General features: G+C 38.9%; 2 protein-coding genes, 1 long non-coding RNA gene and 2 pseudogenes across 3 annotated transcripts; 1 reads left to right on the forward strand and 4 right to left on the reverse strand.

Annotated features, from left to right (window-relative positions):
* Positions 1 to 487: 487 nt before the first annotated feature.
* HDAC2 (histone deacetylase 2) lies at positions 488 to 31,606 on the reverse strand. The gene is made up of 14 exons (XM_054491171.1): positions 30,835 to 31,606; positions 19,909 to 20,021; positions 18,457 to 18,574; positions 16,404 to 16,478; positions 15,795 to 15,933; positions 13,053 to 13,194; positions 8,930 to 9,022; positions 8,735 to 8,843; positions 5,762 to 5,902; positions 5,120 to 5,228; positions 4,040 to 4,170; positions 3,111 to 3,266; positions 1,477 to 1,534; positions 488 to 859 (listed from the first exon to the last, which is right to left on the reverse strand). Exons 1-14 carry the CDS (start codon positions 31,160 to 31,162, stop codon positions 829 to 831), a joined length of 1,743 nt encoding a protein of 580 aa, XP_054347146.1. The 5' UTR covers positions 31,163 to 31,606; the 3' UTR covers positions 488 to 828.
* On the forward strand, positions 28,770 to 82,986 carry LOC129038341 (uncharacterized). The gene is made up of 5 exons (XR_008503127.2): positions 28,770 to 30,259; positions 51,806 to 51,937; positions 53,260 to 53,404; positions 55,525 to 55,980; positions 81,307 to 82,986. It is a non-coding gene; the product is annotated as an uncharacterized LOC129038341 (long non-coding RNA).
* On the reverse strand, positions 79,882 to 81,295 carry LOC129039107 (acyl-coenzyme A diphosphatase NUDT19-like; annotated as a pseudogene).
* Positions 82,987 to 115,837: 32,851 nt separating the features above from the next.
* Positions 115,838 to 235,418, reverse strand: HS3ST5 (heparan sulfate-glucosamine 3-sulfotransferase 5). Its single transcript, XM_054491172.2, has 4 exons — positions 235,146 to 235,418; positions 229,801 to 229,912; positions 122,995 to 123,133; positions 115,838 to 118,451 (listed from the first exon to the last, which is right to left on the reverse strand). The coding sequence occupies exons 3-4, from the start codon at positions 123,099 to 123,101 to the stop codon at positions 117,518 to 117,520; spliced, it is 1,041 nt and encodes a 346-aa protein (XP_054347147.1). The 5' UTR covers positions 123,102 to 123,133; positions 229,801 to 229,912; positions 235,146 to 235,418; the 3' UTR covers positions 115,838 to 117,517.
* LOC129039108 (small ribosomal subunit protein uS2-like) lies at positions 145,172 to 146,569 on the reverse strand (annotated as a pseudogene).
* Positions 235,419 to 288,358: the final 52,940 nt, after the last annotated feature.

Below are 288,358 nucleotides of genomic sequence, written 5' to 3' on the forward strand. Positions count from 1 at the left end.
AACCCGGATGTCATGTAAATAATAATGGAACTTGGATGCCATGTAAATGCAGTAAAAGAAACAGGTTTTGTCTGAATAGCAGGTTCCATTTTAAACCAGCAATATACTATAGGCAAGTCTGGTCAACACAAGTTCTGGTCAGTTTCTTCTTTCAATTCAGAATTTCCATTTCAATTTTGAGAATCTTTGGGTCAGCTCAAAGAACTCATGTATCTCAATTGCAGCGTCTGTATTATTATTTCATAAATTGTAATGGGATGTTAATCTTCACTAAATGGCTAAGCTATAGAGGGCAAGGTGGTAGAATTTCTATTGCAAAAATAAGTAATAATTACTATAAATACTCTTCCCAAAGAAACAGCAAATAGTTATCTTTCAAGCTGTAATCATTATCTTTCATCTAGAGTGTACTGTAAGTCTACAGAAATGATGTTATTAGCCACTGAAACAAGATTTCATATTGTAGTAATAAACAGACAAAAGACAATCCAAGTACAATTTTTTAATAAAGATAATTACAAAAGATGGAAAAATCAGCTCAGAAAGGCCAATTACTTCTTTAATAGATCAGTTTTTTTGACATAATAACTCACAACAATTTTAAATACTATCACATAAAGCATGGTGGAGAAAAGAAATTTTGCTTCATAATTAGAAAAACTCACAATAAAACTTGCCAAGAAAAACAAAAATGAAAAAGCCATTTGAAAATAAATACAGTCCATGCCAAAGTAGTATAAAATGAAGCCAGAAGTCTTCAAAAAGAAAACATTTTCCTTTCAATATTTTCTTTTTAATGATTTTCTGAAATTGGTGAGACTGTCAAATTCAGGGGTTGCTGAGCTGTTCTGATTTGGTTCTGTTAAAAGAGGCAATGTGAAATATTAAAAATGGCACGATCTTGGTTTAAATGCACTGACCTATCATATTGATCAGGTCCTGTAGGCTCATGCTAAGAAACACATTAATTGATAATGTCTTAAGTGTTTCTGGAGTAATTAATGCCTTAATTTTTCTAGTGATTTAATAAACTATGCCAAGTTATCCTGTAAAGGCTGGCACAAAATTATGTGTGCCCAAACATTTACATGCTTTCTGACAATAAAATCCTCAACTGTTTTTACTTAAAATTGTTTCTTAAATTCACCTATCTCACAACACTAAAAAACATGTACACAGAAATAAGAACACCATGAAAACCATTAAGTGCATATATAAAAGACAATAGCAAAAAAGGGTCTCAGATAAATTACGTACAAGAATACAAACTGACTGATTTAGTTATACTGATAAACCAATAGGTAAGATGGCATATGTTGTCTTATGTACCAATACAAACTAAAATTCAGAGCACCTCATAATGATGTTCTAAGGTTCAGTCTAGTATTTCTGAAGTGTGTACACAAACACACACCAATAAACATGTTTAGTATTTTTATAGTATGTAAAAAGTACTTGATAAGGAACATCATTTACCCTTTGGTATCTGTTTTTTCACCACTGTTGTCCTTGGATTTATCTTCTTCCTTAACGTCTAAAAATAAAGATTGGGAAAAGATTAAAACCTATTTTGAAATATAAAATGTATATATTATTTCAAAATATACTTTATTTTTAAAATATAAAAAGTTATGCAATCTTATTATTAATGAATTCGGTCCAAATAAGCTTTGTGTTGGGTGTTTCCTAAACGATGGCAGTACAAGCTATGAATAGTCACTGGATTGGGGTGGGGAGGGAGAAAAGGTGGCCCTAACTCTGGGTTTTGACCTATAGATTAAAAAAAAGCTTTCTGTGGTAGTATTTCATTTTTCTGTAGGCTGAAGAATTTTAACAACTGCAAGGCCCTATCAGAAGAGCCTCATCACCAAATAGAGGGTTTATTTTTTAAGCACAGAAAAGATAAAGCTTTTAAAAATGAGAACACCAAAAACAGACAAGAAGACATAGTGAAAATGAAAGAAAAAAAGTTAGGAAAATCCTACAGCTAAAGTTAAGTCCTTCTTACCTCAGTCATGGCTTGAATTTTTGGATGTCAATCAGTTACAAATACAGACTGAAGCCATCATTGTAATACATTGGGAAGTTAAAATTATACATTTCTGTATGTAGCTTATTGAGGAGTGAATCCACAAGTAAAAGAACAGAACTAAATGTGTCAGATGTTATAGATTACCAACTCTCTAGTTTAAAAAAAAAAAAAAAAAAAAAAAAAGCCGGCTTATTCACATAACTTTAATTTGATAGATATAGGAAAAATTGGATCCCTATCTCTAAATCAGTTTTTCACATACTACAGGATCAAAATTAACAGGTTAACTAAAATGTGTGCTCATCACCATTACTTGCATTAGGAAATGCATCAAGTGCTGAGAATACAAATATTTAAGATACTGTGTTCCCTAGCCATGAGCAGCTCAATCTAGTAGGGAGACAAAATCCTATGAGGTGCTATAATGTGATGTGTTAAATAAAATGGCAGAGGCATGTGTAAGTGTTCTGGGAAGTCAGATGAAAGGTAACAGATTCCGGTAGCAAATTCAATTGCCTAAAGCTAACACAGCGTTTTAAAGTAAGGCAATGTATCAAAGTATGTTTTTCCCCCCTAACCCAGGTCCCAAATCCCCTCCTAGCTTTCCTCAGAGTTTTTAATGTTTTCTTCAATTTCTGAACAAAATCCATTATTTGACCTTTTTCAAAATGGCAAAACTGGTCTATGTAACTCTTCTTTGTGTTTTCTCCCATTAAATAAGCTTTAGGTAGCTAAAAATTACCTTAAAAGTTCAGTTCTGACCACGCACTACCAATAGATTCATAATTACTTTGTCCTCTTTCTTACCCCATCTATATCACAGTGCAATGTTCACTATTTTAAACTTAGGTTATCAAGAAAATAAGGTTTCCTGTATTACTAAAGCAAACAGGAACAATAACATTTATATAAAAGCTTTAAGAGCTAAGTACCACTTATATGTAAGAAAAAAGAGTCACCTACCTAGCATACTTCCTCCTGATACTTGTGCAACTGACTTCTCGATAGCATAAACATTACAATGCAGCTCAATTTTTAAAATTTACAATTAAAACACAAACCAAGAAACAAATCTGACCTGCTTTTTTGTCCTCTGTTTCTTTCTTATCTTCTTCAATTCTAGCTTTCTTTGCTCCTTTCTTATGATCAGCCACATTTCTTCGACCTCCTTCTCCTTCATCCTCAGAATCTGAGAATTCTTCATCACAAGCTATCCGCTTGTCTGATGCTCGAACTGCACAAAAGATTTTAATAAATTTTGACAAAAACAGTCACAGGTTTTATAATCATTACAGCATACTTATACAAATGCACTAAGCAGTTAGTTACCACATTTGAAGATAAAGGATAACATGCCTAATGATTTTAAAATTTGAATGGAATGAATGGTTTACTAAATATTGAAAACTTTGCTTTCATGTATGAAGAAATGGCTCAAAAACACATAATAAAAACTGGGGGAATCTCTTTTTCTTTAAAAATGCTGAAACTCTGAAGGAAAAAAGTGTGTTTTTCTAATAGGGGATGGGAATAATGTCATTACTTAAAAAGTAGCATTTTATTTCAGAGCTGAGAGGTGAAGTAGACCAAAAAAAAAGTACCAATACCAAATATGTTAGACAGTCTATACCATTACACATACCATTATGCTACAATCTAATCATCACATTAAGTGTAATGACAAGTTGTAAAATCAAACAGATGTTTAGTTATTTAGTTCACCCTACTTTAGATAAATGAGATGTCTTATTAATTTCCAAATATACTAAAGTGGCTAATTTTTGAAAACTTTCAATCATATATGTATATCCAGCCATACAAACTGAAACTGCTGACACTCAAATCAGGTTTTGAGACATCAGGAAGCTAAACCTCTGAAAGTGGCAAAAATGACAATAATAATAGTGTGCTCGTGAACATGACTTTATATTGAAGTTCTTAGGCCACTAAAACCTTCCATTTCAAGTATCATTTTGACAAACTGGAAAAATAAAGGCATTATCTTACTAGAAATTCTCTTGTCTGGATCTTCTCCATCTTCATCTCCACTGTCTTCATGAACGGCATCTTCTGGAATAGCTTGCATCTGGACACCAGGTGCATGAGGTAACATGCGCAAATTTTCAAATAAACGCTGTCTAAATTACACATGCAAAGTTTATTAGACAAAATTCAATTTCTTTGCAGTTCTTACATGCAAGAGAAAATATTTAGCAAAAAATTTCATCTTTGGTCTAGCTAAACCTATACATTAATTAAAAGGTCTCTCTTTGTTGCCCAGACTAGAGTGCAGTGGCAAGATCATAGCTCACTGCAGCTTTGAACTCCTGGCAATCCTCCTGCCTCAGCCTCTGCGCGTTAGGTCTACAAGTGCACGCCACCATGCCCGGCTAATTTTTAAATTTTTTGCAGATGAGGTCTCACTATACTGCCCAAGCTGGTCACAAACTCCTGGTCTAAAGCTATCCTCCCACCTTGGACTTCCAAAGCATTAGGATTACAAGCATAAGCCACCTTGACTGGCCAAGGAGGCATTATTTTAGCCTGCCATTTGAATGATGAGAAAACATAAGCACAAAGGCAAGTGAACTTATCAAACATCATACAGCTTGTTTGTGGTACAGAGGTGACTCAAACCCATGCTATGTACTATAATGTCTCTACTTTGCTTGTGGAGACAAAGCCTTAACAAAATGTTTCAGACAACGAAAATAACTTATAGTGCACCTTGCAATTTTAAAATACATTTCAACTAATAAAAAATATTATTTCCATTAACTGAAGAAATTAAATGGCTGAATATGGTGGCTCATGCCTGTAAGCTCAGCACTTCTGAGAGGCAGAGGTGACAGGATCACTTGAAGCCAGGAGTTCGAGACCAGCCTGGGCAACCAAGCAATACCTCATCCTGACAAAAAAATTAAAAATTTAAAAAAAAAAAAAGAATAATCAGTAACGTTTCAAATCCTTTAGAAAAAAACAAAATATCTAATAAAGTTAAAAAGACCCATCATACTTGGCCCTCTAAAGCATCCTAAATCTTTGTCAAGATAAAATGTTTATCAAAACAATTCAATGATTTCTTACTTTATCTTTTCCATATATTCTGGAGTGTTCTGGTTTGTCATGTTTGAAGGACTAATATGCAATTTGAAGTCTGGTCCAAAATACTCAAAGTAATCATTATATGGCAACTCTAATGAAAACAATAAAATTACATATTACAAGCTCAGTTTTCACAAAAATCCATGCACAGAATCCAGATTTAGGTGGTGAAATATTTCCAAAGAAAATGTTTAAAAGTGAACACAAAGTGAATGTTCTCCTATTTATAAAGAATAGTGCTTACTCTAATCATTCATCCATCTATTTCTACATACAGACAGTCTCTGACTTTCAACAGCTTGACTTACAGTTTTCTGGCTTTTTTGTCCCAACTTCAATGTCTTGTATTCAAATAAATTACATGAAATATTCAACATTTTATTTTTATAAAACAGGGTCAGTATTAGATTATATTGTTCAACTGTAGCCTAACCTAACTGTTTTGAGCACGTTTAAAGTAGGCTGGGCTAAGTCATGTTTGGTAGGTTCAGTGTATTATATCGATTTTCTACTTACCATAGTTTCAACTTATGATGGGCTTATCAGGACCTAATTGCAACATAAGTGGAGGAGCATCTGTATTGACAGTTCATGTAATAAAGATATTGTAATGAGAACACTTACCATTGGGAATCTCACAATCAAGGGCAACTGCAGTCTCATATGTCCAACATCGAGCAACATTACGGATTGTGTAGCCACCTCCTCCAAGCATCAGTAATGGTAAGTTAAAAGTTTTTACAACTTCTACACATTTAGCATGACCTAAGACAAGAAGATTTGGGTAACAACAAAATCTGCATACTGCAACAGTTTGAAAAATAAATTTTAAAAAGACAATAAGTGCAAATTTTATTCAACCAAAATGGGTTTTCTAAATATTTTAAAAACAAATAAAAATGTAAAAAATTTCAAGTCTAAAACTCCTTTCCGAACACGTTACACAATAATACATACTAAAAAATTAAGATATAACTAGCCATTTTAGCAAGTGTCCCTGATGGAAAAGTCAAGTACACAACTATATTAAGATTATAATATGAATATACACCTATTTTAACATAGAAAGATGTTCATGTAGGGTTACATGGTGAAATTAATCAGGTTACAATAAAACATTATGTATAATCTAAATTAATTTTTATTAACATTTCTTTCCCTATGGACATGTGTAAAATAATTATGGAAAGCTAAACAACATAGTTTAACCCTGAGTTAACTTTAGGTAGTGGTACTGAGTAATTTTCATAACTTAAGAGTTAAAAATATCTATTAATATTTTCAAAAACTTCAACTTCTACGTGTAGAAATTTAATATTAATAGTAAACCTAACATAAAAGTAAATATTTTATGTGGATAAATGTCATAATTCAATAATCATTTATAAGTTACCAGTAAGTTCCTTTCCTGGAATATTACCAGTTAGGCACATAACTCAACCTTTAAAGAAGAAAAGAAAATCCTTCAATTATAAAAGACATTTGTGCATACTGAAGAGTATTCGGGAAAAAATTAAAAAGGGACAATGAAAAAACTAACCTTATAAAAACGACATTATTCAAAAATCGTTTTTCTATATTTCCTTCCATTTCAGAGCTAATTTTACAAAGTTTATCTGTTCTCTTCATGTAACTGTATACTGTGGGAATTTTCATTAAGCATTCTTCAATAGTTGCACTATGTGATTTACATAATTCTAGCACTCAATTTTTATTACTGCTACTAGAAAAGTTTCTTATAACAGATAAAAACCATTTGGATATTTTTAAAGACAAAACAAATATACAAAAAGTTAACTTACAGGCTTCCAAGTAAAGATAGCTGGCTAAACAAAGATGTTTACTTTTCCTTCATCCCAAAACTTGACAAAAATGACTGGAAAGCGATTTTTTTAAAGGCCAAAATTTGTAAAAATGAAGAATGGGAGAGAATACAAGAGCAAGAAGAACATAGCTGATGGCAGCAAGGAGATGGAAAAGAGATAACTAACTTCAGCAGATCTGAAAAAGCTGAATCAAAGCTGGCAGTAGAGAAACTCAGAATGAAGTTTAAAATTTGGAATTACAAATATCCTTACACGCTTTATGCAACTGAAACTCTATTAGCTGAAATACAACGTAAATTTTTTTCTAAGAGTGAACTGCTGCAGTTTATGATTATAAAAAATATTAAGTACAAAAACATTAAGGACTTTCAAGTCAAACAGGAAAACTGATAGTTAATATACACTTTTAAGAGTACATTAGGTAGATCATTTTAGAAAGTTTATAAACATTTTGAGGCAAAAGATGGTTATTAACACATTAAGTTACAATATGAAACTGCGGTTCAACCACTGTTGACCTACAAAGGGACAATTAATTTAATATCATTCCACTTAATATAGAATAACAGATTATACCATAATTCTAATATAGCTGGTATAGTAGCAATCATAACATTAATAAATAAGCTTTTAATATCTGTATTTAGTTATCCAATTCCATTAAGACCAGCAATTGTTCTGGAAAAAGTTCTATTTGAGAATTCTCCACATCTTAGAGAATACAAAGCACACTATCAACTTGCTACCTAAAAGTTCACGTGGAAAAAAAACCTCTAAAATCATACACAAACACTCATGATAAAAATCATTTCTAATCTACATATAAGTTATAATACCTTATTAAATAAAATTTCAGATTTATTCTTACACCCTAGAAGTTCATTCCAGAATGGTGATATTTTGCTTTGGCCTAGCCTTCAATCATATGCTGATTTCAACACATGATCAAAACTTAGTATGTACTGCAGCACTCCTAATCCCCCACACACTTTTTATCAGGAAGCTACTTGAGAAGGCGCTCCACCAAAACATGAGAAAAAAATTAAGGACAGAGAACAGAGCCACCAGGGAGAACCAATACAACAGAAAAAAAGCAGAGAACAGCTATATGTCCTGCCAGGTCTACCAAAGATAGTCATCCAAACATGAACAGATGAGAAGGCTGTTTTTCAAGAAGGTGAAAGTGACAGAATATTCAATGAATCTGAACACATGAAGATACTGAGACACCAGTAGTTTAGCAATAAGTGGAGAGAAAACTAAGCAAATGAGAAACTCAGCAACAATTATGTGGCAAAGAAAAACTGGATAAGCTGAAAAGTGTTTAAAGATGCTGCTGTAAACACCAAGTATCACAATCAAATTCTGATTTGTAAAAATAGAGATATGGGAAGGGTACAAGTATGTTGTGGGCAAAGTGGTGAGGAGAGCTAAACCCTCTTCTTCCTTAATGAGAAATAAATAATCCAATTAAGTAACAAAGTATGCAAGTTTTATTTACACTGAGTCAACAACCATTCAAAAATAGCTGCCTTGGGTTCAAACTACAATAAACCTTAAAAAACTAGTCATGTATAAATGTATATATAAATCTGCCATAATGAAACAAGAATAACTCTAGTCATACATACAACAGACAAAACCCCATGAAAAATGCAGAGTACAGTGTTAAAACAGCAGGCAAGAAACTACAATGAGAACTTTTATGGGAAGTTCTTGGGTGGAAGAAAAACCATTTTTTTCTGGAAATACCACCCTCTGAAATGCTTACCTTTGACTGTTAGATTGAAACAACCCAGTCTATCACCAGATAATGAGTCTGCACCACACTGTAATACCACAGCACTAGGTTGATACATCTCCATCACCTTTGAGATAATCTACACACAAGGTAACAAATGTTAGTTAGCATCATTCCAATAACATTCTGAAATTCCATTCCAATTTTGAAAATAATAATACTTACAGGCTTAAATATCTGCCCATATGACTCATCATCTATACCATCTCTCATTGGAAAATTGACAGCATAGTATTTGCCTTTTCCAGCACCAATATCCTAAAATACATAATTAAACTGATCTTAGAGAATATTCTATAATAAAAAGTTTGGCATTTGTTTACTACATTTTGAAAAGAGTGAAAGACTATGAAGGATCCAATTTTGAATTCATCTTAGAAGTTGAGACTGGAACAATCAAACTGAGAAAGGAAATAATAAACAACAAATATGTATATGCTCCAATATTTATAGACTGCTTGTAAAGCATACAAGAACCATTTTCAATTAATCTGTAGTGATTATTTTTGAGAGAAAAGAAATTTAACATAAGAAGTTAAAGGCAATGAAATTACATTAAACCAGAAAATCCATCATAAACAGAATATTTAAGATGACAAGGCAACTTTATGAGTAAACCTGTGGAAAATAAATTCAGCCAAAAAGCCCTGCAGGACAATCATCTGCAGAATCCTTCTTGTGGTTCACAATCTGTTGGTATGAGTTTACTTATGATGAAAGAACGACCCAGACTTCCTCGAAGATTTAACAGCTACCGACTAAAGCACCAGATTTGTTCTTTTTTTTTTTCTTTGAGACGGAGTTTTGCTCTTGTTGCCCAGGCTGGAGGCGCAATGGCGTGATCTCAGCTCACTGCAACCTCCGCCTCCCAGGTTCAAGCAATTCTCCTGCCTCAGCCTCCCGAGTGGCTGGGATTACAGGCATGTGCCACCATGCCAGGCTTATTTTATATTTTTAGTAGAGACAGGGTTTCTCCATGTTCAACAAGCTGGTCTCGAACTCCCAACCTAGGTGATCCACCCACCTCGGCCCCTCAAGGTGCTGGGATTACAGGCGTGAGCCATCGCGCTCAGCCTCAGATTTGTTTTTAATTGGACTTCAAACAAATTTTGTTCCTACTTGTTGAATGAGTACCACTCCAGGCATTAATCTCTCTCAAAAGACGCAAAGGTTCCAGCTACATATACTCTTAAATGATATATACACATATTATATATACTTATTTATTTGTATATGTTATGCATTTGTAGGTGTGCATATGCATTTCTGTGTGTGTATACGTATTCCTAGAAGATACTGTATAGTACAGAAATTACTACAAAATAGTATTTTAACTGCAATACCAAACGATTGGGGCGTGGCTCTTTTTTTTTTTTTTTTTTTTTTTTTTTGAGATGGAGTCCTGCTCTGTCGCCCAGGATGGAGTGCAGTGGCATGATCTTGGCTCACTGCACTCCAGTGAGCCAAGATCGCCTCCTAGGTTCAAACAATTCTCCTGTCTCGGCCTCCTGAGTTGCTGGGACTACAGGTGCACGCCACCACACCTAGCTAATTTTTTTGCATTTTAAGTAGAGACGGGGTTTCACCACATTGGTCAGGCTGGTCTCGAACTCTCGACCTCAGGTAATCTACTCGACTCAGCCTCCCAAACTGCTGGGATTACAGGCATGAGCCACTGCGCCTGGCTGGGGTGGGGGGGGGTGGGGGATGGGGGTGCCTAATTCTTATGTGCGTTAAATTATAATGTCTGAAGATTCATGAATTTTTAGAATTACTAGCACTTGTGCAAGTTCTTCCTGAACCTCTCATGGAATGATCTTAGCTTCAGTCCAGTTTTACAAAAGCAAAATTTACCCTCAATATTAGAGCTATGAGACCCAACATCCAACGAGGAGAAAGCAAGCAAAATGACACACCCCCTCTCCCAATTTTTCTTGAAGTCTAAATTTTTATTAACATTTATTAACTAAATACAAACCATACAAATATGGAAAAGCCAAAGTATTGTGAAAACTTTACAGTCCTACTGCACAGTTAAAACACAGATGAACTATATTTTGACCCTAAGATTTCAGAATACAGAAAAGTTGGTCAGCACTTCTCATCCTAACTGCTACTAACTAGCTGGCAACTCAGAGTTGCTGCCCTTGTTAGACATAGCTTTCTCTCTTCCAGGTCTCATTCTGCAACTGCTACTATGCCACCTTTCTTTCTTCCACTAGACTACTTGAATTAAAGCAAACAGTTTCAATAATGAGCTAAGCTCAGAGTAGCCTTCTTTTCAGCATGAGAATGAATTAGGCAGAAAAAGGAGTGTTTATTAAATTAACATCCAAAGATACACACGAATTACACAGAAAGTCCAAATACAGCTGTACATATAATGTAATGACTGATTTTAATTCTCTCACAAAGTTATGGGGACATGCTTAAAATATTCAAATGTTATCCTTAAAACATCAGCGATTGTAAAATCTTTTTTTTTTTTTTTTTTTTAGGCAGAGTCTTGCTCTGTCGCCCAGGCTGGAGTGCAGTGGAGTGATCTCGGCTCACAGCAAGCTCCGCCTCCCGGGTTCATGCCATTCTCCTGCCTCAGCCTCCCCAGTAGCTGGGACTACAAGCGCCCACCACCACGCCCGGCTAATTTTTTGTATTTTTAGTGGAGACGGGGTTTCACCGTGTTAGCCAGGATGGTCTCGATCTCCTGACCTCGTGATCCTCCCGCTTCAGCCTCCCAAAGTGCTGGGATTACAGGCGTGAGCCACCGTGCCTGGCCCAGCGATTGTAAAATCTTAAGTGAGAAAAAGAGATGTTGAAAGCCATTCTCAAATCTTTCTAAAACAGCATTCTCTAATATTTTTAAAAACTTCAAACTGTAAGAATTATGAATAATAACTGAGATGAGACCATAGTGACATCCACCTGTCAGAAATTAAATGAAGCTTCCATTTTCCACTTTTGAGATAAACTAGGATCACACTGCAAAGATACTGTCTTATTCTTTAAGCTTAAAACAGAGAAGACTTTTGCTTGACTTCCACTAGGATGTAATGGTTGTTGACAAATGTATTCTATTGGTTTACAGCAGTGGTTCTCAAACTTTAAGGTGGAGAATCACCCAGAGTTTCTGGGCTCTAAGAATGCGTATTTCTAACAAGTTCCCAGGTGATGCTGATCTGCTTTCCTCAGTTTAGGGGCCACTGTTTGAGAACAACTGGTCTGTAAGATAAGACCAGGTGGGGAAAGGGAGAAATTGAAGGAGTTTACTGGCAAGGAATTGAAATGACAAATCTGCAATTTTAAAAGCCAAATAATTTAAACTCAAACCAAACATTTGACCTCCCACCCATTTGTAAGTATGGAAAAGTTTTAGTAAGGTAACTCTTTTACTCAAAGAGTTTACTGAGCAAGTATCACACTGTGGTCTAATAAAGAAAAGCCATACAGCTTAAGAATACCTTACAGCAACTCTTTAAACTTTGGTTGCTAAACTGTAATGATATACCACAGATGTGAAAAATAACCTTAATAAAATTGTTTAAAACTTTGTTCAATGCCATATAAGATACATCTCCCATATAATCCAGGCTGAACTAAAAACAGCTGTTTAAATTACTGAATAAATTTCAATATGCGTATAGTTAGGTTCAAAAAAAGTGTAGTGAGGCAAAAAACCTTCAATGAGCTTATAGAAATAGGATTTGACCAGTGGTTTTCAGAGTCATAAAAGACAAGAGCATCAAATGGAAAAAGATAACAAATAAAATAGAAATACACTTAATGTAACAGGCAGCCAAGGCTACACTATGGTATTCTTTCTCTACCTAAATACATTACCAATTTTAGAAGCTTAAAGAAAAAAAAAGACTAAAATTAGATCTGCTAAAAATCAAGACCAATCACAAAAGAGAGGAGCAGAAGAACCTAAAAAGACCTTGTCTATTTTATTCCACCATTCTTTACAATCAATAGCAACGTAGGCTACCATCAGGTAGTTTTGAAGATTCAAACTGAACATCAAGAGAAGGGCTTCATGCCTTGTGGATATTCAAAAACATTTATTCAACCAAAGAAAACAGCTGAGAAAAAAATAGTCCTTAAGTTCTCACTAAATTTTTGCTCATAGTCAGCAACAATGAATTCTAGCAAATGTTACTGCATACGTAGTAATTCAATTCTGCATACAAGTTTAAAATTATTAACTCAGGAAAAATACTACTTCAAGTATAGGATTACTGATCTCCTAGGTTCATCTCACAATATTTATTCAGACAGAATTTAGTCTTACCCTCAAGTCTCCTGTGCCAGGAAAGTATTCCCCATATTTATGGAATGATACCGTCATTACACGATCTGTTGTATAAAAAGCTTCTTCAACACCATCACCATGATGAATATCTATATCAATATATAAGACTCTCTGATGATACCTGAAAACAAATCCATAAGTTTTGGTTTTTCCTTTAAAGGTTCTAAGATGGGAAGAAGCACCACAAATTCAGGAAACCCATTTTTGAGCTCTTGCATTCCAGAATGTTTAATCACCTTTTACATTCAGCCTAAAAGGTTATTCAAATATCTGAGGTTTGAGCCTCAGGCCTTTAAATACCCACTTGTGGCCCAATGTAGGTTAAAAAATATATATTCACTCTTTGTGAAATTTGTTCTATTCTACATGCTTCAAAAACATAGCACATATTTCTAATATATTAAAAACTGAAGATTATACCATACTCAAGATTGTTAATTAAAACACCTCTGTAGTAAATCTTCAATAGTATAAAATAGGGATTGGCTAACTATGGCCCATGGCCCAAATTTGGCCAATTGCCTCTTTTTTCAGCTTTGAACTGAGAAGTTTTTATATTTTTTAAATGGTTTAAAAACAAAACCAAAACAAGAGTATTTTCTGACGTGTGACAATTATAAAAAATTCAAATTTCAGTGTCCATAAAAAAAGTTTTACTGAAAGACGGCCATGCTCAATTGCTTATTACCTATGGCTTCATTTGAACTGCAGAATTGATTAGCTGTGACAGAGGCTACATGTGGTACTCTCATGACTTCAAACTGGTGCTTGGAGCACCACAGATTAGTGACACAGTTGTAACTCAAACACAGTTTAGGAGTCACATGAATCCCCATGTCATGACATTTTGTTATCAGTGCATACTCATGTCAAAATAAGGGGAAAATGGACTTCTCATGTCATCCTTTTGAAGTACAGTGAAGTGAGATATTATTAGATGGCAAAGCATTGTATTTATTATGGAATGGTGCCATTGCTGTGCTAAATAAAACAATACAATGTAAATTGATATTTCCAGACTAAGCACTCATAAGAATATTCTCGTAAGACTATAAACAGCATATCATAGTATAGCAAAATTTCTTCACAAAATTAAAAAAACAGAAATGAGGCTGTGATCAAGGTAAAGTTTCTGAGTGGCTCATGTGTTAGCTAGCAAGGAAAGCTGTGCACTAAGTCAATTAATTAAATCATGTTTGATTACACCACCCAAAAAAATGTGTCCAGAGAAATTAAAGTTGTTTAAAACTATTAGCTGAGTGGGCAAGAACTTGCTCAAAGAGGTGAAGACACTGGAACCAACATCAACAGTCAATTAAAAAACAAGGCAAATGATTGCAAACGATTTTCCTTTGCTCCTGATGAGTAGGCAAGATGTTACACTGATACTGCTCAATTACCGTTTATTTGAGGAGTCAGTATCAATTTTAAGTTGACTGAAAAATCAGCCTCTATGGATAGCATGCATTGAATAACTACAAGCAAAAAACACTAGCTCAGTATAATATAAAGTAGAATCTGCTAAGATGTGTCATAACTGATGGCAAAAAATAACTAACATTGCAAACGTCCAAATTCATAAGTACCTCTATAGATCTCTCTCTCAAACTGCAGCCACAGATAAGGAAAAATAACTCCTTCAACATCTCAGAGATAATTTTATATCCATCAGTAGAGAACAAAGCCTCATTCAGATATGGAAGCTAGGCAGTTAGACTAACTCAATAGGTAAACAAATTTCCTTTAACACTGGTTTCAAATTTTTTTCTTCAGTTTAAAACTTACAAAATACTAGAATATAAACTTCCAAGGTCATTGTCATTTTTTACTAGTTGAAACTAACTAAAATGAAAATTGCCAAACTACTTTTAAAAAAGGGTATTTAATGGGAGTTTTGACATTTATATACACTTCTAGTTCTTTTTGTTTTTGAGATGGAGTCTCACTCTGTAGCCCAGGCTGGACTGCAATGGTGAGATCTCAGCTCACTGCAACCTCCACCTCCCAGGTTCAAGCAATTCTCCTGCCTCAGCCTCCTGAGTAGCTGGGATTACAACAGGTGCACGCCACCAAGCCCGGCTAATTTTTGTATTTTTAGTAGGACGGGGTTTCATCATGTTGGTCAGGCTGGTCTCGAGCCCCTGACCTCGTGATCCACCCACCGCGTCCTCCCAAAGTGCTGGGATTACAGGCATGAGCCACAGCACTGGCCTTTTATACACTTCTAATTCTTTTTTTAAGGCAGGGTCTCACACTGTTGCCCAGGCTAGAGTGTAGTGGCAGGAACATGGCTTCCTGCAGACTCAACTTCCTGGGTTCAGGTACTCCCACCTCAGCCTCCTGGGTAGTTGGGACTACAGATGCATGCCACCACATCTGGCTAATTTTCTTTCTGCAGAGATGGGGTTTTGCCATGTTGCCCAGCCTGGTCTCAAACTCCTGGGCTCAAGAGATCCACCCACCTCAGCCTCCCAAAGTGGAGGGATTACAGGCCTGGGGGCCATAGTGCCTGGCCACACTTCTAACTCTTAATAATTGAAGAATTCGGCCAATTTCCTGCATTTCTTCATTGTTTTGTAATGAATTCACAGAAAATTCACCATTAACTATTTCAACCTATGGTTTACCTAATATTTTTTAAAGCCATAGACTTTTATTTATTGTGTTTTAATGAAAACATTTTATCACTGAAAAGAGTATCAGTATAAATTAACAACATACTTTAGTAATTCAAGGATGGCAAGCACAATATCATTAACGTAACAGAATCCTGATGCTTCTGATTTCTTAGCATGATGTAATCCTCCAGCCCAATTAACAGCCATATCAGTCTGTTGTCGGTTTAACTTCACAGCTCCAGCTAAGAAGTAGAAACAAGATAGATCTTTCAAACATTTATCATAAAAAATTAGTACAATGAGACAAAAACACTACAAGTGTATGCCATGCATAAGCAAGATCTTAAAATCATAAAAGTTAACAAAAATCATCTATAACACGAATAGTTAGGAGTTACTCCTTAGAAAAATATTCTCCTAGAGCTGCGACCTGAAATTAAATAATGGTTTATGGGGAAAGTGATAGTAACAATGATACCTAGAAAACAAGGGGAATGAAAGAAGTCTCCAAGTGAAAATAAGTTTAAAAAGTGTTTAAGTCACAGTCATAAAACATAGAGGTTTGAAAGTAAATTGTACTTTACTATAAACATACTGATTTCCTTTTGTTATCAAAATTCACAATCATTAAAACTTCTGTTTTGCACAAATAACCGAAAGATAACACACCCAGTTGAGATCAACTTTTAAATCTGATTGCATTAGCACTTACCAACTGAACCGCCAGTTGAGAGCTGACAAAACTCAAAGAGTCCATCAAACACTGGACAATCTTCTCCAACATTAACTGTGGAAGATGGATTTCATTAATTTCAACACACTCTGCAAATTAATGAAAGCCTTTTCTTACAAAAACTATTTCCTACAAATACTTTTTTGCTTAATGCAATCATCAAACATACACTTCACAGTATAATATAAAGTTTCCAACTTCAAAATATATTTATTGTTTTATCCAAGGTAATTAAAGTGTTATCTGTGAAAGATCATCAAATCTTATCAGGATTATCTGTGGAATATTTCTGGTCTATTAACAAGAACTCAATAGTTGTCCAAGCACAACAGTTCTTATTTAATTAAAACACAGGCTTAAATTTTCTAGGCCTTTCCCCTTAACATTACAATACGTTAACATTCTAAAAGTAACTTCGATTGCTTTATAATTTACTTTCTTTAAAACTCCTTAAATACCTATAATATCCGTTAACTTTGAAATGCATGTCAGTAAGTTACTAAATCAAAAAGATGTAACAGCTGGTTGCCTATTCCCATGGCTAATCTTGATCTTGAAAGTTGGTAAGAATTAACTAGGTTCATGTGAGCCAAAATATAGAAGGATACTAAAGACAACAAGGAAAAAACATATACAGATAAACGACACAACATCACACATTTAGTTCCTTAGTACTGAGAGAATGAAAGGATATGGCAGATGTATGTAACCCTTTCTTAGTCTTTCCCTATGACCTTGAATTGTAACCTCTTTAAGAATAAGGGTCCTTGTTTTATACATTATCTTTGTACATCCTTAAGTCACAAGCACTATAAGAAATGAATTTTAGTTTCTTACTGCTCAGAGAGATCATAATTTTTTTTTTTTTTTTTTTTTTTTTTGAGACAGAGTCTCATTCTGTCGCCCAGGCTGGAGTGCAATGGCGTGAGCTTGGCTCACTGCAACCTCCACCTCTGGGGTTCAAGCAAGCAATTCTCCTGTCTCAGCCTACTGAGTAGCGGGATTACAGGCACGCGCCACCACACCCAGCTAATTTTCTGTATTTTTTTAATAGAGACAGGGTTTTGCCATGTTGGCCAGGCTGGTTTCAAACTCCTGACCTCAGGTAATCCACTCACCTCGACCTCCCAAAGTGCTGGGATTACAGGCATGAGCCACCACACCTGGCCAGGATCATAAGCTTAATAGAACTCATTATTATGTGGGTTTAAAATCAATCCTATTATGTTGTTTGCCCAAGGGCTACTCATGCCTTTTTTGCATCTAAGTTGGAATCTTCCTTGAAAAAAAAAAAATAATTAAATATTACATGTTCTAGTTACATTGTAGCATTATAACAAATCAAACAAGATACGGTAGAAATGTGTATGAGGTAAATATGAGATGTCTAGCACCTACACTAATTTAGTATTATAATCATCACTGAAGTCAGTCAATACAAACACTAATGAGAATGAACTTTGGTATCAAGCTTTAAAAGATACTGTTCCAATAATTTTAGGTTGACTTTTGCATTCTACCTTCAAGCCAATTTGTTACCAATCTCTAAAAATAAAATACTTTTAACCTGTACAAGAGAACATTACGTAGAATCAAAAGCTTCACTAATATCTTAACAAAGAAAAAGAGATGTGTATTATAGTCCAGGTTAACTGAAGTACACAAAGAGAAGACAAGAGATATGTACATGCCAAGCTAAGGCTAATCAAAGTGTAATCTTGTTTTTGTTTTTTGAAGCAAGGGACTAAGGGAGTGAGGTCTCCCTACCAATATGTATTAACCCAAAGTTATCAGGGGAGCAAACTAGGAGTAGAAGAATACCCAAACAGCAGTTTCACGAACCAATAAGCTTCAGATAGGTTTGCTTTTTTCTTAAGTAGCTTTAGTAGTGTTACAATGACCTTTCAAATCAGTAAATAATTGTAACATATTAGACCAACAGGAAAAATATTCAGATTTAGGTCATTCTAAGCTCCTAAAAATACTAATTTACATTTATCAATGCAAAACTACTTTTTACTTAGAAACGTACATCTCTGCATCTGCTTACTATACTCAGACATGTTATCAGGTCTTATTGACCGTAGAAATTTGATATACTCATCACTGTGATATTTTGTCATTTCTTCGGCAGTGGCTTTATGGGGCCTCTGTGAAGAGAAATAAATGTCAGAACTGTGGAATTACAACCGGTTATATCAGTATTATCAAACAAATATACAAATTCCCCTATTGGTCCCCTCAAAAGAACTAAGTCTACCAGAACAAAATATATAAATTCCAAAACTAACCCAAACTTATACATGTGTTTTAGAAAACAGTAATCAATTTCAAAACTAATTCAAACTCCTTTAAAAGCATTACACAGGCATATCAACTATGATTTAATCACTCCTTATTTTAGTGGAAACAGTTCGAGTAAAAAGTCAAATCCATATGTTCATAAACTCTACTTTCTCTCCTTTTCCATGATAAAACATCCAGTGATTTCATCAATGAAATCACTCACTAAAAGAGAGTTTTCAATTCTAAATCTTTGTTCATGACCTCTCGTCCTTTTTTCTATCCTAATCTTCCTTGTTCCAAAGAGCTCAATTTCACGTATGACACAATTCTTCCACAAGACTTCCAGATTGAGTCTTATTCTAACTTCCCCTCTTCTCTAAATGCCTACATGTAACTGAAAATAATTCACATATTCACATATATTGCCTAGCATTAATTGTTTTAAATATTTCTTTTCTCCCCAAATAGCTAATTGTTGTTTCTGTATTTGTTTATACATACCCTCATCTTTATCTACAAAAACATTAAGGCAGCTGTTGCACTTGTGTTATCTGTACTACGCTTGGCCACACTAACACAGTATTCCATATGCATTATATGCCCTGCAAATGTTTGTGGGATTAATTTTATGTGTTATTATTTTGTAACAGTCCCATGTCAACTCTTTTCAGCAGCACAGGCAGATTAACAATTATTGTAAAAAAAAAAAAAATACTTAATATGCTACACTGAGTTGTTGCTATACTGAGTTGTTCTCCAGAAACATGAAAGTCTAGGGTAGGGGGTAACTTTTTTAAATGGTTAAAAGAAGATAGAAAAAAAAAGCTATAGTGCCCATTCTTATACATCTTTTAAGAACAAAACAAAAAGAGGAGTTTTTTCAGCAGCATAGGCAGGTTACCAATGATTGTAATAAAAATAGTTAATATGCTATCTGAGTTGTTCTCTAGAAACATGAAAGCCTAGGGTAGGAGGAACTTTTTTAAATGGTTAAAGGAAAAGGAAAAAGAGGGTATAGCTCTCATTCTTATTCATCTCCTAAGAGTAAAACGAAAAAAGAAGTTTGTTTTCTTCCAGATCTTTTCATCTGCTAAATGCCCTCAAAAGGGGAATAATAGACAAAGTTTCACCGTAGCTAAAAAAAAATAAAAAAAAGAAAAAAGATCAGTGCTGAATATGTATTAAAAAGAATACTCACATATATTTCCATTTTTCTGTATAAGCCATAATTTAACAGCAAGTTATGGGTCATGCGGATTCTATGAGGCTTCATGGGATGACCCTGTCCATAATAATAATTTCCAATATCACCTAAAATAGAAAAGACACAAACTAAACAATACAGACAAGAGACCCTCCATGAACTATTTGAATTTATGTATGTCTATCATTAGAAGGCATTTACTACTTAACAAAATTTATTTAAAATCTTAGTAACTTAGATTTATTTTGCAACTTTCAAACTGTATCAGATGACCAAGACGCTACGCACACTTTTACCAGCTGAAGACTCCATTATTACACACTATATTTATTTGTAGATTAAGGAAAGCAAGCTTTTCTGATTTTTAGTTACCCCCAATTTTTAAAATTTCTGTTCCTTGAAACGATGCCTGCTTTCTGTATTCTCTGGCAAATTCACATGCTTTTAAGTTCTCTGAGTTTTATTGGTATGATTTAAATTTTTTTCAGCAAATACTGCCTCTTGGATGATTTGCTGGCATTTCAGAAATCTCATAATTGGCGTTTTGCATGTTAAAACATACTGTGTCCATATTAAAGCCCATCAGGGAAGTTTTGGTAACTGAAATTTAGGTCCTAAATGAGGTTTTACTCCGCTAAGACACAGCATGACATTTTTCAAGGTAATAAAAATACTGTCTCATTCTTCATGACTAAAAAGTTGTAATTCCTAGCCTGTCTTCTTAAAAGGCATCTTATATCACAATGTCTTTAAACTTATGCATAAGATTTAAAAAAGAGAAAATAACACCAAAATCACAGATTTTCAACTAAATTTCAATGAAATTAATACTTTTAGGTAAAGCTCCAGTGTTTCCTATAATAGTAAATAACAAGAAGCCTCTTAAATATATAAAGTCAACCCTCTGTATCTGTGGATTCAACCAACTGCGGACTGAAAATATTTTTAAAAAATAGATGGTGGTGTCTGTTAGAAACACGTATAGACTTTTTTCCTTGTAATCTTCCCCTAAATCATACAGTGTAACAACTATTTACACTGCATTTGCATTGTATTAGGTATTATGAGTAATCTAGAGATGATTTAAAGTGTAAGGGAGGATATACATAGGTTACGTGAAAATACTATACCAGTTTATTTAAGGAACTTAAACATTCATGAATTTTGCTACCTGTGGAGGTCTTGGAACTAATCCCCCACAGGGTCAGGACAGTCAAGCTATTTTAATGGTTTGAAGTCTATCATTTCAACATATGTTTATATATTACAATAAAAGCTAGGATAAAGAATGCAATTTCTCCACTAAATCTTTCAAAGTCCTCCCTAAATACACCTTTTGTTTAATGGAAACAACCCCAAAAACTTTTTTGTCCTCTCTTCTACATATTTGATAACAGTCCAGGATAAACAATCAGCTTTTACAAAATCCATGCTTCTAATAACACAAATACTTGATTTTGTTGGTATCACACCTCTAATTTTACTTAACTTCATTTTCAACACAGCTCTCTTCTGCAAACAATTCATATACACAAAGTATTTTAAAGGGAAAGCCACCTTTTTAATGCAGGTGCCAACAAGGCTAAGAAACAATATAGAGTTTAGCAAAGCAGGGCCATGGCCCTTTGCAACATTCCTCTGCAATTACAATTAAGAGGCTATGATTGCAGAAAATAAACTACCTATTAAGAAAGAATCTACCATAAAGCTCTACCTTACATGGTGACAATACAAGGGATATATAGTTCCTTGAAAGCAGCCTGGTCTCATCATTTCTTAGATGTGGAAAACCCACTAGTGTTATTATAAAGCATCATGTAATTAAGTTAATACAAGGGAAGGCATTTCTTAGTTATCACTACTAAAGAAATCATTAAAGTAAAAATAATGAAAGTCTAGTCTTCACTAGAAATGCAGATTCTATGAGGTTTCATGGGATGACCCTGCCCATAATAATTTCCAATATCACCTAACACAGAAAAGACACAAACTAAACAATAACTTCCATCTATCTGCCTCTGTGTAAGAATTACCCAAATGAAATGTCTCTAACATCTACCACATCATAACATCAAATACTCTAGTTATAGGGACACTGAAAATCCAGTGAAAAGCCCCAGGCCCCAATAATTGGAGACTACAGTAGCAATTTCTGAGCAAGTGTGTTTGAAAAAAAAAAAAAAAGCAGTAATTAACATTTGTTGAGTGCTTACTAGAAGGCACTATTAAGTACTTCACATATCTTTTAATCTTGTCAATAACCATATGATGTGGGTATTTTTACATTATTCCTATTATATAATAGTAAAGAAGGATGAGAAACAGACAAGTCAGGTATTATTGCCTGTCACATAGCTAGCAAGTGGAGGAGCTAGATTCAAACTCTGGCAGGGCAGCTCACAGCTAATGTTCTTAAGTAATAACAACAGGGAATGTCAAGGGCACTTGCAGATTCACTAGAAATGGCAGGGTGAAGGCTGAAAAAAAAGACATAATATGAAATATAAATATTTTAAATAAAGGCTTAGGGTCTTGGTTAATTTAAAGAAAATGAACACAAGAAACTATGTACCTAATATATCAGAGTAATTTACTTTTTACTAATAGGGTCCTCAAATTGTATACGAATATGCATAGCTTTCAACAAGTTTCTCTGTTGAAATTTAGGGACCCCAGTCCCACAAAGAATACACAAAGAACCTAAATGATACATGTATACAGGGCAGCCAAGCTACAGATAATTTTTTGGTTTACCAAGAATTCTTCTGGCTGGGCACGGTGGCTCACACCTGTAATCCCAGTACTTTGGGAGGCTGAGGCGGGTGGATCACGAGGTCAAGAGATCGAGACCTTCCTGACTAACACTGTGAAACCCCGTCTCTACTAAAAATACAAAAAATTAGCCAGGTGTGGTGGCACGCACCTGTAGTCCCAGCTGCTCAGGAGGCTGAGGCAGGAGAATCACTTGAACCCAGGAGGCAGAGGTTGCAGTGAGCCGAGATTGTGCCACTGCACTCCAGCCTGGGTGACAGAGCGAGACTGTATCCAAAAAAAAAAATCTTCTAAAATATAAAGGGGTTATAAAATAACCATCTCCAACTTTTTCTCACTAATTCTGTATCTCACAATTCTCTAGATGGCTACTTTGTAGGCATCCACTTTGTTTTCTTTTTGAGATGGAGTTTCGCTCTTGTCACCCAGGCTGGAGTGCAGTGACGAGATCTTGGCTCACTGCAACCTCCACCTCTGCGGTTCAAGCGATTCTCCTGCCTCAGCCTCCCAAGTAGCTGGGATTACAAGCGCCCACCACCACAGGGCTAATTTTTGTATTTTTAGTAGCGACGGGGTATCTCCATATTTGCCAGGCTTGTCTCGAACTCTTGACCTCAGGTGATCCGCCCGCCTCAGCCTCCCAAAGTGCTGGGATTACAGATGTGAGCCACTGCGCCTGGCCCACTTTTTCATAAAGTATAAAAAGGCTAAGAAGTTTTAAGACCCTACAATTTTTACTCATCATTTAAATGGTCAGTAATGTATTAATAATTTGGGCATTTTAAATGTTACTGATTTTCATCAAAATACAGATTATCCCTAATCTGAAAATTTGAAATCCAAAATGTTCCAAAATCTGAACTGTTTTGAGCACCAACTTAATAGTCAAGGAAATGCAAACTGGAGCATGTCAAATTTTTGATTTCGAATTAGGGATGCTAACTGGTAAATAATTACAAATATTGCAAAACCTCCCCAAATCTGAAATACTTATTTCTGGTCCCAAGAATTCAGATAAAGGATATTCAACCTGTACATAAAAATACCTTACCAATGGAATAAACATTCAGAAAAATCAGCTCAAGGTGGTTCCTTGAACACAACAAACTTTAATTGTCAATGCAAAGAAATTACTGTAAAGAATTATTTATCTGCAAAATCTTACAAATTACTCACTCTTCAAGAAACTAACAGAATGGAAGTGTCCACTAAGGTCCACAATCTCTTATCCATATTCCTTCAAATTAGATACGTTTCAAATTTTATACTTTTTCAGATTTTGTAGAGATAATATGGTACACCTGCCATATATTATGTAATAGCCTAGAGTTTGGGTGGCATGATATAATCAAACATTAATATTTCTGCAGCAAAAAAGTGTGAATATTCACAGTATTCACAGAGGAATAAAGATCATAAATAGCCTCACATTGATTCAGGTTAAGATTTTGATTCCAAATGAGTTACCAAAATTTTTTTCAATTTTCAGGTCATTTTGGATTTCCGAACTGTGAAATGTACCTTTAGCCCCAAAGATAAGTTGACTGTAAAAAGAGACTCAGGAAAAAAAAAAAAAAACAAGAGAAAAGAAAAAAGTGTATTATTTTCATCTTCCAGACTACTTAGCTCACTATCCATTTTTTATACATATTAACACATCTTTAATACATATTTCAAGGAGGTCATTCCTCCTTGAGACATTTGGAGCCTTGGCTTCCATAACACCATTTTCTTGGATTTTACTCCTAACCCAAGGCCACTCCTCCACCAACCTTTAAATATCAAGGGTTTTCAGTTCATCCATTCATTTAATAAATCAAGAGCCTACCATGTGCCAAGCAGGTACTGTTCTAAGGGTTTGGGTTCATCAGTGAACAACAGTTCTGCCCTAAATTCTCTTCTCTCGGGAGTTAAGTCCTGGGACCAGCTGTCTGTCTATGCTGTATCTTTTTCAGTCTCAATACTTCACCTGATATAAGCTGAGAAATCCCAAATTTCTGTGTCTAGACTCTCCTCTCTGGATTATAAACTCACAGAGGTTAACTCTCTTCTCAGTCTTTTCACTTGAATTCAATAAGGATCTCAAATATAAGATGTTCAAAACAGAGCTCTTTATTTGTATTCCCAATCTTAGTGAGTAGTACCACATACCACCTAACTGCTCAATCCAGAAACTTAGGAGTCATCCTTTATTCTCTACCACCATTCCTCAGCTCCAACTCCATTTCTAATCCATCAAAAAGTTCTATTGGTTTGAGGCCCAAATCTCTCTTAAATGTGTCTATTTCTATCTAAAATGCAACCATTACATTTTATATGGACCAATATGTGTTCATTTCTTGCTTCCAGCCTATATTCCACAACTCCTTACCAATTATTTTAAGAGAATGCATTCTATTTGAAAAACTTCCAGTGGCTTTCCACCTCTGGGTAAAGTCAAATTTCTTACTACACAGTTTTGTGCAGTCCCACTTTTTACTGCCTAACATGGGACTCCACATTTTCCTTGTCTTCCTTTCCATTTAGTGCACCAAGTTCTATTAATAACTATCTGGCTTTGCTATTTGTAATATCTTATGTAGTAAACTCTTTTTAAGTCTGGCCCATTCTCTTCCTTCAGGTCTTCCCTTCTCTGATTACACTATCAAAGGTCCCCTCTCTTTTACTTTTTTTGTTTTTTTTTTTTTTTGAGATAGAGTCTTGCTCTTGCCACCCAGGCTGGAATGCAATGGCATGATCTTGGCTCACTGCAACCTCTCCGCCTCCCGGGTTCAAGCGATTCTCCTGCCTCAGCCTCCCAAGTAGCTGGGATTACAAGTGCCCGTCACCATGCCGGGCTAACTTTTTTTTTGTATTTTTAGTAGAGAGAGGGTTTCGCCATGCTGGCCAGGCTGGTCTCAAACTTCTGACCTTGTGATCTGCCTGCCTCGGCTTCCCAAAGTGCTGGGATTATAGGCGTGAGACACTGCACCCAGCCCCCTCTCTTACTTTATACCTGCAGTCTTTTTATTTCCTTCTTAGGACCTGAGCAATCTTTTGTCTATTTGGCACACAGTAGGAACTTTAAGCCTATTCGATATGTCTGAACCCAAAGCTGGCTTAATGAACAAGTAACTATAAGCAGACTGCTACTGAAATACAGAGGAATAACGCTTACTAACCAGTAAAAAAAAAATCCTTAGACTTGATTTGAATTCTTCCAAGTTTGAATTTATTAACATTCCCTAAGAGATGCCTTCTCCAATCCCAAGTGTTTTCCTTTAAGGACTTGTCAACAGAAGCATTTAAAGTTTTTGTTAAGGATTCTTGTTTGTTTGGTAGCAGAGGAAACACTTTGAAAAGGAAAAAAGAAAAATAAAGATTCCGGATGTTGAACTCTCCTTGGACATTAAAACTAGAGTCAGTGTGGAAAAGGAAAAGTGGTAGACTGCAGCAAACAGAAATGTGAATCTGTTTTCATCTAAACAATACCAAAAATGTCAAAATGCCACCCATCCTACCTAAATGTAGTTCAGAGTAGTTCCAAGAATTAGAGGGAACATTATATGAAAGCATTCTATCTATAAGAATAAGGAATTGGCCAGGCGCAGTGGCTCACGCCTGTAATCCCAGCACTTCGGGAGGCTGAGGCGGGTGGATCACCCTAGGTCAGGAGTTCTAGACCAGCCTGGCCAACATGGTAAAACCCCCATCTCTACTAAAAAATACAAAAATTAGCCAGGCGTGGTGGCATGTGCCTGTAATCTCAACTACTTGGGAGGCTGAGGCAAGAGAATCGCTTGAACCCGGGAGGGTGGTGGAGGTTGCAGTGAGCTGGGATCACGCCACTGCACTCTGGCCTGGGCAATAAGAGCAAAATTCCATCTCAAAAAAAAAAAAAAGTATAAGGAATTAATAATTTATTCATCACTAATTTAAAAAAAAGCTACGTTTTTAAATGTAGTTGGCGAAGATACAAACACAAGCAAAACAGACAGACTGTCCTAATGAAGCTTATGTTATAGCGGAGAGACAATAGTTATATGGTACAACCGAAAGGAAGAAAAATAAGGCAGTAACAGGGACTTAGGTAATAGGAGAAAGCATCTCTGATAAGGTAAAATTTGAAAGAAAAGAGAGGCAAAAGATTTCCAGGGGAAAGAGAAGTATAGGAAAATTTCAGTCTTATTTAGTCACGTTTTATCAATTAGTATTATTGGTATTTACGAACTGCTGCTATAATTAATTATTTAGCACTTATTTGCCTCCAAAGAAATTATTACCTATTTCACGGATAATAAAGATTTATACCACAGCTAAGAACCCATGCAGTTGTAATAAAGGTTATTCAGCAAAAGACTTTGGTACCACTCATAAATACAAGTCTAAGAAAATCTGACAATCGTTGGCTGCCAAGTAGAATTTCTACAATTTGCTAAAGAAGGAGTACGTTGGGAGGTATCATCTTGGTAACTTTTTTTTGAGACGGAGTTTCGCTCTTGTTGCCCATGGCACTATCTTGGCTCACTGCAACCTCCACCTCCTGGGTTCAAGCCGTTCTCCTGCCTCAGCCTCCCGAGTAACTGGGACTACTGGTGCCTGCCACCATGCCTGGCTAATTTTTGTATTTTTAGTAGAGACGGGGTTTCGCCATATTGGCCAGGCTCTTCTCGAACTCCTGACCTCAGGTGATTTGCTTGCCTCAGCCTCCCAAAGTGCTGAGATTATAGGCATGAGCCACCACACATGGCCTAATCTTGATAACTTTTATATTTATATAGTTTTATCTGTATAAAGTCTTTGAGTGTTTTTTCTGGACCACTTGTCTCCAAAACTGATTATGCATCCCTCTCAGAGGAGGAAAAAATAGAGCACAGAAAAATTTGTGTATAGTTACATAAATTAGGTATATAAACCCTATTATACTGTATATACCATAAAAACAAGCACTAAATATGTTTGGCCTCAAGATTAATTCAAAATAAAACATAAACATGTCCAGATACAGTATTAAAAATGTGAGTAGTATAACTAGAGCCTAACACAGCTTAGCTCCTAATTATATTTAAGTAGAGAAAAATCACATCGTTTTAAGGCCCAGAAGGGATCTCAGTGACTATCTAATTAGCTGTATCATTTTACAGATTGTTGATGATCTTCTAGTGTATAAAGAATGAACATGATTCAGAAGTATGTTTTTGGGAATTTGGAGGCATGGATCAATAGCTACAGTCAGAGAAGTAATAACTTCTCTTACTTTTCTTCAAAGGTTTAAGGATACCTAATCCATCAATGTCTGAAGGTTCCCTTGGGACCAACATTTCAGTGACCTAAAGGGTTACCTGAAGATTACATAACGTGCAGAGAACAATATGTATATCTTTAAAAGTTCTTTCATTAAGATGCAAACAGCCTCACTGGCAGACATTCTGTGTGGCCAAGCGGCTCAGTGTGCCTAACAGCCCCAGGAAGCCTAAAGGTAGGATTCCTATGGTTACAGAATTTGCTACTTCCGTCCTTTTCTTTTTCACTCACTTTCTTCCTTCTACTTCCTTACCAAGAAGTTAAAACCATCTAACCTAGGCTAGCAGATAATTCAGACCCTATTACTACAGATATAACCCATTCCCAATCCAATCCATGTTATATACCTTAAAGTCACGATTCTTTGGTACAGAAGCTCCTTTCCTTGCACTCTCTTCTCACAATAAAAAGAGAATTAGTATTGCTACTTTTGTAAGCTGACAAAACAGTGTTCTCTGGTAATAAAAATGTAAGTTTTTGGATGAGGTCAGCACGCTATCACATATTAATAATTAGCATAATACAAAATTTAATAATCTCTGCAAAATATTTTAATTCCCTCCCACAAAAATTAAAAGAGTATGTGAAACATAACCAACTAAGAACTCCACTTTAACAAACAAGTGAGTCACAGACAAAAGACAAAATAACCCACCAGAGATTTCCAAACTATCAGCTATTCACTTGTTGCTGGCCATCACGTAAGCAGGTGAATGGACTACAATAAAGTATTATATTAAGTCACAATCACAAGACAAACATTTCCACCGTACTTATCAAGCTTGCATCCTTTCCCGGGTACCCGTGCCTGCTCCTATTCCCACAACGAAGGTTGTCATAAATGGGCCCAGGACAAGAGCGCTGTTCAGAAACTGCTACTCAAGTGTACCCTCCTGGTTCTAGGGTTCCATTGTGGTGACAACAAATTACAAGTAGCTTACTTCCTCAGAGCCCATCACTACCAACAGCAACTGACAGCTTCGAGAAGAACCTCAGTACCACTTTCCCTAACCAAAACTTTTCCTCTTTACTCCAAGCCCTGACAAGGATAAATCTCGAAACTTTAGAAACAATGTAATTTTACAAATTAACTTATACGCAGGGTTACTTCCTTTCCAATTTGATCAGGGAATGCAGGGCAAGAATAACCCAAAATATGCAATGTAAATCATGCTGAAATTAAAATGTATTTCCATCTCCACCCCTCCACGATGGCATAATTTCAAATCAATTTATATAATGCATATCTAGTCCTCTGAAAAATCATTTTTTAAAAGTAGGGCTGTTATTATTCTGTCCCAGCCATTGCAGATCAATTTAGATTTGTTCTGTAAGATTTCAAATTTTCCCCAAATGACACAGGTGGTTATTTCATATGTATCAGTCATTAAAAGATTAATCCTTTTTAACTAAAAAGAGACAGTACGGCCATTTACAAGTTAAAGGTAGATTTATTCTGAGCTGGTGTACCTCTCTTAAGATGTTGTGATTTACAATACACCAAATGTAGGAAACAGCTTCCAAAATTTGTATTGCTTCATACAAATCAGACAGGACTTTCAGGAGAAGGAGGCTAGGATAGGTTCTCTGTTAAATTTTGGAATCCCTTCTCTCAAGAGTAACCTACTATAAACTATTTACAAAGCCTTTGTGAAATCTGTAAAACAGGCTACTACTCCATTGAGCAAGGAAACACAGGAAACAGGATTCGAAGATTTAATGTTACTGCTCATACTCCAAGTTATAGAATGCTTAAAATTAAATTATCTGACTTCTATAATTCACTACACGGTGAGCTCAAATTTACCTCATCAGAATGTTTAGTACTTCTGCACTTCTCTCACTTCTCAAAGTTTTCCCATACCAGGATTCCCACCACCTAGGAACAGCCTTTGCAAGATTCCAATGCTCTCTAAATCCCCAAAGCAGGGTCTATTTCCTGATCGAACAAAGAGCAACAAAGAAGTGGGTGGTAACCACCTCTCTGAGGCAAGCCAGGACCCATGGAGTCTGATCTACAACACAAGCAGTAGCAGTTCCACGTCTCCCTACCTCCTCTTATTTCCTACGAAGTCCTTCTGCCTGAAACTGGAAAACCCGAACTATTATTGAGGGAGTGAAGCCCTTCCATTTGAATCCTGAGAAAGACGCGCTCAAAGAACCCAGCGAACAAAGGAGAGGGTTGGAGCCCACGCAAAACATGGGTGTGATAAAGCCACACGAGACTTGAGCCCCCACCCTCAGTAACCACTCTCCAGCGCCCACCCGGGAGGAGGGATCCGGGGAAAGGGTAAGTCGAGGAAGGAGAAGACGCTCCGGCCAGACCGAACGCAGGGGAGGGGAGGCGAGCAGGCGAGGATGAGGGAAGGGCACGGGAGGGGCGGAGCTCTCGCGGCTGCGGGGCTTTGTGTAGAGTCAAGGCCGGGGTAGAAATTTTGCCTCACGGGGGACGGGTCGAGGGAGTAGGAAGCCGACGCGGGGCACCCCAAACCTGCGTTGCCACGAATGGTGGGCGGGAGAGGGGAGAGAGTGGGCCGCCCCCTTCGCCGCCACCACCAAGGCGGGGTAGGCCGGCGCCGTCCCCAGCGGCGGCCACCTTCGAGGCTGCGGACTGCACGGCCGAAGCGGGAGAGGCAGGAGACAAGGCGGGCGGGTCCCCTGATTCCCGCCCGCAGGAACCGCGGGGGCTGCGCCAGGAAGAGGGTCTTGTTCTAACCGTGCCGGGCCGGGAACGGGTTAAGATGCGGCCAAATGTCGGTCCCTCCTCCTTCCCACCCCTCAGCCCCGGCGCCCACTCGCGACGGCAGCCGCGGAACCCAGCGCCCGGCCCCGCGCGCCCACCCCGACACTGGCCCGGCCGCTCACCGTCGTAGTAGTAGCAGACTTTTTTTTTGCCGCCTCCTTGACTGTACGCCATGGGCTCCCCGGCCACCGCCGCCTCCGGGCTCCTCCTCCCGCTGCTGCTGCTGCTGCCGCCGCGGCTCGGCCGGGAGAGAAAAGGGCTGAGGGAAACGTGGGGGCGGTAGTCCCGCGGGGAAGGGCAGGCCGGTGGGAGGAGAGGAGGGGGCGCCGGGAAGGCTGGGTACCACCCGGCAGAGGTGCCGAAGGCTCGGAATCGGGGGTGGCAGCGGCACCAACTCGCGAGGAGGTGGCCACCAAACCACCTCCGGAGGCTGCAGGGAGGTGGGAGCATCCAGTGCGGCCTCCACGGGGGAGGAAGGGGCACGGCTGGAGAAGGAGGCCGCTTCGGGCTCGAGATTAGAGGCCCTCTTAGGGTGAACAAACTGCGCAAGGCGGCGCCATACACAGTCTTAAAATGAAGAAGAAGACAAGCTTTCGCTGCGCAAGTAGATCCAGGGAGCGTGCAGCCGGGTGGACATTCTCCCCCTCAGGTCTGCGCGTAGTGGTTGCGCCTGTCCCCGAGCCTGCGCAGTCGGCGCCTCGTAGCCTTGGCGGCCTGGACCCCTCCTCGGCGTCCCACGCTGCTCCCCTCCCCCACTGTCGCGAAGCTCCCGCCCAAGCCGACCACGTGCCGCGAGCCTGGGGAGAGCCCACTCCCGCGCCCCTTCCGGGCCCACTACCCCTCCGGGCTGTGGCCCATCGCCCCAGTGCCTGGTAGCCTAGTTTTCTCGTTTGTCGTTTGTTCACTTATTTTTTATTATTATTATTATTATTTTGACTCGTAATGGGTATGAGGTATAAGGGGACCTATTACGGATGTTAAGGGGAGAGGGACCGCTCGGGTTTTAATAAGCATCTGTGGAGCTCATTTATAAGGTACAGTTCTAAGCACTTGCATTTATAATATATTCCATTGATAATCTATTTATAATATTTAATCTCATTTAAGACTCCCAACGACTCTAGGAGGTAAGTGGCAAATGTACTCCTTCTTTATAGGTGGAGGCAGATTAAGGAACTTGTTCTTGCTGCTAACTGATATGTCTGGAGGTTTGAGCTCATTCTGCAAACTCCACGCACCCTAGCTGTTCCACTCTGCAGCAATGCTGCTGGCTAGACACTGGAAGATTGGAGCAGAAAGACTTTCGAAACTCTTGGAAGTTATGAATACATGTGTTCCTCTGTTAAATAAATCCACATTTATCAAGCACCTACCTTAAGCCAGCCACCTTGCAGGTGAGGGCTAGAGGCTAACAGCCTGTTTTATAGCACCCATCCCAGTTATATAAAATTGCTATCCCTACCCCCCAAATACACCCCTATTAAAAAAAAAAAAAAAAGGCTGTATTGATGCTGGAATTTTAGACCACTACCCAAAATACCCCTTTTAATTTGCTATTTGACTTCAAAATCCCGAAAGTGTTCATGCTTAAAGCAGCAATTTTCCCCAACCTCACCCCCAAGAGATTTAGAAAAAGTTAAGTCCGGGGTGTCCCCTGCCCTTCCTCCGCCCCCTCCTCTGTATTTTTAACAAGACCCCAGGTGACTGATGCAGTTGCTAGAGAAATTACGGTGAGTGAAACACTGGCCTAGAGGTAAGGTTAATTGACCTTCTAAGTTGTGCTCTATCAAGTACAAAATCAACTTGGAAGATTCTGAGAACAGAATAAGTGAATTTAGTAGAAGTGAATGTTCTTCCCCAGGGCCAACGCAATGAAGTCTGAAATGACACTTTGTTTCCTTTGGGAAGACTTCCCTGACCCCTCTCCCGCCAAGACTGTTCTCCATGCCATGTACCTTGTATGCTGTAGCTCAACACTTAACCATGTTGCAGTTGCCCACAACTTGTCTGAATGTCCCACTATGAATGGAGTGTCATAAATGAAGGGACCAGGTTTATCTTGCATATAATAGTTTCTCTAGTGCCTGTGACTTAGGGCAAGTCACTTAAACGTTTTTTGAATTGCCTTATCTGTAAAATGGGGCAGTATTACTTGGAGAGTAATATTCAGAATCTCAAATAAGAAAGTTAATATGGAATACTTTTAAAAAATGAAGAATTATATGAATAAGGGATTATTAGGATTACTATAATAACAGTGATAATTACTAAATTACTGTTTGCATCCACAGCACCTAACATTGAACTTGTGAGAAGAGCCTGGACATATCTTTTGGCTAGCTGAGAAACGTATTTATTATTTAATAATTTTAAACCAGTAGAAGCAAGTTACATTACCTTTACAAACTGGTGTGGGAGAAGGAGTTTTATCCCATGATAGGAGTCGGCCAAGAGAATTCTGTCTATAATCTCTACTATGTTAGCAGAGCTAAAAGTGGCATCAGTTATTGAAACCCATTGATAAGCTCCAGATTTCATTGACCACATTCTAACTCTTCTGTATCAAACCCTTTTAAATATGGAGTTTTAGACAATGAAGTAAAAGGAAACCAGCTGAAAGCATGGATAATTCATAGGATGCATGCATAGTTAAGGACTGTCTTTTTCCTTAAATTGTTTTTCTTTAGTTTCTGCTCCATCTGTAGGTACTTATTTTTTCAATCTCGAAGATATTTAGTGCTTTGAAATTGTTCAGTAAAATGATCTCTTAAACAGAAATGATTATTTAAGAATAGGACTGTTAAGGAACTGATGGCCTCAGCTTATGCTAAAAATTAAACCCTGCTGACAACTGCAGCAGATAGTTTAATTCCTATAAGAGAATTATTCATATAAGCTTATTTCTACTGTAAGGAAATTCAGGTTTCTTAGTGCTAATTTTGTGTAGTAATTCCATACGGAGATACAGAAGGTAGAGAAGTACAGTGGCACACTAGAGTGTTATAAACTCAAACAGCCTCAAGCTGAATTCTGATCTTGTAAGCATGGTGCCTATCTTTACACAGTACTACAAGCTATAACTCATAAACCTGAATAGCAACATCTAACAGTGAGAGATTATAGTACTTTTGAACTGTGCATTTGTGTAACAAAATTTCAAATTACCCATTTACATTAAAAATATATTTTTGAACTATAGCTTATCTACTCAATTACTGTTACATTAAACCTTTCAAATCATTCCTGTTACATTGTTAACTGATTAATGCTTTGCCGATGACCTTCGAAACACAGTATCACTTTGATCTAATCCACCTACTTGCTCAAATTTTCTAATTTTTATACTCACACTGCATCTGAGAAAATTAACTTGTTAGTGTCTCCTGATCACCTTACATGTATATCTTAATTCTTCCTCTTTCCTATCTTAGTGTTTTGGGGTTTTTTTTTTTTAAGACGGAGTTTCGAACTTGTTGCCCAGGCTGGAGTGCAATGGCGCGATCTCGGCTCACTGCAACCTCCCCCTCCCAGGTTCAAGCGATTCTCCTGCCTCAGCCTCCGGAGTAGCTAGGATTACAGGCGCCCACCACCACGCCAGGCTAATTTTTGTATTTTTAGTAGAGATGGGGTTTCACCATGTTGACCAAGCTAGTCTCTAACTCCTGACCTGGTGATCGCCTGCCTTGGCCTCCCAAAGTGCTGGAATTACAGGTGTGAGCCACTGCACCCGGCCTCCTATCCTAGTGTTTTTAACCTTCCTTAAAATCTGGTCATCATTCTTCTCCACCTACCACCAGAACTGTACAGATGGAGGTGGTGTATGCATGTTGTGACCATGGGGTGGAAAGCCACATGACAAGAATAGTGGAGCAGAAGGATAGGGACCTGGGTCCCTGATTACCTCGTATGTAGCCGTTCCAGTCCTGGACTGTGCACTTCTGGACTCTGGTGACATGCAGGAAAAAAAAATGAAACAAACGAAAAAACACGTTTAGGTAAACCACCGTAGTTGGGATTTTGTTATATGTAGCTGAATATAATCCTAACTCATGCAAAATCTGAATTAGAAGTTAGTGGTTTCTCATAATTTCTCCCAACTACAGGCTTCCCTTGGGAGACAATTTTCTGGGTTTCTGAATATCTTGAGAACAGAGGTGCTGGCTTTGTCTGAAACTATCTTTTCAGTGATGTTTGTGTAGTGAACAGTGTTCCAAGATAGAGAAAATGACTCCCTCTGGAGCAAAGAACAAGCATAATTACTACCCATTATAAAAAAATCAGGTTCTCTAAGTACTATACTGCACTTTACTGTACTAAACTATACTACACTACACTACACTACACTACACTATACTGCAGTCCATTGCCAGTACAAGTATTATGTGGCCTCTTCATGTTGGCATATGGGAATTGGGGTTCAGAACAGCAGCACAAAAATTAATACTGTTGCTCTGGTCACTGCAATTGCCATGAGTAATAAATTATCCCTTAACACAGGAGTCTTGAGTCTAATACTAGCATGATGAAACTGTGGCTGGCTAGCTTGTTAGCTTGCAAATAGGGTAAAATTTCAGATTGTTTAAGGAACCCAGAATAGACTACATAGCCCTCAGATGACTGTGGGGAGCTCTCTGAAATAGGGCCATCCTTAGTTACTTGGAGGAACTTTCCAGAGGGAAAGCCGACTCATTTGTGTGCACTTTGTGGTTGGTTGTCCCAACGATGGGAGTCAGATAATTAGAAAAGGTGGTAAGAAATTTGTCCCTGAGTCTGGGCGCAGTGGCTCATGCCTATAATCCCAGCACTTTGGGAGGCCAAGGCAGATGGGTCATGAGGTCAGGAGATTGAGACCATCCTGGTCAACATGGTGAAACCTTGTCTCTCCTAGAATACAAAAAATCAGCCAGGCATGGTGGCGCAGGCCTGTAGTCCCAGCTACTTAGGAGGCTGAGGCAGGAGAATTGCTCGAACCTGGAAGGTGGAGGTTGCAGTGAGCCATGATCACAGCACTGCACTCCAGCCTGGCGACAGAGCGAGACTCCATCTCAAAAGAAAAAAAAAAGAAAAGAAAAAAGAAAAGAAATTTGTCCCTGAGTTCAGCTGAAGTGAGTAATAATTTCACCTGGGCCTTAGAAGGCAGTCAGCTCCAACTCAACTCACTGACCAGAATTGTTATAGATGATAGAATTGCAACAGATGTCAGATTCTGAATCGTCCCTAAAACATCCAGCTATACCTGGATTAATGCTGCAAACCAAGTAGAAAGGTCAAATGAGAGCCTTAAGAAGAAAGCCACTGACTTTCCAAGGTAGACCTTGTTGGTTTATGGTATTCAGAACTCTGAGTGTCATGATTAAGGTCAATACTTTGTCCTGCTGCTTGGGTATTGTTGATAGTCCCTTAATTAAATGCTATACGAGACAAATGGAATTGAGCCTCTATACATCAGATTAATCACAGTGATCAATGGAGTCACATATTCATGTGAAATTTTGAGTTCTGCCAAGAACGTGTAAGGGTGGATGGTTAGAAGAGGAAGATCTGTCTTGGTCCCGAGTGTCCCTGCATAATCTTGCTAAGTATGCCAGATTGCAAGTCTTATCTGTCTCCTGAGACTGAGCATTTTTGCAGCTAGACACATAGACAATTAAGTGGGTCAGGGTAACTGTACAGTGACTCTCGTGTAACTGCTCACCATCAGGGTAAGGGAGATTGGCTTGTTTGCTGCTTGTTCAAGAAGTTTGGACCCTTGGATCTGGGTTTCTCTTTTGCAGTGCAACCCACTAAGTGTGCAGGTGGCATTTGGGTCCATTACATATTCCCTGTGGGAGTTGGGGGCAAGAGGAACTGACAAACATGCTGATGCTCATGCAGCTTTCTGTGCTATAAGCAATAAAGTAATTTGTCTCCTAACCAGGATTTTTGTGACTTCTGCCAGCATCCATGAAACCAGCAGATTAATTTATTAGCTTGCAAGAAGGGTAAAAGTGTAAATGCTTTACAGTTCATGACAAAATGTAGTCATCCCTCCCTCAGTAAACATGAAGGCTTGGTTCTAGAACCTGCTGCATATATCAAAATCCATGCATACTCAAGTCCCACTGTTGATCCTGCAGAACCCGAGTGTAAAAAAAGCTGGCCCTCCATATACATGGGTTTTTCATCCGGGGAACGCTGCCTTTGGTTGAAATGGGATCCCACATGGTTCAAACCTGTTTTGTTCAAGGGTCAACTGTAATGCCAAAGCATTGTAAGCAATGAGAATTTTTTTATACTATAAACCCACAGAATGTAGGAGTCATCCTAATTTGGATGAATAAAATATCCAAATTAGGATGGCTCCTAGATTCTTTCTGATCATAGGTGGAAAACAGAAAATTCCTAGGAAATTTTACGTATGTTTTGGATAGTTTAATTGGAAAACTCCATCAGATTGATAGTGGTCCTGTTTCTCTGGAGAACCCTGACTAATGCAACCATAGTAAAAGGATCAGTACTATGTCACTTACAAATAAGCTGAGTTCTGCATAACTGCAATCTGGTACACTGCAGCTCTCCCATCTTAAAAAGTTTCTTTCAACTATTACACTATAGAAACTAAAGAAGGAAATAACTGAAAAGGTCACTTAATTTTTGTATTTTGCTGAGTTTTCCTTTACAATATATTTCCAAGTACTTTAAAAGTACTTATAGCAGGCAATAAAGATTTTTGCTCTTCCCAATAGAAAGTTATTCAGTATGTTTATAATAAACCAGAATTTAGCTTAACTCATTTTACTCTATTAAACAAAAATTTTCCATTTAATTGTTTCCTTTGTTACTACTCACTGCTTTCCATTACAGTATACTTGCAAATGCACATTGGCTAGGTAGAGGGTTGAAGCAAGGTTAATTGGATAATTTTACTTTTATTTCTTCATTTTATTATCTTAAAATTTTAGGATAATAGGTATTCCCTAAAATTGTAGATTCCCCATAAGTTAATTTGTAAATTAAAATTTGGTATATTAAAATTATATTTTAAATCATTTAGAGACTACCCTTGATGGAATTTTATGCCTTTAAAGTATTTTCCCTAAGTTCTTTTTCGGTGCCCAGCAAAATTCTGATGAGTTTTTCTTTCTTTCCTCCCTCCTTACATGCCTTTTCTTTTTTTTTTTTTTCAAGAACTATCTATACTTTCAAGACTGTTTTGTTAACAACATAGATGAGATCCTAGGATGGTTTCTGTAGTAAGAATTTTGTGAATTTTATGAATTTTAATCCCTAAAAATTTTACTGGGAAAAAAAATGTTGAGGCCTACATGTAATAAAATTACTCTCTTTTTCAAATGTTTAATGACAACTTTATACTTTTCTGATTAATGTTCATAGTCAAAATGTTATACAAAAGAACTGTGCTATTAATAATGATTGTAACATAAATGATGTAGGGAAGTCTCTCTTGGCAGACTGATCACTTACATTTTATACTGTTTCTACCTTATCATTTCTGAAACAGGAGTTTTCATGCTTCATTGTATATAAAAATCCCCTGGGAAGTGATTGAAAATGCCAGTTCCTTGGCCTACCTTCTATATTTCTGAATTGGAAGTTCTGGACTGAGACGCGGGGAGTCTGCATTTTAACAAGCTTCTCAAAGTGATTCTGATATAGATGAGCCAAGATCCACTTATTGACTACTGCATGGTATCTAAACTTGACTAATGCTTGGTATCCAAACATTTTCTGCACGTCAGTGTAGCACACTTAGATTTTTAGCTAAAGTTTTCTTATAAATTGAATCATTTAGCTCATGTTAACTGGGTAAGTTAGTGGGGCCTGACTTCTGCCTTTTGCCACTAGGCACCATGATAGTTTGAAATGGATTAGTATTTGTTTATTTTTATTATTTATTTATTTATTGTTTTTTGAGATGGAGTCTTGCTCTGTCACCCAGGTTGGAGTGCAGTGGTATGGTCTCAGCTCACTGCAACATCTGCCTCCCAGGTTCAAACAATTCTCTTGCCTCAGCCTCCCGAGTAGCTGGGACTACAGGCATGCACCACCACGCCCAGCTAATTTTTGTATTTTTAGTAGAGACAGGGTTTTACCACGTTGCCCAGGCTGGTCCCAAGCTCCTGACCTCAGGTGATCCGCCCACCTCGGCCTCCCAGAGTGCTGGGATTACAGGCGTGAGCCAACGCGCTTGTCCAGGAATGGATTAGTATTTGTAACTAGGGTTGAATGCATAAAACTTTGAGTTGTATAGAATTTGAGTTTTTTGTTTTATATGTCATTTAATAGAAAATAAGAAAATACAGACAAAAAGGAAAAAAATTTATCATGCATCTCTCTTCCCAGCCCTTAATATCATTTTGTCGCACGTGCTTCCTTACTTTTGAAATACACATAAGTCGGCCGGGTGCCGTGGCTCATGCCTGTAATCCCAGCACTTTGAGAGGCTGAGGCAGGCGGATCACATGAGGTCAGGAGTTCGAGACCAGCCTCACCAACATAGTGAAACCCCATCTGTACTAAAAATAAAAAAATTAGCTGGGCATGGTGGCACCTGCCTGTAATCCCAGCTACTTGGGAGAGTGAGGCAGGAGAATCACTTGAACCTGGAAAACGGAGGTTGCAGTGAGCTGAGATCACACCATTGCACTCCAGCCTGGGTAACAAGAGTGAAACTCCGTCTCAAAAAAAACAAACAAAAAAGAAATACACATAAGTCTATGTAAGCAGGTGAGGATATATGTTGTAAAACAAAAATTGGGATTTACTGTTCAAATGCTGTCTTATAAACACGTAATGTATTAAATTTGCCTTTCCCCTCTCAATAATACATTTCTGTATAAATACATGCAAAAACATTTCGTGAATAAATTAAGATTTAACTAAACCCTGTTAGATTAAAAAAAATTTTGGCTCTTACAAATAGTGCTTTCTTTAAATCTGTTAAAATACGTCTTCATGCATTGGTCCAATATTTAGCTTAAAAAGCTTTTGATACATAGTTATCTATATGTCCATTAGAATTATAAAAGTGTACATTAATGAAGCATAGGGGACAGTGGTAATTATAGTTTTTGTATGTTTACTACCTTTTTTTTTTTTTTTCATCTTCTGGTTCTTTGGGTGAACTATAACTCCTAACATCCTGCTCTGCCACCCATCCTGGGCCAGGATCCTGGTAGGGTTGTAAAGCACATAGCCTCCATCCCCCCATTCCAGGATGTGCTTGTGATCCAGTTGGGCCAGAATATTTTCCCCAGACATTGCTGATAGAGCAAACTGGAGAAACTTATTTTATTTGCTTTTGGCTGTCTTCCCTGACCTTAAGGAGAAGCCCGTTTGTACAAAGAGGAACTGAGAAAAATACAGAGGGAAGTAAAGAGATATAGATGATAGACAGAGGGAGAGCTAGCTAGTTAGCTAGCTAGAAAGAAAACACTGGAGCCCCTGGATTGAGCCATGCCTGAAAGCTAGCACTGCCTCTAAACTCCCCAGTTATAAGGGCCAATAAATTCCCATTTTTTGCTTGAACTAGTTTATATGAATCTCTCTTATTTATAACCCAAATAGCTTTTATTAATTCATAATGCAAATTCAAAATAAAATACAAAAATTCACCCTTCTTATCAGTAAATAATTTTAATAGTTATACAAACTAATTGCCTATTATGTGGTCCACAATTTTAAACATGTAAGCTCTTAAGCTTACGTGATTTATCACTCGCTTCTAACTATGTAAATATCTAACTTTGTAGGAATACTGCACTTTAGCAAAACATGATTTTTTTCAGAGACTGAATATTTAGATAAATAAAAAGTTTCTATGGCTTCACATTTCAAAATTTCATCCTATAATATTATTTTAAATTCTCAAGTTGCAGTGAAAATATGGTTGCAGTTATAAAAGTTCAGTTTACTCAGCTTTTCAAGAACACATTAATGTGCAAAGACACTATTACATAACTTTGCTTTGCAGTTGCACTTTTCCCATTTGAGAGAACTGTTCAATCATACTTTTGTCGTTATCTCTTAGTACTTGTATAGTTTTTGACACAATTGTTGTACAGTAGCATATAAAGCTACAGAAATATGATTGGCATTACTTTATAAACTAAGGACACAAACACTGTTACATCTCTTATTTTTCCCATTTCTGGTTTGAAGTTTCACATGCCATATTAACTGAAAGCATTGTATCTCTTCCTAAACATCTTTACTCTCAAATTGTCAAAGAACTCTAGGAGATGATGGAATTAAAAGCAGGTCAGTCCTGGTGAACAGATGGCACTGAGGTCCACAATAGCTCTTCATTGCCACAAGGTGTCACAGAAGGAAGAGCTTGCACAGACTGGCCACCCTCTGCTGTAGGGAGACCCTTGCTGGTCCAAACCCCTGTCTAAATAGCAATGACATCCCTCTGTAGTTCATTCCCATTCCCTGAGGATCATCTGCTATTTTCTAAAACACAGCCAGCCTGTGAGCATTGCTGGATCCAGGGAAACAAGTATTGCCCATGTCCAAACCAGCCCTATTCCATGAACGCTTAAGTCCTTACCTTCTTTTAGAGGGTTAGGGAGAGCTTTCAATTTTTATGTAATTTTAAACTTTCAGAATAATTGCAAAAATAGTATGAGAAACTTCTGTATACCATTTCCCCAGATTTGCCAATTATTCACACGCACTTTTTTTTTTTTTCTAAACCACTTAAAAGTAGGTTGGAAACATTTCAGTGTGTATTTCCTAAGAACTAAGACATTCCCTTACATAATCAGATAAAGTCATCAAAATTAGGAAATCTATATAAAACTTATCTAATTCAGGGTTTGTATTAAAATTCCTACAAACTATCCCAATAGTTTTCTACAGCTCATTTTTCTGCTAATTTATAATATAAGTTTTCTGCTGAAACTATAATTTAGATCCAATCCAGAATCGTATATTACACTTAGCTGTGATGTCTGCAGAAATACCATAGGAGTGATGCTGTGTCCTTAGTGACCATGACAGGAGATGCGTTAATCTATTTTCCTTATCTACTGGTCTTGTTAACTTTGATAACTAGGTCAAGGTGGTGTCTACCAGCTTTCTCCACTGTGTAGTTTTCATTGTCCCTTTGTAAATAAGTTATTTGTGGGAATAGACTTTAAGACTCCCCATGTGGTTCCTTAGTGTTTCTCATAGAATGGTTAGATGGGTTCTAAGAATGGATGTACCAATAGAGTTGAAGAAGATGGCATTTTTATGATCTTGCCTCAGAAGTCGCATAACTTTACGGCCCTTCTTGGATGAAGCAGTCACAAAGGTGCACCCAAATTTAAGATGGGGGGACATAGAGCCCACTACTCCAATGTCAAGGTGACATTTCAGAAAAACATTATGGATTGAAAGGATTATTGCAGCCAACTTTGAAATACTCTGTTAGCCACGCTGGGCAGTACCATGCCTACTGAATCATAGCCACTTACTCCCAGCAGTACCACCCTCCCACTCTGTGTCCAGTCTGTTTAATTTTAGGCCTCTGTGAACCCTCTTAAGATTGGCATTCTCAAGAGAGCCCTGGGATTAACATCCAGTGAATTTGTTGGGGCCCAGGTGTCTCATGTGCCTGTTGCTGCCACTGTGCAGTGCAGCAGATGATGGGGGTGGCACCCTCCTGTGAGTCATGTTAGCAAAGAGGAGAACAAAGGCAAGTAAAAAAGACCCTAATATTGCCCTTTATCCCAGAGCCACTTAAAAACAACAGTTGACTTTTCTTTTTTTTTTTTTTTGAGATGGAGTCTCGCACTGTTGCCCCACCTGGAGTGCAGTGTTGCGATCTCGGCTCATTGCAAGCTGCGCCTCCTGGGTTAAAGCGATTCTCCAGCCTCAGCCTCCCAAGTAACCGGGATTACAGGTGTCCGCCACCATGCTCAGCTAATTTTTTGTATTTTTAGTAGAGATGAGGTTTCACCATGTTGGCCAGACTGGTCTCAAACTCCTGACCTCGTGATTCGCCCACCTTGGCCTCCCAAAGTGCTGAGATTACAGGCGTGAGCCACTGAGCCCGGCCCAGCAGTTGACCTTCTAACCTCCTTTATTTTCAGTTATCTTTGGATGCCACTTGTACACACTGGTCCTAGGATCTATGCACAACTCACAGTTGACTTTTCCCACCCTCTGCCCCAAGGCCATCTAAATTCCACACTGTGTATATGATTCCTGAGACAGTGGAAACTTTTGGAACTCTGTGTTCCAAACATAGAATAGAACTCTACGTTCTACTCCTTGAATGGGCTGAGGCTTTACAAATTTTCTACTTGTAAAGTGTATTTAGCAGCTGTGGGGATAAGAGGTTGGTGACCTCTTAGGTAGTAATCTGCCTCATCATATTGATCTAGTATGAGGTAGCCAAAAATATATGTTTTTATGAAAGAATATTGTATATATATGTACACTACAAATTGGCAAAAGATTTGAAAAGACACGTCACCAAAGAAGATTTGCAGATGTCAGGTTCTTTAAAAGGTACTCAACTAGGGAAATGCACATCAAAACCACAATGAGTTGCCACTATACACCTGTTAAAATGGCCAGAGTTAGAAAGACTGATCACCTCAAGTGTTAACAAAGATGTGGGGCAATTTGAGCTCTTATACACCATTGTTGAGAATGTAAAATGGCACAACCACTATGGAAAACAATTTGACAGTTTCTTTTAAAAGTTAAACATTTGGCCGGGCACAGTGGCTCAAGCCTGTAATCCCAGCACTTTGGGAGGCCGAGGTGGGCGTATCACCTGAGGTCAGGAGTTGGCCAGCCTGGCCAACATGGTGAAACCCCATCTTTACTAAAAATACAAAAAAATTAGCTGGGCGTGGTGGTGGGCACCTGTAATCCCAGTAACTCGGGAGGCTGAGGCAGGAGAATCGCTTGAACCTGGGAGATGGAGGTTGTAGTGAGACAAGATGGCGCCACTACACTTGAGCCTGGATGATAAGAGCGAGACTCTGTCTCAAAAAAAAAAAAAAAAAAATTCGTCAACCGGGCACAGTGGCATGTGCCTATAGTCTCAGCTTTTTGGGAGCATTAGATGGGAGGATAGCTTGAGCCCAGGAGTTTGAGGCCAGCCAGGGCAATCTAGCAAGAACCTGTCTCTAATTTTTTTTTTAAAGTTAAACATACATCTGTCATGTGATCCAGCCATTCCACACCTAAGTATTTATTTAAGAGAAATAAGAGGATACAAACATATAAAGATTTGTACATGAATGTACATAGGGGCTTAATTTATAATAGCAAAATACTTGAAAAACCCAACAACCTGTCCATTAACAGGTGAATGGCTAAACAAACTGTGATATAGCCATGCAATGTGATACCATTCTGCATTAAAAAATGAACTATTGATATATGAAGCAACATAGATGAGTTTCTATTGTGCTTAGTAAAAGAAGCTAGACAAAAATAAATACATACTTATAATTTCATTTATATTAAATTCTAGAAAATGCAAACTATAGTGATAGCACATCAGTGGTTGCTTGGAGATGGGAGGAGCAGTGGGAGGAGCAGAAAGGGAAGGATTACAAAGAGGCAAGGGGAAATTTTTGGAATTTATGGATATATTCATTATCGTGACTGTGTGGATGATTTTATAAGTGTATATGCAGGTCAAAACATAAAATTGTTTATTTTAAATATGTGCAATGCAGCATGTTGTACATAAATTATACATCAATTAAACAAGTGTATATCCATTACACATGCTTATAATATGAATATTTCAATTCACAGGCTGGAGGATGAAGTAAAGTCATATTTCTTTTTTTTTTTTTGAGACAGAGTCTCACTCTGTTGCCCAGGCTGGAGTACAATGGCACGATCTCAGCTCACTGCAACCTCTGTCTCCCAGGTTCAAGCAATTCTCCTGCTTTAGCCTCCCGAGTAGCTGGGATTACAGGCGCTCGCCACCACACCCAGCTAATTTTTGTATTTTTAGTAGAGATGGGGTTTCACCATGTTGGCCAGGCTGGTCTTGAACTCCTGACCTTGTGATCCACCTGCCTTGGCCTCCCAAAGTGCTGGGATTACAGGGGTGAGCCACCGTGCCCAGCTAAGTCATATTTCTTTTTGAGAGACTCCCATTCCATCTATTCTTTGATCTCTTCAGGATCTCCACTGTGATACATTTAAGAATTCTGAGGTGCTTTGTCTAAAAGGGCCATAGTTACATTATGAGGAAATCTGATGGTCTGCTGAAGCAGCCCATTTGCTGCTGCTGTTGCTGTTCCCATCAAGGAGTCTTCAAGGTGCCAGGTAAGGAGAGGCCCTGGCATCAGCCACATGCTCTGCCCAGGACAAGTGCTGTCTTCTCAATTTACATCCAAGAATATACATAGTCTATTTCTTTTAACTGCACACAGATTATTTGCTCCATATAAATAACCAAGGACATTATGGCCTAGAAAAGCAGTGCTGTAAATGATAGTATAATTCTCAAAATCTAGATCTTCAATAATAAATAATTTCATAAGAGGGCCACCACCTAAGTTTTCTTCTTTTGAAAATCTTTTCTTCTGATTGTTTTTTTAGGGAAGGATCTAAATCTACATTTAATCAATGTTTATTGTTCTCCATAGTCCTTAAAATCCTAGGCTTTAGCATCTGTCATAGATTTAAGTGACCTCAGACTAATCTCTGAGAACAACGGATGGTTACTTGCTTTATTTTTATAAATAATTTCGTAACATTTTTTCCAAATGAAGAGCATCAAGTCCAAATGCTGTCTTCCTCTCTAGGGAGTGAAACTGCCATTAACTGCAAAAGGGCATTCCCTGGTTGAAACAAATATGTATGTTAAGTTTTCCTCAAAGAAGCATCACACGCCCTGGGGACAAGAACTTGGAACTGGCCTTGGGATGGGTAGAGGATTGGCCTCCCTGTATCTTCAAGTGATGAGAATGCAGAGGTTCTCATGAAGGGGCCCCCAGAACCTGTGTCATCTCAGTCATCCTTCCCCAGGGGAAGGTGCTCTGTGGATGCTAAATTCAAACATCTGAGATAGGAGTGGAGGCTCTTAATGCATAAGGGAAGTCCAGGGGTCAGAGCAGCCAAGGCCCTTCAGCTCCTTAATATTTCTAATATTAGACACACAAACAAAAAGCAGTCTGGGAGTTTGTAAGAATAGGCTAGCCAATCCAGTGACCCCTACTCATAGCTAGATGTGCTTCTTCTAGATGAATTCCAGTGGCAGAGAAGGAGGGAGTTCCTGTACAGTGATTGCAAGACCGAAGATGTGAGTTTGCTACCATTTGTCATTCAAAGCTGCCTAAAAATGTAGGGGCAGCTGTGTGGTTGGGCTCTTCAGAACTGCTTTGTTACTGTCCCAACCACTGTTTAGGGCTGTGTAAACTAAGTCCACTCCTCTCCTTTGGCATACACTCGCCTGCTGAGACACAAGCAGGAGGTGGAATCCATTGTCCATCCTCTGTCAGTTAGGAGGGGCTTTGAAGTGCTGGCCACATAGGGGGTTTTTGTGAGTTTCCAGGCCGTCTGCTCCATGGGTGCCGATACATTTGGAGGATGATGCCAGGTAGCAGCCTGAAGAAGAGCTGAGAGAGTAATGGCCAACATACAAAAAAGCTCCCATGGTGCTTGCCCTGGCCTTTGCCTAGTTGTGGCAGTTGTAGAGTTTTGACACATTCAAGATGACCATACCATGAAAGCCAGCACAATCAACTATGGGCCATTTTGAGGGTACTGGGGCTCACATGTTGATATGGTTAGGCTTTGTGTCCCCACCCAAACCTCATCTTGAGTTATAATCCCCATAATCCCCACCTGTCAAGGGAGAGACCAGGTGGAGGTAATTGAATCATGGGGGTGGTTCCCCCATGCCATTCTCGTGATAGAGTGAGTTCTCATGAGATCTGATGGTTTTATAAGGGGCTCTTCCCCATTTTCCTTAGCACTTCTCCTTCCTGCTGCCTTGTGAAGAAGGTGCCTTGCTTCCTCCTTGTCTTCTACCATGATTGTAAGTTTCCTGAGGCCTCCCCAGTCATGCTGAACTGTGGGGTCAACTAAACCTCCTTCATTTATACATTACCCAGTCTCGAGCAGTTCTTTATAGCAGTATGAAAATGGACTAATACACATGTCCACAGTCACTGGTTTTATGAACTTAAATATTTTTATAGTAAATATAAAATTCCTGTGCCAGAGTTCCCTATGAACTACCAAAAAAAGCAGTTACACAGGTAGGTGTCATTGTGGCTTCCAGCAGCTTACATGTTGAAATTACCCAGATTTAGGGAAGTGCTTTTTGATTCCACCAAAAAGCTGAAGAATCTAAATGAGGTATAGATGGGGCAAAAAAACCTCTAGTTAGCAGTAACCTTTGCCAAGGAAGGGTTAGTGGGGGTCTGAGAAGAAACTAAAACCCCAAATTTAAACACTTGTGATTATCTGTGCTCTGTGGTCCATAACACCAATTATCAAAGTTGCGTGAAATACTTTATATTTCATAGTACAGTATAATTCTGTGAACTGCAGTGTTGAAAAATCTATAAAGTAGAACAAACCATTGAATCAGCTAAGATGCTTTGGGCTAAATGTAACTGAAATCATAATTCAAAATGGCTTAAGCAATAAAGACATTTATTATCTCCTTAACAGGGAATCTAGAATAGGGTAGGCTTCAGGGTTGGCTGATGCAGCAGCTCTGCAGTTTTGTCAGAGCCAGGTTCCTTAGATGACATTTTCTACCATCCACAGAGTTAGTGTCATCCTAAGGTTGGCGTCAATTAGGGCAATGGTCGTCCTTCTTCTCATCTAGTAAGACAGAGGAAGATATGATGGGGTCTAAGTTCTTCTTGTCAGTTTCCTTGGCCAGGCTTGATCATAGGCCCATACTGAACTGGTAATTGTGGCAATGGGAAAGACATGCACTTCTTGGTTTAGAGTCCAGAGGTTTCCATCTTATGCTGAGAATGGGTTACACATGTAGAGATATTGATCCCTTCAGGCCTTAGGGCTGCCATTTGTTCTTGCCCCAAAGCCACTGTCACATCTCGCCAGTCATCTCCAAGCAGAGTGGCCTCTTCCTTTTATCCTACAGGCTATACAAGCACTGTTTTTTTTTTTTTTATTTGTCACATCACAAAAAAATCTAGAAGCATTGGCTTAGGTGATGGATACAGTTCCTTTCCAGACGCATGGAGATGTGTAGAACAGAAGTATATCTCTTACTAATATCAGGGTAAGAAGGAAGAAGGGGTCACGGATGATGCATACAAAACTTCCATGCCCACAGGATATAAATAAAATCCAAATCTGATAATCATTTATTAGACCTATAAAAATCAAGTCAAAATTTCCTCAAAAGAATTGATTGAAAAATCCTTAAAATGGTGAAGAAGATTGTCAAGCCAAGAAAGGGCACTGAATGAATGTAAAGTCTTTCAAAGTGTGATTGTTTTAGGTAAAGCAATCTGATGAATTTTTCTGTTTTCATATTACATACAATATGTTTATGTTTCAGTATCTCTCATGTGCTTTCGTGATTTTGATATCTTTAATAGAGTATTTAGATATTTTATTGTTTAAGAGTAGATGATACTTAGCATTCATCCATGTCAGGCAAGAACTGTATTAATTCATTTAATCTTCACTATAGGCCCATGATGATATACAATTTTTAAATCCATTTTGCAAATGAGAAAATTGAGAAATAGAGAGGTTAAGTAATTTGCCCAATAAAACACAGCTAGTAAGCACCAGAACCTGTGACTGAACCCAGAAAATTTAGTTTCCAAATTGTTTTTATTATAAGTTGATTCAGGATGCTCTGGAAGACACAGTGGTCTAATCCAGTGGGTACTAAATGTTTGTCTATGAGCCGCAATAAAAAAATAAAATATTTATTATAACCTAATGCACACACACTAAAAAATCTTAAAACAATACTTACTATGGAGGCAAGCATTCTGCTATTTCTGTTCCATTCCATTCTCTTCTTTGTTCTATTCTTTTTTTTTTTTTTTGAGACAGAGTCTCGCTCTGTCGCCCAGGCTGGCATGCAGTGGCCTGATCTCAGCTCACTGCAAGCTCCGCCTCCCGGGTTCACACCATTCTCCTGCCTCAGCCTCCTGAGCAGCTGGGACTACAGGCGCCCGTCACCACGCCCGGCTAATTTTTTGTATTTTTAGTAGAGATGGGGTTTCACTGTGTTAGCCAGGATGGTCTCGATTTCCTGACCTCATGATCCGCCCGCCTTGGCTTCCCAAAGTGCTGGGATTACAGGCGTGAGCCACCACGTCCGGCCTGTTCTATTCTTTAAAAAATCAGCTGTGACCCACAAAATTAATTCTAGGACTAGTAATGGGTCACGATAAACAATTTTTAAAACCCTGGTAATATAATAGAATTGAATACAGCAATTACGGTGATGACTTAGATGCTCAATGGTTGTTTTAGTCTGTTTGCGCTGCTGTAACAAAATGCCATAAACTGAATAGCTTATAAAGAACAGAAATTTTTTCTCACAGTTTTGAAGGCTAGGCAGTCCAAGATGAAGGCACCAGCAGATTCAGTGTCTGGTGAGGACCTGTTCCTGGTTCATAGACAGCCATCTTCTCTCTGTGTCCTCACGTGGTCAAAACGGAGAGGAGGCTCTCTGTAATACCCTTTATAAGAGCACTGATCCCATTAATGGGGGCTTCACTCTCGTAACCTAATCACCTCCCAATGTCTCCATCTCCTGATACCATCACCTTAGGGGTTAAGATTTCAACATATGAATTAGGAGGGTTAGGGGAGAGACTTCAAACCATAGCAGTGGTCATTTTTGAGCCAGAGGCCTAGTTCAGGAAAAACATGGAGGTGGCAGGCTGAAGATTAAAGGCATAACTGGGTTCCAAAGCAAACTGATCTCAAGGTTCCAAGAGAACTTTGAAGGGTTTTGAGTTGTGAGTAATTAACTGGATATAAGAGCTGGGAGTCAGTAGCAAATAGTGGAAAACTAATCAAAGGTATGTGGATGAGACCACTGGGGAAGAATGTGTGAAGTGGGAAGACAAGAGGCCCAGAACAGAACTGCAAGGAACAGCAGTGTTTATAAGAGGAGGTGAAGAAGTGCCTGCTGGAGAGGAAACTGTGGAACTGGAGTAGGAGGAGGCCATGGGGAAGCATGGTGTCAACAGAAGCCAAGAGGATTTGGAGATGTAGCTGGTGTCAGCTACAGCAGAGTGATCACATATCAGAGGTGCTGAAAATTGTTTGTTGGATCAGTATTTATGATTCAATAGTGTATTATATTAGTTTGTTCTCATGCTGCTAATAAAGACATACACAAGACTGGGTAATTTATAAAGAAAAAGATTTTTAATGGACTCAGTTCCACATGGCTGGAAAGGACTCACAATCATGGCGGAAGGCGAAGGAGGAGCAAAGGCATGTCTTACATGGTGGCAGGCAAGACAGTATGTGCAGAGGAACTGCCCTTAATAAAACCATCAGATCTCATGAGACTTTTTCCCTATTATGAGAACAGTACAAACAAATGGACAAAAATTCCATGCTCACGGATAGGAAGAATCACTATTGTGAAAATGACCATACTGCCCAAAGTAATTTATAGAATCAATGCTGTTCCCATCAAGCTACCATTGACTTTCTTCACATAATTAGAAAAAACTACTTTAAATTTCATATGAAATCAAAAAAGAGCCATATAGCCAAGACAATCCTAAGGAAAAAGAATAAAGCTGGAGGCATCACACCAGCTGACTTCAAAGTATACTGCAAGGCTACAGTAACCAAAACAGCATGGTACTGGTACCCAAAGAGATATATAGACCAATGGAACAGAACAGAGGCCTCAGAAATAACAACACATACCTACAACCGTCTGATCTTTGACAAACCTGACAAAAACAAGAAATGGGGAAAGGATTCCCTATTTAATAAATAATGCTGGGAAAACTGGCTAGCCATATGCAGAAAACAAACTGGACCCCTTCCTTAAACCTTATACAAAAACTAACTCAAGATGGATTAAAGACTTAAACATAAAACCTAAAACTGTAAAAACCCTAGAAGAAAACCTAGGCAATACCATTCAGGACATAGGCATGGGCAAATACTTCATGACTAAAACACAAAAAGCAATGGCGACAAAAGACAAAATTGACAAATGGGATCTAATTAAACTAAAGAGCTTCTGCACAGCAAAAGAAACTATCATCAGAGTGAACAGGCAACCTACAGAATGGGAGAAAATTTTTGCAATCTATCCATCTAACAAAGATCTAATATCCAGAATCTACAAGGAACTTAAACAAATTTACAAGAAAAAAAAAACCCATAAAAAAGTGGGCAAAGGATGTGAACAGACACTTCTCAAGAGAAGACGTTTATATGGTCAACAAACATGAAAAAAAGCTCACCATCACTGGTCATTGGAGAAATGCAAATCAAAACCACAATGAGATACCATCTCATGCCAGTGAGATGACATTGAGGGTCTTAACTGACCACAGAATTCAATATGAGATGAAAGTATGAAGTAGCTACCAGAAAATTGAATGCCATTTTAGACTGCATTAATAAAAAATTGTGTCTGGAGAAGGTTTTGGAGTATGCACCTACAAACCATCTATAAACAATTATAAAACAATGAAGGCCATGTGCTCAAACTAGTCAAAAACTAAAATAGGAGGAAAAATAGGATAGAGAAGGAGATGGCCTTTGAAATGGGCCTTGAAATATTCGTAGAATTTTGATAGGTAGAGATGGCAGTCAGACATTCCAAACTGACTTAATGTGTTTTTGTTTTTGTTTTAATTTTAGAGACAGGGTCTCACTCTGTCACCCACACTGGAGAGCAGTGGTATGATTATGGCTTATTGCAGCCTCAAACTCCTGATCTCAACAGATCCTCCCGCTTTAGCCTCCCGAGTAGCTGGGGCTATAGGCACAAGCCATCATGCCCTGAGGGCCAGCTGCAGCCTTGTTTTAGAAATAGTTTGGAATCAGGGGCTAGAACAGTAGCCAGGATTCTGGCTTTCTCTCTCACCTCACTGTTCTCTTCATGCCTGCTTCATTCATCTCTTTTTGCAGATTGGCATCTTCTGCTTCTTGAATCCCCATGCAGAAAACGTGGCTACCAACAGCTTCTGAATCCACCTGCAGAGAGACTGACTGCTCTGTTATTCCCCCAGCATCTGTGAAGAGGCTCTGACTGGCTAAAATGTTAGTATAGTGATCACCCCAGGGTTAGGCAACCATGGCTGGTGAAAAGGAAAAATGTTATGAACCTGGCTGTGCCAAGCCACCTGAGGAAGCTTGTAGGAGAAGGGGTCAGAGAAAGGGGAGGCCTGGGCAGACGACACAAGAGGTGCCCATTACATCCCTCTAGAGGTGAGCTGTCTAAAATGGTAGGCACTGGCCACCTGTACTTATTTAATTGTAAATGTAAATTTCTTAAAATTTCCTTAGACACATTAGCCTCATCTCAAGTGCTCAGTAGCCACATGTGGCCAGTGGCTACTGTATTGAGCAGTAAAGATATAGAACATTTCCCTCATTGCAGACATAGTGGACACCTCTCCTTTAGAGTTATCTGTGGTTCTACCAGCAAAAACCCAAGAGTTCCAGCTAGAGAAACAGCAAATTTCTCTGGGACGTGAACAACTAGAAAACATCTCACCTTGTCCTCCAATAACTTGGAAAGAATTTTTTTGGTTGGAGACCCCAGAACTGGTTCTTGCTTTTTTTTGTTTGTTTGTTTGTTTTGTTTTGTTTTTGAGACAGTGTCTTACTCTGTCACCCAGGCTGGAGTGCAGTGGCGTGATCTAGGCTCACTGCAACCTCCGCCTCCTGGATTCAAGGGATTCTCGTACCTCAGCCTCCTGAGTAGCTAGGACTACAGGTACACACCACCACGCCCAGCTAATTTTTGTGTTTTTAGTAGGGATGGGGTTTTGCCATGTTGGCCAGGCTGGTCTCGAACTCCTGCCCTCAGGTGATCCACCCACCTCGGCCTCCCAAAGTGCTGGGATTACAGGCGTGAGTCACCACGCTTGGCCTGGTTCTTGATTATATCCGATTTGAACACTGAGCAAAGCCTCCTAATCTCATCATGCCTGAATTCTTAGACTACCTTACCCCCAAATTTCAAAGATAATTAATACAATCATCCATCTCATCTTTGTTATGCCAGGGTACCAGACAAATGCAATTCCTTTTAGTTAACTGTCTTGTCCAGTTCCCGTAATGTTCTGTTTCTTCTGCTGGTTTCCTTCTTAGTCCTGTCCATTATGCCTTATCAAAACTTTACATGGCAGAGATGGCTAGCTGTCCCCTAAAATTCAGCATCCCCTTTCACAGTGTAGAAATGTCAGTTGAATTTGGCTGCCCAGCAAGGAACCGCATCTTCTAGCCCTTCCTGCATCCAGATTATGCCATGTGACTAGTTTTCATCAATGAAATGAGAAAGAGATTTATGACACCTCCCAGATGGGGTTTTTTAAAAGCATCATTGTTTTCTCTACTCTCTTTCCCTATCTGAATAGGAAGGAGTCTGTAGCTTTAGGGGAAGACAGAGCCACAAGATGAAAGGAGCTTGGATGTCTGAACTATTCCATGGAGAAAAGCTGCAGCCAATGAAGAACACCTGCAATGGACTCTTAACCTGGGGGTGACGACAACCACTGAAATGTGAGGGTTTATTGTTAGCATTTGTCTAGCATTACCCTAACTGATATCTAATTAATTTCCTTACATCCTCAAACTTCTTGCCTTAAATTTAATCTCCTGCCTCTCCCCCAGGAGTTCAGTTCCCCTCAAGCTTCTGGAAGAGAGGCTGCTCATTCTTCCACAGCAGCCTAGACACTATGGAGGCTGAGAGATGGTACTGGCGTTTTCTTTTTTTTTTTTTTTTGACATGGTGTCTCGCTCTGTTGCCCACGCTGGAGTGCAGTGGCACGATCTTGGCTCACTGCAACTTCAGCCTCCCAGGCTCAAGCGATTCTTTTGCCTCAGCCTTCCAAGTAGCTGGGATTACAGGTGTGTGCCACACCTGGCTAATTTTTGTATTTGTAGTAGAGATGGGGTTTCACCATGTTGGCCAGGCTGGTCTCGAACTGCTGACCTCAGGCGATCCATCCATCTTGGCCTCCCAAACTACTGGGTGTGAGCCACCGCGCCTGGCTGGTATTGGCATTTTCTTAACTCCTAGTTGCATTGTTCAGACCACTTCACATGTGAAATTAATGCCATCCAACTTTTTTTCCTAGTTGGTGTTCCACACACAGATTGGCATTGACATTGTTATATAGCCTGCCTATGCTCAGGGAGAGAATTTGAGGATGAAAGGGAATATTGGCATCAGTGTCTATGGCAACCTAAAGAAATGTATATGAATTTGCATATACATCAAGCTCTCTAATTACCATGAGGAAAAACATGAATTGTCTCCCAGTCTGGTCCCTCTTATTAGTCTCACTTTTCTTTCCCCCATCCACCAACTGCATCATCTGTCCCATTTCCATGGGGTGTGTGGGCAGCTGAGGGAGATCCGGCATAAGACATCAGTGCCGAAAACCCTAGCCTGGAAACACCAAAAGCCAAATGAGACTCCATCACAGAATTTCTAACACATATATCCCAGGTGCAATGACCCAGTTTGTCAAACCTTTAGATTATGTGATAATTTACTCATGATTCACTTTAGAGATTTGAAAATAAAAGTACTTTTATATTTTTGTTTTTCTGAAAATGGTCCCAAAGTTCAATGATTTTCTTGCATATCTCAAATATTACAATGTAATTGGTGATTTAAGGCCAGCACATTTTTGCAGGCTATCTGAAAAGAACTTAGTTTTCCATAAAGCCCTCTAAGTTTCTTTGCCACTTATTAGATTTGTAGCTGATTCTTTCAAAGCTGACTGTGACCTTGACCTGCAGACAACAATAGCAAAATATAAATTTTGTGGAAGGCAGTAGCACTGTCTTTCTTGGATAACGTCTGCATCTCCTACCAAGAAAAATTCTAAGAGGTGTTGCCAAGCTAATGCACATGGTTAAAGTAACTGCCCCATCGCCCCTTTTCTTTCTTTCTTTTGATTTTTTTGTTCTAGGTTTACTGCACTTGCCTCTAGCAGTTATGGAATTCTATGCCACTCAAATCCTCTATCTGTTGCAAAAATGTGCATCCCAAGATGGTGCTCTTGAGCTGTGGTGGAGTATCTTCAGATAGACACTGTGGGTCCCACAATGAAGCAATGGAGAAAAAGGACACCACTAAAGAACCACCAGGGTGCAGCATTCCTGAGTGGCAGAAGCCATGCAGGAAATGGCAGTATGTACAGCTGGCACTTTGAAGAACAATGAATTCCTTCAAGGCTCTGGGCAGACATTTCAAACAGTGGCTACTAGACAGGCTTGGCATAGCTTAGACTCAATTATAGCTAGAATTATTTTATTTCTGGGTAGGTAACTGAGAGAAGCAGGAATTGTTCATGTATCTCCATATGGTTTTATTTTTAAAGAATGAAACAGCAACAAATATAAACAACTGCTGTAACAGCAGAGAGCGTAATTTCTTCTAAAATGAGGATTATATTTAGAACACTCCAAATGGGGACACACTGTCTGACAAGAAGTCAGAATATCGGAAAATGGAAGTGTCTTACTTAATTAAATAACCCTGAAGTAATTTAATATCATGAGTAGGTGAGACTTTTAAAAAGGGTTAAACAAAGGCATATCCCTAAGTATAAATATGTAGCCCTATCACCTGCAAAACTGTCATAGATCTTTGTGTTTTATTTTCACAGATGCTGCATCTTAGTCCAGGGATTTTTAAAGTGTGGTTCCTGGAAGAGCTGGATCAGAGTCATCTGTGTTGATGGTTTAACGTAAAGATTTTCGGGCCCCAAGACTCAAGTAGGACAAGGAATTTGAATTTTTAAGCAGCTCACCTGACTTGTCTGTCCTCTAATGTCTGAGGACATCTGACCTCTGCTCTTTCAGTAAAAGCAACAATGGTTTTATGAGCATCGTCGTCACATCTCTCCACTCGAGGGATCCTTCTCATTTCTCCCAGCTGAGGTCACCCACAGCTGCTACTTCTAACTGCTGGCTTCCAGCCTGCTGTCTGCCAGCTGGCTCTACCCTCTCCTATAACACAGCAGAGAGTAGCTGTGGTCTCCTGCGTGCTCACCCTCCGCTCCCTTGGGTCCATGCTTTGGTCCTGCACTTAAATTTTACAAGCATACTCTCTTTCTCTTAAGGTAAGCAACCATTTTAAATCTCAGCAGTAAACAAAACAAAAAATCACCAGGCAACTATATCAAATCAGGTTTTTTTGTTTGTTTGTGTTTGGTTTTTAGTTTTGGTTTTGTTTTTTTGGTGGTTTTTTTTTTTTTTTTTTTTTTTTTTTTTGAGATGGAGTCTTACTGTGTCACCCAGGATGGAGTGCAGTGGAGCCATCTTGGCTCACTGCAACTTCCGCCTCCCAGGTTCAAGCAATTCTCCTCTCTCAGCCTCCTGAGTAGCTGGGATTACAGGCACCCACCAGCACGCCTGGCTAATTTTTGTATGTTTAGTAGAGATGGGGTTTCACCATGTTGGCCAAGCTGGCCTCAAACTGCTGACCTCAAGTGATCTGCCTGCCTCAGCCTCCCAAAATGCTGGGATTATAGGTGTGAGTCACCATGCCTGGCATCAAAGCAGGTTTTAACCAGCCTTTTTGTCCACTGATAACATAAAGGAGGTCAGCAGCGGCTAAGTCCTGTGCTGGAAGAGCTTTCTTGTCCTTTCACACTGCAAGAGAAATAATCACTTAGCTAAGAGGCCAATTTTACCTTTTTTAAAAAAAATTTAAAAATGAGGCCAGGTGCAGTGGCTCACTCCTGTAATCCCAGCACTTTGGGAGGCCAAGGCGGGCAGATCACTTGAGGTCAGGAGTTCGAGACTAGCCTGGGCAACATGGTGATACCCCGTCTCTACTAAAAATACAAAAAAAATAGCCAGGTGTGGTGGCGGGCGCCTGTAATCCCAGCTACTTGGGAGACTGAGGTAGGAGATTCCCTTGAACCCAGGAGATGGAGGCTGCAGTGAGCCAAGAGCGCACCACTGTGCTCCAGCCTGGGCAACAGAGCTGGACTCCGTCTCAAAAAAAAAAAAATTTTTTTTTAAATGAGAGCTATATCTTATTAACAAAATTAACTATGTTCGTTTTTGGAGTTTCATTTTTGTAGCATTTACAGAAATCTGTTAAGAGCTTCTTAATTATAAAAATGAGTTAATAACATATTTCTCAAATTGACTTATCAATTCGTTGTCACTGTGGATGAAATTACTTTATAATCAATTACCATAAAGAAACCTGATTTGATTTCAGCTCACCCTCAATATTCAAGGCACTTGGATTTTTGGTCTCCACCCATTTATTATGTGGTCTACTAAAAATAAACCACATCCTAGGAGTTAGGAGTCCAAGAACAGTTTCCACTTATTACTCACTTCTTGATATTTATGGAACTAGTCATTTCGCAAATATTTCAGCTCTACTCTCCAATCTTTAGAGAAAAAAGAAAATAACAATAACAACAATATAATTTCATTCTCTCCAGAGAGTTAGCAAGGAAATGAGAGCAGAAAGAAAGCAAATGGGAATGTTAGAATTGGGGAAAATGTAACGCAAAGCCAAATGTGAATAGGAATAGCAGTTGACAAGAGGGGAAAAGAGGGTGCAGAGGACAAATATATCAATAGAAAACATGTAAACTCAATAGCATGCAACCTTTTAAAAAATAAATGTTTTAAGTTCATTTTGATAGTGGATAGGACAAGAATATTGGCAAATTATGAAAAGAAACATGACAAGGTCATGAATAAATTTTAATGAAAATATATAAATGGATTACCCTCTATTGCAACACCAGGGGCCACAAAACTACAGGAAGCAAATTCTTCACTACAAGATATTCTTCACAGCCTCTTTTAATCATGATGTATACATCCTCATTCTACATTAACTTTCATACACAAAAACAAATTAGAATGAAATTCATTTCTGTACTTACAACCTGACATCCTTAGAAATGTGAATCTTATGCCAACTTAGAGCAAAAATCAAAATTGGAAGATTATAGTATAAGAAAAAACCATGGCTTGTAATCCCAGCACTTTGGGAGGCTAAGGCAGGCAAATCATGAGGTCAGGAGTTTGTGACCAGCCTAGGCAACACGGTGAAACCCCGTCTCTAGTAAAATACAAAAAAAAAAAAAAAGCCGAGTGTGGCGGTGTGCGCCTGTAGTCCCAGCTACTTGGGAGGCTGAGGCAGGAGAATTGCTTGAACCCAGGAGGCGGAGCTTGCAGTGAGCCGAGATCGCACCACTGCACTCCAGCCTGAGCAACAGAGTGAGACTCCATCTCAGAAAAGAAAAGACCACGAGGGGGAAGATCAAATAGAGTTGTAGAGACTTCTAGTGTGGATATGCAGACACGATTTAATCCATAGTCTACGGTAATCACCATCTGTAAGTGGAGACCCCAGCCTACTTGACTTGGTGGTAGAAATGCTTTTCACTGGCAGCAGCTTTCATTTCTTTTTCCTGGAAATTTTATCTTTCTTTTCTGTTATAGAGTAAAATGGAAGGCTGCTAGCAGAACACGTCTATCCACATGACTCTGACATAATAGCCTACATTTCCCAGCTTATACCACCTTCCTTTATGGGAGTTATTTTTCATTGCATTCCGAAGACAAAATACCTTTGGTGATAATCAGTAAAGATCCTAACTTGGTGGCAAACAGTTTTCTACGGAACATGCCGTTCTGACTCCAATAAGCCACGAGGCAGTTCAAACAAAACACTTGGATGCCCTTTGGGAGGAACTTGGTGGGCACATCTTTCTCTTTTCCTTCACATTTCATTGCTTGTTGTCACTCATGGAATATGTGCATGGCAGGATCAAGACACCACCGTCTGGTGTTCCTGCCTGGAGGGAAAATGTTGGATTTTGAGCCTAGATTCCCAGTTTATGTTATTTTACACCCCTCTGCCATTATCTTTGTTTTATTGCCTGGGGGAAAGCAGTGTTCACTAAGGAGGAGGTGGTTATTGCAACTATTTGAATGTAATCGGGGGCCATTAGGAATTCATCCATCTGTCAAGCCTGTGGAAGGAAGGAATATGAATGGAGTATCAGTTCTGATGGTGAAGTGTGCCTTAGAACAGATGTTTGAATTGACAAGTCTTCTCAGTGGTGTAACATATACCAGGGTAGCACTGGTACCAAGTGAGAATGGGGCTTTGTCTTTGTAGCCTTTTTTCCCTTGTGGTTTGTTGCGGTGGTTTGAACGGCATGGTTTTTTATTTATTTATTTATTTTAAAGAGAATTTAGCAATTTGTGCAATTTTTCTAGAATTGAATACTTTGATAATAGCTCATTTACTGAGGGAAAGTTCTACTGTGAGTTTTTGCTTTTTGTTTGTTTGTTTTGTTTTGTTTTGTTTTAAAGAAAGCACAGCCCCATCAGTTTATTATTGTGCTCTATTTTAGGGCTCCTCCCACTTTAGACATTCTTTGTGAGGTGTCACGCTCTCTCTCTCTTCCTCTTTCTCGGATGTGAGGGAGGCTTTGCAGTATGTTCCTGTAAGAGTCCTCAAAAGTGAGAAATGAGATTTTCAATCTTCTCCTTCAAACAGTAACTGCCTGTAAAGCCAAGAAGTGGAGTGACGGGGTGGTGTTGAAGGTGGCAGATTCATGAAGATAAGGAGAAATGAATTTGGAAAAGGAGGGAGGAGCAAACCAATGAAGAGTTGTAAGAACCAGAAAAGCAATTCTGAATTAGATTTAGAAGTGGCAGAATGACAAGGTGAAGTTTTCTATAGGGAGAAAGTTGCTAGGTTGCCTCATTTGAGACAGCCTGGAATTTTTGAAAAGTGGAAATTAAAAAAAAAACTAGAGCAGTGTGATCATTCACAAGAGGCAGGAGTCGATGGTAGGGGTACATGCAGAGGCAAGCCTTGGGCAATTTCTCTGGGTGCAGTTACTTAGTTCTTTGCTGTGGTTTGGTCAAAATAGTGTATTAGTTCGTTTTCATGCTGCTGATAAAGACATCCCTGAGACTGGGTAATTTATAAAGACAAAGAGGTTTAATGGACTCACCGTTCCACTTGGCTGGAGAGGCCTCACAATCATGGCCGAAGGTGAAAGGCACATCTTACATGGTGGCAGACAAGAGAGAACTTGTGCAGGAAAACTCCCCTTTATAAAACCATTAGATCTTGTGAGACTTATTCACTATCATGAGAATAGTACAGGAAAGACCTGCCCCCATGATTCAGTTACCTCCCACCAGGTCCCTCCCATGACACCTGGGAATTGTGGGAGCTTCAATTCAAGATGAGGTCAGAGTGGGGACACAGCCAAAGCATATCAAACAGCTTGTTTGTTTATAGAGAATTAACTGCCTATCAAATATGTGAATCAGACTTAAAGTCATGAGAACTGACCACAGCAACCCCTGCATGAGGCTCACATTTGGAAAGATCTCTTGCTCCTGGCCTCCTCATATCATATATAGTTACTTTATCATTACTTTTAGCTCTGTGGCTTGCACTAAGTATCTTGGTCTCTGTTGCTTCCTGAAAATTGACAAGAAATGAATAATCCAAGTGATCTAACCCCTTCAACTCTGTCTGTCTCACAATGCATCCTTCTCCTCACCTTAACATAGGTATTGGCTAGGTGAAAGGAAAAACAGTTGGAAATCTACATTAAGACGTGATGGAGAACAATGTCTGGGTTCACTAACTTTCTGGGCTTCCACAGAGTCTTTCCCTTTGTGTCCTGCATGAAACGGTGGACACGTCTGCTCTCCCATCCCCAGCCCTGTTTTCTGGAAAATCTGCCTTTGAATTTTACAGTGCCCAGGGCAAAAGAGCTAGACAATCCTCATCTTCCCACCTAGCTCCAAGGTTTCTAGTGAGAGTCAAGTGAAATAACATGTACAGAAGTGCTTTGTAAGGCAATATAAACACAGTCCATATATAGGTATGACTATAATGTTTTTCTTAAAATTCTCACTTCACATCTCCGTTTCTTATTTTTGTCTCTCTTTCTCATATGTGTGCATAGAACTGCCTGAGCATATGAGTGCATGCATGTGAGTCTGGGAAACATTTTCAAAGTTTCACCTGAGAAATTTCTTTCTATGCCATCCAAAAATTTTTATAGAGTTCAAATTTCAATTATTAGGTTAGTGCAAAAGTAATGGCAAAAGCACCATTTTTTGCCATGGCAGTTTTTGCCATTACTTTATTGTGCATTTACAAGAGATAGTCAACTCTCCCATATACACAAAAGTTAAGAACAACACATATAGAACAGAACAGGGAACGGAGAAAGTGCTTTTATAATAAGCATCTTTTTTTTCACCAGCCTTAGCATTCTTAGGACAAATTGAATTCAGTAATCCCCATAATGTCTAAAGATGAACTTATTTTTTAAGACAAAGATGAACTCATTGTCAAGATGGTGCAAGAATATTATTGCTATTCCTTTTATTATCATATATAGTACCTTTCCATTGAAAACCCAAAGGCATTTTACAAAATCTGACAGTGATCCTCATAATGTCCCTCTGGGCTGAGTAGGTTTCATTACAAACAATAAATAATAACTGCCCTTTATTTTGAAATGTCTCTGACAGAAGCTATTAAAAATGGATTGGACAGTCATGATTCATGGATTCTAAAGGGAGCTTATTTTATGGGAGGGAAGATGGTGAGTTCCTAGGTGTTTCTATCTGTTGGAGTTATTTTGTCTCAAGAAGCTAATTGCATCAGAACTCCAGTGTACCTGAAAAGTGTCTCTCATAATTACTAACATTTACTTACAAATTAAAAGAAATATAGGCTATAATCATATTATATAAAGTAAATATGAAACAATTATAAATTTACTGACTCACTGAAGATCTCCAAACCAGATAATGAAGCTATCTACTGGCCTGTCTTCTGACTGAGTTCCCCTGATTTAGTTGTTTAACTAGATATGTCAATCACACTGCCTGGCTGACCTGCAGATGCTCCAAAGGAAAGTGGCCCCTTCTCCATTCCCTACTGAAGGAAGAGCCCTGGGTAGTCACATTTAGTACCATGTGTCCCCATCTCTCCGGACACAGCTGGTTGGAAAAGAATGGGCACCTGACCCAGGGCAGTCAATGTATGAGCTAGTCAGTGACCCATGCATGAAAGATGATCTAAGCCAATCAGACTATCTGTCTTAGACAATCTAAGTGGGATATTCCAGAATAGAGTTATCAGTGGGAAAAGAAAGTGAAAGGGAGCGAGATGGAGATAGGCTGGACCAAGTTATGAGTGAGGTAAACTGTGCATGAGCTATAGTTATAAATGAGCATATGCTTCAAGATGGAGGAAAGACTCACAGATTAAAGGGTGAGTAAGACAGTTCCTAGGAAGAGAAACCAGAGAGGCATGTGCGGAAGAGTAAGTGCGCTGTCAATTGCAGAGCACTGCAGCAAAGACATACTGCTGAGCTCTCCAGAGAAGTCTTGGAGTAAGACCCACCTTTCAGTTTATTCTCCTGGATGTGTGAGTGTTGACCCTACTCTGGCTTTTGTATCTGTGACATTTCTTTTGTCCTCTTGTATGTTCCCAATATCCTGACTTAATTGAGTTAGTTTGGGTCTTCGTTCCTGGAAACCAAAAAGCTCCTTAAAACAGTGACCCTCCAGCATGACAAGGAGTATCGGATATACTTGTTGCTTAGTGTCCACTTCACCAGTGTATGAATGCAAGCCATAACTTAATAACAAATAAAGCAACAACAGCAAAAACATGTCTTCCCAGAACATCTTCCACCAACCTTTGAGATCATTCTCTACTCTGTAGACGTTTTACTCGTTAACACACTAATTATATCTTTCAGCTGCCAAGCAGGATTAGATGTTATTCTAATAAAAAAGACATGCAGATAGGAGTATTCATGGAATCTCAATGCATTCTCTTTCTAGCCAGTTTATATTATTGTCCCCATTAGTATCACAATACATATGCAAAACACCTGACAATTTATGCTACACTTTATGCTACAATTTGTTCTATTCTCTTCCCCAAACACTACTTCTAGAAATTAGCTGTTTTCCTTTGGCCATCTAATATTCAAGAGCCATGCAATCATCTCTCCTTACTATTTTCTGGCTTTGATTGATGATCTTTTAAAAATTAATAAATATAGTTGTCACTATTGACAAATAAAACCAGAAGGTCTCATATTAAAATGTTCTATATTTTCGGCTGGGCACGGTGGCTCACGCCTGTAATCTCAGCACTTTGGGAGGCTGAGGCAGGTGGGTCATGAGGTCAGGAGTTTGAGACCACCCTGGCCGACATGGCGAAACCCCATCGCTACTAAAAATACAAAAATTAGCCGGGCACAGTGGCAGGCGCCTGTAATCCCAGCTACTCGGGAGGCTGAGGCAGGAGAATCGCTTGAACCCAGAAGGTGGAAGTTGCAGTGAGCTGAGATCACGCCACTGCACTCAAGCCTGGGCAACAGAGCAAGACTCCATCTCAAAAATAAATAAATAAAAAAAATAAAATGTTCTACATTTTCATTAATATTTACTCTCCTTGATATTATTCATTAAACAATAAATTACTATTAGCAGATAGTAATTGCAGGGTATAAATGCAAATGTCTATGATGTCATATAAGTATATTTTGCTGATAGAATTTAATTTAAGTGCTCATTGTTGATTTGTCCTTTTCTCGTAGAAATAAAAGATAACAGGAGTGCATATTACATTCACTTATATTAATGCATTTATTCAAGAAATCCTCGTGGTGTCTTAAGTTAATGATATGAAGAGATCATGACTTTTTAGCATATGGTCAGTGTGAAAGATAACTGCCTAGGCACAGAATAGACTGAGGTTGGATGTTTAATGTCTGTGGGTGTTTACTGCTTGTCTCTGTAGACAGGATAGCACTCCTGAGTCCCAAGGAGCTGAAATTCTTTACATTTCCTTGAAGAAGGGAATAGTTTGAACATCAATGATTTCTCACATTTTCCTCTACCAATAACCCGTTAAAGAGTATTTTCAGGCTGGGAATGGTGGCTCACGCCTGTAATCTCAGCACTTTGGGAGGCCAAGGCAGGTGGATCACCTGAGGTCAGGAGTTTGAGACCAGCCTGATCAACATGAAGAAACTCCATCTCTACTAAAAATACGAAATTAGCTGGGTGTGGTGGCACATGCCTGTAATCCTGGCTACTCGGGAGGCTGAGACAGGAGAATCTCTTGAACCCAGGAGGCGGAGGTTGCAGTGAGCCAAGATTGCACCATTGCACTCCAGCCTCAGCAGCAAGAGTGAAACTCCGTCTCAAAAAACAACAACAAAAAATTTTTCTCCCATGGAATTCTTGTTTTAAAAGAGTCTTTCATATTTGAAATATACCTTTCAAATATATTTATTTAGTTATTGATTTATTGAAAACATTCCATTAATTCAATATATATTTAAAACTAATATAAGCTTCTGATTAGGATGAGAGAATAATCCTTAGCATACTGACTTTATAGAATTTCAGTCAAAATCAAAGAAATTTAACATTTTAGTTAGTTTGTATAGATCTTTTCTCCTAGGGCTTTTGAGATATTGAAAATAGCTCAGAAATTCCATCAATACCTTCTGATATTTCTAAGGAACGCTAGTGTAGGAACCACTGTCGTCACCATCTTTGTGGTTTTTCAGATTTCCCAAGGTAATCTTGTTATCAAATGCTCATTTTCACTGCTAGCTCTGATTTGGGGTTTTGATAACATGGTTATATCTGTGGCCAACAGATCTTCCTATCCTTCATTGCTAATAGAACCTGGATTTGGTCAATTCTTACGTATTCCATGTCAAGGGAAACTGACTCCTCACCAACCCCTAGGAAGGACTTATAATTCACTTGTGCCTTTTCCTGCTTTGCCTTTCATTGATTTGGTGTGTACAATGTGTTACTTAGTTCTATCAATGAGAAATGAAGGGATGTCTGCTGATTTAAACCAATCATAGTACATAGGTGACAAAAATCTGACCAATGAGAAGCCCGATGGTGAGTTTTATGAAATGCTTTCTTTATTCTTAAAAAAAATGGAAAGAAGCAAAGATGTTTCACTTTTCCTTTGTATTGCCTGTGGAGACTTTGTAATGATGTGATACCTGGAGCTAATGCAGCCATTTTGTGACCATGGGGAAACTGCTGGCACATTGATGACTGGCAGGCTAGAAAGATGGAAAGAACCCTAGCTCTGATGATTTGTTAAGCAACTTAATTAACTAACCTGGAACTTCTTTACTCCTGGAATGCTTTTTACATAATGCAGCTTAAGTCACTTTTTGATGCATTTATCTAGATATTTCTGAAGCTCGCACCTAAAAGTAATTCAACTGATATCATATAAACAATCATAATTTTTAAAATATTAGCGGTTAACAAATATACGCATGGAGTCTCAGAGTTGGGAGGGACATTAAAGGTCATCGAGTCTAATCCCCTGCTTATGTTATCCAAATTAAAAATTTGATGCACAATCTGTAATCACTGTTGTGCATTAGATGTTGTGATAGTAGGCTTACACTTACCTTCTGAAATTATTGTCACAATGACTAAATAAATGATATATTATTAATAAGAGGCAAGCTGTTATGGGCTGAATTGTGTCTCCCTCAAATTCATGTTGAAATTCTAATCCTTAATGTGATAGGGCCTTTAAGGAGGCAGGAGATATTTGGACATTTGAGGAATTTGGAGATAGAGTTTTTAAGAGGTAATTGAAGTTTCTTTTTGAGATGGAGTCTCACTCTGTCACCCAGGCTGGAGTGCAGTGGTGCAATCTCAGCTCACTGCAACCTCTGCCTCCCTGGTTCAAGCAATTCTCTGCCTCAGCCTCCTGAGTAGCTGGGATTATAGGGGTCTGCCACCACACCTGGCTAATTTTTTTATATTTTTAGTAGCGATGGGGTTTCACCATCTTGGCCAGGCTGGTCTTGAACTCCTGACCTAGAGATCCACCTGCCTCAGCCTCCCAAAGGGCTGGGATTATGGGCGTGAGCCACCATGTTCAGCCTTTGACCCAATTTATTAGCTGGATATGTCTTCTGATATGTAAAATTGCCAGGGCAAAGAAGACAAGATTGCAAGTAACATCTCTTAAGACTATCCAGCTTTCTTTGACCTTATTCCATGCTTATTAAGCAGTTTCCTTTTGATTAATTACGCTACCTAACTACTTTGATAACTGGTAGAAAGTGCCCTGGATAGCCACCTGACATAATTAATACATTAGAGAGGTGTATCACATGTTATAAATTAATAACTTCATGTTCTGACCTCACACAACAGTCTCATGAGTGTAATTAGAGTAAATAATTTGTTCATCATTCACTCAGCACTTTCTTTGTGCTGGGAACTACCATAGGTGCTGAAAATATGAAAGTGAAGAGGATGGATTCCTGCTCTGGGGGCTTCTGTCTCTCTTAGGAGCTCACAGTCCCACAGGCAGCTATTACAGGTACCATTTAGGGAGCAAGTCTCAGGCACTGGGATAAGGGCTTTCTGTGTTTCACAGTTATGCTTCTTTTTCCTTTTTGACCTCATTTCTTAGAATTATTTCCCTCATTCATTCTACTCTGGCCATGCTGGTCCATAAGCTGGGTTGTTTTTTTTTTTTTTTTTTTTTTGAGACAGAGTCTTGCTTTGTTGCCCAGGCTAGAGTGCAGTGGCGCAATCTCAGCTCACTGCAACCTCCACCTCCCGGGTTCAAGCGATTCTCCTGCCTCAGCCTCCCGAGTAGCTTGGATTGCAGGCACCCGCCACCATGCCCGGCTAATTTTTGCATTTTTAGTAGGGATGGGGTTTCACATATTGGTCAGGCTGGTCCTGAACTCCTGAGCTCGTGATCCGCCTGCCTTGGCCTCCCAAAGTGCTGGAATTACAGGCATGAGCCACCACGCCCAGCCTATAAACTCTTTTAAGTTTTTTCTTGCCAGTCTGCTCAGGACTTTCATGGAACCAGATGGCGTGGCAGATGATTCAGCTGGAGAAAGCAATATTTTGGCTTCTTTTGTCTACCTCTACTTTTTTTCCAAAATGAATTCCTTCTCAGTCTTATATATTTGAAGAAAGGATCATGGAGCCATTATCCCTGCTGTTCACGCACACTGACCTTCAGTTTGATTTTCTAGACCCTTCAGTTTGAATTCATGGATGGTCTCATGATATCCATGCATCTCTTGTTGGGAAGTGGAGACTTCTTCCCTGTGTGTATGGATGGGCAGTGATATGTGCTGTCTTTCTGAATAACACAATGAATAACATCTAAAACTCCTCCCATTATGATTTGAATAAATGTCAATTTATTAACATTTTTCTTTCCCTACTTGACATCTTTTGCCTGAAAATATAAGCAGACATTCTTCTCCAGTGTCTGCTCTTTCATCCTGCTAAGGGTGAGGATTCAGGATATCTTTTGGATGCCTGCTCCTTTTAAGGCAGGCCATTTATAGTTTTGCTGCATGGACATAATTTTAACCTTTTCAAAAGAAGCAGGGCATGTTTCAGAGGAGAGGTGAAGTACATTAAAGACAATAGCCTCTCACAGTCTGATCTGAACTATGGTTTGGGTCAGACAGTATTTTAATTAGTTTGGATTTTCAGTCCATTAAGGGAAAGCTCTGATTACATTTTACAACAGGTCACTAGGCAAAAATCTGCTTCATCTACACAATGACTGTGGTTCCTTTTCATTTGACTGTGTCACTAGAATACACTTACTCTGTGCTGGGGAGCAGAAGCAGCTCATGGGGGCGTCTCATTCTCCCAACCACATCAAAGCACTTTCTACACCACAGAGCCCTGAGGGAGGATACTTAGGTGCACAGGCTGATATTTATTCATTTCATAGTATCCAACATCAGCCCCACGTCCTGAAAACAATGGGGTGGTTGCTGCATTAAAAATGCATCAGTTACTGACTCCAGAACCCAATGTGAGGTTCCAGGATATCCCTGCCCCATGTAAGGGAAGCCCCTATCTTTCAACTTTAACAGTGAGCTGAGGAATAAGGAGGGAAACTGTAGTTCAGGAACATTGCAGAGCCTCTTAGAAGGAAAGCATGCTTGCTGTGCCTGTGCTTAATTTAAGTTGGTCTTAGAATGACCAAAAAATGTGGGCAAGGGGGAAGTAAAAAACTTGAATTTTTAAAGCTATAAAGCCTGGGGTTTTAGAGTGGCACTCTGAAATGTTTGCAGTATGCGTCAGTATCACTAAAAAATCATTATATTAAAAAAATCGCTTCCAGCCATGGACAAGCATCATCCAAAGATACAGTAGACTTTCCCTGCGTTTTAGTCCTTTGTAAAAGGCATCTATTTAATAAAAGACCGGTACAAGTAGGCATTTTTAAAAATTCATCATAGTCTTTATTTTATAGTAGGAAAACTAAGTCATTTCATGAAAAATCGTAACCAGTGGAGGGTGTTCAGGTTCTTGGCATCTTGAACAAAGAATTGGACAAAATGCACAAACAAAGCAAGGAAGGAATGAAGGAATATATCGAACATGAATGTACATTCCACAGTGTGGGAGCAGGTCAAGCATAGAGGCTCAAGGGCACCATTACAGAATTTGTGGGGGTTTAAATACTCTCTAGAGGATTCCACTGGTTACTTGGGGTACGCCCTATGTAAATGAAGAGGATGAAGTGAAGTTACAAAGTCATTTACTTGACGTATACCCTATGGAGAGGATATTCCCTGTCATAGCTGGAGCGTAAATTGGCATTTCTTTACAATAGTTCTTATTTTACTTTAATCAAGACTAAGAGCTTTATGAAAATGTTAGACAAATATCTCCAATTCTCCATCAGGTTTTAAAAAATATTTTATTGTTTAAAGTTTTTCCAGATCTTTCCTCCCTACTTAATGATGCCTTACTACATTGTTTCACAAATAACCTTTTCAAATTTGTAATTTGAACTTTTAGGTAACTTCTGAATTAGACAAAATTATTCTTTTTTTCACTAACAGCGTAACCCTTTCTGGCACATTTTGTATACAGAATTATGGGCTAACTAGAACTTTTATCCTTAGAAACCTAAAACTTTAGTGAAACCCTAAAAAGCAAGAAATCTTGAACTATCAGATACGGGAATTTTTAGATAAGAACAATTCCACAATTTTAGAAACATATTTCCCTATATAACAACCCTTTCTTAATTGGAAATGACCCAGATATTAAATGATCATCAAAAATAACTTTAAGATTTTAATTTACACAAGAAGTTTACCTAAAACATTTATTCCATTCACTGTACTCAGTTCTTTCACTTTTAACCTGGGAGACAGGAGACATCAATCAACATTTGTAAAATGAACATTGGTTTGCTCCAGAAAGGCGGGAAAACTCAAAGCAGGGAGGGGGTTTGGGGGCTTCCAGGTCACAGGTAGGTGAGAAACAAACGGTTGCATTCTTTTGAGTTTCTGATTAGCCTTCCAAAGGAAACAATTAGATATGCATATATGCATTCATCTCGGTGAGACTTTGAATAGAATGGGAGATAGGTTTGCCCTAAGGAGTTCTTAGCTTGAATTTTCCCTTCAGCTTGGTGATTTTGAGGGCCCAAGATATTTTTCTTTCATAAATTACTCTGATTTGTTAAAAAAAAAAAAAAAAAAGCAAACCAAGTTCATTTTGTTTCGGCTAGGTTTATAGTTTTATAACTTTTTATGCCAAATGCTAACATCTCAAACTCTCTAGCAAAGACAAATATAAAATCCAGACAAAAATGTATGCTGAAAATTCTGAAGGCATTTCTATCCTTATTTTACCAATAATTTTAAAGCCAGCTTGTTTAGTAACTTCAGTCACATGAACTTGAAAATTGCTTAGACTATATGTCAGGCCTCTGAGCCCAAGCCAAGCCATCGCATCCCCTGTGACTTGCACATATATGCCCAGATGGCCTGAAGTAACTGAAGAATCACAAAAGAAGTGAATATGCCCTGCCCCACCTTAACTGATGACATTCCACCACAAAAGAAGTGTAAATGGCCGATCCTTGCCTTAACTGATGACATTACCTTGTGAAAGTCCTTCTCCTGGCTCATCCTGGCTCAAAAGCTCCCCCACTGAGCACCTTGTGACCCCCATTCTGCCCGCCAGAGAACAACTCCCCTTTGACTGTAATTTTCCTTTACCTACCCAAATCCTATAAAACGGCCCCACCCTTATCTCCCTTCGCTGACTCTCTTTTTGGACTCAGCCCACCTGCACCCAGGTGAAATAAACAGCCATGTTGCTCACACAAAGCCTGTTTGGTGGTCTCGTCACACGGACGCACATGAAACTATTTACTTAATTTATGAGCGCTCTTTTACTTATAAGCCAATTTGGTAGACACAAGATATAACAGTAAGTATACATATAAATAAACACATCTAGACACATATACACAGGCATAAATGAAGATCCAGTAGCTTAACAACCCTAGCCATGAAATAGCAGTAAGAGCTCACCAGTTTTACTTTGGTTGCCCCAATAGATAATCCAATGAAGGCTGTGAACCAAAATTTCAGGTAAAGCAGTTTTGACGATAGTTTGATTTTTAAAGGCCAAACCTCCCCAGACTCGAGAGAACACTGGGGCTAAACAGCACCAAATGAGAGCCTCATACGTTAGTTAATCAGGCCCCCTGCTTAGCACAAAAGCCTGCACACATGCAATGGCCATTCCACTTTCCCATTAGATAGTAAACTCCAGATTCTAAACAATTTTGGGGTCAAGCAGCATTGCAACTCAGAGAAAATTCTAAGGAGGGCTTATGACTAGATCTCAGAACCTCTGCCGAGAGCGTCCCCTTTGGGGAGGCTGAGGTCCACAGGATCCCCCAGAGTGTCCTTCTGTGGGGTGCAGTCTTAAGAGTGTCAGACATTGCTGACCTTAGGTCGGCACCAGTGCCACTTTTCATGCTTTCCCTCCAGAGCCTACTATGAGCTTTCCTTTGGTACCTGGGTGTAATCCCTGACTTTTAGCATCCTTATAATTTGATAAGGCCATGCTTTCCCATGCTTCCCTTTCCACAAACTTTAATGATAGGAACTGGAGGCTGGGTGGGTTTCTTTTGCGCTTAGCCAGTTGAATAGGGGAAGGGCAGAATATAGCATAAGAAAAGAAGGTTTAAGTCACCTGAAACTTGTGCGGGTTTGCTCTGAGCTGTCTACACATAGGGATCAGGGACCACACCCAGAAAAGATTTAAAAAAAAAAAAAAGAATCATTTCCCCTTCTGGGCAGGGCAGTTATTCCCATGCATTCCTAGGCCTTCAGGCAATACTAGGGAGTGACCCCAGCCAATTGCCCTCAATTTCCAAGCAGGTACTAGGAAACAGCCACTGAAAGACTGAAAAAGAAAGAAAGGGAGAAAAAAAATGAAAAAGACCCTGGTCCCTTAAGCAAACTGGGCGGTGGCAGTTAGGCACCTTCACATGGAAACCCATTAGTTTCACCGGCCACGGCCAGAAACCTGCAGTTGCTTCCTTGTTTCGGTGCTGCCCACCAAAGGGTCCTGAGTTGGAAAGGAAAGACAGAGACAGAGAGAGATTTCCCTGTAAAGAGCAGAAAGGAAAGGGGAAAGAAGAAAAATAAATCCCAAACTTTGGACCTACCTTCTTCTGGAATTTCTCCTAACTGGCTCATCAAAATACGTTACCAGTGGAGGGTGTCCAGGTTCTTGGCATCTTGAACAAAGAATTGGACGAAATGCACAAAGCAAGGAGGGAATGAAGAAATTTATTGAAAATGAAGGTACACTCCACAGTGTGGGAGCGGGCCTGAGCATAGGGTGCCGTTACAGAATTGGTGGGGATTTAAATACCCTCTAGAAGATTCCACTGGTTACTTGGGGGCACGCCCTATGTAAATGAAGAGGATGAAGTAAAGTTATAAAGTCATTTACTCAGTGTATGCCCTATTGTTGGGAAAAGGGCTTGTGGGGTGCCTGCATAAGCTGGCCATAAAAATGTGGGACAATAAGTTGTGGAAAGCCACAAGAGGCCTCTGAGGAGGAAAGCCCCGTAAATGCCATCATGTTCCCATGCTCAGAGCGAGACCTGCTCTCTTATCCATAAACACTGTGTTCAAGGAGAAAGACACTCCTTTGAAGCGCTGGAATGTGGCCAGACATGCAGGCTCCTAGTTAAGCCTGCTCCGCTAGCTACTCTCTGATAAGTTAAAGATAATGCGGTTTGAGAACAAAGGAGATTCATTTAAACCACCACTGCTATAGATTACGCGTAAGATGCTCTGCTTCCTGTCACGCGCGTCCGTGTGAAGACACCACCAAACAGGCTTTGTGTGAGCAACGAGACTATTTCACCTGGGTGCAGGCAGGCTGAGCCTGAAAAGAGAGTCAGCAAAGGGTGGTGGGATTATCATTAGTTCTTATAGGTTTTGGGATAGGCAGTGGAGTTAGGAGCAATGTTTTGTGGGCAGGGGGTGGATCTCACAAAGTACATTCTCAAGGGTGGGGAGAATTACAAAGAACCTTCTTAAGGGTGGGGGAGATTACAAAGAACCTTCTTAAGGGTTGGGGAGATTACAAAGTACATTGATCAGGTAGGGTGGGGCAGAAGCAAATCACAACGGTGGAATGTCATCAGTTAAGGCTATTTTCACTTCTTTTGTGGATCTTCAGTTGCTTCCGGCCATCTGGATATATACGTGCAGGTATGCATACACATACATATAAAGGGGATATGATGGCTTAGCTTGGGCTCAGAGGCCTGACATTCCCGTCTTCTTATATTAATAAGAAAAACAAAACAAAATAGTGGTGAAGTGTTGGAGTGGCGAAAAACTTTGGGGGTGGTATGGAGAGATAATGGGCGATGTTTCTCAAGGCTGCTTTGAGTGGGATTAGGGGCGGCGTGGGAACCTACAGTGGGAGAGATTCAACTGAAGAAAGATTTTGGGGTAAGGGGTGATATTGTGGGATTGTTAGAAGGAGCATTTGTCATATAGAATGATTGGTGATGGCCTGGATATGGTTTTGTATGAATTGAGAAACTAAATGGAAGACACAAGGTCTGAATAAGAGAAGGAGAAAAACAGGTATTAAAGGGCTAAGAATTGGGAGGACCCAGGACATCCAATTAGAGAGTGCCCAAGAGGGTTCAGCATAATTACTTGCTTGGTTGGTGAGTTTTTGTGCTCTATCCTTGAGAGAGTCCTCCTTTTTAAGTTGGAGGCTGAGCTTGGTGAGGTGTGCCTTTAAAAGACCATTAGTCCGTTCTACCTTTCCTGGAGATTGAGGACGGTAAGGGGTATGAAGCTTCCACTGAATACCAAGAGCCTGAGAAACTGCTTGGGTGATTTGACTAATAAAGGCTGGTCCGTTATCAGACTGTATAGAGGTGGGAAGGCCAAACTGAGGAATTATTCCTGACAGAAGGGAAGAAATGACCACGGTGGCCTTCTCAGACCCTGTGGGAAAGGCCTCTACCCATCCAGTGAAAGTGTCTACTCAGACCAAGAGGTATTTTAGTTTCCTGACTTGAGGCATGTGAGTAAAGTCAATATGCCAGTCCTGGGCGGGGGCAAATCCCTGAGCTTGATGTGTAGGGAAGGGAGGGGGCCTGAATAATCCCTGAGGAGTAGTAGAATAGCAGATGGAACACTGAGAAGTGATCTCCTTGAGGATAGATTTCCACGATGGAAAGGAAATGAGAGGTTCTAAGAGGCAGGCTAGCAGCTTGAAACCTACGTGGAAGAGATTATGAAATGACGATAGAATAGAATGGGACTGTGAGGCTGGAAGGAGATATTTTCCTTGGTCCAAGAACCATTTGCCTTGTGTGGGAAGAGATTGAGAGGTGGAAGTTTCAGTGGGCGAGTAGGTGGGAGTGACCGATGAGAAGGAGAAAAACTGGCTGTGAGGGACAGAAGTTGGAATTCTAGCTGCTTCTTAAGCTACCTTATCAGCATAAGTGTTGCCCTGAGCGATGGGATCTGATGCCTTTTGGTGGCCCTTGTAGTGTATGACTCTAACTTCCTTTGGAAGTAAAGCGGCCTTGAGAAGAGTTTTTATTAAAGAGGCATTAATGATGGAAGACCCTTGCATAGGAAGGAAACCTCTTTCAGCCGATATAACAGCATGGTGGTGCAGGATATGGAAGGGATATTTAGAGTCAGTATAAATATTGATGTGTAATCCCTTTGCAAGAGTGAGGGCCCATGTGAAGGCAATGAGTTCAGCTTGCTGAGAGGTAGTGGAGAGGGGCAGTGCAGTAGCCTCAATGATAGATGTGGAAGATACTATAGCATAGCCTGCCTTTGCTGGTTAGTGGCAATTAGGCCTGGTGGAACTGCCATCAATAAACCAAGTGTGATCAGGGTGAGGAACAGGAAAGAAGGAAATATGGGGAAATGGAGTGAATGTTAGGTGGATCAGAGAGATACAGTCATGGGGGTCAGGTGTGGTGTCTGGAATAATGTGGGAGGTCAGATTGAAGTCCGGACCAGGAACAATGGTAATTGTGGGAGACTCAACAAAGAGTGAGTATAGCTGAAGGAGCTGGGGAGCAGAAAGTATATGTGTCAGGTGTGAGGAGGAAAATAGATTTTGGAAGTTATGAGAAATGTAGAGAGTGAGTTGAGCATAGTTTGTGGTTTTGAGGGCCTCTAAAAGTATTAAAGCAGTGGCAGCTGCTGCACACAGACATGAGGGCTAGGCTAAAACAGTAAGGTCAAGTTGTTTGGACAGAAAGGCTACAGGGTGCGGTCCTGGCTCTTCTGTAAGAACTCCAACTGCACAGCCCTGCAGTTCGGCTGTGTGTGATGAAAAGGGAGTGATGAGTTAGGGAGAGTTAGTGTGGGAGCTGCTTTTAGGGCTGTTTTTTAAGGAATGGAAAGGGGAGTGGGGAAAGGATTTAGGATTTATGGGGTCAGCTAGGTTTCCTTTTGTGAGTTTATATAATGGTTTAGTCAGGGTGGTAAAACTAGGTATCCAAAGGCAGAAGTACCTAACCATGCCTAGGAAGCAAAGGAGTTTTTGTTTTGTAGAAGGGGTTGGGGTTTGGGAGATTAGCTGGACACAATCAGCAGGGAGAGCATGTGTGTTTTCACGAAGAATTATGCCACGATAGGTAATGAATGAGGAAGAAATTCGGGTTTGACTGAAGTAATGGGCACTGTCTGTGAAGCCTTGTGGCAGTACAGCCCAGGTTATTTGCTGAGCCTAATGGGTGTCAGGGTCAGTCCAAGTGAAAGCGAAGAGAGGCTGTGATGAAGAGTGCAAAGGAATAGTAAAGAAAGCATGTTTGAAATCCAGAACAAACTAATGGGTTATGGAGGGGCTGTGGAGGGAGCTATTGAGGATAGGAGAGTATATGGCTTTGGCACCACAGGTTGGATAGGCAAGACAATTTGGTTGATAAGGCACAGATCCTGAACTAACCTGTAAGGCTTGTCTGGTTTTTGGACAGGTAAAATGGGGGAATTGTAAGTAGAGTTTATAGTCTTTAAAAGGCCATGCTGTAACAGGCAAGTGATAACGGGCTTTAATCCTTTTAAAGCATGGCGGGGTAATGGTGATTAGGTTTTAATGGGATGGTAAGGGGTGCATGATTGGTCTCCAAGGAGGGAGTAGAGGTGTCCTATACTTCTGGATTAAGGTGGGGAGATACAAGGGGAGGATGTGAAGGAGGCTTTGAACTGGGGGAAAAGGCGGCAATGAGGTGTGGCTGTAGCCCAGGAATAGTCAGGGAAGCAGATAATTTAGTTAAAATGTCTCAACCTAGTAAGGGGCTGGGCAGGTGGGGATAACTAAAAAGGAGTGTATAAAAGGATATTGTCTTAATTGGCATCAGAGTTGGGGAGTTTTAAGAGGTTTAGCAGCCTGGCCGTCAGTACCCACAATGGTTATGGATGCAAGGGAAACAGGCCCTTGAAAAGAAGGTAATGTGGAGTGGGTAGCCTCCATATTAATCAAGAAGGGGACGGACTTACCCTCTACTGTAAGAGTTACCCAAAGCATCTGTGCTGGTCCAGGAGGCTTCTGAGGTGATCGGGCAGTGTCAGTCTTCAGCCGCTAAGCCGAGAAGATCTGAGAAGGAGTCAGTCAGAAAGCCTTGGGCCAGAGTTCCAGGGGCTCTGAGAGGGGCTGCTGGGCAAGTTGGACAGTCCAATTTCCAGTGGGGTCCCACACAGATGGGACACAGCTTAGGAGGAATCCTGGGCTGCAGGCGTTCCTTGGCCCAGTGGCCAGATTTCCAGCACTTGAAGCAAGATCCTGGGGGAGGCAGTCCTGGAGGAATGCCTGGCCACTGCGGTTCAGACATTTTGAAGTTCTTGTGTGCTGGAGATGTGGCTGGGGTTTCTCTCACAGTGGAGGCAAGTAATTGCAACTCAGAAATATGTTGCCACTTGGCTGCCTCTACTCTATTATTGTACACCTTGAAGGTGAGGTTAATTAGGTCCTGTTGTGGGGTTTGAGGGCTGGAATCTAATTCTTGGAGCTTTTTCTAATGTTGGGAGTGGATTGGGTAATAAAATGCATATTGAGAATAAGGCAGCCTTCTGGCCTCTCTGGGTCTAGGGCAGTAAAGCGTCTAAGGGTTGCTGCTAAGCGGGCCATGATCTGGGCTGGGTTTTCATCTTTACCTTGGGTAGTTTCTTTAAGTATGTCATAATTAACAGCTTTGTAAGCTGCCTTTTTAAGCCCTTCAACTAGGCAGGAAACCATATAATCTCACCTAGCTATACCTGGGGAATCTGCCTGATAGTTCCACTGGGGATCTTCTCGGGGAACTGCTCTAATGCCTTCCTGGAGGCCTGGCTCATGAAGCTGGTGGTTATCAGTGTGAGATTGGGCTAGATAAAAAACTCTTTCCCGTTCATCTGGGGAGAGGGTAGAAGTTAGGATGACATTTAAGTCACTCCAGGTTAAATTGTAGGACAGAGTTAGATATTGGAATTCCTGTATATATTTAGTGGGGTCTGAAGAAAAAGAGCCTAAATGCTGGCTGATTTGGGAAAGGTCTGATAGAGAAAAAGGCACATGTACCCTGACTATGCCTTCAGCTCCAGCCACCTCTCTAAGAGGAAATTGTTGGCCAGGTGGGGGAGAGCTAGTTGCAGAATGAAACTGTAAACCAGACCAAGTGTGGGGAGGGGAAGTAATAGAAGGGTTATAGGGTGGGGGAGCAGAGGCTGAAGAAGAGTTGGAGCCTGATTCAGCCTGGCGGGGAGTGACCTGAGGAGGAGCAGTCTGGGGAGAAGGTGAGAGGTCAGATGGTCAGTAGAAAAGGAAGATTCACAAGACTCAGTGATGCTTGGGGTTGGGACTAAAGGGACAGGCGGGAGGGAAACAAGGAGGATTTGGGACGAGTCGCATTGGGAACAGAGACTAGGGAGGGAACGAAGTGTGAAAAATGCCAGGACGTAAGCCACCTCAGACCATTTGCCCATTTTTCAACAAAAATTATCTAGGTATCGTAGGATGGAGAAATCAAAAGTGCCGTTTTCTAGCCATTTAGAACCATTGTCGAGTTTGTATTGGGGTCAAGCGGTGTTGCAGAAGAAAATAAGATGCTTAGATTTTAGGTCAGGCGAGAGTTGAAGATGTTTTAAGTTCTTGAGAACACAGGCTAAGGGAGAAGAAGTAGGAATGGAGGGTGGAAGGTTGCCCACAGTGAAGGAGGCAAGTTTAAAGAGAAGGGTAGAGACACAGAGAAGGGGGGTGGGGAGCAGCCCTGGGCTGCAATGTGGGTGAGCAGCCAAAGCAGGCATCCCCGCAATTGACTTGCCACCAAGGGAATGTGGGTGAATGACCAAGGCAGGTGTCCCTGCTGTGATCAGACACCAGTGGAATGTGGGTGAATAATCAGGCAGGCATCCCCGCAGTGATTAAATGCCAAGGGAAGACTGTCTTCCTGAGTCTGTGACCGGCGCCAGAGTTTTGGGTCCACAGATAAAATGTGTCTCCTTTGTCTCTACTAGAGAGGAAAAAACTGGAATTGGAAGGACAGGGAGATTGAAGGGTAGCGAGAGAGGCTGGAGAAGAGAGTGAAAAGACCACTTACCTGATTTGAAATTGGTGAGATGTTCCTTGGGCTGGTTGGTCTGAGGACCTGAGGTCGTAGGTGGATCTCTTTACAGAGTGAGGGTGAGGACTGGGGACTGGTCTCCTGAAGGAGTCCCTCTGTCCTGGGTCTTTGGCACCAAATGTCATGTGCGTCCGTGTGAAGAGACCACCAAACAGGCTTTGTGTGAGCAACAAGGCTGTTTATTTCACCTGGGTGCAGGTGGGCTGAGTCCAAAAAGAGAGTCAGCAAAGGGTGGTAGGATTATTGTTAGTTCTTATAGGTTTTGGGATAGGCAGTGGAGTTAGGAGCAATGTTTTGCAGGCAGCGGGTGGATCTCACAAAGTACACTCACAAGAGTGGGGAGAATTACAAAGAACCTTCTTAAGGGTTGGGGAGATTACAAAGTACATTGATCAGTTAGGGTGGGGCAGAAACAAATCGCAATGGTGGAATGTCATCAGTTAAGGCTATTTTCACTTCTTTTGTGGATCTTTAGTTGCTTCAGGCCCTCTGGATGTATACGTGTAGGTCATAGAGGATATGATGGCTTAGCTTGGGCTCAGAGGCCTGACACTTCCCTTTCACTGTTTTGCCCTGAACATGTGCTTCTTAGATCTAAGTGACTGTACTCAATAAATAGTGTGGAGACCAGAATGCTGGGCCTTTGCAGCCTCTGATTTGCTCTGGCACCCTGGCTCCCACCTTTATGAACTCTTAACCTGTCTCTTCTCATTCCTTTGTCACCACCGGACTTCGGGTACCCTACGGGTGGTGTTGAGGCTGGTCCCCAACACCCTATGGAGAGGGTATTTCCTATCATAGCTGACGTGTGAATCAGCTTTATGTTCCCTTGCCTCCAGACCCTATTTTCCTGCCTCAAAATGAAATCATTTGTCCAATGCGTAATATAGTCAAAGATCTTGACACAATGGGTGTCTTAACTATCATTTCTCACCCATTTTTTTTTTTGAGATGGAATTTTGCTCTTGTTGCCCAGGCTGGAGTGCAGTGGCATGATCTTGGCTCACTGCAACCTCCGCCTCCCAGGTTCAAGCCTCGTCCTCCCAAAGGTGTGAGCCACTGCACTCGGCTTCTCACCTTTAATCAATAAATATTATTTATCTTTAAAGACAATGAAAAATTACTAAATATAGTAAAAATAAACTTCATTAATTAAACACCACACCTCTGTAACCTCTTTACATTCATTAACACTCTGGCATAAAAACCATGATGGTTTTGGTTATGGCTTCATGTTTCTTTAAAATATCAACTAAAATAGATTTCTAATTTGGGAAACATAATAACTAATGTCATTTGGTTTTAAAAGGAATTGTATCTTAATCATCAAGCTAAAGACATAGCAAGAAAACAATGACATGGTAACTTTTAGTTTGTCTCAGTCTCCTGTTCACCACCTAATCAGACACCCTTAAAGTAATTCCAGCAAAGTGTCTAAGAATTTCATGGATCATCCTCCAAAGCACATCAGGAAAAGTGCCAATATAGTGGATGGGTTCAAGTGATTCTCCTGCCTCAGCCTCCTGAGTAGGTGGAGTAGGGACTACAGGTGCACTCCACCATGCCCAGCTAATTTTTGTATTTTTAGTAGAGACGGGGTTTCACCGTGTTGGCCAGGATAATCTCGATCTCCTGACCTCGTGATCTGCCACCTCGGCCTCCCAAAGTGCTGGGATTACAGGCATGAGCCACCGTGCCTGGCCTTATTTAAACTTTTGAGATAATAAAACAATACAGGAGTGGGAACCCTTGTGAAATTTTTTTCTTATTTTGGTTAACAAGATCATTAATACTTTATAAACTTTATACATGTGGCACACTGTAAGGTTTAAAGAATAAAATAAGCAAGATAGCTCCCTAAAACACTTGAAATAAGAAATAGTGCATTATAATAACTTTTATTGGCACAAAGTTCCTTACGTTTCAAGCAAGTTGAAATTCAACCCTCATTATTCACAAGGACTCCAAGTAAGCCAGTTTATAAACAAGCACGGGCACCCTACAGATGGCTCTTTCTTACTAAGGAGTTCTTGGGATAAACGTGTTTACACTTTGAACAGTCACGTAGATATCATAAAGATCGTGATTGGGTGTCACTATTTGGTGAAACTGCTTGCCTTCCTTCATGATTTCTTCAGACTTTTGTTTGTTTGTTTGTTTGTTTGAGACAGAATCTTGCTCTGTCGCCCAGGCTAGAGTGCCATGGCGCCATCCCGGCTCACTGCAAGCTCCATCTCCCAGGTTCGAGCAGTTCTCCTGTCTCAGCCTCCTGAGTAGCCACCACGCCCGGCTAATTTTTGTATTTTTAGTAGAGACAGGGTTTCACCATGTTGGCCAGGCTGGTCTTGAACTTCTGACCTCAGGTGATTAACCTGCTTCGGCCTCCCAAAGTGCAGGGATTACAGGTGTGAGCCAGCACGCCCGACCCAGTCTTTCTTTTCAGTAGAAAAAAGATTTTCTAAAAAGTCTGAATCTTCCAAGTGTAGCTCATCAACTAGAAAAAGCTGGAGCTTCCCATCAGCAGTTAACAAGATGATGGGCAGCCATCTTTTCTGTCCTTCTAATGTACCATCCAAACACAATTTGTGCAAGTCAGGGAGAGAGGCCAAGTTTTCAAGTCTTATTTCATAGAACTGTGGGGGTGCCAACCATATTTCTTTTGATAAGAAACTCTCAGCTGCAACTGACAGAGATGACCACTGGCAGCCCACCGCCTTGGCCAAGTCAGGGTAAACAGCGGCTCGAGGAGGCAACGCAGTAAGGAGGCTGTGTGGGAGTGACGAGTGGCAGCGTGCGTGAAAGGTGTGAGCCAGGAACTCCCCTCCTGCAGCACCCAGATGTCGGGCGTGCAGTCAAAGTGCAGGCACAGCCCCAGGAAGGGATGCGGGCCCCGGTGCAGGCAGGCTGGGGGTGCCAGGCAGCGAGGCCCCTAGGCAGCTTGAGGGCGAGGCCAGGCCCTGGCGTAGGCCAGTTGGGGAGGCCCTGGGCCAAAGCAGCAGCATGCCCACCTCCTCCAAGTGGTATTTGCTTTTAAGATGTCAATCTATTAGTACTTTAAGATTTCAAAGTGAAAATATTCATAGCTTTCTGGTCAAAATAAAAATTCCAAATGTTCCCTGGGCCAAAAAAAATGTACAAATGCAAATTAAAAGCACAATGAGATATCATCTCATATTTGTTAGAATGGCTATTATAAAAAAGACAAAAGATAAGTGTTCATTGAAAACATGGAAAAAAGGGAACCCTTGCACACTGTTGGTAGGAATGTAAATTAGTGCAGTCATTACAGAAAACAATATGGATGTTCCTTAAGAAAATTAAAATAGAACTACCATATGGTCCTCAATTCCACTGCTAGATATGTATCCAAAGGAGATGAAATTCATGTGTTGAAGAGATATCTGCACCCCCATGTTTGTTGCAGCATTACTCACAGTAGCAAGCTATGAAATCGACCTGAGTGGCCATCAACAGATGAATGGATAAAGAAAATGTACGTATACACAATGGAATACTATTCAGCCATGAAAAAAACAAAGAAATTCTGTTATATGTTACAATGTGGATTAACCTGGAGGACATTATGTTAGGTAAAATAAGGCACAGAAAGACAATACTGTATAATCTCACTCGTGTATGGAATCTAAGCAAGTTGAACTCATAGAAGAAAAGAGTAGAATGGTATTTATCTGAGGCTGGAGCTATTGGAGGTGGCAAGGAGGTGATGTTGGACAAAACCGAAATTTCAGTTACACAGGAGGAATACGTTCAAGGGATCTATTGTACAACATCATGACTATAGTTAATGATACGTTACATTTTTGAAAAATGCTAAGACAGTGGATATTATATGTTCTCACCACAAAAATGATAACTGTAAGGTAACGTGTATGTCAATTAGATAGATTTAGTTATTCCACAATGTATATATGCTTTAAAACTCATGCTGTATGTGATAAATACATACCATTTTGTCAATTAAAAAAATGTATAAAAGGCATATATTTCCCTAACTAAATCTCAAGTTTCTTACTCAGCTCTGAGCTCCTTGAGGATAGGAATGTGTTCTAGTTATGCTGACATCCCTGATACCTCGCAGGGTACTGACTGCAGAAGAAAGGGAGAGGAAGGAAGAAAAGGAAGGAAAGGAAACTTCTGTCAGTTATGAAGAATTAATGTAATAGAAAGGAAACACTTCAAACAAGAGTGAGAGATGATGGCAGAGAGTGATCCTTTAAATGCTGGAGCCACTTTTCTCTTTCTTCCTCCAATAAGTTCCTTTTTTTTTTTGAGACCGAGTCTCACTCTGTCACTCAGGCTGGAGTGCAGTGGCACGATCTCAGCTCACTGCAACCTCTGCTTCCTAGGCTCAAGTGATTCTCCTGCCTCAGCCTCCTGAGTAGCTGGGATTACAGGCGCCCACCACCATGCCCGGCTAATTTTTGTATTTTTAATAGAGACAGGGTTTCACCATGTTGGCCAGGCTGGTCTTGAACTCCTGACCTCAGGTGATCCACCCACCTTGGCCTCCGAAGTGCTGGGATTACAGGTGTGAGCCACCATGCCCGGCCCCTGTCTTCTTAGGGATACTTTTTTTCTGGCCTCCAGCACATGTTAGGGCCTCCCATCTGAATTTCATAACTTTGTGGAATCATTTTACTGTAGTAAAGAGAGCAACATGGAATGCCAAGGAGTCTCGCCTGGGGGTGTCCCTTATTCCTGTGCCTCTTGTGACTTGGGGGAAAGTCAGGCATCTTTTTGTGGTTTAATTTCACAGAGAATTATCCTCATGAGGCACAGGGACACTGGATAAATATATGTAAAGAAATTAAAGCTTTTTAGATTAAAAAAAAAAAGCCAGGCCAGGACGAAGTCTTATTATGGATGATACACTTGATGCACATTACTGAAAATGGGGTCATTTGTGGGCAATGCAAATGATTTTTGTCCTAATAACAATTTCATGATGCTAATTTAAAAAATATTCTTAGAGCCTCAATTAAAAATAAATGCATTTCTTTGACTTTTATGTTTTAAAAGAAGCCTAATTTTAAGAATATAGTTGATGATTAATTATACTGCCCTTTTTCATAGACCTGATAATAAAACACTGTACTTTCCCCCATACTTATGAAAATAATTACAGCACTCGATTTTAGAATAATTTTTCCTAGACCTTCTTTCAGAAGCAAATGTACTTTCATTGCTAGTTATACCTTACACTTACAGCGTAATCATAAGTATACAACATTAATTAGTTAAGATTTCCTCTTAGGAGTGACACTTCTTTGTGTGGCTTTAGAAAATAATGAATTAGTCATTTTTAAGGGCTGACTATGTAACAAGGGGTTATTGTTGTGGATTTCAATAAAGAGGTGTGGTTTCCATATTCTAAATGTCTGTATATTCCTCATACCCATTGTCTTCCTGGGTTTCCTCTCTTGGTGAAGGGCATTACCAGCCTTCACGGAAACCTGGAGCCACCAGAGATTCTTTCCTTTTACTCATCCCATACATCAGTTGTCAGGTCCTGCAGATTCTTTCTTCTTGTCATCTCTTCTCTCCATCCCCTCTTCTCATTCCCAGTACTTTTGACATAGTTCAGACTCTTATCAGCTCTTGTTTGGACGGGTAGGGTTTTTTTTTTTTTTAGTCGGAGTCTCTCTCTGTCGCCCAGGCTGGAGTGCAATGGCGCGATCTCGGCTCACTGCAAGCTCCGCCTCCCGGGTTCACGCCATTCTCCTGCCTCAGCCTCCCGAGTAGCTGGGACTACAGGCGCCCGCCACCACGCCCGGCTAATTTTTTGTATTTTTAGTAGAGAAGGGGTTTCACCGTGTTAGCCAGGATGGTCTCGATCTCCTGACCTCGTGATCCGCCCGTCTCGGCCTCCCAAAGTGCTGGGATTACAGGCGTGAGCCAGTGCGCCAGGCCTGGACGGGTAGGCTTTTTATGGCACATCCCCTTCAGCAAACTAATGTGTTCAAACGCTCCAATAAATTATATTTGATGAAATTATGAGATTAAGTACATGTGCTATTTGTCTAATATTTTATACATTTCAAATATAAATTTTAGAAGATGAGATAATGAAACAATAGTGTTTTAGAAACTGTATTTATTAACAGCACAAAAAGTTTCCCATGAATTACAGAAATTTGTCAATGCTCTTGATAATTATTAAACATCTTACTTTTTTAAAAAGAGAAAACAAATTTTAATTTTTAAATTTATTTTTTAGACAGCCTTATTAAGATATAATTGATATACAAAAAACTAAGCATATTAAGTATGTACAGTTTGAAGTGTGGACATGTGCATCCACCTGTGAAACCATCACCATAATCAATGTAACAGACATATCCATCACCTCCAAAAGTTTCTTTGCATCATTTGTGTGTGTGTGTGTAGTGGTAAGCACATTTAATATGAGATCTATCGTCTTAATGGATTTTTAAGTGCAAAACACAGTATTGTTGACTGTGTTGACTTATAGGTACTATGCCGTATGGTAGATCTCTACAACTAATTCAGCTTGTATAACTGTGACTTTATACCTATTGAACAACAGCTCTTTCTTTCCCCTCTCCCCAGCTTCTGGTAAACCACCATTCTTTTCTCTGCTTCTATGAGTTTGACTATTTTAGATGGCCTCATATCAGTGGAATCAACAGGTGAATTAACAAAGTGTGGTATTTATACACACACATATGCAAAATGCAAAGTGGAATTTTATTCAGTCTTTAAAAAGAAAGAAATCCTGTTATTTTTGACAACATGGATTAACCTGGAGGACATTATGCTAAGTAAATAAGCTAGTAAGAAAAGGACAAATATTGTGTAATTCTTTTTATATGTGCTACCTAAAATAGTTAAACATCTTACTTTTTAAAATCTATTTCAGGCCGGGTGCAGTGGCTCACACCTGTAATCTCAGCGCTTTGGGAGGCCGAGGTGGGTGGATCATGAAGTCAGGAGTTCAAGACCAGGCTGGCCAACATGGCAAAACCCTGTCTCTACAAAAGATAAAAAAAAAAAAAATTAGCTGGGTGTGGTGGCGCACGCCTGTAATCTCAGCTACTTGGGAGGCTGAGACAGGAGAATCTCTTGAACCCAGGAGGCAGAGGTTGCAGTGAGCTGAGTTGACACCACTGCACTCCAACCTGGGAGACAGGGTGAGACTCCATCTCAAAAAAAAAAAAATCTATTTCAAATAAACTTTTATTCAATGGCAGCATATATGTAGCAAAGATGATACATTGTGAGTGTGCAGCTGGGTGAATTTTCATAAAGTGGACACAGCATGTGAGCATGTAGTTTAAATTAGGACCAAGATATGGAACATTGCCAGTACTTACAAGCTCCCCTCATGACCTCTCCCAGTGACTCATTCTCCTCCCCCATCACCAAGGATAATCACTAGCCTGACCTCTGACGCCACAGCTACGTTTTAATTGTTTTGAACTTTATACACAAATTTCATCAATAGCAAATCCTCCTTTGTGTCTGGCCTCTTTCGCTCAATGTGAAGTTTCTGAGATTCATTCATTTTGCTGTAAGTAGCAATATATATTTTCATCCTCTCTGTTTAAACATCTTACTAATTCTGGTGACTTTGTACTACCAATAACTAATAGCTGACATCTCAAAGCACAATACACAATTTGGGTAAGGTTTATCTTTAAGGATGTAAAACAATATTTTAAATAGACTTATGGATAATTTAGACTGTTTTGGCCAATTTCTTGTTAGATCTATGTGGCCATTGCTTTTAACAATGTGGTTGAGAAAGAGCCTCAGCTAGCAGAAGAAGAGGCTTCAGCTCTGCCATTTCCTTGTGCTTAAATTATTCATATTATCTACAATCTAATGTCTCTTTGCACGAATCTTTTAAAAATCATGTGCTCATTTTTTTGAGGGCTAGTTTAGCTTAAATTAGATAATATAAGCCATAAATCCACTTCACTGGGAGCATCTTAGCTGAAATAGACACTCTAAAATATGTGAGATGAAGAGTGTCACTATCAATGGTTCTACATCATAGAACTCTCCTCACTCTACCATCAGGATAAATAGCACATGGACCAAGGAAAGGTCTCAGTATTAATTCATGTACTACTAGTAAAGCTTAATGTTTTAGATAACAATAAATATAACAAATAACATACCAAAAGAAGTTCTGAATTAAAAAATTAGGCGGGCATGATGGTGTATGGAGCCCGTAGTCCCAGCTACTAGGGAGGCTGAGGTGGGAGGACCGCTTGAGCCCAGGAGTTTGAGGCTGCAGTGAATTATGATTGTACCACTGCACTCCAGCCTGGGTGACAGAGCAAGACTGTCTCAAAAGAAAAGAAGAAAAAAGAAGTTCTGAAGTTCTGATTTCCACTAAAATGGATAGGTTCACCCCTCTCCTAGTGTACACTCTTCCCACCTTGGACACCACTGATAACACGCATATAATAGCATCCTCCTAACATTTTTCTAGCCTCATATCCTACTTGAGTCTACCCTCCAGACAGCTGCCCGAGTCAATTTTTTCAATGTATATCTAATTCTGGTATTTTCATGTTTGAAACTCTTTTGCACCCCAACCTCTTTTGATAGCTCTGTGATCCACCTCCTGCCTACACTGCCAATTCATTGAATTCTGCCCTCCAAACTGACCCCTCCCCTGCCAGCATTTCCCTGGCTGTCCTCTAGTCACCCTAAGCTGCTTGTTGTTACCCTAACATGGTCCACGCTGATACAGGTCCCCGTACCTTTGCTCATTTCGCTTTCTTGCCTAGAAGGCCCTCTTGTAGCTCTTCTGCGGGGCAAATGCTTTCTCCTCTTTGCAACTAGTCTTATGAATAATCGTTTTGATGAAGTTTTTCCTTTCAGTGGTGGGATTTTAGTAACCATGTTGTGTAAGAAGCCTTTTTCCTCAGCCAGGCGCGGTGGCTCATGCCTGTCATCCCAGCACTTTGGGAGGATGAGGCCAGTGGATCACCTGAGGTCAGGGGTTCGAGACCAGCCTGGCCAACATGGTGAAACCCCATCTCTACTAAAAATACAAAAATTAGCTGGGAATGGTGGCGGAGGCCTGTAATCCCAGCTACTCGGGAGGCTGAGGCCGGAGAATTGCTTGAACTCGGGAGGTGGAGGTTGCAGTGAGCCGAGATCATGCTGTTGCACTCCAGCCTGGGCGACAAGAGCAAGACTCTGTCTCAAAAAAAAAAAAAAAAGCCTTTTTCCTCAACTCCTGCCCTACTTCCTACTTTCTGGTTCCTGTCCTTGAAGTCCAGCAGCATCACTGGATTTGGGATTCATCAGACACCCCTAAATCCTTAACTTTTTCTTAAGCTAACTTCACTGGATTTTTATTTGTTTCATTTTAGAGTACTAACAATCCTCTTTCTCAGACCTAGTTGTACCCTTAGTGCCCCAGTGAACTCCATCTAGATCTTCAAACAACTCTTGTTTTTATGTTTGTTTTCAACCTAAGTGACTGTGGGTTATTTGAGAGCAAGGTCCATAAAGTATTGGTCTTTGTATTGTCAGATCTTAGCACAGTACCTAGAACAAGGCAAACATGCAATTCCTTAAGAATGAATAGCTATGATACTGAAATAACCAAATTATTTTGCATAATTCTGTATGGGCTAAAAGTTGACCCGGTGAATGCACAGAAAGAATTTTTTCCCTTATCTACAAATTCTCCTATCCTAATAAATTTATTTAGGAATTTCCTTGATTGATTTACTTCTGACCCATATGTCAGAGAATCAGGCTGAGAGAATGAGTATGTTCTAGGCCTTGTGAAGGTAAAGGTAAATATCAGCTTGCCCAAAACACAAAGCAGGACTTTTTAAAGTTTGATTAATTTCACTCATCAAACATTTATTAAATAATGACTACATGGTATTTTGTGCTTAGTACCAAGGGAAATCTGTAAATGTGTAAGACATGTTTCCTGTTTGAGCAATCAGGCTACAGTACTATATGAGGAAACATAAGGGATATTATTATTATTATGTAAACGCAAGGCAGGATTCTATCCACCAGAGCCTAACTAGATAAAATTATGTTTCCTTATTAACATTCATTCATTTGCCCCCAGCATTTTCTTTTTTTTCTTCCTCTTCCTCCTCCTCCTCCTTCTTCTCCTCCTCCTCCTCCTTCTCCTCCTCCTCCTTCTTCTTCTTCCTATTCTTCTTCCTCTTCCTCTTCTTCCTTTCCTTCTTCTTCAAGATGGGGGTCTTGTAATGTTGCCCAAGCTGGTCTCAAACTCCTGGCCTCAAGCTATCCTCCTGTCTCAGCCTCCCAAAGTGCTGAGATTAAAGGCGTGAGCCACCATGCCTAGCTGAAGCATTTACTTCTTTCCCCAGCACCTTCTCAAAAAGTACATACTCCACAAGCCATGATGGCTTTCAAATTGCCAAATTCGTCAGACTTATTTTTTTAAAGTTTACTGGTTATCAAACTTTGGAATATGCCGGAATCACCTTGAAGGCTTTTAAAAACACAGACTGCTGGGCCCCACTTCCAGATTTTCTTATTCAGGTTTGTGTGCTACCCAAAAACACATATTCCAGAGCTGGGCATGGTGGCATGCACCAATAATACTAGCTAATCATGAGGCTGAGGTGGGAGGATCACTTGAGCCCAGGAACTCAGGTCTAGCTGGGGCAACATAGCGAGATCCTGTCTCTTAAAAAAAATTATAAACTTCTGTCAAGGCTCCCTTAGCCTAATGTTGGCCTTAGTGCAGGAACCTGGTTGCATCTTGGATAGAGTGGTCTTATGGAAAGACTAAACATCACATTTGAAAGACTGTGCTAGATCGGTAACATTGATATTTCGGGTTAGAAAATTCTTTGTTTAATTCCTCTGTCCTGGGTAATGTAGGATATTTAACAGCATTTCTGGCCTCTATCCACTAGTTGCTAATAGCAATTCTCTCCCCCTCCAATCTCCTCTCTCCTTTCCTCCCTTCCACTCCCAGTTCTAACAACCATAAATACCTCCAGATGTTGCCAAATGTCTTGTGTGAAGCAAAATCACCTGTAGTTGAGACACACTGTTAGATTTATCACTTCTTAGCTGTGTGCCATCAGATTACTCAGGGAATCTCTCTGTATTTTGGTATTTTTATCTGTCAAATGGGTATAATGACACATCTTGAGGGGTGGTTGTATGGATTAATAAGCGGATGTATATGGGAGTGCAAGCTGATTTGGACTCAGAGTTTGACTCATCTTAAAACTTATTATTCTCCTGGCTTCCAACCCCTAGAAGATATTGTTTCTTTTGCTTTTCCCTCTTTTTCATTGACTCCTCTACTTCCTCCAGTCTGCTAATCTTCATATTCTCCAAGGCTTATTTTGAATAACTTCAATTGTTCCTTTTTTTTTTTTTTTTTTTGTTTTGAGACGAAGTTATGCCCTTATTGACTAGGCTGGAGCGCAATGGCGCGACCTCAGCTCACTGCAACCTCCACTTCCTGGATTCAAACAATTCTCCGCCCTCAGCCTCCTGAGTAGCTGGGATTACAGGTGCCTGCCACCATGCCTGGCTAATTTTTTGTATTTTTATTAGAAATGGAGGTTCACCATATTGGTCAAGCTGGTCTCAAACTCTTGACCTCAGGTGGTCAACCCACCATGGCCTCCCAAAGCGGTAGGATTACAGGCATGAGCCACCGTGCCTGGCCCAATCGTTACTTTTGTGTAAATGATTATAAAATTTAAATCTCCAGACCTAATCTCTTTCAAATTCCAATTGTGTGTCCACAGTGCCCTGTTGAATATTTTAACATAGATTTTCCTGCTAACACCTGAAATTCAACATGTCAAAAATTATTTATTCTATTCTCTTTTTCTTTCTGATTTTTCTACTTAAGTGACATGCATCATTTTTTTTTTTCTACGTGAAATAAGTTCAGGGTCCATGTGGTCTGGTCTAGGGATTGTGCAACATTTGAAGAAATAGAGTTGAGCTGTTAAAACTAATTATAACTACTGAACTCCATTTTCCTAATAAGTGTTTTCAGTAAACTACAAAAGGAGGTAGAGTGAGGTTTTCTGCGAGACCTAAAATATCAACTAATTAAGTGAAAGTCAAGATCTATACCATTACATATAAATCACATTTAGTGTGATATTTGGGTGCACTTTGAGATGTTTGATTGAAACATGGGGTTTCCCTGGGGTTGGGCCTCCAAACTCAGTGTCTCGACCTTGAAAGACTTTGGAGGGCCTTGAAACAAGCCTTTCTGGAGAAGTTGCAAATGCAGGTTATAATGTGCAATATTATATATTAAATATTGGAAACTTATTTTGATTTTTTCAAAAAAGTATGTGGGCCAAATAAAATCAGCTGTGGGCCAGATTGGGCCCATGGACAAATTGTGTATGAATTTGGTTTCATTGGTTTGAATTATTGAAATGGTTTTCATGCTGGTTTTTCCACCTTCATGCTTTTAACCTATCTTGTTCACAGGTATTCCCTTAATCTTCCTAAATCACAGTCCATTTATCTGCAGAATAAAGTACAAATTGCTAAGCCTGACATTCAAGACACTACATCATTTTGCTCTTAATTACCTTTTCACTTTTATTTTCCATTACGTCTGCTACAGGAATACTGACTATATTCAAATTAGGCAAGCCAGATGAATTCCAATCTCTAGGCCTTTGCTGACATGCTTTCCTTACCCTGGATGCCCATGTTCCTCTTCTTCATTTGTCCAGTGCTTCCAGTACTTTCAAACTCACTTCGTGTCTGCATTCTCTGTGAATTCTTCATTGACACCTCTCTAGAGCACGATGTTACCTCTTTCTGTAGCATTTGTTTTCCTTAGCATTCCTTTGGTTGGTAGTTTGTACAGTTAGCTATTTTCAATAGGTATTCTTTTTTTTTCTTTTCTTTTTTTTTTTTTCTTTTTTTGAGACAGAGTTTTGTCTCCAGGCTATCGCCCAGGCTGAAGTGCAATGGTGTGATCTTGGCTCACTGCAACCTCTGCCTCTAGGGTTCAAGCAATTCTCCTGCCTCAGCCTCCCGAGTAGCTGGGATTACAGGTGTGTACCACCATGCCCAGCTAATTTTTGTAGTTTTAATAGTGATGGGGTTTCACCACATCGGCCAGACTGATCTCGAACTCCTGACTTCAGGTGATCCACCCACCTCAGCCTCCTAGAGTGCTGGGATTACAGACGTGAGCCACTGCTCCCGGTCTTTTCAATACATATTCTTATGTATGTTGGTTTTTGTCTTAGTTAATGTTTGGTGATGGTGAAAAATCTAGAGTTATATATGCTGTTTCAAAGTCTAGGAGATAAAAGAGTTAACATGCCCATCAAAGGACAAACTTTCTTAAGAAGTCACTTATGTCCTTGAATAATCTCAGGACACCAAAGTGGAGAGTCAATACATGAAAAAGGTCATTAATCCAGCTGCCTGGGAGCACTCTGATGATTGATGGAACTTTGGACTGAATCGGCCAGCTGTTCCGTTCAAAGCCAATGTGTATTTTTAGAGCGAAAGTCTGCGACAAGAAATGTAGGACATTTATTTTTGCTCAGAAGTTTCTCGATAGGTTTCTGTCTTCTTACACCTTCTTCAGAAAGCAGTACAGATGAGAAATAGCCCTGATTTACCAAGTTTTGTGTTGGATTGACTTTTCCTTATTAAGTTATGATTCTTCATATCATATTGTCTATCATATTAGAACATATTTTTTAGGCAAGTTGTAATCTACTATTTATATTTAATACAAATTGATCCTCGGTACATAACAATTTCACCTACACGGTACTGCCATGCAGACTTTCTAAGATTCCAAGGTTACAGCATCTTTCTTTCTTGCATCTGAGCATTAACGTTGAGTGCTTGGCGTGTCATTAGTAGCATTTCACTGGCTCTGGCCTTTATACGTTTTACTCTGAGTGTGAAATGCTCTCATACTCTTCATGGCAATCTAATTATGATGTTGGCTTTTGTGTGTGTGTGTGCCGCTGCTCTAATATCTTTAAATGGCATCTCTTATTACCCCTGTTAGTGAAAGTGACCATATTTTCCTGCAACCAGGCTAGTTCTGTTTAATGAAGGGAATCTTTGTCCATTAGTATTCCCAATTGGTTTCTAAAAATAAAATCTAATAATTTCTTTAGGATAGAAGTTAAACTAGCCAGTCCACAACTTTCTGAATCTACAGCATTCTTGACCCGTTGTTATTGTTATCTAATTTCAATTCCTCAAGAATTTTTTCCTGAATTCTTGGCTAATGTTATTCCAATTAAATCACCTTGGTGTTTAAGTGTTGTGCTAAGAATTTTTCTAATCAGGACTTTTTATTTTTTATCTGAGACAGGCTCTCGCTCTGTCACCCAGGCTGGAGTGCAATGCTGCAATCTTGGCTCACTGCAACCTTCGCCTCCTGGGCTCAAGCAATTCTCCCACCTCAGCCTCCAGAGAGGCTGAGATCATAGGTGTGCAACACCAGGCCCAACTAATTTTTGTATCTTTTTTGGTAGAGATGGGATTTCAACAGGTTGCCCAGGCTGGTCTCGATGAACTCCTGGGATCAAGTGATCTGCCTGCCTTGGCCTCCCAAAGTTTTGGGATTACAGGCATGAGCTACTGTGCCTGGCTTAATCAGGACTTTTAAAAATGACTGGCCGGGCACAGTGGCTCACGCCTGTAATCCCAGCACTTTGCGTGGCGGAGGCAAGTGGATCATGAGGCCAGGCATTCGAGACAAGCCTGGCCAACATAGTGAAACCCTGTTTCTACTAAAAATGCAAAAAATTAGCCGGGCATGGTGGCAGGCACCTGTAATCTCATTACTTGGAAGGCTGAGGCAGGAGAATTGCTTGAACCAGGGAGGCGGAGGTTGCAGTGAGCCGAGATCGTGCCATTGCACTCCAGCCCAGGCAACAGTGTGAAACTCTGTCTCAAAAATAAATAAATAAATAAATAAATAAACAAATAAATAAATAAATAAAATGACAACACTAATTTTGATAATGTGACAGTAAATGTTGACACTGCAGTCTTGTTCATTCTCTTGTTTTATGAGCAAATCAGCCTGTGAGGGACACGGAGATGGTTTTCACTGCCTTTTCGAAGAAACTGATGTACTGATTCCTGAAGAGAGGTTTGAAATAAAGTCAGGCAGAGTACATTGAAAGCAGCTCGGTTGTTTCTTTCATTTGGAGTTAAATGTTTGTTTGTTTTTTCTTCTCATCTTTAGCCTAACAGTCCGTCCCCAAACGAGTTAAGTAGCATATGATATGTTCCTTGGCATAATCCTTCCATCTCTTCCTTGTCTGCCTTGGGCAAGTTTTCCAAAACAATTCAATTTTGTCAGTTTCCACCTCATTTAAATATGTTCAGAAAGCTGTGAACTACTGTCCTGAAAGTTTTCCAAACTTCCTAATTCACTTACCATTAAAATATATATATATATTTAAATTTAGGTGTTTGTAACCTCTCCTTTTCCAGGGATCTTTAAGGTTATTAAAAATGAGTGCAGTAAGCTGGGAGTGGTGGCTCATGCCTGTAATCCCAGCACTTTGGGAGGCTGAGGTAGGCGGATCACTTGAGGTCAGGAGTTCGAGACCAGCCTGGGCAACATGGTGAAACCCCATCTATACTAAAAATACAAAAATTAGTCAGGCATGGTAGTGGGTTCCTGTAGTCCCAGCTACTCGCTCGGGAGGCTGACACAGGATAATCACTTGAACCAGGGAGGCAGAGGTTGCAGTGAGCCAAGATTATGCCATTGCACTCCAGCCTGGGCAACAGATCGAGACTCCTTCTCAAAAACAAAAACAACAACAAAAAAATGAGTCCAATAGAGTAGAACATTCTACCTGTCTTACAATTGCGTGACCTTTGGTTTTGTACATTATTAAAAGAAAATCAATTTAATTTCTTATTTCTTGTCTAAGTTGCAAGTTTTCTCAGTATTATTTCTCAAATAACCAGTTTGTTTAAAGTGGGATTTTTTTTAGTATTCTGTTTTTTATAGAATATGAAAATACAATAAAATATGGGTTGGAGTAGTAAATATTCTGATTAATAGGTAAATTTTATCAATTCTTCTTACCAGAATGGATATAATCTTTGGGCATATGAACATTTTTCATGCTGCAGGTATGTGAAGTGTGGCTCCAAGAAGAATAGAATACATTCTAATGACATGAATAATCTCTGTATATGCTACACAATACATTACTTTAACAAAAAAGTCATTGATGATAACTATGCATACTGAGAACTTAGCTAGGCACTGTGGATACATTATGGAGACATGATTTATACCAAGTTAACATGCTAGTTGGAGAAACAAAAATCCAATATGGTCATCTAAATGATAATATAAGACAATAAGTCAAGAGAAGTTAAAAGGTAGTATTTGTAAGAGTGAGTTGTGAATTCAGAGGAGGGCAAGGTCATTGGGTGAGATTGGTCAGAGATGTCTCCATAAAAGAGTTGACACTACAGCTGAGTTTTGAATGATGGGAAAGATTCAAATAGGCAAAGGATAGGCAGAAGGCATTTTGGATGGAAACAGTGGTTGGAGTGAAGTTTACAGTCAAGAAAGCAAGAAGACATGCTAGGAACCTTATAGTACTATTTTCGTCAGTTAGGAGTAGGACCTAATTTTGAAAGGTATTTAGAACCAGATTGTGGAGGGCCCTGATTGAAATCCTAAGGGACCTGGAGTTTATCTTTAGAATAATACAAAACTATTACACGAATTAATAGTCTCTTTGTTCTTCAGTTAACTATAAAGTTAGGGTAATAAAATAGTTCCTGTTTCATAGGCTTGTTGCGAGAAACAATGCATATAAAGTCTTTAGAACAGTGTTTGTCACGTAATAAGCCCTCAATGTCAGTGACTATTATTTTAAATTATTATTAGTATTATTTTTATTACTTAGTAGGAAGGAACATTATGAAGATGCTGAAGCCAATCTCTTCAGCAGTATACAGGAAAGATTTCTTGGGTAATCATTCCTAAACTTCATCTTCAAATTGCTAAATTCTTCTTTATAGATCTTTTAAATAAAACAAATATATGAAATAAAGTGGAAGATTCTCTTCTATCATTCATCATCAGCCCCTTTTGTCCTATGTTATGACGGCATCAATTCATAATGTTATTTTTCCCTTTTTGTTTGCTTCAGGGACCACACAGGAAGCTCTACAGAATGTGTGCAGCCTAGAAGCCTAACCTACTATTGAATGTGTTTCCTCTTATCTTCACTGTTCCTGCTTCTCTGTCCCCTACCTTCAGTTATACCCTTCTTTTATTCTCTCTCTGATTCTCTCATTTCCTCTTTGCTCTTCTCCATTTCTCTCCTGGCATTCAGTAAGGGAGTACATGGAAAACAGGAAAGGAGAGTGGATATGTGTCTTTGATCTCAATGTGCCCAGAGCCTGGCACAGTGCCTACCACTTCAGGGGAGGCCAAGAAATGAGTGACTGAAGGGACAGAGAGTGCATTGAGCAAGGGCTAGAGAACCATTATTCTGTTCTATATCTTTCATGATGCACTTATATATATAGGAGGTTTTTTTTTTTTTGCATTGAAATAGAGGACATAATCGGGGGATGGAGTGAGGAAAGATATAAAATAGAGTAAAATAGTTGATGTTATTGGGGCTATTGAGAAAAGAGTAAAATACTATGCAGCCATAAAAAAGGATGAGTTCATGTCCTTTGTAGGGACATGGATGAAGCTGGAAGCCATCATTCTCAGCAAACTATCACAAGGACAGAAAACCAAACACTATATGTTCTCACTCATAGGTGGGAATTGAACAATGAGAACACTGGACACAAGGCGGAGAACATCCCACCCCGGGGCCTGTCATGGGGTGGGGGCAGGGGGAGGGATAGCATTAGGAGAAATACCTAATGTAAATGACAGGTTAATGGGTGTAGCAAACCAACATGGCACATGTATACCTATGTAACAAACCAGCACGTTGTGCACATGTGCCCTAGAACTTTAAGTATAATAATTTAAAAAAAGATTAATTAGAGAAAAGTGTCTGATACATAGGAAAGCAAACTGGCAGCTTTCAGATCCTGAAAAGTCACATATGTACACTTTAGCTTATTATTGAATGGCTTGAATACAGTTATGAAAGCTAAAGTCTATTTTTCTGGGGTGGTACTACTTTTAAAAAAACTTTGAATTATCTTTGATTCTCTTATTCCTGGCTGAAAAGTTTGAATGTGCTTCTTAATAAAATCAAAATACACATATTAAAATGTTAAGATCAAAAATAAATAAAGAAAGAAAACAGACACATAGACCAATGAAACAATAGAGAACTCAGAAATAAAAACACACACCTACAACTATCTGAACTTCAACAAACCTCACAAAAGCAAGCAATGGGGGAAGGATTCCCTATTCAATAAATGGTGCTGGGATAACTGGCCAGCCATACATCGAAGATTGAAACTAGACTCCTTCCTTACACCATAAACAAAAATGAACTCAAGATCGATTAAAGACTTAAACACAAAACCCAAAACTATAAAAACCGTGGAAGACAACCCAGGCAATACCATTCAGGACACAGGCATGGGCAAAGATTTCATGATGAAGGCACCAAAAGCAATTGTAAGAAAAATAAAAAGTTGACAAATGGGATCGAATTAAACTAAAAAGCTTCTGCACAGCAAAAGAAACTATCAACAGAGTAAACAGACAACTTACAGAGTGGGAGTAAATTTTTGCAAACTACGCTTCAACAAAAGTCTAATATCCCCCATCGATAAGGAACTTAAACAAATTTACAAGAAAAAACCAACCCCATCAAAAAGTGGGCAAAGGACATGAACAGACACTTTCAAAAGAAGACATACATGCAGTCAACAATCATATGAAAAAAAGCTCAATATCTCTGATCATTAGAAAAATGCAGATCAAAACCGCAATGAGATGCCATCTCACACCAGTCAGAATAACTAATATTAAAAAGTCCAAAAAACAACAGTTGCTGACAAGGTTGTCAAGAAAAAGGAATGCTTATACACCCTTGGTGGGAGTATAAATTAGTTCAGCCGTTGTGGAAGATAGTTTGGCAATTCCTCAAATACCTAAAGACAGAAATACCATTTGACCTAGCAATCCCATTACTGGGTATATACCCAAAGGAATATAAATTATTCTTTTATAAAGACACGTGCACGCCTGTGTTCATTGCAGCACTATTCGCAATAAACAGATACATGGAATCCACCTAAATTTCCATTAATGATAGACTGGATAAAGAAAATGTGGCCTGTTTTTTTAAAAAACAGTTCTTAGTTGATGATCATGAAGAACAGTGAGTACCTAGAACTGTGCCACTAATGAAAGGAAATCCTAAGAAGGAGCATTTCTTTACAGAGCTGTGTCATACCATCCTTTGGGCCCTCTGCTAGAAAAGTAGAATCAAGTCTGAAATAATGCCTTTTTAATTGTATCTTCTAGTAATATAGATGTAGGACAGTACTGTATCATACCTCTGTGAATGCAGAATATCTTGTACCTGCTTTATGATACATAGTAGTGACCATGCTTTATCAAAGTTGTTTTTAATAATGTTATTCTAGAATGTTTTCCTTCCAGATAATGATTCTGAAACTAATTTAAAAAAATGGTGCCAGGTACCACAACAGTAACAGAACTTTGCAATTTTCTGGGATTTTGGTTTTTACTTTTTTTTCCACTTTTCTTTAAATGGAGTGTGCTGGGTGTCTATAATTTTGTTCAGATGACTGCAGAACCTGGACAAGTTGTTGCTGCTATTGATGCATAACATGCTGCTATTATTGGTCTTTTTATACAATTATATATATAATTATAATTATATATAATTATGTTTGTATAATTATATATAATTATATATATACATATAATTTGAATTTTTGGAAACTTTAGCTGTACTGTAAACTTTGGAAAAAGTATCCCAGTTTACCATGTTGAGTTGACATTGTACACAAATTAACAACCATATTTGTGTAGAAACGTTAAACTTAATTTATTTCCATTTGTACAAGAGTAACCCTTATATTAAATATGTAAGGTCTTATCTATGTGGGTTTGATTACAGTGACTAATATTCTCTAAATAATGAAAAAAATACCATCATGTTATGTTGTAAGAAGAAACAAAACTTACAAAACATTAACAAATTGTTTTGGCACAAAAATTACAACAGTAACAATTATTATGAGTTAGTTGAAAATAGTGGTTGAAATGTTATTGGATATTCTACCTTTAGGTTCATTGTGCAAAAAAAGAGACTTGCTTAAAAAGGAATTAGTTTTGTTGAGTTGAAATTAACTTAAGGAAAATGAGATAAGAGATTGAAGTGATTCTAGTGCCTCTGGGTGGAAGACTTAATATGGCGTAATCAGCTCCTCATGATCATCCTCCATATGTTTAAGTCCTGCCTAACACTGGGTTTCTTATCCAGCTTAATGGTATTTTCTGTAACTAGACTACTCAGTGTCAATGAACTCAAACACATACATCTATGTTCAGAAACTCACTGAATTTAGAGGACCCCAGCTTATGTGGAACACAATCTATTATCTTGGATAAAGGATAAAACAGTTTAAAAGCAAATTTCTGTTGTATGAATGGCTGTGCAGTATAATTGAATATGGAGATTTAGGGGGTGGAGGTCATACAATCAGACTTTAGCTATATGAATCCAGGCAATTTATTTAATCTTTCTGAGATATTTTATTCATCTGTAAAATAATAGCTATTCCAGAAGGGTACAGTGAGGGTTAATGAAAGAATGTATCTAAAATGCCAATCATGGTGACTGGCAGACAATAGGTAACAGTCAGTGGTATGTTATAGCTGACGTATACGAGCTCTCAAAAACTGATTGATAAATTGGAAATTTTGAGAGCCAGTTGTTAAACACGGGCATTATGCAAAATTAAATTATATATACTTGTAGTTAAATAAATTATATTAAAAATAAATGTAATGCATACTTAAAGCTTATCAATTACTAATAATTTTATTGTATTTTACTAATATCTATACCTTAAGGATTTTTTTTTTTTTTTTTTTTTTGAGATGGAGTCTCACACTTTCACCTGGGCTGGAGTGCAATGGTGTGATCTCGGCTCACTGCAACCTCCGCCTCCTGGGTTTACGTGATTCTCCTGCCTCAGCCTCCTGAGCAGCTGGGGTTACAGGCACACACCACCACACCCTGCTAATTTTTTGTATTTTTAGTAGAGACGGGGTTTCACTATGTTGGCCAGACTGGTCTCAAACTCCTGACCTCATGATCCACCTGCCTTGGCATCCCAAAGTGCTGGGATTACAGGAGTGAGCCACCGCGCCCAGCCGCTCTAAGGTTTTTTACATGGATTGTTTCTGTGTGATAGAAATGGCATATTATGGTGTTCCATGGCATATTGCTTCCCAGCCCTGCATTCAGTAACTACACGGCGGTAGCTTGAAACTATGATGGGAGTGTTTATACCACAGACATTAGCAAATGCTACAAATCAGGGCCCTCTCCACCCACAAGAAAGCTGGTTTGCATTTGGCTAACCAGAAATGTTGGTTAAACGTTTACCAATATGCCACTGGTAACACAAAACACTAGTTTCCCTCCCTTTAATGTATGTAAAATGTCTGGCAGAGTGCATGGCACATGGAATGCGCTGGTGAAATACAAGTTCCTTTTGCTCTCAAATGGGTTAATTAATTAGCCTTTTAGAAGTAAACAGAACTTTAGACATAATTTCATTCAATTTCCTTGCTGGCCCAGAGAGGTAAAGTGGTCTGCCCAAGGTCATCTGGGTAATCGAGGACAACGCCCAAAACTCAGTCCACTGTTTGACCTTGATTATTTCCAAGATTGCTCTCCTTTCTTACTTCAAAGCCAGAGTAATCAGCTCTACTTGGAGGCTTGGGGACTAACTGGGACATTAGTCAGGAGGGACTTAGGAGGTCTAGCCTGATATTTGAGTCCACCCTAAACCTCATTTGGTGCATGTCCAGCTGTGCCCTGAGCTCCAGTTCTGGTAACTCATCTTAGGGCTTATTTTGGCATCTCAGTCTCTTCCCCAGATGCCTGGCAGCTCTACCAAATGGATCTGCCTTAATCCTTCTACTGGGTTGCTGTCTTGACACCCTGAGCCTCTGCAGTGAGGGATTTGCCTTGTCCTTACCAGGCTAACCTTCCTCTGTAGGGACCCTTGTTAACCAGTTGCTACCCAGCATGTGTCGGTCTCAGGATTTCCCTTGCACCTGGATTCACTGCTGCTGGAGCCTTATGTCACTAGTGTTAAACTCTCAGCCTCCCTGACCACATGCCAGGACCCACAGACATAAGCACATGCTGGAACCCATGGTCACAATATTGCCATGCTCAAGCTACTAGCTTCCACATTTGGCCTGATAAGCTATGCTTCCTCCTTACACCCACTGTCTCTGTGGCAAGTCTGACCTTGGGTCACACACCCTTTTAGTCTTCTCTGTTCTTCTGTGGTTGGCTCAGCCAAGAAAGATTCTGTCACAAAATAGGAAAACAGTAAAACTACAAGGGGAACTACTTCTACTAGATATCAAAAATACACTACACTATAAACCCTCTATAACTAAAACAGTATGGCACTGCCTCCTTGGAGACATAGTTTATTCCAGAACTAAGGTAAGGAAAATACAAGATGAACCTGCAACATTTTGTGATATTTTTTAATGGGAAAACACTAGAGGCTTTTCCATTAAGTTCAGGCATTCTTCTAGTGTCTTAGTCCATTCAGGCTGCTATAACAGAATACCACACTGAGTGGCTTATGGAAAACACAGATTTATTTCTTGTAGATTCAGAGGCTGGGAAGTTCAAGATCAACGTCCTAGAACATTTGTGTCTGGTGAGGGCCTACATCCTGGTTCATAAACGGCACCTTCTTCTTGTGCCCTTACATGGCAGATGGGGCATGGGAGCTCTCTAGAGTTTCTTTTACAAAGGCACTAATTCCATTTGTGAGGGTTCTGCCCCCATGAACTAATCATGTCCCAAAGTCCCCACCTTGTAACAGAATCACACTGGAGATTAGGCTTTAACATATGAATTTTACAGGGACATAAACATTTAGTCTATAGCATTTTTCAACCTTTTGAAGACCACACAATTCAAGTGGTGTATAAATTATTCCAGAGTAGGTATCAGCCACTGACCAAATTCAGCCCCAGCCACCTGTTTTATTTTTTATAAAGTTTAATTGGAACACAACCACCCTACTTGTTTCCTCATTGTATATGGCTGCTTTGGGGCAAAGTTGAAATGTTTCAACAGAGACTATATGGACCACAAAGCCTAAAATATTTACTGTCTGACCTATTATTTAAAAAATTGTGCTGATATCTGCTCTAGAGCACTGAAAAGGAAAGAAACCTCTCCAACTCCTTCTGTGAAGCAAGTATAACACTGCTATATAAGCCAGATAAAGATAGTACAAAGAAAACCACAGACCAATATCACTCATGAATATTGATGTAAAAATACTACATAGATGTTAGCAGAGAAGCTGTTCCTTTAAAACCTCATTGACCTTTCTTGAGCAGAAAGTGAGTAATTTGGCTCAGTGCTACACACATCTGTGTTGAAATTGGTGGCGGTTGTTTTGTTGTTTTGCAGTCACTGTGTGTAGTGCCAGGGGTACAAGCAGAAACAAGTTATAATTAATGCCCTCAATATGCTTATAGTCAATGGGGGAAATAGGCACTGAAAATATTTCATTCAAAAATGTTGGTGTTTATCAGGGTATAAATGGGGGTTCTGAAAGCAATGATTAGGCCAGGGTTCAAGGAAGGCAGCCCCTGAAGGTGTGGCCTCTTGCATTGTGTACCATAATTTTGCCCATATTGAGCCTGGCACACATCTCTTTATGAGCAGCAATCTTGTATTGTGCACATTGTCACATTTCTCTCTTTTTTTTAAAAGACAGGGTCTTGCTCTGTGAGCCAGGCTGGAGTACCGTGGTGTGATCCTAGTTTACTGCAGCCTTGAACTCTTGGGCTCAAGGAATCCCCCTGCCTCAGCCTCCCGAGGAGCTGGAACTACAGGCATGAAGCAGCATACCCAACTTATTTATTTATTTATTTATTTATTTATTTATTTATTTTTGAGACAGAGTTTTGCTCTGTCACCAGGCTGGAGTGCTGTGGCACGATCTCGGCTCACTGCAACCTCCAACTCCCTGGTTCAAGCAATTCTCCTGCCTCAGCCTCCCAAGTAGCTGCGATTACAGGCATGTACCACCACGCCCAGATAATTTTTGTGTTTTTGGTAGAGATGGGGTTTCACCGTGTTGGCCAGGATGGTCTTGAACTCCTGACCTCGTGATCCACCTGCCTCAGCCTCCCAAAGTGCTAAGATTACAGGCGTGAGCCATCACGCCCAGCCAGCTAATTTATTTTTTACTTTTTGTAGAGATGGGGTCTCCCTATGTCACATTTCTTGTGTCTAGCAGTCAACCCGTTCCCAGCTCATTGGGGCTCATCTTGTATACCATCGTGTCCCATGCACCCAGCGCTGACTCTGGCAAAAGCTCCTTGAAGGTAGGAGCTTGCACTGTGCATATCATTATCATGTTCCTTGTGCTCAGCTTTTGACCTGGCACCCAGTAGTAACTGGAATGATTCTCAGTTGAGCCGTGAAGGATCAGCAGAGGTTACCCAGGTAAATGCAGAACAACAGGGGATTACTGATAATGGAAGTAGCCTTTAAAAGGCACAGATGTAATTATTGACTCTTAAGTACAACTTTTACTCTTACCTTCTAGTTTTTCTCTACTGTTTTGTTGTTGTTTTGTTTTTCGTTTTTTGGCCAGTCCTGAAAAATGAGTCATGGAAACACGTGGCTGGCAACAGGCCTCTGCTTCCTTTTGGGGACCGCTCGTTTGGGGCCTCAGTTCCACTACATAGTAGAATTTGCATCTTGCTAATTTGCGTGAGATAAGGCTCAAGTAATTTTCTTGGAGATGACTTGTTAGGCTCAAGAAGAAGCGGAACAAGAAGCAACTTACTTTAACTTACTTTCGCATTTCTCTCCCTATTCTACCTGGAGAGAGATTTTTGTTATTTCATGCTTTTCTGATGAAAGATGTCACGGGTGGGAACATCTCCAGCAACCCCAAAAGTGTCAGAAACTTTCAAAGAGGAAGGAGAACATGCTTTGAAAGCTGAGTTAAAACTCTTCTTTCTTCTGAATGCCCTTCACTGCCTCAGGTCTGGTCTTTTCAACTTGGCTTTTGAAGTTCTGTTATCTTTCAAGCTTAATTCCTCTTGGAGTGTGACAAACTTACTAGAGAAGCTACATTTTTCAAAAGGAATATTGAAACCTGAGCATTTCTATGGGAATGTGGATTAGTGTTCCTGTACCTTTTCTCCCATTTGCACTTGCTCTGTTCAAAAGCACATTCTCCTGCAGACCTGTGGATCCCATGCTTTTGTTTCTCAATCGAATTGACAAGGAAGAGCAAAATGAATACCTAAAGGGCAACTTCTCTATTAACAATCCTGTTATGAATGAGTTTAGTCCCATATGTATGAGGATTGTTGACACTCAGTGGCCCAGGGCCACCAATATTTTCTGAGATTCCAGGCACATTTTTTTAAAAAGTCAAAATATGTGGTATGTGTCAGAGCTTTTCAAAGAGAACAGTATAATCTCATTTGGAGGTGTAATATCACTGCTGTAAATTTGGGACTCTGTCAATGTGAGGCTTGGAACAAATGGGCCTTCTTGCATTCACATGCTGGGCTCTGAACTAAATGCCTATATATAAGACCATCCATGGTGTTCTCTGGGAGTTATTTTGCATCAGAAGCAAATAATGAACTTCAGAGACTCTTGATAATTTTTTGTAAACCAGGTACACCCTTATATTTTTAGCTTCTGTAAACTTTTTTTTACTTGATATGCTCTTTAGTAAAGAATAATGGAAGCCAAGAAGCCACAGTAATTTCAGTTGTTACATTTAATTCTAACAATTAAAAGAATAATTACGATCTGGCAGAGTTTCCTATTTATGGTCCAAGGTATCTGGGTGAGTCGTGAATGGGTTAGAAATGTGCCAAGATAAATTGTTGCCCTCAGAGGATAAATTGATGCCCTCTGAGCATCTGGACAGGGTCTGGATAGCTAAAGGGTCTCCAGGGTCAGGAATAATATCTTTGTATGTACTCTAAGTTGCAAACAAATATTTTCACATGTACGTATGTGTGCTGTGGCATGAAAAGGTTTGAGAAGCCCCGTTCCCTGCCTGTGTGCTGTAATCCCAGATTTTGAAGGATTCTACCTGGTACTTTCAGGATGTGGATATGGCTCTCCTTCCTACTCTCTACCCTTGTTTTTTAAAATCATGAATTGCCACAAACAGCCACTCTTCCCAAGTGAAATAATAACAGTGGACTAAATATAATAAGAACAGCTGGGTTCCTAGAGTGGTGGGAATCTGAATCCCTGGGGATCTGCTCCCAGCTTTGTAATTACCTGTTGTGTGAGCTTAGGCAGGTCATTCAACCTTTCTGCATCCCAGTTTTCTCCTCTGCCATATGAGGGTGGGAAGTGACATAAATATTTATTTTGAGTCTCTGCCAGAATTACCTGTGAGATGCTGAAATAATCAGTTTGGAGGGTAGATGTTAACCTTATTATCCATCGTACCTAGACAGAACTATCTCTATTGACTTAGGTGTATATCCAGGCCAAGAATTTTTCATCTATTCACAGCTGCTGCCTCTTCATTTAGTGAATTTTCCAAAGTTATTCATGCATTAAAGTATGTTCCTAAAAGATTTGCCTGTGTCTATATGATGTAACCAATCAACTGAGATGCAATAATAACTAGACTCAGAGAATGACAATTTCAGTTTGCAGCTATTTCTACCATTAGAGAGTAGAAATAAGTGGATCATCCATGGTTTGATTATTTCATTTGTACACACAGAGCCTTGTGCAAATAATTAGTCTTAATCATTCTTTAATTAATGTCTAATAGTGATTTCCTAAATATGTCAAAGTAAATAAAAGTGAGTGTTTCTCCTAATCTATGACTGGGAAGTTGTGTATATGTAGACCCCTATTACTCTCCAGAGGCATTGTGTCCTGTGAACTGCCTGCTTCTCTTTGAGTCCACTGGACTGTGTCTGGCACTTTGCCAGGCTAAGATTCATTCACATGCAATAAAAGATAGAATTCAAGTGTAATTAAAAACAACAATGGCCGGGCACAGTGGCTCACGCCTGCAATCCCAGCACTTTGGGAGGCTGAGGCGGGCAGATCACGAGGTCAAGAGATCGAGACCATCCTGGCCAACAAGGTGAAACACTGTCTCTACTAAAAATACAAAATTAGCTGGGCGTGGTGGCATGTGCCTGTAGTCCTAGCTACCTGGGAAGCTGAGGCAGGAGAAACACTTGAACCCAGGAGGCGGAGGTTGCAGTGAGCTGAGATCGCGCCACTGTACTCCAGCCTAGCAACAGAGCGAGACTCCGTGTCAAAACAACAACAACAAAAACTAGCTCTAGCTTCCATACCACTAGTGAACTAAGATGTTCACTTTTAATATCATAAAACCCTGAACAATGAATATTCAGAACATTGGTTTAATATGATGAAAGTGGCACTTCATTTATTATTTGAGTTATGGTTTTGGAAACTTAGAATTTTAACTCATGCTTAATTAAATGTAAAATTTAACAGCTTAATAGAGAAAATTTAGGGATCCATGTTATTAAGGGACAAGGACTCTTACATAAATAGGAGTCGACATCTACCACCTCACTGTAGTATATTACAAGGCATAAAGGAACAAAGTGACTTGAAATGTCATGCTGGTACTTGGCATGAGAAGTCTTTTGAAGAGCAGAGTTTGAAGCTAGCCCTTGGTTCTTTGTGTTTGTGTCTTACAATGCATGAAAAGTATAATGGGCATTCAGGAGCTCAGCAAAATCCTGCACTGTGTTCACTGCTAGGGGGTATGTCTGACTCTTTGGTGGACTGGTCACCAGAAATCTATTTGCATAAAGAATTTTAGGTTCTCTTGGCAGAGAACCCAATCAAAGGGAAGAAAGAGCAGATAAGTTTATCCCTCTAGTAATGCCTTTGTCATTATAATGAAAGAGTGATTCATTCACCCACTCCATTAATGTCTATTAAACATCTATCGTAAGCTTCCGAGTTTAACATGGTGTCTATTACACAGATTTGTCTTCCACTCCAGCCTGACCCTATTAAGGTCAGGGGTAGATTCTGAACATAGGAACTGAAAGAGTGGCTTTATTGATATATCACTATAGTGTAGCTTTGGTACTTTTTCAAAGGGAATATTACATAGGAGAGAAAGAATTACCTGCCCCCATAAACACACACATGCACACACATATGCATACACACACACACACACACACACACACACACACCCATTGTCATTGGTCTTTGGTCTTTGGTTATTTGGAGACTGTGGCAATGCCTGACTAGGGAAGCCACACTGCCTGAACAGAGTTGGCTGTAGTACTGAACAAACACTGAGGCACACAGCAGGAGGGCAGCCATGCTTGACAGGTGATGTGTAGTGCTGACTGGCTTGTGTGTCAGCAGAGCTTAGAAGTTCCCGAGGACTCCTGGAAATGCTCTGAGAGTACATTTACAGGGGCTGGGGGCATGAGGCAGCCAAAGAGATTGAGAAAGAATTAATTTCACACAAAGAATTCTTAAGTTCTTTCTCCAGATATTTCAAAGACATTATTTGAGACAGATATTGGAAAGGTTGGAGTAACTTTTTGAGGATGATCCTGTAGTAACCAATAATTTGACCAACTTAACAAACTTCATCCAAAATAATGGCTTGCGTGGCTAGATTTGGCTGGTTCATCTGTGAGTATAAACACAGTTGATAATGGGTGTTAGTGAGTGTCTGTGTTGGGGTTCTTTTGTCCCTATGATTCTGACCTCTCACCATGAACACCTTTTGTTTTCAGTAATTGCTTGGATCTTTAGCTCAGAGTTCCTAAGGACATTTCAGGATCTCTGATACTCTGTTCTCAGAGTTTCAGGCTTGGGTTTTTATGCTTATTAATTTATCACTTTATATTAATAAAGGAGACCTCAAACACAATAGATGCAGGCAATAATACTAAGTAAACACTTTATTCTTAAATTTGTCTTTAAATTTAATTGTGCTTTCAGAGAAACCTGATACAATTTCAAGGTGGAATACTTGCAGTGATGGTCAAGATGAAAGGTAACGTGATCATCACAAAGGGATGAACCAGTTAAAGAATTGCTGAAAATCCCATGCACACACACACAATAGTTGGATGTATAATACTTCCTAAAAGCGCTTTCAGTATCCTCGGATTAGAAGACATCTGCCTTTTACCGTTGAAACTTCTTATACTATATAGTGACATTTTAGGCAAGCTATCCTCTTTTGTCAAAGTATTTGTTTCCAGATTGATTGATGTGCTTTTGAAATATCAATTTATTGAGTTTTTCTTTTTTTATCTTATATATTCTTACTTTGTTTGGCTAGACTGTGACACTTTTGGAATATAATTTTTTAAAGGCAGCTGTAAATTTTATGGGTAATTGTTAGCAAAAGAATGTTTGAATTGGTCCAAGGATGAGCCACTATTATTAGCTTCTTTCAACAGGCTTACAGATAAAAATATATGTGTTCATATATATATTACATGTATTTAAATGGATGTACATCTTAATTTTAATGTTAATTTATATATATATATGTATTTTAGATGAGGTCTCGCTATGTTGCTCAGGCTCATCTTGAACTCTAGGGTTCAAGCAATTCCCCCACCTTAGCCTCCCAAGTAGCTGGGATTATAGGCATGTGCCACGGCACTCAGCCAATTCATATTTTTATACAGATTCAGTACATGCTTCTATTCAAGGTTAAGTACAAGGGATTAAAATGTACCCAATAAAATGAGATTAGAAAGAGATTAGAAACACATTTTAATTAGAAAATTGCCACCTCAAATCCATTTAGGAAGTAGGCAGGTATAAATAATAAATAGAACTACTTAGAGACTTTTCTTGACAACTGGCCCTGGGCTGGAATTCTGGAGAGCTGTATTCTGGTCACACGCCTAACTGGTTCTCCTAGTGACTTTTAGTAATTGATGAATTCTTCAGGAGCTAGGAACATATTAGATGATTAGATGATCAATAAATACCTCTGAATTTCATTAAGTCCAAGAAAAAGCATTTCAGGTCTTTATTTTCCCATAGAATGATTTTCAGTGCCATTTAGAGGAAATCTTGGGATCAACCTGGGAAAAGACAGAGGCTCCTGGCTCTGACCTTTGCGGACGTCAGATTTTCTGGATCAAGGTGAGATACTACAAATTTGTAAGAAAAAAAGAAATGTTTTCTCTTTTCAGCATAAAAGCCATAATGTTAAGGATATTAAAAAATATCATGTAATATGCACTTTGCATAAACTTATCTGAAATTTAGCATTAAAATTGTTTTTTACTCTTTGAGCTACAGGGAAGGTGTCCCAGAAGAAATGAGGCTTGCTCACTCCGTGTTTCCATCACCAGGGGATTGTGTCCTGCAGGGTCACTCTGCCTGCATTCACTAGGCCTGTTCAGTCTTAGGGATTTGCAAAGGTTCTCCTATCCTTCAGGACTTCTGTTTGGATTGTTTGGAAATGTCCTTTGTGATTGATGGCTCTTGCCTCATCACCCATTCATGATGAAGGGGAATAAGCTGATTAAACACGACATTTTGTGAGCCCTCCATTTCCTCTTGCGTCTTGTATTAGTTTTCTATGGCTGCTGTAATAAATCAACACAAATGTAGTGGCTTAAAACAACATGAACTTGTTATCTTGCATTTCTGTAGGTTTAGAAATCCAACACAGGTCTCACCAGGCTGAAATCAAGTTGTTGGCAGGGCTACGTTCCCTTCTGGAGGCCCTGGGGGAAAGCTGTCCCCTTGCCTTTTCCAGCTTCTAAAGGCTGCACACATTCCTTGGCTTATAGCCCCCTCTTTACATCTTCAAAGCCAGCACTGTTGCATCTCCCTGAAGTTCCTTGAAGTGTAAACCCATTCTTCAGTTCTTATCATTCCACTAACTGCCCCTTACTGCCTCACTTTTCTACCTTTAAGGACCCTTATGATTACATCAGGACCACCCAGATAATCCTTGACACTCTCCTCATCTCAAGGCTCTTAACTTCATCATATCTGCAAATTCCCTCTTGCAATGTGAGCTAACACAGTCACATGTTCCTGAGATTAGGATGTAGGTATCTTTGAGGGAGGGCATTATTCTATCTACCACTCTTCTTATTAAGATTATGTATTTCTTTAAAAATTAAGAAACATAAAATTTATTACTATATTATAATTTTCATCATGATAAAATCAAGGTTGAAGTGCAATAGATTGTAAAAATGGTCACAATAATTTCCTTTCTTATTGCGCGTGGCAGCTCATGCTGAGGTTGGGGGAAGGATTGCTTGAAATAAGGAATTCAAGACCAGCCTAGGCAACTAAGAGAGATTCCATCTCTTCAATTTTTTTTTTTTTTTTTTTTTTTTGAGACAGGATCTTAATCTGTTGCCCAGGCTGGAGTGCAGAGGCATGAGCTTGGCTTTCTGCAACCTCTGCCTCCTAGTCTCAGGTGATCCTCCCGCCTCAGACTCCTGAGTAGCTACAGGTACATGCCACCACACTTGGCTAATTTTTTAAAAATTCATTTGCCCAGGCTGGTCTTGAACTCCTGGGCTCATGTGATTTGCCTGCCTCAGCCTCCCACAGTGCTGGGATTACAGGCATGAGCCACCATGCCTGTGCAAAACATTTTAAAAAATAATAATTTCCTTTCCTGTATCCACACCCTTGTGAAATCCCCTCTCATGTGGACTCTGAGCTTGGCCATATGACATACTTTGGCCAGTGAGACTATTGCAAACATGATGGAAGCGGATACTTAAAAAGTACTTGCGCACTGGGACTTGCCCTCTCTTGCTACTCTTAAGCCCTTTCTGACTACCATGTGAAGAGGCCTGGTGCATATACTAAGTGAGAAGATACATGTGACCTAGGCACCTTTGTCATCAAGCCAACAGCTAACACTGGGAGGTAGCACCACTCACTAAGCAGCACAAGCCATCAGACATTTAGATGAGGCCACCTGAGATCATCCAGGCAGCAGCTGACCCGGCAGAAACCACAGGTATGTGAAAGAGCTCAGCAGAGGGAAGACAAGCTGGGCCAGAACAGAAGAATTGCCTGGCTGAACAACAGAATTGTGAACTAAATTAAAGTTTAGGGGGATGTTTGGCTGTGTGGCAAAAGTTAATTAATGTGGGAAAGGATAGGTAAACTAGAAACCAAAGTTGAGAATAAGGTTGAATGAATGGAAGTTTAGTTGCAAAGGAGTGGTGACAAAGAAGAGCCCTTAAAGGCAAAATGATAGACAACGTTTTTTGGAGAGGTGATTTGCACAAGTACAGTAGAGGCCCCTCCTTCCTCCTCCACCTTCATGCTCTGACTCTGTGGACGTTCAGTGTCATAAGAAATGCTCCAATAATCCCTTTCATGGAATGGTATAATGTCATAAGAAGGAGCATAAAAATTCCCTGTTCTGATTTTCCTATTTAATGGGAAGCTCAAAAAGACAAAATGGCTTGCCCATTTCATCCTGAAAGTTTAGCTTATACAGTGATATGCCACATAATGACATTTTTGGGTCTACAGTGGACAGCATATATGACAGGTGGTCCCATAAGATTGTAATGGAGCTGAAAAATTCCTATTGCCTTGTGACCTCGTAGCCATCGTAATGTTGTAGCACAATGCGTTACATTTGTGGTGATGCTGATAGAAACAAACCAACTGTGCTGCCAGGTGTATCAAAGTATAGAACATGCAATTATGTATAGTATATAATACTTGACAATGATAATAAATGACTATGTTGCTGGTTTGTGTATTTACTTTTTATCATTATTTTAGAGTGTTCTCCTTCTACTTATTAAAAAAAAATAACTGGAAAACAGACTTAGGCAGGTCCTTCAGGAGTATTCCAGAAGAAGGCATTGTTATCATAAGAGATGACAGCTCCATGCCTGTTATTGCCCCTGAAGACCTTCCCGTGGAACAAGATCTGGAGGTGGAAGACAGTGATATTGATGATCCTTATTCTGTGTAGGCCTAGGCTAATGTATATATTTATGTCTTAGTTTTTAACAAAAAAAGCTTAAAAAGTGAAAGAATGAGAAAATTTAGAAGTAGAAAAAAGCTTATAGAATAAGGATATAAAGAAAGAAAATATTTTTGTACAGCTGTACAATGTGTTGTTTGTGTTTTAAGGTGGGTGTTATTACAAAAGAGTCAAGAAAAAATTAAAAATTTTATAAAAAATTACAGTAAGCTAGTTAATTTATTATTGAAGAAAGAAAAATATTCTTTTATAAGTTTAGTGTAGCCTAAGTGTACAGTGTTTATATATAAAATCTACAGTAGTGTAGAGCAATGTCCTAGGCCTTCACATTTACTCGCCACTTACTCACTGACACCTACAGCAATTTCCAGTTCTGCAAGTTCTAGTCATGATAAGTGCCCTAACTATACAGGTGTAGCATTTAACAATTTTTTATACCATATTTGCACTGTTCCTTTTCTATGTTTAGATGTGTTTAGATAGACAGATCTTTATCGTTGTGTTACAATTGCCTGCAGAATTCAATATAGTAACATGCCGTACAGGCTTGTAGCCTAGGAGTGATAGGCTATACCATATAGCCTAGGTGTCTAGCAGGCTATACCATCCAGGTTTGTGTAAATACACTCTTATATTGTTCACACAATTACAAAATTACCTAATGATGCATTTCTTAGAACATATCCCTGTCATTAAGTGATGCATGACTTTATTTGCTTTATTTGAAATGAATATGTTTCCTGGCTTTTTTTTTTTTTTTTTTTTTTGAGAACACTCTTAACACCTATCTTGCAGGAGAATATTATGTTTGTTTTTCTTTTCATTCCTATGTCTCCTGTTATAGTCTCAGGATGGGTGAAGTTTTGGTGAGAAGCTCAGTGGCAAGGAGACAATATGACTCTTCCATGGTCAGTATACCCACAGAAACACTTTTTCCTCAATCTCAGGAGAAAAATGAGCCAAATATGGAGGATCCCATCAGCTGCAGCAAAGCTACTGGCCATGAAGGGAAGTGAGAGAAGCAAAGAGAAGAGTGAAGCAGAGTGGGAAGGAAAATGATGATTCTATGGGCACCAATCATGCGACATTTTTTTTCTCTTTGAAAGATAACCTTTGGCTTATTAATTTTATCATCTCTTTTCCAGTATTGAACCCTCAGCCTCTAAGGATCAGCTGGGTGTAGACTCAGCATGATGAGCCTGGCCTGCTATCTAGCAGGGTCCCCTCAAGGCTATGGTGGAAGGACTTGCTCAGGGCCTAGGAAGCTCTGTTGCAGTTTCCATTCTTACATTTCACCTTCTCTTATGACCTACTCTCCAGCTATACTGGATTTGCTAGTCTTTTTCACACTTTGTGCTTTTGCTGTATTGTTTCCCTCATCCTGGAGTATGCTTTTCCTGTTTGTCTGCCTGGTGAGATGTTATGATCTTCAAATGTGCCTCATGGAAGCCTTCTCTGATTCTTCCAGGCTGAGTTATTTATTTATTTCTCCTACAGTTTCTGAACTGTGACTCACTAGTTCTACTTGGTATGGCAACATGGTCATCTGGCATTGCTAGAGAGTCTCACCTTTAAAGAGTCATATTACAGGACCTAGTGTTAGATTACCTGATCATGTAGCAATTACAACTTCTTTTATAATTTATGCCCAAACCTTTAGGTGAGTCTTCTTGAGGCTTTACCAAGGAAACAGGCAGTTTTAGAGTTGGCCTTAAGGATGTTCTCTGGTGTCATCAAAGAAATGGAAATGCAAAGCAGAGACATGTGCATCTAGATATGTGTAAGGTAAGCTACCTTTTTGAAATGGTGCTACCCATCTATTAGGAGACACTCACCTTCTTGACAGACTGTTTTTGAGAGAGGATGACACATATCTTTAGAAACAATAAAGCCTTTTACCAACACCTCCTGCAAACCTGGTAGACTGATATCGTTCATAAATTCATCAGTAAATCTAGCCTGATCAAGTACCAACCATGCTACTGCCTACTTGATATGACTGAAAGAGTACTGCTTTTCAACTGAACTATCTTTAAATAACAGACGCTTGTTTTTGAAATACCAATCAGGTGCTTTCTATGGGAGCTGCATATTGCTATCAGTTCAGTTCTGCCTTTCAACTCCTCAATCCGTTTCTAATTGTATGAAATAGCACTCTTATTCCTAAAAGGTGCAATAAAATGTAACTGAAAAGAATTTTTTGAAAGCTCAAATGTAAAGAAATTGTTTTTATAAGATGTATAGTAAGGCATCGTTAATTAGAACCTTACCAAATGATCATATTTTGGACTAAATTTCACTCTTACACGAGCTATAAAAGAAAGGTGTGCTATAAAAATTGACAGATGCTAGGGGGCTTGAATAACCTACTTAAGAGAACAGACTATTTTGAAATACTTGAATAATACCAATTTGGAAAAAAATCCAATATGCCAATTAAGAGGCTTTGATTTGGCAAAGCAAGCACAATTGGATATTTTTCTTTTCTTTTTTTTTTTTTTTTTTTTGAGACGGAGTCTCGCTCTGTCACCCAGGCTGGAGTGCAGTGGTGCAATCTCAGCTCACTGCAACCTCCACCTCCCGAGTTCAAGCGATTCTTCTGCCTCAGCCTGCTGAGTAGCTGGGATTACAGGCACGTGCCACCACACCCAGCTAATTTCTGTATTTTTAGTAGAGACAGGATTTCACCATGTTAGTCAAGCTGGTCTCGAACTCCTGACCTCGTGATCTGTCTGCTCGGCCTCCCGGTTTGATGCTTTGTCTACTTGGCAATAATTGCAATGAATTTGTTTGAAAATATTTTATATTTTCACCTTGTTAGCCCAAATTGCTCAGATTTTTCTGTATTTAGTAATTTTGAGGGGGAATGTTTTTCTTTCTCTCCTAGACTGTAGACTATTTTTAGTGGAAAATGGCTGTTGAGTGTGTGGAAAGAGTATAAAAGATTTCAGTGGGAAGATACTACAATCATTTGAAATTCTCCATTGCTGGAAAATTCTCAAATTAGGCTTATGAAGGCAATTTGATTTAGCAAACAGCTCACTGGACCAAGCAAAAGCTTCTCAGCAGGGATGGAATTTGGACTGCACTTGTCCCTGGTTCTCACCTTCCCTGAGCAGCAGCGCATCTGCAGTGTCCCAGGTGATGCCCCCTACAGGCCTTGAAGCTTGTCTTCCAGAAGAGCCTTCATTTCAGGGGCAGCATTCCAGGAAGCATGCCCATGAAACACTCATTAGGAGGAACTGGGCTGCCAATTAATGACTTCTCACTGCTCCATCAACATAAAAGGTACCACATCTAAGATCAGATGGGATTATAAACCTCAGAAGAGTTTACGAGCCTTTGCTTGATCATATATTAACTCAGAACCAAAATGTCTTGGGCTTCTGTTATTCTATATTGCAATTATTAAGAAAAGTTTAGTGCCTTAATTAATGGTTTATATGCAGTGGTTTCAGGTGGGTAGGGGATAGACTTGGAATTTCAGGATGTGTATCTATGGGTTTATTTTACTGTTCTAAAATCTAAAATCTCTCTGATCCTTAGTCTCTCTCCATCCCTTGGGCTATGTGTTTAATTGTAACTGGAATTCCTTGGCTTCCAGGAACGGTGTAATTTCAGCTTTAAGGTCCAGCAGAAACCCCGCCATTGCTTAAACAATTTTTCTCTTTGCAGCTAGAACTGTTTCACAAAGCTGTATGGTTCCACTGTGCCTCTTGAAAACATGCAAGGTGTTTATGACATAAAAGAAGTAACTTTTAAAGAGAGCCCTAGTGGAGCTATTGTAATGAGGTGAAGATTTCTCTAGAGTTCTGTTGTCTGTCTGATAAGAGGAAACATTTTTCTAAACAAGTAGGTTTAAGATCTCCACGAGTATTATGCTATTAAATCATAGCATTTTTATTTCTCCCTACCTAGCTCAATCAGCAGTGGCTGTGACTGTTTTTTTTAGTGAAATAAAACCTGCCACCCAAAAAATTCTCCCAACATAGGCCCTTGCTTTAGATCTCCGTGGGGAGGCTTAAAGATTTAAAACAATTCTCAAATTTACTTAGGAAGTGGAACAACTAGAAATCACAGTGCTTCCCTCCCCCTGCCCCTGAATATGAAGAAATACTGGCTTATTGAGATAAAAGTTGGCATAAGTCAAATAGAATCTTAGAATAAAGTCTGATATACACTATTGGTAGCAGTAGCAAAGTCTAAGAAAAATTGGTAACATAAAAGATGATTACGGAAAAATTTCAATTTATTAACTTTTTTTTATTCCTCTATGAATCTGGGAAAAGATTACCTTTTTTTATTTTACTGATGGAATACCTGGTCTGAGTTTTTGAAACATCCGTGTTCCAGTGGAGCATAATTTGACAGTTACTGGCACAAAATCATATTGGCTGTATAGCGCTCTAGGAATACTTCTATGAAATTAATGATAATACAGTGATTGTGTCCTTGAACATTGTATTCAAATAGTTTATACTGATGGTTAGCAGAGAGTTGAGGCCCAGAGAAATCTGACTGCAGGATCCTTATATTGACTTCATTCATGGCTTAGGGGAGAAGTGGCTGACATTTAGACCTGAGGCTCTCATTCTAGTGCCATCCCACAGTGAGGGAGGAGCTGGCCTGCCAGCATGTGTCATGCCTGTTTCAAGCTGAGAGAACAGCATCACTGCTAATTCAGACAATAGAGATGATTACCAAGGCAGTGGCTTGAGAAGCAATATATACCGACACCGGAGGGGAAAGGGCTATTTATTTAGAAAAGTTCACCATCAAATCACCGGACAGGATAAACAACTCATGGAGAAAATCAACACTTAATACAATCAAAGGGGAATCCATTGTAATTTTCTGATTTCCCTAGGCACTCTCACTGTGATGTTGAACAAAACTCTCTCAAACATCTCCCCCTGGATTAGCAACTGTGATTGTGAGAAAAAAAAAAAAAATCCATCTTTTTGTTGTCGTTGTTAATACCCCTTTCCACATTTTACTGAATATATTTAAGCATAATACAGTGTTATCTGATGTTAGCGAGGCACCAATTTAGCATTAATTTCTCTGGATGGAAATATGAGCCATATGTTTATGTTAGTAATGGCAACACTAGGCAGCTGAATCCTTTCAGAGCAAATTGATATATTTTCAACTAACAGGGAGAGTTCTGAGATCTTGTATTCGTTTTTGAAGCATCAGCAGCTTTCAGTACAGAGTTTTCTAATCTTATTTAATTTCTCTACTGGTCTGACTCTAATTAGAGGGTCAAATAAAATGGTGATTCTTCTATGCCTTGATTCTGTTAAAATATTCCTTCTCTCTCTTCCTGAGCAGCAGCAACTGCAAGTAAATTAATTGTTACAAAGTTGTAGCAGAGCAGCACTAGGGTTCTTTGAGGTGGCTATTATACTTGATTTCCAGATGGTTGAGGTTTTTCTTTTTTAATATACTCAACCTCACTTCATAAATACATTTTCACAAGGGTACAGAAATCCAGCAGGGAAGCACATCTTTCCAAGTGCTCTCATATGCACGTAAACAGCTTCCATTTTGGAAGCCAGCAGAGGGCATGTAAAACAAAATGAGTAAAAAAAAAAAAAATTGCACATAGAGTAATTTTAATCCATTCCATTTTTAAATACCACAATAAATTTAATTTTCACAATAAATTAAATAGCCATATTCAGTTTACAAAATAGAATTACTTAGTGTGAAACCAGTATTTACAACAATATACATTATGTACATGACATTTCTCTCTGTTGACATACAACATGGAAGTAAAAGGACTTGACTTTCCAATGTGTGACTGACATGCTACAAGTGACACCATGGTCCATACGAGAAAACAATAGTGCAAAATCACCACAAGAACTTTGGAACAATGTCAAGTTTATGAGATAAGACATTCTTTTAAATAATAAGAAAATAGCATTTTCTGTTTTCATGGCACCAATTCAGCATCTGAATTAAAGAGCCAGCTTTCCCTTAGGAAAAAAAAAAATGCATCACTGGATCCTCTACTTCCTGAAGCTTCGCAGCCATTGGTACATTTTCACACATTTATCTTTTGGCTTAAATCTATGAAAATGGCGGGTGACAAATTCTGAATCAAAGGAAGACTAACTCTTTGAGAATAGCTGAAGTCACTTTCGCCCAATACCACCACCTCTTCTTTTTTGTAAATAGCTTAAAAGATGCGACTATGCAGACAGCAATTTTTTTTCGTAAATTTTCAGTAGAAAAAGAACTGATCTTATATTTGGTCACACACTGTGTATGTACAAGTATACATGGAAAAATGACTTGGATAGCTCTGCCTAGGAAAAGTGCATATTTTAATCTACAGGAGACATTGTGTGTCTCCAGGCACAACACATAGTGTTGTATGACATATTATTTTAGGGCCAGTTCAATGTCCTCCCAGTGATCTGGTAAAATTTTTGATTAAAAGGATGAAAGAATTTGCGCAATTTAGTAATGACAGAGGGGTCCACCTCTGGATGAATGCGCCCCTTGCTGCCCGCCAGGCACTTATTAAAGATAATATTAAACCGCAAGCAGTAAAACCCTCTGGTAGCATTGAAGTATAAATTGTATTGACTTATCCTTGGAGGCAGATTTAGGAACTTCTCCACGAGCTGAAGTTCTGGCAGAGGTTCCGTGATGAGGCGATCTCCATCGACGACATGAAATTGCTCAATTGGAAAGTATTTCAACCACCTTTCCAGATGTTTAGTGTAGATGCTTGTTCTTACTGCTTTGTATTTTGTGTTCACTTCGCATGTATTAGGGTCTATGGCCAGCTTCTCAAACTTGTAATAAGTTTTGTTCTTCCTCTCCTTCCCCTCTAGCACCTGAGTATAATCAGAAATAGCTCTTGTGGTTGGCTCCCTGACAATGATCAACAACTTGATGGATGAGTTCATTTTGTAAATCCTTTCTGGAACCTCCTCTGTGATAAAATATGCTGGGCTCTTTTCAATTGTGATTTGCTGAGGGTAGGAAAAAGGCATCTTTTTCCTATACCACTCAATGCCCTTACCATAATTCTCATCATTATCAAAAAAGTGGATTTCTTGAGAGGCTTTGACTACTGCCGGATGTAGGTTCAGCATTTCAAGCAGGGCCCTTGTGCCTCCTTTCCTCACCCCAATTATAATGGCCTTGGGGAGCTGCTGGACCAGGTCATGGAGGCGAACCTGCTCCTTGGAAGCGTTGCCCTTCCGGAACTCGTGCAGCAGGCCACGCTTAAACTGCAGGGCGCGGAGTGGGAATTCAGCCTGACTGCGGGCTCCACCCAGTCGACCTTCAATGGGGCAAATGGGTTGTAGCCTGCAAGCAAGACAGAGACACTTTAAGCTCATTGCAACTAACTTCTCATTTTTCTGGTTCCCCAGTCAGACCAAGACTTTAAATGCATAAATAAAGCCACTGGTTCCCAGCCTGCTGCAATCCATAATGAACATATGTTTGGGAAATTTTATTTTAAGCAACCGTGTATTAAATGGAGCACACATAATTGATGAATTTTTTATTAGTGCTCCTTAAAATTTTTTATTCACCAAGCACTTAATTGACTATGGCGTGTACTTCTGTTCGCAGTACAGGATAGACAAGTGACACCAGCCATACTAATAGCTTTTTAACAGCTCACCGGTTAAAATCATTAAGAAAAAGTGAAAGGCAGGAGATTATAATCTTCAGCTGGGAGGTGGAAGGCTAGCAGGGAGGCCATGTGTTTCACATTTCGTGTGGTATTATTTTCTTGCAGCTCGGCAGCACTCATATGGCTCTTGAAACTCTTTGAGATATAATCTGAAAGGAGGTCCCAGTTTCTGCCCCGGGCTGTTTGCATCATCAACCTGCAAAATTCCAATCTTGGAACTTGCTGAGCTTTTCATTCTGAGACTCTCTGCCCTTGGCCTTGAGGATAGCCAGAAGAATACTATATTTCTTCTGCCTCTCTTTCTCTTTCTATCTAAAGAGGTCAGGATTATATTTCCACTTTGCTGAATATAGGATCAAACCCAATTGCCATCAGCAAGTGCTGTATATCACCTACCACACCTGGGACCAGGCATCAACAAGACCTTGACAGGGCCAGAAACCTCAAGCCCTCATTGCCAAGCCTATTAAAATCAGGAACTCAAGTTCATAAAGGAAGGAGTGCAATGGATATAGCCAGAAAGGAGGATTTCCACTTCAATATTATCCTGGATAGTGAACAACCATCTCTGCTTTTCTCAGGGAGAAAGATGTGGCAACAGTCACAATGATAGTAGACGATGGTGACTGTTTAATTTGTCATGGCTAACATATATGGTTAGCAAACTGAGTTTCCTTTCAGGTATAGTCTGAATTGAACTGAAGTTAATTTATAATTTCCCTAAGTTGATCTGTGAGGGCATTTTAGCCTTCTTGGTAAAATTAAATAATATCAGTCAAAAGGGCTGTTAAACCAATTCTTACACTTGAAAGCTTCCAGTTATTCTAATAATTTGGAATCTGTGCCTCCCCCTCTGTGGCAATGAGGCTGTGGCTTGCTTTTCCCAAGAGACTGTATTGCATCTTTCTTGTTTTCTGAGATGAGAAACAACCTCAAGGTCATGCCCAGTGATACGGTTTGGCTCTGTGCCCCCACCCAAATCTCATCCCGAATTGTAATCCCCACATGTCGGAGGAGGGGCTTGGTGGGAGGTGACTGGATTATAGGGGTGTATTTCCCCCTTGTTTTCATGATAGTGAGTTCTCATGAGATTTGATGGTTTAAAACTGTGTGGCACCGCCCCCTGAAGCTCCCTCTCTCCCCTGCCACCACGTAAGACATGCCTTGCTTCTCCTTTGCCATCTGCCATGATTGTAAGTTTTCTGAGGCTTCCCCAGCCATGCAGAACTATGCGTCAATTAAACCTTTTTTCTTTATAAATTACTCAGTTTCAGGTATGTCTTTATAGCAGTTTGAAAGCGGACTAATACACCCAGCCTGTTCTGCAGAATTGAGGAGCATGGTCTTGGTCTTTGTTCTGTTTAAACAGCTATCTATCATAATGCCTAAGAAAAAATAGCAATGTATATTACTTTTCATGATGCTTCTTTTTTATGATTTTTAAAACAACTCATGCTCATTGTGGAAAGTGTGAAAATATAGACAACTTTTTTTCTTTTTTTTTTTGAGACGGCGTCTTGGTCTGTTGCCTAGGCTGCAGTGCAGTGGCACGATCTTGGCTCACTGCAATCTCTGTCTCCTGGGTTCGAGAGATTCTCCTGCCTCAGCCTCCCGAGTAGCTGGGATTACAGACGTGCGCCACCATGCCCAGCTAATTTTTGTATTTTTAGTAGAGACGAGGTTTCACCATGTTGGCCAGGCTGGTCTTGAACTCCTGACCTCGTGATTCGCCTGCCTCGGCCTCCCAAAGTGCTGGGATTACAGGCGTGAGCTACTGTGCCTGGCCTAGACAGCTTTTAAAAAACAGGATTTAACCCGGTTAATAGTTTAGAGAAACAAGAATTTTGTTTTTATAAATTTGTTAATGAGATTAATGTACTAGGGCTTTAAATGGAAGATATAAAATTATCAATAGATACATAGGCAAAGATGCTTTTAATTGTGACATTGATTGGAATGATACAAATTCATCTTTCAGTTCTTCTTGGGTTCTGGTTGAGAATTAAGCTCTAATTCCGTAAGGCATCCATTGATGGATTTCTGTCCTAAGCACCTAGAATGATGCTAGTACCATCCTTGGAAGAATTGAGGAAACAGTCACTCAAATTCTCTTTCATAGGATTTAATTCTCTCATAGTACCCTGGCTGAGAGTGGCTGATATAGACAGTCTCTGCTTTGTTTGAGGTCAAATGGAATTTACCCACTTGTAGAAAGGGTCATTTTCCTTCTTTACTTCCTTCCTCTTTCTATCTTCTACCCTGGGAGATCACATCTTGCAGAATAGTCGCTTTTTGGACTCCCTAACTCAAGACAGGATGTGAAAATATGAGAAAATATCATATTCTTTCCCACTTCCAAAAGCATAGATTCTGAGTATGGGTCCCAGACTGAAAAATCATACAGGTGTAGGATTGGAAGGGGTGGTAGAAGTAACCTCTGCCTCCCTCCCAGAAAGCAGGGTCTTCAGTTACTGGAGGGTGGGCCTAAATAAGCCTGTGTTACCTTCAGACATAATCTCAAAGTCTCAAGTGAGAGGCTTTTAGAAAGCCCACCAAGCAATTCCAAACAAAAGCTATCCCCTTAGAGACCAGAGACAGAGTTAAAAAAATGAAAAGAATCATCAACTAAATAATAATGCATTAGTGATCATTAGATCAATTACTAAGTAAAAGGTAAATGATTGGAGGCTAATTAAAGGTCAATTGGGGAGGGCTGGATATAAGAGTGCCATTACAGAGGTAGGCCAATGGTACTACCTCAAGGCTTCTCAATAACCATCAAGTGCTACTTTAGGAAACTACTGGAAGTCGGTGAGAAGCTCTGATTACACTTTCAGGGTAGGTAACAACTAGTGAGTGAGACAATTACTCAGGAATTTTGAATTGAGAAGCATTAAAGGAGTTCACTTTACCAGTCAAAATGATACCAACTGAAGGAAAACAAGGACCACTGCTATGTTATTTCTAAATAATCTAAGTGATAAGGTCTACAGATTAGCTTAAATTTTGGAAGGAAAAGAAAACTGAAAGGAAGAGATTTTCATTTTTAATTTTGTATGTGTTTTCACTGACTGTGAGAACTGAACTCATGGAGAACACACTTCAGTCTTTCCAGTGCAAGAATTAATTTTAAAGGGCCAGCCAGGCACAGTGGTTCACACCTGTAATCCCAGCACTTTGGGAGGCCGAGGCAGGTGGATCTCCTAAGGTCAAGAGTTCGAAACCAGCCTGGCCAACAAGTGAAACCCTGTCTCTACTAACAATACAAAATTAGCTGGGTGTGTGGCACATGCCTGTAATCACAGCTACTTGGGAGGCCGAGGCAGGAGAATGGTTTGAACATGGGAGGAGGAGGTTGCAGTGAGCCGAGATTATGCCATTGCACTCTAGCTTGGGCAACGAGCGAAACTCCATCTCAAAAAAAAAAAAAAATTTTTAAGGGCAGAAAAGGAAGCTTCACATTTCAGAAATTAACTTCTCTGTCTTTGCCCGTTAGACTAGACATAGAACACACCAGAAACATTTAATGTGAAGCCAGCTGATGTTGCTGGGACTTCTGCAAGTCCAATACCTCTCAACTGTTCGCCTATTTAGAGCTAAACCCTAGCATTGTAATTTTTTCTCCATGGATTTCCCATTGCTTTCTGGGCAATTATTCTGAGCAACAGCCTCCTTGTCTGGTGCATTCAGCCCCTGAAAACCAGAGCTAATTAACATAGTTAAAACTCCCCATGCCTGTAGCCATCTTTCCAGAGCAATGGATTGCAAACTCGATGAGCTCCTTTAGAGGCTCATACATAATTTTAATGCTACTGATAGCACATTAAGTGTCCACTCATAAATTTCAAAGGGAAGAAACATAGATACATCATCACTGTTTTGCTACAGCTAGAGGTCAACACCAGATGCACACAGACCACACTGAGCTCTATTAAATGATATTTTTACTATACACAGCTTTATTCCTTCCCTGAAAACAAGTGTCAATGCACACAGAATACAAATGGATCCTGACAGAACATCTTGGTTTGAGCAACTTGGATCTCTCTTTTAAAGGATCAATAAATCAAAATCAGTACTGCAGAAAAGCATGTTTCCTGGGAATTTGGAAGGAGAAAAACAAGTGGATAGACTTAAAATTATGTCCTAAAGAAGTTTAAATCAAGCCTTAACGTCACAGGGGTATAAGCATGTGTTTTAAGCACCCACCTATCCAAGCTCCCAACTCTGGCGACTAGATACAGGAGACTCCCAACGGCAAGGCTTCCCAGCACCAGGAGCTTCTGTCTCAGCCACGCCTGCTGTTTGAATAGCATGGCCCTCCATCAACCTTCAGGACTGCTGCAGCCTGCGATAGAAGGACTCATCAGCAGCCATCTCTTAGAGGCTCTGTTGGTTGTCACAGAGCTAAGCAGAGGTGGAAGACAGGTGATAAGTGACACTGCACAAAGAGCAGATCCCATACCAACTCTCACAATTGTCATGATGTAACAGGTATTTAGCAAAACTTACCTTTCTTTTCCTGGACCACGTTATAAGATCAAATACTAACTCTAGGGGGAAAGATACTAACTAGTACTAACTAGACAGAACCTGTTAGATAATTGTCAAAGTAAATTAAAATGCATGTAACATATACTCTGTGTGTGTGTGTGTGTGTGTGTGTGTGTGTGCATAAAATGATTCAAAGAATATGGATAGAATGAGCAACTTGGCCGGGTGCAGTGGCTTAAGCCTGTAATCCCAGTACTTTGGGAGGCCAAGGCGGGTGGATCACCTGAGGTCAGGAGTTCGAGACCAGCCTGGCCAAGATGGTGAAACCTCGTCTCTACTAAAAATGCAAAAATTAGCTGGGCACAGTGGTGGGCGCCTGTAATCCCAGCTGCTAGGGAGGCTGAGTCAGGAGAATCGCTTGAACCCAAGAGGTGGAGGTTGCAGTGAGCTGCGATCATGCCACTCCACTCTGGCCTGGGTGACAGAGAAGACCTGTCTCAGAAAAAAAAAAAAAAAAAAAAAGAGCAACTTGAGGCTTAACAGCAGGGCAACCAGAAACTGAAGGCTCTGCTTCAGAGTAACAAGGTGAATTTGAAATCCCAGTTCATAAGTTATCATTTTGAGCATAGCAATGACATATTTTAATTACATATGTTTTTGTTTTGTTTTAGTTGTGAGTAGAAGAAGGGGGTGAAATCCAAGTGATACTGAAGTTATCAGTGGTAACTACCAGGATGTCACATGTTTGAGGACAATGGCCTTGGGGAACCTGATGTTTCCCTCCATGTCCTCTGTCCAGTCCTGGGTTCTGAAACATGTTCAGACTAGATGCTTTTGCTATGTGACCTTCCCTGGTTGTCAATGAATTTAGACAGGTTTGGTGATATTGGTCTCACTCTTAGATCATGAAAGAAGCTTACCTGGAAGCTCTGTTCTCATATACCTGAAATAAGGCCAGCTGAGGAGTGTAGGGATTTACTAGTGCTGTTATTAAATTTTGGGGAAAAATGCAAGCTCCCAATTCAGCCTTTCTTATTAAAAATAAATCCAATCCCCCTTTCAAGATAAGATTGTTTGCCTCTTATTGAAACTCAAAATAGTAACCCAAGAAGGAAGCTATATAGATAGCAATGAGTCATGGTTAGAAATTGTTTTGCTGCAATGATATCTCTGTATTGCTATGTGAAGATTTTCTTTGTGCAAAGGGATATACTAGGATTGAGTGATTGATCTATTCATTCATTAATCAAGAAGTCACTGAATTCCCAAAGCATTTTCAACTATTATACTAGGTTTATCGGAGATTTCAAAACAGATCCCCAAAGAGTTTTATTCCTTAGAAAACTGATAATGTGATTAGGGAATCATGCAACAACCAGAGAACATTACCCAATTATGATAATGTATGAATAAGTGTTGGGAAAAGAAAATTAAGGAAAAGGTCAGAGAATGTGGGCATGGTAAAATTTTTTTGTGTGTGTGGAATGTACTATGTGAATTGCTGAGGAGACAGTAGGAGGGCATCCTAAGAGGGAGAGATAAGACCAGCACTCATCCAACACACAGTTGACAAATACTTACGGAACATGTCTTATGTGCTAGATTCTGTATTGGGTACTATGGAGAATAGTGGCCAACTAAATAGACATGTTCTTGCCCTGTGGGAGTCCACAGTCTAGTGGAGAAGACAGGCATTAAGCCTACATACAGGATTAATGCATACTTACAAATTGTATTCAATATGACAAAAGAAAGTTACAGGATCTAGTGAGAAAGAGTAATAGGAGGAACCTACTTCAGTCCTTCCTGAAGAAGTAACACTTGGGGTGACACCTGGAGGAGGAGGAGCAAGGAGGCACGAGCGAGCAGAGGAACCAGCTCACATGACGGACTGAGGAGGGAAAATGCTCGGCTTGTTTAAGAAGTGAAGGCAGGCAGGTGTGGTTGGACAAAGGTAGAGGGAAAGAGAGAAAAGACTAAGAGCATAAGCAAAGAGAGAGCAAAAACAGGTAGGCTGGATGAGCCTGTGGTTTTAACATAGCAGGGCTTGCCTTGTGTGTAAATAAAGTGGGGAAGAGAAAGAGAGTGAGGTTTCTTGAGGCTTACTGTGTAGCAAGGACATTGTCCAGGTGGTATTTCAGGAAATTCTCAAAAACCCTATAAAGTAGATGGAGTTATTTCCATTTCATAGGTCAAGTGAAGCTCACAATTTTCTCCAACTTGCCTGTGATCACACAACTGACAGATAATGTGAAGACAAAGACAGTTACCTATTTAATGTGATTCAGAGCTTCACTGAAAGAACCAATCTCCTGTCTACAGGTTGATGTCTGAAGTCCTCAGTTAGACCCACGTGCTTTGGGCTCTGATCCTTGTTGAAATGCAAATACTGCAGCAAGTTGCAGAACAGGGTGGCAGAAAGAAAACTGTGTTCAAGTCCCCCAATTAAATACTCCCCTTAGTAGCTCTATGGTTTTGAGGTTGGATTCTCTGGGGTTTCCTTTTCTTATCTACAATATGAGGACCACTTCTGGCTTCCTCATTCCATAGTGCTGTAGTAAGAATGAAATGAGGTTTCTACAGGTGACATTACTATATAAAGGTTTATTAGCTTGCCAGACTAATGCAAAGGATTATGTGTCATTTGTTTCTCAGCATGACTGAATTTAGTGTGCATTCACAGATGAGTAGTGTGAGGGAATAAAGCTTGTCTGTGGCTGAGCTGCAAAGGGAAGGGATGGGAAAAATAAAGGAAAAATGTGCTTGCCCCATGGCCTTTGCAAGGGTCTCCAGCCTCATACAGGGGACCAATTCAGAGGAAGGCTAGGGAAGTTATCGACCTCCTCTGCTATTTAAACATAGTGCCCACACCCTCCTGCTTAAAACTATACTGCACAATGCTTTGTCCACTTTCACCAGCTCCTTGGTCCACCTGTCTGTTTTTAGCTCCAGTCCACCCATTCTTTAAGGTCTGGGCTATATCACAGTTCCTCTGGGAAGCCTTCTCCAGCTTCCAGTCCAGGATCCAATCACCCACCTCCACTAACTCTTGTTCTTGCAGTCAAAACCACAGTTAGGCATTTCATTGTGAATAAGTGTTTGATTTGTGTTAGCTGCTTCTTTGGTGTGTATTATCACCATCTCTTAGCAATGGGGCAATGGGCTAAACCTACTGACTGACTCAGAAGCACTAGAAAGCTTACGGAAAGGTACTAAGCCCAGAACCTCCTTTGCTGCACAGGCCAGTGATTCTCTATGGCAAGTTTGCAGAGCCTTTAAAACACACACACTTACTACCACCCTCAGATATTCTGATTCAATGGGTATGCATTAATCTTGTATTTATAAAACTAGAACAGGCTGGGCATGGTGGTTCACGCCTATAATCTCAGCACTTTGGGAGGCGAAGGCAGATGGATCACCAGCTTGGACAACATGGTGAAACCCCATCTCTACAAAAATACAAAAATTAGCTGGGCATGATGGCGGGTGCCTGTAATCCCAGCTACTCTGGAGGCTGAGGCAGGAGAATCACTTGAACCCGGGAGGCGGAGGTTGTAGTGAGCCAAGATCGTGCCACTGCACTCCAGCCTGGGTGACAGAGCAAGGCTCCGTCTCAAAAACAAAAACAAAAATAAAAAAAAAACAAAAAAACTAGAATAAAGTTATAAAGCTTATCGTTTTCTACCATCTTTTGTATCTTCAGTCACCAAGATCAGTAAAAATGATTTCTCCTTAATTTCTTCTTGCTTTGTGCTGTGCAAGCATTTTGTGCTTCCCTTGTTCCTTAACATTTGGGTATGCTCCCCTCGTTCATTTTCTATGGTGCTGTATAGTACTATTAATCTTCCTAATATAAGTTATTTTGTCCCTCATCTATTTTTGGTTGTTCACTGGATCAAGTTCAATCGCTTCCTCTTGAAAGTCTACGCCCTTCCTTCTGAGGTCCCAGTGTGGACAGTCAGCTTCTCACGCTCTTAAGTCACTCACTCCAGCCTCTGAGCCTGTCAGGTCAGCCCCTGCACTGTTCTCCATATGCCTTTTCTCTTATCTCTGTGCAATCATCAGCTTCCTTGCTGGCCTGGGATATCTTTCCTATGTCTCCTCCTTCGAGACTTCCAGATCCTACTGGTGTCTTCCTAGGAAGTGATTTTGATCTCGGTGGATGTGGAGTTTAGGGGAAAAATCCCAATACACATTCCACTGGTGGGTAGGAATGGGTCATGTCCATTGTATAAATAATTACAGGACCAAAGGATAATAGCTGGGCTTGGGAATAAAACTTGCAAGGCTTTTGCATGTACGGGTGAGTGAAGTTATAAAATGACCTCATGGTTAAACTGTTCAAGTTTAGCAGACAGGAAAAAGAAGAAAAACATGACAGAATGTGAAGCCTGCTGAAGAAGTAGTGCAAGATTTAGGAGACTATGACGAAAAAACTGTCAGCATCCAATTGCAATGCACAGGTCATCTGGTATATACTAGGCTATTAAACCTAACTCTCGCTTTATGATAAACCCAGTTATTACCATAGAGGTTTTGCTCTGTGGGATTAGATACTACTGCCAGCCTAGCTTCTCTGTGCCTGAGGTGCCTTAAATATGTCTACTGAGGTTTTTCTCTCTTCAGAAGACCTGATTTCTCTAGCATTTTGTTCGCAAGGCTGCTGGCTCCTTACACTGCCCCCTCTGGTTATGGCAGGCCCAGTATGCATTCCAAGGTACCTTCCTATCTGCTGTGACAATGAGAAAAACTAATATTTTTATCGAAGATCTCAACTAATATGAGTGAGCGACTCATGGTGAAGTGGAAAGACCACTGGATTGGGAGTCAAAAGACCTTGGGTCACATTTTGGTGTGGTTTTGTCATGGAAATTTTCTGAGTTTTGTTTTCCTCATCCATAAAATTATGATAATAATGTCTATCTCACAGGGTTCTTATGATGTGAACACTGAGTAAAACAGTAGGATAGAACTTTGGGAACATTTGTGCATTGTGCAAAAATGAAGCATAATTAATAGCTTCAGGAGGTAGATTAATTATTGCAATGCATTTTGCAGAGAAAAAGAATAAAATAAATGCAGTTTTCATAAGTAGTATACTGGAATTATGAAAAATAGTATTTTAAAGTATAAATAACTTTTAATGGAAATTCTTGTTAAGAATTAGAATGCTAATGCTATATTTTTTGTTCAAAGCAAGATGGTGCATGCATACACACACAGTCAATATTTCTCTTCTTGAGCTGAAATCTCTTGGAATTTTTGAGAAATGAGGAGGCCAAGCCAGAAGTTTCTAATGAGGCTGTCTAGCAGACAAAGTGAAATCTCATTCTGTTTTGTAACCGGTCTCAGACCATGTGCTAAGATACAATATCATAGCAGCTCTGAATAAAACTTCCCCAGGGAAAACCAAAGATATCTGGTTAATTTAACTTTGAAAATGCCTCTTTGGTTTTCTATAACATTATAAAGCATTTGAATCTGCCAGGATGGTGTCTTAAAAGCTGGAGATTGTTGCTTTTGGTCTAGGAATATAAGACAAAGAGAAGACACACCATTCAGTCCTTATGGACAATGCTGTTAAATTGGGTAGAGTGTTAACTGCTTCTCCGACCCCCAAATCCCATCCCTTTAGCTATGCCAGCTTTAACGGATATTTTAATAGTCTTTCATCAAAGCAGTTATACTAGTAATGGGAAACTTATATAAAACTAAAGTTTTTTTAAAAGTTTATTATTTCTTTTTATATAAAAAATGCTTGAAGACCTACAGTGACATTTAAGCTCCCCCCATCCACAGTTTTTTAATCTCTCAATGTCTTTCATTTTGCCTGCCAATAACAGCACAATTAGTTTCTTCCGACTCCTAAAGCTTTAACAGACACGGTATCTTGGCTGAACAAAGCAGAGTATCTAAATAACAGAGTATGTGGCCAGAAATGACAAATTGTAGAGACATCTGGCTGTTTCTCTAAAGCAGCACTAAGCAAAGAAAGAAGTGAGTCCCCAGATGAAACAAAGAAATAAGGATATTCAAAAATAATAATAATAAAGATATGTTCAAGTGCTGCTCAAAGGCTTGTAGACATGGTTACCACAAGCCCTTGGTGCCAGTAAAAACAATAAGAGGAACAATAGCAGCAAAGTTCATTAAAAACGACTGAACTCATATAGCAGAATTATTCCAAGGAAATCATAACCCTCTTTTGAGTATTAGCTCATTTATCCTGGGCAACAGCCTTATGAGGTGGACAGGAACTACATTTATTGAACACTAGGCTCTGTGTTATTTTCTTTTACATTTACTATCTCATATGATACAACAAACCTCTGTAATATTATCTTTTTTTTTTTTTAATGGAAACTGAGCAGACATGAGTAGATTTTTTACCCAAGGGCTGTGGTTGGTAAATGCAGAAGGAGGATTTAAATTCAGAATTATCTGACCCCAAAGAACATGACCCCATAATTGCAGCACCAGTCATAGAGCTTTGGATACTTACATGGGAGAATATTTTTTTTTTTTTTTTTTTGAGACGGAGTCTCGCTCTGTCGCCAGGCTGGATTGCAGTGGCACGATCTTGGCTCGCTGCAACCTCCACCTTCCAGGTTCAAGCAATTCTCCTGCCTCAGCCTCCCGAGTAGCTGGACTACAGGCACACACTGCCATGCCCAGCTAATTTTTTTTTGTATTTTAGTAGAGACGGGGTTTCACCATGTTGCCCAGGCTGGTCTCAAACTCCTGAGTTCAGGCAATCCACCAGCCTTGGCCTCCCAAAGTGCTAGGATTACAGGCGTGAGTCACCACACCCAGCCCATGGGAGACTTTTTAAAAGATAATTTCAATTGTTTTGGGGATACAGATGGTTATATGTTATCTTGTTATATGGATAAGTCCTCTAGTGGTGATTTACACTTACATGGGAGAGTTTTTAAAAAATAATTTCAATAGTTTTGGGGGTACAGGTGGTTATATGTTATCTTGTTATATGGATAAATTCTCTAGTGGAGATTTCTGAGATTTTAGTGCACTTGGTACGCAAGCAGTGTACACTGTACCCAATATGTACTCTTTTATCCGTCATCCCCCTCCCAACCTTACCCCCACCCAGTCCCCAAAGTCCATTCTATCACTCTTATGCCTTTGTGCCCTCACAGCTTAGCTTCTGGGAGATTCTTAATGAATATTCTTTCATTGATTGAGAGCAGACAAAAACCACTTAACTCCACCCAAATTACCTGCCATTGAACCTTGAGTTAAAGGATGGGGAGATGAAAAAAAAAAAAAAAGAGGAAAAATGTTTCCATAAAAGGGCAGGTAAAAGGGACCATTTAGGTGGTTTGAACCTGATAAAAGCAGGGAGAAAATACTAATAAGTAATGATAGTAGCAATTATAATGAAAGGTCATGTTTCCTTAATTTACCAAGGGTTTTTTCATATTCACCAAGCCACTAATAATTAAAACTGACCAGAATTATGGATACCCCACTTTTTCTCTCCATAACTCAAGAACTATCTCTTAGAAAGATTTATAGTAGATGAAAATAATACCATTGGGATTAGCTGCCACTTGTCACAGACTCAGATTCTTACGTGCTGGTCTTTGTAAGATCTTGATTAAATATGTCTTTGCCCTCTCATTATCACCCAATCCCTACCCACCCCTTCCCACAGCACTGCCTCTCAATATCTCAGTGAATGGCTCCCCATCTGCTCCTCACCCATGCCAAAAACCTTGGAAGTTGTCATTCTTGGCTCCACCCTGTCCCCATGTCCAATCAGCCAGTAAGATGCTACCTCCAGTCCTGTTAGAATCCACCCAATTTCTGCCATCACTTGTGACTGCCTTGGTTCAGGCCACTGTGTGTTTTAGACTAACTTATGAGCTCCCAGGTGGTATCCCCACTATTAGTTTTGTTCCTTCCTCAATTTATTCTCCATACTGATGCCAGAGTAATCTTTCCCAATGGAAACTGGATCACATCATCTCCAGGCTTAATACCCTTTAATAGATGCCTACCATCCACAAGACCCTGTACTCCTTTCTGCTGTAACTCCACATACCCTACCCAAGGCCTACATATACAAACTGCAATACACAGAACAACTTGCAGTTCTTTTGAATAAGCCATGATCAGTTTTGCTTCAGGGCCTTTCTTCATAAGATTTCCATTGCTTGAAAATACCAACTCTGTACTCTATTTATCAGATCTGTCAATGGAATACCAATAACCTGCCCCACAGCACGCTGTGAGGAGTAAATGGGCATGTGTTGCTTGGCTTATAGTATAAATGCTAGACACGTCGATGGATGCTTGCTCTCCCTCCCAGGCCTCGGTTTAATTCCTATGTTTTAGATATTAGGTTCTCACTGCTCTCAGGTTCCTTGGGAAAGTCTTTCTTGATCATTTAGGGCTGGTTTAGATGTTTTTCCTATATGGCACCACAGCAGTCTCTACTTAATTCTATTTAAGTCATATTGTAATTGATTGTTTACTTGTGTGTAACTCTAACTAGATTAAATTCTGTGAGATTAAGAAGTATGTGTTGTGCATTATTGAGTTATCTCCAGCATTTAGGGTCACTGATACTCAGTAAATGATTGCTGAATAATCCAATCAGTTAGATGAAATGAACTTTGACTATCCTAAGATTATGGCATCTGGATGCCACATCTCTTTAGATACTACTACTTTGTCTTTGTATACTACTTAGCAGGTTTGCCAAATGCTGTCTGTGTATAAATGACCTTAGTGTTTCTATCTTTTTATTTTGAAAAAATCGAATACTCGTATATCCTTTGCCTAGATTCACTGATTGTTAATGTTTTTCCATATTTGTTTTATTTGTCTCTATAGAAGCACATATTACTTTTATGGAACCATTAAAAATAAGTGGCAGATCTCAACATTGCAGCATGTGAGAAGCCCCCACCTGACATGAACATGTTGCCCTGTGATAGAAGTGGGGCAGTGGGCATTCTTGTCTCAAAGCCTAGGGAGGTGAAATGTCCTGCTCAAAGCTGCAAACTGCTTAGTCTGGGGTTGTAAATAATTATATTAGGGCTTTCTACATTGCACCACTCTGCCTCCCTATGAAGTTCATGCAAAGTTGAAAATATTGCAGATTTTATTGGTAGAAATAGATGTATCCCTCATCTTTGTCTAAACTTTCAATCTGCAGAGTTGAGTGTTTAAAAAGAAAAAACCTTTGGCAAAGTGGTCACAAAAAATACTCTTAGGAGATTCTTGTCTCCTCTTAGACTTTTCTGAATTCCTTTTAAGAAAGAAAAAAAATTGAAAAAGCTCTTTTTATATTTTAACACAGATGGTAGAGTCATGTGGTGATGCCCATCCACTGGCATGCTACAGCTGGCTCCTACTTTGCAAGCCAGTTGTTAAAGTCATTATTAAAATTTAAAATTGTATTATATAAATTTATAATTAAGTAGAGTAAAGCAAAGGTAATAAATTTGAAAAACTCCTTATTTCCTAATTATCTTACTCCATTTTACTATTATCTATGGTCTTGAGGTTAAATCTGTTGCATCTGTGCAATGGAATAATACACATCTCTTCCCAATTTCACATTTAGTGAATTCATCTTGGTAGCTTAAGATTTCATATTCAGTCAATTCATGTTGTTAGCTTAAAATTGGCCATGAAGAGGACAGGAAGAATCAATATCATGAAAATGGCCATACTGCCCAAGGTGATTTATAGATTCAGTGCTATCCCCATCAAGCTACCACTGACTTTCTTCACAGAATTGGAAAAAACTACTGTACATTTCATATGGAATCAACAAAGAGCCCACATAGCCAAGACAATCCTAAGCAAAAAGAACAAAGCTGGAGGCATCATGCTACCTGACTTCAAACTATACTACAAGGCTACAGTAACCAAAACAGCATGGTACTGGTACCAAAACGGATATATAGACCAATGGGACAGAACAGAGGCCTCAGAAATAATGCCACACATCTACAACCATCTGGTCTTTGACAAACCTGACAAAAACAAGAAATGGGGAAAGGATTCCTTATTTAGTAAATGGTGCTGGGAAAACTTGCTAGCCATATGTAGAAAGCTGAAACTGGATCCCTTCCTTACACCTTATACAAAAATTAACTCAAGATGGAAAAGACTTAAATGTAAGGACCTAAAACCATAAAAATCCTAGGAGAAAACCTAGGTGATACCATTCAGGACATAGGCATGGGCAAAGACTTCATGACTAAAACACCAAAAGCAATGGCAACAAAAGCCAAAATAGACAAATCGGATCTAATTAAACTAAAGAGCTTCTGCACAGCAAAAGAAACTATCATCAGAGTGAACAGGCAACCTACAGAATGGGAGAAAATTTTTGCAATGTATCCACCTGACAAACGGCTAATATCCAGAATCTACAAAGAGCTTAAACACATTTACAAGAAAAAAACAAAACCCCATGAAAAAGTGGGCAAAGGATAAGAACAGTCACTTTTCAAAAGAAGACATTTATGCAGCCAACAGACATATGAAAAAATGCTCGTCATCACTGGTTATCAGAGAAATGCAGATCAAAACTACAATGAGATACCATCTCACACCAGTTAGAATGGCGATCATTAAAAAGGCAGGAAACGACAGATGCTGGAGAGGATGTGGAGAAATAGGAACACTTTTACACTGTTGATAGGAGTGTAAACTACCTACTAGTTCAATCATTGTGGAAGACAGTGTGGCAATTCCTCAAGGATCTAGAACCAGAAATACCATTTGACCCAGCAATCCCATTACTGGGTATATACCCAAAGGATTATAATTCATGCTACTATAAAGAGACATGCACACATACGTTTATTGTGGCACTATTCACAATAGCAAAGACTTGGAACCAACCCAAATGTCCATCAATGATAGACTGGATAAAGAAAATGTGGCACATATACACCATGGAATATTATGCAGCCATAAAAAGGATGAGTTCATGTCCTTTGCAGAGAGATGGATGAAGGTGGAATCCATCATTCTCAGCAAAATAGCACAAGGTCAGAAAACCAACACCGCATGTTCTCACTTATAAGTGGGAGCTGAACAATGAGAACACATGGACACAGGGAGGGGAACATCACACATCATGGCCTGTTTTGGGGTGGGAGGCTGGGGGAGGGATAGCATTAGGAGAAATACCTAATGTAAATGATGACTTGATGGATACAGCAAACCAACATGGCACATGTATACCTATGTAACAAACCTGCACGTTATGCACATGTACCCTAGAACTTAAAGTATAATAATTAAAAAAAGAGCAAAAAAAATGGCCATGAAGAATTTATGCAATAGAAATTGACAAATACTACAAACCACACCCCCTTCCCCAAGAGCTAGTTGTTAAGTATTTACCAGGACACCACTAATTATGCCCCATTTATTTTTCTTTTGCACATTCAATAATCAGGACTTTCCCAAGTTTCCATCAAGTGTGCAGTATGTTGCCAAGAACTCTTTTAAAAAAGAAGGGGGCCTACCCCTCATCTTCTGTTTTTAGCCTCCCTCTCCATTCTGCCTTTTTACAGAGGCCTGTTTTCATTTCTGAGACCCCTGTGATCCTTTTCTTTCTTTTTTTGACTTTTCTAAGTCTTTCTTCCCAGCTTTTTTGCTTCTCCCTATACCCTGCCACTGACTATGTTCTCTAAATAAAATAACCTAAAAAGAAAAGACTACTGAGATATTATTCTTAAGTAACATTGATAGCAAAAGTACAGCTAAAAATCTTAGGAAACTTTATAAATATTTAATAAACCTATAAAATAATATAATTAGCTTGTATGCAAAATGATACTAAAAGTCTCCCCTTCTTAGGCATGCTAACATTTTCTTAAATTGCAGTATTAAAATTAGCATTCTTAACATGCTTCAAAACTTTTTTTCTTTTTATTGCCAGAGGCACCTTTCTTCTCTAAATCTCTGATCTTCCTTTTAGGGCCAGAAGGACTCCACCGATTTCAACACTAAGATAACCACCTGTTACCAGTCATCAACAAATAGTTACTGAGGACCTACCATGCATCAGGAACTGCAGACGCAGAAAATAATATGGACAACAGACACAGATTCTGCCTCATTACTTTTGTAGTTTTCTAGTGTTCAACTCTTGATATACATATAAGATCCGCATCATCTGTTAAACATAGAGCTCAGATCCTCTCATGAGAGTTCAGGCGCATTCAGGGTGGTGTGGCTGTAGCCTCTGATTCTCTTAGATTGGCAGTGAAGGAAGAATCGCTACAAAGGCAGGATCTGCTGCACTTCAGAATCTCACCTCCTGGCCCTAAAATCCACCTTGAAGAGTCCTTGCCTCCTGCCCAAGTAGCCAGAAACTACTCTCCAAAAAGCACAACTCTTCCTTCAACAAGACTCTTTTCTTCAAAAACCACATGCAAAGTGAAGACTTCACTGGGTATGTTTAGACCAGACATTACTAAAGTAACTACTTGTGGTGAGACATGAGCTGGTACCTGTGCATTTACGTGGGGCTCTGTGCTCAGAAAGGCCCTGTGCTTGGTTTAATGCTCTATTGTTGCTGTCTTAGAATTCTCTGCATTTTTATTTTGCCCTGGGCCCCATAAATTATGTGCCTGATTCTGCAGCCAGACTTTTTGGTCTTTGAGGATAGATTACTTGTGTGGGGACTATGGCTCTTCACAGTGGTACCTCCTTTCTTCTTCAGACACTGAACTTTAAGAGACAGACACTGTCTTAACTCCATCACACAGGAACACAACCCTTCACATCTTCTTACAGAGCTGGGATTTTCACTCCCTTTTATTTCTCCCTCTCAGTTCTGTGGTCTTCCCTGAGGCTCTTCTTTTCCTTGGGTAACCAACACTGAAAATGGTGTCTGCCTTTGAGAACATGGTAGCTCTCCACAAAGACTTAGAGTCCTAAGAACAATAACCATAGCAGAGTATGTGCCACACAAGGTAGTGCTGTGAGATAAACACACACACACGCCCCCACAAGAAAGGGTTTCATCACAATAGATTACTGGGGGAAATCCTGTGAGGTGAAGAGGACAGTATCTCTATCAAACAGGTAAGAAAATGCAGAGACTTGAGGACATCTGCTCCTTCTGTGGGGCAGGAAATTATTTCTCCATTTCATGTTCCCTTCAAGGGAAAAACAAAACAGGAAGCTCAAACTATGTTACCCTGCTGCTATGTGACTTTGTGTAAACCACTTAACCCCCTGATCTTCTGTTTTTTTCCTAGAAACAAAGGCCTGAGAAGGGATGAGTTCAGCTATCCCTCTGGGCCCCAAATTCTCTTATTCTTTTTTTTTCTTTTATTATTATTATTATTATACTTTAGGTTTTATGGTACATGTGCACAATGTGCAGGTAAGTTACATATGTATACATGTGCCATGCTGGTGCGCTGCACCCACCAACTCGTCATCTAGCATTAGGTATATCTCCCAATGCTATCCCTCCCCCCTCCCCCCACCCCACAACAGTCCCCAGAGTGTGATGTTCCCCTTCCTGTGTCCATGTGTTCTCATTGTTCAATTCCCACCTATGAGTGAGAATATGCGGTGTTTGGTTTTTTGTTCTTGCGATAGTTTACTGAGAATGATGATTTCCAATTTCATCCATGTCCCTACAAAGGACGTGAACTCATCATTTTTTATGGCTGCATAGTATTCCATGGTGTATATGTGCCACATTTTCTTAATCCAGTCTATCATTGTTGGACATTTGGCTTGGTTCCAAGTCTTTGCTATTGTGAATAATGCCGCAATAAACATACGTGTGCATGTGTCTTTATAGCAGCATGATTTATAGTCCTTCGGGTATATACCCAGTAATGGGATGGCTGGGTCGAATGGAATTTCTAGTTCTAGATCCCTGAGGAATCGCCACACTGACTTCCACAAGGGTTGAACTAGTTTACAGTCCCACCAACAGTGTAAAAGTGTTCCTATTTCTCCACATCCTCTCCAGCACCTGTTGTTTCCTGACTTTTTCATGATTGCCATTCTAACTGGTGTGAGATGGTATCTCATTGTGGTTTTGATTTGCATTTCTCTGATGGCCAGTGATGGTGAGCATTTTTTCATGTGTTTTTTGGCTGCATAAATGTCTTCTTTTGAGAAGTGTCTGTTCATGTCCTTTGCCCACTTTTTGATGGGGTTGTTTGTTTTTTTCTTGTAAATTTGTTGGAGTTCATTGTAGATTCTGGATATTAGCCCTTTGTCAGATGAGTAGGTTGCGAAAATTTTCTCCCATTTTGTAGGTTGCCTGTTCACTCTGATGGTAGTTTCTTTTGCTTTGACAAAATTCAACAACCCTTCATGCTAAAAACTCTCAATAAATTAGGAATTGATGGGACGTATCTCAAAATAATAAGAGCTATTTATGACAAACCCACAGCCAATATCATACTGAATGGGCAAAAACTGGAAGCATTCCCTTTGAAAACTGGCACAAGACAGGGATGCCCTCTCTCACCACTTCTATTCAACATAGTGTTGGAAGTTCTGGCCAAATTCTCTTATTCTAGGAAAAAGTGAATGTTCTTATAATGAGAGATTAATGCAGAAGGAAGTAAAGACAACTGCATTGTGGTGGGAAATTTGTGCCTGAGGTACATTTTAATTTTTAATGTCTTAACAGCCCCCAGTTTTAAACAGTCCTGACCTCTTTAAAGATGGCTGCACCACATCATACTGCCTATTACTGGGAGAAACAATCCTCTTGTCCTAAGACATAACATTTCTTAGAAAAGATACCGATCTTAAGAAAGATTCTACTGATGAGCTTTCAATTTGCTCTGTTGTCAGGGAGCCCATAGAAATCACATTTTGAAAAAATTAACCAAGGGCAGCAGAGGAAAATTGTCATAAAGAACTCGTTTTCCTTCTGTAATAATGATTACCTAAGAGCACTGTAATGAGAAAGAAACAAATGAGGAGGGGCACAGGAACAGGGCACAAAAAGCAGTGTTGTGCATGTGTCAAGTCGAATGGGAGATGGGGTAGAGATTAAGAGGAAAATGGACACCATTTGTTAGTAGATTAAGCAGAAAGTGTATCAGTCAGGATGCTCATAATTGCTCTATCAAATGGCTAAGGAAGCTATTTAGCTCTTTGTTTCTTCAGTTAACCACGAAGGGTCAATGTTAGAAATGAAAAGGAAAAAGGTTGATAAATTATACAGAACTGCGGGGTGGAATACTGCTTATCCTCCCTGGAGTTATGGCGAGAATAGCTTTAAGCAAATTCCAAATTTTCATATGGGTTCTTCATTTCTGTCCTCCATTCAGCTTTCCATATCAGGCATAGATTATTTATCACAACTCCCGTTATTGCGTCAGCTTGAGTAGTCCTCTGGCTCTGTCTGCAGGAGGATACTCATTTTGCATTTGTAATTACCAAACTTAAAAGGAGCCAGTTAATTCTGCTTCTGCTCAGGGGTCTCATTTAGTAGAATGATGTCTTAAGAAAAAATATGGGAACTGAATTTTGTTTGGGCCTGGAATCGCAATTACTCTTAATCCCAGTATCTCACTGGTATAGGTAACTAATGTTTATAGAACGGATAAACTAATGTTTATCCACTCTTCCCCCAAATTTCTTTTCACTGCATTAAACAGTTGTTAGTTTAGTAAATTTGACCTGCTAGGGAGCTCAGAAGCAGAATCCTTCCTTCTTTAATCTTGTATTTATATAGAAAAGTATGAGTTGGAGAGGTAACAATTATAGTTAATTAAGTTAATATACCTGGTCCAAACATCATTCTAGTGATATAGGCTCCTGCAGTTAAAGAGTTCCAGTTAACTGGATTAAGCTCCTCCCTCTGCTCCATGTAGCAAACATCAGTTTTATAGTAATATTAGTTCTACTTGTCATATTCGTTAACAGTTGAAGGTATCTATTTTAAAATCAAAGGTAGTATTCACTACCAGACAGAAAGCCAACTTTTAAATTTTATTTACCTCAAGTTTTGTTTTTGTTTTTAACGAAGACCAAAGAAATATATATATAAGTGGCTTTTAATGCCATAGATACATTAAAAGTATAATGGTATTTTTATCATCAAGCTTCATTTCTTTGTAGTTTTCATTATCCTCTCTCTGCAGTGACTTTTTTCTCCTTTTTAATTTCCATAACACTATGCCATATATTTTTTCATAATGAATGATGATGAATGCTGATTTTTAGCATTAAATATTTTATGTGAAGAATTAAACCATTAGCAGACTGTGCAGAAATATGAATATATCATATTCAAATTACCAAGTTAGATCCAAATATTTAACATGTTTAATATAAAATTTTAGCAAATTCGTGTAAGTATAACCTCCTGAAAACTTTAGAGACAGATAACCCACTGTTCACTTAAGAAACATAAACATACAGTTTTCTTTTTCTTTTTCTTTTTTTTCTGAGACGGGGTCTTGCTCTGTCACCCAGGCTGGAGTGCATTGGTGCGATCTCTGCCCACTGCAACCTCTGCCTCCCGGGTTCAAGCAATTCTCCTGCCTCAGCCTCATGAGTAGCTGGAACTACAGGCATGCACCACCATGCCCAGCTAATTTTGGTATTTTTTTTTAGTAGAGACGGGGTTTCACCATGTTGGCCAGGCTGGTCTCGAACTCCTGACCTCAGGTGATCCACCCGCCTTGGCCTCCCAAAGGGCTGGGATTACAGGCGTGAGCCACCATGCCCGGCAAACACACAGTTTTCAAAATACTATCTTGTATAGCGCTTTTCAGTTTTTAAAGCACAAGTTTAAACATTTTATTGGACTTTCACAACAAAAATATAAGGGACACAAGATATTTTATTCTCCATTCTATAGATGAGGAAGCCAAGACCTCATTAAGGTGTGGTGCCCCAGTCTACCTAGCACCTATAACTAGCAGAGTTCAAAATACAGTCTAGCTGTATTGACCTTCAGTGTTTGTGCTGGGTAAATTCATCCCCTTTCTATGAAGATTTGTCATTATTTGGTTCTAGGACTGGATATGCATTCATTAGTGCAAATCTAATCCTTGAGTAGTATAGGCACACCTTGGAGATGTTGTGGATTTGGTTTCAGAGCACTTCAATAAAGCAAAAATTGCAGTAAAGTGAGTCACACAGATCATTTGGTTTCCCAAGCATATAAAAGTTATGTTTATACTGTATTGTAGTCTGTTAAGTGTGTAATAGCATTATGTTTTAAAAAAACAATGTACGTGCCTTAATTTTAAAATATTGTATTGCTAAAAAAATGCTAATGGTTAACTGGGCCTTCAGTGAGTTGTAATCTTTTTGTTGGTGGAAGGTCTTGCTTCGATGTTGATGGCTGCTAACCAGGGTGGTGGTTGATCAAAATTGGGGTAGCTGTGGCAATTTCTTAAATTAACAAAACAATGATTTGCCACGTTGATTGACTCTTCTTTTTATGAAAGAGTTTTCGGTGGGATGCGATATTGTTTGACAGCATTTTAACCACAGTAGAATTTATTTCAAAATTGGAGTGTGTCCTCTCAAAATGTGTCTCTACTTTATCAATGAAGTTTATGTGATATTCTAAACCCACTGTTGTCATCTCAACAATGTTCACAGCATCTTCACCAGGAGTAAATTCCATTTCAAGAAACCATTTTCTTTGCTCAGCCATAAGAAGCAACTCATCTTTTCAAGTTTGATCATGAGATTGCAGCAATTCAGTCACATCTTCAGATTCCACTAATTCTCTTGCTATTTCTACCACATCTGCAGTTACTTCCTCCACTGAAGTCTTGAAGTTCCCAAAGTCATTCATGAGGGTTGATATCCACATCTGCCAAACATCTGTTAAGGTCAATAATTTGACCACCTTTCATGAATCACAGAAGTTCTTAATAGCAGCTAGAATGGTGAATCTTTTCCAGAAGGTTTTCAGTTTGCTTTGCTCAGATCTATGAGAGGAATCACAATGGGAGCTATAGCCTTATGAAATATATTTCTTTTCTTTTCTTTTTTCAGACGGAGTTTTGGCTCTTGTTGCCCAGGCTGGAGTGCAATGGTGTGATCTCAGCTCACCGCAACCTCCACCTACCTCCTGGGTTCAAGCGATTCTCTTGCCTTAGCCTCCCAAATAGCTGGGATTAGAGGCATGTGCCACCACGCCTGGCTAGTTTTGTTTTTTTTTTAGTAGAGATAGGGTTTCTCCATGTTGGTCAGGCTGGTCTCAAACTCCCGACCTCAGGTGATCCACCCGCCTCAGCCTTCCAAAGTGCTAGGATTATAGGCGTGAGCCACTGCGCTCAGCCTGCAATGTACTTCTTAAATAATAAGACTTGAAAGTTGAAATTACTCCTTGATCCATGTACTGTAGAATGGATATAGTAATAGAAGGCATGAAAGCAACATTAATCTCCTTGTACGTCTCTATCAGGACTCTTGGGTGAAGGTCACCCAAGATTACTGTCAATTAACAGTAATCTTTTGAAAGGAGCCTTTTTAAATAAACAGTAGGTCTCAACAGTAAGCTTAAACACATTCAATAAACAATGCTGTGAACAGATGTGGTATTTACACATATGTTTAAAACGCTTTTTATTTAAAGTGAGAGACATCACAGAACATAAAACAGAACTACCATGTGACCCAGCAATCCCATTACTGAGTACATATCCAAAAAAAATTAAATTGTTCTACCAAAAGAAATGTGTACTCACATGTTTATTGCAGCACTATTCACAATAGCAAAGACATGGAATCAGCCTAGGTGCCCATCAGTGGTGGACTGGATAAAGAAAATGTGGTGCATATACACTATGGAATAGTATGCAGCCATAAAAAATGAAATCATGTTCTTTGCAGCAATTTGGGTGCAGCTGGAGGCCATTATCCTAACTGACTTAATGCAGGAATAGAAAACCAAATACAGCATGTCTCACTTATAAGTGGGAGCTAAACATTGAGCACCCATGGACATAAACATAGGAACAATAGACACTGCAGACTACTAGAGGTAGGAGGGAGAGAAGGGGCAAGGATTGAAAAACTAACTATTGGGTATTATGGTCAGTACCTGGGTGATGGTACCATTTGTACCCTAGACCTCAGGGTACAATGTACCCAGGTAACAAACTTGCACATGTACCCCCGAATCTAAAATAAAAGTTGAAATTACAACAAAAATAATAAAAAATAAAATGAGAGATGTGTGACTCTATCTTGCACACTTAGAGGCCATTGTAGGACTATTAACTGGTCTGCTTGCAATATTGTGTCTCAGGGAATAGGAGGCCTGAGGAGAGGAAGAAAGACAAGAACAGCTGGTTAGTGGAGCAGACAGCACACACATTTATTGATCAAGTCCGCTGTCTTATGTGGGTGTAGTTTATGGTGCCCGAAACAATTACAGTAGTAACATCAAAGATCACTGATCACAGATCACCATAACAGATATAATAATGAAAAAGTTTAAAATACTGAGAGAATTACCCAAATGTGGCACAGAGACATGAAATGAGCACATGCCTTTGGAGAAATGGTGCTGGCAGACTTGCTCAATGCAGGGTTGCAACACATCTTTAATTAAAAAAAAAAAAGCAGTATTTGTGAACCAGAATAAAGTGAGGCACAGTAAAACACAGCACACGCAAATTTTAAAAGAGAGCTGAAGTAATTTTTGTAAAAGTACAGAACTTAGAAGAAATGAAAGAGGTGTCAAATAATTTGAAATTAACAAGTGTTAATAGTCTTTCTCACTCTCTCTGGATGAAGCAATGGTTCCTCTCATAAAATATCATGCTAGGATGAGAAGGATTATAGTAGATTCATCAAGGCTAGCAAAAGAGGAAATAAACTAGTTGCTTGAATAATTCCTGAGAATGACAACAGTAGAATTAGTATACCAATTCCAATATCTCCTCCTCACTAATATGTACATTTTTTAGTCAGAAATTTCATTATAGACTGATTCTCCAAATCTCCCTATATGGGACATTATTTTTATTGCTGTTTTAGACAATATTTGTTTTAGATTTATCCACATTTATCAATACCATCGCTCGCTATTCCTTTTTTATTGGTCTCAGCTTTATTGAGATATAATTCAAATGCAACTCACCCATTTAAAAGTGTACCTACATTTTAATATATTCACAGTATTGTGCAATCATCACCATAATTAACTTTACATTTACGTTTTCATCACCCCCCAAAAAACACTGTACCCTTTAGCAGTCTACCCCATTTCTCCATTTTTCCCTCCCAGCTCTTGGCAACCACTAATCTAATTTCTGTCGCACTATTCCTTCTTGCATCTCAGCTCTTTCATTTTCCTTCTGCCAGAAGTAGAATTGCTTTCCATTCAGCAAACAAAAATTGTGACGTTTCAAACCAAATGCAGAAATATTTTCCTTAATTTCTTCTCATTCCCAAAGGCAAAAATATGTAGGACTTCTTTCTTTGAGCTGTTTTCTTCATTAGGATGAACTAATTCTTGAAATATCATCCCAATGATCAGCTGTTGAGACTAGTAGTGAGTTGAAGCTGGTTTTAAAAGATACTAAAATTTTCTCCTCAAAAAATTAATCTTACTCTCTTTTTCTTAACTGGATTTTAAGATATTTAGTGTTCAGTAAAGACCTCTTAGGTTAGTAATTGCCCCCAAAATATATAAGACACAAACTTGTAAAGAAGAGTCAGCATCCAGGAGGCAAAACACCTTCACGGGGACCAGGGAAATGCATTGAGGTATCAGAATAAAGTTTGCATTTATTGAGCGGTGTTAAAGAAAAACAAAGCCAGACACTAGTTAAAGGTGGTAAAGACAGCTTCTGTTCAGTAATACTACTGCAGTAGTGGAGAGAGACTTCAGTATGTTAGATGTGAGTTCTAAATTTCTCTTCAAATAATCAATATGTCAGTATGTTCAATTCTTTGCCTTCTACTTTTAAACTTAACTTCCTCAAAAGCAACCTTTTTCCATTACCTGCTCCACCCTGACTTATTCCGATTACCTGAGCCACCCTGACTCATTCCGATTACCTGCTCTGTCATATCCATTTTTCCTGCCAAACCTTACTCACCCCGTCATTCTCTTTAAATTAGCCAATTGGAATTAGTTTAGCCTGTGCGATCTAACCCTAGCCAACAGGGGAACAACACAGCAGCAGGGGCCACGTGTGTCAGGGATAAGAACCCCTTCCCCTCCCTTGTCCAAGGGTGCACTCACCATTGCTCCATCTGTAAGGGTGCACCCTTCTATAGAAGTACATTGACTTGCTGAGAATTAAAAAGAAAATTTTACATTCAAGTGCTATTTCTTTTGTGGCACCGAAACTTTATTTATAACAAGTATAAAACTGAGCTCAACTCCAATTGTGTAGAGGTGATGGTGGTTTAAAGAGAGACTGATGAAACAGGGAGGGAGAAACCAGTGGCAGTTCCAACAGAGTCAGGGAAGTGGAAAATTACAAAAAACAAGAAGGGGCTTGGTCAATGTAATCAGGCCATCTGGTTTATTAATTGGCACTTATATGGAGAAGAAACAAACTTCCTACCTCCAGGAGAGGAGGTAGTTTTACAAATTAGGTAAGGCACCTATCAAAATTCTTCCCTTACCCTCCCAAGGAGCCTGGGAGGCAAAAGAACAAGAGGGAGGTAAGAAGACAGGAGACGGGATGGGAGTGGGGGAGTGGGGGTTGGGGATCAGTGGAACTCACGCTACCTCTTTTGAGGTCAAAGAGACAGCTCCAGGTCATTAAGGAGACAGTTCTGGGTGGTAGAAGATTTACATCTCAAACAGGCAGTTGATAATCAGGCTAACTATTTGTACTTTGAAAGCAATCTCTCTTTTCACTTTTTCCACTTTTAAGATCTTCTCTTTTACTTTGGTGTTCTATAGCTTTTCTTTAATATGTCTTGGTGTAGAAATCTTTTCATTTATCTTGTTTGGGATCCACTAGGTTTCCCATTTCTAAGATTGGATCTTTTAAAAATTTGGGGAAATTCTTATCACCCCATTGAGTATTCCTCTTCTCCATTATCTCTATTATCTCCGCCTGAAACTCTGATTAGATGTATGCTAAACCTTCTTACACTAGCCTCTGTAATGACCTGTGTTTCATGTTTTCTATCTTTTCATCTCTCTGGACTGCATTCTAGTTTGTTTCTTAGGATTGATCTGCCAGTTCACTATCTTCATTATATCTAATATGTTGAATGGTATTATCCATTTCATTATAATTTTTAATTATTATATATTACTTTGCAGAATCTTATATTGTACAAACACTTGGTCTTTTTTTATGGTCTCAGGTTCCCTGATCATATTTTCTTTTCTTTTCTTTTCTTTTTTTTTTTTTTTTTAAGAAACTGATGTTTATTTCCCATGAACCTTATTTCCATGTTGCTTAAGAACCCATGCAAGAACAGCTTAAGACCAGTCAGTGGTTGCTCCTACCCATTCAGTGGCCTGAGCAGTGGGAGCTGCAGACCATCTTCCGTGGCAGGCTGAGCGCTCCAGTCCTCAGTAGGGAACTGCTGAATAGTCACACAGGGCACCTGCACACCTTCAGACCAGTCTGCAACCTCAGGCTGAGTAGCAGTGAACTCAGGAGCTGAATCAGTCCATTCACCCTGAAATTCCTCCTTGGTCACAGCATTTTCAGCAGCAGCCTGCTCTTCCTTTTCAGTCTCTTCAGGATCTCTGTAGAAGTACAGATCAGGCATGACCTCCCGCGGGTGTTCACGGGAAATGGTGCCACGCATGCGCAGAACTCCCCGAGCCGGCATCCACCGCATCAAACCCGCTGAGTGAGCTCCCTTGTTGTTGCATGGGATGGCAATGTCCACATAGTGCAGAGGAGAATTGTTACAGAGCAATGCTAGGTAGGTTAACATAAGATGCCCTCATGAGAGGTTGATGGTCAGCCCTCGGCTCAGTAACCACAAGAAGCTGTGGGTCCTGGAAGGCTGCCTGGATTTGGTTAGTGAAGGTTCCAGGCATGAAGAGGCCGCAATTGGAGTGGCTCCAGTGGCAGCAGCAAACTTCAGCATATTTTCAAACTCTTAGAAAATTTCTTTTTTCTTTTCTTTTCTTTTTTTTTTGGGGGGGGGATGGAGTCTCGCTCTGTTGCCAGGCTGGAGTTCAGCGGCGTGATCTCGGCTCACTGCAACCTCTGCCTCCCGGGTTCAAGCGATTCCCCTGCCTCAGCCTCCTAAGCAGCTGGGACTACAGGTGCGCACCAGCACCCCTGGCTAATTTTTTGTATTTTAGTAGACACAGGGTTTCACCATGTTGGCCAGGATGGCCTCAATCTCCTGACCTCGTGATTTGCCTGCCTCGGCCTCCCAAAGTGAGACAATTTCTTTAAACATAACTGTTTTATATTCCATGTCAAAAATTCTATTATATGAGGATTTTGTGGTCTGTCGTTTTACTCACAGTGCCTTACTTCTTTTACTGTTTTGTGATACTTCACTCTTGACTGTTCATTTTATAAGAAACTTTATTTGCGGTATCTTGAATCCTGGGCTGAAGTTGAGTTCTTTCAGAGAAGTTATACATTTTTGTCTGCTAGTCACCTGAGGACATGGTCGTCTGGGATCATGCTCGAGGTTTTATGGACCACACATGCAGGATGAATCAGAACCCAAACTCAAGCAAAGACCAATTTGGGATTATGAATCCTCAGAGAATTCCATCCTCTCACACTATGCCAAAATCAATTTGCTTGTGAAATATCAGAGTTTGTTGCAAATTCATTCTTACATTGGCAGTATAGCTCTCTAGAATACTGTTTTTATGAATGCCTCCTGTTAGATTCCCTGCACTGACCAAGACCTAGGCTGTATCTCACAGCTGGTCCCACAAAACCATCAGAATGGAAGCCAAAGAATTCTAGGGTTTAGCAAAAATTCTCACAGCAATAGCCACTTGGTAACTTGCTTACCAATTGGGTGTTCTGATTTTATTTTATGTTAGGGATCTGTTCACTCCTTACTTTCAAGCAGCCTCATAGATATAGTTTTATATTTATAGATTTAGACATCTATTTTAATTATTTCATCATATATTTTAGTTATTTCATCAGTGAGGGTGATATAGATATAGCGTACCTATTCTACCATACTATCAGAAATAAAAATTGCTTTTATTTTATTCATTTTCTCTTAAATTCATATAAATTTATTGCCCCCCCCATTTAATCAGCCACTTAGAGGAAAAACTTCTATATCTGTTCTTTTATGGACATTCAAAGATTTTATTTTGTTTTATTTTTAGCAACAAATGCTTCTTTCAGTTTACAGAAAAAAAAAAATGGTTCTATTTGAAAGGTACTCTGACATGCTATTAAAGGGAGTGTGGAGTTGTACATGGCTCCCATAACCTTTGTCTTGGTGTTACTATTACGATTGCGGTACATTTACAAGGCAAAAGATTTTGCAGATTGTAATTAATGTTACTAATCAACTGAACTTAAGATAGGGAGAGCACTCAGGTGGGTCTAATTTAATCAGATAAGCCCTTTAACAGCAGAGTATTTTCTCTAGCAAGTAGCAGAAGGAGTGATTAGATTCCAAGCAAGATAAGGATTAACATAGTGTCGCTAGTTTGAAGATGCAAGGATTTGGAAAGCAGCCTCTAGGAGTTGTGACCCCTAGTCAATAGCCAGCAAGAAAACCGGGACCTCATTCCTACAACCACAAGGAACTGGATTCTGCCAACCACAAGAATGAACTTGGAAGCAGATTGTTCCTGAGAGTCATTTCCAGACAGGAGCACAATCCACCTGACAGCTTGATTTCAGCCTTGTGAGATGCTCAGCAGAGAATCCAGTTGAGCCTACCTAGATTTCTGACCTAAAGAACTATGTGCTAATAAATGGATGTTAAAATTCCATGGTGGTGGGCATTTGTTATGCAGCAATAGAAAACTAATGCAGGCATATTTCTCTATCACCTGTAGCTTTAAGAAAAAACAAAACTAGTGATTTTTTTCTTGAAGCTTTTTGTTTGGGGAACACAGCATGCCAAACAACAAAAGCTCGCCTTCAAGAGGTACATTGTGCCTATGACTATACTATTAAACTTTGAACAGAGAAGATAATGCAATTGAGTTTGCTATTGGCAAGCAAAGGTCAATTTAGTGAAATGTCAAATACTTTTCGGTGAAAAGGCAGATCATTATATCTGACACCAAGTCAGGGTTCTGGGTTGTAATCTGTAAACCATTGTCTTCACATTACTCTCACAGAAGCTGACTCCTCTCTGTCTTTTCTCAGGTTAAAGCCATGTTCTCCAGTGCTCACCTGTGGGCTCTGGAAGTGCCCTCTTTCCTTGATGAGGCTCTAGGTCTCTGCGGCAAAGTGGAGCCACTTTGCATTTAGCTACATGTTGACCTCCCTCTTCCTCCAATTCACCCTTACTTGCCTTTCTAGCTTCATTTCTGATAAATGTCCACACAGACCCTAAGTTGGGAAGATATTTATTGTTGCCCAGACATGCCAGGTACTTTCCAAATTTCCAGCATGTTCTTCCTTCCCTGCATGATGCCCGTTCTTCCATTTCCACCTGTAGAAATTGTAGTTATCATTCAATATTCAGCTCAGGCGTCACTTGCCCCGTTTCTTGATTCTTCCAGGCAGAATTGGATAGTTCCTATTTTGTGTTTCCAAAGGCTTCAAAATAGCTTTTGCCCTCTGTTGTGTAATCGCCATGACATTAAGTTACTGACATTAAGAACAATGGCCTGTACGTCTATGAATCCCCAAAGCCTGGTGCAGTTCATTATTAGATGTTTGATCCTTGTTTGTGGAATTGAGTGAACCTAATGTGGCTCAGGCCCAGTGAGATAAACAAAATAATCAGGTGCAAAAACTAGTTCTATGCAAAAGAATAGTTCTATTTTTTTAAATGTATGAGTCAGCATATTGCTCACTTTTTCTTTAATTGGATTGTGTAGCCTCAATGTTTCTCCCAAGTTTTCATAACCTGTGAGTCGACCACCACGCTTCAAAACCAGATGATTTCAACAGGTTCATCTCTCTGTCCTGTGCTATAACATCCTCACAATCTGATACATATCTACATACAAAAGCCTCATTCAGCTGCGTAAAAGTTGCTTTTACTAAACAACTCTCCCTCTAAAACCCCGTAATAACTTTCCATAGCCTAGAACTGCATGGTCTAATATGGTAGTCACTAGCCCCTAGCCATGAGCACAGCTTGAGATGTACCAAAAGTGTTAAATGTCCACCGGATTTCGAAGACATAGTATGAAAAAAAGAATGTCAAATATATTGATTTTATGTTGCGATGCCTATATTGGGTAAAGAAAATTTATCACTGAAATTAATTTCCCGTTGCTTTTTACTTTTTCTAATGAGGCCTCTAAAATTGTAAATTACATATGTGGTTTGCATTTGTGGCTTGTATTATACTCTACTGGGATGTGCTAGCCTACAGCATAAAATCCCAGCACCTGAATTTTGTGCTGTAATTCACATCTGGCTGTAATCTCCTCTACTTGTCTCAACTTTCATATCCCACATATGAAATGTCCACCATAGCCAGTATTTTTTCAGAGACTCTGTGCTTTCTTATTCTTTTCTTCTGCCCATACTATTTCCTGGATGATCTTCTCTTTTTTTTTTTTTTTTTGATTTTGCTTATCAATATCTTATCCTCTCCTCCAAGCTCACTTTAACTTCACTGACTGGAAGAAACCTCCTCTGATCCCACTAATGGAAAGGGATTTCTTCTAAAGGAAAGATTCTGATGTGTATTTATTGTATATTTATCTTGTCTCATCTATTACGTTATAAGTACTTAGAATATAGGGACTATTTGATACACCTATCTGCATATGCCTTCACAAATAGCATAGTGACTTCCCTCAATAACTCTCAAAAATGTGCAATACATAAATTGAAGGGAGGAATTCTATTTAGAAAATAGGTTATAGGCTATATACAGATATGTGTGTATATATATATACATGTTCATATATGTAAATATATATACAGACTCAACACTTCATAATTCAATGAATAGGGAAAGACTCAGCAAGATTATGTAGGTCCTTAGAGAAGAATAAAGAATGAAAATCTTCAGAGAGATTCAACACTGAGAACATTAGGGCTGGAAGATACTGTAGAGAGCACTGCACTCATTTCCCTCTTCTTACAGATGAAGGAGCTGAGGCTGGAGAAGTTAAGAGACCCCTGCTAGACAGGAAGGCACGTGAGAAGTATACTGCTCTGTCTCCTGTGGTAAGTACAGGACCTGATACTTAAGAGGTCAATAAACATTGGCTGAATGAATGAATGAATGAATAAATGATCAGTGCAAAGTAAACACATCTAGTGAACTCAAACTAGGCTACATAGCCCCTGATTCTCAGAATAGTAGTATTTTCATTCTACCATGTAGAGAGGGGAAGGACAGTTGGGAAGCAACGGGGAGCTATATTTAAAACAGAATTTCAGCCAACCGTTAAATTAGCCATTTAACAGTTTTTCTGGCAATGGCATCTAGACATATGTGGATTCACAATAGTTAATTACACCTTTCCTTCCTTTTTGAATGCCCCTCTCCAGGTTGGTCAGTGCTGATCTTGCTGGCATTTTTCTGTGCAGAAAAGAGTATATATGTGTTTTCAATAATTTTCCTAATTATCAGTGATGGATTTTCATTGATCCCCTATCCTTTCGTGTCCTGGTCCCTTTCATACATTTATTTGTTGCTTGATATTTTACAGAGCACCTGTCTTATGTATTCTATATCATCAAATTTTCAAAGCAAACTTATTAGTTTTTATTAGCGCTTCCACTTTGAAATGTGGAGCCAAAGACTCAAAGAAGTTCACTTAAACTGATCAAATGTCACATAGGTAAGAAATGTTGGAGCTGCATGTGTCTTCTATATTATTTTCAAATATTATGATTGCTTCTCTGATTGCTTCTCATTATTAATTGTATTGAATAAGAACACAGATTCATTATGCTGAGGCAAGGGGTATAATTTGTGGCCACTGAACGGAGGGAAGCCGTTGGGCAATCTCATGATCTCAGTCTCCCCAGATAATTTCTTATTCTTTATTCTCTTCAAACACAATTTTGATGGTTTAGTACACATGGAAAGAAAATGTTTCTTTTAATAGCTTTATCCAATATAACAATAATCAGAATAATTGTTAAACTGGCTTCCCAAAACTTTAGTTGGGGGTACTCTTGCATTTCTGAAGCTGTGGCGTTGGGGAGGACTACCTCCCCAAAAATGTTCCAAAAAACATTTCTTTGAGAACCCTGTACATGTGGAATCTTCCCTCTGCCAAAGATAAGGAAACTTTATTTAAAGCTTGAAGATTTTGAAATGTGGGGCTTAGGCTTTAATGGAAGGCGAAAATAATGCAGTCCGTGCTTTTAAACAGAATAAACAAGTAGGACAACATTAATCAATAAGTCTTAGTTGAGGTTGCCTCACAGGAAATCTATGCACCTTACACGTTCTCCATCTGTGTAAGGCAATTTGCTTGTTGTTATTTAGATGTGACTGACATAATTTGGCAATCTGGTTTATTAGTATACTTTGTAACAAATTGTATGTCGAATGCCAGTGATATTTTTTTCTGGCTGTAACTTAACAAGGTGACTTATTCTGAAGTAGTAAATGAATATCGCAAAGATTCTCTCCCACTTTCCCTACCCCCTCCTCCCTCCTCCCTCTTCTCTCTCCTTCTTTCTTCTTTTCCACACTTATCTTTAATCCACTGATGAAAACAAATTTTAGAACACCAAATGTTACGGAAAACTTGTTGGTCATGAGCGTTACCATGGGTATGCTATGTTCCAGCTTTTCAGTTTTAGGAAGCTTGGGTAAATGTCTGCTATTCCCTTGTGCTGCAGCCCTCCCTTCTCCCATTTCCTTTTTGGGTACTATGGATAGTTTGGAAAAAAATGCCAACGAAATAAAGTGAAGCAATTCCTTTTCAACTTGCATCATGAAATCCTTAGTGTTAAAAATGAGTGTATCTTAATGGAAGAGCCTATTAAATGAACAAGAAGTAAATAATAATGAAGTTATCTTGCTAATTAACCTGGATGGTGACCTGAGTTTTGCTGCAGCTGAAACTCAGCAGTACAACTGCCTTCTTAGCAGAGTTCTGGTGCATCAGACTCTCCCTGTTCTCTGGTGTGCACATGTCTAGCTATTTCAAGAATGTTTGTATCAAACTTTTATTACAAATGCTAATACTGGGTTATTTAGGGAAAAAAGTGACAAATACTTTCTGTGGGGAGAAAAAAACTATTTCTTTCATTTCAGGGGGCCTAATTATAACACTCCTTTCTATTTTAGTCCCTATTTATTTTCCAATTCTTTGGGGATTGGGTAGTATTTAACAATGAAACAAGCCGTGCCCCAGTGCCTAATTAAGATTTTCTTGTAGGATTAATAAGTCATGTCTCATTAGCTCCACTGAACTGGAGGTGTTAATCTTCACCTTGGCATTCTCATTTTGAAATAAGTTTGTGGATCAAGTATTGAAGGATGTTGAGCAAACAGTTTGATTAAAGCCACTGAGTCTTCAGATGCCAGTCTCATATTATTGATTCAAATGCATCCCTACATACAAATGCTTAGATGTGTCTTTTTAAATGTACTAAGCAGTGGCTGGGTGCAGTGGCTCATGCCTGTAATCCCAGCACTTTGGGAAGCCGAGGTGGGTGGATCACCAGGTCAGGAGATCGAGACCATCCTGGCTAACATGGTGAAACCCCATCTCTACTAAAAAAAAAAAAAATACAAAAAATTAGCTGAGCATGGTGGTGGGCGCCTGTAGTCCCAGCTACTCCAGAGGCTGAGGCAGGAGAATGGCATGAACCCGGGAGGCAGAGCTTGCTGTGAGCCAAGATTGCACCACTGCACCCAGCCTGGGTGACAGAGCGAGACTCCGTCTCAAAAACAAAAACAACAACAACAAAAAAAAAACGTACTAAGCAGTGGTCTGGAATGATTGCTGGAAGAAGCCACCATGTTTTGGCCTTCCCCAACAAAGAAAGCAGAAAGTATCTTTGCATGTTTCCTGAATTACCTGTTTCTTCCTATGATGATTTTTTTTTTCTTTCTCACACTGGGGAACAAGCAAAGAAGTCAGAGCATAGCAGCCACAGAGAACTCTTGTGTTTTCTGGTAGAGACTTGTAGGAGGCTATGCCATGGACATTTGCTGGCAATGCTGTCTGAGATAAGTGGCCTCTTTTACAGTGACATGGCAGAAGGCAAAACCACTCTCAAACTCTCACTCAGTTAAAACATCCTAGACTTTTATCTCTTTGTTTTTCCAAATGACAGTGATTCAACAGGCCAAAAAGAGGTCAGTGGAGAAGAAATTATATGCCACTGTCATTTCGGTGATTCTCAGTTGCGTCTTTGTAAAAGTAAAGAGCTGGGCTAGATAATCTCTTAGGGTCCCTCCATTTTTAAGATGACAGTGCCCTTACTTTAGTGACGTAACCGATGCCTACCTCTAGGAAGCTGAGCTTGTCTTCTTTGTTGTTTCATCCCCAGTACATCACACATGGTGTTGAATACATACCTGCTGAATGGGTGAATGAAGCGGGGCCTTGAAATGCATTGTAATCTCAAGTGCAGGCTGAGCATGATGAGCTCAGCACTGGGAAATCTCTTCCCAAGGAGCTTTTAATATCACTGAAGAAATTAGCTTGAATAACCTGAAACTTAGCACACCTAAAGAACATTCTGTGGTAAATGGCACAATGTCTGAGGCAGGTTTTATGGATCACAAGAGGTTAGAGAAAGTCATACAGACCTCATAAAAGGATAGCTACAACTTGGCAGCCATTTGGTTTTGGCAGATAGAAAAATAAAAATAAAATGATAAAAACCAACATATATGTTGTATACTTGCCAGATGTCAGGCTTATTTATTTATTTATTTATTTATTTTGAGAAGGAGTTTCACTCTTTTTGCCCAGGCTGGAGTGCAATGGTGTGATCTCGGCTCACTGAAACCTCCGCCTCCTGGGTTCAAGCGATTCAACTGCCTCAGCCTCCCGAGCAGTAGGATTACAGGCATATGCCACTATGCCCGGCTAATTTTGTATTTTCAGTAGAGACGGGGTTTCACCATGTTGGCCAGGCTGGTCTCGAACTCCTGACCTCAGGTGATCCACCCACCTCGGCCTCTCAAAGTGCTGGGATTATAGGCGTGAGTCACTGCACCTGGCCGATGTCAGGCATTTCATATAGTATATGTAATCACATTTAATTCTTATAACCCCATGAGATTGGTAGAATGATCCACATGTTACAGATTAGTGAAGTCAGGATTGTGGAAGTTCAATAACAAGTCCAAGGCCACACAGTTAACAAATGGTGGAAGAGGAATTTGAACCCATGTCTGACTGGCTTCAAAGACCATAATCCTCCACATGCACTGCCTGAACAGGAAGTACACTGGGTTGTTAAAGAACCTGGCTTTCAGGATGAATGTGGCCTCTCTAATCAAGCTGTTCCTGGTAAATATGCACCTGCCTGTTCTCTTTGCTCATTCATCCCTATAAGGCCTGAGAATATCCTCACACATGACCTTGTATCTTTTGTGTGTGTGTGTGTGTGTGTGTGTGTGTGTGTGTGTATGTTTTCTGTCTACCCGTCTTTGCTTGTCTCCATGCTTGATATTTACATTTGTCCTGGCTTACCTACCAGGCTTGGATTGGTTTTGACTTCTAGAATCTGATGATATTACTGTTCATTTTGCCTGCCTTCTTCCAACCTTCTGGCTCTGCCATGGGCTTTGCCTTCTGAGTTCTGTTATGGGTTCATCTCATCTTTCTCCTTTTCTTTTCTATACATCTGGTTTCCTCTTACTCTTTACCTGGGCTCTCCATTGTGAAATATCTATTCATCGTGACTTAGGGCAGATATGATGACAGATGCATGGACAACCCAAGCTGGAAGTAAAATCTGAGCAGACATAAAAAAACAGAAACAAGCCTGCTTTGTATAGAGGCCAAGAGGAAATTATTTGGAAGAGAAAATATGATTTGTGTTAAGAATGGGAATATAATTGAATAGGCAGGTACATTAGATAATAGACCTTCTAAAAAAGCAGATATGGGCATGTAGATGGTAGTGTAGGAAACGGAGCACCAGCATGCATGACTGAAAAAAGAAACTGCATGTTCAAAGCTGTTTATATATAATAAAAATTCAATCTTGAATAGCTCTGACAGAAGAGTGAAGGGAAAAGTAGAGTAAGGATACCAAATAGGAGGGTGATGCTGATTTATCCAGACATAAGACCATAACAGCTTGCACCGGTGTTGAGAAGTTGTGTAAATAGAAAAAAGGGGATGAGGTAGAGCCAGTATTAATATTTTAAAGAAAGAGTCGTTAGGACTTAGAAGACGACTGGATATAATATATGCCATTTTAGGACTGCCCTAGTTTTTAAAAAATCTTGACTTATTTGGGAGAGTTCAAGAAGAGATGCACAAGGAAAGAATTTAAGGTTAGTTTTGATACTTCCCTAAATATTTACAACAAGTCAAATTTCACAGTGGATAGGAAAGCAACCAGCAACAATCCAATGTTATAGTGTTATTTAGTTTTAGGTATTCTCGGAGTTTGCTCTTTGATAGTTTCCAAACCATGAGCTGAGATTTCTCAGAGGTATATGAGACACTGAAGAACAAATTCCTGTTAGAAATGTAGGAACCCTTCTGAATGGGGGGTAAAGATCAGAAAGAATGGAGTTATTCCTTTTTTTCCTCCTATATGGTAGCTATTCTTGGGACATTTATTCTAATAATCCAAAGCCTATATAATAACGACCCAAGTTATAGTATAATATAATTTCCTTATATCAATAGTTGGAGGTAAAAACACTCAGTAATTCACATTTTGTAAATGTTATAAAAGTACTCCTATGATAGACAGGGTGGCTGTCATGATCCCTGGTCCCTGATATTCATGCTTTTGTATAATCTCCTCCCCATGAGTATGGGCAGAACCTGTGACTTGTGTCTAGCCCACATAGCAAAGGTGACGGGATGTCACTGTTGTGATTTTTATACATGACATAAGATGATCCTTCTAGTAGGCTTACTGTGGACTCTCTATCTCTGTTGCTGGCTTTGAAGGAGGAAGCTGTCATGAACCTTCAGCTGCTAGAAACTGAATGCTGTCAACAACCACATGCAGGGAAGCACATCTCCTTCCCTTAGTTTAGCCTCCAGATAAGAACCAAGCTGTAGGTGACACCTTGATGGCAGTCTTGTGAGACTCTGAAGCAGGGAACTCCGCTAAGCCATGCCCAAACTCATGCCCCATAGGAGTGACGAGGTAATAAATGCGTGTTGTTTTAAGCTGCTAACTTCGTGAGAATTTGTAACACAGCATAGAAAGCAAATACACTTCACTTTTGGCCCTCTTCTTTTATTGGCTGTATAAACAGTGATTAGTGCTTCCATCTTCCCAGTTGCAATGCCAGAGACCCTGGAGCCATTCTGGCCTTCTCCCTGTCCCTTATGCCCAACATCTAGCATCTAACCACTCTGCATGTTCCAAAATCCTACCTTTCAACCGGTTATTCTTTTCTTTGCTTCATACCCTTCAAACTAGTGAAGCTCAAACTACACAACCCATGCCTTTCTTCAGGGCTGATGGCTACAAGATGCTCACATGAATATGGGAGAGGGAGGGAGGGAGCAGAATCGCCAAGGATAAGGGGCAAATAACCAAAGAAGACAACACTGATAGGCTATTGAACTGAGGCAGGGTGGTGCTAAGGCCTTTGCTGAGACTCCAGTTAATTCTACTGTTGTCCAGGGCATCAATAGCCCAGAAATGACCTCACTTTACTGTAGAGGCACTTTTGACAACTTTCTCTACCAGCTCTCATCGTTTCCTGCTTGGACCAAATGTTCACTCTGACTTGGAATCTTATTGCCCCTCTAATTTATCCTCAAGTCTATTCCCAGACTGATTTCCTAAAATAGAAACCTGGTTTATCTTACAATATTTTCTACTAGTATTTAGGATAAATTAAAACCCTTACTGTAGTCCCCAAAGCCTTCCATAGTGTAGTTGGTCCCTGTTACATCTCTGGATACGTCTCCTGTCCTATGCTCCTACCTCTCACTCTGTATTTCAATGATACTACTCGTTTACAGTATAGTTCCCAGGGCATATTCATGCTATTTTCATCTCCATATTCCTGTTGAAGTTATTTTCACTGTGCAGAACATTTTTTTCCAGTATTTGTAAGACTAACTTCACCTTACCTTTTAAGATTCCATGGATATATTTTAAACCTTCAGGAAGCGTTCACTCACCTATTAAGAAGGATAATTTTAGGCAAGGGCAGAGGCTTTGTGGGTATCCAGTGGAAAAAGCATCAAAAATACTGCAAATTGTTCACTAGTCCAAGGGAACATCACCCTTGAGCCCGTCATCAAATCTTGACCATAAACTAGTGTAATGTTAAAAAGTTCCAAACATGTTAGATGGCTGCCTCAGTGATAATGCATCTTAGGTATCATTTTGTATATCTTTTCATCTGGCTACATGAAAGTATAATGAAGACATGCCTCTTTACTGCAATAACATTAAAATAACATCTATTTGGGTAAGTGTATGCTTTTACCATTTAATGTAGGACTTTTTTCCCCATAAAAATGTTTTTCACAGTGAATCTCCAAATGATTTCTGAGATGACTGGAAAGGTTACCAGGTGAGAAAGAATGAAAAGAGATGTTTAGCAACTGAGCATTTGAATAACCAGAGATGATGTTATTATTACATTTTTGATGCCATAAACGTGCACAATTTGTGTGGTACATAAAAGGAAGTCAACTTGGGTTTAAAAATTGGGGGAAAAAGTCAACCAAATATGTTTAGGTATCAAAACTGGTCCAAGCAGTTAGTAAGGAAAGTAACTTTATTCTTAGTTTGGAAATTTAATAGGCATATAAGTGCCACTAGGGGGCTCTCTAATATTCCATAGGCGGGAGGCCTGACTCTCACAGCAGGGGTAATAGAGTAATGAATAAAAATGCTCTGTAATTTAAAGTATATTCCTTAGTCATATTAACATTTGCATGTTTGTATAAAGCCTGAAAAATGGAACTTTATTATTTTAAGGTTTTCTAGTGTTAAAAATGCATTTATGGTAAATAATTTAGAAATGCAAATGTAAATATGCACCTGATAAAGAAAGGCATAATGTGCTTCATTGCACTCAATTTCTTTGGTGTAATAAAAAGGGGAAAAAAAGAGCTTCCTCTAGTTTGCTGATTACTTTTCTTCTGGAGTAATACAAAACAAAATGTTTAAAATTTTTGCCACCTGAATTATTCCATCAATTAATAGATAATTATTTATAGATATGAAATACGTATCTCTATACATATATATATAAAATTGGATATTAGGTTGTTTAACCTTATTCAACAGAATATACAGAATAAAACTTTTAAATTGTAAATACTAATATATTACCAGTTAAAGGAATTCATTAGAAGGCTTGGTCCTATGTGGATATACTTAAGAAAAAAGGTAACTAATTAGAGTATATTTCATTTACTGTTCTAAGATATGCAAAATGTAAAACTTGTTTAACAACTTTTCCTAGGAACATTAAAACATATTAAAACAAAAGCATTATTACGAGGGAAGGAAATATTGGGTATTTAGCATCCTTTATATTATATATTGTAAGTTATGTTTGTTTCCATGCTTTCAAATATGTTCCAATTATAAGAATTCTGTGTTGCATATTTCTTATATTTTTCTATGATTGTCAAATGTGGCATAAATATATAAAATTCTATATAGAACTATATTTGGAGTCTATTTTGTGCTCTGGAAAATATGAGCACTTCGAATTGAAGTAATCAAAATTATTTTGGGGATAGAAGATTTGGGGAATGAGAAAAGCAAGGTAATTTTCCTGAGCTCTACTTCCTTATTCTTTCCTTTTTTTAAAAAAATCAAAGTATAGTATATATTCTCATTATTTTCTGATTTCCTAACTCAGCCTATTAATTCCAAACCAAAATTTAAAAAACAGATTTTTAACTAACTCTACCCCTAAAGGACAAAAAAGGAGTAGTGAAAAATTTTGTGGGCCGGCAAATAATTGATTCTTATTTTTAGGTTTATATGTGTATATATGTATTTTATTTTTCTTCTCTACAATCAAAAGACAAATGCATGACTCATGTACAGACACTTACTTCTCTACTTCTTTCACTAGTATAGTACTTGGAAAAGTGAGGGTGGCCCCTGAAAGGAAAGGCTGGGAATTAAATGGTAATATAAGCTTTCTAATTCAGACGTTTTACTAAGTGAGTGAAGAACATACTTTAAAACATTCAAGGTAGTTGGTAAGATAAAGTTATTATGATCTTTTGCTTAACCTGGAAGTTTTGGGCTGTGACAATTCTCTTCCTAAAATCATTTGCTTTCTTTTATTTAAAACAAAAAAAGCAAGTAAAGGAAAACCTTCAACTTGGTAACTCAAGTTAAAATCAGAAGATCAGTTAATTTGTTAAATGTATACCTTTACAATATATTTGCAAACACTGAGTGGTCACTAAACCTGGAAACAAAACATATAACAAATAATGTATTAATATTATGTTACAGATGTATTACATATATCTATATGATGATAAATTAATATTGTCTATATTTTCAGACTTTATGGCCACTCTCAAATTATTTTTCTCAAGTACATATATATGTATGATATGTATATATTTATCACTATCAAATATATATTTAATATATAATTTAATATATAATATTTAATGTATATATTTGAAAATAATATTTATACACTTGAGCATGAAAGACAACTAGGAAATACTTGATGAATGGGCATATTAAGCAGCTATATAAACCGTAAGAAGAAAGAATAAACATTTATTGTTATTCTGGATAATATCTTCTGAGGTAATTTGCATTCATCTTAGAATAAATAACTGTGTAAAGCCATTGGTGTGTATTTCTTTGATTTCAGTGTAAAAAGTGATTAAATAATTTAATGTCATAGGAAGGCTAGCTCATCTTGCATTAAAAATATATACATACACACATATATGTGTACATGTATGTATGTATATTTGTGTATTTTTTCCTTGAGCAGTTATGAATTTATGCACTGCTGCCAACACAATGAACTATAATGCATGTTTTTCTTGAGTTTAATGTCCTGTTGGAGATACTTAATAAATATATACCTGAAGTTAAATAACAATACAAGAAATGATGGGAGGTGGAGCAGTCAAGAGCTGGTCTAGAACTCCTGATAGATAGGCAAAGATCTCTGAGTCAGTGCTGGTCTTCATGCTGCAGAAAGGGCTACTCTTCCATGCTGCAGAAAATAGCCACCTTAGGAATACCCTAGAGGGTCAGCCATAAGCCTTAGCTTGTTAGTCAAGTTACAGGGCCAGCAAGCTACACCTGTTTTAAGAAGTACAAGTTAATTTTAAGGCTTTTAAGGCAGCAGCCCTAATTGAAAAGTTCCATCTACTTAGATCATTTGTAAGACCTCATTTGTCTTCCCAGTTACTAGTAACAAACTGTCTTCTGAAAGTTTTTGTTACAGACTCCTAAATTTTAATGCAGAACTTTCAGTATAAAATTGTCTCATCATAGTAATTCCTATTCCCTTAAGGTCTATTTCAGATCATTGTTTTTCCTTTAATCTCGAGCACAAGGCACACAGATCATAAAATTTAGAGTACTGCAAAAGTCACTGAGTAATCAACAAAAAGTTAATCAATTTGCAAAGTGAAGTTTTGATCATGTGTCTGTACCTAAGGCCAATAAATCAAACTAAGTGGATTCAGCTCTCTAAGCTAGCATGGAGGGAAAGACCATATCACTTATTAGTTTATTAGGGTTTTCGCTAATCCCAGTAGTTGATTCCAAATAATCCACATATATTGCTAGGTGATGACCCCTCTCCTCTTCCACACTAATTTTCCATTCTAATCGCCTAATATTAGCTTCCATGCTTTATCCCAGCTGAATCAGGAGTGCAGCCTTACCTAGGCAGCTGAAATCCCCACAGATATGACCCAAAGCTGCATGATTATTATGACTCTTGGCCTTTTCATATATAGTTAGTCAATATTTACAAGCACTGCAGTCTATGAATAAGGTATAGCTCAGGGAATAACTCCTAAGAAATGGAAAAAAATGTGGCTAGTTTTCTTACAGTCTGAAGGAAAAGAAAGACCCCAACTTCATGGTTCATATTCTAATATGTTTTACCTTTTATCCTCTATTGTGGTTCTCTCCGGATAGAATTTTCTAAAAATAAATTTATTCTTCTGCAATTATTTATTCTAGGAGACATAGGATGACAATTCCTAGCTGAAGCCTACATGTGTGTTATGAACCATACACAAACAGACCAATGTGTAGATAGGTGGCATGAGCACACACCCTTCCCCACATACATGTCTTTCATCAAGACAATCTTTATAGTCTCTGGGTCACATTCTCCACACAGAGATTGCAGACGATAGAGAGGCATCCTACCACACCTCGGTTAAAGAGAGAAATTTGATGTCTGGACATGTGTAGTCTTGTGGAAAGGAACCTTATTTCACTCATAGACGAGCAGTAGTATGGCTAGCAGTATTTCCCCAGAGATGGTCTGATTTAAAAAAAAATCGATATCAACTCTTGACACATTTTCATTTACATCAGCACGTGGCTTTCAGTCGGGGCACAAATCAATAGGGAGCTTTTAACACTGCCCAACTATTTCTTCCTATTGGGCTTCAGGCAGGCCATTTGCCGTTAACATACCATGTTTCTTGGGGGAGGAAGTTTAACTGTTTTTCCTGTGACTAATCACAACAGCCTAAACCGTAGCATTAATCACACGACATTTTCTTCATCACCACTTACAGCCAATTGACTTTTTACTTAGTGAAAGCATTTGAAGAAGGCGACAGTTGTTCTAAGGGGGTCAAGAGTCAATGGAAAGAAGAAATATTTAGTTCCAAAACATACACAGTATATGGCTTCAAAAGCTGACACTATGCCAGGCATCATTAGAAGGCTTATCACTCTATAAGTACGATCTCACAGTCAAGATGGAGGAGAAGATTTGTTTAAAATTAAAGTGCTAGCTAAGAGTCATAGCTTTTGGTTTGAAAACAATTAATCTGGGCCTTTCTATAAATTAAAAGTCACATCAAGGGTCACTAGTAATTGGCAAAGTGTTTTCTCTAACTTTTGGAAGTGAATTATTTTTCTGTCTTTTTTTCTAAAACTAGCAGGAAAATTCAGTTAGGTCTGATGTCCTGTGAGGCTGGCAATCTGTGTAGTATTGGCAGTCTTGATTAAATGTAATATCTGGTTCATTGCTGCAGCAACTCAGATTTCTAAATAATGAATCAAATTCTTACATTATTCAAAAGCCACAAAAGGGTTATTAAGCCGAATAAGCAGATACTCACAAAGGTTTACAACATATTTATCTAGGGCAACTCCAAAGCACAAAAGTAACATGTTTTAAAAATATACAAAAAGACAACTTCCTATATGATATTGCATTATATTTATATTGTCCCAAACAGCAGTATCTTTTTAGAGTAGGACTCTCCTGGGATGCTATTCTCCTCACATGCTCCTAAAAAAGCACCACGTGGTTAAAAAAGTTTGGAGAATCATGTAATTGAGGACAGAGTGCCCCTTTTGTTGATTTACAGTGCCTGTGGGTATATCAAAGGCTCCAAAAACATTTTCGATAAAGAAAACTGTGTATCATGTTAGTGAGGCTGCAGAGAAAAGGGAGTGCTTATATACTGCTAATGGGAATGTAAATTAGTTCTGCCATTGTGGAAAGTAGTTTGGCAATTTCTCAAACAACTTAAAACAGAATTACCATTTGACCCAGCAATCCCATTATTGGGTACATATACAAAGGAACAGAAATTATTCTACCATAAAGACACATGCACACGTGTGTTCATCACAGCAGTATTCACAATAGTAAAGAATCAACCTAAATTCCCATCAATGGTAGACTGGGTAAAGAAAATGTGGTACAGGTACACCATGGAATGCTGAGATCATGTCCTTTGTGGCAACATGGGTGGACATGGAGGTCATTATCCTAAGCAAACCAACTCAGGAACAGAAAACCAAATACCACATGTTCTCACTTATAAGTAGTAGCTAAACACTGAGTGCACTTGGACACAAAGATGGGAACAAGAGACACTGGGGCCTACTTGAGGGTGAAGGATGGGAGAAGGGTGAGGATCTAAAAACTACCTATCAGGTACTATACTTAGTTATCTGGGTGGTGAAATCTGTATACCAATCCTCTGTGACACACAATTTACCTATATTACAAACCTATACATGTACTCATGAACCTAAAATAAAAGTTTAAAGAATGTGTATTAACTGCAGAGCTGCCTCTACTGCCTAACCATTCAATATGTTACTGCACTCCTGGCTTGGAAATGGTTGCACATAGTTCTTTCTACCTGAGGTCTTTGCTATTCCCAGAACATAAGCTGGTTCCAGAATCTCTGACATTCGGCACTGAAATGGGAGCTGATTTGTGGATCTGGAGGAGCTCACTGTTGTTTGTCTACCTTCCCCCATCCGGAGCAGGAGGACTGGTGTTCTACACCTTTTGAACATTACCATGATGGGTCCCCAATGCCTTAGATGCCCAGGGAGAATTGTGCCATGACTGAGGAGGGTACAGACAGGGGTAACTTAAAGGTAATAAACTTTGACCACAGTAGCTCTACCCAAGGAAGCAAGAGGTAGACATTCTGGCTTGAAGAGATTTACATGGTCTTTGTTTTCCTTTTTCGAACACTCAGTTTATTGGATTGTTTGCCTATGCCAAAAATCACACACTGTAATCTTACTTCAAACTCCATCCTTAAAATACATCATAATGCTAACATGCTGAGCCACAGGTAGGGCTGTGTAAAAAGTTTAAAATCTGGCTTTTTAAGCATGCATTACAGAAAAATTCTGAACTCCAGAATGTGCCAATATTACCCCTTCCTTTGACAAAACAGAAGTTTCCAGACCAAGATAAAATTTTAAACCTCAAATAAAAATTTTTCTTCAGATTCTACACTTCCAGATGACTTTAGTGACTGTAAAGATTTTTTTTTTTGAAAAAGAGAATTTTCAAAATAAATTTCTAACTCACCTTAAGTTAAAAATCAATACTGTACTTTTAAAGAGGAGAGTGATGCTATCTGAAAAAGGATCAAATAACAATTGTTCAACCCTTTTATGGCTTCTGTTTCTTACCCTGTTCAGTCTCAGCTACTTGCCTGCATTTTAAGGCCTTCTTCTTCCCTAGCAGTGTTTCTTGAGGTATGATATACAGAACTTTTAAAACTTTTAATAAGTATGAATTCATTTTAGTACGTATTAAATTATTGGGAGGCTGAGGCAGGAAGATCATTTGAGCTCAGGAATTAGAGATTATTATCGCACCACTGCACTCCAGCCTGGGCAACAGAGCAAGACCCTGACTCTTAAAAGCTTAAAAAAAATGATAAACACATCAACATCTGATTTTATGAACATTATGTTTTATGATCAGAGTAATGTGGGTGCAAAAGGGGAAAATGAGTTGATTTAAGAAAAAATATTAACTAAATAATTGTATAGATGATTAGAAGACATGGAAAAGCTCATGAACAACAGCTAGTTAACTTCAGAGAACATAGTCAGCAATACATTTCTTGTTGATTGACTATATTCCTTTCTCTTTCTTTTTTTAAAATTAATTTTTTTTTTTTATAGAGACAGGGTCTGACTCTGTAGCCTATCTGAAACTCCTGGCCTCAAGCCTAACTGTATTCTTTATTATTCTAATTTTCTTTCTTTCTTTTTCTTCTTCTTCTTTTTTTTTTTTTTTTTTTGAGATGGAGTCTCGCTCTGTTGCCCAGGCTGTAGTGCAGTCGCGGCTCACTGCAAGCTCCGCCTCCCGGTTTCACGCCATCCTCCTGCTTCAGCCTCCTGAGTAGCTGGGACTACAGGCGCCCCCCCACCACACCCGGCTAAATTTTTTTTTTTTTTTTTTTTGTATTTTTAGTAGAGACGGGGTTTCACCGTGTTAGCCAGGATGGTCTCGATCTTCTGACCTCGTGATCCACCCATCTCGGCCTCCCAAAGTGCTGGGATTACAGGGGTCAGCCACTGTGCCCGGCCTATTGTTCTAATTTTCAAAGCACTCTTACGTATTTCATTCCTTTTGATATTTAAAACAATCCTGTTATCCAGGGAGGGGGAGTGCTAGACTTTTTAAAAAAATGTTTAAACTGTAGAGATTTTTATAAGCTACAAAAATCATGACAGATAAGTGACAGGTCTTGGAATTAAACCCAGATCCTCTGACCCCTAGTCTGAGTGGTATATTTGTAAAAAATACTAACGACTAGAGAACTGTGTAAATTCAGATATCCAGCAAGTAGACATACCTTGCCTCTTATCTCTGGTGAATAATTATAAGTTAAATTAGGTCTCAAGGGACACAAATACACACTCATCATTTCTTTTTCTGAGCATCAGTGTTTATATCAGTGGTGCTTGGTATCTCAAATCCAGGCCTCCCGGCAGCCCATAGCCATTTTACTCTGCATTTTCTTCAAATATGCTCAGCTTTGAGGTTTCCCAGAACTGGTCCCAGTTCCCTGGACTGTCTTGGATCCTGTGGAATCCTATACTTACCTTCGTGTCAGCAGCATTCCTGGTACCACATGGACAGAGCTGATTTTATTCCAGCGCTTTACTCGGTTGTGTTCAGCAACATGTCAGGCATGAAATATGCAGGTGCAAGCCTTGAGAAGCAAATGTAGCTTCCCTAGGCAGCCCTGACTTTCTTTTCACCCTACTTACTTAGAAAGTTATGAGGAATTGGGGGTTGAGAACAAATATACAGAAGAAGGAGAATACTTTTGGTTCAAGTTACCCATGGATTAAGGGTTATATCACAAGACTCATTTTTTGTAACGTTGTGTATCATTTTCCTCAGTTCAGGCTCAATGAACACCCAAACCTCAATTTTTACCACTTTTGTCCATCCACTTAAAACTTTGACAGATTTTGAAGCAGGTACCTGTGCTCTGGGATACCAGTCATCTTTGCGGTTTACAAGAGCACTTTCAAATATCCACAGAAAAAGGGAAAAAAAAGTTTGTGCTAAAGACCTGGTGATTTTTTTTTCTATGATCTCCCAGTAAAGTGTGAACTACTCTCATAGCTGTCAATAGAACCACTGAGTAACCAGTGCCTACCTTATTTGAGGCGGTTTTAAGGTCAAAGGAATAATTATGAATGAACACTTTTGCTTGCTAGAGGAAAAATACATTAGGAAAAAGAAGGCAGCAGCTCAAATGTCTATGGACAGCTTCAGGAGTGCTGAAAAGTGATATATAATCCCTCCAAATCCTCCTAAATTCTAAGCCAAAGAAATGTCAGTAAAATTTTAGCCAAAGCATGTTTCAGCTAGTATACTACTTTAGGTAACCACACAGTAGAGTAGCAGTGTTAGGAATTATGTGTACAGGGAGTGGGATTTTTGACCTCTTGAGGAGCAAGTAATTAGTTAATCGGTGCTGTTTTAAATGATTGGCAGCATAATTTTACCATTTTATCTCACGGAAGAAGTTTATATTTGTTGTATCTTTGCTACTGTGATATAATATTGATTGTATTTTTTATTTATTTGATACCAAATATTTATTTGATCGGGAAATGTAACCACAGTAACATTTTCTGCCTGTGGAGAAATATTGTTGTCACCTTAGAAACAATTTTCAAGAATTAAATTTGGTAAAAAGTGGGGACTTTTTATTCTTGTCACTAATGAGTAGATTTTCCTTAGGATAAGTGCACTATAAATTTGCTATAATAACTAACTGATCAAATTTATAAACAGCTGTTTTCTGTGTCAATAAATGTTTCTATACAGCTCTGTGCACATCTCCTGCCATAACTGGACATAACTCTTGTTATACAATGATTAAATAGAGCATTTTGGGGTAATATTCTTTTTGTCTCACAGAACTACCTTAGATCAAATTAACATTGCATATGATACAAGTTTATGAAATAGATTGCACACATGTTCTTTTACAAATGGATTTGACTCCTTGTGGCATTAGTGAAATTTACATTGATTAACCAGTAAGCTGTAATGTTGTTTTCGATTTGGGCTCAACAAATCAATTTTACTTAATGCTCTAAGTTTTCTTTACTTTGGGGTTTTAGGGTAAGTAGATATTATATTGCCTGTGGGAAAACACTACACTTGTAATTAAGCTAAGGAGGTAATTTCGTGAAAAGAAGAAGATAATAGGGCAAAGTTTTCAAGATAATGAGATTCCCAGAAATGCACGAACTATCCCTACTTGAATGAAATAAATTACATTATCATACATCATATGACTAATCTAAGAGTAGCCATCTCTCTGTTAAAATAGACCTATCGAATAAAATGATAAAATACTGTAACTTAGGAAAAGGATAACAAATTAAGAAATACTATTAACAAAAAAACACTGTGTAGAGTTGGCATTCCATAAATGTTCCTTGATTTGAGTTGAACAAAAAAGACCTCCAAAAAAGAAATTCTCCTTTTCCCACTTACAATATATTCTATTTGTACTTTTCTGTAAATAACAGTACAGAGTAAAAGCTACATATAATGGGCACATATCCATACTTTAAAAAATACATCTATAACAACTTTTATGCAGTACATGAAAATAAGGTCAATACCTTATTTGTGGCAACTATAGTAAAATCACTGTCTAGAAGTTGGGAGAATATTTAACATGAAGTTGAAACTTTCCTTTTGAAAAAACTTCCTTGCTGGTTTAGAGCTGAAGCTTCTACCATTAGTGAAATCACTTATTTAAGGTAATTATGAAATGCAAGGTACAATGTATAAAAGTTGAAAATCAAGACAAGGTTCTGAGAACATGTACAATCACCTATTCCTAGAAAATAATTAACAAGGAAAAACTACCCGAACATTAGTTCTATTGGAGAAAAGTTACCAGGTAAGATATAAGTTCTATAAGATTGTTATGTATTTTATCACATCTCAGACTTTGTTTCTGATGCCAAAATTAGAAGACCAACAAATGGTATATTAAAAAAATTTCATTAAACCCATCTCAGAAACTGAACAAAAAGACTTGGGTTGGAAATGATACTGAGAAGTAATGGGAAGCAAACATAGATTCTGTTCTTCCCCAAAGCTCAAATTACTTACTAAAATTGAGTAAGAGATTAAGAAGGCATCAGCATATTTTCCTTGCTGTTTTTTCCCCTTCCCAAAAGTTTTATATTCTAACTTTTTGAGAAGAAAAATAGAAAAACATTTAAAAAATAATTCATCATGAACAAGTGGAGTTTATCCTAAGGATGGTTTCACATTTGAAAATCAAATAATGTAACTTATCAGAGTAATAGACTAAAAAAGAAAAACCATATGATCACCTTAGTAGATGCTAAAAAAGCATCTGAGAAAATCGAACATCCATTTCTGATGAAAACTCTCAATAAATGAGAAATTGAAGGGAATTTCCTTGATCTGATAGAGATCATCACCAAAAAACCTGCAGCTAACATCATACTTAATAAGACTTAATGCTTTCCTCCTAAAATCAGGAAGAAGACAACGTCTGTTCTTACCACTTCTACTCAACATTGTTTTGAAAGTACTAGCCAGTGCGATGGGCAAGAAAAAGAAAAGACAGATTGGATAGGGAGTGGTAAAACTGTCTTTGTTTGCAGATGACATGATTACATAGAAAGACTGATGGAATTTATAAAAATGCTACTAGAGTAAGTTAGTGAGGTTCCAGAATACAAGTTGAGCATATAAACTCAGCTGTATTTCTATATACTAGCAGTGATCAATATGAATTTCAATGTCATTGCAATAACATAAATGTGTGAAGTATTTAGGAAATAAATTTGACAAAGAATATGCAAAACCCGTACACTGATAATTAAAAAACATTATTGAGAGAAATTAAAGATGCATGTATAAATGGAGCAGTATAACTTGTTTATGGGTTAGAAAACGCAATATTGCCAACTGTCAATTCTCCTTATATTAATTTATAGATTCAATGTAATTCTAATCAATATTCCAGTAGGCTTTTTTTGGTAGAAATTGATAGGAGTTCTAAAATTCATATGGAAATTCACATGGGAAGGCAGATATAGGTATACAGATATAAACAGGTGTGTGTGTGTGTGTGTGTGTGTGTGTGTGCATGTAGATATAGATATATGAGAAGGTAGATATGGTCTGGGTCCAATCAAGAGAGGGAATCTGTACAGTAATTCAAACAGAGAAAATATAAAGAATTACTAACTATAACAGGGGATTGGAGCAACCAGGGGTAAAGAGAACTCTACAGGAATAGCAGCTATAAGGAGCAGCTACGCTTTTGAATGCTGAGGCAGAGCACCCGAGAAAAAGCCCCACTCCTCGCCCCTCTGCCACCGCCTCAATAAGGTTGAAATACAAAACTGGACAGCAAAGGAACTGGCTGCAGCACTGGTGCAAGTTGCTTGAAATCCACTTTCTAGGGTGCCAGAAGAGCTGTTCATAGAATGTGTCTCATCAGAGGCACTCACCTATGAAAATGCCCGAGGACGTATTGCAGGGAGCTTCTGGCCACCTGGTGATGCCGGCCCCTAGAAGAGCCTGTCTAGTGCACACCCTGGAACCCAGAAGGGAAACCCTTTCCTCTGGTAATATCTCTCCAGCGCCCTCTACCGACAAAGTTCAACATGCTGACAGCTCCAAAGGGAAAATATTTAAAGGACCTAGGTCCATTTTCATGGAGCAGGCAAAAAATGCATTTGGAGCTGAGAAGTAATAAAACATTAACTGGCACAAATAGATAATAAAGAGGCATAAGGACATTTTAGGGGGAAAGGGTGATGGATATGTTCATTATCTTGACTGTAGTGACAGGTATGTACATATGTCAAAACTTATCAAATTGTACAATTAAAATATGTGCCATTTATTATATGTCAAGTCTACCTTAATAAAGCTGTTAAAAATGTAACTGGTCGAGCACAGTGGCTCACTCCTGTAATCTCAGCACTTTGGGAGACTGAGGCTGGTGGATGGCTTGAGCTCAGGAGTTGGAGACCAGCCTGGGCAACATGGCAAAACCCCATCTCTACAAAAAATACAAAAGTTAGCCAGATGTGGTGGCAGGCGCTTGTAGTCCAAGCTACTCAGGAGGCTGAGGCAGGAGGACTGCTTAAGCCTGGGAGGTCAAGGCTGCAGTGACCTGTGTTTGTGCCACTGCACTCCAGCCTGGGTGACAAAGTGAAACCCTGTCTCAAGAAAAAAAAAAATGTATCTGAAAGTCTTCCACTACTCTCCTAACAGAAGCAACCCTTGCACTGATTAAAGGTTTAAGCGGAAGGTGTTTGTATCTATATGTGTGTGTATATATATATGCATTTATGTATTATTTTTTCATACCAAGAGCAAAATTGCTGACCATTGAGGACTCTTCCTCAGGGTGAAATCCCCTAGGGGCTCTACCTTCAGATCCACAGCTCAGGAGCCCAGTTTGGCTGGGGAGGCTCACCTCCATCTGCCTGTTCAGTGGGACCAAGAATTTAAAAACCTCCCTTGCCAAAATCCAGTAGCTCTGGAGCCAAGGCTGGACTTCCCCGGGGCCAGTCTTAACAGATACTTGGTGTTCATGAGCTCCAGCTGTCTGGCTGCAGCACGGCACTCGTTCCCTTCCTCTCTGGCCATGTCTTGCTTCCTGGCTAATGGATATCCCTGGACCCTCATTGCTCTCCTTTCTGGGAGGACCTGGTCCATGGCTGCTGTTCATGAGAGGTGTAGATAATAAACAATGTTACCACAGTGTGTGCTACCTTTGCAGTCTTAGAACGTACTGACTGCCCTCCCTTTCTCATCCCCCGGTCTTCTTTATGTCAAATAGCAATTCTGCCTTAATTTAATATTTATTTATTGCCTACTATATGTAAGCATTGTGTTAGCTATGAAGGCTACAACAAGGGACAATGCAGACATAGTCTTTGCCTTCGTGGTGCTTACCTTTTAGGAGAAACTGCAGAAAACAAACAAAAATCCCAACTTAGCTGGACTTATATCATGGTCAAATGGACATAATATAATGATTTCTCTCTCAACATGCCATGTCATTCTTCAAACCAGAATTACTGTAAGCTCCTCAAGGGCAGGGACCCAGAAACGATGGACTACAGTGATGCCATTTACATATGCACACGTGTACATACAAAATATTCACCTCTCGGGATGACTTTTTGATAGATGAGGGCTTATTAGAGAATTGGTTTGATTTTCCCTTAGCCTACTTTAAATTAATCTGTCAAAAAGTAATTAAAATTGTTGTTGTTGATGAAATATGTAACTGTGGCCTACAGTCTATACATTATTTTATTTCCCTGCCACTATCACCACTGCCATCACAAAATGAATTTCATACTAGATGTTTATTAAAAGGTAGCTAGGGTGTGCTGGAGGTTGGGTGGTGAGTTGAGACATGCATTAATTATCCATTAAATCAATCAATGAAACATGCTTTTGAGCATGACTCTGTGCGCAGGACCAGGCTGGTTCTGTAGGGATGAGGAGAGCCATGTAAGAATTCAGTTTTGTCCTTACAAACCTCAAATTGTTAAATGTGAAAACTAGCCAGTAGAGGCCATTTGCTTTAGAATGGTGGTACTAAACCCAAGGCCAAAAGAAAGTCAGAAATGAATAGTGTTTGGGCCTTACAGTCAAAGGACTTTCTGTGGAAGAGCTAGGCTTCATAGGATATTTAGAAAATTGAAAAGTTGAAAGAAGGGTTTGGGGAGAGTGGATATAAGAGAGTAAATGAAGGGCATGATGTGGGATGAGACAGGTGAGGCTATTAAAAGTGTCATGGAATTAATCACATGAATTTTTAAAAACTGCAACTTGTTTTTGCGTATTCTATAATGTAGTGGCTTCTATTAGTTTGACAAAATATTTAAAATATGTATAGTGCACTATTTTCTAACAATTAAACAATCAAATTTCATTCCCTTCAAAAAGCATAGGGCAATTTCTTATTTTCTAAGAATATCATGGTGATAATTACATTTAATTAATTCTTGACCTTGGAATACATCATGCACCATTTCATCTATCCTCAGTTTTATTTGGGTTTCATATCCAACTCATATTCACCCCCAAAGTATAGAGAACATGCAAACCTGACCTCTTATTTTTAGTAAACTGTCATTTTTTACTACTTCGGAAAAAAGTATATGCATGGGCCTGGAAGAAAATGTTATTTTAATAATCTGACATGGAAACTATAAACTTCTCAGTCCATTTTGTACTGGTTTCAATGGAGCATAACTAATTCAATGCTTTCTGGGCATAGTACACTAGAGAGAAATCTTTCAACGAACAGTGCAATGAGATGGCACATATTTGTATTGCAAAATACATCTTGAAACAGTTTTAAGTTCAAAATAGGAACATCCTTAGCAAATTAGATGCTAAATGTTCCCTAGGTGCCATAAAGACATCACAGATAACTTTACCACACTTTAGTGGAAACATTTGCACATCATTTTCTAAGCCATTTAGTAGTCCCCAAACAGAATGTCCTATCTTCCTCACACAGAGCATGGGTCTCCTGCCTAGGTCTTTTGGCCTCTGCCTCCCTGGGTGACAGAGCTCCCTCTCTATGCACTGCACTCCCTACTTCTCACATAGCTAGTGCTGGGGAATAACTTCCTCTCCATAGAGGTCTAGGGGCCAGGAACAGAATGTGAAGCTGGGTTTACTTTTCAGGAATCAATAAACTGTGCATATTCTATTAAAAAATAAGCACCCTAGAACCTTACCATAACCTTGGGGCCAATGCTAGGTATTTGACTTATTTTAGAGGAAAATGACTTGTTACTCATTTTCTTGGGTTTTTCAGTTTCAAAACTCATAAACCTTGCCATCTCCAATAACTTCACATCTCTGAAATCCTATTTTGAAACCTCCTGCCTCAACCATCATGTCCTATTCATCCAGTTCACTGATTCCAGTACCCCACTCCAGAAATTCTCTGACCTCCTTGAGACCCATCACTCCTTTACATGACTAGTGTGTTCCCTTCTTGCCGTCCTTCTCATAACCTCACTTTCTCCTTGGCTTGGAGTCCATGGTTCCGCTGTATAATTATCCCTTATAAACACTGTCATTCTTTTCCATTCTCTTCATTTGGCAAAACCTCAACCATGGTGAGCTGGGCAGAATAATGGCTACCTAAAGATGCCATGAGCTAATCCCTGGATGTGTGAATATGTCAGATTATACGGCGAAGGGGAATTAAAGTTGCAGATGGAATGAAGGTTGCTAATAGCTGGCCTTGAGATGGAGAGATGGTCCTGCATTATCCAGGTGGGCCCAGTGTAATCTCATGGGAGGCAGAGGAGGGAGAAGCAGAGGTATGGCAGCCATTGCTGGCATTGAAGATGGAAGGGATCAACAAAGCCAAGAGATGAGCTCTAGAAGCTGGAAAAGGCAAAGAAATGGATTCTTCCTTAGTGCCTCCAGAAGGAATGCAGCCCTGCTGACTTCTTGAATTTAGCCCAGTAATATCCAGTTTGGACTTCTGACCTGTAGCAAGGTAGTCAATTTGTGTTCCCTAAGCCGCTAAGTCTGAGTATGTTATAAGAGCAATAGAAAACTAATGCCCATAGTTAAATTCAATTATCTACTTACTCTCTGCCAGCATCTACAGAGTTGATTATTGCAAAAAGCATACCACCATGCTAGTTGACCTCACTTCAAATATGGCTACTTGTCAAAATTGGCCTCTTGACTTTTCCAGACTATCTTATCACACTTCTCCTTCTCCTCCAACATAATTATTTTACAACTTCTCTTTCGTCAAATCTCCATCACTGCCTTTCCTCAATTAACTCTTAGCTTATGCTTCCTACTTTACCGAAAAAACAATGATAAATAATTGGAAAATACCATATGTTCCTGCCATTTTCCTAATGTTTCTATTGGTGTACAGGTGTTCTGTCTTCCACATGTTATAGTAGTAGATGAACTGTTCATGAGCCAAATGAAAGCCAGTCTCTTCCATTGAGTCCTGGATCCCACCCCTCTTGACTTCTCAGGGGCCTCCCTAATGGCAGTAACACTTAGTAGCTCAGGCAAAATATGCTGAAGTCTTAATTCCACTTTCCCCCTCAAATGCCATATCCAAAGGCACTAGTAATTCCTGTTGTCTCTACACCATAGATGCCCTGAGTCCAATTACTTCTGTCATCTAGAGATGAGACTGCTACAGCTTGGTCCAGTTCTTCATCTCTCACCTGGATGGATGCAATAACCTTTCTATCTTCACTCTCCACTGTTCTATGGCCTTAGTAATTTTTCTAAAGTGTAGATTAAACTATTTCTTCACCCATAATCTTCAAAATTCTCTCTACTGCAACCAGTAAAAAATCCAAACTCTAGCATGCGCTACAAAAATATATGTAACTGGACACCTGTTGACTCCAGCCTCATTACAACTTTTCCCTTCATTTACTCCAGTCACACTAGCCCCCTTTCTCTCCCTCACATTCAACAGGCTTGTTTCCACCGAGGACAGTTGTATTTGCTATTCCTTCTGCTTGGAATTATCTTCCTCTCCTTCAATGGATGGCTGCCTTCTTTTCATTGATGTTTCAATTCAAGTGTCACCTCTTCTAAGAAGACTTCATTAATGCTAGCCAAGCAAGCCTAAAGTTGTTCTGTTAAATTACTCATAGCATATATCAGTATCCAAACTCTCACTGATCCATTAACTAAAACACCATCCATTTATTGTCTGCCTGCCCCCACCAGAATGCCTGGCATATAGTGTTTCAACAATTTTTTTTAATGACTAACTCTTATGCTAGTCTATAAGTTAACACTCCAGAGTTAACTTGGTTGAAGAAAGATTTGGGCAAGATAACTGCCAAAGTCTTTTTTTTATGTGATCATTTACTTGTCCTTGGAAGTAGTATGAAAGTAGGATGCCTGTGTGTCATTACATTGTTATCATTAGAAATCAGGCTGGCCAGCTGTAGTACCTACCCATTTTTCTTTGTTTCTACTTTGATTCTGTGACAGGATTAGTGACAGCAATGATTACCTCAAATGAATAGTTTATACCTAACTGAGAGTGCTTATATTTTAATTTTTGTTCTGCCATTACAATGACAAGCTGTGGGCTTTTTCTGCATTTGTTACACATGCATTGCTTTGGTTTCTGAGACTAAAATGGAATAACCTGGGTGGGTGGTGGAAACAATTTATAGTTCTTTAAATCACTATAGTGCCAAACATGTAGCAGGTTCTCTATGACTAGTTTGATTCACTGATGGATTTTCTATGGAGTCACAAATACTTCTTGCCTCACTGAGGCCTCCCTTTCCTTCATGCCTAGCAATGCACTCACCTTCTACTTTATCCATTGTGCTGTTACTTTTAAGTGTTAGCAGTAAGTGGAGGAATAATCCCTTCCTTTTCTGATTTACAGAATAGGATGTTACTAAAGTTTTCTTGATGGTAATGACATAAGAACTCTCAGAACTTTTCAACAGAGTCTTAGCTACTGAAGATCCAATAGGATCATATAATTATGTGATCTCTTACAGCATGATTTGCAAAAACAGGAATGCTGGGAGGCCTCAGTCATTGGCAATATAAAGTCACACATTTTTCCTTCTTACAAAACTGCTCTTTAAAATCTGATTATGTGCAGATATTAGGTCTATTTTGTTATTATTACACATATGTTTTTATGATTGGCACAATATTTATGTTTTGATTTTTCCTTTCTTAAATTAATCATAGTATAATATATAAATGAAGCAATAGATATTACTGAGAGGACAAAAATGTTTAAAGAAAATGTTGCAGTTGAAACTGCAAGTTACTTTTTAAAAAAATCATATTGATCAGTTGCTTTGCTGTAATTTAGACTCAGTCATAGGAAAATATACTCTTTTTGTGTTAAAAGGTTATGTGAACACAAAGGTTATGTGAATTCATTAATTCACTCAGCAAATCACCTTTGATATTATCTTCATAAGCTTTATAAATGCAAGGACAGTGTTCATATGGTTCAGTATTTTTTCTGCAGTGAGCCAGAGTCCTGGTCCCGAAATCAAGTGCATAAATGCTATGTACAATGTGGAATCTCAGTAATTCCCAGTTGGCAAATTATGAGGATAATAATAAAACCTATATGAGGATATATTTTATTTTTTATGCCATCCCATATATTTCTGTCTCACATGAAAAAGGCATGAAAGTAACACATGAATTTTAGAGTGGTTGATGGTGGTTGAAGGGTATGTTCATTTTCCTGAAGATAATTTTTTTTAAATTCTGATTTTCTAAGAAAACTATAAAAGTCTCTCATAGACACATTTACAAACAAGAAACAACGGCATTTAGTTGAATTTTGGGGAATAAGTTTTTGCAGCAAGTATGTATAGCATGAAGTTAGCAGTCTCAGAACCTTTTGGCTAAATTACATGAGTCTCTTTCTCTTAAAAAGTTAACCAAGTCTCTGTTAGCTTGGTCTAGTCCTGCTATAAAGAAAAGAATAATGTCACATATCTGTCCTATCATTATAACAATGACATAGTGTTAACCTCTTATGGAAGGGGAAAGAAGCATAGATGCCAGATTGAATCCCACTGGCCCGAAAATCTTGCTCTTTCCCTTATACACAATCCCTCCACAAATGCAAAAAGCATGGTTAACTTGCTGTGATCCTTCCCCACATTATTTCAAATGTCCAGAAAGACACTAAATAAAATCAGAAGTTGAACTATTTGAAGGAAGTTCTCTTTCCTTTTATTTTTTGTTTGAAATCCTGTTTAGCATCCAAGCAGGCTTCTATGATTGACGGTGGTAAATGACAGATAGGGTTCCATAGAGTTCTGTGGTGAAGGGTAAGTATTTTAGTGTCTCTGTGACCTGATCCACAGGCTATTCCTAGCAGTTTGTCATTTAGTACAGAGAAGGTTAGTGAGGTCATGTTGATATATGATCTTTTATGCCCTGAACTTATCACGGCAGTTGAACTGGCCCTATAATTCTCATTAACAATGAGCAGTTATTTTTGATACTAAAGCATAAAATAAAACAATTTTTTTTGCTCTATTCTCCAAACTACAATATAAACAACAAGGCACTGCTTGAAGTTTAAAGTATTCCACCAGAGAAATTTAGGGTATCTTTATTTTTACCCATAGGAGTAAAAAGACTTTAGCGTTCTCAGAAGAAAACCAAATGAGATCACACGAATGAGACTGCTGGTAAGAACTGTCTAAATGTTAACATCACCATGATAAATATCTGTTTTTAGTGGAGAATGAGATTACCTTTAAAGATATTCCAGCATCTCAGCATATATTCCAAAAGGAATAAAATTCTCTAAAGGAAGAAAATGCCAAAGAGATGGGAAGGCAATGTGGGATGGGAGAAAGAAATGCCAGCCTAAGAATTAGGAGACCCCAGTTCTAGTTTGCCTAGGTTATAGGCTAAATGATGTGCAGCAAAGACCATAACCTCTCCTTACCTGGTCTTTTCTTGCTTGGATTTTACTAACAGCCTGGAGTGTTTTTGAGTCAGCTGACAAACTTACTAGGTCTCCAAATCCATTTACCCCACAGACCTTTCTATTTTTATAAGTTTCAGCAGCATCTCCAAGAGCATTAAGAATAAAGTTAAATTTCTTAGCAGGCCATAGATGTCTTTCAAGGTTTAACCCTTGCTTACCTCTTACTTTGCCCTTCACCTTCCACTTCCCACCTCCTTCCCCATCCTCTTGCCATCCAGAACTAATGGAGCTTCTGCCCTGACAGCTAGATCTTCATTTTCCCCCACCACTGACCTAACTCTTACTTAATGAGTTTAAGTAATGGCTTACTTCACCTTAATTGCTGCCTTTCCTTTTAGGTTTGGTGCCATCCTTTGTTACATTTTAGCACTTACTGTATTATAATAATCTGTTTACTTATTTGTTCTCTCCCTCCCTTCATCCATTAGACTAACGCTTCTCGGCAAAGGGTAGTAAATGAATAATGAATGCATGAAAATCAACTCTCCTTATTCCTATTATTATAGGGGAAGGGGAGATGGAGTTGAGTCATTGGCTAATATCATCATCAAGAAATCAAGTCATCATTTTTACCAGGAATTCAAAATACCTCCCCCTCCCCATTCCGGCTGAATGCTCTGGTGGAAAATAACTAATTAATTAACTGAATTAATTTTAATTCATTAGAATACTAAAATTAATCTTGAAACAAAATAGTTCATTTCTTTTACTTTCTAGTCAAAAGATCTTGAATTTGACTTCAGATAATAAGTTCCTTTGGGCTAATTTTTCATTCAACCCTGTCTTGGTTCCATGTGATCATGGTTTATATAGCTGGGCGTCACTTATCTCTGCTAGGAAACACAGAGGTAGCCTGGAATAATGGAACAAAATATTACTCCACACAAAATCAGAAAATATGGGTTTGAATTTGTCATTTCTTAGTGTGGTGACATTGGGCAACATACTGATCTTTTGAACCTCGGTCTTCTGTTCTGTAAATTAGGGTAATACCCAGCTTACAAAGTTATGGCAAGTCTCAGGTAAGATGATACATGATGTGAAAGCACTTCCAAACAGTTAAATGCTAAACAAGTACGCTATTACTGTAACCCTAAACCCAAACTGTCAGTATGGTTTATAAATTGGCCATCCAATCTAACTTCTTCCTAGAGATACTATATGAGGCAAAAAAGACCAATTTGAATTTTATCTCCTCTGCCAAGTAAAAAGAAACCAGAAAAATGCCTAAAGAAAGGAGGAAGATCAGTGCATCAAGCAGGCCAGATATAATCCACAACGTAGATAACTGACTTAGGCGAATTGGGAATTCAGAAATAGACATCTCTGCCCTGTATAACTACGCCTTCCCTCACATATTTCACTCCCTACCCAGACATCTACCTCTAGGAGTGGCACTGTGGGCAACGTAGGGAATTCAGAGTGCATCAAATGCCTCTATAGTGTCTCATATTCTGAAAATGCCTTTGCAATCAATTCTATATATTATGCTTCACAAGGACCTAGAGAGGTATGTTAATATTATCCTTGGATCAGAAAAAGAAGACACCTAGCAATTAAGTGATTTGCCTCACATCATAAAGGGAATTAATGCCGATACCAACATTCAAAGAGGCCTTCTTTGCATGGAAAGGAGAACTCCTTTATTTCTCCAGTTGTAAATTATTCATATTATGACCCGATTTACCAGTCCTCAAGGCAGATGACCTTGAGGTACCATTGAGGCTCTGAGGGGGCATGTATGGACACTTATACAATTATTGCAAGCTTAGCCATTTCCATATAAGTCACAGCTAGGTATAATTTTCAGCGGGAAAAAAATGGCATATAGAAAGGAGCCATTGATCTATAGTCAGGCAGATAATACAAAGAAGAGACACGAGGGCAAATCTGTGTTTTGTCTTTAAGAGTCTGATGTTCTTTCTTGGAGACCAGTGATCCTCAAACACTTTATGTATTTCTTAAGGATGGGAGTTAACTGCATTATAAACAATCTATATATAAGAAAGCAGTTATATGGGGTTATTACCGTTATTTATCATTATCTTGACTACTGATTCTCATTTCTCTACTCAAGAATATATAGTGAACAAGTAAAAAGTAAATTTGAAAGTTTAAAACATGGAAGTAAATATGACCTCCCACAGGTGGGACAGGCCTCATGACCAAAATGAATTGATAGAAAGGTATATGTCTCAGTCATTAATCCCTTCACAAGATGTTTACAGTTCTTCTTCCTGACAGGTGGTAGGAGAGTATCTCTCCATCCCCTTTAGAAGACAGGAGTAGAATAGGACTATTCTGACCGATAAAACATGAGCAGAAATGGCACGTTACCTCTAGGTGAGAGCTTTAGCAGTTAGTGTGAAATGTGGGTCTCTTTCTCTCTGCCACCATGTCTGGTGTCTGGGAATGCTCCAGATAGCGGCTGTTCTGTTTGTCTGGTCCTGGACTAAGACCAAGCGGAACACAGGAGTACCCAAGCCATGATGGATATGTAGCATGAGAAAGAGAAAAACATACATTATAAACCACTTAGACTGGAGGGTTGTTTGTAATCAAAGCATAACATGTACTGTCCCTATGAGACAATTCACCTGATTCAAAAAGAACGAAGGCACTAAAGGAGTAAGAATAGCAAAGCATAAGAAGAGGCACACAGTGAATGGATGCCCACAAACCTAAAGGGAAAAGTAGAATGCAAAGTGCCTGAGGGAAGATAAACAAGGCAGTAGAGAAGTTATTTCATTGGGGTGAGTCAGTCAAAGTCTTTCCTTACACAGATGGCAACACTGGCATGGTGGTTGGATCACCATTGGGAGACTTCATCCATTTGACAGATGACAGAACTTTTGTTCTGATAAAATAAATCTGATAAATTCTTGACTTCTAGAAAATAATGTGACCTTTCTTTTAAAACCAACAATGTGGTCTTTCAAAAGTTGGGGAGGCAGTGAGGGGAACTGCAAGTTGAAATTAAACTGCCTCAATAAGGAAGAACTGCGTAATGTTAAGGATGACACGAAAAACCTAGGAGATTAAGTAGCAACCAACATAGGGAGAGCACTGCACACAGAACTGCACTCTAGCTGTTAGGCGAATACAAAAGATTTAGAGAAGAGATACTTGTGATATCCTAATTATAAATTTTAAAAGGGTTTGGAACTCTGGCAGGATGGGAAGATTTAGTATATTCGATTACAATAAAGTCACAAATAATCCTGATTAGGAGCCCTCAATCTTTGCTGGATACTATATGCTTCACCAATTCATTCAACAAATGTTTATCGAGTAACTACTGGGAGTTAGAAATTATGACAAAATTTTGGGGCTCAACGAGGACATCGGTCCTGCCCTTAGGAAATTTACAGTAAAGCAAGAGAGATAAACAATAAAGAAGTAATCCCAGCAGTTTGGGAGGCCAAGGTGGGTGGATCATAAGGTCAGGAGTTCGAGGCCAGCCTGGCCAACATGGTGAAACCCCGTCTCTGCTAAAAATACAAAAATTAGCCAGGTGTGGTGACATGTGCCTGTAATCCCAGCTACTCAGGAGGCTGAGGCAGGAGAATCACTTGAACCCGGAAGGCAGAGGTTGTAGTGAGCCGAGATCGTGCCACTGCATTCTAGCCTGGGTGATAGAGCGAGACGCTGTCTCAAACAAAACAAAACAAAACAAAAAACAACAAAAAAACCCAAATAAACAATGAACAGACAAGCCCCCAGTAGCATTTATTAAATATTTAGTATTCATTAGTGATTATGACTGTACCTTTACCTGATTTTTTCCCCTAACTATAAGCCTTTAGATAGGAGTAAACAGGAGAAACTGAGGTACAGATAAATGAAGTAATTTAGCCCTACATTTATACAGTAATTGTCCGAACTATGACAGAAAGTCAATCTTCTATGATTTCAATGTCTGTATTCTTTCAACCATACTTTGATGCCTTTCATATCTAACTTTGAGATTACATATACCGTTTTTACATTTTAAAAATGTTTGTTTGTTTGTGTGTGTGTGTAAAATGAACAACAGATTTATCTCACACACAAAAAATACTTCTTTATGTGATTATTTTGGTCATTTTTTTCAGTTCAATTGGAAAATAGTTATAGAAAATCAGGGGACATTAATGATTTATAGGCTATGATTTGAGAACCTTTCTAGTAAGTCACATGTAAGATATAAAGTTGCTTTTCAGCAAAGAGTCTAAAAATATTTAACAGAGAAAAAAGGATACTCTTAGAGAATAATAACAAAATCCTCTCTAAAAATACAAGCAGCGATCAAACTGGTTTTACAAATGTATAGGTGAGGGTATAAATTTTCTTATTTTTAAGAGGATTTTGTTCTTTTTCTTCAGGGCTTGAATTCCACGAATTAAAAAGGGAGGTCTTACATATTTCTTTTTTCAGAAGTCCCAGTAATGTACACCTATAATTGGAGGAGTTTTGGCATCTGAGAATATAACTCAGCATTTATTATAAGCCAAACAGCTAAATTGATTTTAGCATTCTGGAAGAATAATTGCACCTTTGGCGCTGAATTGCTTCCCTATGAGCATTGAGCCAAATATTAATGTACATTTGAAAGGAAACAAAAAACGTTCAAACTCTAATGTACCTCAGGCTTATAAATCGGAATCCAGTCACTTTAAATTAAGTTGGATTTCTTGAAGCAAAACTACTCTTATTATTTTTGTATCACTGTTCTGACCCACAGTTTATACACCATATAACAGTGTTCTAAGCTTTTCAAATACAATAGAAATCTCCACGTGGGAGGTTTCTGTGATATTGCTCGCTCCACCTAACACAAGCAACCACCACAGTGTCAACTCAACTCCTAGGACATCCAAAAGACAGGTGATATTTATTCCACTCAGAGTTCTTTCTGTAACTCAGTGCATTAAGGACAAATTTACTGCCTGTTAATTCTTTTACTTTTTTTTGCATTAAAGAAAAATTCAAATTTCTTAATAAGCAAAAAAAGGAAAAATGTATAATCTAATTACCTAACAAAAAATTGGTCATATCTTGGTTTGTGACTTTCCAAACCCTTTTCTTTGTAGATAAATAAAATTTTCTTTTTATAAAAATACAATACTAATATTTATTACCTTATTTTTTCACTTAATCACATGTTAAAAGAATATTTACAAATAATTGAACATAGTTGTATAGTATTAGTGCATGGCTATCCCATATTTTTAAAAACAACCACTATATTTGAATATTTAAGTTGTCTCCAATATTTGGTTATTATCACATCATTCCTTAGCATATCTGCCATAAAACAAATTGAATGTTTATTTTTATTTATTTATCTATATATTTGTTTATTTTTAGCAAATGTTAAAAATAACATTTTGGAGGTGGGAATACAATTTTGGGTGATAAGGAGTTAATGAATATTAGATCTTAGTTCTGACAGAATGTCCTACCTTCTTCCTGCTGGAAGTCCTGTCCCAGGCTCCACCTGGGTGCTAGATGCCAGGGGCTGCTACCTTCTATGTCCTTGCTTCGCTGCTTGTCGAGACTGGGGCTCTTCCCTGACCCAGTCCAGACATCACCCCCTGTCCCTGGGGATTAACCTGTCTTGCATAATACTTGAAGGGAAGGTCCAGCTGGGATTGTCTGTCACTCTGCTTAGCCAGACTTGCTAAGCTGACAGTTTCCAGAATGTGTGATGAGCCCTTAGAGTCATGCTTTGGTACCTGGAGCCCTCAGGAGCCACTCTGCAGGATACCCATATCATCCTTCGAGGCTGACCTTTGGGGGCTGTGCGTAAACATTTCATCATTCACATAAGCATTCATTAATGCACCTATCACACAATTTAGTGAGATCCTACTTTTCAGTAGATTTTGTCTGGGTCTGGAGATACAAGTGTGAATAACATAAACTCTACCCTCATGGGGTGGGGCTAAGTTTCAGAACTCCCAGGGAATTCTGAGCCAAGAGAGAAGGCATTTATGGCATCCAGTTAGAAAATCTCTGGAATTCTAAATTTTCAACGGGGTGGTAGATTACATTTAGTTTGGAACAATTGTGGCATTAGGTATTTTTATTTCAATGATTTTCCCTCTTACATTCACAGTAATCCTTGTTAACTCAAGATTGGAAGAGAATAATTCACCTAGGATGTGAAACCTACCCTTCTGTTAACATATGTTACAAATACACTGCAATATGAAGAACCAACTATGCCTCCACCATGTCCACCTTCCCTACCTTGGAGGAGTGTGTGTGTTATAGGTAAAGTGTGAGGACAGAAGCAAGGAACACGGGGATGACTTGTAGGTCATAACATTATTGTTTTAAACAAGATTGTAACATTTGATACTCTGAACTTCCAATCTGCAGTGATATTTATTGTTGGATACTGAATCATTAAGCCAGTGAAAACTTTTCTCTTATTTCAATGTCAAGTGTATATACAGATAGTTTTTTTGTTTGTTTGTTATGTTTTTTTTTTTTTTGAGACAGAGTTTCACTCTTGTTGCCCAGGTTGGAGTGCAATGGCGCGATCTCAGCTCACCGCAAACTCCACCTCCTGGTTTCAAGCGATTCTCCTGCCTCAGCCTTTCCAAGTAGCTGGGATTACAGGCATGCGCCACCGCACCGGGCTAATTTTGTATTTTTAGTAGAGATGGGGTTTCTCCATGTTGGTCAGGCTAGTCTCAAACTCCCGACCTCAGGTGATCTGCCCACCTTGACCTCCCAAAGTGCTGGGATTACAGGCATGAGCCATCGCGCCTGGCCATACAGATTGTTTTTACACTGCCCAGGCTCAACACTCTAAGTTGGAAGAGACCTCAAATATCTTCTAGCCCAAGACATTCATTGTAGAAATGAGAAAACTAAGCCAACATTAAATGGCTTGAGGTTTTCCCACTTCAGAATTTGAATGTCCAAAAGCAATTAAGAGATGTCTGACTAAAAACCGAACAGAACAAGGTATATACCCAAGAGGATAATTCTTTAAAAAGTATCAAGAAAATGAAAACAAAAATGAATAATTGTCCAATTAAATAAAATCCCAACTTTTAAGCCAGACATTCAAGGTCCATTTTTTGTCTTTCCTAACATAAGGTCTCCTCTCCAGCCAAGTCACTTTTTGAATGCAAGCATGTAGATCCACGATCCCATTCAGCATGCTAATCCATGACTTGACCTGCTTCATGCCTAGTTCAGAAATTCAGCCTGCCTTCCAGACAAGTGGGTCCTGTAGCTGTGAATCTTTGGCTAACATGTACTCCGTATGGAACACATACTCATTTGCATGTATAAATGTTACTTTGGAAATTTAATAATTCTTTGCATATGTTGGGGTATTTGGTAACTCCAAGATAATTTTTTTTCCTTCCAAGATTTTACAACCCTGTGAACTTCTCAGGATGCACTAGGGAGGAGAATTCACTGTTGCTCCATGTATTTCTTTTTTCGAGAATTATATAAGGATACCAGCTCTTTCACTGATCTTTACCATGATCATTATCACATCCACTCTCTAAGGCTGAGGTCAAAGCTGGCAGTGCCCTTAACATCTCCCTTCCACCAAGAGGTATCTTGCCATAAAGATCTTCCTCCCGTGGTTTCAAGTTGCCTCTGGAATGCTTCTGAACTCCCTAGCTTTGATTTTTCCTACTGCAATCCCTGCCTTTCTGTCCAGCTTTTGCTGTGACTGACAACCACCATGGACCTGATACCTTAGACCCCTGTTCTTCCTGATGTTGCACTAAACGACTGGGCTGACAACCCCATACAATCCCAGCTCCTGAGTCCCAACCCAGGTCAGACCTGCCCTGGACCTCAGAAGGAATATGAAACCCTGGAATGCAGGGTGCGCCAAGGAATGCATATTGGCCAGACTGAAACTCCCAAGGCAGCTTATCAATTTCTTTCATTTCTCTCAGTCTATAGCCTCTTATTCTACAAGGGCTTCAACTAACCATACCCATTCCTTGGCGCCCAACCACATATGTGACTAAAATAATACGTGAGGCTTTTGTGTTTCATTTTTATTTTTGCCTATATCAAAGAGACATTTAGGCGAATACATTTTGGAAATATCCTAGCTTATATTAATACTTTTCCATTACTATGGTTCAGTTTTTTGGTAAGCAGCTCTGTCCAGGATTAGCTCTTTTTTTTTTTTTAATCAAATGGGACCAGTTAATGAAAATAAACCTTGATAATCAGAGGAAAAAAAATACATGAAGGATTTAACATTATTATCCTGCTTTCTTGGTCCATGAGACAATGTAACTGAAATCTCTCTTTTAGATCGTATTATTAACAATCAGCTATCGATTTTCAGGTTTACATTGTTTTGGGTCATTTGTTGTATTTCTCTCCAGAAAACTGCTTGATGGTAATAAAATATTCTATAAAATGAGTAGTAAGATGCAATGTTTCAAAGCTTGATCCATGGGGTGAGTCTAGTTGTGTGGCATAAGCAGTTTGCCTGGGTGGCTACTTTTGCTGGAAATCTCTTAAGAAAAGCAGCCAGGACATAAGTTTATATATCTTGGGTTGTCATTAAACTCAGTCGGGGGAAAGCAAATAAAATATCATTGATTTTTTCTCTGGAAGATGTGATTTTCCACTGAAATATGAAAATAAAATATGTTCAATAAATTAAATGATTTTATTTTTTTAAATACAAAACACTTCTGAAGTAGAAATATTTTTAGAAAGAATTACAATTTGATCTTTCTAGCATCATATATCAAGAGCAATCTAACACATGCCTTTCAATTAGGAAAAGCATATACAACTTAAAAACTTTTATGTTTTTCAGTAGAAATTTCCTTACCGAGGCTTAAAATTCAAAAGGTGCATACTAAAGGTCACTTAAAAATGTTTGAATATTCTGAGAAAATTATTTGCAAAACGTAGGGCAATATATCAAAAATAGTTGCAAATATATAAAACTATTTTGGTTCAGCAAGAGTCATTGAATTCTAGTAAACTAGTTTTCTAAATTTTTATCTTTTTTATGAAGGTTGTTAAATATTCAGCAGGATCAAAAGGTGCTCTATTTCCAGCATCATCTACATCAAAGGCAATTCTTAAGAAATTGGTAGTTAGGTAGAGTTTTATTCCTATAATGGAGCCTTATATCACATATTCCTATTTAAGGCACTAAGACAACAAACAGCATAACTGGGACCCTGAGTTGAACTCCACCTGATTAATCGATACCTACTGTGCAGGGAGAGTACTTAGCTGATGCAAAGCTGAAATCATCACACAGCGTTTCAAATATATCAACCTGATGATCACCTGACTAGCCTTTCCTGCTGACTTCTTGTCAACACGTGATAGCCCATTTGGCATTGTTTGACTCTGCTCTAAAATGCAGAAATAGGCAAATTATGCAGGCTCTCTTTTGAAGTGAAATACATGCAGCCTGGAAGCTGACAGGCAGTATTACAGGGAACTAGGAAACAAAACCCTCAGAGACCGCTCAGAAAAATACCTATAGGAGGCCATTGAGGCAACAAAGCTCTTGAGGTAAAATTCTATCTAAGAAGCTTTAATCAAAGAGCAGCGTGAATCTTATATTCTTGTTCTTTCTTCACCACGATTAATATCATCAGTTCCTTAGGGCGCTCAGTAAGAAACAACATTTCAGGAATACTCCCTGGATAGACCAAGAAAAAAGTGCCAAATACACATTCTACACAAGCAAAGAATTCATTGTAGAGGGAGATGTTTTTAAAAAGAGTAAAAATAAAAAACCAGAGAGGCCTTTATAACTTTTTTTTTATAGCTAGTCATTCATAAATAGTAACTCAAGCCAGCTCCAGACACACTTATACACGACGTCCAACTTGACTCCTTTTCCCAGCCACTTGCCTCAAGGTGTCCCAACCTTTCATCTCTCCTGTTCAGCATCTTATTGGAAGAAAGTCTGGTAAGAGGTGGTATGAAAAGCACTATCTATACACACATGCAGATTTGAGATTAAGAAACAGGATCCTCCAGCTATGTGCTGTGTAATTTTGAAGAAATTACTTAAGTATTCTTGGGACTGTTTATTCATTTGTTACATGGGGATAATAATGCTGACCTCAAAAGATTATTTTGAGAATGAAGTGAGGTATCTAATGTATGTAGGAACAGGTTCAATAAGTGGCTGTTGTTTCTATTGCTATAAACTGACTCCCCCTGGGTGAATTTGCTGTCACTGCAACTCATCTGTAGAGTATTTCCATTTTAAAGGGGTTTCTAGAGGATTGGAGAACTCTTAGGACCAAAAGATGTCAATTTACTTCAGGCATTTCAGGCACCCTGCTGGGCTGGTGGGTGAGTTAATTTCTGTCATGGGAGCCGTCCTTGTACCTTTCAAACAGATGCACAGGAAGCCATGAGCAGTGAATCTGGATCAGAAGAATTAGGTTCAAATGATGGTTTTACCACTTGCCAACTGTGTGATCCTTCAGCACATTACTACTTAATCCTTCACGGTCTAGGCTTTCTCATAGGTAAGGTGGGGATAATGATATCTAAGAGGTCATTATAAGACATATAAGATGTTGATAAGAGGGTTATATGGCACAAAGCATAAAAATGACATCTTTTAGTCCTGCGAGTTCTCCAATCCTCTAGAAACCTCTTTAAAATAGAAATACCCTCATGCCTGTAACCCCAGCATTTTGGGAAGCCGAGGTGGGCCGATCATTTGAGGTCAGGAGTTCGAGACCAGCCTGGCCAACATGGTGAAACCCTATCTCTACTAAAAACAAAAACAAAAAACAAATTCCTCCGTTATTGGAAGAAAATTCTACTTAATTACCAATTTCTTAGGAATTGCCTTTGATGTAGATGATGCTGGAAATAGGCATGAAAATGAGTACTTGAGTACTGTCAATGGTCAGTGCTATACAACTGTAAGTTATTACCGTGATCCATGCCTTGCCCTTGTCATGGAACATGCCTCAAGAGTGATACAAATTTCTTACCATTGAGAAACAAATAGTAACCTAACTGGTCAAGAATAAACCAGAGAAGGAAAGAAAATACACACATATTTAACCGAAAACAATGTTGATTCCAAGTTTGGGCATTTCAGCATTCATATGGCTAGCAGAGATTGAGAACCATCAAAATTACCTGGGCAAATAACCACAAATACAAGCCATAAAAGGGGTGAATCTTAAAGCACTATGCCTACTGAAAGAAGCCAGGCATACAAGTGTCCATCAAGAGATGAATTAATCAACAAAATGTAATCTATACATACAAATGAAATATTCATTCAGCCTTAAAAAAGAAGGGAATTCTGACACATGCTGCAGCATGGATGAACCTTGAATACATTATGCTAAGTGAAATCAATCAGTCAAAAAGGACAAATATATATGTATATATATAGAGAGAGACTTATATATACATATATAGACATATATGTATAGAGAAACTTATTCGTATATATGGAGAAATTTATATATATATAAAATAAATATATATGTGTGCACATATATAGCCTGCTGTCCTCTCTCTAATACAACCATACAGCTGACTGAAAAAGGAAAAAGTAAAAGACAGTCACTTGAGATTCTCTAAGAAAACGTGGATTTTCAGACTATACCCTGAACTTACTAAATCAGTATCTCTTGAACAAAGACCTGAGCCTCTGTAGTTTTAAAGAGCTCTTCCAGATAATTCTGATATACACCTCTGGTTAACCACTGAAAAGTTTCTGTGATCACATCTGAATCTACTTAAATAATTGACATTTTAAGAATTTTTAACTTTCCATTTTGTATGCTGCCTTTTTGTTCCATGTTCTGATAATTTTATGTAAATACAATTACTTTATGTAAATAATAACCTTTTTTAAAGGTGGCAAAATTGCACCAAAAAAAAAGGTGAGGCAGAGGAACATAGTGCAGCCATGTAAATATTTAGAACTTTGGTCATTATTTATGTAACTAATGTTGATTGCCTGCCTACATGTCAGGCACTTTTCCAAGGCCTGGGGATATATGCAGAGATGAGCAAGCTAAAGTCCCTGCCTTCACGAATCTTACACACTAGTAGAAAGGATCTCAGAGAAAAATTAATGATGTGTAAGCAGGTTTTCATTAAAAAATAAACACTACTCAATAGGCACACATTAGTCTAAGAGATGTAAAAAAGTAAAACGAATCAAAACAAAATAAACCTGTAGATTTTACAACTTGTATTTTCATCTTGTAATTTAATTGAGAGTACTGAACCAGCTTAGGAGCATGCCAAGTGATTAAGACAACTGCTGAGAGTAAAAAGTACAGAAAAAGAGAGTAAGCAACTAGCTCCAGTCCAGTGTGAATGTCAATGAATAAATCTGGCTCCTTATAGCTCTCAGTGTTGCTCTTTGAACCCTTAGTTGTTAAAAATATTAGGTAGACACACATATTTTGCAGTGAAGAAAAACTGTTGCTAAGGCTTGTCATTGTAGAAAAAGCTGCTGATAAATTCTCTTCGTCTTTCTGTAACGCACAAGTCAAACTCCAGGAAAAGAAAAAGCCAAGTTTCTGGATTGTTTCTTTGTCCATTTATCATACATTTATTAAACAGAGACTGTAATAGTATCTACCTCATAGATGTTGTGAGTGAGAAGTGAGAATATAAATCCTTTAGCACAATGCTTGGTACATAATGAGCTCTTAGTAAATGTTTATTAATATCATTGGTATATTGGTCTCATCACTGGCCAGGCATCTTCCTTCCCAGGAGTTGGAGATGCAAAGACAATTGAGACACACACCTGCAACAAGAATCTTTTTTTTTTTTGAGACGGAGTCTCGCTCTGTCGCCCAGGCTGCAGTGCAGTGGCGCAATCTTGGCTCACTGCAAGCTCCGCCTCCCGGGTTCACGCCATTCTCCTGCCTCGGCCTCCAGAGTAGCTGGGACTACAGGTGCCCGCCACCACGCCCAGCTAATTTTTTGTATTTTTAGTAGAGACAGCGTTTCATCGTGTTAGCCAGGATGGTCTCAATCTCCTGACCTCGTGATCTGCCCGCCTTGGCCTCCCAAAGTGCTGAGATTACAGGTGTGAGCCACCGTGCCCAGCCAAGAATCTTAATATAACATCTAGCAGAGGGTGGGATGCCAAACAAAGGAAGCATTATGCTTGCTATTGTTAGGAGAGCTCAGTAACATCACCGAAAAGTTCTCTGGGGTGGAGAGAAGAGAGAAAGGAAGGTTAGGTGAGCTATTAAGGAGGTTTTGCTAGTATTTTTTATGTAATTGCAATTGTGCAAAGATACTTTCAGAAAAAATGTTTTCTGCCACCTTTGTGAAAAGTAGTATGATAATGTTGACTTCAAAGATTTTGTATAAAACTCAAACATATAGGATAATTCTTACAGATATTAAAGACTCATATTATTAGATTTGATGTTTAGATCTGTGATAAAGCTGGTTTTAAAGAGTGTTATATTTTGGGATAAAGAGGAGAATCAGACAAGTTTCAGCTGTAAACAGTATTAGAAATCACGTAGTCTACACCTTCATGTAGATAAGAAAATTGAAGAGCACATGGGGTAAGTGAAAATACAAACAAAGGTTCCATCTCAATGAAATGAAGTATATAGATAACAGGCCACATCTATTGGTTCTGTGTTGTCCAGTATGGTAGCCACTAGCCATATTTGGCTATTTAAATTTAAAGTAATTACAATTAAATAAAAATTTTAAAATTAATTCCATGGTTAAACTAACAACCTTTCAACTGTTCAATGTGACCAGCACCTCCCTTATCAAGCACCACATATATAGAACATTTTCATCATCCTAAAACATTCTATTGAGTTGCACTGTGTTAGTTTTACACAATGAGAGAGAAAAGTAACTTTCAGTCACTACTGAAAGCATTTCACAATGAATAAAAAGCTTGTTTAATGTTGTTACCAAATTTTTGAAATGTACTTCTAAAGTTACCTATGCAATTGCTAGTTTATAGAAAAATCTGGGGTGGGAGATGGTGGCTCATGCCTGTAATCCCAGAGCTTTGGGAGGCCAAGGCAGGAGGATTGCTTGAGGCCAGGAGTTTGAGATCAGCCTGGGAAATATAGAGACCCCGTTGTTACAATTTTTTTTTTTTTTTTTTTTTGAGACGGAGTCTTGCTCTGTCACCCAGGCTGGAGTACAGTGGCGCAATCTCGGCTCACTGCAAGCTCCGCCTCCTGGGTTCACACCATTCTCCTGCCTCAGCTTCCTGAGTAGCTGGGACTACAGGCGCCTGCCACCACGCCCGGCTAATTTTTTGTATTCTTAGTAGAGACGGGGTTCCACCATGTTAGCCAGGATAGTCTCGATCTCCTGACCACGTGATCCACCTGCCTTGGCCTCCCAAAGTGCTGGGATTACAGGTGTGAGCCACCATGCCCAGCCATATTACAAAAAAAAATTTAAAAATTAGCTGAGCATGGTGGTGCACCCCTGTAGTCCTAGCTACTCAGGAGGTTGAGGCAGGGAGGTTTGCTTAAATCCAGGAACTCAAGGCTGCAGTGAACTACGATCATGCCACTGCACTCCAGCCTGGGCAGCAAAGCAAGATCCTGTCTCTAAAAAATAAATAAATAGAAAAATCTAACTTAAAATCAAGCAAGCATCTTCACTGAATGCCTAACTTTGCAGATGCATCAAAGTTGCATGAGTAATTTTTGGAAATGGAGGTGGAAACCATTTTAATGTTCCAATTGTCATACATTTCAGGAGCAATCTAATGCAAATATCTACTACAGATTATCAAAAGGAAAAAAAAGGAGGTAAGTGAAATTTAAGTAGATCATATTTCAGGAGAGAATTCATAAAGTAGAATACAAAGGAGGAAATGTAGCTTTTATTGCTTTCTTAAAACGTTATAAAAGTAAACTTTTAAAAAGTGACTTTTCCTATAAATTTAGGAAGTAAAAAACTGCGAAGTATTTCCTCCTTTTGACAATAGTTTTTCACAGTATAAGAATACATAAAATATTAGATCTTAAAAGATGTCTTGTAAAAGAATATGTCACATAGAGAAAAAAGTGTTCTTAAACTTCTTAGGGAACATGGTGTTATATCATGATTAAAAAGTGGGAGAAGGGGGACAATTTGAAATTTAAAAAAATTTCTTAAAATACTTCTTTCAGGAAACTGAATTTCGAAACTATCTATTGTAGAGTTTGCTCTTGGGCCTAAGAAGTCAGAGACCTACTCAGTATCTTCATCTGATTACGTTTCTTTTTATGCAAAAATAAAAAATCCACAAATTTCACTTCTGTGAAATCATTATTTACTATTGTTTCTGTACTTCTCTTTCTGATTAGTAACATTCATTATCAGTGGTCACAATAAGCCTTGCTTGTAACCATGTGGGCATTTAATATTCCAATGTGCCCTTTCACTGGTGCCAAGGGAGTGATTGTGGTATATGCTTCCATTTGGAAATTCCTCTCTCATTATCATTTCATATATTTTTCCTTCAATTTAATTTTTCAATATTTTACCTTATAAATCTTTTGAATTATCTTATTTGTACCCTAAATTTTAATTTGTTTTTTGCATATTAATGATTCCCTTTTTCAATATTCTCATAGCTTATATCATAGTTGAGAGGTTCTCAAACACAAACTGGTGCCAAAAGTGACAAAATAAGAAAGATAAGGACTGTGTAATGATCATATCTGTGCATGGTATGGTATAGACAGCTGATTTGTAATCAGTACACTTGCATGATGTTATGAATTTCCCGTAAAACTTTGCCAAAGAAAACTTTCATTTTATTGCTTGTTCCCACAATAAATTAAAGCTTATCAGCAAATGTGATTTTGTTTTCAGACAACCAATGCATCAATTTTTGATATCAATTTATGCATAATTTCCTATAAAGTTTGTCATATCTTATTATGCCATATAAATGTTGGGAATGAGTAAAGATCACCCTCTTGTTTGCATAGCAGCTGGCTGGCCAAGGTAGTCAGAAAGACAGCTATTCAAAATTCAGCCAAATACCAGCAGGGCAGGCATTTTCCAGAAATGTGCTCCTGGTCACAAATAGCATTTTCCGTGCTGTTTACCTATAATCTAAGAGCAACAGCAAACAGAACAGCGTTATGGCCTGAAGTGATGGAGATTGCCTGGTCCAAGTGAAGCAAAGGTTTTGGCCAGATATAAAGGGGGAAAAGGCAGGCTTATAATAGTTACCGTCTCTGTGAGTATTGAATAGGTTCTTCACCAAACAATGTGTATGTACCTACTGTGAATGAAGGCTGGCTTTTGGTAGGTCTGAAGGGGAGGCTAACGGCCAGACCTTGAGGCTCCTGTCCCATTCACCACCAGAAGCCCAGGCTCTTTCAAGCCGGTCTGAATTCAGAGGACTTGAGTTTTGACTTTCTTCCGGGAGATTTTCAGGGCTAATGTTAATGTGCCTTACACAACATTTTCATTATTCTGTCCTCCTTGTTCTCTTATCTACATTCTATTTTTGTCAACTTGATCCCTAACCAACCCTCCGATTTCATCTTTCCCCCACTCCAAACCCTTCCGTGGTGCTTGCTGTGAGAAGATCTCATCCTCCTCTTACCCCCTATTTCTCACCTCCCTCTCCATTTCCTCTAGACCCTGCATCTAGATCTGCCCTTCCTGAATGATCTTCTTTCACAGATCTCATCATTCTCATCTTGTCTTCTGCCCATCAAGGGATGACAGTGGGCCTGGTTCCTCATTGCCCTGTCCAGTTCTCCGTTTTCCTGCCTCAGAGTCAGCTTCTTTGAACTTCCCAAAGACCTGAGCCTCCCTCCACGAAGTTCCAGGATTGGAGAGAACCTGAGAGTTTCTCTAGCCCATGACCCCACTGTTCCTCAGAGGACACCAATGGATAGGGAAGTGATGAGAATGGCTGCAGTAGATACTCCTTGCTCCTCTGTAGTATCATGCATTCATGTGTGCACATATATACACAGTTGCACTTTAGCTAGATTTGCATAGAGAATCCATACAGTGGTGGTGTTCTCCTTGTTTAACCCATGGAAATGATGCCAATGGTATAAATTTTAGGCTAAGAGGAGGAGACTAGATGTCTTAATATGCCACTGGGAAAGATATTTTAGAGCATTCATTCAGTCAGTCAGCATTTATTGAGTGCTTATTGTGTACCAGACGTTGTTTTAAGCACCAAAAATATAAGAAAAATAATGCATTTTAAGATGCTCATTTGTAGTGGGGGCAAGAGCTACATGCACAGATAGAATATAATGTGGTAAATGCATAGTTAGAAATATGTGCAGGACATTTCAGTAGCACAGAGGAGAGGATTCTGGTTGAGATAGGGTGCAGGGGCTTGTTCAGGACAGTTTCCAGGGAGATGATTATAAGATGAATCTTGAGCATGCATAGGGGTCCATGCCTGGAAGGACAGAGAGAGGCCAGGTCAGGCAGAGGGAGCAAGACTGGGATGTGATAGACACCACAGAGTGTATGTGGGAGCATGAGAGAGAGAGACAGAAAGAGAAGGCGGCGGGGAGCGGTAGTGGGAGGTGGTGGGCGGAGAGAAAAAGGAGGAGGAGGAGGAGAGAGAAATTTAAAACAATTCAAGTTTGAGAGTACATTTAGTCAAGAAACTGGCAATCCTTGTGTCTGGAGGGCAGGGTAAGGACTTGCATAAGCCCGGTTAAGACACACAACACTGACAGCAAATAGCAGCCTCCTACTGTGGGCCAGGCACTATGTGAGGGGCTCTGCACTTATGATATCATGGAGTCATCACAACCCCATAAGGTGCGTATGATTATTGCCATCTGGTTACAGGTGAAGAAACTGAGGCCAGGAGAGGTTAAATAATTTGCCCAAGGTTGCACTGCTGGCTTGGATCCAAGGTCTGACCCAAGGTTCTAACACTTAGCCGTCTATTTTCCTCTCCTCTAAAGAACTGTCTGGTTGAAACCCCATTTTGGAGCTACAGGAGTGGCAGAGAGGCTAAAGGGGGAGTCCTTCCTAGGCAGGCAGAATTTTTTGCACAGAGCTGCACAGGAAGCAGGATCTGCAGTGAGAAGAAGGCAGCTTTGATTCTAGCTCAGTTGTTCTCAGCCTAAGCTGCACGTGGAATTGTCAAGGAAATGCCTGCTCGGGCCTTACCCCAGAGATTCCCATTTAATTAGGGATGGAGAATCAGTTTTTTAAAAGCTCCTCAGGTGATTCTAGTGTGCAACAAGCGCTGCTGGAAACCATCATTCCTACCTAGCACCTTCTATGCTGGGACTGCCAGGGCTGAGGAGAGATGCCTTAGCCCCTACCCTGTATGCATTCCTCTTTGACCCCAGCCTCTGTGAATTTCTTTCTTTTCCTCCAGTGTCCTGAAATTTTGTGTGCATTTCAGTGTGGAATCCTCTAAAGTGATCTTAAGCCCACGTTACTGTCACAGCTTCCAAGTCTGCCATCCATGCTTACCATGCGGGTGCCACGGCACAAGGGTTGCACAGGGTGAGGAGGCTCAGAAACACCAGGGGAGCAGGTGGTGAGAGACATGGGTGAACTTGGTGACACTGGTTTTCTCTATAAATGACTTCTAGATTGGTGAACCAGGGTGGAAGGGGCATTAGAGATACAGAGGCCTAAACTGGCAAATAGATAATGTGGAGAGGACACCATGAGCTCTTTCTTCAGAGCCCCTGCAGATACCTGCAGGTTGCAGAGGTCCCACTGTTGACAGTTGCTCTTCCTATAGGTGGTTGCAAATGTTTCCTATACCCTGATCATTCCTTCCATAATTCACAGCACTGTTGATTAGATTGTGACTGAGATACTGACCTGGGGATAACTGATATATACGTTAAGTCAGGTGAGAAAACAGGGTTTTCTGGGGGCAGGGACTATGCCCAGAGACAGGAGGAAGAAGGGGTGATGACCATAGCACTCCCCAGGCAGGGAAAAAACCAAGAGGTAGATGAGGATGTGAATGGCAGAAAGAAACAGCAGGGAGCTGTTGATGAAGTAATGAACACCAGTAACCCACAGAACCGGAGCTGGAACAGACAGGCGGGTGCCAGCACAGCTGACCTGCGTCTTGTTCTCACTCTGCTCCCTGCTTGTCTGCTCACTCTGCATGCCACCATCCTCCCTCTCCACCTAGGGCACGGTTTCAAGATTTAGGTCAGATGTCATCTTTTTCTGTGATGTTTTCTCCTATTCCACAGTCAAGATTAATTTCTTCTTCCTCGTGACGTTTATTTATTACTGTTTCTTGCACATGCCAGGCATAGTGTTTATTCTGTCCTTGCTCTTTCAACTTTGCCTGGAAGGCTCTTCCCCAGCCACCCTAATGACTCACTCACCTCCTTCAGGTCTTTATTCAAATGCCACCTTCTCAGTGAGGACTCCTACTCCCCTGGGCTTTATCATTGGAGCCCAGGTTGCATCCCCCTTGTCTGCTTTGTTTTCCTCCATATCACTCATGGTCATTCCAACAATCCACATGTTAGAATCCCACACCAGGAAGGCAGAGATCCTTGTGTTCTGCTTTATGTCTAGCACTCAGAACACAGACGGACACACAGTGGGTGCTCAGTGCGTACTGGTTGAATGAATGAATAAATCCTGCCTTGTGTTGTAATTGCAAGGGTAGCTGTCTAACTCATTAGATTACAAACCTCACAAAACAGGAATCAGGCTACATCTCCCTTTGATATGGTTTGGCTGTGTCCCCACCTAAATCACATCTTGAACTGTAGCTTCAATAAGTCCCACGTGTCATGGGACTGACCCAGTGGGAGTAATTAACTCATGGGGGCAGGTCTTTCCCATGCTGTTCTTGTGATAGTGAATAAGTCTCATGAAATCTAATGGTTTTATAAAGAGCAGTTCCCCTGCACACACTCTGTTGGCTGCTGCCATGTAAGATGTGACTTTGCTCTTCATTTGTCTTCAGCCATGATTGTGAGGCCTCCCCAGCCATGTGGAGCTGTGAGTCAATTAAACCTCTTTCCTTTATAAATTACCCAGTCTCGGATATGTCTTTATTAGCAGCATGAGAACAGACTAATACACACTTGTATCTCTCGTAGCACCTTAAAAGTTAACATGTTTTTGTTGTATTGAAGTGAATTGGGCATTAACCTGAATCCTTCAGTTTCCCCCAAAGGGCCAGTTTGTTTCTTTGACTGTTGGCTACTTTAATGTGCTGCTCTTATTTTATATTTTTGGCACAGACTCACTTCAGAATACTACTCAAGGAACTTATGCCAATTCAAAAGCCTTGTTTTGTTCAAGTGGAGGTTGTTGTGGAATATTCCCCATTCATTTGCATATTCCCAATACTTTAAATCATTCTAAACATTTTCATGGAGTAAGGCATTGGGACATTTTTCTGACCTCCTTTTGGATCTTTTAATTATAATTGTTACAAAAACAATATTTACAGAGTGCCAAAAGTCCTGGTGTTTTTATGAAGAATTACTTTTGGAGAGAATATCATTTTTTGATATTTTGTCTTCCCAATCTGATTCATTCAGAGAATATAATGAATTCTGCTGAAGAACTATTGCCAATGTGTTTTTTTCCTAAATGGATATGTGGATATGACAATATAATGTATCATAGCAATCTTGTTTCGATGACTTTCTGGATAATGGCAGTATCCAAAGTGGAAACCTGAGAATTATCTCTTCTTGAATAGGTTATCAGGAAAAGATTTTTCTCCCTTAATGAGAGCAATTCCAGTTTCTTCTCCCCCACCCCAAACCATATCCCATTTATAGTTTCAAAGTACAAAAGTAACGGTATGCTGGCTTTAACACTTGGATACTAGAAAGCATAATTCTCCTTGCATATGAGAAAACCACTTAATTTTGTCAAGGTGGTAAGAGAAATACACACCTATAGACATCACAGGGATGTAAGATCTTCTGTAGTCTCAGGTGAAAAATATTTAGTATATCATTGCTTGGGTGCCAAGAACTGGGTTTTGAACTTGGTGTTGCTCCTGAAATATCTGCTAAATTGAAATAGTTAATATTAAGTTGGCCAAACAAAAGAACGAAACACAAAACAGTGGCAGAAAATAAGAGGACCTTTTTCAGGTGTCCATTCAAAAGTTGTCAAGTTGTGTCTCTCCTGCAGTCTCAGTGGACTCTTAAGGAAAGGAAATGTGATTTCTTATGTGGATAGGTCCCACTGGGCCAAGTGCTAACGAGGCAGGGATTCATGGCAAGTCACTGCTCCTCCACTGAGCTCCCCTTCTTTGCCTGCCTTTCCTATCCATTCATTTATTCCTACTTCATCTCTTCCACTCTTCCTATTTTCTGCTTCTGATGTCTCCTCTGGCCTCCAACGCTGTGCCTTGTTGGTGGCACTGATGACTAATTGGTGGCACTGATTGTTAGGTCTTTGAAATTAAAGGAGTTTTCAGACTTCTTCAATATCCCCAAATAGATCCACTTATAAGTATAATAAAAAGAGCTACCACTTATTAAATCCCTCTTATGAGCCAGGTACTGTGTTAGATGCTCTAAATACTTTATCCCTAATCTTAAAAATAACACTAGCATTTTATAGATTAAAAAAAAAGGAGGCTCTGAGAGTTGGGTACCTTGTCTGAAGTCATATTGGTCAGATGGAGAAGTAGTAGTAATTAAATTAGCACCCATTTCTGATTCCTTAGTCCATTATATGTCCAAATTTACATTCATTCATTGAACAAGTACTTATTGAACATCTATATGCCATGATAGTTCTAGGTGCTGGGAAAAGGACAGTCACTGATCTCATAAAGTGATGGATATTGCCTTCATCTGTTGACTTGAAAAAATCATTATCTTCACAAAATGGCTTTTGGATTAATTTTGTTCTCTAAAAAAGATGTCTACTATGGTACTAGCATAATTAAAAGCAAAATATATTTAGGTTAGTAAGATTTTTCCTGTTATTACTGTTAGAGCAGTTGCTACTTAAATGATGGAATGGTGGAAATGTGGGCAAAAGGTCTTGATGTCTGATGAGGCCACATAAAAACAGAACCCAGAGTTAGGAGAAGCTGAGTTGGAATGAGCAGGTAATCTCATATATACACTTTAATTTCCTTCCTAGCATCTCTCAGAATGGCTGAAAATATGACACTTGACAGTCCTTTGCACCGGACCCATCTACGTGGCTCTCCTGGAAAAAAATCCTGAGTAGTAATTTATCGCAAATATTTCTTCAAGCTCCTGCTCTTGGAATGGAATACATGAATGTGAATTCCACCAAAGATAGTAATGGCGAGTTGTCTTAGTCCCTGCAAGCTGCTATAACAAAACACCATGGACTGGGTAGCTTATAAACAACAGAAATGTATTTCTTAGTTTTGGAGGCTTGGCAGATTCAGTGTCTGGTGAACACTTGCTTCCTAGTTCATAGAAGGCATCTTCTTGCTGCATCCTCCTTGGAAGGGGCAAGGGAGCTCTCTCAGGTCTCTTTTTGTAAAGCTACAAATCCCATTCATTAGGGCTTCAGAATGCCCCACCCCCTAATGTCCTCACCTTGGAGTTAGGATTTCAACATAAAAATGCTGAAGGGACAAAAATATTCAATCTATAGCAGGAGTGCACTTTGCCAACAGCAGCACCATTCAGTCCCAGAGGAATATCTTTGCCCTGTTGCCTTGACCTTTTCCCCACTCTCCTTTCAGATGTGCTTATATTGTTCTCACTGCAGTGACTGAAGGAGTGTTTAGTTTCCAACTAACCCTGATCTTTGGTGTTGAACAGTCAGGCCATCTGGGATGATGAACATCATAGCCTAATGGTGGCCACTCTTGGGCTACTGTGGTTGAAGAGACTGAAGTAGGTGGGAAGAGCGGTTGGAAAAGTCTGAAGAACTCAGAATTTTACACTCTCGCAAATGACATTAGGGACAAAAGGTCAAAAAAAAAAAAAAAAGATGAGGGAGGAGGCAGAGTATGCGTTTGTTGATCACTTCATCCGGGTAATTCAGCATGAGTAGACCCATTTATCTGATTCTACTCTATATGAATAGTGCTGGAAACATAGGTATTCTCAGTAAACAGAAGTTGAACTTAATTGCTAAATTCAGAAGGAAGGAGACAACAAGATTCCTGTCTATCTATTTAAAGATTTATCCCCTATTACTTATTTAATACATGCTAGATTCCCAACTCTGTGCTAGGTTTTGCCTTGTAGAACTTGGACCTGTCATAGAATCTGCATCTAGCTCTCAACTACCATTTATGCATCATCTTCAACTTGTGGAGCAGTATGTGGCATGAACAAGAACATTGTTGGGAGTCAAGAGACCACCTGGGTTTTGGTCATACTGGCAGGAAATGCAGTTACAAAATTAGAAGCCATATTTGATTTTAAAGTGCAAATATGTCCAAATACCTCATTTATTCACTCATTTAAGATGTTAATGCATCTACTAAATGCTAGATGTCAGGTATCAGACATGTAAACATTTCACCTTTCTGGATCTTAGTCTTTGTTCTTTTTAATGAGGGGAATAGCTATTCCCTAGACTTTCCTGAGTGATGGATACAAACCACTGGCTATGCTAGAGATGACTATAAGTAATGCACAGACATGGCATTAAATAACACTGGACTACCTGAGGAAAGAGTAATTTTCTTCTACTTCTTTTTCAATCCTTCTATTTATTCAAGGGGAAAAGTCTCAGTTTGATGATACAGTATCTTTCACACCTCTTAAATAATGTCTAATCTATACGGGCTATCAATTTCAAAGAGTTTGGCAATATTAGACTAGAATTTCATAATGTTATTTTTGTACATTTTTATGGTTATCTTTAATTTATGAAAAGTGATACTGGCTTGCCATTTATAATAGTGATATAAATTTTTTTAACATAAATGCATTTAAAAAGTGTTAAAAAGTTTATTTAAATGGTGTATTAAATAATTGTAAAAGTGGTTGGTAGATCTGGCCAAAATCATGAAGATGTTGTGTGACTGGCTGAAATTTGAGATGCATTACATGTTTGAGATGAATTAGAAGTTCTCTGAGGTCCACCCCCTCCTTGCTTGTTATAGTGTTCTAAGATGATTTGTATAATAAATAAAGGCTTAGAAAGCATTGGACCTTGCTGACTCTTTTCCACCCTCACCTTGGCTGTGAATCCAACACAGGGCATTAGTGTCATGTTCAGATCTGCTCCAACGGTACACAGAAGAGCACGCTGGGCAGAGGAGCACGAGGAATGCAGAGAGGGCTGCTCTGAGATTGAGCCACCAGGGAGAAATGTGACTGTTCTGTCAAAAATGGCTAGTTTGTTATTTTTCAAGTTGGAAGCAGTACAGGGCAGAGGCAAAGGCAAGATCTTGGAGCCTGGCAGTTCTTTGCATTTACTAGTTGTGTAATTTTTTTTAGCAAGTTGTTTTATTTCTTTCTGCTTCAGTTTCCTCATCTGTAAATTGAAGAAATATACCCACAAGGTTGTTATAAGGATTAAATAAGATAGAGTGAGAAACAATGCCCGTAACAAATCAAGTACTCAATAAGTAGTAACTGTTATTTTTATTCAGAGGGAAATAAAATGGCATTTTCCAAATGAGTGCATTATACGTACTTTAAATATCACCACCTCTGGCTACAGTGCCTCATTAAAATATATGTAACTTTACCACTGGAGACCTGTGTCTCTTCCTGCCCCCACAACTTCAGCAAATCTCCACTTACCCAGAAACCTGGTTTCATTCTAAATTGGATCCTTTTCTCTCCTTCACTCAATGATTGAAATGTAATCACAGCATTGCCATGGATGGCTAAAAACAGTCCACTGTATTAACTGAAAACTTTTATCATGTAAATATGGATACTAAATTTGTTCTTCAGCATATCAGTAAATCAGCAATGAAGAAGTCATTTTTCAGATCTCAAAATTCCATGTAATATTTATAGCCTCTGAATATATTTAAAGCTAAGCATATGAGGGGTAAGAAAAAGTTCCATAAGGGGAGAAATAAATATGCTAAATGTGTGCGGTATATCTGTCTTATGAGGCTCAAGCATGCTTTATGTAGTGCTGAGAGTTTGTGAGTGAGAGCTAAGCTGCATTTCCCTGGTTGTTCTTTTTAACTATAAAGAAAGGTGATAAATTATAAATGTGCCTGAGTCACCCAAATATGACAGTTTTAATTTTCATTTTAACAATATGTACAATACCAAATGCATGAAACTCAGTTGGAATGTGACAAGGCAGTAGGGGCTGTTTGGAAGGCGAGGCTGAGAAGGTGAGCATGCCCTTCCTGCCTATTGGCTCCTGTCCTACAGACATGGGCTTGGGACTGCCAGTGTTCTCAGCATCTTGCCACTTTGTCAGCTTCCTGCTCTATCTAAGATGATAGTTTGTGTGTGTGTATGTGTGTGCGTATTTTGCACACAAGCCTGCCATGCAAATGGCTCTCAGATCCTTATCTATTTGAATAAAACAAATGCTTCCCTGCTTCATGTTCCATCTCATATTTTTTTCCTCATTTCCTACAGCTGGTTGTTTATAATATTCACGATATTTCTTGGTTTCCAGTTTGTCTCTCTTCTCTCTCTCACAAAATAATGCCCTGCCTTTAAATTTTTCCATTTGTGTACTATCTCCTTTATCATCCCTATTTCTTAAGCTTTCCTGCTTGGAGCATCACTGTCTGATTATTTCAAGGATAACAACCTCCCATCTCTGTATAGAATTCTTTAGACAGGGATATGAGGAGCATGCATTTATACGAGCTGTGCAATTGTAATGAACGTTTAAAACATGGAAAAAGTCCTGGGTCAAATAAGGTTTACAGTTTGGGATTGGTAAACCAATGAAAGGAATAAGTAAAATAAAGTAACATCAGAAAGTAATGTTAACAATCTTCCTTTTCATTTAAACCTGTTCCATGTGGAAGCTCTGAATACGGTCACGTGGCAGGCTCACGAGTGAGTCATGGGAGGTAAGCGTGGCTGGGAGAAAGGAGGGAGCAGTTACTGCGAGGGTGGGTGAGGATAACACAAGCCTTGTGAGCCAGACAGAATTTAAATGTGATAATCTTTGCAAAATGTTTGTAAAGATGAATAATTATATAATCAATAGATATAATCATCTTTTTCCTCTTACAGGTAAATGCCATTTACAGAAAGCATTCTGTATAATAAAACTATTTCAAAGTCTCATAAGAGAAGCTAACATAACTGCCCTTCCTCAATCTAGTCTTCATGAGCTCTACACAAAGAATAGTCCCATACCAAGGTTTTCCTGTATGTCTATCCATTTATAGGAGATAGGGAAGCTTAAGGGAGGAGTGCTGTGAAGAATGGTGTCATTTCTTCTGGACTGCTACTAAGTAAAAGTTATCTTCTCACCTCACTCACCAATTCCTGCCTTAGTACCACAGCAATTATCTTTGCCTAAACACATTCACAGGGAAAAATGTTCAGGTTTTTGGAGAAGAGCTACAAGTGGTGGACGGTGGCCACAGTGAAGAGTGGGGTAACTTAGACTAAACACTCTAGGTAAGTTTATCACGCTCTCTCTTTTCCCTTTACTGACTCCAAAGTACTTGTCGCTCATTAAATCTGTCTCATCATCAGTTCTTTCAAACAGGAAGCATAATTTCAGTGGTTGCTTTTCACTAGACATGTGGCCTTGGGCAAATTACTTAACTGTTCTATGCCTTGGTTTTCTCATCTTGGAAGATGTAATATTGGAAGAATAATAATATCTACTTCATGAGACTGTTGTAAAGGTTAAATGAGTTAATATCCATAAAGTATGAGAATAATGCCTGGCACATAATAAGTACTGCATAAATGTCTAGTATAATAATGATTATCATTGTTAATAACACATATGTTGTGTTCAGTGGGAGATCACTATATGTAACCATTGTCTAATTCCTCTTCTGGATTTGTCTTCCTCTTAGGAAGTTGTGCATGTCCATTGCAGAATAGGAGGTGATTAGATATGTAGTATCACTACTATTCCAATACTAGCATTTGGGGTGTGAAAGTTGTAAGATTCAAAATAGAGTCACTTGTGTCAAACCCGGGCAAATGGAGCCCAGGAGGGTCATGAAGGGAGGGATCTCACGCATGATTTGCTTGATAACAGGAACCTTCAGAATAAATTTTTCCAAACTGCAGCTTATTACATGGGTCACACAAGGACAGTTTGCAGCATAAGGACAGCTAGCTGTTATACAAGAACATGTGTCTGACACAGTCTCACAAGCCTAGTCCAAAACTACAAGGGCCTAACTGTAACTCCAGGATTACAAGTCCTACCTAATAACTATTGACACTCGCCAGTCAGAACTCACCAGCTCTTTTGTTGCTGCCAGCACCAATAAGCTTTCTTCCAAAACCAACGCATAGCCTCCGCTTTTCCCAATAAACTCTAACCTTTTCCTTTATTCTGTGGACACTCCAGAGGCCAATCTGGTCTGTATATATGTCCCAGATTGCAGTCCTACTTCTTGTATATTATTCTCAAATAAAACAATTTTTACTTAAGAGACTCATCTCTATTTTGTATGTTGAGGTTTTAAGTGAGTGGGAAACCAGCAGGCAGTGTAAATGCACTCCCAGAGTTCCCAGTGGCAACTGTGTTCACCACTCTACTCTGTAGCCTGAGCAGACTGACACAGAACTGCCCCTGACCAGATTGATGAATATAGGAGAGCCGCTTTCCTGTGTTTTTAGGCTGAAAAACTTCACACTGTTTTGGACTGTACAGAGACAAGCATGCAGCATTCCCAAACACTGGCAGACCTCTCATCACCTTTGGATGACCTATGACCGATACATTTAGTGAAGAGATCACATTATTAACTGGATTTCCCACCAGTCATTGTTCAAAGATTGAAATTTCACAAATAAAATCAGAGCCTGATAAAGACATTTTTAGTTACATCACAAAGAAAGAAAACTCTTTCAGCTTTGGGATGGTCTTTGATAAGTTGCATAACGGTCCCACACAGCCTAAAATTAAACTCTCCAAAAGTTCCTACCATATGACCAAACATGAGCATTTAATCATGAAACTTCTATCCAGAAGTTAGTTCTCAAATAAATGCATCTACAGGACATAAGCAGAAACATGGAAACTGGAGGTAGCAGGTCCCCAAAATCCATAGATTGTTTTAAACATACTTTAACCCCTGCTGGACAGAAAAGGCAAAGCCATTGGCATTAGGTAGAACTGGGCACTAATCTTAGCTCTGACACTTACTAGCTAGGTCATCTGAGCCATGTTACAGTTTCCTCATCTGTAAAAGGCTGAGTTGATACCTACTTCAAAGTACTGTTGTTAGAATTAAACGAGTAACCTTTGTATAGCTCCTGTGGCAGTGCCTGACATATAACAGCTATTCAGTAAACGTTTATGTCTGCCTAACTTGTTGCTCTGCTGTTAGTTGGGACCTGAACAGTGGGAGCCTTGGCCAGGTAGTGACATACCTGTGTCTGCAGAGTCTGGGCCATTCAAACATCTCAACTGATGCTCACGGAAATTACTCTCACTTGTGCTCCAACTTCACTCCAGTACCTCCACTCTCTGTTGATTTTTGCTGCTGACCTGACCCTTACTTCTTGGCATTCCTCATTGTTTACCTTGAGAATCTTGGCTTTGAACCTGACTTCATACCTTGTATACCAACTAGGTTCTGGTATTCTGTCCACATTCCTACAAGCCCTGGAGGCAGGGCTTAGCTTTGTACTTCTAGGTTGGTCCTGATAGCACATTCCAGTCCTATCTCACACAGCTCAAAGACTGCCTTGCTAAAACAAAACAAAAAACAAAACACCTCACACTGAAATTTCATCATCTCTCCAGGAATAGAGTTTCTTTATTATGAAAGATTCTTTCTCAAAATGGCTTAGTGTGCTTCAAGTTTCATCTCAGGTATTATTTGCAGTGGTCCCAGCAGCAAGCCTGGCTTATCTGAGCCCTGGTTTAAGGCAAGGCTGAAATGAAATGACAATGTTGGGTTTGGGAGAGACAGGTCCCCAAACCAGAGGAATGACAGGAACGTTCACATGGGGACACAAAGCCTGACTGATTTGAAGGACGGAGTCTGGAGAGAGTGGCCAGGGTGGTTTTCATGGGCGGAAAATGACAGATGGATGTCAAAACCATAAAGGTTTAATGAGAGTGGCCAGGTATGTGGAGCAGGCAGGGTCAAGGACACCAAAGCAAACAAAGACAGCAGATGCAGAAGTGAGAGTTGAGTCTTGAGCTGCTGGGAATTGCAGTGGGAGGGAGTGCTCGTGTGGGGGTGCTGTGGGAAGCAGGGGTCTTCCTCACTCAGCAGGAACACTGCTGTCTGCCCCTAAGCCACAGCCCTCAGCTTTGGGAGCATAATTTCTCACAGTAGTGTTAAACCTACCGTAGCTGAATTTAAATAATTTGTGGTAAGTGATCTTAACTGAATTGATACCCTTGAGATGTCACATCACCTTTAAACCAATGGACATCTGAAAGGAAAGTACATTTTCCTAATGTTGTGATGGAATGGATTGTTATTGGAGACTGGCTAACTAAATGGGTCCAAACTCTCATAATTTTCAATAGAAAAAAAATAGTCTGATTTAGAAATAAAATCACCTTTAGCATTTCTACTAAAATTAAAAAAATTACAGAGTCCAGTTGCTTCTAGATATGCCTCTTCTCTGTAAATCACAGTTCTACAAAAAGCAATCTTTGAGAGTAGAGAGCTTTATCCTAACGGCCAACCATAAAGACAGCTAAATAGGATATTTGAGATAGAAATCTGCGAGCACTGTGAAAGAGCACTTTTTTTTTTTTTTAAAGGTAGTCAACTTTGTTCCTCCCTTACAGAAGATACAGTTGGCTGACCTAAATTGACTAAGTTTTGAGAGAATCATATCATTAAAGAAAGCAGAAGTCTGGCCCATAAAGTCCTGTGATTGTTCAATCCCTAAACAAGGTCCCCAAAGGAGTGTTTCTCTCTGTCTCACCTCACATGTGGCTAAGGAGAATATGGGCAAGGAAGAACCTCCAGAGAGGAAAGTTAGAAGCCATGGAGGCCAATGGCCAAGAATGTCCACCAGGGTCTAAGCAAAGGGCATCAACCCCTAGAAGGGCAGGGAGGCTGTTCCGAAGTGATACGGTTTGTATATTCACTCCTGCCCAAATCTCATGTTGAATCGTAATTCCCAACAGTGGAAGTGGGGACTGGTGGGATATGTTTGCATCATGGGGGTGGATCCCTCATGGCTTGTTGCGTCTTTGCAATATTTGATGAGTTCTCATGTGATTTGGTCGTTTAAAAGCGTATGGCACCTTCCCCCATTCCCTCGCTCCTGCTTCTGCCATGTGATATGCCTGCTCCCGCTTTACCCTCTGCCATGAGTAAAAGCTCCCTGAGGCCTCCCAGGAAGCTGCCATGTTTGTGCCTGCAGAACTATGAGCCATTAAACCTCTTTTCTTTATAAATTACCCAGTTGCAGATATTTCTTTATGGCATGCAAGAACAGCCAAATACACTGAGCAGCAGGCTTTCATCACTGGTATGGATCAGGGACTACTATGTGTTTCCCTTTCTTTCTTTTCTGAATGGGAGATTATACTGCATTATCCTATTACTACACTAACACTATATAGGGGGACTCAGTGGGTAAAGTCAAGAATCTTAACTGTTTACACATTACCAGCACAAAAGAGCTATCTCAGCTCTTGTTTGAAAAGCCAGTACATGACTTTGTGCTGGATGCAAAGACTGAGTGGGATTTTGAAAACACATAGTTATTTGGCTATTTGGGGTACGAACTCAGATGAGGACGCCACAGACTATTTTCCAGCCTCCCTTGCAGCTAAATGTGGCCATGTGACTGAATTCTCACTGATAGAATGTGAGCTGAAGTGATGTGTGCAACTTCCACATCACTTAAGAGGGTTGTTTGCCCTTCATTTCTGCTCCTCCACGCATGGGACACTGGCATGGCAGTGACCTCACTTCAACCATGAAGATGAAGTTGATTGAAACACAGAAGAATAGGGTCTTGGAATAACCTAGTGGAGCAGAACCAACCTACCAATCTGGACTACTCATTCTGAATTGTTAGGTCAGTGAGAAATAAACTTCCTTTTTTGGGGGGTGGGGGGATATTTTGGAGTCTCACTCTGTCACCCAGGCCGGAGTACAGTGGCACGATCTCAGCTCACTGCAACCTCTGCCTCCAAGGCTCAAGTGATCCTCCTGTGTCAGCCTCCCGAGTAGCTGGGACTACAGGCAAGCACCACCACGCTTGGCTAATTTTTGTATTTTTAGTAGAGACAGGGTTTTACCATGTTGGCCAGGCTGGTCTTGGAACTCCTGACCTCAAGTGATTCTCCCACCTTGGCCTCCCAAAGTGCTGGGATTACAGGCATGAGCCACTGCACCTGGCAGAGAAATGAACTTCTCTTAGAGGTAAGCTTCTGTCACTTTTGATCTCTGTTGTAGCATATATATCCTCCTTCATCCGAATGCATAAAATTATAATTTCAGAATGATTTGATGTAAGAAAATCATTACTTCTAGAGTAATTTGAATTGGAAATTTCATTTCTAGGTACCATAAAATCATTTTTCTAGACATTATAAATTCTTAGGTCTGCAGCCAATGGAACAGAACAGAGACCTCAGAAATAACACCACACATCTACAACCATCTGATCTTTGACAAACCTGACAAAAACAAGCAATGGGAAAAGAATTCCCTATTTAATAAATGGTACTGGGAAAACTGGCTAGCCATATGCAGAAAAGTGAAACTGGACCCCTTCCTTACACCTTATACAAAAATTAACTCAAGATGGATTAAAGACTTAATGTAAAACCCCAAACCATAAAAACTCTAGAAGAGGCCAGGCATGGTGGCTTATACCTGTATTCCCAGCACTTTGGGAAGCCGAGGCGGTTGGATCACCTGAGGTCAGGAGTTTGAGACCAGCCTGGCCAACGTGGTGAAACCCCATCTCTATTAAAAATACAAAAAAATTAACTGGGCGTGGTGGCAGACACCTGTAATCCCAGCTACTCAGGAGTCTGGGGTAGGAGAATCGCTTGAACCCAGGAGGCAGAGGTTGCAGAGAGCCAAGATCGCGCCACTGTACTCCATCCTGGGCAATGAGAGTGAAACTCTGTCTCAAAAAATAAATAATAATAAACAAAAACCCTAGAAGAAAACCTAGGCAATACCATTCAGGACATAGGGATGCCGACTTTATGACTAAAACACCAAAAGCAATTGAAACAAAAGCCGTAATTGACAAATAAGATCTAATTAAACTAAAGAGCTTCTGCACGGCAAAAGAAACTAGCATTAGAGTGAACAGGCAACCTACAGAATGGGAGAAAATTTTTGCAATCTACCCATCTGACAGTTCTAATATCTAGAATCTACAAGGAACTTAAACAAATTTACAAGAAAAACAACCCCATCAAAAAGTGGGCAAAGGATATGCACAGACATTTCTCAAAAGAAGACATTTATGTGGCAAACAAACATATGAAACAAAGCTCATCATCACTGATCATTAGAGAAATGCAAATCAAAACTACAATGAGATACCATCTCACGCCAGTTAAAATGGTGATTATTAAAAAGTCAGGAAACAACAGATGCTGGTGAGGCTGTGGAGAAATAGGAACATTTTTACACTGTTGGTGGGAGTGTAAATTAGTTCAACCATTGTGGAAGACAGTGTGGCGATTCCTCAAGGATCTAGAACCAGAAATACCATTTGACTCAGCAATCCCATAGGTACTGGGTATATACCCAAAGGATTACAAATCATTCTACTATAAAGACACATGCACACGCATGTTTATTGCAGCACTATTTACAATAGCAAAGACTTGAAACCAACCCAAATGCCCATCAAAGATAGACTGGATAAAGAAAATGTGGCAAATATACACCATGGAATACTATGCAGCCATAAAAAAGGATGAGTTCATGTCCTTTGCGGGGACATGGATGAAGCTGGAAGACATCATTTTCAGCAAACTAACACAGGAACAGAAAACCAAACACCACATGTTCTCACTCATAAGTGGGAGCTGAACAATGAGAACACATGGACACAGGGAGGGGAACATCACACACCGGGGCCTGTTGGCAGGTGGGGGGCAGGGGAGGGAGAGCATTAGGACAAATACCTAATGCATGCGGGGCTTAAAACTTAGATGGTGGGTTGATAGGTGCAGCAAACCACCATGGCACATGTAACAAGCCTGCACATTCTGCACATGTGTCCTGGAACTTCAAGTAAAATTTAAAAAATTTAAAAAAATTTCTTAGGTCAGCAGAAATTTTAAATCTGAGGAATATCACCATTTTGATATTACAAGGAAAAAAGTGTAATACACATATACAAAAGTTTAGTTTTTATCAACTATTCAAAAGTAGTCCTGAATGATTTAAAATACTGTCCAAAATTGTGGTAGTTCTGCATCCTGTCATATCAAGAAGAGACAGGCTTAAAACAGTTTCCCTTTGTTGGTTAGATTAACATTTAGCCAAAAGATAAGTGAGGCTATTCATGTTAGGAGGATGCTCTGGTACTTTTGGCTAGTGTTAATTTTAAATACAAGAATTTGTATTCTATAGGGAGTAGGAAATGACTATGTTTTTCTTGATGACCATTAAATATTCTTGCTGAAAACTAGTCTTCTGCTCAATATTGTCACATAAATGGTTTTAATTTAACAACACTTTCAATACAATTAACGGCTTTGGATGTCCTGTTAAGTTTGTTTTTAATCTGTACTGTTATTTGTGCACACTGTGGTATTCACACAGATCTAGATGTCACATAGCCTACGTTCACACAACTGCTAATATAAAAAACACCATTGAGCTCTATTAAGTTCCAGTGGCACACAGTGCCAAAGGATTGTTGTTCAATGTTTGACTTCTTAAAGTTTCCTAAGACAGGCAATCTCATAAGCAAACGTATAGAGACCCAGCTGCCCTTTTGACTAAATACATCAAAATAAGTATTTACTTCATATATGAGAAATAGTACAAGTGCCCTTTACAGAGAAGAGAATCTGGGGAAAGCTGCTTCAATTAGACCTTTATATGAAGGACTGGAGGTGAAAGCCCTATTTCATTTTCATTCAAGAGAGGTTTTATGAAGAATATGGGGTTTCACAAGTTGTCTGGGTGTGATGGGAGAAGGAAAGGGGGATTTGCATTCTATAGTGTGCATGCAATATTTTTTTAAAAAAGATTCAGGGAAGGAGTTAATGCCTGAGTGTAGGAGATGTATTCAGCAATTATAATAAAATCCTGAAAGAAAGCATTATCATTTATGCTTATATTTATTTATTCACTGCAAGCATGAAAAGAAACCCCAGAAGGAATCGTCAAATTGTCTTGTGGGAATTACATTGGAAAACGTGTGTTTTGGACATTTTCAAAGCTCAAACTATTTTGCTTGTTCTTGAAAGTGGGAATTCTAGTGTAACTAGAAAGATAAACATCCTTAATATCCTTTCACCTTGCATTTTTACTGCTTTTTTTAAAGCACGAATAAAAAACCAGAAAGCACATATTTGCTTGCCCCTGTACATTTTAAATGACTGTTTTTCAAGTCATTCAAAAGATGGCTGACTCTGATAGAATGAAGCACTCAAAAATGTTGATGCTGAGGCAAAGGAATGACCCATGCCTTACAAATTAATCATGTTGAGTTAGGATTTTTTGGTATTGTTTATTTGTCCCGGCATGATCTGACCCACAAAATAGCTATCCGACACCACGTTAATAAAAATCCTTTTTTATAATGGGGTTCTACTTAGAGATCAAATGTCAGTGTTCTTTGATCTTTGTTGCTAAGATGTTCTCATTATATGGAGCAGAATTCAGCAGGTGTTTGATTGTTTATCCAGCAAAGGGGAAGGTGAGCTGGGATTAAATTGTTATGGCATAGCTTTGTTTTAGGCCCGCTGACTCTTGCTGAATTTGGAATAATTGTGTTGCTGCATAGCAATCTTGCTAAGTACAATAGGATACTGAAAAGCTTGGCTCAGAAACTAATGGTCTGCAGCTACCATCTGTGGGACTGAAACTAAATGCCTCTAAAAGAAATACTCATAAATGTAACTAGCCATCTTGTTGATTAGCTTTCTGGTAAATGGGATTCCAGTTGCCTAAATGAACCAGTGCAACCTCTCTCTGGAAGCCAATAGATGGACAACCATTTGCTTCTGAGTGAGCAGTTGCCCAATAAATTCCAATATATTTAAAGCTCCTTTGAAAGAAGACACTCCCAAATTATGTAAAATGTAGAAAATTATATCAACACTTCACAAGCTATAAATTAAAATAGAAAAATATAAATTCCTGTGCCAGTGTTTTTAAGGTCATTATTTTTCAATTCAATACATTCAGCTATGCTCTTATCGCCTATTCTTTGTGGCTAGGTTAATTATATGGTGACAATTTCAAATTTATGTTTATTTTATTTTATTTTTTTTAATTTTTGAGACGGAGGGTCTGTTGCCCAGGCTGGAGTACGGTGGCGTGATCTCGGTTCACTGTAAACTCCGCCTCTTGGGTTCAAGTGATTCTCCTGCCTCAGCCTCCTCAGTAGCTGGGACTACAGGCGCGTGCCACCATGCCCAGCTAATTTTTTAGTAGAGACGGGGTTTCACCGTGTTAGCCAGGATGGTCTCGAACTCCTGACCTTGTGATCCACCCACTTCGGCCTCCCAAAGTGCTGGGATTAAAGCCATGAGCCACTGCGCCTGGCCACAAATTTATGTTTCTTGTGCAAAATAAATTTCAGTTTCTATTCTCAATATTAGCACGCATTTTCTATTTTTAAAGAAAAAGAATTATTCCTTGCAAACGCACACTTCTTTCAGTGTACACATCTATGCTGCACATACCACTCTGATAATTCATTAACTGTTAACACTCCTACATTCTTAACTTTTTACATTTTTCACTTCAGAAATTTAAGCTTTTGAGGATATCATTTCCTGTTGAAATCCAGTTAGAGGAGAAATTTTAGGTAATTAGAAATAATTCTGTTACTACCTGAGCTAAGCAGAAACTGGTTTTTATGAAGAAGGAGAAGTGTGAAAGCTCCCGGCAACTCTACAGATTTACTTTTCTCATCTTTCTTCTCAGAATTTCATCTTACAGCTCAGGAAAGTCGAGGCTAAAGTGGATTTTGCTGAGAGTTTGTCAAGTTAGAGGGGTCAGCGCTGGCTCAGTTCTCCGCCTTGACACATTTTCTCTTCTGTGGTCCAACCTCCCAGTGTAGATGTGATACCAAGTGGCCTTCCCCTTGAGCAGTCAGTCCCTGTCTCCACTGGGAGGGATATAGAAGTTCAGCCCCCATGAAGGCTTTGCTGCTAAAGGCTTTGGCCTGTGCTTTGAACTGTGATTCCAAATCTTCCTTGTCTTGAATGATTAGCTCCCAGTTTTGTTAACTGAATCTGCTTGGGGATCTGCCTAATAATTTTCATGCTCTTTATTTTGCTTTGGGCTAGTCTTAGTCTTTCTCTCAGCCCTCACACCCCTGTTGACTCTACAAGGAGTTGAAGTCTTGCCACTGATCCCCAGCCAATGGTTGAGACTTTACCTATCAGCTTGAATATTTCCAGTTGCAGTATTTAACTTGTTCACTGAAACACCCTTTTACTGCCTGATGCCCACGGTACTGTTAATGTGGGCAGTGCTGCCGTTTGGATCCTGGGCTCTGTCTCCTGGTTTAGACTTCCTCACCGTACCAACAGCTGGGATATCTCCTTTTGCATGTTCCATGCTGGTGCGGGAGTGCCAGGTCCTAAACCCAGGTCAGCCCTGCTCCAGGATAGCTAAAGAATAATGTCCAGTAATCCCCATTAAATAACAATAGGTATAGGTGGAAATATTTACATGTTCTATTGGGATTCTGTTATATTTCCTAATTTTATAAATGGCCTGTTTCTACATTTGCGCTGATCCACTCCTTTTTCCCACCCACCTGCTGAAAAATCATATCCTCTCTCCATGGCAATATTTGCTTCATGCTCATCTTCATATTCATTTTCTCAATGGGGCAGACTCCCGTTGCACCATATTGGTGGAGAGATGAAATTTCTGTCCTGGATTATCATATTCTGTCTTATCTCATTCATTTGCTCTTCTGTGCTCAGTGAGGTATGATAGAAGTGGCAGTGTGGTGAAACTAGGAGGCCAATAAAAAACGTAAGTAATTTTCACCTTGGTTTCTTCTGTTTCAAGTTCCTGGGGCCCTCTTTTCTCCTCTCTTTTCCTCTGATGAGATCAAGGACTCATGTGGTGTCAGCTATAGTCACCTTATTAATAACTACTATCTTAGTACTCACAACAATCCTGCAGGCTGGGCATGGTGAGGCCCATTTTGCAGATGAGGAAAATAAGATGCAGAAAGGTCAAGATTATTTGGCTTTTAGCTCTTCGCTGTTCACGTCCCTTCAACTGGACAATGGTGAGTAGGGAAGGGTTATCAGGGGGCTCAGGGGGACTGAATGTGCACAGGACCAGGAGGGGGTTTCGTAGGGAGCAGAGAGGATCACAGGAAGTTTTAGTTCCTGGGTCTCAGACAAGTGGGCAGAAGCAAAGGCAAATCCAGATGCTGAAGGTTTGGCTCTTGGGACTGCAGTCTATTAATGAAGGAGAGGTAAGAAGGGAAAGGAGATGTCTGAGTATTCAAGATTATGTCTGGAATGGTTCATTTCTTGGCCAGCTCTGACTTTTTGCGGTGTGACTAGAGAAATCTGTGATCAATTATTGCTGCCTGCCTCAGTAGGAAGGCGAGGTGAGTGAAAGCATGCTTATTTTCTGATCCTGCTCAATATTCCAGCTGGCATTATTCAGAGCTGAAAAAGGAACCCAAAAGAGAAGCAAGGTGGTAAAACTTGGATTGAGACTGAGTGTGGTGGCTCACCCCTGTAATCCCAGCACTTTGGAAGGCTGAGGCAGGCAAGTTGCTTTAGCCCAGGGCCTTGAAACCAACCTGGGCAACATGGCAAGTCCCTATGTCTACTGTTTTTGAAATCAGTTTTAAAAAAAGGCTTACATTAGATGTATCAAAACAATATTCATTGTAACTGTGGCATATTTGAATAAATCCTTGAGGGGCTTGTACCAGCCCGTACAAGTCAGACTACTGCACCCCATCTCATCTTATTTAGTCTCTTGCCATTCTCCCTTCCCGTCACCCACTTCATCTGCTTACTTTGCTTGGGGGAAGGGAGGAGGACGGGCACATAAACATGTAGCAAGTTCCTGCCTCTGGCATTTTCTGGTCATGTTGCCCCTTCCTGGGATGTGCTTCATGCAGATGTGGGTAGGGTTTGCTTCCTGTGGCCTTTGTCAAATGTCATCTCACTGATAAGTCTTCCCTGACTGCCATACATAAGAAGGCAGCCTCTCTCCTCCCATCCTCTGGGCATCTTCTATCCATTTGACTTTGCCTTATCTTTCCCGATTGTGCTGGTTACATATGCATTCACTGCCTGCCTCCCCTCCACCACCCCACCCCCAGCTGGAATGTCCGCTCTGGGAGGGCAGGCCATGCATTCTGTGCACTGCCATTGACCCAGCACGGAGAGGCACCCTAAGAGTAGGAGGTGCTCGAGACGTATTTGTTGAACAAATTTATGCTAATTATCTTGTAGAACAATATCTCTCGTGCTTAATGCTAATGTGTTTAACTCTACTTCTTATAGATTGTATTTTATTATGATACAAATTTTGTTAATGACTGTATTATCTTGTGACTTAATAAAGTGTCCTCTTACTCATCCCCATGCCAGTTTTAAGTGGCCTGTAGAGATATAAATAATAGGACACAAATAAATATAAAGAAGAAAGAAGAAAAAGAATAGAGAGTAAAGTGAAGTCCGTGCTAGAATTAGAAAACAAAAATATTAGTCTTCTGTTAATCAAGCCAATGGATTCTATTCAAAACTTGGAAAAAAGAGAAAAAAAGAAAAAAAGACAAGCACGCTACTCTTTAGTTCCACCAGGCTGCTGTGAAAAAAACCTGGTTTTGAACCCAGGTCTTGTTACTTACCAGATGTGTACTTAGGCAAATGACTTAATTTCTCAGATTCTGACTTTACCTTTCTATAAAACAGATATAATTAGAGTGTCGACCTCATCTACCCTTGAAGCAACAAAACCACTCTGTGAAGATGCAGAGTTCAAGAAGGAACCCATTATATCATACACCTAAGTGACATAATATATATTTTTTAATGGAAAATTACCCAAACACTATCCCTTCGAATTTCTTCTAAACACAAACGTCACGTACTGACCTGGCTTGGGCTTGGTGTGAAATGTGGTAATAAACACACCCTATATTTATAGATTGAAATGGAAGCAGTGCTTTCACATACAGTTCCTACAACCCCCTAAACTAATTTGCTAGGCTTCTACCTTAGTGCACCAACAGGAACTGCCTGTAGAAATGAATAAGCTAGTCTGGGTGGACCATACTGTAAATAACAGCCACCAGGAAAAAAACAAATCCTGAGGAAAATTAATTTTCAACAGTGGAACAGGGCAGAGAAAGCAGAACCGTGTTTCTCCTGCTTGTGATTTATAGCATGTCTTCTCTTAACTCACAATAATGAATCACCGACTTTTCTTCCAAGGAGTCTATTCTCTGAGTTTGACTCTGTACACGCAAGGACAGGACCTTTCCTTCCATGTGGAATCCCTCTACACTAAGCTTCCACATCCTATTCTTTCCCAAATTAACAAAAAATCTCCAAAAGGAATTTCTCCAAAGAGGATTTTCTCCCTCATCCCATTCCTGGTTCTTCAGAATCCTCAGCTGAAGTTCACCATGAGGCAAATTTCTAACAATTGGATTAGGGCATAAAATTCATATTCTTCTAAAGAAAGTTTGCATGATTCAAAGGTAAATGTCAAAACAGTGATAGAAAACCTGTTGTGATCAAAACTGGTATGTATTTTGTAGTTGTGCTTAAGTTTAAAAATATGCATTTAACAGACAATGGATAGTGTAACTCTCTTAAATATATAGTTATGTAGTGTGCTATTGAGGAATCACATTTACCTGGAATTTCATCAACTTTTAGTTGTGGTTCCACTTATTATTTGTACCCTGGTTTGCTCAAAGCCAGCCTCTTCTAAGCAGAGTTGCCACAGATCTCCTTTTTGACAAATCTGGTGTTACACTTCTCGATATCCAGCTTATTTCACATCTTGGCAGCATCTGGCACTATTGACCATTCATTCCCTTCTTCTAGAAACATTTCATCTCAGTGGTCATCATGATAACCCCCTCTTCACATTTCCCTACCATCTCTGTAGCTATTCCTTCTCAGTGTTCTTTGAGGTTTCTCTTCTTCCACTTATTATCTTAAATACAGCTTTTCCTCAGGACTCTGTTCTAGGCCTTTCTCCTCTCACTCCAAGCTCTGCTTAAGCAACCTGTCCTGTGTCCAGGGATGCTGTAATTACTATGTTATTTACATCTTCATAAAAGGTTTCTCACCTGAACTCAACGCTATTTATTCAACACTTACATGTCTTCTACAATTAGATAATAACAGGCACTTCAACCTTAACATGCCCAGTGAAATGCACTGTCTTCCACCCCTCACCTTCTCTTCCTTCTGCATCTTTTTCTTCCATGACTATCCACCCCATTGTCCAGGATGGAATTACAGGTACCATCCTAGATTTCTGAGTGTGATACTTTCTACTTTCTACCCATCCTTTTCTCCCTGTTCCCACTGCTGAGACCTGAATTCAGACCAGTGTAACCTTCTACTCTGTGTACTGCCCCAGCCTCTTAACTGGTCTTCCTGCCTCCTGTCTCATTCCCATCCAATTCATTCTTTACTTTGTTCCTAATAGACAAATCTGATTAAGACATTCACATTTAAATCCATTTAATGGCTTATCTGAGAGTATAATCATTGTTGCCAGGGGCTGGGAGTTGCAGGGGGATGGAAAGATGTTGGTTAAATGGTACAAAGTTTCAGTTAGATAGGAGAAATAAGTTTGGGAGATTTATTGCACAGTGTGGTGACTATGGTTAATTATAGTGTACTGTACACTCAAAAATTGCTAAGAAAGTAGACCTTAAATGTTCTTATAACAATAAATGATAAGTATGTGAGATGATAAGTTAATTAGCTTGATTTAATCATTTCACAATGTATACATATATCAAAATATTACACAGACCACAAATATATAAAATTTTTATTTGCCAATCATACTTTAATTTACAAACTAAAAAGTAATGAAACCATCGGTGGCTTCTAATTACCCTCAAGATAAAATCCAAAGTCCAAGAGTCCGGTCTATAAAACCTTAATGCTTGCTTTTTTAGCATTACCCCTTCCTTTCTGACACTTTTCCTTCCCCTCTCACCTCCCATACCTAGGCTTCTAAGCTTCAGGCTTTCTTGAAATCTTCCTGTTCTCTAATGCTGCCTCTTCTGCCTATTGCATTCTTGTTTCTGTACATCCCTTACTCCTTCCTAACCTGATTAACTCCTTTGCATCCATCAGCTGTCAATAGAGCTGTCACTTCTTTCAGGAAACCTTCCCGAAGTGAAGCAGTGCCTCCCCTGTGCAAACTCATTGTGTCTGGATCCTCCCTTCATGCCTGGTCCCATGGCACTGTAACTGTCTGTGGACTTGCAAGCCTCGACAGCTTTGCATGCCTGTGGACAGTGTCTGAACTACTTCTGGTGGAATCCCTGTGTCTTACATAGTGCATAGCATGTAGAAGGTACTCAATAAATATTTGTGGAAATATCAATGAAAGAAAGAATAAAATCTAATTGTCAGATTCTAGTTTATTATATAATATGTCTGTCTATGCATAAATTATGAGCAGAAAAATCTTTAGTATCTTAGGCGGAGGTTGGAAGAATACTCATCTTAAAATTGAAAAACATCTATAACACCACTCAATAGTTACTGAGTATTTATCACGGGTAGACTTTATTTATTATTATTAACATGTGTGAAGTGCTTCATGTGTGTTATGTCATTTTGTTCTCACAGTGATCTGGGAGGCAGGGACTATTATTTTTTCCACATAGCAGATGAAGAAAATGAGGCTAAGGGAGATGAAGCATTTGACAAAAGTCAGTTGGCAGAGCTAGGATTCTATGCAATCCCCAAAGCTCATAAAAAACCATTTGACAAAATGGATAAATATGTTCAACTAAAATGTATTGAGGACTTGTTCTTTGCAAAATACCATGCATACACACAATTCCTGCTCTGCTCCAGTGAGAATAACCAGGAATCCTGAAGAGAAGGCATTGCATTTAGCTAGTTATTACCGTCAGCCTGGCAAAAGATGTTCTGTATTACAGGGAAGCATATAATTGGGCAAACCAAAAATCTTTTCAGCTTTTCTGCATTCAATGCTGTAATTTCATTTATTTATCATAAAATGTGACTTCACAGGTTTATTAACAGTCAAATCCAGATGCAAATGCAAATAGAGAAATATAGTAGAAAACCAAATAGCAGATTCTCATTACCTGCCTTTTGTTGAAATCTATGCCAATGCTCTCCACTGTAAACAAGTACTGAATTACAGAATTTTAGGCCTGAGAGAAACCTAGAAATTATTTACCCAATTCTTCCCAGTTATGTCTAATCCTGAAGTCCAAAGGAACATAACTAGTAACTGTGAGACTACCAGTAACTCATGAAAACTGGTTGGCCATATCTATGAAAGCTGAACTTCTATTTATTCTGTGGCCCAGCCATTCCACTCCCTGGAATAGACCCAACAGAGGTGCTTTCATATTTTGCCAAAAGCCATGTATAATAATGCTCATAGTAGCATTTTTTTTGCAACCCCAAACTAGAATCAAAGCAGTGATCATCAATAGTAGGCTGGGTAAGTAAAATATATTTAAACAATGGAATGTACTGTGCAACAATGAGAACAAAGTGTAACTACAAACAGCCAAGAAAATAAATGTCAAAAACATTATACCAAGCACAAGTTATGTCTATGTTTATATTGTATTCATAAAAACAGGAAAATCTAATCTACAGTGTCATGAGTCAGGAGAATGGTTATAAGGGCTGGGAGGTGACAACTGGAAGGGGACACAGAAGTGTTTGTTGGATGCTGGTGATTTCTGTTTTTTGATCCAAGTGCTAGTTACACAGGTGGGCTCACCTTGTGAAAATCCAGTGAGCTATACACTTACAATGTATACATTTTTCTGTGTATATGTTAGATTTCAATATAAATTTGAAAAGAAACCTTGGAACTCTTTTAAGCCTAAGAAATTATCAAAAAATTTTCTGGCACAATGGGAAAAATTTGTGAAATGCCTTGAATCTTAATTCTGCTAAAACTAACATTTGTTCCAGTCATATATCAATAAAACAAATACTTCAGTATTGCAAACATTTGCTAAAGAAACAAATGTGTTTGATGAGAAAACAAAAATCAGTATTTCCTTTGGCAAGTACTTGTTGTATTGGAGGTAGCAAATGTAAAACTTCTAAAGTGTTACTGCATTTGTTTACATGCTCAGTTTACACAAGATTCAGAATTTTGTAAAGCTGCATTACATTTTAAAAAACTGTAGGAATAAAAATAATTGTGACAGGAATAAAAAGATTGCATTTCTAGAATGTTGTTATGGATGTGTCTCAACTCCACATAGTCGTATGATGCCTGGCATGCAATAGGCGTGCATTTGCTGTATGAATGAAGATAGTATACAGGGTACTCTTTAGAATACTTCTTATCAATCTTTGTTGACACCATGATTATTTTTAATACCTGGTTAAACAGGAAATTACTAATACTTTCTCAGTATCCTAGTAGACACTGAATGGAGAACGACTAAAAAAAAATCTCTATCGAAGTGCTAATTCATATTATTTTACAAAGTACTTCCAAATGACATATGAAGCCAGTCATTAAAGATAAAGAAGTTTCATTAAAGAAAAACTTGAGATCTCAGAAAAATGAATTAGAAATTCCCCCTCCCCCAACTACATTTAGAGAAAATATTGAGACAGAAGTATGATTCTCCCTGGAAGTAACTATATATTAAATCGGTGTCAAGAAAACCTTAGAAAATATTAGCTTTCAGGGAAAAACACTTACAATTTATATTTTCTATTTTTCAGTAATATATTCTTACTATGACTCTAAAATCTGTCTAATGCACCATTAACATTTTAAAAGAAAGTTCTCTAGTTCTTACCAAAAAGAAATAAATAATATCTGACAACAGCATTAGGGAACATAAACATAAAATTACCTGTCATTAAAAACTGAGCACATTTTTCTCAAAGAAATATATTACTCAGCTATAAAATAGTATGTTTGCCATTCACACTAATGTTTCAACATTATGGTTCAATCTTCTAAAAAGCTGACATGGAAAATAATGGTGTAATAAACTAATTCATCATAATGTGCAAAAGAAACCACTGGAATAAATTGTAATAACCTTTCAAAAACTAGCAGCTTTTAAAAGTATTAATTTCTACTCCAGATAATTGGAAAGGACACCTGGGTGGGTAGGCAATATTTTTTATGGGATTGCTCTGTCAGGAGCTCAGATTGTCTCTGGACTCAGCAATGATCATTTAGCACTAAATGACAGTGAATCTTGCAAATGGGTCTTCCTAGATGGTATTTGCCATAAATTACCAAACTCAACTCCCCTCAAGGTCAGCGATATGAGAGGGCAGGTATCAAACGGCCTTTGTGGAGACCTAGAGTGGTCCTCGGGTTTCTCATAAATGGACAATAGTTGTGTTGGCTGCCATAAAATCAACTTAATGGACTGACAACATAAATTACCATCAAACTTTGACAACATTCCTCCTTAGGAAACAACTGAAGAATGCTTTTATATCAAAGCTGGGGAAAATGGATAACAATACGTTTTGCTCTATACTAGATCATAAATATTTTTAACAATGCTAAGTGGAGAATGAATTAATATTAGAAGCCACGATACGTTTTACCTGATGCATTAAAAACAGCATCTAAGTAATTCTAAAACGACACTTGCTTCCTGAGTTTTATATATATATATATATATATATATATATATATATATATATATATATATAATGCAATGGTGTGTGTGTGTGTGTGTGTTAGGGAAGAAGGTTGCATTTGCCTGGCACTCAATATTTTCACTAAGTATAAGCAATCAAAAATGATATTACTTGTTTTCTAATCTTTTTTTTAATCTATTAATATACAGTCCACTGGACCCATAGGAAGAGATTCTTGACCTCTCACACTACTTTGGATAAATCATAAAATCACTTTCTCTATGGCTGCATTTTTCACTTGGAAAGTAACGTAATTATTACACAAATATATTTTGAAGACAGTGGAATTATTCCTAAAATGAAGACACAAAAATCCCCAAGTTACTGGAAAATCATATTAACATATTTGTGAAAATAATCAAATCTAGACTTAATCAGTTCACACTTTAAAAAAGCCAATTTGGTAGAAAATATAACAACAGCTAAATTAATAAAATAGAATTTTGGAGGTAAATGAAACATCATTGTTTAGCTGAATTTTCATCTAATTGCGCTGTCACTCTGTATCTGCAGTTATTATTATTATTGTGACATAAAGATAAAATTATTCTCTCAGTAGTTTTTATAATAGAATTTATTATCTCTTAAAATAGAGCAGTTTCCTTTAGATTTTGCAAAATAAGTGCTACGTCGAGTAAAAGCAACATCTTCCTCGGATCCAATGGCATCTCAGGCCAGGGATATTATATATGTCTCATGAACTCTATACACTTTATAAACTATAAAAGTTTCCAAATAGGATTTAAAATTAGTGTATTTTGTCTGTTCTCCTCCCACATCTAGTCATCACCTTCTGTCATGTCTTCCTTTGAACTATCTCTTACATTTATTTCTTTCCTTCTTTTCCTATTGTCACTTCTGCCCAGAACCTCATCACCTTACACCTGAATTATTGCAGTAGTTTCTTTGCTCCTGTTCTTTTTCCACCAATCCATCCTGCCTCATCCTGCCAGATTAATCTTTTTTAAAGGACTACTTTAATGATGTCATTCCCCTGCTCAAAAGTGTACAATGACTCCCTATCACTTGGAGGCCACAGGCCAGAGTCTTTAGCTAAAATCAAAGCCTTTGGCTGTCTGGCCTCACCTCCTTTTCCAGTCTTCTCCAGTTCCCTTGCACAAACCTTCAGAACAATAAATGAATTTGCTTCCTGGCCACCTGCACCACATGCACCTGCCTGACCAGTGCTGTCCATCCTCTCTGCTGATCCAGTTACCTTCCTTTCTGGAGTCCTTCTGACCACTTCAACCCATAGTCAGCACCTCCTGCCATGAAGTTGGAGCACTCTTTTTTTTAAGCATGATTTATTTCACAGTTGCAATATTATGTAACTTTGGCTTTTGTTACTTAATGGTTACCCTGCCTTTTCTCCTTAATTAATTTGTAAAGTTCATTGAGGGCGAGGGGGTTTTGAATTATTATCGGCCAATGTCCCCAGCACAACGCTATAAAAATAGTTGGCCATCAGTGGACACTTGTTTAATGAATGAATGCAAAATGCTGTTCTAGGCTTCTTATATGATTAGGATGAAAGCTATTCAGTTGTATTTGTGACTTGTGGTATTTCAGAGCAGCAATTTACATATATGAGGCAGTTTTCCTGAGTTTAATAAATTCTCTTTCATTTTTAAAGTTCTTAGTGAAATTGTAGACTATGAAATACAAATTGAGCACATGAGATTTATAATGTAAAAATCTGACTCGGAAATCATGGGCAGCATTAGAATAAACACAAACTAGTCCATATTCATCAAACTAATACTAACTATCTGAAAGTACCTTAATATCATAAAGCTCGGTAAGTTTTAAATAAAACTGAAATCATCCCAAGAATAAGTTAAAAGAAAAAAAGGTAAGTACGCCGTAGTCTAGAGTCTTTATTGTATAAATAAGACATATGTTTTAGCATATAATATTATTTAATAGAAAGAATATGGATTTTTAGAACTTGACAAGACCTGAATTGGTAACTTAGATCTGCTCTTCACTAGGTGCGCCATTTTGTGTCAGTTACTCAATGTCTTCGAACGTTAAACATCTCATAAGGCGAATGAGAATATTAATTTCTAATTTATTTGAAAAATCTGAGATGAATGAACTCTTTTGAGCTGTTTACTAGGATAATGAACTTAAGGTCTCTAAGGCACCTAACCCAGTACCTGGCCTGTTAATAAATGGTAGCTACTATTACTTAACTAATTAATTAATTAATCTGTCAATCATTGTTTCTATTTGAGAGTTTTTCTTTTTCACTCCTTACCTCCTAGCCTCTCTTATAGTTAAAGAGGATGGGCAGAGGGGTCTAAAAGATCTGGGTTTGAACTGTAGTTCTACCATTTATTAGTTTACTAATCTACTTATGAACCTATCTTAGCTGCAGTTTTCTCAGCTGTATAAGAAGATAACAAAATCTCCTTGAAGTAATGTTCTGAAGACTAAGAATGATCCATTTTAAAGGGTCTGACATACAGCAAGTACTTTATTAAGAGCAGATATTATAATTCTCATGAGTCTTCTCACAGACATCCTGTTATATGTCAAAGAACACACGCTCATGAATACTTTTAAAGTAAAATATGTAGGATTTTTTTCTCTATAATGTTTCACTATCTTGCAGAAAAACATAATTTGGTATTATAAAAATTATTCCTATAAATAATATTTGTATAGTGACTTACAGTTTACAAAATACCTTTGAAACTGAGGACTATACCCCCAAATTAGCCATTTGTTGCTGTGTGATTGTGATTATTACTCTTGCAACCCATTCTGCCATCAGAATGCTTAATAATTAACAATAATGATAAACTGCAAATACTAAGGAGGCTATGAACAAAGTCCAATGTGTTATTGTCACAGGCCTATATTTTTAGAAATACTTGACAGTTGAAATTGGCCAGATGAAATTGAGCAATTGATCATAGATTCTCCATCTCAGCAGTATATCTTGGAAGCAGAGGCCTCCTCTAGGCAGGCTTTGACAAAGGACATCTAAAACTGGTTTCTTAACTTCTTTTTGACTTCTAAAATATCGTCTAAAGTATCGGTTAAGTTGCCTGTTCTCATTTGGGTTAAAATACAATTATTAAAAAATCGAGTAAGTAATTCTGAAATAAACTTATATAACTGTAAACAAAAGAATAGAAAGAAATTTGGGTAATTTTCTTAAATCTAAATAAATACACTATGTCACATGCTGAGATTAATGACATTATCTAAACTCAGTAGGAATGCAATTAAGTGCTAAGAAACAGAAAGCACCTCACAGTTTTATAAGACTGAGCTGTTTTTACTATCATAATAACTGAAGCATGTGCTTAATAACTCATCAAATACATTTACTTCCCTTCAGCATCTACAAGGTCAAAACCAGTCAGCAGCCATAACTTGAAGTGCCATTAGTTCCTCTGAAAAACTGTTAAAGAGATTGTTCCAAGAAGCACCAGGCTGTATCCCATTGAGGTTCCTGGGGTGTTTCAGGGATGCTGGGATGTACTTTTAAAATGATGTATGCATGGATAGTATTATTCTTAATGCTCCAAATGAAGAGCTTGCCATACAACCGTTCCTTATACAAGGTACAGGGCTCCATATGCAACAGTTCTGATGTTTAATGTTTTGTCCTATGTCCAGTCCTTGGTTTAGTGATTATGGCCATTATACCTACATATTAAAACATGATCTAACGTATAAGGGTAACTGCCACTTAGTAACTGAGAAATGCACAGCATTGGGTCAGCATCAGCGCTAGGTCACTAGGGGCAATCTTGTCTAGATTTGCTCCCAGAATCCCTGCATGAGCATGGGGTTTCTACATCTTTGGTCTTTGTTTCATTTTATTACTTCCACTTCTTCTCCATTGCCTGCCAGGGTTTTCAAATCCTTTGGGGATGTTTTGTTTCAATGTTTATATTTACCAAACTCACAACTATAATTAATATTTATAGCACCTCTGATCATTTCAAAGCTATTTCACAAATAAAATATCTTGATCTTCATAGTAATGTCATGTGAGATGAGAAAACTGAAGCATGAGGAAGTTCTATAATATGCCTGAGGCAACTTGACGTCAGTGTCAGAGTACCTGCTTCAGGACGCTGAACCTAGCGCTCACTTCACCCCCATGACTGCTACATCATTGGTTTGGTCTTTGGATTACACTTGCACCAGAAATTCTTTCTCACCAGCTCTGTGATTTTTAAATATATTAGTTAAACTCTCTGGATTTTAGCTTCCTTGTTGGTAAATGGCGACAACAATGCCTACTTCATAGAGTTATTTGAGGATTACATGAAATGATGTATGTAAGTTAAAAACCTAAGCCAGGCACGCTGGCTCCTGCCTATAATCCAGCTACTTGGGAGGCTGACGTGGGAGGATCCCTTGAGGACAGGAGTTCAAGACCATCCTGGGTAACACAGCAAGACCCCATCTCTAAAAAAAATTAAAAAAATAAATAAATAAAAATAATGAAGTAAAAATACCTAGAATAAGGTTAAGTGTTCAAAACTCCTCATCCTTCTAATCCCTACTCTTGGTCATCTTCACCTAAAGGTAGTTTCCTTAGGTCTGGTGAGAATCTATGAAGCTACTCTGGACTTTGGTGTTGGGCTGGGAGGCACAGTATACTTAATGTATCATCAGTAGGGTGGTAAAATATTTACCAATAATCTAAGGATTTATCAGTTATCTGCCACATCCCAGCACAGTGCTCAGTACTTCAGATGCACAAAGAAATAGCAGCAGCCAAGGAACTTTGCAAGTGACAAAAACAAGACTTAATGATTTTCTAGACAATAAAGAGATTCCAAGAGTGGCTGGCATGCTCCATTTAACCAAGGTCTTTGTAAATTCTCCAAAACAATTTCAAATAGAATAAAATAATTTTAAAACTACTTCATATAAATTGTATAGCTTACTTTTAAATGGCATATTCCACCAAATCCTAAAATGTTATTTTTTTATAGACAATGATACTGTATCCAACCTGCACTATTACACAGGGTGAGGGAGGGACTGTAAAAGGACCAATCTCACAGTGAACCTAGGAATGAGAGGTTAAATTGTGTTCGATGTTTCTGCTGTGTTTCCATTACTGAGTTACCTAGATTTAAAATACCCTAGGGTAGGAATAACCATTTGGTTTTTCTCCCTCCTTTTCCTTCAGTGCCTCAGAACATAAAGTACTTGTTGAGTTGCATTTTAGCCTCTGAGTCAGACCAAAAAAAAGTAGTTATGACTCCATCCAATTTGAATTAGCTCACTAAAAAAAGGTATTTACAGTTAAGTGGAAACATTTCATCTTCTGATTATTTTTTAATATAAAACAGTGAAATCTCAGCATACTTTAGTTTAAAACTATAAGAACAGAAAAGAATAATTTGTTTTCTTCTTGAGACAGGGTCTCACTTTGTCACCCACACTGAAGTGCAGTGATGCGATCATAGCTCACTGCGGCCTTAAACTCCTGGGCTCAAGCCATTCTCCTGCCTCAGTCTCCTGAGCAGCTGGGACTACAGGCACATGCCACTGTGTGTGGCTAGAGAGGAATAAATGTTATTGTTATCAATAGCAACTGGTCACTGCGCACATGTGTGTGAGACAATATTCAGAATGATACAGCCTCGGGTTTAAGACCAGAAACTTTAGTTCTGATTCTGCTTCCTTTAGTATTTTTATCCAGGGACACAGTGTTCCTGTTTTGAGGATGGGAACAATGCATATATTTTATAGCATTATGGAGAAAATTAAGATGGGATATTACTGTAGACACAGTAGTAAGTAGGCAATACTTTTGAGTGTTTAATGTGTGTCAGATACTGTTCTAATCAACTCATTTAATCACAACAACTCAATGAGATGCATAGTATTATTGTCCCTATTTTAAAGATATTAAGGCATAACAGTTTTAACAAAAAACCTTGCCAAGATCACCCAGCTAGTTATTGGCCGAGCAGGATCTCATACGCAGGCAGTCTAGTTCCAGAGTCCATGCTCTGAGCCACTTCCCTGTGCTGCCTGACTCCGTCACAGCAGCTGGTGACATGCTGGTTTCCCCTCTTCTTGGATTCTGGTATACAAAAACACAACAGATCCTGTCTTTTCCAGAAAGAAACAGCTGTTATAGCAAGGACACAGGATATATGCACATATGGATAAAAAGCACGATAGAACTTGTCAAACAAATGTCAGAGGAGGTATACAACAAGTTCTACAGAAGTTTGGAAGAAAGGAAATAATGGGGATGAGGAAATCGACAAGACTGTTGTGATGTGGGTGACCATTGACTTTGTTTGGCGTTCAAGAGTAAACAGACCTAAAACTATCAAAGAGTAGTTGGGAAAGATATTTCAGATAATAGGAACAGCAAAGACAAAGGATCTCTGTGTTTAGGAAATAAGAATCAGTTTCATGATAACTGCAGCTTGACAAAAACAAACACACACACAAACAAAAAACAACACACACAAAAGAAAATCAATAAAAAAATTTTTAAAAAAGAATCCATTTCATTGACTGGGAAGGTTTCTATATGGGCAACACTGAAGCAGGAAGCAGTTTAAAGTGATTTTGTACAGTGTTTTAGAAGCTCAAGAGAGGAGAAAGACCTCCTGCTGGAGGGCCACCAGGGGGTTCCGAGTGGCTGTGAGTGATGAGATGGCAGGTATATAACACGGATGAAAGCAGGGAATGCCAGATAATGGACTGTGAGAGCACGTAGAAGTCTTTGGCACACATACCTACATTCAGACAGGTCCCTATTATTCCAGCGATGATTATCTTGTTGGCGGGTATTCCATGGCCTCTCCTCACCTACTGGCTGTCCTTTCGGTTCATCCCTTGCTTTAGCACCTGGGGGTGGACACGGAGGCAAAGTGATTTTCCAATTAGTCTTTTTGTTTGTTTGTTTTTGCTGCTTTTTCCCAGCTGTGGTTAGATTTGCTGTTGGAAGGAGAAGTATATTGTGGATGATAAGAACATTTCTTTCTCTCTTTCTTTTTTCATAGTACTTCCAGTCCTTTATTGAACAATTTGCAGGGGAAGAGCAGGAATCACATTTGAGCTTAACCCTGGAATATGTAATTGTTAATTTCCCTTGATCAGAGATGGGCTAGGAAATGGGGAGCTACCCACATGGACTTTTAAATAACATTTGTATAGCAGAACCTTGTTTCCGATCTGGCTGCTGAGAATTTTAGGTGAGAGTGGTTAAAGTTATTCTCCTTTAAAATGTTATGTATTGTGTATATCCAGACCTGTTGATAGCTATATGATTATTTATATCAATCATTCTTACCTTTGCTACTATTTTGATATATTATGCAGTTGCTGCTTCTTCCTAAGTTGAATGTAAGCTACCAGTAATTCTAATTCTCTAGCTGCAGAGTACATGTTTGGCTCTAAAACTAAAGTGCCGTATTAGTGGGATAAAAAAAAGAAAGATGAGAAAAATGAAACAGACTGCAATGCCAAGCTCTTTTTTAAAAGTAATATTTAATTACTATTTCAGGCTACTATTAAGAGTGTATATGACATCTAAACAGATTGTAAGACCCTAATACATCATTTCACTAATATATATCCAATTGCAGTTGACAAAAAGATTATTTTGGTCCATAATGGCCTAGAAACCCATCTTTTACTTGGATCTATTATATGCAAATATATTTAGGGTACAAAACACACACACACACACAGACAATCTCTTTCAAGTAAAGAAAAAGGTCTTAAAAATTTATACACTTGGCTAATAGCCAGCTACTGAGTCTATTGTGTCTCCTCTCTGATTAACATACATTCATAAATTATTTCCAATTTCTTCCAGTTGAGTTCTTGTCAACTCTTCACCTCACAACCCCAATATTGCCCACATCGTTCTAGAGAAATCAGAGAGAGAGTAGAAAAAAGCACATCCAGCTATTTTAGGACATGGCACATACCAGTCACGCCCAGAAAACTGGCCCCTTTGCTTGTGAGAACTTCTTGGCATATCCATAAGCCTGCTGACCTCGGTATGAAACATAACAAAATAAAGCCTCAACTACTCTGTTTCTCAATTTGATAAACTAGAATTATTCCCAAAGTTCTCAAATAAACAGAAATCATTATAATTATAAATAATTAAAATGCTAAACTCAAGAGGGCACTCAACATTCATTATACTGTAGAGCTTGTCCCCTAAGGGTAATACCTTCAATTAGTTCAGTTTTTACAACAGAAGAAAAATGTGACAATCAGTAATTGCAGGTATTTAGTTCAAGGAACAAAACATGCAAACTTGCCTTTAAATTGCCCTTTCAGTCACCAGAGGTTATGCTCTCTTTTAGATTCTTAACATTTGTACTAATTCTAGAATACAGGAAAGCAACAGATAAGGGAAAAACACACATTCTTCAAAGCTGTGAGTAGATACACTTCAGCTTTATCAGCTCTTTCAGTGGAGAAGGTTAAAGTAGAAGGTAAGAGCTAACAAAAAATGATTTTCAGAGAGATCCCTTTAAAAGACATTTTATAAAATTTATCACTTATTTATTCACTTACTTTACAAATATTAAGTGTCAGAGTTTATGCTAAATGATAATTACATTGCACTAGAAAAACTAGCTGATGATTTTTTTAAAAAAAATACAAATTTATATATGTATGTATATATGTATATTGTTACAAATATAAATATAGAGTATATATACCAATAATTTATAAAATTTTTTTGAGTGTTCTTCCTCAATCTTGAAGTTGTAATGTAATTTTTAAAAAAATTTAATCACAAAATTATTTAGATTTTATTCCTTGGAGTCTCCTCTATAAAAAGGATCAATTTCCTTTACAAAATATAACTATTTTCTGTTGCAGTAGTAAATGCTATTTCAGTTACTAGGGCTTTTCTTAGGTGTCTGTAGAACTACAGTACTGTCAGTTGGAAATGGATTAGCAAATAGTAAATACTGTTTTGGATCAAAGCGAGTATAGCAAAACAGATTTCTTTACTCTGATTCAACATCAGATTGACAACCATGACCTGAGAAAGGGTTATCTTTTACTAGCTGCCACGTTGGGGAAATAAATTTAGTCCTTCATTTAAGTAGAGGAAAGAACTCATTAGAAATGTGGTACAAGTGGTTTCAGGATGATAAATCTCAAGTTACCAATTCCACTTTTAATGATTAGCTGCCTGCACCTTGTATTTAATCAAAATGGTTATTTTAAATGCTTATATTTAATTTAAACATAATTAGCTAAAGTTCAATGTTACTGCCTCATCCATTTTGAAATTAATTAATTTATAAAATAGTTCAAAAAGTGCTGTAAAATTTTAATATTAAAATATAGCAGGATCCATTTGCATCTTTTGTTGGTTTCTATTGTGGACTCCTAGTGAGCTGTTTACATTAGGTAGGACTGCAGGGTCTCTGGCATATTTAATGTGTAGTGAAATCAAATATTGATATGTCCTTGACATTTCCTTTGCACATAGGATATACACTTTAACCTTCCAGGAAATAATAGTTCATAGCTAAGGATATGATTGTTTAAACTTTAAAGCGATGTAAGTTTAAGAAATTAATTTTGGCCTTAATACATTTAGGAGAAACCACTGCTTTTAACAAATGATTTATAAGTGTGTAACAATCAGTGTGATAAAATTTTTTACGAGTCAGTCCAATAAATGTGACCAGAAGGTGGTTTCAAGCAAAAGTTCTGCTTTTAACTTTTAAAACAAACAGTTTAAATAGTGGGTAGTGATGTACAACAATGTTTCCTGGTCTATAGATTCTGAGGATATTCTGAAACACTCCTGCATCCATTTGGATGGGGTTTCCTGGTGCAGTAAAAAACTATATCCATGAATGTCCTACAATCCTTAGTGTGCTTGGTGGGAAAAACGTCTAAGCTGTGCACATTTGTCTATTAATGATGATTGCTATCATTTATTAGGTAATGATATGTATTCGGCACTGAACTAAATGCTTAATAAAGTTGTATTCAGCCCATTTTACAGATGAATGAAGTGAGGCTTAGAGAGACTAAGGAATACGTAATTCATACGTATAATTTGTAAGTTACGGAGGCAAGACTCAAAGCCTAAATCCACAGTGCTGCCCCTTACTGTCTTCAGTTCCCATCTCAGAGGGCTAGGAAGGCATTCTCAATTGTGAGATGCTTGTAACCCCCACCTCCACCACCACCACAAACAATAATAAAATAGTTCTCCCTTGCAGTAATAGTGTAAATTAAAGAAAAGGTAAAGGTAACACATTTGGCTTGACTATTAGTAATTAAAACCTGTTGCCCCCAATCTTAGTGTTCTTTTATACAAATATTAATATATACAGAATTCTCTAATATTTTATTAAAACCAGGGCTTTCTATTCTCCAACAAACCTCTATAGTTGGGGAGATTTGTTCCCATCATTCTCTAACATTAGCTCAAAACTTTGCACAATCTCTACCCCCAACACCACCAATAACCCTTGGGACATTTTAATTGTGATCAGGCTATAAAGCTATAAAATCAGACTCAGCTTACACATCAAGTAAGTTGTGCAGAATATTTCTTTCCTTTTCACACTACCATTATTAGGTGGCATTCCAGGATGCCTTTAAGCTACACTGTATCTCAATTACCACAACTGCCATCTGTTTCTGTTTCTTCCAATGAACGATATCCCCACTTAAGAGCTAGGCTTCAGTGTGTTTTCTGCAAAGAATATGAGTAACACATACAAATATTCCTCCTATTTAGATTAGACAGTATTAGGTAGTAAAGCCAATTATCTATTGATTTTCGGTTTAACATTTCAACTATCAAACATTATCTTAACTCTGGACATCCTCAGAAGGTTCAAAGGTTTGGAACCATTGCAAAGCAATTATAGCAGAGAAGACCCATTTGAGGAGCTAGAATAGGTAAAAATACAGGCACATCTGCTTTGTAAATCTTGCTAAGGCCTTTAAATGCCATCTGGTTTCCCATTCTTTTCCAGCTACTATCTTCCCCTAGGCTAAAAGATTTTTAAATGACTGCAGGGAAAAGAAAACTTTGAGAAACTAGTCTGAGGTTTTAATTCTGCATTTCATCTGTCAGACAGTGAAATGCAGTTAACCACAGCAAGTGTTCCTAATAGATAAGGGAATTGTTGCTTCACATATAATTACATTGAGTCTAACAGTAGACATAGCCAACTATATCATCATCATACTATTAGAAGTGCTAGTAAGTCTGAAAAGAATCCATTTTGGGGAGGGTCAGAGCTACTTTTATTTTACTTCAAGCCAGGGTTATCATGAAATAAAACTGATAATTCTTTTGGGGAACAATTTTTGGAATATAAAAAAAAGTATTAAAGGGTAAATGAAACTAACTGTTGTGACTGGCAGTGAGTTCAGGCATTTTGTGTTCTTTTGTGTTTGCTTTGGAATGTTAAACAGGTCGGGTTCTTTTTAAAAGAAAACATTTTATTCAGAACATTCTTCCATGAACGCCTTCTTTGACAAAGTGTCATTTTTTGATATATTAGTACATGTCTGCCCACATTTTACATTCAAAAAAGGCTAGCAATGTTTTAACAACTTTTGACAAGCATGGGGAATTAAACTTCCACAGAATCCACTCTTTTAATGTAATGCTACAATCTATTTTATATTCTCGATTTTGCACTTCTTATGGCAGTCCACAACATTTTAAATTATGTCAACTTATAGTTGAAAAAAGTACAAAGAAATTAAAAATGAGTAATTACTTAACTCATCAATAAAATATTTTTAAGCACATAATTCTGAAATTTGTTGAGAAAGGGAGCTACAGATATAGAACTAAGTGAATTATAAATTAGTAATAAGAGATAAGTCAAAGAAATTTCTAATAAACTAGCCAAGGAATCTCAAGAAATTGAGCTACTTCTTAATTAAATTTAGCTACTAAATTATAAATTTCAAAATCAAGTGCTGGCTGGGCACAGTGGCTCATGCCTGTAATCCCAGCACTTTGGGAGGCTGAGGCGGGTGGATCATCTGAGGTCAGGAGTTCAAGACCAGCCTGGCCAACATGGTGAAACCCTGTCTCTACTAAAAATATAAAAATTACCTGGGCGTAGTCGCGGGTGCCTGTAGTCCCAGCTCTTCAGGAGGTTGAGGCAGGAGAATCACTTGAACCCAGGAGGCAGAGGTGGCAGTGAGCCAAGATCGCACCACTGCATTCCAGCCTGGGCAACAGAACAAGACTCCATCTCAAAAAAACAAAACAAAAACAAAAACAAGCAAACCAACAAAAAACCCAAAAACAAAATCAAATGCTCTGTTTATTGGCAATGCAGACTCTGCCTATTGTAAATCTTGCTTGGATACCTATAGGCATCTCAAGTCAACACTTCAAAAACCTCTCTGGCTCCCCCAGACTGCCCCTCCCCCTGATTGTGACCTTGCATGACTGGGGTCCTACTTGCTCCCCAGCTTCATCTGTCCCCACTCCACCCTGCCTGGCCCATTCATTCATCCAGAGCTGCTTTCAATGCCTTGAATACACTGGGCTTTGCTCCTCTGCCTAGATCACTATCGCAATCAGCCCGGCTAATTTCTCCTCTTCAGTCTCAGCTTGGATGTCACTTTCCTCAGGAAGATTTCTCTGGCAGTTCTTTTTCCAGGTGCCCTTTCTCTAGATCCTTACAACCCTGTTCTCTCCAACCAAAGTCCCTGTCACAGAGTGATGCAATTGTCTCTTTACTGGCCTGTACCCCCCAACAGAGTGTAAGCAGCATAAGGGCTAAGACAATGTCTATCTTTTTACTGTTAATCTCCACAGCTTAGACCAGTGCTTGGAATATTCTAGATGCTCTCAGAAAAACTCCTTTAAAAAGATTAATGAATCATTTAAGTGAGAAGTTCATACATGATGAATGTGTTTCTTTTTTCTTTTTGGCAATAATACAAACTGTCAAATATAACCACATTTTAAAAAATTACTTACCTAAGTTGGTATGGGTTAACATTAATGTTCCCATTTGGTTATTTCATTTAGCTGGAACAAGTTTCTCATTTTGGTTTAAGACTTTTCTCATGCCACCTATCTCTATAAAGAAAAATGCAGGCCGGGCGTGGTGGCTCACTCCTGTAATCCCAGCACTTTGGGAGGCCAAGGTGGGCAGATCACGAGGTCAAGAGATCGAGACCATCCTGGCTAACATGGTGAAACCCCATCTCTACTAAAAATACAAAAATTAGCTGGGCATGGTGGCTTGCATCTGTAGTCCCAGCTACTCAAGAGGCAGAGGCAGGAGGACTGCTTGAACCCGGGAGGTGGAGGTTGCAGTGATCCAAGATCATGCCACTGCACTCCAGCCTGGTGATAGAGCGAGACTGTCAAAAAAAAAAAAAAGAAAAAAGAAAAGTGCAAGGTAGATAATAGGAGCATTGAAGGATGTTAAGCTCTGGAATGCCATGCTAAGATTTGAGTTTAAGATACAGACTTCTAATGGTAACAGCAAAGGTGTACTGATGTATTGAAAGGGGCAGAAAGAATTTATGAAATCCAATGTATAACACCTGAAGTAGCTAAAGGAGTTACTTGATATTGCTGTGTCACTATAATCACAGAACTTTAAAGGGGACATTGTGATTGGAAAAGAAAATTTGAAACCAGTACCCATTAGTGGGTCAAGCAAATGAAGATGGAGAACAGGGCATCTTATGAATATTGTTATTATATAATAAAGAACTGGAATAATCAATATCCTCTTGAAAGAGACTTAAATCTAATGAAGCAGCTGTAGATAACTAAATTATGATTATGACAGATTCAGGGAATTGGTTCAGGGTTCTTTGCATCCAAAATTCAAATAAGTAATCAAAGTGAAATTGCATTAGCTGACCTCCTCAGACCACCTCTGAAATACAGTAAGCATTTATTAAGAATACCCAAAATAACAGCATGACATAACTGCTTCTATATTTCACAAATGCCTTTGGCTAAGGGGGAGGAGGGATGGAGTTCAGGTAGGGGAGGGCACGTGAGGGAGGAGGACACAGGAGGAAGAGAAGAAGCTACTTGCACAAAGATAAATGGAACTCTTATTTTAATAATTGCCACAGCAGTATTTTTCTTAAGTCAAGATTAAAAATATGACGAGCTTATAGAATGTTATCGTCCACAGCAAAAGTAATATAAAAACAATTCTTATTCCCACATAAATTACTTAATATAACTGCTACTGGTTTTACAGATTAGTGCTAGCACTGATGGGCCATTGTATAAAAAAGACATTCTGTGTATTTTTTAGTCTTCAGCTTTTGGTATTCCTTTGTCTCTTTAGTATATTCTTATGTCTTATCTTGAAGTATAATGAAATATTTCACTAGTAACACCGACGGAATTGTTTTCATTGGCCCTCTTCTGGGCCTCCTGAGGCCATTATATGAATGGTAACAAAAAACAATTTCAAGGCAATAATAATATGAATAAATTAAAGCACAGTGTATATATAGTCTCCATCAATAAATAAATTTGTTTTACTGAACTGTATTTTCATCTCAAGAACTGTTCTCCCCACCCCCACCCCTTTCCAAAATGCTTCTTTATAGCAGTTCTTATTTCAAAAGACTGTTTCAAATTGATTCTGAGGAATTTGAGTTCTCCACACTCTTTTCTGGCAATGTGCTTTTTCTCAGATCAGCAGAAACAATGTGAAAACACCTGTCACAGTAATTTCAAATGTCTATCATCTACCAAGTTATACATAAATGATCCACGGTTGCAATGTGGTCCTTGAGTGAAGGACTTTCTCAAGAAAGACAAATGCTGTCGAAAATGTAAATGGGTACCTTGTAAGAAAAAGCCACTTGTATCATTGGCAGAAACCTGTAGTTTTTATTTTTATCTCTAATCAGAGCCAAGCTAACATTTTTAAAAGAATTTTGCTTTTCATTCACAACAAGCGCTATGTATACATGCACACTTACCTACAGGTTTAGATGTCATTCAGCTCAACTCCATGGAGTTGCAGCTGGAAATGGAGTCAGATTGGCAACAAAGCATTTACTGAATGCCTACTCAGGGTAAATGATTCTAAAAAAATCTACCTCTTCACCCCACGCTATCCCCCCAAAAACAAGGCAAGGTATAATTGTTGAGCACATGCAGTATACGTGTTCTAAAAAGCATAGAGAAAGGCTCTGGGGTATAAATCTATTTTTATGTCCTATATACCCGTTCTTTTCTGTGGTCTTAGCTTAGATGCCAGTCACTCCCAAGAACTGGTCTGCTCCCCAGGTGATTCTGCAGCCAGAGTTGGGAATCTTGCTCTTAAGCCCTAAGAGCTCTTAAGCAGAGCATTTTAGCAACAAATTCCCTACCCATTTCCTGTTTTCAGTCATCTGTGCAACATGCATTTCCTTCACATTCTTAGTCGTTTCACCAGGGCTTGAAAATTAGTTTGTATTTCCCTATCTCATTTCCCTCTCCTGTCCTCAGAATTGCAATGCAATTCTACCGTAGTTTGAATGGGTAGTATCATACATTTTGACATCCAGATTCAAGGAGGCAAGTATGTATCAAAATAATTTTGCATTTTTTTTAATCCACAAGAATAACCCTTGAAATAGTTAGGCTTTTTGAGATGGGTTGCAATTTGTTAGGAAATAAATGATATGAAGAACAATGGAAACATACACTACGATAGCCATACCTTTTCCTCCTTTAAATTCAATATATTTCAGACTTAAACCTATGGGAACATAATGTCACAGAATGATAATCACTCCAGTGTTCCTAAAGGCTTGACATTTTTTAAGTGTGTATGTAATATTCAGGTGGCGCTCAAATGGATCAACCACCCTGCTTTTGCTAATGCAAAGCAAAGCATCTTCTGTGGTAGTGTGGCTAAGGTTAGCAATATCCGACTCTCAGTAGGCAATAAAGAACACTCTTAAGTGTGCCTTATTTCTAAAGTATGGTGGCATATTATAGCACTCTTCGTCAGCACTTTATTGGTTTCACAAGAATAAAAACAAACACTGAGGCCTTTATTCTGAAATCCATTTCTGGAATTTATCTTACTAACAAAAGACTTAGTCCTGTGAGAGGTGTTCTAGTTATGAAAGAAGAATTTCCTTTTGTAAGAGTTTGTTTGTTATTTGAAAGGCTATATTTATTTGGTACTATAAACTTATAAATGTACATGAAAAGCAACAAACTCTGTAAAATTATACCTTTTCTATGATCCATATAGTAAACCTAAGAGAAGGAAATTTACTGAAATAAGAATGTTTTTTCATAGCTGAGAAAAAGTAGTATGTTTATGCATTTATATGAGAAGAGGAAAAGAAATTCTAAACTTTGTTTAAACATGAAAATTTTTTGGAATAAGTGCAGTTTGCTTTCAGCATTCAGCATTGTTTCTACCGATTATTTATTTACCAAAATTGCTTATTCATTGATAATTTGCAAAAAGACTTGCTCTTAACAGTTTTTGGCTTTCTTTTATTTAAGCATACAAGGATAGGCAACTGATACCAATGCTTCCCTTAGCTGCTCTGACTAGATTCTATATACATGAACAAAGGTTACCTCAAAATAATACAGGAAAATCAGGCATATTTCTAAAGCAACAAAAGAACAACCTGTTTTGCCACACTCTTACTACACAGACATCTCTTGGTGAATGGGTTTTTAGATGTGAAAACTGGTTTATTACTCATAGCCAAATCCATTTACCAATCAGCCCTGCACATGGGTTAGAAAAGAATGACAAACATCACAAAGTACATAGTAAATGGCCACAAAACAAAGCAAAATCTAGTCTCTAATTATTTATGCAGCAAAAGTTCACTACTTTAACTTGCCTTCTTAATCCAAAGGAAAGATGAATGGTGACAAGTGAAAATACACACATAGGAACACTAAAAGGTTCCCAGAGCTGCCCTAGACAGGCTTCCATGAAAGTTAAGAAAGGGAGTGTGCAACTGGGCAGGGGCCCTCTCAGAAATGTGTCATTGTGAAGTTTTAATTCCCCAAAGTGTTTTAACACCTGTTTTCTTTTGTGTTAGGCTGAAATCTTTCAGAGACAAGGTTCAAGAGAGCAAGCAAAACATTACAGGACAATGAACAGATCAAGGTATACTTCTGTTTAGGCTAAGGAGGCTGGCTTTATATAAAGCCTTTCTTTTCAAAGGGGAGAGATGAGGGAGAAGGAAGCCTTTAGAAAATAAGGGTGATAGCTTCTCTTCCTGGTTCTTCCTGGAGTTGGGAAAAGCTGGCTTGAGGGGGTTAAAAAAAAAAGGGGTGACAAGAAGCTTTTAACAAAATGCCATGTCAAGAGTCCTTCATGCATTTTTGAAAAAAAAGAAAAACAGTAATACCATATATGTGACAAGCTATTTGACAGCATACATTTTCTTTGTCTCTTTTTCCATATAGGTAGCCACTCCCAGTCAAGGACTGTATGAGTTGCCCAGAGCAAGACATTTTAGGATATGGTACATAGCTGGGAGCCTGCCAACTCCTGGTTTTGTCATTACCCTCAGAACTCCAGAATGTAAGCTCCATGAAGGTAGGTTTTTAAACAGTTTTATTTGTTTTTCTGTTTTGCTCACTGCTGTATCTTTAGCACCTAAAATCTTGCCTGGCAGATAGTAAGCAAGCAATAATTATTTGGAGTATGAATAAACAAATGCAATTCAGACCTCACGTTCTCTAACTTTGGCAGCTGTATGTAGTTACCAATTCACTGAGATGTGAGCATATGCCAGACACTGTGCCAAATACTAATCATTTAATATTTAAGCATTTAATCCTCACAACAACTATGTGACAAAGGCATTATTATCTCTACGGTAGGATTCATAAAGTACCCAAGTTAGAATGAGGGAGTTAAGCAGCTTAATTAAAATCTTGCAACTTGTAGAAGGAAGTTAACCTAGTTTAATTCCAATTCCAAATTTACTTACTATGCTAAATACTGGTTCAATACTGCTTAGTCAATGACTCTGTTCCACAGCCTCAAAATTTCCTTGGATTTTGAAACTTGGTCTCTTGTAAACCCTTGTATTAGTCAGGGTTTTTTTTTTTTTTTTTAATTTTTTTTTAGAGGAATAGAACTATAGGAAAGGGAGTTTATTAAGGAGAATTGACTCACACAAACACAAGTTCAAGTCCCACGATAGACGGTCTGCAGGCTGAGAAGCCAGGAAGCCAGTAGTGACTCAGTACAAGTCCCAAAACCTCAAAAGCAGGGAAACTGACAGTGCAGGCTTCAGTCTGTGGCTGAAGGCTGGAGAGCCCCTAGCATACCACTGGTGTAAGTCCAAGAGTCCAAAAGCTGAAGAATGTGGAATCTGATGTTTGAGGGCAGGAGGCATCCAGCAGAAGAGAAAGATGAAGGCCAGAAGACTCAGCAAGTCATCTTCTTCCACCTTCTTCTGCCTGCTTTTTCTAGTTGTGCTGGCAGTCGATCGGATGCTGCCCACCCACATTGAGGATGGGTCTTCCTGAAGGTGGGTCTTTCTCTCTCAGTCCACTGACTCAAATATTAATCTCCTCTGGCAACACCCAGAAACACCCAGATATATCCAGAAACAATACTTTGCATCCTTCAATCCAATCAAGTTGACACTTAATATTAACCATCACAATACTGCTCTCTAACTCTGGACATGGGGATCCTGTACTGCACATAATGCAAATCTTGCTTCAAAACTCCTATCTCCCAATGTATGTTATGCTGGTGAGGTCTTTCTCTGCTTGGGCTGCCATAACAAAATGCCATAGATTGGGTGGCTTAAACAATAGGCATTTATTTTCTCACCATTCTGGAGGCTTGAAAGTCCAAGATCAAGGTGCCAGCATGGTTGGGTTCTGATGAGGGCCCTCTTCCTAATGCCCACAAGTTCTTGGGCTTACACCAGTGGTATGCTAGGGGCTCTCCGGCCTTCAGCCACAGACTGAAGGCTGCACTGTCAGCTTCCCTGATTTTGAGGTTGTGGGACTTGGACTGAGCCACTACTGGCTTCCTGGCTTCTCAGCCTGCAGATGGCCTGTCATGGGACTTGAACTTGTGTGCTTTTTCACTGTGTGCTTCCATGGCCTTACCTTGGTGTATGATTGTGGAGACATTTCTCTCTTTATTCCAATACAGCTGCCAATCTATCAGATTAGGACCACATCCTCATGACTTCATTTAACCTTAATTACTTCCTAAAAGCTCTATCTCCAAATACATTGCTGAGGTATGGTTTTAACATATGAATTTTGGGGTACACAATTCAGTTCATAGCAGGTATCCCTCAGAGCTAACCTATCAAGGACAATAACAACCAAACACGTTCAGTTTCTGTGCTTTAATTGCATGATTCGCTGTCACACTTGCTGCAGTAACTTTTGCCACCTTAGTGGGGTTCTTGCAATATTTTGACCTCAGTAATTTAGAGATTCAATGTGCATATCTAGGTTAAATGTGTATTGGATTTGAAGAACTGTTAAAACTCTCTCTGTAGCCAAGTTATTCTGCTGATGCACTTTTCCAAAAGTAGTTCCTCAGGGATTTCTTGATCTTTCCAGATCTTCACACTAGCCATCACATTATCAGAGTTAGCATTGCAGAGGAGAACACAGACTCAAGGTGACAAACCTGAATCCCATCCCTCTTTCTATCTGTGTGACCCGGGGAACATTGTGACAATCACAAAATACATGTTTTTAAGTTATTGTTTTCCTGAATCACCCAAACCATAGATATCTGATGTTGCCCATAATGAAATTTCACAGATACAATGTGGCTTAATATATTTTCCAATGGTCATTACATCTATATGCTATTTTCTTACATATAACTGAGAATTCCTGTTCTGAAGAGACAATGAACCACAAAGTTTACACAACTCTAAATTATTCTTTGGGACATTATAAGTATTTCTTGGAATTTTCCAAATTGAATCTCAAAATCCGAAATATAGTCTGACCTAGTTATTACAAAACTTCCTTATCACAAAGAAAAAAATAACGCCTGTGACATGCTCTTGTTAGTAACAATAGCCTTGTTCTCTAACCTTGTATTAAGCTGCTATTGGTGTGGTAGGAAATCCTGAAGAACAGCAGAGTACATGGTATCACGACCTACGCCAAGATTTCAAAATGTTGTAGATTTGGCCATTTTAGACATTACTAAAACATCAAGGAGTTCTGGTGCAGCAGTATGAACCTTTTAAAAGAGTGCTTTGTTTTCTGGCAAAAATATACTTACTGACTCATGAATATTCTTTTTTCAGGGAACTTAGGGAAGTGTGTGTATGTGAGTATGTGTATGTGTGTGTGTGTGCATGCACACACACGTAGGCTATCTTGAATTGCAAAGTTTTCTGAAGGAGAGATATTTCCTTATATGTTTCCTTAGCTTTATATTTTAAGATATGATAATGTGTTTTTTTAACATAAGATTAAAACTATTAAAATATAAGCATTCATAGTAAATGCAAAGCCACTATTTAAAACAGATTGAGAATGTATGCAAGTCATATATATTGCCATATTTATAGGAATTCTTGGAAATACTGTAACAAGTTATTACTGTTAGTGTTTCACATAATTATTTATGAGTATAAAATATAAACTACTTATTTTGTAAAGAAGAGATTGATCATCCCTAAGCTGCTATCAGGTTCTACATTTAGACAATAATGGAATACTCAAGTAGAAAAAGTAATCATTTTTTGCAATGTTTTCTTTCATCATTGAAAAAAGAAATTTAAAGTTTTCTGTTGTTGGGCAATGCTGAGATAACTACTTTCTTTAAAAGGTCAGGTTATGAGGAAAAAATTCTAGAGAATAGTCACAGAAAATAAACCTGAAGATTCGAGTTCTTCCTTTGGCCCTAGAATTAAATAGCTCTGATACCTTAAGCAGATTACTAAACCTCCTGGAGGCTAAGTTTTCCTGTCTGCAAAAGGAGAGTATAGGAAGATTAGAGCTCTGAAGACCTTTAGGTTCTCCCAGTCTGTAATTCTAGGTGGTTATTCCTGCAGTAGAATCAGTGGAATTAATCTCCATGAACAAAGACAGTAAAGGTTATCCTAGGTGAATATTATCCTACATGTGGTTACAGGGGCTAAGCTTGTCATTATTATTAAACAGCACATTCCAGGTGGCATCCTCCAGTTATACCAGCCTGTGATTTACCGTCACCTTGACTGAGCCACATGATACCCAGGTGAAATGTAATTTCTAGGTATGTTTGTGAGGGTCTCCCCAGATGAGACTCACATTTGAATTGGTGAACTCAGTAAAACAGATGGCCCTACTCAATGTGGGTTAACATTATCCAATTAGTTAAGGGTCTGAATAGAACAAAAATTGAGTAGGAGAGGATTTGTCCCCTTCTTGCCTGCCTGCTTGAGCTAGGATATTGTTCATCTTCTGCCCTTGGACTGAGATTTACACCATTGGCTCCTCTAGTTCTCAGGCCTTTGGACTCAAACTGGGATTACATCACTAGCTTTCCTGGGTCTCTGGTTGCAAATGGCAGATCATGGGACTTCTCAACCTCCATAATCTCATAAGCCAATGATATGGTTTGGCTGTGTTCCCACCTAAATCTCATCTTGAATTATAGCTCCCATAATTCTCTCAAGTTGTGAAACGGACCCAGTGGGAGCTAATTGAACCATGGGGGCAGTCTCCATCACACTGTTCTCATGGTAGTGAATAAGTCTCATGAGATCTAATAGTTGTATAAAGGGAAACCTCTTTTGCCTGGCTCTCATTTTCTTCTCTTGTCTGCTGCCATGTGAGATGTGCCTTTGCCTTCTACCATGATTGTGAGGCCTCCCCAGCCATGTGGAACTAGGAATCTATTAAACCTCTTTCTTTCGTAAATTGCCCAGTCTCAGGTATGTCTTTATTAGCAGCATGAAAATGGACTAATACAGCCAGTTCCTCATTTTATATATATATATAATCTCCTATTGGTTCTGTGTCTCTGGAGAGTCCTGACTAACACAGAAACTGGTACCAAGAAGTGAGGTGCTATTGTAACAAACACCTACAAATGTGGAAGTGAAGTGGGCATTGGGTAATAAGTAGAGGTAGGAAGAATTCTGAAGTGCTTGCTCTAAGAAACTGAGATGATCATAAAGGGATTTTTAAAGGAGATTCTGATGAGTGCTCAGGAAGGAAAAAGGAGAGATGTAGAGGAAGCTTCCATCTTATTAGAGAATACACAGATAAGCATGTACAGAGTGTTAGTAGAAACACAGATAGTAAAAATGGCCATTCTGATGAGGTCTCAGCTGAAAATGAGGAATACGTTATTAAACAATGGAAAATAAGTGAGCTTTGTTGTAAAGCAGCAAAGAACTTGCCTAAAGTGTGTTCATGTTCTAGTGCCTTGTGGAAGGTAGAATTTGCAAGTAATGAAATAGGATATTTATAGGATATTTAGCTGAGAAGATTTCTTTTCTTTTTCCTTTCTTTTTTTTTGAGACGGCATCTCGCTCTGTCGCCCAGGCTGGAGTGCAGTGGCACAGCCTCGACTCACTGCAAGCTCCGCCTCCCAGGTTCACGTCATTCTCCCGCCTTTAGCTGAGAAGATTTCTAAGCAAAGTGTTTAAGCAGTGGCTTGGTTGCTCCTGACTGCTTATAGTAAAATGTAAGTAGAGAAAAATGACTTGAAGACAGAATTATTAAGCAAAAAGGAACTAGAACTGAGTGATTTGGAAGATTCTCAGCTCATCCATATGGCAAAAAATGAGAAACCATGTTCAGAAGACAGTACTGTAGATACAGCCAAGAGAGTGTTCAGTAAGGAGATTAGTATGGGTATGAACCATGGACTTAATTAACTACCCCAGCAAAGCAACTGCCAATCTGAACTAAAAGAGAAAGAGATGAAAAAAATGAAGGAATGCATTAGACTTCTGGGATTTCACAGGATGTGACCATAGAGATATTTCGCTATGAACAGGGTCTATTTTTCAAGGGAAGCATGAGGCCAAAAGCGATTTAGAAATTATCAGGGCTGCTTCCCTGGTTTCAAAATGAGGGGCCATTGCCTTGTTTTCAATAGGCAATAAGATCTCTGTCCGAAGCTGTGGAGGCTCATTCCCTGCCAGGTAGAACCATGGAGACAGGATTGCTACCCCGGTGGGGCCGAAAGGTGGGACTGCTGACCCAGTGGATCTGGAGGGCAGAGTATGGAGCAAAAGATGATTATTCTCCAGCTTTAAAGTCTTATGGAGTTTGCCTTAATAGGTTTTGGACTTGCTTGGGACTCGTCATCCCTTTCTTCCCCATTTCTGTCTTTTAAAATGGGAATGTGTATCCTGTGCCTGTCCCATTATTGTATTTTGGAAGCACATAACATATTTGGTTTTACTGGTTCACAGCTGGAGAAGAATTTTGCCTCAACATGAATTATTCCTTGAGACTCACCCAAATCAGATTTAGATGATATTTAGATGATGTCCTGGACTTTAGACTTAGGAGTTGAAGCTGGAAAAAGTTAAGACTTCTGGGGCTGTTGGGATGAAATGAATGTATTTTGTACACGAAATAGGCATGAGTTTTGAGGGGAAAAGGGTAGAATGTCATGGACTGAATGTGCCCCTCCCCCAACTCATATGTTGAAATCCTAGTCCCTGATATAATGCCTTGAGCTTTGGGGAAAATAATTAGGTCATGAGAGTGGAGCCCTCATGAATAGAATTAGTACCCTCATAAAAATTCCCCCAGAGAGCTTTCTCTCCCCTCCTTCTGCCATGTGAAGACACAGCAAGAAGTCCAAAAGCCAGGATGACGGACCTCACCAAGAACCTGACCCTGCTGGCACCCTGATCTTGGACTTTCAGCTTCCAGAAATGTGAGAAATAAATGTTTGTTGTCTAAGCCACCCAGTTTATGGTACAGGCATACCTTGCTTTATTCTGCTTCACTTTATTGCACTCCACAGATTGTGCATTTTTTACAAATTGAAGGTCCATGGCAACCCTCCATCAAGCAAGTTTACTGTGCCATTTTTCTAACAGCAGGTGCTCACTTCATGTCTCTGTGTCATAATTTGGTAATTCTCACAATATTTCAAGCTTTTTCATTATTAATGTATCTGTTATAGTAATCAGTGTCTTTTTCTTTCTTTCTTTCTTTTTTTTTTTTTTTTTTGAGAAAGAGTCTTGATCTGTCACTGATGCTGGAATGCAGTACTGTAATCCCAGCTCACGCAGCCTCAAACTCCAAGGCTCAAGAGATTCTTCTGCTTCAGCCTCCTGAGCAGCTGGGGCTAAAGGCACACATCACCTTGCCAAACTAATTTTTGTTAGTAGAGACAGGGTCTCCCTATTTTGCCCCAAGCTGTGATCTGTGATCTTTGATGTTACTACTGTAATTATTTTGGGGAACCATGAACCATACTGATATAAGGCAGAGAACTTAATCAATACATGTTGGGTATTCTGACTGCTCCAATCACTGGCCATTCCCCCTACCTCGCTTCCTCTCCTTGGGCCTCCCTATTCTGTGAGACACATTAGTATTAAAATTAGACCACTTATTAATCCTACAGTGGCCTCTAAGTATTCAAGTGAAAGAGTCATATCTTTCACTTTAAATCAAAAGCTAAAAATGTTAAACTTAACGAGAAAGACATGTCAAAAGCCAAGATAGGTCAACAACTAGGCCTCTTCCACCAAATAATTAGCCAAGTTGTGCAAGCAAAGGAAAAAGTTCTTCAAGGAAATTAAAAATTGCTACTCTGGTGAACTCATGAATAATAAGAAAGTGAAACAGCCTTATTGCCAATATGGAGAAAGTTTGATTAGTCAGGAGAGAAGATCAAACCAGCCACAACCTTCCCCTAAGTTAAAGACTAATCTAGAGAAAGGTCCTAACTGTTTAATTCTATAAGGCTGAGAGACATGAAGAAGCTGTAGGAGAAGAGTTTAAAGCTAGCAGAGGTTGGTTCATTAGGTTTAAAAACAGAAGGTCTCTCCATAACATAAAATTCAAGGTGAAGCAGCAAATGTTGATATAGAGGTGCCAGCAAGTTATCCAGAAGACCTAGCTAAGATAATTAACGAAGGTAGCTATGCTAAACAATAAATTTTAAATGTAGACAAGACAATCTTCTATTGGAAAAAGATGGCATCTAGGATTTTCATAGTTAGAGAGAAGACAATGCCTGGCTTCAAAGCTTCAAAGACTAGACTGCCTCTCGTATTAGGGGCTAATGACTTTATTTTGAAGCCATAGTAGCTGATGACTTTACACTGAAGCCAATGTTCATTTACTATTCTGAACATATTAGGGCCCTTAAGAATTATGCCAGATCTACTCTGCCTGAGCTCTATAAATGGAACAACAAAGCCTGGATGACAGCACATCTGTTTATAGCATTGTTCACTAAGTGTTTTAAGACCACTGTTGAGATTTACTGCTCAGAAAAAAAGATTCCTTCCAAAAGATCACTGCTCATTGATAATACACCTAGTCACCCAAGAGTTCTGATGGTGATGTACAAGGGGGTTAATCTTATTTTCATGCCTGCTAACACAACATTCATTCTGCAGCCCATGGATCAAGGTGTCATTTTGACTTTCCAGTCTTATTAACTAAGAAATACATTTCATAAGGCTATAGCTGCCATAGACAGTGATTCCTCTGATGAATCTGGGCAAAATAAATTAGAAATCTTCTGGAAAGGAGTCACCATTACAAATGCCATTGAGAACATTCATGATACATGGGAAGAGTTCAAAATATCAACATTAATGAGAGTTTGCAAGAAGTTGATTCCAACCCTCATGGATGACTTTGAGGGGTTCAAGACTTCAGCAGAGGAAGTAACTGCAGATATGGTGGAAATTAGCAGGAGCACTAGAAACAGAAGCAGAGCCTGAAGATGTGACTTAATTGATGCAATTTCATGATCAAACTTGAACGGATGAGGAGTTGCTTCTTATGAATGAGCAAAGAGTGGATTTTTGAGATGAAATTTGCTCTTGCTAAAGATGCTGTGAACATTGTTGAAATGACAATAAAGGTTTTAGAACATTACATAAACCTAGTTGACAAAGCAGCAGCAGGGGTTGAGAAGACTGACTTGAGTTTTGAAAGAAGTTCTACCCTGGGTAAAAGGTGTATCAAATAGCATCACATGCTACAGATAAATCTTCCATGAAAGGAAGAGTCGATCGATGTGGCAAACTTTACTGTTGTCTTATTTTAAGAAATTGCCACAGCCACCCAACCTTCAGCAACCACAGACCTGACCAGTCAGCCATTATCAACATCGAGGCAAGACCCTCCACCAGCAAAAAGATTAGGACTCACTGAAGGTGCAGATGATTGTTAGCAATAGATTACCTTTAATTAAAGCATGTACATTTTTTAGACATACTGCTATTACACATTCAATAGACTACAGCATTGTGTAAACTTAACTTCTATATGTACTGGAAAGCCAAAAAAATTCATGTGACTCACTTTATCATGGTGGTCTGCAACGGAACCTGCAATATCTCCAAGGTATGCCTGTACTTTGTTATGGCAGCCCGAGCTAACTAATATAGCCTAGCAGATGCCATAGAAGCTGAAGGCTCAGATGGGGTAAGTCGACACTTATCCCATAAGGTGCCAGGATGTCACTCTCTCAGGGAAAATTTTTTTGGCCTCCCACTATGCTAAGCCACATCTCTTTTTATAGGGGCTTATACAATTTTGAACAAAAAATTTCTGCCATAGCATTTAGCACAATTGATAGTTACATGTTTATATAACTGTATCACATCTGTCTCACTGTTGGGGTGTAAACTCCCAGACAACTAAGTCTAAGCAAGGTTTTAAAAACATTTGGTCTTTATTTTTTCAAGGTAACAAATGAACATGTCTTAAAGAGACAGAGCTACAGGGCTTATTATGGAAAACAGGAGCTCCCTGTCTCCTCCAACACCATTTTCAGCTCCCCAGAAGCAACTATTTGAAATTCTTCTAGCTGAATATTGTGGCATTTTTTATTATCTTTATTAATATCATGCTTTTATTACTTTCAAGTAGGTCTTGAAATTTTGGCTTTAGGCATTGATTATTGGTGTCACTCTTGGAGGAAAAGGCTTTCGTTCTTTTTTCACACTCTCCCTACACTTACCACGGAAGCACTTTCTGTCATCCTATTCTCTCAGTACAGTTGGGTCAGCAGTGATTATTATAACTATTATTAATACAGTATTATTACCATGTAGTACCATCTCATCTGAGTCACATAGCATTAGGTTTTCTGTTAATTTCCCTCTTTTGGAGAAATATCTTAGAGCCTTCTGCCTGTTTCCATTCAAAACTAGCTGATGCACAGACGTCATACTAGGATTCTCCATGCTTTCTCTTGGATTAAATCTCATGTTTCTTGATTCCTTAAATCATATATATTCTACTTGTTTTGTTGTTGTTTCTCTCCTGCTTGGTGAAGTACATCCTGTAAGGGCTTCTTGAGAAAGGGTGTATATAAGGTAAAATTTTCTGAATCTTATGTATATAAAAACATGATATTGTGAGATATGTCTACCCTCTGAAATGATCAATAATGCCATTTATTATAGATTTAGGTTAGAAATATTTTTTCTTCTGAATTTACCCTGTATTGCTACTGAGAAGTCTGACATGATTTGATACTTTATCCACTGTATGAAATCTGCATTTTTTCCTCTAGAATTCGTTAAGATTTTTCTTTTTCCTTAGTGTTGTAAAATTTCCTAATAATAATGGTCTATTTTTATTCAGTGTGCTGGGCACTTCATGGTCCTCTCAGTTGGGAAGCTCTTGTTCTCTAATTCTGAGAATATTCCTTTGATGATTTTTCTCCTCCATTAAAAAAAATTCTCATACTGGAGAATTCTTATTATTCAGAAATAGGATCCTTGGACTAATTTTTAAAAATCTCTGCTATTTTCCATCTCTTTATTATTTTGCTATATTGGCTGGAAAAACTCCTCAACTATATCTTTACTTTTATCTTATATTTAGTTTTCCATTTCCTCTATTATAATTTTAATTTCCATGCATATTTTTCTTTTGTTTTCTGAATGTGCCTCTTTTATACCATACTCTTTTTCCGCTGAGGCAGTATCTTATCTCTTCACATAGTCTCTGTTTCCTGCAAGGTGTTTCTGTCTGGTTTTGTTTGTCAAATTAGATGCCTTCCTGAAGCATGTGTTGATCCAGTGTTATCTACTCATTTTTGAATAAAGAACTTGTGAGTGTGCAAGAAATGGGTCAATTGTGCTCTCATTCCAGGGTGATCTGGCTGGGCTGTTTCCTTAGGGAATCCCTGATCTTAGTATCCTTAGGTTTTTCATTTTGAACTGACCAAATTCCCCAAAGAAAACTGATTGACTATCCTTCCTCAAGAAATGTGATTGCCAGGATTCTCTAAGTCCAGTGAGGAAGAAAGCTGTGAGTCTCAACATTCTGTAGCTAAACTCTTAGTTAAATGCACTATTTTCAGGTTGGTACTTTGTTTACTCTTCCTCCTAATTATTCCAAGTTCATTGACTCTTGCTTTTCCCTAGTCATGGAACGAAACTTCAGTTTCCCAGCTACATGGAGGAGTGGGAGATGGGGGCTGTCTAGTTGCTCTTAATCAATCTTCCTGTTACTAAGCTTACCCTTGCTTCACAGTTCCAGAGACACACAGTGAGGCCATTTCCTGAGCTTTCTGGAAGTCCTTTGGTGGAAACTGGATTGCACCTGGACTTTCTCCACTTCTGGTTTTAGAATTCAACATTTTGGGGTTTCCAAAAATTCATTTCCATGATTACATCTGCTTTCCAGCTTAAATGATTTGTTGTTATTGTCTCCTAGTGCATGCATTTTGGCTTTACATGTGTGTGCCTTTTAAAAAAATAAACCCTTTTAAAAGTCATTTCACCGGGGGTTGGAAGGTAGTTAATGCACCATGACCACCTTGCTTATGATGACATCCTCAGAACAGAGTATAGTGCCAAGGATTTAGAAGGTCCCTGATACATATTTGTCAATTGAGTGAAAGAATCATCACCATATATAATTCTTTTCATTCTCCTTATGTGAATAAGGTTTCACCAATTAAGCAAAGTCTCTGCATGGGTCCTATGTATATTTCTCCCAATATTAAGATATTACATATTCTTTGCTATCTTAACATAAAGCTCTGCATGGAGCTCTTGGTCTTTTAGAACTTCGCTATTGTGAAGATAACTTTTTGGCATGAATGTATCATCTAGACTGAAACAGAATACCAGACTCCAAAAATGACAAGAGCTTCTCTGGCTAATATTGCCATCTGTCCTGGTTTCCACTTAACATGTTTATTAGTTGTTTGAATAGATTCTTGGGTGGTGAAGGTCACTTTATTGTAGCCCTTTGAATACAGGGTCATCATGAATAACCTGAAACTGCAGCTGTGGCCAAAGAGAAAATGACTTCAACTGTTGACACACGTCCTTGGTACAGACTTAATGGTGGTCTAATAATATTAAGTATAGAAAATATGGGACAAAGAAAAACATAGACTCACAAAAGGATCCCACTGCATATATCCTGACAGTTTTTCCTCTTATGGGAAGTTCTTCACAGTGTGTATTCCATGTATGTGTGTGCTCTCTCTCTCTCTCTTTTGATCTCTCTCCTTATTTTCAATTACAGAGTAATTACCATAAAATGAAAATATACTTAAATGTATAATTATTGTCACTTGATTCTGCCTTATTGGCTATTAACACAATACTATACAATTAGACTTTTAACTCTGCTTGAAGAAAAAACACATGAAAATAGGCCGCTTGCTTTATTAGAGAAATAATTGAACAGGTAACTACAAACTATACTTATTTGTTCTGAAATAAATGTCACGTTACGGCCAGGGAAAGATGACATGAGAATCAAATTCTATGAGAAGCAGTGGTGAGGCAGGTAATTCCTAGGCTTTGAAAATGAAACAATGGATGCTGGCTAAGTGGCAGAGATTTTATCTTCATTTTTGTTTCAGCATTAAGTTGAGTGAGGATAATCCTCAGGCAAAGTCAAATATCCATGTCATCAGTGCCTTGCAGTGTCAGAAGCTGGGGCTTGACAGTTACTCTGGGTTGTGTGTGGAGGGAACTATTTTCTGAGGAAATGTTTGGCCCTGTCCACCGTGCTCCTCCTGGCCCACCTCCACTCTAGATTCTATTGACCATCTTTGAGGCAGACCGCTCGATTAGATTCCTTAGTTTCTGCAATCAAAATTTAACCCTATTTTCATTTAATTGATCATGAAGACATATGTATCTCACCAACACAGGCATTTAAATTTCAGTTTCCTCCAAAGGTTGTTACCTTGAATTCTGTTGGCAAATTATTTCCCAAAGCCAAAGGTAACATATAAATTTTAATATTTTATAGAAACAGTTATCTGTTCTTTGAGAAAATATTTTTCTGTTACTAACTTTAAAATTGAATGTGTCATGCAATCCTTATATAAGAAACAATATAATGAAATTAAGCAACATAATGGATGTTATTTTGAACCAGGGTTTTAAAACATGGAGAAATGTTTTTCACAGGGTTTTCTATCACTTTCATTAAGTAGAGGGCATGGACTTATAAGAATTTTTGAAAGCATTTTTGTTGAGATTTAATGTATGCATATAGATTTCTGAGTAACTTGATGACGGTTGAGTGTTCTAAGCACTTTGCAAACAGAACTTATTTAATCTTCTTAATAACTATAAGATATAGATACCTATCATCCCATTTCACAGATTAGAGACAGAGAGGTATCTTTCTCAACATTACAAAACTGTTAAGAGGCAAGAGTACAAGGCCAAACCTGTCTATTTAAGGTGCATTCAACTTTGTTTTGTCTAGCTTTTTAAAATTTTATTTTAATCACCTCTTCCACCCAGGATTTTTTGAAGGAATTTGAATAATGATACATTCAAACTTTACAAAACAAGGCTTTGTCTTGTCAAAATTACAAGACAAGAGTGAACTGTCCTGTAATTCTAAAGTGTCAATTAAAAAGGCAAGACCCAGGAAAAAGCGTGGCACTCCATTTTGGAAAATTTAGAAGACTCAGAGGGAGGGCCGCAGATTATTCAGCTAGAGACCTCAGAACTATACAATTTGGGGAAAATTGGTCTCAGAGTCATAGCTTCTACCCTAGGGGTATAAAGTAAAAAGAAAGAAGATACTGTAATGTCAGTCAAAATATATATAGATTACCACAGTTTCTCTGAAAGATGTCATATTACAAGCTTCTATGCAACAGAAAGTGATTTTACTATTTTCTCCAACTGCTATATCCATGCATTTCATAGAAGGTTATTATAATCTAAGTGTTTTTTCATTTCTCCCACCTGCCCCCACCTTTTTAAAAGTTTAACTTAATCAGAGCATGGGTGTATATCTGTGGGATTTTTTTCTTCTTCTTCAGGTTCTGTCATGCTGTCATCACAGCAGTCTTTATCAAACCAGGACTAAGTGGTTAATATCCTGTTAACTCATTCATGGAGCACTTTCAATTAGCAAACTTCTATTAATCACTAATGGGTGGAACCCTGGAGATGAAAGCTACCTGCTTCATAAGCAGCACTGGTGGAAGGCAAACATATGAACAAACAACACAGACAGACAGACACACACACAGTGTTATGGGAGCTGAAGAAAAGAAAAGCTATAATTCTGCTTAGAAAAGTCAGGGAAGTCCTCATAGATGAGGTGATATATGAACCATATTTTGAAGGATATGTCGCAAGCCAAAAGACGGACCTGGTGAGTAAAGTTTATTATTGATAAAGAGAAAAGCTCGCAGAACACAGAGTTTGGTGTGTTTGGGGACTACAATGGCTGTGGTAGAAGCCTGTACATGCAGCAGTGTCACATGAAGGTTAAGACACTAAACTCTGGCATCATTCTCCCTGGTATGAACCCTGGCACTTACCTTGAACAAATTCATTATTAATTTCTTTGTGCCCTAATTTCCTTATCTATATAATAGGAAAAGAAACAGTACCTAAACTGTAGGGTTTTTAAGGGTTAAATGAAATAGTACTGTAATGCCTGGCACATAATAAACACTTAAAAATGTTAACTATCAGTATTATTATCCCCAAAAGACAACTACTTTTTGAGTAATCAATATTACTATTATGAGTGAAATTTCCTCCACATGTGTCTTCACACTAACAATAAGCAATATTAGATTATGGTTATACATTCCTTTGGATAGGTACTCTCTTCTACAAATCAGAAATCTATCTCTGGGGGCAGCTTCCAAGTCATATATTCTGAATGATGTCTGAATAGCTGTTTCACAGCCCATCTAAGCATTCAGGTCTCCTAAATTATGAAGTAAGTTGATAAATGGGCCTATAAAAATAAGTGCAAGGAACATACCGTCACTAGGTACCTTATGTACATACTTTAAGAGGAGACATGTATTCATCAAGATACATCAAGTTTATCTTTTGAAGAGAAGAGAATCATATGGAAAGAAACAAGTTATCATTAGTGCTGGAAAACTCAGAAATCAATTCTCTAATTTCAACTGATTTGAACACAGATATCTTTTGCATTGAATAAATCTGGGCATTTGGATTCAAGAAAGACCTGAAGAAATTAATTTCCTAAAAGCTAGCTCCCTTTAGCTGAATAATATTAAATAATTATGATCACTTCGTAAATAAAAATAAAATTCTAAGCCCCCCTCCAACTGGATGAATGAACTGTTGGCCAAAGGGACATCAGAGAAACTCTGGAAACTGAGTTCCTGGCCATGACAGGATGGGAGGTCGGACACACTTTGTCACATTGTAGTCTCTTTGTTAACTGCCTTTAGGCTTTCTTATGTAAGGGCTAAACAGAAAGCAGCCCTTTCAAAAGACTCCACTGCTATTTCAACCAACTGCCTGATTGCTGGCCCTCCCTTTTGTGGTTTTGGCACAACAGCCAACCAGCATTTCTTCTTGATAAAGGAGCACTCACCATGGAGTGGTTTTGGCTAGTCTGTGGAGGATACACAGTGAGGGTTTTCGTGTCCCCTGCTTTACCCTTTGACATCAGAGTGTGGAAAATTCCACCCCTGGATCATGCTAATGCTGCCATTTTTAGAACATGGGTCCCATGGAGAGGCATGAAGCTCAGTTGCACATGGGCAGGTCTCTTCTTTCATGAATATTTATGACTCATCCTATAGTTTATTGAATATGTATATTTGGCCATCTCATTCAGCATAAATCCCTGTCCTATTTGTCCCACCCTCGAAGCAGTCTGTTTCTGGCGTCTGGCCAGAGGCCGTCCCTCCCAGCCTATCAGAATAGCCACCTTGCAGGCTGTAACTCTTTATGAGAAATAAGCTCTCCTTTCCACTTGTATGAACCTTGTCATTCTTCAGCTGACCTGCTTCAATAGATACCACTGAAAGATACAAAGAAAGTGGGCAGGACACATAACCTTGATGTTTAGACTCCACATTCCACCACTTTACATGAGAGTTTCAAGTCATTATTAAGTCCAGAGAGCAACTAAGGAACTGCTGTTTGGATGATGTCAGCAGATTTAGAGGGAGCTAGTTCCCCAGAGATGACCAAGTTCCACAGTCAAGAGATCTTTTCTAGTTTTCTAGGTCAGGCCATCTGAGAAAGGGAAAAATGATCATTTTGGTGAAGGGAAGTTGCAGCTAGAGGCAAATAAATCCTGTATACTGGAGAAAATGAGATATATGAATATGAGTCAAACTGAGGAGCTATAGAGAGACCAGACCCACTGCCCATGTCACTAAGCAGGTAAATGTGTGCATTCAGCTGTTGTAAGCCAATAAAGAGTGGCGAGATCAGGCTTGGAGTGTGCCTGCCGCAGTAAAGGAATGCAAATTTTAAAAAAATTGTTACAGCATTGCACAAGCCACACTAAATACACCTGTGTCCAGGACCAGGATTCTATGTGTTTTATAATCCTGTGGGCTCATGGCCTCTGGCCTATGCTGAGAGGGGAGAAATCACACTGTGGGGCAGAACTGATAATATCATTTGTTAATAAATATGCAACTAGGTAAATAAACGGAAGAAATATAATTTATAGTTGTATGTCCTCAGGAAGGATAAGAGTGAACTTCAGTTGGAGAGAGGAGAAAGGGGGAAACTGGTCAAGCAGGCATTTAGGGTGGGTCCTTGATCGAATTCTTTCAAACAAAAGAATAGCCTGAAAAATCAGCCTGCAGGCACAGATAAGGGAACTTGTACAGAGGGGCTTGCCTAAGACATGACCTCAGTGGAAAATTCTGTCCCCTAATACATGCACAGTAAGGGGAGCAAAGCAATATGGAGTAACTCAAGCTAAGGGCCTGTATGCACACTAGGAGAACAGGAGTGGAGCTACCAGAAATTCGTGGCTTATGCAAATGAGATGCCCAGCCCTCCTCAGTTTCTTATAAAAGCCTTTGCGTTCAACTGTAAAAACAGCAACCCTCTTCTGGGCCCCCTCTCTATAACAGAGAGCTTTCTTCTTTCGCTTATTAAACTGTCACTCCAACCTCACCCTTTGTGTCCACACTTCTTAATTCTCTTGGTTGTGAGATGAAGAACTCCGGGTGGTACTTCACAACGAGACACTGCTACATTGTGGTGCATTGGCGAGACTGTAACAGTAAGATCTGCATTAAATCAGGGAAATTAGTATGGGGGTTTATATTCTGTAGCTTTGCCAGTTTGTTCTTAGGATTTTCTGTTTTGCCTATGAATTGGGGTGCAGGGAGACGGAGTTGAGCAAAAAAGCAAAAAGATCTTTCCATACCTGTCCTTCCGCTGAGTGGGGCTTTTGTAAAAGAATGAGATATTACAACCTTATGGTAGGTTCTTTTAGCTTACTTAATTTCTTTGTGTTTACTCTTTGAAAGGGCAAACAGATAATGTACTGCCCAAATTCTAATGACATTACCAAATAAACAGGGAGCGGCCCTCGTGAAGTCTCCTCCCTTACTTGCCTAAAACTCAATTATTAGCATCATTGTAAGCACCTCTTAGCCAGACTGGAGCTCCACAAAAAAAAAAAAGACCTAAAATTCCATAGGAGTAGAGTCTTAGCCTAGGAAGTAAGAGTCACTTGATATGGAATTTAAAATGTGTGATGATAATAAGCTATATGATTATTTTTTGAAGTTACTGTTTTGTTTAATGTAGTTTTGAAAGATTTTGTTTTTAAAGGAGCGGATTTGGTGTCATTAGGAAGGAGAAACTAAAGTCCGGGCAAGTTTGTAAATGGAAAAAAAAATTAAACATTGGGTGAAAAGAGCAATGATTGAGGAAAGAATTTTGTTGAAGGGTAAAGAAGTAAAGATGCAGTGTTGTTTTTGGTAGCTGTTGCCTTGAAAAGACAAGATAGGTTTAGCTTCAGGATGGAGACAGCCCAAGGCCCCAGGGATCCAACCAGTTGGTCAAGAACCAGCCATTTTTGGTTAAAATGAGAAGAGACCTCTCTATTCCATGGAACGGTGTTTTTTTTTTTTTTTTTTTTCTTTTCTTTTCTTTCTTTTTTTTTTTTTTTTGTTGTTTTTAATGAGTACTTTATTTTTTGAATAGACAAATAAATGAATGAACTGCCACAAAATCACTTACCAAGTTCTGGCACATATTTGGTCCTGTTCAAGACTGTATTTCTGTATTATTGATATTTGTTTGTTTTGTTGTCAGTCAAATACAAATTTAATAACTGCACCTTAAAAACATTTTAATATCTCTTAGGTTATGATGGCTTCCCATATACTGTACAATAATTCATTGTAGTCTAAAACGTTTTCCAACTATTCTTACACATTTATCCTCTCGCTGAATTTTATAATCACTTGTTAAATTTAAAAAATCTCATTGTATATATATTTATTTTAATTTCCATTTTTGGGGGAGGAGCCAAGATGGCCGAATAGGAACAGCTCTGGTCTACAGCTCCCAGCGCGAGCCACGCAGAAGACGGGTGATTTCTGCATTTCCATCTGAGGTACCGTGTTCATCTCACTAGGAAGTGCCAGACAGTGGGCGCAGGTCAGTGGGTGAGTGCACCGTGCGCCAGCCAAAGCAGGGGCGAGGCACTGCCTCACTCGGGAAGCGCAAGGGGTCAGGGAGTTCCCCTTCCAGGGGTGACAGACAGCATTTGGAAAATCGCGCCACTCCCACCCAAATACTGTGCTTTTCCGACGGGCTTAGGAAACGGTGCCCCAGGAGAGTATAGCCCGCACCTGGCTCAGAGGGTCCTACGCCCACGGAGTCTCGCTGATTGCTAGCACAGCAGTCTGAGATCAAACAGCAAGTCGGCAGCAAGGCTGGGGGAGGGGCGCCCGCCATTGCCCAGGCTCGCTTAGGTAAACAAAGCAGCCTGGAAGCTTGAACTGGGTGGAGCCCACCACAGCTCAAGGAGGCCTGCCTGCCTCTGTAGGCTCCATCTCTGGGGGCAGGGCACAGACAAACAAAAAGACAGCAGTAACCTCTGCAGACTTAAATGTCCCTGTCTGACAGCTGTGAGGAGAGCAGTGGTTCTCCCAGCACGCAGCTGGAGATCTGAGAACGGGCTGACTGCCTCCTCAAGTGGGTCCCTGACCCCTGACCCCCGAGCAGCCTAACTGGGAGGCACCCCCCAGCAGGGGCAGACTGACACCTCACACGGCCGGCCAGGTACTCCAACAGACCTGCAGCTGAGGGTTCTGTCTGTTAGAAGGAAAACTAACAGAAAGGACATCCACACCAAAAACCCATCTGTACATCACCATCATCAAAGACCAAAAGTAGATAAAACCACAAAGATGGGGAAAAAACAGAGCAGAAAAACTGGAAACTCTAAAAACCAGAGTACCTCTCCTCCTCCAAAGGAACGCAGTTCCTCACCAGCAACGGAACAAAGCTGGACGGAGAATGACTTTGACGAGCTGAGAGAAGAAGGCTTCAGACGATCAAATTACTCTGAGCTACGGGAGGATATTCAAACCAAAGGCAAAGAAGTTGAAAACTTTGAAAAAAATTTAGAAGAATGTATAACTAGAATAACCAATACAGAGAAGTGCTTAAAGGAGCTGATGGAGCTGAAAACCAAGGCTCGAGAACTACGTGAAGAATGCAGAAGCCTCAGGAGCCGATGCGATCAAATGGAAGAAAGGGTATCAGCCCTGGAAGATGAAATGAATGAAATGAAGCGAGAAGGGAAGTTTAGAGAAAAAAGAATAAAAAGAAACGAGCAAAGCCTCCAAGAAATGTGGGACTATGTGAAAAGACCAAATCTACGTCTGATTGGTGTACCTGAAAGTGACGGGGAGAATGGAAACAAGGTGGAAAACACTCTGCAGGATATTATCCAGGAGAACTTCCCCAATCTAGCAAGGCAGGCCAACATTCAGATTCAGGAAATACAGAGAACGCCACAAAGATACTCCTCGAGAAGAGCAACTCCAAGACACATAATCGTCAGATTCACCAAAGTTGAAATGAAGGAAAAAATGTTAAGGGCAGCCAGAGAGAAAGGTCGGGTTACCATCAAAGGGAAGCCCATCAGACTAACAGCGGATCTCTCGGCAGAAACCCTACAAGCCAGAAGAGAGTGGGGGCCAATATTCAACATTCTTAAAGAAAAGAATTTTCAACCCAGAATTTCATATCCTGCCAAACTAAGCTTCATAAGTGAAGGAGAAATAAAATACTTTACAGACAAGCAAATGCTGAGAGATTTTGTCACCACCAGGCCTGCCCTAAAAGAGCTCCTGAAGGAAGCGCTAAACATGGAAAGGCACAACTGGTACCAGCCACGGCAAAATCATACCAAAATGTAAAGACCATTGAGACTAGGAAGAGACTGCATCAACTAATGAGCAAAATATCCAGCTAACATCATAATGACAGGATCAAATTCACACATAACAATATTAACTTTAAATGTAAATGGACTAAATGCTCCAATTAAAAGACACAGACTGGCAAATTGGATAAAGACTCAAGACCCATCAGTGTGCTGTATTCAGGAAACCCATCTCACGTGCAGAGACACACATAGGCTCAAAATAAAAGGATGGAGGAAGATCTACCAAGCAAGTGGAAAACAAAAAAAGGCAGGGGTTGCAATCCTAGTCTCTGATAAAACAGACTTTAAAGCAACAAAGATCAAAAGAGACAAAGAAGGCCATTACATAATGGTAAAGGGATTAATTCAACAAGAAGAGCTAACTATCCTAAATATATATGCACCCAATACAGGAGCACCCAGATTCATAAAGCAAGTCCTGAGTGACCTACAAAGAGACTTAGACTCCCACACATTAATAATGGGAGACTTTAACACCCCACTGTCAACATTAGACAGATCAACGAGACAGAAAGTCAACAAGGATACCCAGGAATTGAACTCAGCTCTGCACCAAGCGGACCTAATAGACATCTACAGAACTCTACACCCCAAATCAACAGAATATACATTTTTTTCAGCACCACACCACACCTATTCCAAAATTGACCATATACTTGGAAGTAAAGCTCTCCTCAATAAATGTAAAAGAACAGAAATTGTAACAAACTGTCTCTCAGATCACAGTGCAATCAAGCTAGAACTCAGGATTAAGAATCTCACTCAAAACCGCTCAACTACGTGGAAACTGAACAACCTGCTCCTGAATGACTACTGGGTACATAATGAAATGAAGGCAGAAATAAAGATGTTCTTTGAAACCAACGAGAACCAAGACACAACATACCAGAATCTCTGGGATGCATTCAAAGCAGTGTGTAGAGGGAAATTTATAGCACTAAATGCCCACAAGAGAAAGCAGGAAAGATCCAAAATTGACACCCTAACATCACAATTAAAAGAACTAGAAAAGCAAGAGCAAACACATTCAAAAGCTAGCAGAAGGCAAGAAAGAACTAAAATCAGAGCAGAACTGAAGGAAATAGAGACACAAAAAACCCTTCAAAAAATCAATGAATCCAGGAGCTGGTTTTTTGAAAGGATCAACAAAATTGATAGACCGCTAGCAAGATTAATAAAGAAAAAAAGAGAGAAGAATCAAATAGATGCAATAAAAAATGATAAAGGGGATATCACCACTGATCCCACAGAAATACAAACTACCATCAGAGAATATTACAAACACCTCTATGCAAATAAACTAGAAAATCTAGAAGAAATGGATAAATTCCTCAACACATACACCCTCCCAAGACTAAACCAAGAAGAAGTTGAATCTCTGAATAGACCAATAACAGGAGCTGAAATTGTGGCAATAATCAATAGCTTACCAACCAAAAAAAGTCCAGGACCAGATGGGTTCACAGCCGAATTCTACCAGAGGTACAAGGAGGAGCTGGTACCATTCCTTCTGAAACTATTCCAATCAATAGAAAAAGAGGGAATCCTCCCTAACTCATTTTATGAGGCCAGCATCATCCTGATACCAAAGCCTGGCAGAGACACAACAAAAAAAGAGAATTTTAGACCAATATCCTTGATGAACATTGATGCAAAAATCCTCAATAAAATACTGGCAAACAGAATCCAGCAGCACATCAAAAAGCTTATCCACCATGATCAAGTGGGCTTCATCCCTGGGATGCAAGGCTGGTTCAATATACGCAAATCAATAAATGTAATCCAGCATATAAACAGAACCAAAGACAAAAACCACATGATTATCTCAATAGATGCAGAAAAGGCCTTTGACAAAATTCAACAACCTTCATGCTAAAAACTCTCAATAAATTAGGAATTGATGTGACGTATCTCAAAATAATAAGAGCTATTTATGACAAACCCACAGCCAATATCATACTGAATGGGCAAAAACTGGAAGCATTCCCTTTGAAAACTGGCACAAGACAGGGATGCCCTCTCTCGCCACTTCTATTCAACATAGTGTTGGAAGTTCTGGCCAGGGCAATTAGGCAGGAGAAGGAAATCAAGGGTATTCAATTAGGAAAAGAGGAAGTCAAATTGTCCCTGTTTGCAGATGACATGATAGTATATCTAGAAAACCCCATTGTCTCAGCCCAAAATCTCCTTAAGCTGATAAGCAACTTCAGCAAAGCCTCAGGATACAAAATCAATGTGCAAAAATCACAAGCATTCTTATACATCAATAACAGACAAACAGAGAGCCAAATCATGAGTGAACTCCCATTCACAATTGCTTCAAAGAGAATAAAACACCTAGGAATCCAACTTACAAGGGATGTGAAAGACCTCTTCAAGGAGAACTACAAACCACTGCTCAGTGAAATAAAAGAGGATACAAACAAATGGAAGAACATTCCATGCTCATGGGTAGGAAGAATCAATATCGTGAAAATGGCCATCCTTCCCAAGGTAATTTACAGATTCAATGCCATCCCCATCAAGCTACCAAAGACTTTCTTCACAGAATTGGAAAAAACTACTTTAAAGTTCATATGGAACCAAAAAAGAGCCCGCATCGCCAAGTCAATCCTAAGCCAAAAGAACAAAGCTGGAGGCATCACACTACCTGACTTCAAACTATACTACAAGGCTACAGTAACCAAAACAGCATGGTACTGGTACCAAAACAGAGATATAGATCAATGGAACAGAACAGAGCCGTCAGAAATAATGCCACATATCTACAAGTATCTGATCTTTCACAAACCTGAGAAAAACAAGAAATGGGGAAAGGATTCCCTATTTAATAAATGGTGCTGGGAAAACTGGCTAGCCATATGTAGAAAGCTGAAACTGGATCCCTTCCTTACACCTTATACAAAAATCAATTCAAGATGGATTAAAGACTTAAATGTTAGACCTAAAACCATAAAAACCCTAGAAGAAAACCTAGGCATTACCATTCAGGACATAGGCATGGGCAAGGACTTCATGTCTAAAACACCAAAAGCAATGGCAACAAAAGCCAAAATTGACAAATAGGATCTAATTAAACTAAAGAGCTTCTGCACAGCAAAGGAAACTACCATCAGAGTGAACAGGCAACCTACAAAATGGGAGAAAATTTTCGCAACCTACTCATCTGACAAAGGGCTAATATCCAGAATCTACAATGAACTCAAACAAATTTACAAGAAAAAAACAAACAACCCCATCAAAAAGTGGGTGAAGGACATGAACAGACACTTCTCAAAAGAAGACATTTATGCAGCCAAAAAACACATGAAAAAATGCTCACCATCACTGGCCATCAGAGAAATGCAAATCAAAACCACAATGAGATACCATCTCACACCAGTTAGAATGGTGATCATTAAAAAGTCAGGAAACAACAGGTGCTGGAGAGGATGTGGAGAAATAGGAACACTTTTACACTGTTGGTGGGACTGTAAACTAGTTCAACCCTTGTGGAAGTCAGTGTGGCGACTCCTCAGGGATCTAGAACTAGAAATTCCATTCGACCCAGGCATCCCATTACTGGGTATATACCCAAAGGACTATAAATCATGCTGCTATAAAGACACATGCACACGTATGTTTATTGCGGCATTATTCACAATAGCAAAGACTTGGAACCAACCCAAATGTCCAACAATGATAGACTGGATTAAGAAAATGTGGCACATATACACCATGGAATACTATGCAGCCATAAAAAATGATGAGTTCATGTCCTTTGTAGGGACATGGATGAAATTGGAAATCATCATTCTCAGTAAACTATCGCAAGAACAAAAAACCAAACACCGCATATTCTCACTCATAGGTGGGAATTGAACAATGAGAACACATGGACACAGGAAGGGGAACATCACACTTCGGGGACTGTTGTGGGGTGGGGGGAGGGGGGAGGGATAGCATTGGGAGATATACCTAATGCTAGATGACGAGTTGGTGGGTGCAGCGCACCAGCATGGCACATGTATACATATGTAACTTACCTGCACATTGGGCACATGTACCATAAAACCTAAAGTATAATAATAATAATAATAAAAGAAAAAAAAAAAGAAAAAAAAAAAGAAAAAAAAATTTCCATTTTTATTTAGATTCTGGGGTAGATATGCAGGTTTGTTACAAGAGTATATTGTATAATGCTGAGGTTTGGACTTCTATTGATCCCAACACTTCGACAGTGAATATAGTACCCAACAGGAAGTTTTTCAGCCTTTGCCCACTCCCTCCCTCCCTCCTTTTGGAGTCCTCAGTGTCTACTGTTCCCATCTTTGTTTGTGTGTACTCAAGATTTAGCTTCCACTTATAAATGAGAATATGTGATATTTGGTTTTATATTTCTGTGTTAATTTGCTTGGGATAATGGCCTCCAGCTGTCTCTATGTTGCTGCAAAGGACATTATTTCAAAAAAGTAAAAATGCCAGCTCCTTTAGATGAGAAAAAACCAGCACAAGAACTCCAGCAATTCAAAAAGTCAGAGTGTTTTGTTACCTCCAAAGGATCACACTAGCTCCCTAGCAATGGATCCTAACCAGATTGAAATGTCTGAGTTGACGGACATGGAATTCAGAATCTGGATGGCAAGGAAGCTCAAGGAGATCCAAGAGAAAGTTGAAATCCAATCCAAGGAAGCCAGAAAAGTGATCCAAGATTTGAAAGATAACATAGCCATATTAAGAAAGAAGCAAATTGAACTTTTGGAATTGAAAAGTTCACTAGAGGAATTTCAAAATACAGTTGGAAGCCTTACCAACAGACTAGACCAAGCAGAAGAAAGAATTTCAGAGCTCAAAGACTGATCCTTCAAATCAACCCAGTCAGACAAAAATAAAGAAAAAGCAATCTTTAAAAAATGAACGAAGCCTTCGAGATATATGGGATTATATAAAGTAACCAAATCTATGACTCTGGCATTCTGGAGACAGAAGAGAGAGTAAGCAACTTGGAAAACATATTTGACAATATAATCAATGAAAATGCTCCCAGTTTTACCAGAGAGGTCAACATGGAAATACAAGAAACAGAGAACCCCTGTGAGATACTATACAATTCGATCATTCCCCAGGCACACAGTCATCAGAATTTCCAAGATCAACCCAAAGGAACAATCAGAGTTAATGCAGAAAAATAGGGAATAGGTTTAAGGTGCAATTAGCACCTTCTGTTCTACACATCGGCAGAGCTGACACAGAAAGTGATTCACCAGGTTGTATGAAGAAATTCTGAGAAAACTCTGTAAATTCACAAAATTCAATGTACAATTAAATAAACTAAAGGAATAATTGTGCATAGTTGGAAGCATTCTATACTGATTGTGGACTTTACTTTGTAAATCATGTGGTTGTAAGTAGAAATGAGAGATTAATGGAAATATCTGCTACTTAGTACAGGTTTTTTTTTTTAAATAAATGCATTAGATAATCATAGGTTGTATGCCTAATTCTCATGATGACCAAACATCTGTTTATGACATATACACACATACCTCTATTCCCGGGTGTAGCTACCTAGAGACTCAGTGCCCTTGAGCAGTGAATTGGCCTATAAAAGGTTATTTTTAGAATCACAAACATTTTACAAACTTAAAATATCACATATGATTTCCAAATAGATACCAAGGCACTTCCAAGACACAGGGCAACTGTCTAGAAGTAGAACTGAGGGAATAGTGGTAGGGGTAAAAATATGAAAGTCATAAAATATTGATGCCATTATTATGAAAGTGATAAAATAGAAATATAGAACGTTTATGTTTTAACCAAATATAAAACTAGAGACATTAAAATAGCATACCATGCACCAAAATAAACAGGGAAAACAACAAGAAACTACAAATTTGACTGCAAAAATGACTTGTTTTTATGGCCATAAAGGATGCCGGCACAGGATAATGTACTGGAACAAAATAAATACTCTGCTCTTTCTGGAATTAGGTCTCTGTTTGGTCAATGTGGCATTTTCCAGTGTGTGAATTTGTGGAATATTGTTCCTATGAAATGCTCCATTAAAAAAAAAATTCTATGCTCAAATAAGTTTGAGAAATGTTGCAAAACATATTTCTCCTTTGGTATTTGATAATGCACACAAGCACATTAAGAGCTCTGAGAAGTCCTATAGTAAAAAATTTTTGTATAGTAAAAAAATGTTTATCTTATTTTACAACCAGAGTTAACTATTGTAAGGCCAAATAAAAATTAAAAATAAGAGTCAGAATCTTCCTGTTGAAAATAAGGGAAGAGATACTTTTCTCCCCCCGCCCCTTTTTTTTTTTTAAAGAACATCTACTTTAGAAAATTTACCATTGTATTAATAAATAATAAATACTTTCTTCTTTTTAAAAAATGTCTATAAACCTTTTGAGAGCTAGATAGGCCTTTTGTCAGCTTTATGTCTCAAAAATGTTTTTCTTAAGGACATGAGAGTCATCTTTTTGAAATGCAAACACCAAAAAAGATAGCACCTCTATCTTCCAGTTTTCTGGCAAAGTAGCTTAACTTCAATTGGCGCCTTGCTCCAATTTGCAAAGCTACCTCCTGTTGTAAAGATATGAGGTTTGGGCAGGGCACGGTGGCTCACGCCTGTGTTCCCAGCACTTTGGGAGGCTGGCGGGGGTGGGGCAGATCACCTGAGGTCAGGAGTTTGAGACCAGCCTGACCAACACGGTGAAACCCCATCTCTACTAAAACAAAATTAGCTGGGCCTGGTAGCAAGTGCCTGTAATCCCAGCTACTTGGGATGCTGAGGCAGGAGAATCCCTTGAACCCTGGAGGTGGAGGTTGCAGTGAGCTGAGATTGCACCATTGCACTCCAGCTTGGGCAACAGGAGTGAAACTTCATCTAACAACAAAAACAAAAACAAAATGAGGTTTGTTTTTCCTCTGGTTAAAGACAATAAGCAAACACAGATGATTATCCCATAGTGTCACACTATGTGTGACAAAAGGTGTTAGCAAGTCCTCTCATTTGAGAACTAGTTATTGTTTATCTTGAAAACATGTATATAATGGGTTTGTAAATGCTCGGCTATACAAGGTGGTGAGATTCCTTTTTGTCTTTGAAATATCTTAGTGGATATCACAGTTAATTGCCTGTGACGAGCATCACATTTTGGTTTAATGCATATTCAATAATAAAAGTACTTTCTTGTTCTATACCTTTGTGGAGGGGATTTCTGGGTTGGGAAAAGATTTAATTTTAATTTTTCTTTCCAAATACTATACATGTTTGAGCTCCCCCAGCCCCCAACCCCCCCACACATGCCTTTTTGCAAACACCAATTAAAACTGTACACATTTTGAGAAACAATGATTTATAGTATTCTATTTAAGATTTTATAAGATGGCTTCAAATATTTTTAAGATTCCAATTACCTTAAGAATGAGAATTAAGAAAATTTGACTGAAAAAGCGACAAAATAACAAGTTTCTTTAGGCATGCAAGCAATATTTCTCATTTGCGCTTCCTCATCAGCACCTCAGAGAACGCACAAAAAATGATTCATCAATTCTCTCAAGGATGCTCCATAATCAAGTACTATTTTGTACATATAAGATATAACTTAATTTATTACATACAAGAGATGTTTTAAGGCAAGCGGGCTTAATTCTCTTGTGAAACTCCAGTTGAGAAGACTGGCTGATCATCAGCTCCTCTACGAATAGAGCAGTCTATAAGCTGATGACAATTCTTCTGAACTTTGGACTCTTACATGCAATTGCTGACTTTACATTTCCACTTGGATGTCTAATAAAAATCCCAGCTTGATATGTCCAGTACTAAATTTGATCTTTCTCCATAAACCTGCTCCTCAAACTATCTCCTCTATTTCACTTGATGGCAACTCAATTCTTCTAGTTGACAGGTACAAAAACCTTGGAGTCATCCTTGACCTCTCTTTTTTACCTATAGTAAAGAAATCTTGCTGGCTCTACCTTCTAAACATGTCTAGAACTGGCCACTCCTCATCTCCTCTGCTATCACTCAAGAGTGGGAAACCATCATCTCCTACTTGTTATCCCAATAGTCGTTTACTAGTCTCCCTGCTTTTACCATTGGTCCCTCTCTTGTCCTGCCATCTTTAGAAGGGCAGTCAAACTGTTCTCTTAATAGTTCTCTCTCTGACCTCATCCAGGCACACTCTCTTCCTTGCTGTTCATATACGCTAGGCACCTTTCACCTTAGGGTCACTGCTCCCTCTGTGATATTCCCCCACATGGCTGCATTCCTCACGTTCTTCAAGACTTTGTCTAAATGTCAGCTTCTCAATGAGGCTGTATTGGTCCGTTCTCAGGCTGCTAATAAAGACATACCTGAGACTGGGTAATTTATAAAGGAAAGAGGTTTATTTATAAAGGTAATTTACAAAGGAAAGAGGTAATTTATAAAGGAAAGACTCACAGTTCAGCATGGCTGGGGAGACCTCAGGAAACTTACAATCACGGCGGAAGGGGAAGCAAACATGTCCTCTTTACATGGTGGCAGCAAGAGGTGCTGAGCAAAAGGGAGAAGAGCCCCTTACAAAACCATCAGATCTGTGAGAAATCACTCACTGTCACAAGAATAGCAGCATGGGGGGAACTGCCCCCATGATTCAATTACCTCCCACCGGGTTTCTCCCATGACACATGGGGTTTATGAGAACTACAATTCAAGATGAGATTTGGGTGGGGACACAGCCAAATCACATCAGAGGCTATCTTGACCACCCTATTTAAAACTGCAACCTCTACAAAAAAGTTTAAAAAAAATTTTCAAAAGGCCGGGCAAAATGAGTCACACCTGTAATCCTAGCACTTTGAGAGGTTGAGGAGCAGGGTTGCTTGAGACCAGATGTTTGACACCAGCCTGGGCAACATAGCCAAGACCTCGTCTCTATAAAAAATTTTAAAAAATCCTGCAACCCCATTCTCCAATCCTTGGTCCTCCTGACCCCACTTATCCTGCTGCTTTCCTCCCATTGTACTGTTTTCTAATATACTAATTAATTTTCCTGTTGTATTTATTGCTATTTTCTGAGTATCTTCTCCCCTCCCCTCTAAAATATAAGTACCCTGAAGGCAGGAATCTTTGTATCTCAAGTGCCCAGAGAGTTCCTGTTACATAGAAATAGTCAATGAATATTTGAACAAATTAAACAAGTGGAGTTTGAAACTAGCAGCAGGTGAGACTAAGGTTTGATGCATGGAAAATTAAAATCCCAATAGGTTGGCTGTCAGGTTCATTTACAGGTAAATGAGCAAAGTCACAAAATCCTCTCTTAGGAAATCACGAGCCTGGAGCACATTCCTACGCAATCTAGAATAGTTAGGGGAAGCCAGCCTGGAGGAAGAGTAATGAAGCAGACATTTGGTAGATTCAGAGAGCTCTACTGTTCTATAAATAATTTAGAAGGAAAGAAAAAAATTTGAGGGCTATGCTTTTTATTTCAAAATAAATACGAGAGTAATATACTCACTAAAATTTGATTAACTCTCCTCAAATGAAAACTGAAGTCATAGTTCCCTTCTGACAAAATGGTGTTGCAAATAATTTAAATTTTGAACATTTTCTTCTAGGCTTTCAGGCGATAACTTCAAAATTTTTAACCAAAAACAGAATACTTGAGGCATGGCCAATTTCTTGTTTTGTAATCAGAACTGGTGGTTAGTTAACTGCGAAAGTGGCTAAGGTGGGAAATTGACAATTAATACTTTGTACATTTGTACATTTCACGTTAACTTAAAACATGTACATTTCACATTAACCTAAAAGATGTAGGGGCCAAGGGAAACCTCCCCTTTTCCCTCTGAAGGCTTGCTGAACTCACAAAAGACAGACTAACTGTGAAACTGCCTTTGTAGTTTTAAAAATTATAACAGTGACAGAAATCTAACCTAAGGGACTCCATCTGGCTTCTAACCTCACAGGCTATCTGCCTTGGTTAGCTTTAACACAAAGATGGTAACACTTCCTTCCTGAAATTAACTCCCTCCTTGCTTGGAGACTGAACCACCTTTGTAAGACTGATGAAAGGCCACAAGGTTAGGATTATGTGGGAACCCTGAATTCTACTAAGATGTAGGCATAATTAGATGATGATGGCCATCTTCGGGAGGTCACAAGATTTGTAACTTCCCCAATTGCTCCTATAGATAACATCATTATTGTCAAATAGTGTCTAAGATTGGTCTTTGAGATATTTTTCAGACTTTTGCATTCTGATGACAGCCCAAACGCACAGCAAGGAACTAAGTCATACCAAGCAACGAAGTCAACTGGTCCTGTGACTACTCCCCCTCCCCTGAAATTGACTCAGCACACAAAGACAGTTTGAACACTCCTCTGATTTCATCCCCAGCCATCAACTGCACCCATTCCCTAGCCTCTCTCTGCCAAATTATCCTTACAAATCCTAGGCTCTGAGCTTTTGGGAGGCAGATTTGAGAAATGTCTCCTGTCCTGCATGGCTGGCTTAGCAATAATTAAATGTTTTCTCTACCACAACACCACTGTCTTAGTGTGATTGGATTTTCTGTGCAGCAGGCAAGAGGAACCCATTGGGCAGTTACAATTAAAGAAAAGGCATACAAATTTATTAATGTGTACATAGGGAGAACCATAGAGTGATTCCCTACCCTCCAACAGGGTTCGGAAGTGTGTATACCATCCTGGCAAAATAGATTATGGCCGTGGAGAGAAGAGGAATTCTGTGGAGGGAATTACTAGGGAGAATGAATGCATCAGGGAACAGAGATTAACTTGTACGTTTTCTTGTGAAAAGCTTTGTTCAGGTGTTGTTACATTCTTGGTCTTACAGGGAAGGGAAAAATAACAATTGTTCCTTTTCATAGGTCTGGATCTGAAGCAGATAAGGGCTTTGGGAGAGACAGTGGTGGGACAGAAAGTCAGAATGACCTTGAGGCTTCTTCAGTTCAGCATGTCAAAATGCCACATTTTGAGGTATCAGTTTCTAGGTCCCAACATACATTATGAAATCATCTTTTAAAGGAAAATCAAGGCCTTTTCTTTGAATGTAGGACTGGTGATTGGTACTCTTTTATTTTCTTCCTAAGTCACAACCTGTATTTCACCAGCTGCAAATTCCAGTTTCATATCTTCAAAATAATACTATAGACACCTCTGATGAATTTTTAGGGTTGATTCATTTTTTAAATCTAAAACTTCTGTACTGGTAATTCATATTTACATATATTTTTAAAAAGCTCTATGTTTTAAAGTATTTTTTTGGGTAATTTTACATTATAAGATTTACTTTTATAGTATAAAACACACAGTTTATTTTTAAACTTTCTAGAATTATTTTTCTTTAATATTTGAGTTGTCTTGTCCACTTTGATAAAATTTTTTTGTAACTTGCCTTTATTGAGTCTTTCCAAAGAATTTACTTAATTTTCATAGAAACTACTCTTTCATTTTGTACTTATATTTCTAAAACCTGTTAAACATTTAACTAAAATATACAACTATACCAAGAATACTATTGGCACAAATAGTTTGGGACCAAATTCTACCAGCTCTTGATAAGTACACAACATGCCTGGTAGAAACATGAATGCATGGTAATCAAAAGGGTATCATACTGGCCATTCACACTCCATATGCCTTGAACCATGCTCACAGCCTTTTCCTGAGGGCATAGTGAACACTGCTGTTTGTTTTTTCCAAACAACACCAATTCTACAGTTTTCTAACACAAACTAGGTTTCCAAAAATTTAATTCAATTTTGATACTAACTACTTAGAATTAGTGCAGACCCCACAAGTTAAGGGCTCAGTTCCGCAAGGATGCCCCACTTCAGATGCAGTTTCAAGTCCTGGGTCCTCTGGCTACCTAGATTTCTGTCTGACGTGGTTACAAATTTAGAGGTTCCAATAGCCAGCCTATAAGGTATAATTATTTGCTAGAATGACTCATGGAACTCAGGAAAACACTACACTGTACTTACAATAACCAGCCTATTATGAAGGGTGCAACTCAGGAGAAGCCAAATGGAAGAGAGGCATAGGGCAAGATATAGGGAGTTAGGGAGCACAGAGCTTCCATTCCCTCTCCAGGCACTCTACCCTCCCAATGTATCAACATGTCCACCATTGCGGAAGGACTCTTAGCCTTGATGTCTCAAAGTTTTTAAATGAAGTTACATTTCATAGGCATGATTGACGAGATCATTGGTCATTGATGATTTAACTCAATCACCAGCCCTTCCCCACTCCCTGGACATCAACTGGTGGGGCTGATCAACCCTCTAATTTGGTAGTCCTCAACCTTTTTGGCAGCAGGGACCTGTTTTGTGAAAAGGACCAATTTTTTTATGGACTTGGGGTAGTGGTTGGGGATGGTTTTGGGATGAAACTGTTCTACTTCAGATCATCAGGCATTAGATTCTCATACAGAACAGGCAACCTAGACCCCTCACACGTGCAGTTCACAATAGTGTTCATGCTCCTATAAGAATCTAATGCTGTCACTGATCTGACAGGAGGTGGAGCTCAGGAGGTAATGCTCACTTTCCCACCCCAAACCCCCAATCCTACCATTCATCTCCTGCTGTATGGCCTGGTTCCTAACAGGCCATGGACCAGTACTAGGGGGTTGGGGACCCCTGCTCTAATTCCTGCATTTATTTCTGGGTTCTCTATTTCTATTCCACTTTTCTAGACCTTCCCACCCCTTCTTCACTCTTGAGTCATCTAATTAACAGACGAAAAGACACCCCTATCACTCAGGAAATTCGAACAGTTTTTAGGAGCTTTATTGGGGGTGGAGGAAGGACAAAGACCAAATGTACTTTTTATTGTACTACACAAGTTGCTATGGTATTGCAGTGAACGCATTTATTTATTTGTTTCCCCTCTGGACTGTAAACTCCTTGAGGGCAGTTTTTGTATCTCTTTTTCTTTTTTCCTCCTGATGCACAAAACAGATAGATACTCACATTTTTAAAATAAATGAGAAACTGAATGAAGCTAGCAAATTGCATTTTATTCATCTATAACATTGCTCAGTAATAAAAATATGGTATAACTGGACATTTCAGCATAAATAAAACTATCATAAATTATAATCATTCACGTGAAAAAATTCTTATTAACTCAGTTTTGGGATGCAGAAACCAGATATCTGGCCCCAGACTGGCCACTTACTTGCTACATATGATTGAGCAAGTCACATAACACTGTAAGTCTGAATGTTCTCAACTGTAAACATGCAGGAAAAATAATACTCTCTTTTTGCTCACAGCAATACTGTGAGGGTTGAATAAGACAATGTACTAAAGTGGTCGTACCTTTAAAACATTAGTTGAATAAGAGAAATTAAAATGTTACTAAACATACGTATTTATAAACATAGAATGGCTTCTGAACAACAAAATGAAAGGAACAGAGAAAAACATTTTCTATAAGTTTTATTTAATCCTGAAAGAGGCCAAAAAGCTTGGAGTTGCATACATAGATTAACCTGACCTTCTAACTCATCAGGTTTGAGAAGGTTGTGGGATGGAACAGAAGGGACATTGTGGAGTACATTAAAAATTGCCCCATCTTCAGTCTACTTGAGTCTGATGCTGCAATCAATGAGAAATTTTCATGTATTAAGGCTAGAGGATACAATATATCACATTCAACTGTTTCCAATAAGGTTATTTATTGCTATTCAATTCACATTTCCCTTAGGTTTTGGCAAGATTATAGAATTTATTCCTCCTACATGGTAGCCAGCCAAGTAAATCACATTGCATACTTCCATTGTCACACATTTTTCTTACCCAGCATCAGTGGCTTTATTTCTTTGTCCCTCAGAGTATCTTAAAATTTAGCTATATAAGCTGCCCTTTTGTAATTCTGCAATTTAGTATTATTGCTTCCTTCCAAATATTTTCTTAATAAAAAATGTTGAAAAGAAAAGGAGCACAAGTCAGGTGGTTTTCAACAATAAAACCAGAGATGAGCTGATAAATATTATGGACAAAACATTTTTCATTGTAGAGAAAAAGTACCAGTTGATATTGAAACAAAAAATAATACTATCTCTGCTACAGGGTCTCACAGCACTTCATTATAAATAGAGAAGCATAAAGAGCAGCATTAGAGCAGCCTAGTGGATTCCCCTAAGGACAGTCATGGTGAAGACGGCTCATTCCTACTGTTTCATGCCAAGCATTCTCAGCGAGAAGTCCAAACTCAGATTATGCTGCTCTATAACTCAGGCTCTCTCTCTCGCTCTCTCTCCTTTAACTGACTTTGGTTGGACAAGACTCCCCTGCCCCCACCACCCATTTGTCTTTTACACCTTTCCAATGGAAAAAAAAATCTTGGTGATACATAATACCTTACTATATTATACTGTTGCTGTATTATATTGTACTATCTATACTACTATTACACTGTTAACATACCTTACTAATATGTAATATAATTATACCATTCTATACCATATGTCTTATACTGTGTTGTACTATACTACTCTATATTGTACTATGCTGTGTAATTCTGAGGGAAGTTTGTGCGTATATCTACTCTGGTGATGGAAGTATGAGGGATCCCTCTTTGAACACAATATATCCCATGTCTTACTACAGTATAGTTATTCTAAGTTAGGCCAAAAATATCGCTCACAAAAGTAGGGATCACTAAATACTTCAGGGTTAACCAAATAGTTCATAATAACCTAAGTAGATAATGATGAATTAAAACTAGAAATAGTAGCAATTAAAAACCCTAACCAACTGGAAACTTCATCATTGAGACACTGATAATGCTTCTTCTAAAAACTGGGGACACTCCAGTGTTGTGTATGGATGTGCGGGGGTTTCTGAGTGTTGGTGGCCCATTCTTAGGCACATTCTCAATAAATTCTGACAATCATCAATTTTAGTTTATGAGGGCCTAATTTTTAAAAACACATCATAACTCACTATTTGTAATACACCCCTAACATGCTTTCAACATAGGCACTGTCCACATTTGGGGTTGGAGAACTCTTCACTGTGGGCACTGGTCATTCACCTGGACAATTATTGTCCCTTGACCCTGAGTACTAAATGCCAATGGTATCATTTAATCTTTGTGACCACCAATAAGATCAAGGCCAAATGCTTCCTAGCTGGGGGAGAATAGTACAAAGAATCATATTGCTTATGAGAACTTAAGAGAGGATCATTGCAGGGGCGAGTGTGCAACCCACCAGGAGACCCCATCCTTTCAAATTGCCGTGTTGACTCTGAATCTGACCGGTCCATAGACTAATAAAAGCTATAGATACGTTTGTTGGCATTGCGTTGTAGGAAAGAAACATTCTTGTCTCCTTTACTTACTCAGTGACCCTGGATGAGTCTTTTGATGTCTCTAAGCTTTAGCTCTCTCAATTTTGAGGAGATGATAATGCCTGCTTTAACGTCTTTATACAATTTTATGCAAGGTGTTTTGTTTATTGTAAATCATGACGCAGCTATTTTAAAGTTTAGGGATTGTCTTGGGTTATGTGTTTATTCCCAAATATAGTGCTTACAGGGCTATACTATAAGCTCACTAACTACTACTGGACAATGAATGCAATGAATGTAGCCAAAGCCAAACAAGGATAGGAATTAAATCCACAAGGGATCATAACAATTGCTGGCATGTAAACAACAGACTTTAGTTTAGTTAAATTGGAATTATGAGGTGTGGGGGCTGTTGGAATCTGGGCTGTACAGGTTTTCAGAATCACTTCATCATTGCCAAACTAAAACGAGTATAATGTTCTTTTTTACATTCTGCATTGTCAGTGACACTGTACATTCTCTACAGTCAATTCAATCCAATTAAGCAAAGTTTCATTAAGTATATGCTAAATTTTGGCATTGTTTTTGTTTTGGAAATTACTAATTATATATTTTAAATTTTTAAAAAATGTGCATTTTGAGTTCCTTTTTTATTACTGAAAAAGAAACTTGTTTATTTTTTATACCTTCTTTTTTTTAACAATGTTCCTATGCATAATTTTCAAGATTATTTTCCTCTGACCCAATTTTCTCTTTTTTTTTAAAGTTTCTTCTTCTTACATTTTTGCTTCCTGTATTCTTTCAGCTTTTCTACTGAGTATTGTTTATCTTCTCACCAACTCATTAAGCAGTGTTAGAATAAATGATTTGGTATTCAAATTCTGGATGCTTATTTTAATAAAAAGAAAGCCATTAAGCAGAAGATGAAAATTACTTGTAACTGTTCCAATTTTTATTTTGCTATCCCTCATAGTAGAAACTGGCATGCAATTATTAATTTAAGTTGGTTAGAAATAAATAGCCCATATCAGTTAAAGAATACAACCTCAAATATCTTGGGTGAATGACTGGAAGTCAGAAGGGGGAAAAAGAAATGGGAGAAGGAGGAGAGGGAAGAAAGGGAGTGAAAATACAAACACACACATATGAATGCTTGTGTATGTTGCTGGACAGTAGCATAAACTTCAAGTTTGTTCTCCTTTCAGGGTAATGTAGAAAGAGAAAATTCTCAGGCAATAGCATAAAGTGAACTTTCAATGTATCTTGGGCTTTTAAAAAAAATCTATGAAAATTATTACTCAAACAGAATTTTGACACCATACCAGGTTGTTCATAGCCTTTGATTTTTCTGTCAAAGGCCAAAGTAACAAAATTGATATGTCATCCAAGGCAAAAAATGTTAATACTCTATTGTAAATCAACCAGATGAAATAAAATGGAAATGTTGCAAAAACACTTAGACAAAATATTCATTACTAGTAGTAATTACAAACTGAAATTAGGAAATAAAAATTCCATATGAGCAGTAGTGATTTTGTAGCTCCATTCATCTGTGTGCCCCTCTAGGTATATTCTACATTTTCATTACATAATTTGAAAGCAAAAGCCTCTTGTAGACTTGGACCTCAATTATATGAACAAAAAATGCATTAAAAAATCTGTGATCACAATTCATGTCTTAAGGGATTTTAGCTTATTTTAGCTATTGTAGCAGCTGCTCTGGTTTCTGAAAAAAATGGAAAAGAAAACTGTTAGCAATTCTCCAGCTTAAGCAGCGGCAATGTGAACATCAACTAATATGAACTGGATTAACAGGGGCTGCATTAAATGGCTTACTATGAACGCAAAACTGATATTTTGTTACAATTCCAAGAGACAAATGGACCATAAGAGCATTATAGTCCATGAGAGCATGTACCATACCCAGTTAAGGTCTGGGACACTTCTGTGTCATTCAGATCTAGGTTTAGAAGGTACCAAGGACAAGGCACTCTGTCCCTCAGACCAACTGCATTTAGGTATAGCTCGCTCAGCATTTGCAATGAGCAGTGATTGGCCTTTGCCCAATTCAGGGACAACTGCTACTTGCCAGCCATCTTGGTCATAGTTATAAAATTTCTACGTAAATTGAGACAAGATTTACATACCATTCCACACTTTCCTCCCTCTTTTATCCTATGTCTAAATTCCATATTCTCCAAGTTAGCCTTCAAATATTGAAGACAGTTTTCAGTCCCCCACTATATCTTACCTCCTCCAAGCTAAAGGTTCCCATTCCTTCAGCTTACTCCTCAACCCTTTTATAATCCTAGGTGTGGTACTCTGAACACATTTTGTCTCTGCTTTAGTAAAGTGCAGCTTTCAAAACATAATGTACTATTTTAGGCATGGCTGCAGGTGTGACCAACCTAGAATAAGACAGGTTGTCATGCTGGACACATTCTTATTACAAATATAATCTAAAATCATATGAGCTTTTAGGCAATTACATCACATCTCTAACTCAAACTGAGTTAATTATTAAATGAATGCCCAGAATCTTTCATATATGTTTTTCTTTCTAAGTTCCTCCCAATTTACTTTTTAAATTTTTAATTGGAGAACGGGACTTTACATTTATTTCCATTTCATCTTATTTCCTCAGATTTAGCCCAGTTTTGTAGACAATACAGATCTTTCTGAGTCTTGATCCTAACTTCCATTGTGTGAGTTATTCCTCAGTTTCATGACATCTATAAGTTTTATTTCCAGACAGCCACTGGTTCCTATGACTCATTCTAAAAGCCATTTCACAATAATAAAATTAAAGATAAAATTATACAAACATTTTATATGATGGCTATATAAATGATTTTTCTTTTTAGTAACTTTAGGAATTTTTTATGAGACTCATGAATATATTTCCTAAAATTATGCCATATTCTATTAATATAAAGACTCCATTTACTAAGACAAGCATTTAACTTTATATATGTCAGGGAAAAATGTGTTAAAATCAGCTTTCATTAATATATTCCTGAATTACACAGAAGGACCAGAAAATTGATTCCACTTATGATACTGTAGTGGAACACAAAATACTTGGCATAACAGACTAAGCAAGAAGAATCAAATAGAATTCAAAATAGACTCTGAATACTCAGAAGCTTTGGAATTATTGAAAGATCATGTAAGGTAATTGCTAATGGCTAAAATATAATGACTGGGAAAAATATCCTCAAGTAACATAACATGTGCACATGTTATGTGCCCCACATTGTTCTGCAATCACATGAGAAATATGATAGAAAGACATATTGTCACACTTTGGAATGATTTTGTGAGAACTGGCAACCAGAGTCCAATATTTCAAGCATGGCTGTGGGTGTGGTCTATAACGGCCTCTCCTGGATCCCCGATTAAAGGGGTTTGTGTTAATGGAGTCCCTGCTTGCTAACAGATAATGCTGTTCACTTATAACCAGGGTCCTTAGTAGACACTGACTGGGAGTTAATAGGATCATTATCACCACAGGGAGTCTCCTCTCTAGGATACACAGAGCTTTCTTCAACGAGGGCAGGCTGGCCTTCTGCAAAGTTGTAGTCATAGTGATGATGGATATTCCAAATTCCTAATATATTTTCTCTATGGAGAGCTTCTACCACTCAGTTGGGAGATGCATGGATACATGGTGATGTTGACATTTCATTGCTCTTTTCTCACTTGCTGCCCCAGAGTAATGAGCACCCCTCCAATTTATCACTCCTCCTTTTGAACCCTAACACCATGATGTCAACATTCATATTCTATAGATCCTGGTGGAGAAAACAAAACATCAGCTGCAGTTTACTATTCCCTACTAAAAAAAGCATTAATTAGACCATAAATGCTTTTATATATTTAGATAATTCCCAGTATTATTTAGCATTTTAATAGTCCTCTTTTTAACTTAGACATATTTACTTTTGCAATTCTATCAAAGAAAGCTCTCTCCATTTTATCTCTTGAAAACATTTAAAGCAGTTAACTCTAAATATATTGCCTGTGTTTACAACACTCTTAACTTGCCTGTTTCAGTAGGTTAGTAAGAGCCTTCATTCTAGTTAGTAAGTTCTTTTGAAATGGGATAGCTCCCTTGACCCCTTCGAGGGACTCAAGAAAGGGGTGGTTTGTGTACTCAGCCTGCAGCCCTCAACCCCTCATGGGAGGGGGAGAATGCAGGTGAGTGGATGCAGGGGCTGGGTCAAGTGCTTCTGGGTGCTGACAGGACTTTTAGCTTTGCTGTCTGCAAATGGCTTAAGTGTTTAACAGCTCAATGTGACAGCCCTCCCTCTGTATCCTGAGCTCTCGTTCAGCATACAAGAAGAATCAGGTCACACGAATGAACTGAAGATGGTAAATGCAGAGGATTTTATTGCCGATGAAAGTGGCTCTCATTCTAACTGGTGTGAGATGGTATCTCATTGTGGTTTTGATTTGCATTTCTCTGATGGCCAGTGATGGTGAGCATTTTTTCATGTGTTTTTTGGCTGCATAAATGTCTTCTTTTGAGAAGTGTCTGTTCATGTCCTTCGCCCACTTTTTGATGGGGTTGTTTGTTTTTTTCTTGTAAATTTGTTTGAGTTCACTGTAGACTGGATATTAGCCCTTTGTCAGATGAGTAGGTTGTGAAAATTTTCTCCCATTTTGTAGGTTGCCTGTTCACTCTGATGGTAGTTTCTTTTGCTGTGAAGAAGCTCTTTAGTTTAATTAGATACCATTTGTCAATTTTGGCTTTTGTTGCCATTGCTTTTGGTGTTTTAGACATGAAGTCCTTGCCCATGCCTATGTCCTGAATGGTAATGCTTAGGTTTTCTTCTAGGGTTTTTATGGTTTTAGGTCTAACGTTTAAGTCTTGAATTGTGGAGAAATAGGAACACTTTTACACTGTTGGTGGGACTGTAAACTAGTTCAACCATTGTGGAAGTCAGTGTGGCGATTCCTCAGGGATCTAGAACTAGAAGTACCATTTGACCCAGCCATCCCATTACTGGGTATATACCCAAAGGACTATAAATCATGCTGCTATAAAGACACATGCACACGTATGTTTATTGCGGCATTATTCACAATAGCAAAGACTTGGAACCAACCCAAATGTCCAACAATGATAGACTGGATTAAGAAAATGTGGCACATATACACCATGGAATACTATGCAGCCATAAAAAATGATGAGTTCATGTCCTTTGTAGGGACATGGATGAAATTGGAAGTCATCATTCTCAGTAAACTATCGCAAGAACAAAAAACCAAACACCGCATATTCTCACTCATAGGTGCGAATTGAACAATGAGAACACATGCACACAGGAAGGGGAACATCACACTCTGGGGACTGTTGTGGGGTGGGGGGAGGGGGGAGGGATAGCATTGGGAGATATACCTAATGCTAGATGACGAGTTAGTGGGTGCAGCACACCAGCATGGCACATGTATACACATGTAACTAACCTGCACATTGCGCACATGTACCCTAAAACCTAAAGTATAATAATAATAATAAATTAATTAAAAAAAAAAGAAAGAAAGTGGCTCTCAGCGGGATGGGGAGCTAGAAAGGGGATGGATTGGGAATGTGGCCTTCCCCTGGAGTTCAGCCATCCCTGGTTGAACCCTTCTTCAAAGTCCTGCCATCAAGCCATCCTTCTGGAGTCAAGCTGTTTCTTCTTTCTGACATCTGGCTGCTTCTTGTCTTCTCTTCTCTTCTCTTCTCTCCTTCTTTGCTGCTCTGCTGCCAGTAGAGCCTGGGGTTTTTATGGGTACAGGATGGCGGGGGGGTGGGCAGGGCAGGCAAAGCTGTGTTTTGGAAAGGGCAACATTTGGGCAGGAAAACAGGAATGCATGTTCTCACTTTGGGCTGTGGGTCCAGACTTGAGGGTGGACTTCACCAGGGACTCCGCCCTTCTCTGTCTAGTATTTCTTTTCCTCCTGTCTGTTACCACTTTTAACCTTTCTCCCAGGTACAGTATTGTCTTCTGGCTTTCAGATTAAAGCATTCTCTGCAGCTTCCTCCCTTTTCTTTGTAATATTACAATTTAAGATATTTCCTCCTGTATACCTGTCCCCAGGTATCTCAAGATAAGATACAATCCCAGTTTTATCATACCCATCCACAGTCTCCTAGAGGACAAGGTAAAACACGTGCAGGGATATCTTGCTGCATAGGAGAGGCATGAAAAACTCCTAACTTGGTATTCAAAATCTTTCACAATTTTATCTCTACAATCCCCAATCCATCTTTGATCCCCACTCAGTCTCAGTTCACATATGGTGAACTCTAGCAAATCAAATTGCTTACTAATCTTCCTGCATGTTCTCGCCTCTCTCTTTACCTATAAATTGCATCTTAAGTTCTTCCTCAAGGCCTACAATGCTCTTCATTTTACTTATTCTGTTTTTCTTTCCTAGAGAAGTTCTCCCTTTTCCTGATTTTAAGCCTTCATTCACTCTGTTTTCTCTCCCAGGAAATGTCTCTTATCTTACCTTTGGATATCTAACTGCCTCTTTATGAAGCTTTATTTCGCCAACTGCAGTAAATCTTTCTTTCTCAGAACATCCAAAGATAGTCATCTGCATCTTCCCTATAGCATTTATCACTTTTCAAACTTTTAATTTGAAATAAATGTAGACTTACAGACAAGTTGCAGAGTTCCTGTTATACCCTTTAACCAGCTTCTCCCAATGTTAATATCTCGCATAACTTTTAACTAAACATTCCAGTTTATTTGAATTTCCCCAGTTTTTCCAGCAACGTACTTTTTCTCGTCCAGGAGCCACTTCAGGATCCCACATTGCATTTATTTGTCACATCTCCTTAGTCTCCTTCAAACTGTATCAGTTCCCCAGCCTTTTTCACTCTTTCATGACCTTGACAACTTTTTAACTTATAATAGCCTTACATTTGGACATGTATATTTCCTTACTCTGTTGTAAGTTTCCCGTAAGATTTGTAATTGAGACACGTTCTTAATTCCCAATGTGTCCAGCACATGATAGGAGCTCATAATTACTCCTTAACTGCATGTCAGAAACAATTAGAAAGGACAGTAACAAAATCTGCATAATTAAATACTGAGTTGTATGCCACACAGAATTTAAGCTGTTACAAAAGGTAGAGAGCAAGACTGAAAAATTGTAAAATAGACAACTCTCTTTTCAGACACTATTTCTGAGCCCAATTTCTCTAGGCCCCAGAACAAGAATCACTGATGCTTCCAACTCTTAAGCTAATCATGGCACATGGAAACCTGGTGGCCAGTAGAAAGGGCAGACACAGCCTCAGTCCCAGCATCTAGCATGACTTGCTGTTGGACCTCACTACCAATAGACCTCATGTATCCTGTGACAGGGATAGGTCCTGGACACTTGCACAGACTGCTGAGATAATTACTCCCTATTATTTCTAAACCTTAGTTTCTGTCCTGTAGTTTCCTGATAAAAACTCAGGGCCAGGTGCAGTGGCTCACGCCTGTAATCCCAGCACTTTGGGAGGCCAAGGCGGGCGGATCACGAGGTCAGGAGATCGAGACCATCCTGGCTAACATGGTGAAACCCCGTCTCTACTAAAAATACAAAAAATTAGCCAGGCGTGGTGGCGGGCCCCTGTAGTCTCAGCTACTCGAGAGGCTGAGGCAGGAGAATGGCGTGAATCTGGGAGGTGGAGCTTCCAGTGAGCCGAGATCACGCCACTGCACTCCAGCCTGGGCAACCGAGCGAGACTGTGTCTCAAAAACAAACAAACAAACAAACAAACAAAAAACAACAGCAACAAAAAACTCAGGACAGAGAAATCCAGTCTTCTTGCATGGGACCCTGAACGCTGGCTGGTTCCATTTCTGGTTCTCCCTACAAGTGATTGATGAGTATGTCATGATGCCTTAAACCAGGATGTCAACACTCACCTACCCTTTTATACCCCCCTGCTGCCTGGATTTCCCCATGGATATGACCCTTCTGCCCCTATTAAGTCCCACCCCTCCCCCAGAAAGCCAGGAGAATCCTCAGCTGACAGTTCCATGCCTTTTGCCTTTTGTATGTTGTCATACCCACTGGTTGTCCTCCTGGCCATCAAGGCTTCCTCTCCTTTCCCACAGGCCCCTGCTGCTATATGCCAGCAGACTCGGTGGTATATTCAGAATAGAGTCCATTCCCCCTATGCCACAGCTATCTTTAGTTATTTCACATTGTTATCAATCTCAAATCACTATGATATCTGCATAAGCCTATACCTCCTCATTACTGTTGTACAGACTGCATCTGTACTTTTCCCCTCTTGTTGAATTTGTTAGCTGTGGCCCGCTGATGAGTACACTCATCTTCTGGGGCCACAGAAGCTTTGTTTCATTTTGGTGGGATCTAATTACTGACATCTGAAGGAGCGGACTCTTTAATTTCAGTTCCATACTGCATCATATTCTGATCTTTCACAAAGATTCAGAAATACCATCTGACAGGATCAAGGACAATTGAACTGGTATCTATTGGGTTTTAACTGCTCTGCTATTGGTGCTATTGCTCTGGTATCTATTGGGTTTATTGGGCTCTGCTGCATAATTTTTCATTTTCTTTGGAAGACCTTACCACAAAGAGGAAACACGCCTAGTAGGGTCCCAGAGACGTGTTTTGACATTAGGTTTAATAAAGCATGAAGAACTCATTAATAAATAATGTTCTGCTAGGTTAACAAATAAAGCTGAATGCACTGGCTGGACCCTGGAGTAAATCAAATCATTCAGGCAGCCCTGTGACTTGTTAACTTGCAGCAGTCTCTTCTCAGCAATCTGGCAAAGCCCATTGCAACAATGCACAAATAAAACTGGCATATCATAAATGCATGCACCTTCAGTTATGATACAGGCTGTTAATTTTTTTTATACTCTGTGGTCCCAAAATAGTAAACAAAGCTTCATTGCTGGCAATCAGGAGGCATTCTAGTGATACTTTTAATCTTTGCTAAAAGAGCAATTCCACTCATCAACATGTTTACACTCCAGTAGACATACATATAGACACACATATCCTCTCATTGCATATTCGTTGCTTTACTATCTACAGGAAGTTGAAAAAAGTGAACTAGAGAATGAGCTAATGTGTGAAGCCATGCTAGTTTATTCCATCAAAATGGTTTCTGATGAACTTCTTATTCTGACTCAGAAAACCTTCAGGAAAAAAACCCAGAGATAGAGAACAGAATCATCCTCCTTAAAAAAAAATAAACAAAAGGAAAAGAAAACTGAAAGTGCCAGACACCTAAAGAATACCTTCCTTGATGGAAGGTTGCATGGTTTTAGTTGGGGAAGGATTTCATGGCTGCCCACAGTAGGTTAAAGCTCTCTCAGGGAGACAAGGATGGGAGGAAAGTTTGGGTTATTTCAGGCAGTTGCATTTCTCCGATGATGCTGCAGTGCTGAAGCCAGCTGCTTTTTCATAAAGCTCTTCTCATGATTATGAGCTGACGGACAGCTGTCCAGTGTCAGTTGAACATGACTCACTTGCTCCAGCTGCTCAACAATTTGGATGAACCGAATCTCCTGCTTCATACTATTGTAACTGGCCACATTCTCCATTTACTGACAGGTTTAGCTAGAAAGCCAACCACCATGTAGTAAGATAAAAACATTTCCAGGCAATGTTTTGATGAAACAACTTGTTGGGTGAGTTCAATTTCAACTCAAAGGTCTTGCCAACCATGCCCATATGGCCAAATTTACATATCTTGCCAGATCTTTTATGTGGTTATGATGACAAAGTCATTAGATTGCCATTTAAATCCTTTTCCAAAGCTGCAGGTTTAAAGCAACCACTATACTGAGAATAAAATATTCTATTAAACAATCTCACTTGAATATTTTCACAACTCAATATATGCATATGCATATGTATATACTATTCATATATAGTTATATAATTATATAAAGTTGTATATTAACAGTTTCTTCATTTTCAAGTCAATGAAAACAATGAAAATGAAGCAGCAATCGGAGTTCAAAGTGTTCATGGCAAGATTTCAGTTTTGGGATAACAAGAAAGACCATTTGGAATAGCACAAATGAGAACAGCCTATATCTACTGAGCCTTACAATGTAGTTTACAATGTAAAGTACATCTCTTTTAACTCCAATAGTCCTAAGATGTTGGCAATGTTATCATCTGCATGTTACAGATGAGGAAATTGAGACTTAGCAAACTGAAGGCGTCCAAGGTCACGCAGCTAGTAAGTAGCAGAAGTGGGGACTTGAATTTAGGCCATCTGATTCCAGAGCTCACATTCATAATCACTATTCTATACTGTCTTGTATGTTATCAGAAAACTCAGCCACAGATGGCTCTACCACTAACCCGGAAAAAGTAGGACTCACTTCCCTCACTCTCCTTGCATTAAAATGAGTTTAGTGTTAGCCTAAATATTTAAGTTACCATCTTGTATGATTCTAACAAACATTAAACTATATATGTATTTCTTCTTTTCTTTTCTTTTTCTTTTTTGAGACAGAGTCTCGCTCTGTCACCCAGGCTGGAGGGCAGTGGCATGATCTCGGCTCACTGCAACCTCCACCTCCCAGGTTCAAGTGATTCTCCTGCCTCAGCCTCCTGAGTAGCTGGGATTACAGGTGCCTGCTACCATGCCCAGTTAAGTTTTGTATTTTTAGAAGAGACAGGGTTTCATCATGTTGGCCAGGCTGGTCTCAAACTCCTGACCTCAGATGATCTGCCCACCTTGGCCTCCCAAAGTGCTGGGATTACAGGCGTGAGCCACCGTGCCCGGTCTACATACAAATTTAAATACATTGTTTCCTATAAGTGACGACTCTCAGTGCTAAGGTGCAAAACAAAATGGAAAAGAATGCTTTCATTTTGTTACCTGAACAACTAAGCAGTTGCGGTTTCAATGACAAAGGTCTTTGATATTTACACAAACATATATTGGTGTGAATAATTCTCTTCAGAAACTGAACAACACTCAAAACCTCAACGTTAAAAATTTTGCTTCTTTTGGAAAACTGAAAAACTTAGTTGAAAGCTTACTAAGCTCATCAGTAGGTGCAAGGTTTCGAAGGAATGATGGGGTTTTATGATGAGCTGGGAGTGAACTGGTATTTAACAGCTGGTATTTAAACAGCATAGCCTAAAGAAATGAAAAATGCCATGCCCTGAGTAGGCCTAGAATCAGAGTTGTATTATTTGATCCCTGTTCAGAATCAAACATGTCACTTTTTTGTGTCCAAAGTCTAAATCATTAGAAGTATACTCTTGCTGTTAAATCATGAATAAAACTTTTTAAATCTATTTTTTTTTTTGCTTAAACTTCTGCACACACTGAATTTATTTAGATATGAAATATGGAAGGATAATTTATAATGGTCATGTCAGTCCATACAGAAATTTCTATTTATTATTAACTCTTGTGTAATGTGACTTCTTGTGCCTCTGTACTTTACTTCCCAAATTAGATTGAAACTGGATTTGGCATTTCTTTGTTACCCGTAGAGTGGTTAAGCAGAATGTTTTAAAAACAGTTCTACTTTCCCACAGCGATTTAGTATGAAATCTAAACCGTAGAGAAAAATGTGTAAATGCAAATCCTCATTCACAATAAATGTGGTGCCCCAAGGCACTATTGCTACCTCATAAGTGTTTGGATATTATATTACACTATGTTGTCTGTCAAGCTGTACTTCCAATCACATTATTTTTATTCTTGCCAATTTACATAATGTGTGAAAAAACAATGAAAGGCAAAGGTAGGTTCGATTTTACTCAGCCCAAGAGGCAAAATACAACACTCTTGGACCATATAGGTTTACGTAGAGGGGACGTGTGGCCCACCAATCCCCTTGTTGATCAGAGGACAATTCAACTATGAAGTGATTAAAAATGAAAAATAAAGTTCCTTTGGGAAAAGAATATGCAAAAAAATGTTGCCTTCTAAATCACATACATATTCATGGGGGAAGGGGTACAGGGAAAGGAGAGAGATAAACATTTCCAAGGACATCACTAAGGGCTTCAGACAAAATGAATTCAGGCCATCAAAAATAAGCATAAATTAGTTATTTTCACAGTTTTTCTTTCATTGGTAATCTGAAATATATTAGCTTTGTATTTTTTAAGCATTTTTTGTTATTATTGAAAATAATAAACAGTCTAAAATGCCT

Source organism: Pongo pygmaeus, chromosome 5, assembly GCF_028885625.2.
Source record: "Pongo pygmaeus isolate AG05252 chromosome 5, NHGRI_mPonPyg2-v2.0_pri, whole genome shotgun sequence".
In the NCBI taxonomy this organism is placed as follows: Eukaryota; Metazoa; Chordata; class Mammalia; order Primates; family Hominidae; genus Pongo; species Pongo pygmaeus.

What these genes read in the sequence shown, in the direction of transcription:
- HDAC2 (XM_054491171.1), bottom strand. Translation starts at nt 31,162, where the DNA reads ATGCTCCCACCTCCCTGCAGCCTCCGGAGGTGGTTTGGTGGCCACCTC. An exon ending in TAGTAAGCAGATGCAGAGAT is followed by an intron (nt 16,479 to 18,456) that starts GTACGTTTCTAA and finishes CATCTTCCACAG; the next exon opens with TTAATGTTGGAGAAGATTGT. An exon ending in GAAAAAACAGATACCAAAGG is followed by an intron (nt 860 to 1,476) that starts GTAAATGATGTT and finishes CTCTTTTAACAG; the next exon opens with AACCAAATCAGAACAGCTCA.
- HS3ST5 (XM_054491172.2), bottom strand. Translation starts at nt 123,101, where the DNA reads ATGCTATTCAAACAGCAGGCGTGGCTGAGACAGAAGCTCCTGGTGCTG. An exon ending in AGAGTTGGGAGCTTGGATAG is followed by an intron (nt 118,452 to 122,994) that starts GTGGGTGCTTAA and finishes TCTTGCTTGCAG; the next exon opens with GCTACAACCCATTTGCCCCA.